At 42.7% G+C, this 280,683-nt stretch overlaps 3 protein-coding genes across 7 annotated transcripts; all 3 read left to right on the top strand.

Annotated features, from left to right (window-relative positions):
* Positions 1-40,186: 40,186 nt before the first annotated feature.
* On the top strand, positions 40,187-204,717 carry LOC139570860 (sodium/potassium/calcium exchanger 3-like). Its single transcript, XM_071393150.1, has 17 exons — positions 40,187-40,703; positions 99,211-99,339; positions 178,703-178,779; positions 179,149-179,223; positions 179,364-179,448; positions 187,707-187,810; positions 187,973-188,047; positions 188,243-188,268; positions 188,381-188,434; positions 188,583-188,710; positions 188,816-188,976; positions 189,117-189,384; positions 189,576-189,742; positions 190,673-190,787; positions 197,198-197,310; positions 201,140-201,205; positions 201,345-204,717. The coding sequence occupies exons 1-17, from the start codon at positions 40,511-40,513 to the stop codon at positions 201,492-201,494; spliced, it is 1,986 nt and encodes a 661-aa protein (XP_071249251.1). The 5' UTR covers positions 40,187-40,510; the 3' UTR covers positions 201,495-204,717.
* A 16,000-nt stretch (positions 204,718-220,717) lies between these two features.
* Positions 220,718-225,121, top strand: LOC139570859 (uncharacterized). The gene is made up of 4 exons (XM_071393149.1): positions 220,718-221,195; positions 222,375-222,601; positions 222,731-222,890; positions 223,066-225,121. Exons 1-4 carry the CDS (start codon positions 220,901-220,903, stop codon positions 223,257-223,259), a joined length of 876 nt encoding a protein of 291 aa, XP_071249250.1. The 5' UTR covers positions 220,718-220,900; the 3' UTR covers positions 223,260-225,121.
* A 5,481-nt stretch (positions 225,122-230,602) lies between these two features.
* LOC139570858 (ras and Rab interactor 2-like) lies at positions 230,603-276,922 on the top strand. 5 transcript variants are annotated; one of them, XM_071393144.1, is made up of 12 exons: positions 230,603-230,934; positions 237,324-237,411; positions 248,429-248,526; positions 251,080-251,290; positions 253,595-253,706; positions 255,685-255,757; positions 261,720-261,811; positions 267,261-268,775; positions 272,706-273,014; positions 274,161-274,292; positions 274,457-274,620; positions 274,772-276,922. In XM_071393144.1, exons 2-12 carry the CDS (start codon positions 237,355-237,357, stop codon positions 275,240-275,242), a joined length of 3,234 nt encoding a protein of 1,077 aa, XP_071249245.1. In that variant the 5' UTR covers positions 230,603-230,934; positions 237,324-237,354; the 3' UTR covers positions 275,243-276,922. The 5 variants fall into 5 exon arrangements, with proteins under 5 accessions (XP_071249245.1, XP_071249244.1, XP_071249247.1 ...); XM_071393143.1 differs by having other exon boundaries at positions 230,603-230,949; XM_071393146.1 differs by lacking the exons at positions 230,603-230,934; positions 237,324-237,411 and adding an exon at positions 241,464-241,609.
* Positions 276,923-280,683: the final 3,761 nt, after the last annotated feature.

Below are 280,683 nucleotides of genomic sequence, written 5' to 3'. Positions count from 1 at the left end.
GGCACAAGAACTGTTCGTCGGGAGCTTCATGAAATGGGTTTCCATGGCCGAGCAGCCGCACACACAATGCCAAGCATTGGCTGGAGTGGTGTTAAGCTCGCCGCCATTGGACTGGCAGTCCGACAGACAAATCTGGGTTTGGCAGATGCCAGGAGAATGCTACCTGCCTGAATGCATAACGTTTTGTGGAGGAGGAATAATGGTCTGGGGCTGTTTTTGTGGTTTGGGCTAGGCCCCTTGTGGCAACAGTTTGGGGAAGGCCCTTTCCTGTTTCAGCATGACAATTTTTTATTTTACCTTTATTTAACTAGGCAAGTCAGTTACGAACAAATTCTTATTTTTAATGATGGCCTAGGGGGTTAACTGCCTTGTTCAGGGGCAGAACAACAGATTTGTACCTTGTCAGCTCGGGGATTCGATCTTGCAACCTTTCGGTTACTAGTCCAAGGCTCTAACCACTAGGCTACGCTGCCACCCAATGACCCCATGAACAAAGCAAGGTCAATACAGAAATGGTTTGGCGAGATCGGTGTGGAAGAGCTTGACTGGCCTGCACATAGCCCTGACATCAACCTCATCGAACACCTTTGGGATGAATTGGAACACTGACTGCGAGCCAGGCATAATCTCCCAACATTGGTGCCCGACCTCATTAATGCTCTTGTGGCTGAATGGAAGCAAGTCCCCGCAGCAATGTTCCAACATCTAGTGGAAAGCCTTTCCAGAAGAGTGAAGGCTGTTCTAGCAGCAAAGGGGGGTCAAACTCCATATCCAGGTTGGTAGCAATTACTAAATGTACTGGATAAGACACACATTCCTTTCAATATTTTACCCAGATTTTAGCAGAGATGCAGAGAAACATATTTTGTTTCTTTAAAAAAATATACACCAGTCAGGAGGATACAGACAGCTCAATAGATATACTTAGACATGTAAAAAAATATATGTATTTTTGATATAGAATTAAGCAAAATGATTGTAGCTCTAGATTGCAGGAAAAAGGTTTAAGGTGTTTGAAAAATGAAATCCAGACCACCCCCCAGCCATGCACTCCTTAGATTTTTGGGGTTAAATATATGACATTACCGCTTGATTTCCCCTGGCCAGAGGAGATCAGAGCGCATAGGCTTTTCTAGGCTACCTGCATCTGTGGTTGTCAGTAGGCTACAGTTCAGACTGAAGCACAGATTGTGCACAAGTTTACTAATCATGAGGCAAATCAGTCTTAACAACAGTACTTTCTACCAATTTTCAATGCTTTTATGTCAACATTTTTTATTAAACCAAATCAAAAGTACCTGGGCAAATGCCAGCTCGCCATACTTTTGCCGGCAGCCATGCTGTGCTGATCTCTGTAACATGTATACTGTAGATGGAAATCGCCACACAATGCTACAAAAGAAGAAACATATGCTATATGTATGATCTACTATCTCAACATTTTTATATTATACGTACAACATTTTTGTTACATATCTCGACATCTTTAGATAGTATCGACATAAAAAAAAGAAAATTGTGGCGGGAATGAGCTTCCATAATTTGGAGGCTTATTATATTCATGGTGCCTTGATATTAAAAGTTTGGGAACCCCTGTGCCGTAGAAGAAGATACTTAGTTGCTCTATTGACCACTGAGGGGAGCTCTCTTACCATGGTTGGGCAGAATTCTACCACTCATCATGATGACTATGTGGGCCCTAAGTAACTCACTAATGAATGCTACAACATAGTGTTGGGGGCCAGAGAGGTGGTCTTCATGGCAAGACAAAGCAAGGGAGTAAGGTGTGTTGAGGAGTGGATGATTTTATTTACTGCTGTTGTCAGTGGTTCAAAAGTGCAGGTGCAAAATGTAAACAAACAAAAGGAACAGGTAGATTAACAAATGTATACAAAGGCCTACTACAAGCAGGCTTACTACCAACACTTACCTAGTCATCCGTGTGACAGGCATAGGCTACAGTTCAAATGAACTAACAATGAAATAGAGAATGAAAAAGGAAACTATAGAATGAATAGCTATTGTAGAAGGCCAGTGAATCAGAGTGAGTTGTTCCCCACAAAAGGGCTTTATTACAGGCAGAAATACTCCTCAGCTCCCCACCCCCTCTGCTGATCCCGCAGGTGAAGAAGCCGGATGTGGAGGTCCTGGGCTGGCGTTGGTTGCACGTGGTCTGCAGTTGCAATGCATGTTGGACGTACTGCCAAATTCTCTTAAATGACTTTGGAGGCGGCTTATGGTTGTGAAAAGAAACAGCTCTGGTGGACATTCCTGCAGTCAGCATGCCAGTTGCACACTTCCTCGAAATTTGAGACATTAGTGGGATTGTGTTGCGTGACAAAACTGCCAAATTTAGAGTGGCCTTTTATTGCCACACCTGTGAGGTTGATCGATTATCTTGACAACAGATAAAATCCTCAATAACAGGGATATAAACTAATTTGTGCACAACATTTGAGAGAAATAAGCTTTTTTGTGCAAATTGACATTTTCTGGAATCTTTTCTTTCAGCCCATGAAACATGGAACCAGCATTGTACATGTGGCATTTATTTTTGTGTTCAGTGTATATACTGTAGGTCAGGAGCTGAGTGAGTAATACATTTATGAGAAATTGAGCATCTCAGTGGAATATGTGCAGTGTCTTGGATTATGTCTCTTCATAGTGAGTTTTATCAAAATATATTAATCGTTTGAATAAAATATAATCTACCTCCATTTTAATGTAATATATTATTTTTCAACACCATCTTTTACATACCACATTTAGGCATTTACCATTTTACATTCTACATGGTATTAGACAGTTTGTCATGTGGTCATCTCCGTCATGATATTTGAACTGGTAATTACATCAAGGATGGAGCCTCAAATCACTGCTGAATGCAGTCTGACATGTCTGGTGTTTTTTTGTTCTTCGCCCCATGCTCCATCCATCAAGGGCAAGCCCGGGGCAATAATGGCCCAAACAAACTCATGTACATCCACAGACACCAAGACCAAAAAATGAGTGTCAATTCTCTTCTGATTAGCAACCATGGACTTCATACCTTGTCTCACCATCAATTCAGCCAGCCCATAGCATTGCTTGTCTGTTGAGAATAAGTCACCCCAGTCAAAGTCATACCAGTAGACATAACAGTCCACCTAGTAAAATTTTGTTAAAAAGATGTTGAAAAGACTATGCCCGAAGTCCAAGCCACGTTAGGTTTTGGTTGAAAGTGAAAGTTGAAAATACTTATTTTTCAGGCCGTTGTTTTAACGGGTTGAAAACAACTTACTTCCAATGTACTTGCAGCCTATACACATGGACACAGTAAAAAAAAATGGTATATGACATTTATTAACAATCATACATCACTCCATTATTTACACAGAGTATTTAAAATGATTTTTTTTTTGTGGCTCCCGAGTGGCGCAGTGGTCAAAGGCACTGCATCACAGTGGTAGGTGTTACTACAGACTCTGGTTCAATTCCAGGCTGTATCACAACCAGCTGTGATTGGGAGTCACATAGGGCAGTGCACAATTGGCCCAGTGCCGTCCATGTTAAGGTTTGCCCGGTGTAGGCTGTCATTGTAAATAAGAATTTGTTCTTAACTGGCTTACCTATTTAAATAAAGACTAAATAAAATACCTTTTTCTTTTCAGGACAACCAGGGCTACAAGTACAACACAAAACAATTTGACATAAACAGTTGCATTCATCAGTTTTATTGACAAAAAATAAGGTCAATCGAAGCAAAAATTGATAAAAAATGAATTTACAGTGCATTTGGAAAGTAATTTGTTAAACCACATTTGGCAACGATTACAGCCTCAAGTCTTCTTAGGTATGACGCTACAAGCTTAGCACACCTGTATTTGGGGACTTTCTCCCATTCTTCTCTGCAAATCCTCAAGCTCTGTCATGTTGGATGGGAGAGTGTCGCTGCACAGCCATTTTCAGGTCTCTACAGAGATGATCAATCAGGTTCAAGTCTGGGCCTGAGAGCTCTGGAGCAGGTTTTCATCAAGGACCTCTCTGTAGCTCCGTTCATCTTTCCTTCAATCCTGGCTAGTCTCCAAGTCCCTGCTCCTGAAAAACATCCCCACAGCATGATGCTGCCGCCACCATGCTTCACAGTAGGGATGGTGCTACGTTTCCTCAAGACGTGACGCTTGGAATTCAGGCCAAAGAGTTCAATCTTGGTTTCATCCGACCAGAGAATCTTGTTTCTCATTGTTTGAGTCCTTTAGGTGCCTTTTGGCAAACTCCAAGCAGGCTGTCATGTGCCTTTTACTGAGGAGTGGCTTCCGTCTTGCCACTCTACCATAAAGGCCTGATTGGTGGAGTGCCTCAGAGATGTTTGTCCTTCTGGAAGGTTCTCCCATCTCCACAGGGGAACTCTGAAGCTCTGTCAGAGTGACCATCGGGTTTTTGGTCGCTTCCATGACCAAGGCCCTTCTCCCCCAATTGCTCAGTTTGGCCGGGCGGCCAGCTCTAGGAAGAGTCTTGGTGGTTCCAAACTTCTTCCATTTAAGAATGATGGAGGCCACTGTGTTCTTGGGGACCTTCAATGCTGCAGAAATGTCTCGGTACCCTTCCCCAGATCTGTGCCTCGGCACAATCCTGTCCCGGAGCTCTACGGACAATTCCTTCGACCTCATGGCTTGGTTTTTGCTCTGACATGCACTGTCAACTGTGCCACCTTATATAGACAGGTGGGACTTTCCAAATCATGTCCAATCAATTCAATTTACCACAGGTGGACTACAATCAAGTTGTAGAAACATCTCAAGGATGATCAGTGGAAACTGGATACACCTGAGCTCAATTTCGAGTCTCATAGCAAAGGTTCTGAATACTTATGTAAATAAGGTATTTTTTTTTTTTTTTTTTTATACATTTGCAAAAATGTCAAGGGCTCTGAATTCTTCCAGAATGCACTGTATACCCCTATTACAAAAGAAATCTCAAAACATCTTATAACTCTTCTGAAATAAAATCTTGTATACCTAGATACTTCTCTTCAGCTGCCTCCACCATATCTATTTTCTCCGATTTATGTTCCATTTCTGTGGTACAGTTGAAAACTATTGTTATTAATGCTAAGAAGCCAACCTTACTGAAGCTCAAAACACTTGATCCCTCTGTGCTGAAACAAATCTACCACTCACTGGGATCCCTCAAGTTCTTTTTACCTTTGACCCATCCTCCTCTGCTTTCTTCACTGCCTCAGCATACGACACCTTCTGCACTACTCTGACTCTGGCCACTTCAACCTGCCTCTCTTGAACCGGACACTTCTGATCCCCAGCAACATGGACACCCCTACAGTTGACACACACAACTTTATCCAACGAAACTACACAATCCTCTGTCCCAAGCCCTCCTGCACACTTCCCACATCTTTGAATCTCCTTCCTACACGCTGCTGCAACATGACCCTAAATGTTGCACCTGAAACAGTGCAATGGATTCGGCAAAAAGCTCTAACAGGACAACTGATATATCCTAACATGACTTTGTCGGGTAGGGACTCTGACTCAAACCTCAAAAGGACTGACAGTGACTCCTCTGTTTCCCTATGCTCCCCAACGGGTCTGAGTCGCACCAAACGGCAGGCTTCACAAACACCAGGAACCTTCCACTTCAATTGCCCCACCTCCACACTTAACACTACACTAGAAATTATTCCTTTCAATGGTGCCCTTTTCCTAAGAGCAAAGCACAAAACAGATATTGACCTAAATTGCGTGACATGGTGCGCCTGCTCCCTCTGTTCAGAAGAAACACAAACAAATAAGTCCATTACATGCTACCTTTAATTATCCACCCACCCTGAAACCACAAATGGATCCGCCAAAAGGCAAGGGTCCACTTTCTCCAAATATTTTACTTAATATTTTTTTATCATGTTCAACGATGCCAAGCTCGGGTTCCAAGCTCTTCACCACACCTTCCACCTCACTTAATTTGCCCTCATTCACTTCCATCTCTCCTCCAGAGCTCACTCTGTTTGCAATTGACACCAATCTTATTCGACACCCCATCTCCATTTTTATCACCATCTTCCTCAGATTCAAATCCAACCTCTGCTTTCCTCATTATCTTCAACCTCGTCTTCCTCTTTTTCTGCCTCCATTCCTCCTCAGAAATCCAAGTTTCTGTGTCCCTGTCCCAATATTAATTTTCTTGTTCCATGATTCCTCTTCAGAGCCATACTGTGAAGACCCAGAGCAACCTATGTGAAGCTAGCCACAATAACGTTTAGCCACAATAGTGGAATTTTCAGTTTGCCTTCAAAATAAAAGACCTGCATTGAAATTGATGCAAACGGCTACAAATAGTGGAATCATGCCATATTTGGACTAGATAATGCTTAACAAGTTTTCAATATTGTTATATAAATTCAACAAAAGACAATCAATTGTTTATTTGACAAAAAATGACAAATCAGTTGAAATCAGACTGTGGATGTAGACCTCATAATTGCATTGGGGTTATACTTATATTTCACTGTACAGCCTTACCTATAAATTGTGAATCAATGAAATGGGGTATCAGCCTATTCAGTGACACCCACAGAACACAAATGTGACCAGATTACACACATATAAGCATTGTAGCTCTTATTGCAGAACTTATTGTGCATATTGCACATTCATATTGCAATGTACAGCCTTAACTATGGATCTTGCGTCCATTTCATGGACGCATCAGCCTATTCAATGACACCCCCAGAACACAACTGTGAAGAGTGTACACATATATTTGCATTCTAGCTCATATTGCAGGACTTTAACTGTGGGTAATCACCTCCCCAGTCAGTCTATTGTGCGTATTGGACATTTATATTGCAACGTACAGTATACCTATGGATCTTAGGTCCATGAATTTGGTTATGAGCTTACTCAGTGATGCCCACAGAACACAACTGGAGTGTACACAGATATTAGTGTGGTAGCTCTTACTGTAGGACTTTGACTGTTGGAAATCACCTCACTATTCAGCCTTTTGGCTGGTGAGAAATTATGGCTAATTTCACAGTGGTTTCATTTCATAGTGGTCCTGTAATAAGAGCTACGACTTTAATATTTGTGTAAACTCTTCACAGTTCGCATTTCATGGACCCTAGATCCATAGGTAAGGCTGTATATTGCAACATGAATATCCAATACACACAATAGACTGACTGGTGAGGTGATTTCCAACAGTCAAAGTTCTGAAATATGAGCTACAATGCTCATATTTGTGTAAACTCTTAAAAGTTGTATTCTGTTGGTGTCACTAAGTAGGCTGATATGCCATTTCATGGACCCAGGATCCATAGGTAAAGCTGTACATTGCAATATGAATGTTCAATATGCACATTAGGCTGAATAGTGGGTGATTTCCCATACAGTTCTTTGCAAAAGTATTCATCCCCCTTGGCATTTTTCCTATTTTGTTGCATTACAACCTGTAATTTAAACATCATTTTATTTGGATTTAATGTAATGGACATATGCAAAATAGTTTAAATTGGTGAAGTGAAATGGAAAAAAATACTTGTTAAAAAAAATTCTACAAAATTAAAAACGGAAAGGTGGTGCATGTATATGTATTCACCCCCTTTGCTATGAAGACCCTAAACAAGATCTGGTGCAACCAATTACATTCAGAAGTCAAATAATTAGTTAAATAAAGACCACCTGTGTGCAATCTAAGTGTCACATGATCTGTCACATGATCTCAGTATATATACACCTGTTCTGAAAGGCCCCAGAGTCTGCAACACCACTAAGCAAAGGGCACCACCAAGAAAGCGACACCATGAAGACAAGGAGCTCTCCAAACAGGTCAGGGACAAAGTTGTGGAGAAGTACAGATCAGGGTTCGGTTATAAAAAATATCTGAAACTTTGAACATCCCATGGAGCACCATTAAATCCATTATTAACAAATTGAAAGAATATGGCACCACAAAAAAACTGCCAAGAGAGGGCCACCCACCAAAACTCACAGACCAGGCAAGGAGGGCATTAATCAAAGAGGCAACAAAGAGACCAAAGATCACCCTGAAGGAGCTGCAAAGCTCCACAGCGGAGATTGGAGTATCTATCCATAGGATCACTTTAAGCCGTACACTCCACAGAGCTAGGCTTTACAGAAGAGTGGCCAGAAAAAAAGCCATTGCTTAAAGAAAAAAATAAGCAAACACATTTGGTGTTCACCAAAAGGCATATGGGAAACTCCCCAAACATATGGAAGAAGGTACTCTGGTCAGATGAGACTAAAATTGAGCTTTATGGCCATCAAGGAAAATGCTATTTCTGGCGCAAACCCAACACCTCTCATCACCCCAAGAACACCATCCCCACAGTGAAGTATGTTGGTGGCAGCATCATGCTGTTGGGATGTTTTTCATCGGCAGGGACTGGGAAACTGGTCAGAATTGAAGGAATGATGGATGGCACTAAATACAGGGAAATTCTTGAGGGAAAGTCTTCCAGAGATTTGAGACTGGGATGGAGGTTCACCTTCCAGCAGGACAATGACCCTAAGCATACTGCTAAAGCAACACTCAAGTGGTTTAAGGGGAAACATTTAAATGTCTTGGAATGGCCTAGTCAAAGCCCAGACCTCAATCCAATTGAGAATCTGTGGTATGACTTAAAGATTGCTGACCACCAGCGGAACCCATCCAACTTGAAGGACCTGGAGCAGTTTTACATAATTTAGCAGACACTCTTATCCAGAGCAATTTACAATAGTGAGTGTATACATTTTTATACTGGTCCCCCGTGGGAATTGAATCCACAACAACTTTGTAAGCGCCATGCTCTACCAACTGAGCCACATGGGACAAGCAACTATCTTTAAAATTGGAAACCTTACCAGGCTCTTTACTATCACATTAACTTACACAAGTATCTTTAGAGATGCAATGCTGACAGTGTAAAAGGTTAACCCTAAATAACGAATACAACAGCACATTCCCTCTCACGGGTGGCCAAAAATAACAAACTGAAAGCCACGCCCCCAATAAGCAGTGCCACTAACTCTTCTAATAGGCAGCCACCACTATATTGCCCCCTGCACTATGCAATGCGCAATTCAGCAATGTGTTGATGCAATTTAGAAGCCTTCGTTCAATAAAAAAATCACACGTATCCGTCAAATTTGATTTCAGACAAATTGAGTAGAATAGGTTGAATGAACCAAAGTGTTATTTTTGATCATACCAATCAGTAAAAGCATTTCAGATGAACAACAGTGCCGTCCCACTATTTATAGTGTACTAAGTCTAATGATATACAGTGGGGAGCAACAGCCCCGAAACCTGAAGGATCTGGAGAAGGTCTGTATGGAGGAGTGGGCCAAAATCCCTGCTGCAGTGTGTGCAAACCTGGTCAAGAACTACAGGAAACGTATGATCTCTGTAATTGCAAACAAAGGTTTCTGTACCAAATATTAAGTTCTGCTTTTCTGATGTATCAAATACTTATGTCATGCAATAAAATGCAAATTAATTACTTAAAAATCATACAATGTGATTTTCTGGATTTTTGTTTTAGATTCCGTCTCTCACAGTTGAAGTGTGCCTATGATAAAAAATTACAGACCTCTACATGCTTTGTAAGTAGGAAAACCTGCAAAATCGGCAGTGTATCAAATACTTGTTCTCCCCACTGTAATTGTGAATCCATTACTGTGCCTGTAAGATAAACATACTAGTTTCCTCACTTTGGATGTATGGATTTAAATACTTTTACTAGCAAAATATACTCCTGCTAGTGGATATCTATGAACTGGTAGTTTTGAAAATTTTGGCCAACCGTTATGTTAAAATGATCATCTTTCAACCATCTGTCACAAGTCAAACAGAGCAGGTTTAGTGAAATATAGATTCAGTATTGTATTCCACAAACACAAGTTGCACTTTTTTCAACATTGATCTGTAGCATTATATCAGCAGTGTTGTTTTTGCACTATAAATGATTTGTTCTTTCTACTGACACTTTAATGCATAGTCTCTCTTGTAAAATATATTTTACAATCTCAATGTCCTTCTCCTCTGTAAATAAAGTACAGACGAGAATAAGAACGATAACATAATGCTGTGTTTGGAAGTCAAGTCAGTTCACAGTCTCCGGTTAATCCTCTGCCAGAGTGATTAGAAGGCAACTGGTTTTAGGAATGCAGTACAGCAACCTCAAATGTATCCAGCCACCTTCTCAGAATACCATTCTCAACTTTGGCAAGAGAAGTAAAGGCAGATGAGAATGTTCCATATTATATCAACTCAAAGTAATGATACTTACAGACAGATGTACTTTCGTACCTGTAAATGACTTTACGTATATATTCAAGTAAATAAATAAAAAAATATCAATATACTCAGCTTTGCTTTCAGAATCTTTTGTTGTGTTGACAAGGAACAAGGAAGTGGATGGATTCATGTCAGACATGACCATTTATGTTGTGCTGTTTTGCATTTTTCACCAAAGTGATTGACATTTACCCTGAAGTACCCCATCATACCAGATCAACTACTTCTGTTCTGACCATCCAACCCCCACCCTCAAAATAGCCTATCTGGATAATGTGCATTTTCTTATGCATTACAGTAAAACGTTATTAAATGTGTTATGTTTATATTTTGTATTTGGACATTTCTTTTAGGCTGTGCTAAATACTTTTACTGGCCCTTTTCAATATTTTTGACTGTCTTGTACTAAGAGCTGAACGCTAACTTGAGATTCACACTGCCATGTATAAACCTAATCTAACTTTCACTGAAACTGTATATCATCTGCATATTAAATGATCTTATATGGACAGGAACCCTGGCTGTTCATATTTAAGTTGCTCATCACAGAAATAGCACCCTGCCTGTACACAATCCACCTCACTTACCCCTGAAACGGAATTCATTAATGGCCTATTGTATCTGTAGTGAGGTTGAGAACAAATGACTCATGTGCAGTACCTGCTCATCAATTCTGATTATACAGAAATGTTTGTCCTTTATAGAGAGCAATAGTTATGGCGTCTTTTTATAGGCACTAACTCGCACTGACTCCGCCATGGCTCGTTGGCCAAAGCCTATGGGGATAAGAATAGGGTTTTTGGATAAATGCCGGAAATACGGTTTGTGGTAAACACAGGCTTAGGAGATCTTATATGTTCCTCTGTGGAAAGCTGAGACTCTCACGAACACGATGGTGTTCTTTGTTTTGCCCTAGGACGCCCACAAGCCCCACAAAACTCATCTGAAGGTCCAACGGTAACAGTTAAAATAATGAATGTAGTATATATGGAGATAGTTTAGTGCCTAAAAAAAGGAGATAAATACATATACAAATATATACATATTTTTTAAATAGTCCTGAACTTTCTTATATCTCTCAGATATAGGACAGTCACTTCAGAATAAACTTCCTTTATATTTGTTTTTGGGACTATCTGTTTTTCCATGTAGTGAATCTGTTAATCAAGACTTTTCTAATGTCTAATAGCAGTAAGGCCAAATTCAATGTTTCATCCAATCATTTTGTGGTATTTTTTTACATCTTAAGGGGTCTTAATATTCAAAATCAAATATCCAAATTCTCCTTGGTATTGTTAGCTTAGACAGGGCTTTGACTCCAGAGGGTTAATCTGTCAGCACAGGGAGCTTGTTGGCTGAGGCTCATCAGGGATTTACTGTATCAGGGGCAGGTTTCTGAGAAATGGCCTGAGCATCCTTTTCCCAGTGATAACAGCTGGTGAGAGGAGCAGCTATTGCACGCTGTCAATGCTCGACCGCCCTATCTCAACTCTGCCATGTAATCCTAAACGATCCAGAAAGCAGGGAGTTTAAGACCGAAAGCTATATCTAGACAGGCTCAGACAGTGGTGTAAAGGCAAAGTCTCCTCCAGACCAGATATAACTGAGGACGAAGCCATGCAAGACCATTGAGACCTGGGTAAGGATGTTTTGTTTTAACTGTATGAGAAGTTATCTCTCTTCTTTCACTTTAAGTGTCTATCATTGTTTTTCACGCTGGTGTTGTAAGTGTTGAGTGGATTTCTTTCTGTCAACCTCATTATCCCTATAGTTCTCTTTTCCTCTGGATTTCTGTGTGTTTATCTGTATCTCTGTGTCCACTTCAATCTCTCAAGCATCTCTATTCCCCCAGGCACTTCCTCCCTGTCAGCTCCTCCTCCCATCTACCCTCTCTCCACTCCTGTCACTCTGGACTTGGTAATATGGTTCTACCTCTAACCCAGGATGACTTGCAAAAACTATCATATGAAAGTAGGTCAACACTGAACAGAGCTCCAACTTCCTGCACATATAATGCTGCAGCTAAACATATAACAGGGTTCCATGTCCAAAACTAAAAGCAGCCTCTCCTGAGTACTACTTCCTGCTTATTATTTATGAATTCCTTGTATTTGTTCCCAGCAAAACCAGAAGTAATACCACTAAAAGTGGTCAAATGAGGCAAGCCTGCTTTCAACAGAAGAGTATTCTGATATTGGGAATGCTATCTGGCTCTTTAATACAACTACACTCATCTCAAAACACAGACCCTGAGTTTGGCCTATCTTCTGCTGCTTTTTCTGTCCTTGTAGTTTGCCTTGTCTGACTATAGTCTGGGTCCCTCACTATGCATCCCAGGCTTCAGATTCAGTGGACACATACACTTGAACAGAACCCTCCTGGCTCCAGACACAGAACATGAAGAGTTGAAGTGGGGCCTGGTCTTTATTGTGTCAATCCCTAACAGTTGGTACTGTGCCCCATTTCTACTCCATGTACTGTATGCATTATGGATGCTTGGTTGTTTATCTGATATCACGACTCAGGATATGACCCAGATGCAAATACAGGAGCCGGATAGTTCGGTTCTTAGAAAATGTATTATTACAAAAGGGCAGGCAAAGGATAGGTCGAGGGCAGACAGAGGTTCGTAATCCAAGGCAGAGTCAATAAGGGACAGAACGGCATGCAGGCTCAGGGTCAGGACAGGCAGAAAGGTCGGAACCGGGAAGACTAGAAAACAAGAACTAGATAACTGGAGAAACAGGAAACACGCTGACAAAACAAGAAAAACTGGCAAAAGACAAACAGAAAAAGCAGGTATAAATACACAGGGGATAATGGGGAAGAATAGGAGACACCTGGTGGGGGGTGGAGACAAGCGCAAGACAGGTGAAACAGATCAGGGTGTGACATTACACCCCCCCATACCCTCTGCCCGGGACCATGTAAACGGAACCTTTGGTGAGGTGAGTGCAGAGAGGGGGGAAGCAGGGTGCTGTAGCCCCGGATGAAGCAGCGGTAGAAATGAGCAAACCCCAGGAAGCGTTGAAGCTCCACTCTGGAGGTGGGTTGGGGCCACTCCACCACCGTTTTCAGCTTCTTAGGATCCATCTGAATGTTCCCTGCAGCGATGACATACCCCTGAAAAGAGTTAGTGGAGCGATGGAATTCACATTTTTCCGCTTTAACAAACTGGTTCTCCAGGAGGCGCTGGAGGACGTCATTGACCAGGGCCTGGAACACTGCAGGAACATTGGTCAGTCCGAATAGCATAACCAGGTACTCATAGTGCCCGCTAGCCGTGCTAAAGGCTGTCTTCCACTGGTCTCTTCACGTATCCGAACCAGATGGTAGGCGTTCCGAAGGTCTAACTTCGAGAAAATGGTCACCCCCTGGAGAGGCTTGAAAGCCGAGGAGAGGAGTGGTAGAGGGTAATGTTTTTTTACCGGGATGACATTAAGGCCCCGGTAGTCGATACATGGGCACATTGTTTTGTCCTTCTTCTCCACAAAGAAGAACCCTGCGCCGGTGTCACGGCCGTCGTTGAAGGAAGACCAAAGTGCAGCGTGGTGAGCATACATATTCATTTTATTTTAGAAAGATTACGCCAACAAAACAACAAACAAAAAAAACAACCGTGAAGCTTACAGGGCTAAGTGCCACTAACAAAAGTCAACTACCCACACTGAAAGGAGGGAAAAAGGTCTACCTAAGTATGATTCCCAATCAGAGACAACGATAGACAGCTGTCCCTGATTGAGAACCATACTCGGCCAAAACATAGAAATAAAGAAACATAGAAAACAAAGCATAGAATGCACACCCCAAATCACACCCTGACCAAACCAAAATAGAGACATAAAAGGCTCTCTAAGGTCAGGGTGTGACAGCCGGCCGGGAAGGCGGAAGGACAAATAATCCCTGCAGCCAGAAAGTCCTCAATATACACTTCCATGGTCTTGGTCCTCGGACCAGATAGAGAATAAAGCAGCCCCTGAGGCAGTGTAGTGCCAATGGTGCAGTCGTAGGGTCGATGCGGAGGAAGTGATGTGGTGCGGGCCTTGTTGAAAACCTCCTAGAGGTCCTGGTACTCCGTGAGAACGGATGAGAGGTCTGAGGCTTTTCCCAAGCCTGCAGGAGAACGCCCAGGGGCAGGCTACGCCGCCTTGAGGCAATGTGCCTGACAGAACAGGCTCCAACCCAGGATAGAACCTGTAGCCTAGTCGATCAGGGGGTCGTCCATTAAGTTCTCATCGGCCCCAGAATCTCCCCAGAGAGATTTAGACCATCACCCCACAGCAGGATAGCATGGAGAGGAGTGTGAGTAATGGGAGATCTGGATGTAATATGGGGAAAAATGCACCAAATTAATTTTTTTATTTTTTTATTTTTTATTTTACTGGGTGTCTGGAAGGTTACCGTTGTGGCTTGCGGTCTAGTAGATAGTCAACGGAATTGTTCCAACAATGCATGAAAGACATGGTCATGGCGTTCTGCCAAGGTATGGAGTCCCTACACAAGGTTATGCAGTAACTCCTCGTGTCTTCCAATAGTGGCTCCTTGGAGGGAGCAAGTGTCCGAGTCTGCTGGGTCAGTCATGGCCAGATTGTACTATCACGACTCAGGATATGATCCAGATGCAGACACAGGAGGCAGATAGTTCGGTTTTTAGAATATTTATTATTACAAAGGGACAGGCAAAGGGCAGGTTGAGGGCAGGTAGAGGTTCGTAATCCAAGGCAGAGTCAATCCGGGACAGAACGGCAGGTAGGCTCAGGACAGGCAGAAAGGTCGGAACCGGGAAGACTAGAAAACAAGAACTGGAGAAACGGGAAACACTCTGGTAAGACCTGACCAAACAAGACAAACTGGCAACAGACAAACAGAAAACACAGGTATAAATACACAGGGGATAATGGGGAAGAATAGGAGACACCTGGTGGCGGGTGGAGACAAACACAAGACAGGTGAAACAGATCAGAGTGTGACAGCAGAGGCTCATAGTAACAGCTAGGTGTTAATCTAGCTTTAGCTAATGCTCTTTTACATGGATCTGTCCTCTCCACAGTAATTTTCTCTCAATTTCCCTTAATCTCATTTCATATTTGAAAAAAATGTCCCATATTAAATCTCAGAATTTAGGGTAATTAATAATAAATATGTGTTTCTTCAAAGGGATGTTCAACATGACACTTCAGTCATGAATATTTCTGCTGCTCTCATGAAAGTTTAAGTGTCATTTCTCCAAGCATTTGGTTTGGATTGAGGTTAGCAATGTTATGCTTCACTGGAACTCTGTGGAATGCTGCAATGTTACCACACAGAGGGATTGTGTGTTGTTGTATGCCTGCATATACAGTGCTTTCAGAAAGTATTCATACCCCTTGACTTATTCCACATTGTGTTCTGTTATATAAAAAAAGATTGTTCCCACCCATCTACACATAATACCCCCATAATGACAAAGTGAAAACATGTTATAGAATTCTTTGCAAATGTACTGAAAATGAAATACAGAAATAACCCTCCACTTAGTCAATACTTTGTAGAAGCACCTCTGGCAACAATTGTTGTTGATCATTGCTAGACAACCATTTTCTCCAGTAGATTTAAGTCAAAACTGTAACTCGGCCACTCAGGACCATTCACTGTCTTCTTGGTAAGCCACTCTAGTGTAGATTTGGCCTTGTGTTGTAGGTTATTGTCCTGCTGAAAGGTGTCTGGTGGAAAGCAGACTGAACTAGGTTTTCCTCTAGGATTTTGCCTGTGCTTAGCTCCACTCCTGGTGCGGTCTGCACAACGCATCACCGCAGCAAACTACCTGCCCTCCAGGACACCTAAGGCACCCGATGTCACAGGAAGGCCAAAAAGATCATCAAGGACAACAACCACCCGTGCCACTGCCTGTTCACACCCCACTACCATCCAGAAGGTGAGGTCATTTCAGCTGCATCAAAGCTGGGACCGAGAGACTGAAAAAATGCTTCTATCTCAAGGCCATCAGACTGTTAAACAGCCATCACTAACACAGATAGGCTGCTGCCTACATAGTATACAGACTTGAAATCCTTGGCCACTCTAACAAATGGATCACTAGTCACTTTATTATTGCCACTATAATAATAAAGTTTACATATCTTGCATTACTCATCCCATATGTTTACACTGTATTTGTATACCATCTATTGCATCTTGCCTATGCCGCTCGGTCATTGCTCATCCATATATTTATATGTATATATTCTTATTCCATCCCTGTACTTAGATGTGTGTGTATTATGTTGTTGTTGTGGAATTATTAGATTACTTGTTAGATATTGCTGCACTGTCGGAACTAGAAGTACAAGCATTTCGCTAACATCTGCCAACCATGTGTATGTGACCAATAACATTTTATTTTATTTCCATTTCTTTTTTATCTTGAAAAACTCCCCAGTCCTTAACTATTACAAGCATACCCATAACAGGATGCAGCCACCACTATGCTTGAAAATATGGAGAGTAGTACTCAGTAATGTGTTGTATTGGATTTGCCCCAAACATAACACTTTGTATTCAGGACAAAAAGTGAATTGCTTTGCCACATTTTTTGCAGTACAGTAATCCCTCGTTTATCGCGGGGGTTACGTTCCGAAAATGACCCGCGATAAGTGAAATCCGCGAAATAGAAACCTTTTTTTTTTTTTACAATTAGCAACTATTACATGTATACAAATACAGTGACTCACGTGTAGGCCGTTTCACTGCTCTTCAGACTGGGCCGCTGCATCCTGACTGCGCTCTGCAGTGTTCTCTTCTTCTGAAGCCCGCGGTGCAGGTGTGTTTGTTCGGGAGAAGAACATAGTGATAGGCAGCTGTTGTCGCTCTTTTTTCTTCTTTGCAAAAAGATCCTTGTACACCGACATGCCACCATCGATTACGTTGGAGAACTGTAATGAACGGCTCATCAAAGGGTCCCATTCCTCAGCTACTCGCTTAAGTTCAGTGGCCATTCGCACCATGGTTGCTAAGCGACCAAGCGTTAGTCCTTCCTTCCTTCCTGGCCAACTTAATGTAAATTTGCCAAGCTGTTTTATGTACGTACACATAACTGCACGAGACGACAAAATGATAGCACAATTCGTAGCATGTTTTGATACAAGAAGCGGGAGTGAGTTTTTAGCGAATCAGAATGCAGAGCACAATGCACAAAAAAAAAAAAAAAAATGCATTATGAAAATCCGCGAAATAGCGAATCCGCGATAAGTGAACCGCGAAGTGGCGAGGGATCACTGTATAACTTTAGTGCCTTGTTGCAAACAGGATGCATGTTTTGTAATATTTTTATTCTGTAAATGCTTCCTTCTTTTCACTTTGTCATTTAGGTTAGTCTTTTGGAGTAACTACAATGTTGTGGATCCATCCTCAGTTTTCTCCTATCACAGCCATTAAATTATGTAACTGTTTTAAAGTCACCATTGACCTCAAGGTGAAATCCCTGAGCAGTTTCCTTCCACTCCAGCAAATGAGTTAGGAAGGACGCCTGTATCTTTGTAGTGACTGGGTGTATTGATACACTATCCAAAGTGTAATTAGTATGATTAATATAATATGATACACCATGATCAAAGGAATATTCAATGTCTGCGTTTTTTTTTACCCATCTACCAATAGGTGCCCTTTGCGAGGCATTGGAAAACCTCCCTGGTCTTCGTGGTTGAATCGGTGTTAGAAATTCCCTGGTTGACTGAGGGACCTCACAGATAATTGTTAATTCATCCGTAAATATTTTGAAAAACATAATTCCATTTTGAGATAATGGGGTATTTTGTGTCGGCAAGAAGTGGAACGAAATGTGGAAAAAGTCGAGGGGTGTGGATATTTTCTGAAGGCACTATACAGATGACACACACTGGATCAGTGGCTCTATATTTAACAGGACAGAAACGGAGAGACATATGTTAGTACTTGTACATGCATCTCAGACAAGGCATGGCACACACACACAGGCACAGGCACACACACACACACACACACACACACACACACACACACACACACACACACACACACACACACACACACACACACACACACACACACACACACACACACACACACAGGCACAGGCACACACACCCACACACACACACTACCTTTCTGACTGAGATCTAAGAGGAAACTGACACACCAGGAGTAAAAAGCTACTCTAACTTGCTGGATGACGCAACCATCCATCCTTGACTTTATCCACCAATTAATTGTACACGGTTCTGCTTCAAACAGGCTTCCCTGTGTCTTTATCATTAGAGTCCTCCTGTGTTGGGTCTGTATGGTAACTTGATAATCAGCTGTAAATTGGTGAGTTTGTGTGTGTGTTCCTGTTGAATGGCTCCACAGCTTTAACCGATAGCCCTGGTCCAGGGAGAGGGAGCAGGGGGAGCAGAGGAACCCCTGTACACAATGTCTTTGGCTCTACTTTCACATTAAATATTGGCCTACAAACACAATAGGTAAAACAATGTACTGGTGATTATTTTTTCCTTTTGTTGTGTGGGTGAGAGAGAGAGAGAGAGAGAGAGAGAGAGAGAGAGAGAGAGAGAGAGAGAGAGAGAGAGAGAGAGAGAGAGAGAGAGAGAGAGAGAGAGAGAGAGAGAGAGAGAGAGAGAGAGAGAGAGAGAGAGAGAGAGAGAGAGCGAGAGAGAGAGAGAGAGAGAGAGAGAGAGAGAGAGAGAGAGAGCGAGAGAGCGAGCGAGCGAGCGAGCGAGCGCGAGCGAGCGAGAGCGAGAGAGAGAGACAATTCCCTCTTCTGATTAATATCCAAAAAAGAGCAACCAAATGCTAGAATCATTTACAAACAAGTCACCCCCACTCCTACCATTACAAAGCCCTTAAATGCCAAGAGTTGACCATAGAAAAGAGTCCCCTCAGCCAGCTGGTTCTGAGGCTCAGTTCACTAACCCCTACCAACCCAACAAAGCCTCAGGGGAACACTCAGAAAATCTGTCCCAACCAAAAAATATATCACCTATTGGAAAGACACCACAGAAAATCTAAGTAAAAAATCTTAGTTCTTTTCCCCCCCAAAAATGTAACATTTGAAACCAAAACAGAAAATGAGAAAATCCAATATCTACAGTATTGGGAGAAACCCCCATTTGTGCCATATTAGCTATAAAATATGTAGCTTCCTGCCACACCCGTAGGGCCAGCCAGTTGAATGACCAACCAGAGATTAACATTGCTACCTGTGTATTTTTTATGTATTACTGTGTACTGTTAATTGTTACTACTCATTGAGTATTATTATTTTTCCTGTTATTATCTACAGAATCTGTGCCATCATTAGGACGTCATTGTAAATAAGAGAAAGAGAGAGTGCTCTGGCACACACACCTGGGATTGTTATGCTGTGCAGTCATGGACAACGTTTTCACTGAACCCATTGGATGTGGCAGTGGATCGACCAATCGAGACCTATCATAAGGAGTGTGCTTAGAACAGTATACGTTCTGAAAGCCAACTCAACTCAGCTTTCCATTGTCTGAATGCCAGGTCTAAGGTCTAAGGGATTCAATCTGATCACGGGTTATAGGCACTGTGGCTTTTAAAGGTAATGTTCCCGTGTTCACAGAGATCCTATTCACGGTAAATGCTCATATGTAGGTCAATCGGAAATTGCTTTTAAAGCTGGAATACTTAACGGTGAAACTGCCACGTCTGCTTGGGATATTACAGCCACAAAGAAGCTACTGCAAACAACAACAACTGTCTCCCCCCCCCCCCCCCCCTCAGACACCATTGCACGTGTGATAGAACAGCAGAATATGTACTGCAATTTTCTTTCTCGCTCCTCCCCTCCAATTAGGCAACAGAACAAAAACAATAACAAAGGTGCTGGGGCGAACAGTGGCGATGTTTGCCCTAATGCTGATTTCATCTTTAAAAGCAGCAATGTTCAAAACCCGCAATCAGATTGAATCCGGGCCTACATTTTTATCTTCAGGATCTTCAGGATCTTTGTTTGGGTTTCCCAATGTCAACACCCAGTTTGCAAGTATTATCTATGTGAATACTAGGTAATGACTAGCTAAATCAGACCTGTTAGTAAATGGCTGACCTACTCTCCCACTGCTGTCCTTGTGTTTTTCAATGTTTGTGTTTAACAGAGAAAGGGAGAGACAGAGAGAGAGAGATAAAGAGAGAGAGAGATGTTGTGTGTGCGTGTGCATGTGTGCATGTGTGCATGTTTGTGTGTTTATGAAGCGTCATTCAGGAAAGATAAGTCACAGTCAGCTTGAGGAAAGCAGATGCATGCAAAGTTTGGTCTGTGAAGGAGAGCTATGGGAGCACAATGTTGAGGTTGAGGTATTTACTGTGTGTGTGTGTGTGTGTGTGTGTGTGTGTGTGTGTGTGTGTGTGTGTGTGTGTGTGTGTGTGTGTGTGTGTGTGTGTGTGTGTGTGTGTGTGTGTGTGTGTGTGTGTGTGTGTGTGTGTGTGTGTGTGTGTGTGTCTGCGTGCCTGTGTGTGTTGTGGGGATGATGTGTGAGAGAGCGAGACACATAATGGTCCATCACACTGGCCTTTCTCGAAATACAGGCCGCAAACCACAGCTATTCAGTTCATCAGAGACACACACACACACACAGTGAATTTATTAAAATGAGAAATGATGTTACATTATATGTCTATGCTGCATCAGTGCGTGAAAGGAATCTCAATTTCCTGCAAACTTGGCTGATGTTTGTATGTGGGGGTTTGGCATACCTCAAACCTAGCCTTCAGTTTCTCTCTCCTCTCAACATCCAATGACACAGGCAGAGCAATTTCAAATAAAATGTTATTTTATTTGTCACATCCGCCAAATACAACAGGTGTAGACCTTAGCCCTTAACCAACAGTGCAGTTCAAGAAATAAAGTTAAGAAAATATTTACTAAATAAAATAAAATAAAGTAAAAAATAAAATAAAAAGTAATACAATAAAATAACAATAACGAGGCTTTATACAGGGGGTACCTGTACCGAGTTCATGTGCTGGGGTACATGTTAGTCGAAGTAATTTGTACATGTAGGTAGGTGTAAAGTGACTATGCATAGATAACAAACAGTGAGAAGCAGCAGTGTAAAAACAAAGGGGGGTTCCAATGTAAATAGCCCGGGGGGGCGATTTGATTAATTGTTCAGCAGTCTCATGGCTTGGGGGTAGAAGCTGTTAAGGAACCTTTTGGACCTAGACTTGGCGCTCCGGTACCGCTTGCCGTGCGGTAGCAAAGAGAACAGTCTATGAATTGGGTGACTGGAATAACATTCAGACGTCCAGGAAATGTAATACTGTTTCCCTTTATCCATACTGAAAAAAGTGTTTTAAATAATTGTATAAAAGCAATATATTTTATATTTCAGATTCTTCAAAGTAGCCACCACCCTTTGCCTTGTATCAATACTACCCAAATATGCCTAATTGGTTTATTAATAAATAAGTTCATAACTGTGCACTCTCCTCAAACAATAGCATGGTATTCTTTCACTGCAATAGCTACTGTAAATTGGACAGTGCAGTTATATTAACAAGAATTTAAGCTTTCTGCCAATATCAGATATGTCTATGTCCTGGGAAATGTTCTTGTTACTTACAACCTCATGCTAATTGCATTAGCCTACGTTAGCTCAACCGTCCCACTGATCCTGTAGTGTTTTAATTGAAATGCATTCCAGTTGACAACCTGGAATGCATGGTTGAGAGAATGCCAAGAGTGTGCAAAGCTGTCATCAAGGCAAAGGGTGGCTACTTTGAAGTATCTGAAATATAAAATATATTTTGATTTGTTTAACACTGTTTTGGTTACTACATGATTCCATATGTGTTATTTCATAGTTTTGATGTCTTCACTATTATTCTACAATGTAGAAAATAGTACAAATAAACAAAAACCATTGAATGAGTAGGTGTATCCAAACTTTTCACTGGTACTGTACCTACAAACACAGACACTGCCCCCAGGCACCACTTTGCCTTATCCCGGTCCAGCATAGCCACTGAACAACTAGTGACAGTCAACCCTTATTTGGAATGGAAAATTAAATTATAACCTCCCATTGTTACAGCTGGTGGAAGGAAATCACATGTGAAAAAAAGCACAATGTCCGAACTTGATATGCTCCCCAGGCCCCACAGTGATTTACTTGTGAGACACTATTATTTTGAGACTGATACAATACCCGTCTGTGCACACTTAGTATATTCAAAGGCAGAATGTTGTTGTTGTGTCTTTAAATGAAAAACTACAGATGGTCGCTATGTGAAACGTCTTATGTTGTATTTACATCCTGTGAGAATATATGCAGAGTTTATTTCCAAAATGCTATATCCACAAATTTTTCATCAGAAATGAATGTGTGTGTAAAATATTACTGTCCTTAGACTTTTTTATTAACAGATTTCAGATGTGCATTAGAACTGATTTTGTTGCAAAATGCTACATATCCATTGTTCAGCTGGAATGGAATGTTCGTATCCTGTATATTTAACATAAATTCAACACATCAAGAATCTAGTCTCATGCTATAGTGTGTGGTTAGTTAAGCCTCATCCCAAATGGCACCCTATTCCCTGTAGTGCACTACTTTTGACCAGAGCCCAGATCTCACATTATTGTATTGCTACATTTTTCTTTATATATTGATGTTGTCCAGTTCCTTATTAATGTAATTATTTATAACATTTAACTGTGTAAAAGCATCTAGTGCTACTTTTTTCTCTGAGAGTGAAGCGGATATACTGTATCTCTTTAGGCAAAAAAATGTGATTAGTTGTCTCTCATTTACTCAAGTGTTTCCTATATTTTGGCAGTTTTCTGTACATGGCAACGGACGTGATGACGGAAAGAATTATGCCATTTTCCTGATTTCCCAGACTTCCCTGAAAAAAAGTATATTATCCCTGACTCACCTGTGACCTCAACATGTTGCCATAGGGACACACCCCCCTGTGCTGGACTAGAGCTCCATGCAGCACAAGATCGATCTGTCTGCCTGTCTGCCTGTCTGCCTGCCTGTCTGCCTGTCTGTCTGTCTGTCTGTCTGTCTGTCTGTCTGTCTGTCTCTCTCTCGCGCTACCTCGCTCTCTCTCATGTTTATATTTGTCTTTGTGCTAGCATGTGTCGTGTGTGAATGCTTGTATTTATTTGTGTGTGTGTGGTTGTGTACATGCGTGTGCATGCTTGTAAGAGCGTGTGAGATCTCAGTGTCTGTTTAAGATCAGTTAACCTAGGAATCTAGTTTCACAACATTTCCAAACTAACCGATTAGTGCTTCTTTAAAAGTGCTGGAAAAATCAGCAAAGTATTTAGGGATTATACTCATTCCTATACATTTTCTCTCTAAACACAAATGGCCTGATTCAGACTTAAATGCTGACCACACTGCTCTCGTCAAATGTGCGCGTTCACGAGCGTTGCAAAATAAATGTACACATACAGCAAGCGAATGCATAGCCGGGCGCTAAAATAGAACTTGGTTGCTGCAAGTCTTGTCTCTCAAATCTCCTCATTGGTTTTTAGGAGCATATACCCACATGGGTGATTGAAAGATGAACTGAGTACCACAGTCTGCCACACTGCAGGAGTCTTGACGTAGCTGGAGCAGCTTACGAGCAGCCTCTCTCCCGGACAACGAAGAATCAAACACCTTCCATTCTTCTGCCACGAACTCCTCCAGACTGAGGCAGACGACGGACTGTTGCTCCCACACCGCCGTGGCCCAGGTGAGTGCCCTCCCAGACATCAGCGTTATGAGATACGCTATCTTTGAGCGGTCAGAGGGGAACGAAGAAGACTGCAGCTCGAAGATGAGGGAGCACTGGGAGAGAAAGGCCCGGCAGTTTCCAGGATCTCCAGAGTAGCGCTCCGGAGGAGGTAAGCGGGACACTGCCAGGGTATAGAGCCCCTCCATAAGGCAATGCAGTAACTCCTTGTGTCTTCCAATGGTGGCACCTTGCTGGGAGAGAGCATTGTGGAGCTGGTCTGAGTCTGCCGGGTCAGTCATGGCCAGTTCATACTATCACGACTCAGGATTTGATCCAGATGCAGACACAGGAGGCGGATAGTACAGTTCTTAGATGATTTATTGTAAACACAGGGGCAAGCAAAGGGCAGGTTGAGGACAGGCAGGGGATCGTGATCAGGTCAGAGTCAGGCAGGTACAGGACAGCAGGCAGGCTCGGGGTCAGGGCAGGCAGACTTTGTAATTAGGTCAGAGTCATGCAGGTACAGGACGGCAGGCAGGCTCAGGGTCAGGGCAAGCAGAAGGGGGGTGGAGACAAGCACAAAGACAGGTGAAACAGATCAGAGTGTGACAATGTTCCTAGCTCCAACAGTGCAGGAATACCTAACAATACAAAACCATACATTCAAATCCCCAAAAAATGTAAAGAAAGGAATTAAGAAATATAAATCAATATCAGAGTCCAGAATATAAATACAGTACCGGTCAAAAGTTTTAGATCACCTACCCATTCAAAGGTTTTTCTTTATTTTTACTATTTTCTACATTGTAGAATAATAGTGAAGACATCACAACTATGAAATAACACATATGGAATCATGTAGTAACCAAAAAAGTGGTAAACAATAAAAATATATTTTATATTTGAGATTCTTCATATAGCCACCCTTTGCCTTGATGACAGCTTTGCACACTCTTGACATTCTCTCAACCAGCTTCACCTGGAATGCTTTTCCAACAGTCTTCAAGAAGTTCCCACATACTGTATGCTCAGCACTTGTTGGCTGCTTTTTCTTTACTCTGCGGTCCGAACTCATCCCAAACCATCTCAGTTTGGTTGAGGTCGGGGGATTGTGGGGGCCAGGTCATCTGATGGAGCACTCCATCACTCTCCTTCTTGGTAAAATAGCCCTTACACAGCCTGCTGTAGTAGCCATGCTGGTTAAGTGTGCCTTGAATTCTAAATAAATCATAGACAGTGTCACAAGCAAAGCATCCCCACACCATCACACCTCCTCCTCCATGCTTTACGGTGGGAAATACACAAGCAGAGATCATCCGTTTTCCCACACCGCGTCTCACAAAGACACTGCGGTTGGAACCAAAAATCTCTAATTTGGCCTCCAGACCAAAGGACAAATTTCCACCATTCTAATGTCCATTGCTCATGATTTTTGGCCCAAGCTAGTCTCTTCTTATTATTGGTGTCCTTTAGTAGTGGTTTCTTTGCAGCAATTCGACCATAAAGGTCTGATTCACAGTCTCTTCTGAACAGTTGAGATGTGTCTGTTATTTGAACTCTATGAAGTATATATTTGGGCTGCAATTTCTGAGGCTGGAAACTCTAATGAACTTATCCTCCGCAGCAGAGGTAACTCTGGGTCTTCCTTTCCTGTGGCGGTCCTCATGAGAGCCAGTTTCATCATAGCGCTTGATGGTTTTTGCGACTGCGCTTGAAGAAACTTTCAAAGTTCTTGAAATTGACTGACCTTCATGTCGTAAAGTAATGATGGACTGTCGTTTCTCTTTGCTTATTTAAGCTGTTCTTTCCATAATATGGACTTGGTCTTTTACCAAATAGGGCTTTCTTCTGTAAACCACCCCTACCTTGTCACAACATAACTGATTGGCTCAAACGCATTAAGAAGGAAAGCAAAACCACAAATTGTCACGACTTCCGCCGAAGTCGGGGCCTCTCGGGCGGTGTTCGGCGGTCGACATCACCAACCTTCTAGCCATCACTGATCCATTTTTAATTTTCCATTGGTTTTGTCTTGTCTTCCTTCACACCTGCTTCCGATCCCATCAATTACATGTTGTGTATTTAACACTCTGTTTACCCTCATGTCCTTGTCGGAGATAGTTTGATTGTATGTGATGTGGAAGTTATATGTTGGTGTGCGACGGGTTTTGTACCCACTTTTGTTATTTTGTATATTTTGGTTTTTGGAGTTTTGTCAGCACTTATTAAATGACTCCGTTGGTTCTCCTGCGCCTGACTTCCCTGCCACCAACACGCACCCGTTACACAAATTAACTTTTAACAAGGCACAACTGTTAATTGAAATACATTCCAGGTGACTACCTTATAAAGCTGGTTGACAGAATGCCAAGTGTATGCAAAGTTGTCATCAAGGCAAGGGTGGCTACTTTGAAGAATCTCACAGGTAAAATATATTTTGATTTGTTTACCACTTTTTTGGTTACTACATGATTACAGATGTGTTATTTCATAGTTTTTATGTCTTCACTATTAGTCTACAACGTAAAAAATGTAAAAACATTGAATGAATAGCTGTGTCCAAATTTTTGACTGGTACTGTATATTCTTGTACATTCTCTGACGTGATTTATGTTCTGAAATGCATGCAATAAAAATGCATTATTTGAATTTCAGCATTGTGGAATGATTGTGTGTGTGGGGGGGAGGGGGTGGGATGGTAGAGAAGGCAAAAATATGCAAACAAAATAGAAATTAAGATGACACTGAAAATACCCACGGATTACGTAAATTACCCAGCTGCTGGGTTAATCCCCCAACACACTGGGGTAACGCAGCAATATAGTCTAATTTACCCAGCAGTTGTGTCAAGCGCTCAACCCAAGGTGCTGAGTTAGAAGCTTGCTGGTTTGAATTAAACCAATAAGTAATTGTTTTCAGTATCCTAATTTAGTTTTGTTTTCTGATTATTTCAGTGCATGCATTCAATCAGCTTTGGACGAATGACTTCCACAGGGCCGCCATCTCCAAAGTTCACTCAGAAGGCAATAGTTCTGTACTGGGTTTAAATTTAGTTTTTGTTGTTTTAAGTATTAACATTTTGTTAATTATCTTTTAAACATTGGTTAATGTATTGCTAGGTTATCACTTGGCTCATGTAAATAATTCTGTAGTTGTCTCTTTAAACATCCTACGGTCAACATCCCCATAGTTGTCACGTCCTGACCTCAGTTCCTTTTTTTTGTCTCTATTTTAGTTTGGTCAGGGCGTGAGTTGGGGTGTGCATTCCATGTTTTGTTCTGTGTGTTTATATTCTATGTTGTAGGTCTAGGTTTTCTGTTTCTATGTGTTTGGCCTGGTATGGTTCTCAATCAGAGGCAGCTGTCTATCGTTGTCTCTGATTGAGAGCCATACTTAGGTTGCCTGTTTTCCCACTATGATTGGTGGGTAGTTGTTTTCTGTCTTTGTATTAGTTACCAGACAGAACTGTTTCGGTTGTTCTTTGTTTGTTTAATTTGTATTTTAGTGTTCAGTGCATTTTAATAAAATGACGAACACTTACCATGCTGCACATTGGTCCGATCCTTCCTACTCCTCCTCAGACGAAGAGGAGATCTGTTACAATAGTGTTCACATTTCTCTCATGTAAATGTTATAGCTACATAAGAAAAATGTAATAAACAATTTATTTGGGAAATATCCAGTCTTTTCTATTTTCTTCATTAGCATACTGATTATTTCAAGTTGTATTGAATTCATTTTTCATCTGTTAAAGACATTGAATATATGTTGTTTAGTATATTTGGTACATTTAGTATGTTTAGTTTTTTATCTCTGTGATATAAGTTCCTTTAAAGTTATGTGATTTGGTTTATGTAGATACATATCAATGTTGTTTAATAACACACAGTGACCAAAAACCTGCATATTCATACACAAGTTTCCCAGAAGTTCACAAGTTGCTGCAAATTTTCCGCAACAGTTTTCCACAAAACTAATTTGCATGTGAAAATATGAGCTTGCTGCAAAGGTTTGGTTTAACTGTTTGCCAGGAGCCTGTTTTTTCTGGTAAGGGAAGAAAAACTTGACACTTTCTCATTGCTCACATGGAGCATTCCAAACAAAAGACAATGAAAAAATTGACAAAACTCGTAATGGTTATGAAATTTAAAAAACTTGTTTCTCACAAGTGTAGTAGGTTGTGAACTCCCCAAACAATGTTTACAGTCAGAGAATGACAATGGTAAATGACTGTAATTAATACATGCATTAACAGAAATGAATGTAACCAAATGACGAGGGATTAACGATACATTTACTAGGCCTACTGGTGACATTTGTAATGGGGAATTGATCGAAAGTAAACAATCAAAGGGCAAACAATTCCCACAAGGAAACAAAGAACGTGCAAGAATTGGTGGGAGACAGCTGAGCGCATTCTGCAGAGCTGAGTGCATGCATTCTGGAGAGAAACGCGCCATATCTTCACCACACACCCCTCCCTTTCTTCTTGTTGCAACATTTATATTTTACTGAAGACATATTATCTTCACACATATTTTAGATGCTTATCACAGCTACAACTCAATCAGCTAGACCTATTGCCACACACACTCACAAATTGCGGTCTTCCCAAATAGGCATAGGCCTACACAATTGGGATTTGAAACAATCCACAGCTATTTTTTAAAAAAAGCTAACGTGGCTAAGTCATGCGCCCTGATGAAGTATTATAAATGACTTTATTTATACAGGAGTAATTACTGTATATCATTTTGGTGAAATATCAATTTACTTTGGGGGAATCCAGAATCCTTGCAGTGCACTGTGCACCCGCCAACTTTCCTTTCCAGTTCGCAAGAGGCTGAAACTAGAGATCAGTATATAATGATGAGATGCTCATGTCTCCGCCCTAATAATGGGAGTCTTCGTTCCAAAGGCGGGAAGGCAAGCGACAAGCTTAAGTCTGCATAGTATGACCATAAAAACGCATTGGGCATATTCTGGACAGATTTTGGCAAGTGTACTCTCTTGCTTCGCCTCTTCCTCTCTGCTGAAACTATGTCACCTGAGAAAGCATCCGAGTGAGCGAAACAGTGCCCCTCTGTATGTAGCCCGTGTAGCTGATGCTGTCTGGACAGAAATAGTATGACATGCCATACTATTTTGGTCCAGACAGCTTCAGATACTTGGTCTACACATACTGAGACAGAGGGGCGCTGTTTCACTTGCTAGGATGCTTTAACTGAGATTGATGCTTCTTTCTGTCTTGGTCAAATAAATTATCAATATTTCAATATTTTATTTTGACGGGCAAGGAGGTACGGTAGGTGGGCCAAGCCCCTAAGGCACATCCATAACCCCGGACCTGGGCGTTTCGAAATGCAAACAGCCAAGGTCATGCACTAGGACAGAGGCTGAGAGCCATTGGTATTTATCAATGGTTATCTCCTACCAGTGTGTGTATGACACTCGTAGGATTTTTTGATAATAACACTTTTTCTGTGGGTATGACCATTCTAAATTCCATTTGTAAGTACTGTTCAAACAATCCAGTAAATGTCCAGTAGGATGAGTTAAGATGGAGTGTCACCTTGTTAAAGTCCAAAATCAGAAGTCTCGTCATAGGCTCTTTTTCCATTTCTCCTGAAAACCATGACATCCGGTTTTTGGGGACTTAGCAGAGATTGCAGTAGTTAGACAAATAGGACAATATCTCTAAGATACAACCGGTCCCATCACTTGAAGCAAAGAGTAAAATGTAGCAAGCTAGCAGAAAAATTCTAAGCTAATCAGAGCAAGCTAGCTAGCTAAGCATTTAGCAACCACGTATCTACTCATGTTTAATTAAAAAAAAATAATAGAGCTAGCTAGGTGTCAAATATACAAGTAAGTCAGGTAACATTAGCTTTATTGAAAAGTTACGTTGCATAAGCTTTATGAACTTTAAATGGGGATGGACAGTTAAGCTGCCCCAGGGGCAGCAACATAAAATGCTAAGCTAAACAGAGCTAGTTGGCTAACAGATAGCAAACTCTTTCTAATGTTGAGTCATAATAGAGCTAGCTAGCTAGATAGGTCTCAAATATACCATTAAATCAGATCCCACTTACTTTAGCAAAATATTTAGTAGAATAAGCTATGTACACTTACAAATTGGAATGGACTATTATGCTTCCCTGGGGGCAGAAACATAAAATGCTAAGCTAAATGCAGAGAGCTACGTCATACTAATGTTGAATTATAAAATAGAAATAGCTTGCAAGTTAGATCTCAAATCTGCCAGTAGGTCAGTTAACATTAATTACTTTTTTAACTTTAGTTTAATAAGCGATATAAACAAAAAAAACAGACTGTTTATGCAGAAATGTTAGTTAGGGTCAAGATCACTTGAGGCTATAAGGGCAGACTTCAAGCACAAAAGTACAATTTTAAAAGTCTTAACTGACGTTGGGGAAGCCATATTAATGCACTGTTTAAATGCTTCCTAGGGACAGTAATATTAGTTTGGGTTAAGATCACTTTGGTGCTCTAGGGGCAGACTTCAAGCACAAAAGGTTATAAGAAAGTCTTTACTGCCCTCTGGCTAGCCATTGGAATGCAATGTTTAAATGCTTCCCCAGTGGCAGGGTTTGTTAATTTAGGTTAAGATCACTTTGGTCCCCCAAGGGCAGACTTCAAGCACAAAATTACATTTTTGTAAGTAAACTGATGTTGGGGCAGCCATGGACTTATCTAAATTATATCCTATGCTTATCTTCACTCACATTAACATTACTTCCCCTGGAGCAGCACTTAAACAGTGCATTCCAATTTATAGTTTATTAAAAAGCGACTGCCTTTAAAAAGCAATGAATCCCTTAGAAAATGGCCTATCTGGCATCGATATGTGTCAGAAACAGTTATTCTAGTGTCAAAATGTACTACAAAGTATAAGGATAATTTTGTCTTGTCTAAAACAGAGTTTGGAACATCCATGCGTCACAATGGGTAAATCAAATCAAGTTTATTTTATATAGCCCTTCGTACATCAGCAACATCGAAGTGCTGTACAGAAACCCAGCCTAAAATGAAGGTTGGGTTTTGATTTGAAGATGTCCATTTGCCCACTAATATGGGTTGAACAGCTGGGGTTATTTCTCTCTATCCAATAGTATAGATAGTGAAAGTCGGACCTGCCCAGCAGCTCCGACTTTGTTTACACATTTTTTAACATGAGAAAAACTGCACCAAACACCTTAGTTAGATGTAAAATTGCGCAACTAAAACATCCTCGGCAAAACGTGAAACTTAATTACATATTTCTTGAGTTATCTTAGATTTCTAGACTCTAGACTGAACCAGGTTTTCCTCTAGGATGTTTCCTTTTCTTTTTTATCCTGAAAAACTCCCCAGTTCTTAACAATTACAAGGATACCCATAACATGATGCAGTCACCACTATGCTTGAAAATATGGAGACTGGTACTGAGTAATGTGATGTAATGGATTTGTCCCAAACATAACATTCAGGACAAAAAGTTTATTGCTTTGCCAAATTTTACTTTAGTTCTTTGTTGCAAACAGGATGCATGTTTTGGAATATTTTTATTCCGTACAGACTTCCTTCTTTTAAATCTGTCAATTAGGTTAGTATTGTAGAGTTACTACAATGTTGTTGATCCATCCTCAGTTTTCTCCGATCACAGCCACTAAACTCTGCAACTGTTTTAAAGTCACCATGGTGAAATCCCTGAGTGGTTTCCTTCCTGTCCGGCAATTGAGTTAGGAAGGACTCCTTTACCTTTGTAGTGACTGGGTGTATTGGTACACCATCCATTGTGTAATTAATAACTTATTAATGCTTATATTCAATGTCTGTTTTTTTTATTTCTACCCATCTACCAATAGCTGCCCTTCTTATCTAATGGACCACCCTTTGGGGTGGCAGGTAGCCTAGTGGTTAGAGCGTTGGACAAGTAACCAAAAGGTTGGAAGATCAAATCCACCGAGCTGACAAGGTAAAGAAAATCTGTTGTTCTGCCCCTGAACAAGGCAGTTAACCCACTGTTCCTAGGCTGTCATTGAAAATAAGAATATGTTCTTAACTGACTTGCCTAGTTAAGTAAAGGTAAAAAAAAAAAAAAATCTATGCAAAGCATTGGAAGATATCCCTGTTTTTTGTGGGTGAATCTGTGTTGGAAATTCACAGCTCGACAGAAGGACCTTACAGATAATTGTATGTGTGGGGTACAGAGATGAGGTAGTCATTCAAAAATCATATTAAATACTGTTATGGCACACAAAATGAGTCCATGCAACTTATAATGTGACTTGTTAAGCAAATGTTTACACCTGAACCTGAAAGGCTTGCCATAACAAAGGGGATTAATACTTATTTTTTATATAAAAAAATATATTTTGACATTATGGGGTATTGTGTGTAGGCCACTGACAAAAACAATCTTTAAATTCAGGCTGTAACACAACAAACTGTGGAAGAAGTCAAGGAGTGTGAATAATTTCTTAAGGCACGCTATATGCCTCAACACAATTCTATCTCGGAGATCTACGGACAGTTCATAGTATAGTTATTGCTCTGACATGCACTTTCAACTGTGGGACCTTATATAGACAGGTGTTTTTCTTTCTAAATCAGGTCCAAACATTTTAATTGGCCACAGGTGACGTGGAATCCAATCAAGTTGTCGTGACAACTTGATGACCAAAGGAAATTGGATGCGCCCGAGCTCAATTTGGAGTGTCATAGCGAAGCGGTGTGAATAGTTATGTAAATTATATATTTCTACATTTCATTTTTAATACATATAAAAAAAGTGTAAACATGTTTTCACTTTGTCATTATGGGGTAATGTGTGTAGATGGATGAGAAAAAAAAACGATTTAATACATTTGAATGCAGGCTTTAACACAACAAAATGTGGAATACGTTAAGGGGTATGAATACTTTCTGAAGGCACTGTAGCTAGCTAGCTCTTTTTAGTAATTCAACATGAGTAGCTAAGACGTTGCTAAATGCTTAGGTATCTAGCTTGCTCTGATTAGCTTAGCATGTTGGTGCTAGCTTGCGTGTGTGTGTTTGTGTGTGTGTGCGCGGGCGTGCTCGAGTGCGAGTGACAGTGTGTGCATGCCTGTGCGTGTGTGCACATGTGAATAATAGCAGGAACCTATAAAAACATTAATAATCTGTTGTAGCTCAACAGATTTTATTCTGGATCCCCATTAGCTGAGGCCAAGGCCGCAGCTACTCTTCCTGGGGTCCAATCACAATTACATAATACATAACACAACACATTATTACACACTACTCTACCATAACATATATACAATACAAAATCAATAATACAGCTAAATAACAATATTCAAATGTATAAGTGTATAGAGTGTGTGTGTTAGTGTTGGTGTTAGTGTTTGCAAATGCTGTGTGTGTGTGCCTCTGTGTGTGTGCCTCTGTGTGTGTGCCTCTGTGTGTGTGCCTCTGTGTGTGTGCCTCTGTGTGTGTGCCTCTGTGTGTGTGCCTCTGTGTGTGTGCCTCTGTGTGTGTGCCTCTGTGTGTGTGCCTCTGTGTGTGTGCCTCTGTGTGTGTGCCTCTGTGTGTGTGCCTCTGTGTGTGTGTGCCTCTTCACAGTCCGCACTGTTCCATAAGCTGTAGTTTTAGCTGTTTTTTAAATCAGATTTTACTGCTTGAGTGAGTTACATGATGTGGAATAGAATTCCACGTAGTCACAGCTCAATGCAGTACTGTGCCTTTCCCGTAGTCTGTTCTGGACCTGGGGACTGTGAAGAAACCTTTGGTGGCATGTCTTGTGGGGTATTTATGGGTGTCTGAGCTGTGCGCTAGTTGCTTAAACAGACAGCTCGGTAATTTCTAAATGTCAATACCTCTCACAAAGAAAAGCCCTGAGCCAGGAGAGATTGACAAGCATATCATCAATGCTGGCTCTCCGTGTACATCTAAGGACCAGCCGTGCTGCTCTGTTCTGGGACAATTGTAATCCCCTGGCACTTGACCATATAACTGGGCGGTAGTCCAGGTGTGATAAAACTAGGGCCAGTAGGACTTGTTTTGTTGATAGCGATGTCAAGAAAGCAGAGCAGCATTTTATTACAGACAGACCTCTCCCCCATTTTAGCTACCGTTGCATCAATTTGTTTTGACCATGACAGTTTACAATCTAGGGTAACACGAAGCAGTTTAATCTCCTCAATTTGCTCAAATACAATGCTTTTTGTTTTTGAAATACTTAGGACCAGCTTATTTCTTGCCACTCATTCTGAAACTGACTGCAGCTCTTTGTTAAGTGTTGCAGTGATTTCACTTGCTGTGGTAGCTAATGTGTAACGTGTTGTGTCATCAGCATACATAGACACACAGGTTTTACTCAGTGCCAGTGGCAGGTCATTTCTGGATTAGTCACCCAATGAGCACCACTGTGTATGTGCACTGTGTATGTGCATTCGAACCCGCATCCCTGCATCCCCAAGTAAATAACACACTCACGCCAACCGTTCAACATTCTAAAGCAAGACGCTAGCTTGTCACTCCAGTTACTTCTCTGACTGTCCTGCAAAACCAGGAGACATTGGTATTCAGGGGAGGCAGCAATAGGATAGCGAGGACAGTAGCATTAATATGACACGGGTGTCAAGTCATTATACACCTCTTATTCATTTAATCCCTGAGGTGGCACTGTCATGTGGAAATGGAGAGCACCGATGTCATTTCATGGGTTTACCATAGATCCATTTGAAACACAGAATTTTATGAATGTCGACGTACTGTACAAAGCTGTCTGCCCTTTGGGTCGTTCCATGACACCAACCATCTCAGATTGTTCTGAAATCGTTTCGGCAGATAGAAACATATAAGATCAGTATTCCTACAACATTATTTTGTTTAAATATACTTTGATCGCTGAGAAATTAAGCTAATTGATTGCACCCGAATTGGCCATTTTAATTGATAGGATCTAATTAATTCATAGGATTTAGTTGTAATCTATCTCTCACACCAGAGTACAGTGAGGGAAGGAACTTGTGGTCCATTGAGAGTTGATGGCATTAACAACACATGAATATGGATGGACATTTACCACAACGCATGCTAGAAAAAGAAAGACTTCTCTGCTACTGGTAAAACACTGTGATACTGCATATTCATTGTTTACTGGCATTTAAATGTTTTACATTATAGTCATTTAACAGGCACTCTTGTCCAGAACGACTTACAGGAGCAAAAAATTAATGAAAGTAATTATGGATGTAGGTACATAGACCCACGAGCCACTGCGGCCCCTCATGATGAGATCCGTTTTTTTGTGGCCCCCACCCCCATCAAAGTTGCTCATCCCTGGTTCAGACAGGTTAATGACAATATCTACCTAAGGCTGTCTGAAATTACATGGCCGCCACTGAGTGATGCATTGAGTGATGCGTCCGAGTGATGTATTCACCTACACAGCTGGCCACTCTGATACAGTATGAAGCCTTTTAACTTGGCAAACAAAACCTCTGTCTCTATTGATCAAAAGAAGGAAAAAACTGAGCTGTATTGAACTGAAACCAGCTTCACACAGAATCACACTGAGTTAGAGGACAATGCAAGGCTAACAGCACATCAAAGACTGGACAGAGATAAATCATGTCAGAGAGAGAAAGAGAGAGAGAGAGAGAGAGAGAGAGAGAGAGAGAGAGAGAGAGAGAGAGAGAGAGAGAGAGAGCGAGCGAGCGAGAGATATCACCCACTCAATGTCCTGAATCACTGCTATGATGCACTCTGGACTAGGATCATGCTCAATCCCACAAACAGGAAGTGTGTGCATGTGGTGTGTGTTTGCGTGAGCATATGAATGTGTGAGAGTGAGATTGTGTGAGTATGGGCCAAGGAGCTATAGCTCTAATCTGGCAGCTCATTGGCCAACAACACACCCTCCATCAGAGGGCATTATGGGATAGCTGGGCCTGAGGATGCCTCCATCCTATGATGTCATTATCAAGTATCTCTGCCAATCATACAAGATTATGCTGCAACAGGCTCACCAAAAAAAGGTACATCAATGTTGCCTGTACTCCGATTCAGTAATATCAAGTATAGTATAGTTCAGTAGAGTAATGTACAGCAATACAGTAGAGTACAGTAGGTTACAGTACAATACAATATAGTACATTACACTGCACTTTACTCTACTGTGTTCTACTGTACTGTACTGAACTATACTCTACTATACTGTCACTATACTGTACAGTACTGTACTCTGCTGTGCTCTACTGTACTGTACTATGCTGTGCTCTACTCTACTGTACTGTGCTGTCAGAACATGTGAAACATAGACGATTATGTTTGGGCCAAATCGAGGCTGATCACTGACAACTATGAGACAGCCTATAGGGAGGTCAGAGACCTGACCGTGTGGTGCCAGGACAACAACCTCTCCCTCAACGTGATCAAGACAAAGGAGATGATTGTGGACTACAGGAAAAGGAGGACCGAGCACACCCCCATTCTCATCGACTGGGCTGTAGTGGAGCAGGTTGAGAGCTTCAAGTTCCTTGGCATCCACATCACCAACAAACTAACATGGTCCAAGCACACCAAGACAGTCGTGAAGAGGGCACGACAAAACCTATTCCCCCTCAGGAGACTGAAAAGATTTGGCATGGGTCCTCAGATCCTCACAAGGTTTTACAGCTTCACCATCGAGAGCATCCTGACGGTTTGCATCACTGCCTGGTATGGTAACTGCTCGGCCTCCGACATCAAGGCAGTACAGAGGGTAGTGCGTACGGCCCATTACATCAGCGGGACCAAGCTTCCTGCCATCCAGGACCTCTATACCAGGCTGTGTCAGAGGAAGGCCCTAAAATTGTCAAAGACTCCAGCCACCCTAATCAGACTGTTCTCTCTGCTACCGCACGGCAAGTGGTACCGGAGCACTAAGTCTAGGTCCAAGAGGCTTCTAAAACTGCTTTGTCATTATTTAAATGTAACCTTTATTTAACTAGGCAAGTCAGATAATAAGAACACATTCTTATTTTCAATGACAGCCTAGGAACAGGGGGTTAACTGCCTTGTTCAGGGGAAGAACAACAGATTTTTACATTGTCAGCTCAGTGATTAAATCTTGCAACCTTTCGGTTACAAGTCCAACGCTCTAACCACTAGGCTACCTGCCACCCCACAGAAATGAATGGGTGAGACTACAATTAGTGTATAAAATTTAGTTCAGGCGCATGGCCATTCATCAGATGGACACACTTCCTCTCCCAGACCCCCACATGCATATTTGTTTGAGCACACACCTCACTCCCCTTCTTGGCTTCCATGGCAATCCCCACGGGAACCTTTCCCCAATATAATCTTTCCCCCACGGGAACCACACCTATTTGCATTCTCACAAACAATTGCAACATTGTTTCAATAATATATAGAACTTTTCTCGCAGCTCTGGTATATAAAGCTTTTTTGAGGCCTTGCTCACAATTCATTCTGTGGCAGCACAATGACCAAACAATATACTTTATGTGAGGCTCATGAACATATCTTTGATCATGACACTGGTGAGGAGGAGAGAGTCCTTGTTAAACTTTGACACAAAGTAGTCTGTGATAAATAGCACAATATGTTTCATCTGAGTATTTGTTATAGTCAAAATAATCCATACATTATGCTTTTTTTACTCAACAACAAGTTGTATGAGCTCAGGTCAATGAGGCCTACAGGCCATAAATAGCAAATAGAAGTTCAAAACTTGTAATGTTCACAATAACTTAAGTTGATAAAAAGATCGAACACAACATTAGGTGATAATATCTGTGTTATTATGGATTTTTAATCAGCTATAATGGGACGGTCATTTTGGACCGGAACACAGAACTAATTAACATGAAACGAACACAACAGGAGGGTTAAAGGGTGTGTAGTCCTAGACCTATGTTGTTGTACAGGTGGAGTCATGGGTGCATTTGCATATATTAACTTTTATTCCTCTAATTACGCATGTGGAACTGCATGAAAATCCTTTTTATTTTTGTTTCAAACCAATTGGAAATGTTTATCCCAATGTCACACATTGACTCCATTATTCATAGAAAGACCCGTTTGCGTGCGTGCGTGCATGTGCACGCGTGCACTTATATGTGCCTACCATTCTCATGTAAAGGATAATTACAATGTTGAATTTGCCACCCATTGCCAAACGGATGTCTGCAAAACACAATCATTTGTCTATAGCTTACTTTAGTTTATGCAGAGTCGGAGTAGTTTGTATAGGTAGGCCTATCTACTTCAATAGGCTACTGAAAGAAACTATGGAATATCCTAAACTCAGCAAAGAAATGAACGTCCTCTCACTGTCAACTGCGTTTATTTTCAGCAAACTTAAAAATGATTTGTAAATATTTGTATAACAAGATTCAAAAACTGAGACATAAACTGAACAAGTTCCACATACAGTACATGTGACTAACAGAAATTGAATAATGTGTCCCTGAACAAAGGGGGGGGGGTCAAATTCAAAAGTAACAGTCGGCATCTGGTGTGGCCACCAGCTGCATTAAGTCCTGCAGTGCATCTCCTCCACATGGACTGCACCAGATTTGCCAGTTCTTGCTATGAGATGTTACCCCACTCTTCCACCAAGGCCCCTGCAATTTCCCGGACATTTCTCGGGGAATGGCCCTAGCCCTCACCCTCCGATCCAACAGGTCCCAGACATGCTCAATGGGATTGAGATCCGGGCTCTTCGCTGGCCATGGCAGAACACTGACATTCCTGTCTTGAAGGAAATCACGCACAGAACGAGCAGTATGGCTGGTGGCATTGTTATGCTGGAGGGTTATGTCAAGATGAGCCTGCAGGAAGGGTACCACATGAGGGGGAGGGATGTCTTCCCTGTAACGCATAGCGTTGAGATTGCCTGCAATGACAACAAGCTCAGTCCGATGATGCTGTGACACACCGCCCCAGACCATGACGGACCCTCCACCTCCAAATCGATCCCGCTCCAGAGTACAGACCTCGGTGTAACGCTCATTCCTTCGACGATAAATGCGAATCTGACCATCACCCCTGGTGAGACAAAACCGCAACTCGTCAGTGAAGAGCACTTTTTGCCAGTCCTTTCTGGTCCAGCGACAGTGGGTTTGTGCCCATAGGCGACGTTGTTGTGCCCATAGGCGACATGGTTGTGATGTCTGGTGAGGACCTGCCTTACAACAGGCCTACAAGCCCTCAGTCCAGCCTCTCTCAGCCTATTGCAGACAGTCTGAGCACTGATGGAGTCCGTTCTGTCTCCCGGTAGCTCTGTCTTAGGCGTCTCACAGTATGGACATTGCAATTTATTGTCCTGGCCACATCTGCAGTCCTCATGCCTCCTTGCAGCATGCCTAAGGCACTTTCACGCAGATGAGCAGGGACCCTGGGCAGCTTTCTTTTGGTGTTTTTCAGAGTCAGCAGAAAGGCCTCTTTAGTGTTCTAAGTTTTCATAACTGTGACCTTAATTGCCTACCATCTGTAAACTGTTAGTGTTTTAACGACCGTTCCACAGGTGCATGTTCATGAATTGTTTATGGTTCATTGAACAAGCATGGGAAACCGTGTTTAAACCCTTTACAATAAAGATCTCTGAAGTTATTTGGATTTTTTCGAATTATCTTTGAAAGACAGAGTCCTGAAAAAGAGACGTTTCTTTTTTGCTGAGTTTACATCCAGGAGAGGGCAACGATGAGCGTGTAGTTTATCGTTCACAATGAAGCCTGCTGCTTGACAAATGTATCCACTGGACACTGATGCCAGTTCAAGGTCTAGTTGTAATTTACATTTGATTGAGTTTTCAACTATCTGAATTTAACATGAAATCAACATACATTTGAAGCATGTTATTGGATTTAGGCTAAAAGTTGGGTGAATAAAAGACACAAAAATCCCCACAATTCCTTTAACATTGATGACTTTGCGAATTCAATTAGTTTTCCACGTTGATAAAACGTCATCCCATTACATTTTGGGGTGAAATATAATATTTGTTGAAATACAGTTTATGCACAGTGGGATTTCTCTTCGCTCTGTCCTTTTTCCCCATCTCGCTACATTGTTCAATTACTATTTCTCTATAGCTTTATCTCTCTCTCTCTCTCTTTCGCTCTCTCTCTCTCTCTCTCTCTCTCTCTCTCTCTCTCTCTCTCTCACACACACTCACCCCTCTACATCCTCCTTTCCGCGCTCTCTCTTCTACATCGCCAGCCTCGTTGCAGACCGTGTCCTGCGAAAACTGGCACAGAACTGACGCATCCATGGAGCGCGCCGTCCTATCACAACATCCACGACGCACAGCAACACTTCCGTGCGAAGTAATATAGAAGACAACATCGCAACCGACTCAAGATAGAATACCAACATCGCCTTTCACGCGTCGACAACCCACCTCTTCCATTGTGTAACTTTCCGAACCCCTCTTCCTCCCCGCGTCCTTCGACTCCTCCGCGTACCCTGTCCGGGTTCCCAGAAACTCTGTCCCCGTGAAAACGTCTCCATGGATGGGATAGCCTTTGGCATGATGCCCGGGACCGTCTGGGTGCGGAGTAAGCCGCTTCAAGGGATGCTGAACCAGCGGAAGACCAAAGCTCAGCGGAAAAAGCGAAAGGAGTTGTTCGGTGGGCAGATGTTCTTCATGGGGGTGCTGCTCGCTCTTGTAAAGGGGCTCTCGTGTTTGGTCGAGAAAGCAGGTGAGACGCTTGTTGTCAGAATGTCTTGTTGAACAGTTGCCTATTTGCGAGAATTTGCGAGAGGTATGTTTTTTTCAGTTTCACTATTTTGTGAGGCTCCTAAGAAGGGACATAAAGCGATGTTGTTCACTAATATCCATATAGGCTATGGTGTTTTTGAGTGCGTTTCCTCTCAGTGGGTTTGCGCTTCATTATCTGAGTTTGACCTTTACGTTTTCATATAAATGGTTGTTGTTATGTGGGCCTAAAGCAAGGATTGTCCATAAATGAGTTGCAACAAATCAAATCAAATGTGGCACATGCTTTGTAAACAACAGGTCTAGACTAACAGCGAAATGCATAATTACGGCCCTTCCCAACAATACAGAGTGAAAAATATAAAAAATAATAGAAAGATAATAACACGAGGAATAAGTACACAATGAGTAACGATAACTTGGCTATATACACGGGGTACCAGTACTGAGTCGATGTGCAGTGGTAGGAGGTAATTGAGGTCGATATACATATGCTGTAGGTAGAGGTAAAGTGACTTGGCAACAGGATAAATAGGCTAATAAGCAGTTGCAGCAGCGCATGTGATGAGTCAAAAGACTGCAAAGGGGGTGGGGGTGGGGGGGGTGGGGTCAATGCAGAACACAGGAGGTCCGGGATCCAGTTGCAGAAGGAGGTGTTTAGTCCCAGGCACTTTAATTGGTGAGGACTGGCTCGTGGTAATGGCTGGAGCAAAATGAGTGGAATGGTATCAAATACATCAAACACATGGTTTCCACAGACCTGGCGCCCGGACAAATCAGTTGGGGAGGCGTTTGATTTCCATAGGCGGGCCTGTTTTTTTCACGGGACCTCCTATGTGTGCACGCGCTTGTGCATATTTTTTAAATGGCTGGAATAGTAAAGACCATAGTCATCTCCTGAGTTTCAAGTTTGGGGAAGCTTACAATTTATCCTACCATTTCTACCAATCTGCGTGCCAGTTATGATTACTTTTATATGCACGTTTTCGTGGAACAGTTTCATTGAAATAATAACGTTTCAGTTTCTCAAAATCATTGTCACGTGGTTAATCATAAAAATCTGAACTTTAAAATGAAACTATGGTGAGAGCACTAGCCTCTGCCATATGGACACATTGATACACTGTGATCCATTGGCGGCTAAAGAAATGAGAGCATAGAACTCAGAGATATGCTATAACCAATGCATCAGTCAGTTAAGAACAAATTCTTATTTTCAATGACAGCCTAGGAACAGTGGGTTAAACTGCCTTGTTCAGGGGCAGAACAACAGATTTGTACCTTGTTAGCTCAGGGATTCGATCTTGCAATCTTTTGGTTACTAGTCCAACGCGCTAACCACTAGGCTACGCTGCCGCCCCGAATGTTTGTATAAAACATGTAGAAACTGTATCTATAATTATATGACTATATTTTAGGGTGACAATACTTCTATTACACAATTGCTAATTTACCACATGCCTTACTTTCATTTTTCTGAATAAGTAAAATCAGGATTATATCTCTACTGCAGCGTTTTCCCAAACTCAGTCCTGGGGACCCTAAGGGGTGCACGTTTTGGTTTTTGCCCTAGCAGTTCACAGCTGATTCAAATAATCAATGATGAGTTCATTATTTTTTTAATCAGATGTGTAGTGCTAGGATAAAAAACAAAACGTGCACCCCTTAGGGTCCCCAGGACCGAGTTTGGGAAACACTGCTCTAATGCCATTCCTTCCAATCAGACTGGTTTGCATTTCTCCCTGAGCAATATGGCTGCCATTTTTTATCCCATTCTGGATCTTTGAAGGTTAATGACATACCCCCTCTAGTAATCTATTAGGATCTCTATGCCTAGATGTCACTGATACAAATAGACACACTCAATGTATGGAGTATCATCTGGGCACTAATGTACTCTTCCGGTCTGTAGATCATCTCATCGTGTAACATGGTTGTGTGTGGTGACGCTATGATTGATGGCAGAACACTTACAAACAGCACACAGAGCAAAGGAGTACTTTATGACTATGAACCCTGAGGTTGCTATGATTGAGAACACTGAAAAAACAGAGTATGTGACATATGTATGGGGGTAGAGTGGGAACGAGAGAGGTAGCCTGGGAACGAGAGAGGTAGCCTGCACTTTAGCTAGTTTCTTCATCTCTCACTTCCTGTTTTACACACACACAAACACACACACACACTCTCTCTCAATTCAATTCAAAGGGGCTTTATTGGCATGGGAAACATGTTTACATTGGCAAAGCAAGTGAAATAAACTAGAAAACAAAACTAACAAGAAATGTATTTCACAACATCAACAAAAAAATATTAGAAATTAACAGTAAACATTGCACTCAAAAAGGTTTAAAAAATATTTTTAAAGATGAAAATAAATAAATTCAAGTGTTATATTATTAGCTATGTAAAGTGTTTTAACAATGTGCAAATATTTGTAGTACGAATATGGGAAGATAAATAAACAGATACGTATTGGTGGTATTTACAATGTTGTTTCTCTCTCTCTCTCTGTCTCTCTCTCTCTCTCTCTCTGAGGCTGTCTTTAATTCAGCTGCATCTGGGTCAGCCGGTTTGAACAGAGAGCAGAGCTCTGCTCCAGTGTGATTGGGAGAACACAGATGCAAACAACATCTTCTTTCCTCCATCACCCACTCTGTCTCCATCTCGCTCAAACTTTATCACTGTCCTTCGCTTTCACTTTCTGTCACTTTCTTGCTTTTTCTCTTTTCCTCTCCTTTTTGATGAGCTCTCCTTCTTTTCTTTATATATCCCTCTCTTATGCTCTCTCACTACCTCTGTCTCACATTATTCAACCTACAATGCACAATCTACCTCATCAATAAAGTGGAGGCTGTTATGTGATAGACAAGGCCCTGGACAGGTAAACAGGGATTATTTACATTAAATCTATTTGAGTGTACAGTGGCTTGCGAAATTATTCACCCCCTTTTGGCATTTTTTCTATTTTGTTGCTTTATAACCTGGAATTAAAATAGATTTTGGGGGGATTTGTATCATTTGATTTACGCAACATGCCCACTTTGAAGATGCAAATATTTTTTCTTGTGAAGCAAACAAGGAATAAGACAAAAGAAACTGAAAACTTGAGCGTACATAACTATTCACCCCCCCAAAGTCAATACTTTGTAGAGCCACCTTTTGCAGAAATTGCAGCTGCAAGTCTCTTGAGGTAAGTCTCTATAAGCTTGGCACATCTAGCCACTGGGATTTTTGCCAATTCTTCAAGGCAAAACTGCTCCAGCTCCTTCAAGTTGGATGGTTTCTGCTGGTGTACAGCAATCTTTAAGTCATACCACAGATTCTCAATTGCATTGAGGTCTGGGCTTTGACTAGACCATTCCAAGACATTTAAATGTTTCCCCTTAAACCACTCGAGTGTTGCTTTAGCAGTATGCTTAGGGTCATTGTCCTGCTGGAAGGTGAACCTCCGTCCCAGTCTCAAATGTCTGGAAGACTGAAACAGGTTTCCCTCAAGAATTTCCCTGCATTTAGCACCAACCATCAGTCCTTCAATTCTGTCAAGTTTCCCAGTCCCTGCCGATGAAAAACATCCCCACAGCATGATGCTGCCACCACCATGATTCACTGTGGGGATGGTGTTCTCGGGGTGACGAGAGGTGTTGGGTTTGCGCCAGACATATCGTTTTCCTGGATGGCCAAAAAGCAACATTTTAGTCTCATCTGACCACCTTCCATTTGTTTGGGGAGTCTCCCACATGCCTTTTGGCAAACACCAAACATGTTTGCTTATTATTTTCTTTAAGCAATAGCTTTTTTCCGGCCACTCTTCCGTAAAGCCCAGCTCTGTGGAGTGTACGGCTTAAAGCGGTCCTATGGACAGATACTCCTATGTCCACTGTGGAGCTTTTCAGCTCCTTCAGGGTTATCTTTGGTCTCTTTGTTGCCTCTCTGATTAATGCCCTCCTTGCCTGGTCTGTGAGATTTGAGGTGCAGCCCGCTCTTGGCAGGTTTGTTATGGTGCAATATTCTTTACATTTTTTAATAATCGATTTAATGGTGCTCCGTGGGATTTTCAAAGTTTCGAATATTTTTTATAACCCAACCCTGATCTGTACTTCTCCGCAACTTTGTCCTTGACCTGTTTGGAGAGCTCTTCATGTAGCCGCTTGCTTGGTGATGCCCCTTGCTTAGTGGTGTTGCAGACTCTGGGGCCTTTCAGAACAGATGTGTGTATACTCAGATTATGTGACACTTAGATTGCACACAGGTGGACTTTATTAACTAATTATGTGACTTCTGAAGGTAATTGGTTGCACCAGATCTTATTTAGGGGCATCAATGGCGAAGAGGGTGAATATATATATATGCACGCACCACTTTTCCGTATTTTATTTTTTCAACAAATTTTAAACACGTAATTTTTTCACTTTTTCACTTCACCAATTTGGACTATTTTGTGTCTGTCCATTACATGAAGTCCAAATAAAAATCCATTTAAATTACAGGTTATAATGCAACAAAATAGGAAAAACGTCAAGGGGGATGAATAATTTTGCAAGGCACTGTACCTACCTGGTGGGATTTGTTGAACAGGAGAGAAGGACAGACTGGGGTAAAGTAATCCTTCTAACCCCCCCCCCCCCCTTAAAAGAGTTAGATGCACTATTGTAAAGTGGTTGTTCCACTGGATATCATAAGGTGAATGCACCAATTTGTAAGTCGCTCTGGATAAGAGCGTCTGCTAAATGACTTAAATGTAAATGTAAATGGGGTAAGTTGTCCCCTAGAGATGCTGATCTAGGTTTAAGATTTAGCATTTTCTCCATTCCATAATGGTTAAGGTTTAGGACTGGGGAAGGTAAGCTAATTTTAGAGAGAGCACTCTACTGTCACTTTTGAATCAACTCTCCCAGTGCAGCTAGAGGTTCCCACCACCATGCTTTATATACTGATATAACAACCAGTGATAAGAACAACACCTTTATCTCCTCCACCAAAGAAGAGAGCAACCTTTGCCGTATACACACACATGCACGCCCACACACATACATACACACACTATCTCTCTTCTATCAAATAGATAGTATACACATACCCCCATCCCCAAAACAACAAAATATAATAATTGTCTATTCTCTTTGAAACATGGTAGAGGGAAGGATGTGGGCTTGGGTCTGAACAAGTTAGTGTGCTGTATCTGCCTTTGTCAGAAAAAAGCTGGCCCTCTGATACAGTATAGCCTCTGGCCCACTAACAAAGACAGCGGCTAGCAAGAATAGCTGTAGAAACATCTCAAATTAGCAAATCACTTTAGCGTTAACTTCTTTTAGGTATTTTCTACACAGCTTTTCACTTCTTTGTTTCTCCAGTTGTCAGGTTGACCACCCACCATTTACACACTCATTTGTGGTGCCATATTCAAAAATTAAAGTTGATTATTGTTGCTAGGCTACCAGTTACAGTGCTTTTATCCAGATGGAATACAAAAATTATAGCTAGTGTCTGAAAGAATGATATAGATGTAATATTTGTCAAATTATTGAGCATGTGCTGTGCATGTGCTGTCCTTATTTTCAGCATATCAAGATCCATGGTATGGACCTCAGCCAAGAGAAGCATATCTGAAATGAATATCTGGAATGGGCTGAGAAAACACAGATGTGATGTATACAGTCAATTTTTGTCAACATGATGAGAGAAATAGGATGTCCCATATTTTAGGATATTGAATGAGTCTATATCTGGCCATAGGAAATGTCCATCCATGTGTGATATGCGGAGTAATCCCAATATCATATACAGTATGTCTAGAAGACACATCTGGATTCAGAATTTGTCAGGATATGGTGCATATCCACAAAACTCAAAATATACAATGGAAATGCTCTGTATTCTCTAGAATATCAAAAATGTGTCATGTAAAGATATCCCCTGTTTTGGGCCCTTTTTGCCCAGTGTATGGTCTCTGGCACAGCCCACACTCTGTGATTTATAAAAGCCAGGGTCAGGGTAACTTTGCTAATCGCTATGGTGCACAGCACAGCTAACAGTAGCTATGACAAGGCGGAGGAACATCCACTCTCCTCACTCTTCTGCAACGGAATTGAATGATCAAATATGAATATAGCGTTAGGCGGTAATACTGGAGTTTTACCGGTAAAGCTAGAGGCTAGCTAACCTACTCATTGGACCGGTAACTATTAGCAACTGTGGATAATTGGTTCCAAAGTTGTTTCAAGCATCAGAGTACCTGTAACTGTGCAGGCTAGCTACCATTCAGATTTTCTTCTGATTATCTAAAGAGTAAAGGTTAGGTAGTTACTGTAGCTAATGTACTAAACATTTTGCTAGCTTGTTAGCTAGCTAGCTACCCGGCTAGCTAACTAAACAACAGCTGGAACGACCTATCTGTAATGTTTACAAGTATCCCCGCTAGCAGCTACTAGACGACCAATATAGCTTTTTGTTATGGACTCTAGCTAGAATATAGATCAATACTTTTATAGCAATATAGCTAGCTACTACAATAGCCCAACTCTTTGCACATTGTTTTGTTTGCACGTTTTGACATTGCTTGGCAGAATTTTGTATCACATTGGCCAGCAAGCACATTCCCTTTGACAGCTAGGTTTATTACTGTAGAGACACCTTGAAGTTTTGGAGACACTGAGCTATATATTAACTTCCTTCATATGGATTTACTTCACTGCACAGTTAACTATGCTAGCTTTAGCTAGCTAGCCAGCCAAACGTGTATAGTTAGCGAGCAACTGCTACTTGCTAGCTAGCTAGCTACACTCTTGCAGTAGCGCCGCCGTGCACAATGTGTCTTCAGAAACAATGAAGTGTTCCAGTTGTGTTGGCATTTCACGTAACGTAAACTCGTACATCGCCTTGGTCCGTAATGTGTCATTACATACCTATTTGAAGGTTTGTGTCGAATTTGAATCAGGTGTTTAGGCGGTGCTAAAGTGATCTTAGAAGTAAACAGCGGCTTTGAGAATGATGATCGCATGCAATGATGACGAAAAAAATGACTAGGTATCCCCCCTTACCCCGTCACTGTCCATTTCTTGTTTTTAAACGATGAGAGAAGTGTTACACCTGGTGGAGAGAGATTGTAAGACAGAAATAGTTGCTTTATGCGTGCTGTACGTTACGACATGACACGTCAAGATGTAACGGAGGGTCAGTTTTTACAACTTTTCTCCAATACTATAGAGCCATTACCATGTCGATCAACGCTTGAATAGAAACCTAGTTCACGCCCCCGATTTTGAAGTCAACACAGTCGCTACAGTCCCATTAGTTTTCATTTTAGCCTCATTTGAATGTCGCGGTTCAGCACATTTGTACGGAATGGGGTGAGTTTACGTTATTCACTTAACCCACTCATCAGAATAATCTAGCTATTTTCTTTCTCCCCGTTTCACTGGCGTCAGCCCTTCCAACATCTCCCAACAGTCTAAATGCATTGCAGACCGCAGCCACAGTAGCAACAGATTGTAAACAGGAAGTAATGAGCCCACATGTGTTCTCTAACATGTTTGTAGAGAACAGCCCTATAACTGACACCTACGTCAGAAAAAGTTACACGTCATTGACATGGATTTCCAAAGTTTCCACTTCAGATTTCCCAAGTCATGACTTAAATCAAGTTTTAATTTCACATGCACAAGTACAGTGAAATGCCTTTCTTGCAAAATGCCTTTCTTGCAATAATCATTAACAATGTATTACTAGGAAAAAAACTGAAGAAATAAGAATAGGAAATATGAAATACACAATAAAGTAAGTAAGCATGCTATATACAGGAAATATTTTAAAAAGTCAGTTCCAATACCATATTTACATGTGCAGGGACTCTGGAGAGATGGAGGTAGATACGTATAGGGTTACGGGGACTAGGCAACAGAATATAAGACAAACAGAGTAGCAGCAGCTTGTATGTGAGTGGGTGTGTAGAGTGATTGCTTTATTTAGAATTCAAGGCACACTTAACCAGCATGGCTAACACAGCCTTCTGCAGCGATACGCTATCCCATCTGGTTTGCGCTTAGTGGGACTATCATTTTTTTTCAACGTGACAATGACCTAAAACATACTTCCAGGCTGTGTAAGGACTGTTTAACCAAGAAGGAGGGTGATGAAGTGCTGCATCAGATGACCTGGCCTCCATGTGTTATTTCAAAGTTTTGATGTCTTCACTATTATTCTACAATGTAGAAAATAGTCAAAATAAAGAAAAACCATTGACTGAGTAGTTGTGACCAAACTTTTGACTGGTACTGTACATTGACAGTGGCTTGCAAAAGTATTCATCCCACTTGGCGTTTTTCCTATTTTGTTGCCTTACAGCCTGTAATTTAAATTGATTTTTATTTGGAGTTCATGTAATGGACATACACAAAAAAGTCTTGTTTAAAAAAATAAAAAATAAAAAAATATATGGAAAAGTGGTGCGTGCATATGTATTCACCCCCTTTGCTATGAAGCCCCTAAATAAGATCTGGTGCAACCAATTACCTTCAGAAGTCACTTAAATAGTTAAATAAAGTTCACCTGTGTGCAATCTAAGTGTCACATGATCTGTCACATGATCTTCGTATACAGTTGAAGTCGGAAGTTTACATACACCTTAGCCAAATACATTTAAACTCAGTTTTTCACAATTACTGACATTTAATCCTAGTAAAAATTCCCTGTCTTAGGTCAGTTAGGATCACCACTTTATTTTAAGATTGTGAAATGTCAGAATAATAGTAGAGAGAATTATTTATTTCAGCTTTTATTTCTTTCATCACATTCCCAGTGGGTCAGAAGTTTACATACACACAATTATTTGGTAGCATTGCCTTTAAATTGTTTAACTTGTGTCAAACGTTTTGGGTAGCCTTCCACAAGCTTCCAACAATAAGTTGGGTGAATTTTGGCCCATTCCTCCTGACAGAGCTGGTGTAACTGAGTCAGGTTTGTAGGTCTCCTTGCTCGCACATGCTTTTTCAGTTCTGCCCACAAATATCAGGGCTTTGTGATGGCCACTCCAATACCTTGACTTTGTTGTCCTTAGCATTTTGCCACAACTTTGGAAATATGCTTGGGGTCATTGTCCATTTGGAAGGGCCATTTGCGACCAAGCTTTAACTTCCTGACTGATGTTTTGAGATGTTGTTTCAATATATCCACATAATTTTCCTACCTGATGATACCATCTATTTTGTGAAGTGCACCTGTCCCTCCTGCAGCAATGCACCCCCACAACATGATGCTGCCACCCCTGTGCTTCACGGATGGGATGGTGTTCTTCGGCTTGCAAGCCTCCCCCTTTTTCCTCCAAACATAACGATGGTCATTATGGCCAAACAGTTCTATTTTTGTTTCATCAGACCAGAGGACATTTCTCCAAAATGTACGATCTTTGTCCCCATGTGCAGTTGCAAAACGTAGTCTGGCTTTTTTATGGCGGTTTTAGAGCAGTGGCTTCTTCCTTCCTGAGCGGCCTTTCAGGTTATGTCAATATAGGACTCGTTTTACAGTGGATATAGATACTTTTGTACCTGTTTCCTCCAGCATCTTCACAAGGTCCTATGCTGTTGTTTTGGGATTGATTTGCACTTTTTGAATCAAAGTACGTTCATCTCTAGGAGACAGAATGCGTCTCCTTCCTGAGCGGTTTGACAGCTGCGTGGTCCCATGGTGTTTATACTTGCGTACTATTGTTTGTATAGATGAACGTGGTACCTTCAGGCATTTGGAAATTGCACCAAGGGTGAGCCAGACTTGTGGAGGTCTACAGTTCTTGGCTGATTTCTTTTGATTTTCCCATGATGTCAAGCAAAGAGTCCCTGAGTTTGAAGGTAGGCCTTGAAATACATTCACAGGTACACCTCCAATTGACTCAAATGAGGTCATTTAGCCTATCAGAAGCTAATTGTCAACTTAGTGTATGTAAACTTCTGACCCACTGGAATTGTGATACAGTGAATTATAAGTGAAATGGTCTGTCTGTAAACAATTGTTGGAAAAATTACTTGTGTCATGCACAAAGTAGATGTCCTTACAGACTTGCCAAAACTATAGTTTGTTAACCGGAAATTTGTGGAGTGGTTGAAAAACGGATTTTATTGACTCCAACCTAAGTGTATGTAAACTTCCAACTTCAACTGTATATACATCTGTTCTGAAAGGCCCCAGAGACTGCAAGGGGCACCACTAAGCAAGCGGCACCATGAAGACCAAGAAGCTCTCCAAACAGGTCAGGGACAAAGTTGTGGAGAAGTACAGATCAGGGTTGGGTTATAAAATAATATCCGAAACTTTGAATATCCCACGGAGCACCATTAAATACATTATTAAAATATGGAAAGAATATGGCACCACAACAAACCTGCCAAGAGAGGGCCACCCACTAAAACTCACAGACCAGGCAAGGATGGCATTAATCATCAGAGAGGCAACAAAGAGACCAAAGATAACCCTGAAGGAGCTGCAAAGCTCCACAGTGGAGATTGTAGTATCTGTCCATAGGACCACTTTAAGCTGTATACACTCCACAGAGCTGGGCTTTACTGAAGTGTGGCCGGAAAAAAAGCCATTGCTTAAAGAAAAAAATAAGCAAACACGTTTGGTTTTTGCCAAAAGGCATGTGGGAGACTCCCCAAACAAATGGAAGGTGGTCAGATGAGACTAAAATTTAGCTTTTTGGCCATCCAGGAAAACGATATGTCTGGCGCACACCCAACACCTCTCATCACCCCGAGAAAACCATCCCCACAATGAATCGTGGTGGTGGCAGCATCTTGCTGTGGGGATGTTTTTCATCGGCAGGGACTGGGAAACTTGTCAGAATTGAAGGACTGATGGTTGGTGTTAAATGCAGGGAAATTCTTGAGGGAAACCTGTGTCAGTCTTCCAGACATTTGAGACTGGGACGGAGGTTCACCTTCCAGCAGGACATTGACCCTAAGCATACTGCTAAAGCAACACTCGAGTGGTTTAAGGGGAAATATTTAAATGTCTTGGAATGGTCTAGTCAAAGCCCAGACCTCAATGCAATTGAGAGCAGTTTTGCCAAGAAGAATGGGCAAAAATCCCTGTGGCTAGATGTGCCACGTTTATAGAGACATACCCCAAGTGACTTGCAGCTGTAATTTCTGCAAAAGGTGGCTCAACAAAGTATTGACTTTGGGGGAGGGGGGGGGGTGAATAGTTATGCACGCTCAAGTTTTCTGGTTTTTTTGTCTTATTTCTTGTTTGCCCCACAATAAAAAATATGTTGCATCTTCAAAGTGGGCATGTTGTGTAAATCAAATGATACAACCCCCCAAAAAATAATCTATTTTAATTCCAGGTTGTAAGGCAACAAAATAGGAAAAATGCCAAGGGGGTGAATACTTTTTTCTTTATTTGGAAAATGTGTACTCATCAGACCAAAGGACAGATTTCCAGCATTCTAATGTCCATTGCTCATGTTTCTTGGCTCAAGCAAATCTCTTCTTCTTATCGGTGTCCTTTAGTAGTGGTTTCTTTGCAGCAATTCGACCAAGAAGGCCTGATTCAAGTAGTCTCCTCTGAACAGTTGATGTTGAGAAGTGTCTGATACTTGAACTCTGTGAAGCATTTATTTGGGCTGCAATTTCTGAGGCTGGTAACTCTAATGAACTTATCCTCCGCAGCAGAGGTTACACTGGGTCTTCCGTTCCTGTGGCGGTCCTCAAGACAGCCAGTTTCATCATAGCCCTTGATGGTTTTTGCGACTGCATTTGAAGAATCTTTGAAAGTTCTTGAAATATTCCATATTGACTGACCATGTCTTAATGTAATGATGGATTGTTGTTTCTCTTTGCTTATTTGAGCTGTTCTTGCCATAATATGGACTTGGTCTTTTACCAAATAGGGCTATCTTCTGTATACCAACCCTACCTTGTCACAACAAAACTGATTGGCTCAAATGCATTAAGAAGGAAAGAAATTCCACAAATTTGCTTTTCACAAGGCACTCTGTTAACCTTTTCTCAATATAGGGGGTGCTGTTTCCACTTTGGAAAATATTGTCTCCAAATTAAACTGCCTCGTACTCATTTCTTGCTCGTACAATATGCATATTATTATTACTATTGGATAGAAAACACTCTCTAGTTTCTAAAACCGTTTGAATTATTTCTCTGAGTGAAACAGAACTCGTTTGGCAGCGAAATTCCTGACGGGTACTGCAAAATCTGAAAATGTTGACTCTGTTCTAGGATCAGTTTAAAACTCTGTATGTATCCTATGGGTCGACATGAGCTGCATGCACCTCCCCCTGGATGTCAATAACCAATGAGAATTGGAATGGAGTTTCTAGGCAGATCTGAGACCATATAAAGGCCCATGGAATGGGGGGTGCACTCTTTTCAACTTTCGTCATGGCGCAGAGGAGGACCTTAGGATGGCGTTCTGAAAAGCTCATGTTATAGGCCTTAGATATATCCTGCTCTGATTTTATTCGGTATAGGTGTTAGAAACATCATAACGAAGTTATTTTAAACCGAGTTATATCAGTTTATGTGATTATATTGAGATTTTCGGAATTTCCTTTGTGTTGCGTTTTGAAGATTTGGGCATGTCGTGGCCACATAGCTAATGTTTGCTGCTAATTACACGGTTGAAGACGACGTTCTTCAGCAGAGCAACAATTATTATGGACAAAGGACAACTTGCCCAAGATTCTGATGGAAGCTCGTCCAAAAGTAAGAGCTATTTATGATGTTAATTCGTATTTCTGTGGAAAAATGTAAAAGGATTTGTCCGCCATTAATTTCGGCACTGGTCTGGCTGTAACGCACACTGTATGTCTAGTAACGTTAATTTTAAAAATCTAACACAGCGGTTGCATTAATAACTAATGCATCTTTCATTTGCTGTCCAACCTGTATTTTTTAGTCAAGTTTACAATTAGTTATCGATTAGATTAGGTGCCTCTCCAAGATGGCGCCGGCCAGAATGCCTGAAATGTTGCTACTGATCACATTGTATAACCACGATTTGTGCTGCTAAATATGCACATTTTCGAACAAAACCTATATGCATTGTGTAATATGATGTTACAGGACTGTCATCTGATAAAGTTTATCAAGGTTTGTCAAAAATAATATATATTTTGCTGGATTGTTACGATCGCTAACCTTTGCTGCTGGTAAATTGCTTGTGTTTCTGGCTATTGTGGTAAGCTAATATAATGCTATATTGTGTTTTCGCTGTAAAACACTTAAAAAATCTGAAATATTGGCTGGATTCACAAGATGTTGGGCTTTCATTTGCTGTACGCTGTGTATTTTTCAGAAATGATTTATGATGAGTAATTAGGTATTTGACGTTGGTCTCTGTAATTATTCTGGCTGCATCGACGCTATTTCAGATTGCAGCTGCAATGTAGAACTGTGATTTATACCTGAAATATGCACATTTTTCTAACAAAACATATGCTATACAATAAATATGTTATCAGACTGTCATCTGATGAAGTTATTTCTTGGTTAGTGACTATTTATATCTTTATTTGGTCGAAATTGTGATAGCTACCTATACAGGAAAAAACTGGTGGAGTAAAAAAAGTGGTGTATTTTGCTAACGTGGTTAGCTAATAGATTTACATATTGTGTCTTCCCTGTAAAACATTTTAAAAATCAGAAATGATGGCTGGATTCACAAGATGTGTATCTTTCATCTGGTGTCTTGGACTTGTGATTTAATGATATTTAGATGCTAGTATTTACTTGTGACGCTATGCTAGGCTATGCTAGTCAGCTTTTTTACTGATGGGGGTGCTCCCGGATCCGGGATGGTGTGCAATTAGAAGTTAATTGTTAATTGAAATGCATTCCAGGTGACTACCTCATGAAGCCGGTTGAGAGAATGCCAAGACTGTGCAAAGCTGTCATCAAGGCAAAGGGTAGCTACTATGAAGAATCTCACATATAAAATATTTTGGGATTTGTTTAACAATTTTTTGGTTATTACATATATCCATATGTGTTATTTCATAGTTTAGATTTCTTCACTATTATTCTATAATGTAGAAAATAGTAAAAAATAAAGACATACCCTGCAATGAGTAGGTGTGTCCAAACTTTTGACTGGTACTGTTTTTGCATATTATGATGGACTGTGTGTTTGTGTGTTGGAGTGACAGTTGGAGTGTGCATAGAGACAGTGCAAAGATTGAAATAAAAGGTCAATAAAGATATGTGCAGCTATTTATCAGTCGTATTGCTTGAGGATAGAAGCTGTTCAAGAGCCTGTTGGTGTCAGACTTGATTCACCGGTACCTCTTGCCGTGCGGCAGCAGTGAAAATAGTCTGTGGCTTGGGTGGTTGGAGTCTTTGACGATTTGCTGGGCCTTCTTTTCACACCGCCTGATATAGAGGTCCTGGATGGCAGGGAACTCGGCCCCAGTGATGTACTGGGTTGTCCACACAACCCTCTGTAGTGCCATGTGATCGAGGGCAGTGCTATTTCCATACCAAGTAGTGATACAGCCAGTCAATATGCTCTCAATGGTACAGCTGTTGAACCGTTTGAGGATTTGAGGGCCCATGCCAAACTTTTTCAACCTCCTGGGGGGGAAGAGACACTTCTTCACGACTGTGCGTGTGTGTTTGGAACATTTTAAGTCTTTAATGATTTGGAGACAGAGGAACTTGAAGTTTCCTGTAGTCCACAATCAGCTCCTTGGACAGCTCCTTGACCTTGCTGACGTTGAGGGAGAGGTTGTTGCTCTGGCACCACACTGCCAGGTCACTGACCTCCTGCTTGTAGGCTGACTCACCGTCGTGTCGTCAGCGAATGGTGTTGGAGTCGTGCGTGGCCACACATTTGTGGGTGAACAAGGAGTTCAGAAGGGGACTAAGCACACACCCCTGTGGGGCTCATGTGTTAAGGGTCAGCGTGGCGTAGGTGATGTTGCCTACCCTCACCACTTGGGGTCAGCCCGTCAGGAAGTCCAGGATCCAGTTACAAAGGGAGGTGTTCAGACCCAGAGTCCTATGCTTGGTAACGAGCTTGGAGGGGACAATGGTGTTGAACACTGAGCTGTAATCAATGAACAACATTCTCACATAGGTATTCCTCTTATCTAGGTAGGTGAGGGAGTGTGGAGAGTAATTGAGATGGCGTCGTCTTTGGATCTGTTGGGGCAGTATGCAAATTGGAGTGGGTTTAGGGTGGCTGGGATGGTGGAGTTAATGTGTGCCATAACCAGCCTCTCAAAGCACTTAATGATTACAGAAGTGAGTGCTACATGGTGGTAGTCATTGTGGCATAAAGCCTTAGATTTCTTAGGAACAGGAATGATTGTGGTCATCTGAGAAAAAAAAATCTGACTGAGACAAGGAGAGATTGAAAATGATTGTGAGCTGTTCTGCGCATGCTCTGAGAACGCGTCCTGGAATACTGTCGGGGCCCACAGCCTTGCAGGTGTTGGTCTGAGCGAGATCACCCAATCCTGTGGGTCAGTGACGGGCCTCACACCCGGCTCGATGTTGTTGTTGTCAAAGCGTACATAAAATGCATTGAGTACGTTTGGTAGAGAGGCATCGTTGGCAAATCACGGTTGGGTCTTCCTTTGTCGTCCGTAATGGACTGTAGCCCCTGCCACATGCGGCGGGCATCGGAGCTTCTGTAATATAATTCCACCTTATTCCTATATTGTTATTTTTCTCGTTTGATGATTCTGCGGAGGGCATAGCGGGCCTTCTTGTACTTATTCCTGTCTGTGGCCGTAGCATCAGGGTTGTCTACGGTAGCTCTGTTCTTCAGTTTAGCGCCAACCTTGGTGTTACTCAAGGGCTTTTGATTGGGGAAGCAGCGAACCCTCACCAACGTCTCTGATGCATTTTCTAATGAAGCCGGTGATGGAGGTGGTTAGCTCGGCAATGTTGTCGACGGAGTCTCTAAACATATTCCCACTAGCAAAGCAGTCCTGTAGCATAACCTCTGATTATGGTGACCATTTTGTCAACAGAGCGAATCGCGGGTACTTCCTGTTTAAGTTTCTGCTTGTAAACAGGGAGCAAGAGTAAGGAGTCATGATCTGATTTGCCGAATGGCGGACGAGGGAGGGCCTTGTATGCTTGCTTGTGGGTAGAATAGCAGTGGTCTAGGACTTTATCACCCCTAGGGGCGTTGGAGGTGTTGATGGAAGTTGGGCATCACGTGTCTTAGTGACACCGAATCACGATAATAGCTGAAAACTCCCTCGGGAGGTAGAAGGGTAGGCATTTGACAATCAGGTATTCCAAGATGGGTGAACAGTAGATCGACACTTCCACCACGCTGGAATTAGCACACCAGTTGGAGTTGATGAAGAGGCAAACACCTCCCCCCATCGATTTCCCTGACTCAACTGTCCTGTCCGCCCGGTGAATGAAGAATCCATCGAGTTGGATAGCCATGGGGGGTATATTTTCCAAGAGCCATGTTTCTGAAAAGCAAAGAATATTGCAGTTCCGAGAATCCCGTTGGTAATCTGCAATTGGAGGTCATCCATTTTATTATCACGGGATTGTACATTAGCCAATAGAATGGAGGGAATCAGTGTTGTTATACAGCAGGCATGTATAGGTCTAAAAAAGGCATAAAATGGCCACTTTCATCATGATTTGTAAGATAAAAAAGGCATGTCAAACATCCTTCCTCCCAATTAAGTTTCTATGTGAGAATTGCCAGAACAAACTGAGATACCTAAAATATTTTCGCCCAGTGCCCTCCCCTTCTCTTTCCTTTCTCACAGATGCACACTCACATACACAAATGTACACACACACACACACACACACACACACACACATGTACCCACGCTCTTTTTATATCTCTCTTAAGCATACATGTCCACCCTCTCTGATTATGTCCAGTCAGCTCCAATGTCATTATTATAAGAAACCTGTTGATTCTATGGAAGTCCCAGATTATTACTAATTTGGTCCCTGATATGGATAATGAATACTTATGGGTGTTGGTTTGTAAGAGTGCGTGTGGGAACACTGTGTTGGTTTCTTTGCTTGCAAACAGCAATTGACTCTGTTTGGTTGAAGTCAGGGATTTGGACTGATTTGAAGTGGGAGTAACATTTTTGTAAATCTTAGATAATATTAGCTATAGAGAAGAGCATTCATTTCTGTCACTGCGCAAGCAGACACACACACACGCACACGCACCCACACACAGACGCACACACACACAGACACACACAGTCTGTTGAGTCTATTCATGTTCTGCAGTACAGTATTAGCTCTGGCTGTGATTAAACACTGAACTATTCTGCTCCCAGCTCCCCAAATACACCGTGCCTAATTCATCATCCCCACCCAGATTTAGACTTTACATGTATTCTGGGAACCCATAGGACCTGGAAAAGAATAGAGGGAGGACAGGAGGAGAAATGGATAGGAGGTGGGGGATAGCGTTCTGTAGCTGAAGACTTACAGTGCATTTGTAAAGTATTCAGAACCCTTGACTTTTGAAATATTTTGTTACATTACAGCCTTATTCTAAAATTGATAAAACATATTTTTCTCATCAATCTACACACAATTCCCCATAATGACAAAGCGATAACAGGTTTTTAGATATTTTTACAAATAAAAAACAGTATTCGGAACCCTTTGCTAAGGGACTTGAAATTGAGTTCAGGGGAATCCTGTTTCCACTGATCATCCTTGAGATGTTTCTACAACTTGATTGGAGTCCACCTGTGATAAATTCAGTTGATTGAACATTATTTGGAAAGGCACACACCTGTTGACAGTGCATGTCAGAGCAAAGAACAAGCCATGAGGTCGAAGGAATTGTCTGTAAGCTCCGAGACAGGATTGTGTTGAGGCTCAGATCTGGAGAAAACATTTCTGCAGCATTGAAGGTTCCCAAGAACACAGTGGCCTTCATCATTCTTAAATAGAAGAAGTTTGAAACCCCCAAGACTATTCCTAGAGCTGGCCGCCCAGCCAAACAGAGCAATCGGGCGAGAAGGGCCTTGGTCAGGGAGGTGACCAAGAACCCGATGGTCACTCTGGCAGAGCTCCAGAGTTCCTCTGTGGAGATGGGAGAACCTTCCAGAAGGACAACCATCTCTGCAGCACTCCACCAATCAGGCCTTTATGGTAGAGTGGCCAGACGGAAGCCACTCCTCAGTAAAAAGCACATGACAGCCCACTTAGAGTTTGCAAAAGGCACCTAATGGACTCTCAGACCATGAGAAACAAGATTATGTGGTCTGGTGAAACCAAGATTGAACTCTTTGGCACTAAAAGCCAAGCATCACTTCTGGAGGAAACCTGGCACCATCCCTACGGTGAAGCATGGTGGTGACAGCATCATGCTGTGGGGATGTTTGTCAGCGGCAGGGATTGGGAGACTAGTTAGGATTGAGGGAAAGCTGAGCGGAGCAAAGTACAGAGAGATCCTTGATAAAAACCTGCTCCAGAGTGCTCAGAACCTCAGACTGGGGGCCAATGTTCACCTTCCAACAGGACAACGACCCTGAGCACACAGCCAAGACAACGCAGGAGGGGCTATAGGACAAGTCTCTGAATGTCTTTGAGTGGCCCAGCCGAAGCCTGGACTTGAACCCGATCGAACATCTTTGGAGAGACCTGAAAATAGCTGTGCAGTGATGTTCCCATCCTACTTGACAGAGCTTGAGAGGATCTGCAGAGAAGAATGAGAGAAACTCTCAGAATACAGCTGTGCCAAGCTAGTAGTGTCATACCCAACAAGAGTCAAGGCTGTAATCACTGCCAAAGGTGATTCAACAAAGTACTGAGTAAAGGGTCTGAATACTTATGTAAATGTTAGATTTCAGTTTTTGTATTTTTTATATATTTGCACACATTTCTAAAAACCTGTTTTTGCTTTGTCATTATGGGGTATTGTGTGTAGATTGATGAGGGAAAAAAACGTTTTAAGACATTTTAGAATAAGGCTGTAACGTAACAAAATGTGGAAAATTCAAGGGGTCTGAATACTTTTCGAATGCACTGTAGATGAGGTGAGAAAAGGGTTTATCCTCTCCTCTCTGCCTTCATCTCCTCTCTTCTTCCCCCCTTTCACACCAACCCTTGATGGGGAGAGTAGTGGGCTTGTACCTCGCACCAGTAATTCCTGAGAGGGGTGGTGGTTTGTTGACTGTGAGGTCCATCCCATATCCCCGCCTGTTATATATAGAAGTCCCATAAATGTCCTCATTAAGCAGGTGATTGATGAGATTGGGTGAGTCCTGCTATGCCTCTCTATTGGCCTCTACATCCATCCTCATCCAATGAACCAGCCACGACTCTATTATGGTCTCTGTTGATTTAAACCTGGACCTTTAACATTGGTAAGAGTGCTGAACTCTTTAAGTCTGAGGCAAAGTAGGGATGGATGGCAGGCAGGCAGCTGGTTTGAATAGCTCTGACGCTACAGGAAGAGAAACAGAACGGAACTGTAATTGTGTAAAGATGTGGTGTGTTGAGTGTAAACACAGACACACACGCGCGCACGCACACACACACGCATAGACACACACTCACGGTATCATGAGTAATGTAACAAGCTCCTTGACTACATGCCTGGGTTCAAACGTGCGAAGCTCTTTTATACACTCAACAAAGACACAGACACAGAGATACACTTACTGTTATACACTCGCATACATGCACTTTACGTAATTCACTTCTGTCAGATTTGACCATTTGGAGATTGAACTTTGAGACAATCCATGATGTTTTGGAATTTATAACATCGTCCATTGGAGAGGCACTGTATTGGAAGTGAAGATTAGGGAAAATATTGGAAGGGAAGATGAGGAAAGAGTTTCCCAGACAACAAAACAGTGAAATGGCAAGTATACTGGACTGCCAGCAAGGTCCCATCTGTGACTGGCTGACGCACACAGTAGGTACTACACTCACAGAGAGGGATTGTTTGAGGACCTGTGTTTGTGTGTGTGTGGTAGGGAGGGAAGGGGCGTGCATGTTGTATACAGCCTGAGGCAACAGACGCTTATCTCCCAATCATCATCACTCCGCTCTGTCTTCCTCACCTCCTAAAGTCAGAAGTCTCTCACTGTGTGTGAAATAGCCGGAGCAGTCCAATAGAGATTAGCCCGGAGCCTTTGTTCACTTGAACAAAGCAAACACAATCAGAGATCTCTTCACTTGCACTTCCAGGGCTAGAGGAACCCATTAGCTTTTTAATTACTCAGAGCACATGAATCGTCTGATCAGAGTCTTGGAGGGAAAATGATGTGTGTGTGCGTGCGTGTGTGTGTGAGAGAGACAGAGAGAAAGAGTGTGAGTACCTGACCTGTGTGCTCGTGTGTGTGTGTATAGTTCATTACTTTACTGTAGGGATTAGAAGGGTTCTCTACCAGCAATCTCCTCCCAATGAAAAACACATTTGCTTATGATATCAATCTCTATAATGGAGAGACTTGTCTTCAGACTGCTCCTTATTATTCTAATCCACGTTTAGATATGCAGATTGCACCGATCTATTGTCAATTCACCAAAATTCATAATTGGTTAAAGATGTGTGTGAGCCTACAAGATAAGCTAAAGCAGTACTAGGGTGTAGTGTCATTTCGGGAAAGTAGAAATCAGGTAATCCCTTTTTGGATGTCATGCTTGACTGCATTAATCTATTGTCTGAAGTCATTTTTGTATGGGGAGTTGTTTAAACTGAATCTGTGCTGTAAGAATTAGCTGTGCTGGGGTGTGGTGTCATTCTGTGAGGTCAAGGAGATGTAACTCTCTCTGGGAAGTGAGGTGTGACATTCTTCATCACGGTCGTCACCTGGGCATGTCACGTCCCATGAATCTATATGATTGGTTGTTGAATCTACAGTGTGTGATTGGTTTGAGCCCAGATGTGACACCCGACAATGGATTATTTTTGGAATTGCAGGAGAGAGGACCTCACCTCTCGCTCTCTCTCTCTCTCTCTCACACACACACACACACACACACACACACACACACACACACACACTTGCGAGCATACATACTAGAGGTCGACCAATTAATCGGAATGGCCGATTAATTTGGGACATTTTGGACGCCGATTTTGTATTTTTATTTTATTTTTTATACACCTTTATTTAACTAGGCAAGTCAGTTAAGAACACATTCTTATTTTCAATGATGGCCTAGGAACGGTGGGTTAACTGCCTTGTTCAAGGGGCAGAACGACAGATTTTACCTTGTCAGCTCAGGGATTCTATCTTGCAACCTTACGGTTAACTAGTCCAACGCTCTAACCACCTGCCTCACGAGGAGCCCACCTGTTACGCGAATGCAGTAAGAAGCCAGGGTAAGTTGCTAGCTAGCTTAAACTTATCTTATAAAAAACAATCAATCAATCATAATCACTAGTTATAACTACACATGGTTGATGATATTACTAGTTTATCTAGCGTGTCCTGCGTTGCATATAATCGGTGCAGTGCGCATTCGCGAAAAAGGACTGTCGTTGCTCCAACGTGTACCTAACCATAAACATCAATGCCTTACTTAAAATCAATACACAGAAGTATATATTTTTAAACCTGCATATTTAGCTAAAAGAAATCCAGGTTAGCAGGCAATATTATCCAGGTGAAATTGTGTCACTTCTCTTGCGTTCATTGCACGCAGAGTCAGTGTCACAGCCGTCAAAAGGAGGAGACCAAGGTGCAGCGTGGTATGCATACATTCTTCTTTATTATAAAAATGAACACTGAACAAAAAATAACAAAACGAACCGTGAAGCTATACAAATGAGTGCTGACAGGCAACTACACATAGACAAGAACCCACAAACACCAAAGGGAAAAATGGCTACCTAAATATTATCCCCAATCAGAGACAACGATAAACAGCTGCCTCTGATTGGGAACCATATCAGGCCACCATAGACATACAAAACACCTAGACCTTCAACAACCCTTGACATACAAAAACCCTAGACAATACAAAAACTAACGTACCCACCCTAGTCACACCCTGACCTAACCAAAATAATAAGAAAACAGAGATATCTCAGGTCAGGGCGTGACAGTCAGGGTATATGCAACTATATGCAACAGTTTGTGCCATCTGGCTCATTGCGAACTAATTTGCCAGAATCTTACGTAATTATGACAAAACATTGAAGGTTGTGCAATGTAACAGGAATATTTAGACTTATGGATGCCACCCGTTAGATAAAATACGGAATGGTTCCGTATTTCACTGAAAGAATAAACGTTTTGTTTTTGAAATGATAGTTTCTGGATTCGACCATATTAATGACCTAAGGCTCGTATTTCTGTGTGTTATTATGTTATAATTAAGTCTATGATTTGATAAAGCAGTCTGACTGAGCGATGGTAGGCACCAGCAGGCTCGTAAGCATTCATTCAAACAGCACTTTTGTGCATTTTGCCAGCAGCTCTTCGCAATGTTTCAAGCATTGTGCTGTTAATGACTTCAAGCCTATCAACTCGCGAGATTAGGCTGGTGTAACCGATGTGAAATGGCTAGCTAGTTAGCGGGATGCTAACGTTTAAGTTAATAGCGTTTCAAACGTCACTCGCTCTGAGACTTGGAGTAGTTGTTCCCCTTGCTCTGCATGGGTAACGCTGCTTCGAGGGTGGCTGTTGTCGATGTGTTCCTGATTCAAGCCCAGGTAGCGGTGAGGAGAGGGATGGAAGCTATACTGTTACACTGGCAATACTAAAGTGCCTATAAGAACATCCAATAGTCAAAGGTATATGAAATACAAATGGTATAGAGAGAAATAGTCTTATAATAACTACAACCTAAAACGTCTTACCTGGGAATATTGAAGACTCATGTTTAAAGGAACCACCAGCTTTCATATGTTCTCATGTTCTGAGCAAGGAACTTAAACGTTAGCTTTCTTACATGACACATATTGCACTTTTACTTTCTTCTCCAAACCTTTGTTTTTGCATTATTTAAACCAAATTGAACATGTTTCAATTTTTATTTGAGGCTAAATTGATTTTATTGATGTATTATATTAAGTTAAAATAAGTGTTCATTCAGTATTGTTGTAATTACAAATAAATAAATAAAAATCGTCCGATTAATCGGCATCGGCTTTTTTTGGTCCTCCAATAATCGGTATCGGTATCGGCGTAGAAAAATCATAATCGGTCGACCTCTAATACACACACACACACACACACACACACACACACACACACACACACACACACACACACACACACACACACACACACACACACACACACACACACACACACACACACACACACACACAGTCACCCACTATGTGGCTGTACAGGGCCAGTAAAAGACTGCCTACCCACAGTCCTAGGCCATGGAGTGGTCACTATATGCTGTCAAGGCAACACATCGAACCCATCTGCATTCAAACTCTAACAACCACCTCTGCTCCGGTGTCTGCTCTCACCGTGACTGACATCTGACATCATCTGACATCCTCTTGATTGCTTGTGGACATCTAATTTGATTAGTGCCATTGCCAGAAAACAAAAAAAGGAGGAAACCAACCTGCTTGGACAGTACGATACTGTCTGTTAATTGGCTGATCCCTTAAAAGGTCTGTTAAAGGGCCGCTAGTCTCTAGAGCTGTAGAGGATTCATCTCCTCATCTGTGGTGGGGAGCCAAACCTCCTAGTCAGCAGGACAGATACAACATGGGCTTTCACATGTTCCCTGTGTGTGTGTGTGTGTGTGTGTGTGTGTGTGTGTGTGTGTGTGTGTGTGTGTGTGTGTGTGTGTGTGTGTGTGTGTGTGTGTGTGTGTGTGTGTGTGTGTGTGTGTGTGTGTGTGTGTGTGTGTGTGTGTGTGTGTGTGCGTGTGTGCGCGCGCTCGTGAGTGTGTGCTTGTGTGTATGTGTGTGTGTGTGTGTGAGTGTGTTGTGTATGTGTATCTGAGAGACAGAATGAGATAAGAGGCAGCAAGAGTGTATGTTTGTTTGTGTGTGAGATTGAGTAGACTCCTGTAAAGTGCCTTCAGAAAGTATTCATACCCCTTGACTTATTCCACATTTTCCACATCATTTGCATAGGTATTCACTGAGTCCATACATGTTAAAATCACCTTTGGCAGCAATTACAGCTGTGAGTCTCTAACAGCTTTGCACACCTGGATTATACAATATTTGCACATTATTATTATTACAATTCTTCAAATTGATCATTGCTAGACAGCCATTTTCATGTCTTGCCATAGATTTTCAAGACGAAAATCAAAACTGTAGCTAGGCCACTCAGGAACATTCAATGTTGTCTTGGTAAGCAACTACAGTGTATATTTGGCCATGTGTTTTAGGTTATTGTCCTGCTGAAAGGTGAATTTGTCTCTCAGTGTCAGTTGGAAAGCAGATTGAACCAGGTTTTCCTCTAGGATTTTGCCTGTGCTTTGCTCTATTCCATTTATTTTCATCCTTAAAATATGCTGTAGCCCTTGCCGATAACAAGCATACCTATAACATGATGCAGCCACCACAATGCTTTAAAATATGGAGATTGGTATTCAGTAATGTGCTGTATTGGATTTGTGTTTGAAATTCACTAATCGACTGAGGGACCTTACAGATAATTGTATGTGTGGGGTACAGAGATGAGGTAGTCATTCAAAAATCATATTTAAAACACTATTATTGCACACAGAGTGAGTTTATGCAACTTATTATGCGACTTGTTAAGCAAAGCTTTACTCCTGAACTTATTTAGGCTTGCCATAACAAAGGGACTGAATACTAATTGACTGAAGACATTTCAGCTTTTAATTTGTTATACATTTCTAAAGAATGTCACACAAAAATGCCAGTAACACAAAATCTGAATTTAATCTATTTGAAATTCAGCTATGGAAAAAGTCAAAGGTGTGAATACTTTCTGAAGGCACTGTATATACCTCCAATTGTCAGATGCTGCTACAATGCCTTCAAAAAGTTCTCACACCCCTTGACTTTTTCCAAATGTTGTTGTGTTACAGCCTGAAATTAAAATGGATTGAATATAGATTTTTTTTTGTCACTGGCCTACACACAATTCCCCATAATGTAAAAGTTTAACAAATCAATAAAAATTAAAAGCTAAAGTGGACCATCTGCATTAATAGTGTTTAAGATGATTTTTGAATGATTACCTCATCTCCGTACCCCACAAATACAATTATCTGTAAGGTCCTTCAGTCGAGCAGTGAATTTCAAACACAGATTCACCCACAAAGACCAGGGAAGTTTTCTAATGCCTCGCAAAGAAGGGCACCGATATGTAGATGGGTAAAAAAAAGCAGACATTGAATATCCCTTTGAGCATGGTGAAGTTATTAATTCCGTACAGGAAGGAAGCCGCTCAGGGATTTCACCATGAGGCCAATAGTGACTTTAAAACAGTTACAGAGTTTAATGGCTGTGAGGGGACAAAACTGAGGATGGATCAACAACATTGTAGTTACTCCACAATACTAACCTAATTGACAGAGTGAAAAGAAGGAACCCTGTATAGAATACAAATATTCCAAAACATGCATCCTGTTTGCAACAAGGCACTAAAGTAATATATGTGGAAAAGCTATTCACTTTTTTTCCTGAATACAAAGTGTTATGTTTGGGGCAAATCCAATACAACACATTACTGAGCACCACTCTTCATATGTTCAAGCATAGGGATGGCTGTATCTTGTTATGGGTATGCTTGTAATCATTAAGGACTGGGGAGTTTTTCAGGATAAAAAAATGATTAATAAGCTCAGGCAAAATCCTAGAGGAAAACCTGGATCAGCCTGCCTTCCACCAGACACTGGAAGATGAATTCACCTTTCAGCAGGACAATAACCTAAAACACAAGGCCAAATGTACACTGGAGTTGCTTACCAAGAAGATGGTTTTCTTTTAGGTTTTGTCATGCCCTCTTCACGACTGTCTTGAGTGGCAGAGTTACAGTTTTGACTTACATCGGCTTGAAAATCTATGGCAAGACTTGAAAAGTGTTGTCTTGCAATGATCATCAAACAATTTGACAGAGCTTGAAGAATTTTGAAAAGAATAATGGGCAAATATTGTACATTCCAGGTGTGAAAAGCTCTGAGAGACTTACCCAGAAAGACTCACAGCTGTAATCGCTGCCAAAGGTGATTCTAACATATATTGACTCAGAGAGTTGAATACTTATCTATTCACGCTATATTAGAGTTTTCTTCCATTAATTTTAAAACAATGTTAGCATTTTTCTTGTGTAGATCCATTTTAATCAAATTTTGTAAAACAACAAAATGTGAAGAAAGTCATGGGGTGTGAATACTTTCAGAAGGCAATGTATCTTGCCTTCCATGAGCTCCACAGGAGAGAGAGATTGGGGACTTCACAGAGCCCGTATAGCCTATGAAACTCCTCTCTCTCTCTCTGTGGGAAGCAGCTCTTCAAAGCCTGCCTGTCCTAGAGCTTCTGATGGAGAGATAGATGACCGTTGGAAAACCTTCAAACTGACAACACACTCTCACACACAGTGGGAGGGCTCCTGACACCTTCAGCTAACAAGCCTATTAACGTACCCATTAATGAACTGTCATACTCGTAATCTGCCAATTATCGAAGCCCTCAGGTGGGCCTTATTTTTTTACCCACTGTTGATGTGATGTGTTTTTTTTGTGTGTGTTCAGGCTCATCCTCGGGCACCTGTAGTGAAATCATTTAAGGCTGAGGTGGCCTAGAAGGACGCTTGCGGAATTTCGTTCATCCCACTTAAAGGGACAATCTAGGCCAAACCACTAATTCTTATGATTAAATAGTGGTAAATAGTGGTAAATAACACTAATATGTGAAAACAATATTTTTTGTGAACATTTCGTCGTTATAACAAGGTTGGTAGAAACTAGTTTTTTGGAAATCTGTTGCAGCTCAAGTGTACTACAAAACCCACAATGTAATGCTCTCTCTCTCTCTCTGGGATGGCTGGTTAGCTAGCTAGAAAACATAGCTACACACAATAATACAAAAGTCAATATCAGCATGTGAAGTAGCTAGCTAGCAGCTAGCTAAAATCGCCTAAACAAACTGCACTATCAATTTAGGAGTCTTACTCACCAAGTTCAACTTGCAGCTCCTTCTCTGCCACTGAGCTTTAAACTGCATCTCTGCCCAGAGCGAGAGCAGAGTAACGTTGCTTTCTCACAGAGATAGTTTTGAGGAGGGAAACTCCATTAGAATCGTATTAACGCCTATTGTGTACGTTGCCCATAAGTCTTTAATGAGTCATGCGGTGCATTCTGGGTGATTCTGATACAAGGAGAGCTCTCCTTCAAGGAGTGAATGGGAGTCAATTGGGCGCTAGCTCAGAAACTGAACATTAGCATCAATTTGTGTGAACAAGAAGTACAACATTGGATATATTTTCCAAGATGTGAGATAATGAACTTGTTCTCTGTAATATCGTATATCTTTGGAATCGTGACATTACGTACTATTGAGGAAAATAGGCAGGTTTCTTGACTCATACTCTGACTTTGAGAAGGAATTATGTGACGATTAGCGTAGCAACCATGTGACGCAGCATGACAATGTGAATGCAATGGGTCGAAATTCAGTTGGGTGGGGCATTTATCCATTCTCCTCCTTTCTGTAATATATATGTTTCCCACAGAGACAGGGTGTATGGTACTTAAAGGTAAAATGGAGTTGAATCATTTGGTACACTGTTTAGATTAAGCAAATCTCAAATAAGCGGATGGATGTGTTCTAGACAAGTATGCACATACCATCTATTTGCTGATTAGGCGATCTGGATTGCAGGTAATTGTTATAAAAGCCTTATGAAATGTGATAGGGTGTTATCCCCTATCTCCAGTGACTAGAATGATGTAGCTATGACTTGTTCCTACACAATTTCCTGATTTTCACAGATGGACCACTTAGAAGTTAAATCATGGTGAAAAGTTGTATTTTACCCACTGACAGAACATTGGCTTTCACAAAATTGACAGGAGTTTCATGATTTTTATTTCTGGGGGTGGATTATCCCTTTAAGCACAACATTATTTATTGATGGAGAAATTGTGAGCAACGGCTGCTGACGATTCCTAGAGACATACCGTGTAGCCTGTTAAGAAGCTATGTTTTTTTTTTCAAATTCAAGTTCAAGTTTAGTTTCATGTTTTTTTATGTCACGTGCACAAATTCAGTGAAATGCCTTTCTTGCAAGCTCCAAACCCAACAATGCAGTAATCAGTATCAATGTAGCAATAAAATTAACACAAGGTAGAACAAAAACAAAAACAGAAATAAGAAGAACACGGGAAAGTAAAAAGCTAAACTCAGCAAAAACCCACCGACCAGAAAGGACTGGCAAAAAGTGTTCTTCACTGACGAGTCGCGGTGTTGTCTCACCAGGGGTGATGGTCGGATTCGCGTTTATCGTCGAAGGAATGAGCGTTACACCGAGGCCTGTACTCTGGAGCGGGATCGATTTGGAGGTGGAGGATCCGTCATGGTCTGGGGTGGTGTGTCACAGCATCATCGGACTGAGCTTGTTGTCATTGCAGGCAATCTCAACGCTGTGCGTTACAGGGAAGACATCCTCCTCCCTCATGTGGTACCCTTCCTGCATGCTCATCCTGATATGACCCTCCAGCATGACAATGTCACCAGCCATACTGCTCGTTCTGTGCGTGATTTCTTGCAAGACAGGAATGTCAGGGTTCTGCCATGGACAGCGAAGAGCCCGGATCTCAATCCTGTTGAGCACGTCTGGGACCTGTTGGATCGGAGGGTGAGAGCTAGGGCCATTCCCCCCAGAAATGACCGGGAACTTGCAGGTGCCTTGGTGGAAGAGTGGGGTAACATCTCACAGCAAGATCTGTCAAATCTGGTGCAGTCCATGAGGAGGAGATGCACTGCAGGACTTTATGCAGCTGGTGTCCACACCAGATACTGACTGTTACTTTTGATTTTGACCCGCCTTTGTTCAGGGACACATTATTCCATTTCTGTTAGTCACATGTCTGTGGAACTCAGTTTATGTCTCAATCTTGTTATGTTCATACAAATATTTACACATGATAATTTCTTTTTTTGCTGAGTTTATATACAAGGTCAGTTTCAATATCAACTGAACTCGGACATCTTCAGTTACCAGGAATTGTGTACAAATCCTTGCTACATGAGGCCATGCATTATCATGCTGTAACATGAGGTGAATGGCATGACAATGGGCCTTAGGATCTCGTCATGGTTTCTCTGTGCATTCAAATTGCCATTAATAAAATGCAATAATGTTCGTTGTCCGTGGCTTATGCCTGCCCATACCATAACCCCACCGCCACCATGGGCCACTCTGTTCACAATTTTGACATCAAACTGCTCGCCCACACGACACTATACACGTTGTCTGCCATCTGCCCGGTACAGTTGAAACCGGAATTCATCCATGAAGAGCACACTTCTCCAGCGTGCCAGTGGCCATCGAAGGTGAGCACCTACCTGCTGAATTCGGTAACGACACCAAACTGGAGTCAGGTCAAGACCCTGGTGAGGACGACGAGCACGCAGATGAGCTTCCCTGAGACGGTTTCAGATTAACCGACACATGACACAGATTTGGGGGCGTAGCAGGAAGACGAGTACCGTGAACTGAGAGGTTGTGAGTTCAAATCCCATGTGAGGACATGATGAATAATAATTACTGTATAAATGCACAATGTGGTCATGTGTGTTTAAGTATGTAAAATGTGAGGGCTTAATACACTGTATGTTAAAAGCATTGTGTGAGTACCCCAACGTTGCCAACAGACAAGGAGCTATGAATGGATCAGTGGTTCACCATCCAGGACCTTGATTGACTTGGCAACAGTAACAAGGGGTGATGTGTAATTATTATTTTTGGGGGGACCATTAGGTGACATCCTGACAACTGATACACATAAATGTTCCCATGAAACGTGTCTAGAACATTAATCAGGTAGTTTATATTCATTAGTAACCCAGGCATGTGTGTCTTCATTTGTGCCACATCTAGTTAGAGAAAAGCTGCTTACAGTACATGTCAAAAATCTTCTAAGAACCTTTTTAGTATGTTATAGCCTTAGAGTTAGGAAAACAGAACATACCCAGAATGTCGTTACCATGTTCTCAGAATATCCAATATTAATGTTCTAAAAATGTTTCATGGGACAATGGAAGAACATTCACGTGTCAAGTTTTTTGACGGTTAGGAAAATGCTTCAAGCATTGCGCTGTTTATGACTTTAAGCTTATCAACTCCCGAGATTAGGCTGGCAATACTAAAGTGCCTATAAGAACATCCAATAGTCAAAGGTATATGAAATACAAATAGTATAGAGAGAAATAGTCTTATAATAACTACAACCTAAAACGTCTTACCTGGGAATATTGAAGACTCATGTTAAAAGGAACCACCAGCTACCATCCTCTGAGCAAGGAACTTAAACGTTAGCTTTTTTACATGGCACATATTGCACGTTTACTTTCTTCAACACTTTGTTTTTGCATTATTTAAACCAAATTGAACATGTTTCATTATTTATTTGAGACTAAATTGATTTTATTGATGTATTATATTAAGTTAAAATAAGTGTTCATTCAGTACTGTTGTAATTGTCATTATTACAAATATATATATAAAGGGCCGATTAATCGGTATCGGCGTTGAAAAATCATAATCGGTCGACCTCTAGTGTGTGTGTGAGTGTGAGTGTGAGTGTGTGTGTGCGAAGGTAAAGTGAGACGATCAGTCAGACAGTGGTCACAAAGCACAGAGGGAGAACACATACAACTTTCCTGCTGACACAAATAGTACACACACAGCTGCCCCAGATTCCTATTGGGAAAGACCTGTAGGTTCAGCACATGCTTACGTTATATAATCAGCTAACAGGAAAATGTAGCAACACCTGTATTCATTTGGTCACCTCTCTACCTTTATTCACGCTGTGATATGCGGACCTTGTAACAGTTGTAAGAGCAGAAATGTTGCAGGAGACAGGCAGGATCCTGTGCAGAAGTTGTGCCTTTATTCACTTGTGAAGGTGGTGGTCTACAGGTGCAACTGGCAATATTAACAAAATTATACTTACAAACATCCCATAACTTCATAATGAAAAAGAAGCAGGCAAACCTGTCCATTCCATTGAGACTCAGGTTGTTGTTAGTCTCGCGTTGCCATACCTCCAAAAACATTGTTGTCACGCCTCCTTTGGAGGTCCAGAGAATTTTGGATTATCCGAAACGGTTTGAATGGCCAAATTTGTTTTGCATGGCCCGGTGCCCCGCGTGGGTGGAGATTTCACTTAACTGTGCAGTAGCACAGCTGCCGCACAGAAGTAATATCAGCCCGTGTAGAGAAACATGAGATTGAACTTCACTCAACTTTCTAGAGTTTTCCACCTTAACACTATCAACGTTTCCCTTTACTATGGGAATTGTGATCGAATCACTGCAATATTAGCCACTTTCAATGCAACATACTGAAACAAAATGAAGCATGCAAAACTATGCAACAGATTATGTTGTAGGCAGAACTTATGGGAGTAGGATTCTATATTTTATTGACATGCACAACTCAGGCCTTACTCTACACAAACCGGTGCAACATAACCAATCAGAGCTGCAGTAGGCCTATATGCAAATAGAACATTGCCATTCTGTATATGGATCTGTGTCATTCATTTTGAACTGGACTGTGTTTACAGCATTAGCAGTCATGAGTAGATGCGCTTGTTTTGAGATCAAAGTGAGAGCTGCATGTAGCCACGTGTACACATTTGTTCATATCCTTTGCTAGTTAGTGAGTTATTAGCCCAGTTATAGATCATTTGTAGTCAGCAATGGGGGAGTGATTGCTTCCTATAAGAGCACAAAACGTGTACATTTCTAGACATCTTTGAAAAGCAAGTCGGTTAAATAGCTTTTTTTTTTCTTAACTTCATCCAGTGTGAAGTAATTGGTAACTTGGTAAACTATATTTTCAGAGTAGCTTCCCCAACACTGTTGAAACTAGTCCGCACAATGCAGCCACAGTACACATAGAAATAGAATGAATAGAACATGCTTGGAGCCTCTAACCCCGGAAATTTGACTGGTAAACTAATGGGTACACTTGCAATGGCTTTCTGGTATTGTGATACAATAATTTCCATGGTTATGTAGAATATTCATTCTGATGTAGAATATTCATGATGTTAAAGACATGCTCTGGGAACTTTGGCCACCACTAAGTATTTTTTTAACCTCCCACCTAGGGCTGGATGTGTCAATGTGTTAGCCTGGATACCTGTATCTTTAGCCACTCACTATACTCCATGTCATGTACCAAAGAGACTGGCCATTCTACCATCTTCAAATATGAACATTCTATAATTAATTAGCTCGAGGAGAACAGAAGGTTTGATCCTGATTTGATCATCCTCACAGCTATCCTCCAATCACAACGATTATGCAAATATTGCTAAGCAACCGTTCTTTGTTTGTCCAAACGAATCCAATATGTCAAAAGTTGCTAGCACATATCTACATTCTCCAAGCTAAATACATACTGCAATTCCAACCACAAAACATCTAAGTCTCAAAATACAACAACTTGCCTCGCTAACAGCTAAATGTTTGTTTTTGACTTTTTTATCAATTCTAATTCTGTTTTTGAGGTTCCAGATGTTGTCATGGAAAATATGTATGTTATTTCCCACAACCAATGAGCAATTCCGCCCTCTATCCAGTGCATATTGAACACTGAGTTCGCCAGTCTCTTTGACAATGACAAGGAGTGATAAGGGGTAGAATGTTAGTTAAAGAGATGTGTAGTTCACACATGCATAATCTATGAGCAGAAATACTGTTTGACCTCAATTAACCACAAAAACCCTAGATTGAAAGCGACTGTTTTTCTGTAATCTGTGTGTCACGATCGTCTTCTTGACAGAGATTGGACCAAGGCGCAGCGTGTGCAAAATACATATTATTTTATTGAGAAGAGAGAGAAAACACAAAACGAACACTCGACCAGCACAAAAACATCCTGTGGCGAACTGCAATAGCATCGAAGAGCCCCCGCGATATGCAACTGTTCAGGGAAGTCAGGAACCAATACACGCAGTCAGTCAGGAAAGCAAAGTCCAGCTTTTTCAAGCAGAAATTTGCATCCTGTAGCTCTAACTCCAAAAAGTTCTGGGATACTGTAAAGTCCATGGAGAACAAGAGCACCTCCTCCCAGCTGCCCACTGCACTGAGGCTAGGTAACACGGTCACCACCGATAAATCCGTGATAATCGAAGACTTCAACAAGCATTTCTCAATGGCTGGCCATGCCTTCCTCCTGGCGACTCCAACCTTGGCCAACAGCCCCGCCCCCTCCGCTGCTACTCGCCCAAGCCTCCCCAGCTTCTCCTTTACCCAAATCCAGATAGCAGATGTTCTGAAAGAGCTGGAAAACCTGGACCCATACAAATCAGCTGGGCTTGACAATCTGGACCCCCTATTTCTGAAACTGTCCGCCGCCATTGTCGCACCCCCTATCACCAGCCTGTTCAACCTCTCCTTCGTATCATCTGAGATCCCCAAGGATTGGAAAGCTGCCGCGGTCATCCCCCTCTTCAAAGGGGGAGACACCCTGGACCCAAACTGTTACAGACCTATATCCATCCTGCCCTGCCTATCTAAGGTCTTCGAAAGCCAAGTCAACAAACAGATCACTGACCATCTCGAATCCCACCGTACCTTCTCCGCTGTGCAATCCGGTTTCCGAGCCGGTCACGGGTGCACCTCAGCCACGCTCAAGGTACTAAACGATATCATAACCGCCATCGATAAAAGACATTACTGTGCAGCCGTCTTCATCGACCTGGCCAAGGCTTTCGACTCTGTCAATCACCATATTCTTATCGGCAGACTCAGTAGCCTCGGTTTTTCTAATGACTGCCTTGCCTGGTTCACCAACTACTTTGCAGACAGAGTTCAGTGTGTCAAATCGGAGGGCATGTTGTCCGGTCCTCTGGCAGTCTCTATGGGGGTACCACAGGGTTCAATTCTCGGGCCGACTCTTTTCTCTGTATACATCAATGATGTTGCTCTTGCTGCGGGCGATTCCCTGATTCACCTCTACGCAGACGACACCATTCTATATACTTCCGGCCCTTCCTTGGACACTGTGCTATCTAACCTCCAAACGAGCTTCAATGCCATACAACACTCCTTCCGTGGCCTCCAACTGCTCTTAAACGCTAGTAAAACCAAATGCATGCTTTTCAACCGTTCGCTGCCTGCACCCGCACGCCCGACTAGCATCACCACCCTGGACGGTTCCGACCTAGAATATGTGGACATCTATAAGTACCTAGGTGTCTGGCTAGACTGCAAACTCTCCTTCCAGATTCATATCAAACATCTCCAATCCAAAATCAAAGCAAGAATCGGCTTTCTATTCCGCAACAAAGCCTCCTTCACTCACGCCGCCAAACTTACCCTAGTAAAACTGACTATCCTACCGATCCTCGACTTCGGCGATGTCATCTACAAAATAGCTTCCAATACTCTACTCAGCAAACTGGATGCAGTTTATCACAGTGCCATTCGTTTTGTTACTAAAGCACCTTATACGACCCACCACTGCGACCTGTATGCCCTAGTCGGCTGGCCCTCGCTACATGTTCGTCGTCAGACCCACTGGCTCCAGGTCATCTACAAGGCTATGCTAGGTAAAGTGCCGCCTTATCTCAGTTCACTGGTCACGATGGCTACACCCACCCGCAACACGCGCTCCAGCAGGTGTATCTCACTGATCATCCCTAAAGCCAAAACCTCATTTGGACGCCTTTCCTTCCAGTTCTCTGCTGCCTGCGACTGGAACGAATTGCAAAAATCTCTGAAGTTGGAGACTTTTATCTCCCTCAACAACTTTAAAAATCTGCTATCCGAGCAGCTAACCGATCGCTGCAGCTGTACATAGTCCATCTGTAAACTACCCACCCTATTTACCTACCTCACCCCCCATACTGCTTTTATTTATTTACTTTTCTGCTCTTTTGCACACCAGTATCTCTTCTTGCACATGATCATCTGATGATTTATCACTCCAGTGTTAATCTGCTAAATTGTAATTATTCGATTTATTGCCTACCTCATGCCTTTTGCACACGTTGTATATAGATTCTCTTTTTTTCTACCATGTTATTGACTTGTTTATTGTTTACTCCATGTGTAACTCTGTGTTGTCTGTTCACACTGCTATGCTTTATCTTGGCCAGGTCGCAGTTGCAAATGAGAACTTGTTCTCAACTAGCCTACCTGGTTAAATAAAGGTGAAATAAAAATAAAAAAAATATACAAACTAACAAAACAACAAACGACCGTGAAGCTAAATAACGTAAGTGCACAGACAAGCAACAAACGTTCAACATAGACAACTACCCACAAAAGCCTACTGCCTATGGCTGCCTTAAATATGGCTCCCAATCAGAGACAATGAATGACAGCTGTCTCTGATTGAGACCCAATCTAGGCAGCCATAGACATAACTAGACAACCTCACTCTTCTCTACCCGATACACATACAACACCCCTAGACTAAACAAAAACACACAAAGACAACCCACCCCAACTCACGCCCTGACCAACTAAATAAATAACAGAAAAAGGAACAATAGGTCAGGAACGTGACATAACCCCCCCCTTAAGGTGAGAACTCCGAGCGCACCAGCATAAAGTCTAGGGGAGGGTCTGGGTGGGCGTCTGTCCACGGTGGCGGCTCTGGCGCTGGTCGTGGTCCCCACCCCACCATAGTCACTACCCGTTTTCGTAGCCTCCTCCAAATGGCCACCCTCCAAATTAACCCCACCGGACTAAGGGGCAGCACCGGACTAAGGGGCAGCACCGGACTAAGGGGCAGCACCGGACTAAGGGGCAGCACCGGACTAAGGGGCAGCACCGGACTAAGGGGCAGCACCGGACTAAGGGGCAGCACCGGACTAAGGGGCAGCACCAGGATAAGGGGCAGCACCAGGATAAGGGGCAGCACCAGGATAAGGGGCAGCACCAGGATAAGGGGCAGCATCAGGATAAGGGGCAGCTCCGGACTGGCTGGCGGATCCTGGCTCGCTGACGGCTCTGGCTGGTCATGGCTCGCTGACGGCTCTGGCTGGTCATGGCTCGCTGACGGCTCTGGCTGGTCATGGCTCGCTGACGGCTCTGGCTGGTCATGGCTCGCTGACGGCTCTGGCTGGTCATGGCTCGCTGACGGCTCTGGCTGGTCATGGCTCGCTGACGGCTCTGGCTGGTCATGGCTCGCTGACGGCTCTGGCTGATCCGGTCTGGCGGAAGGCTCTGGCTGATCCGGTCTGGCGGAAGGCTCTGGCTGATCCGGTCTGGCGGAAGGCTCTGGCTGATCCGGTCTGGCGGAAGGCTCTGGCTGATCCGGTCTGGCGGAAGGCTCTGGCTGATCCGGTCTGGCGGAAGGCTCTGGCTGCTCCGGTCTGGCGGAAGGCTCTGGCTGATCCGGTCTGGCGGAAGGCTCTAGCGGCTCCTGTCTGGCGGAAGGCTCTAGCGGCTCCTGTCTGGCGGACGGCTCTGTAGGCTCATGGCAGACGGGCGGCTTTGCAGGCTCATGGCAGACGGGCGGCTTTGAAGGCTCATGGCAGACGGGCAGTTCATGCGGCGCTTGGCAGACGGACAGTTCAGACGCCGTTGGGCAGACGGGCAGTTCAGGCGCCGCTTGGCAGACGGGCAGTTCAGGCGCCGCTTGGCAGACGGGCAGTTCAGGCGCCGCTTGGCAGACGGGCAGTTCAGGCGCCGCTTGGCAGACGGGCAGTTCAGGCGCCGTTGGGCAGACGGGCAGTTCAGGCGCCGTTGGGCAGACGGCAGACTCTGGCCGGCTGAGACGCACTGTAGGCCTGGTGCGTGGTGCCGGAACTGGAGGTACCGGGCTAAGGACACGCACCTTCAGGCTAGTGCGGGGAAAAACAACAGGGCACACTGGACTCTCAAGGCGTACTATAGGCCTGATGTGTGGTACCGGCACTGGTGGTACCGGGCTGAGGACACGCACAACAGGGCGAGTACGGGGAGAAGGAACAGTGCGTACAGGGCTCTGGAGACGCACATGAGGCTTGGTGCGTGGTACCGGAACTGGTGACAGGGCACACTGAGTTCTCAAGGCGCAAGGCGCACTATAGGACTGGTGCGTGGTACCGGAACTGGTGGTACCGGGCTGAGGGCACGCACCTCAGGACGAGTGCAGGGAGAAGGATCAGTGCGTACAGGGCTCTGGAGACGCACAGGAGGCTTGGTGCGTGGTGCCGGGACTGGAGGCACTGGGCTGGAGACACGCACCACAGGGAGAGTGCGTGGAGGAGGAACAGGGCTCTGGAGACGCACTGGAAGCCTGGTGCGTGGTGTCAGCACTGGTGGTACTGGGCTGGGAACACACACCACAGGGCTAGTGCGAGGAGCAGTAACAGGACGCACAGGACTCTGGAGACGCACAGGAGGCTTTGTGCGTGCTGTAGGCACTGTCTTAACCAGACGGCTAGCACGCTCCTCAGGACGAGTATGGAGAGCTGTTCCCGGTGACATTAACTCACCAACACGTTCATTCGGACGAATGCCGTGCCTCATGCACCAAACCAGTACATCCCTCATAACTCTCTCCTCCAATTTCTCCATTAACTCCTTTACTGTCTCTGCGTCACTCACCTCCAAATCCGCCCTCACCGGCTCCTTACGGTAAGCAGGAGGAGTTGGCTCACGTCTCCCGATTGACCCAACTAAACTACCCGAGAGCCACCCCCCCAAGAAATTTTTGGGTTTGACTTACGGGCTTCCAGCCTTGTTTCCGTGCTGCCTCCTCATATCGCCGCCTCTCCGCTTTCGCTGCCTCTAGCTCAGCTTTGGGGCGGCGATATTCTCCTGGTTGAGCCCAGGGTCCCTTTCCGTCCAATATTTCCTCCCAAGTCCACGAGTCCTGGTTTCTCTCACGCTGCTTGATCCATGGTTGGTGGGTAGTTCTGTCACGATCGTCTTCTTGACAGAGATTGGACCAAGGCGCAGCGTGTGCAAAATACATATTATTTTATTGAGAAGAGAGAGAAAACACAAAACGAACACTATATACAAACTAACAAAACAACAAACGACCGTGAAGCTAAATAACGTAAGTGCACAGACAAGCAACAAACGTTCAACATAGACAACTACCCACAAAAGCCTACTGCCTATGGCTGCCTTAAATATGGCTCCCAATCAGAGACAATGAATGACAGCTGTCTCTGATTGAGACCCAATCTAGGCAGCCATAGACATAACTAGACAACCTCACTCTTCTCTACCCCATACACATACAACACCCCTAGACTAAACAAAAACACACAAAGACAACCCACCCCAACTCACGCCCTGACCAACTAAATAAATAACAGAAAAAGGAACAATAGGTCAGGAACGTGACACTGTGCTGTAATTTGAGTTCTAGGCAATGAGCTTCAGCAAAATACACACAGCAGAGCGAGAGAGAGAGCAATGCCACGGTGCACGTATATATCAGTCAAATTGGCAGGGTTAGAGGTTCCAAACCCTTTCTATTCATTCTATTTCTATGTGTGCTGCTGCTGCATTGTGGGGGGTGTTGCTTAGGCAACCAGAGACTTGATGCTAGTTTCTGGGTCTATTAGTGCTTCAGTCATAACCAGCAACATAAAAACGCGTATCAACTCCCGTGGAAATGGTAGTATGTTCAATGTAAGCAACCTGATTTATGTTCCTCTAACGCTCCTGAATGCCTCTATCAATCCGACAGCTATTGTCAGCAGTAATCATGTGCCTAAAAACACGAGTTAAACTGTTGGCACTGAGACGGTTCACCCTAGTAGGAAGCCCACTGTGAGCAGTTCATCCCGCACTTTCATCTTAAATGTAAATATCACTGTCATGTCTAGCTTTGATAAGCTTCCCAGTAAAGCACTAAAAACAAACAAGCAACACAGAAAAGGGCTAACAATAGCCCAGATCAACATACAGTATGTTGCCTTAGAAACAAGGTTCATGAAATCGATTACTTGGTAACATCAGGTAAGATTCATAAACTGGCCCTTTTTGAAACTCACCTAGATTATTCCTTTGATGATACAATGGTAGCAATACAAGGTTATAACATCAGTCGGAGGTGTTGCTGTATATATTCAGAGTCATATTCCTGTAAAGCTTAGAGAGGATATCATGTCAAATACTGTTAAAGTAATATGTAGTAATATGTCTACAGGTTCGCTTGCCTCACCCAAAGCCCATTCTTGTGGGAAGTTGCTATAGACCACCAAGTGCTAACAGTCAGTATCTGGATACTACCTGTAAAAATGCTTAATGTTGTATGTGATATTATTAACAGAGAGATACCTATCTCAAATCAAATCAAATGTATTTATAAAAAGCCATATCAAATCAAATATATTTATAAAGCCCTTCTTACATCAGCTGATATATCAAAGTGCTGTACAGAAACCCAGCCTAAAACCCCAAACAGCAAGCAATGCAGGTGTAGAAGCACGGTGGCTAGGAAAAACTCCTTAGAAAGGCCAAAACCTAGGAAGATACCTAGAGAGGAACCAGGCTATGAGGGGTGGCCAGTCCTCTTCTGGCTGTGCCGGGTGGAGATTATAACAGAACATGGCCAAGATGTTCAAATGTTCATAAATGACCATCATGGTCAAATAATAATAATCACAGTAGTTGTCGAGGGTGCAACAAGTCAGCACCTCAGGAGTAAATGTCAGTTGGCTTTTCATAGCCGATCATTGAGAGTATCTCTACCGCTCCTGCTGTCTCTAGAGAGTTGAAAACAGCAGGTCTGGGACAGGTAGCACGTCCGGTGAACAGGTCAGGGTTCCATAGCAGAATAGTTGAAACTGGAGCAGCAGCATGGCCAGGTGGTCTGGGGACAGCAAGGAGTCATCAGGCCAGGTAGTCCTGAGGCATGGTCCTAGAGCTCAGGTCCTCCGAGAGAGAGAAAGAAAGAAAGAAAGAAAGAAAGAAAGAAAGAAAGAAAGAAAGAAAGAAAGAAAGAAAGAAAGAAAGAAAGAAAGAAAGAATTAGAGAGAGCATACTTAAATTCACACAGGACACCGGATAAGACAGGATAAATACTCCAGATATAACAGACTATCCCTAGCCCCCCTACACATAAACTACTGCAGCATGAATACTGGAGGCTGAGACAGGAGGAGTCAGAAGACACTGTGGCCCCATCCGATGATACCCCCGGACAGGGCCAAACAGGTAGAATATAATCCCCCCCCACTTTGCCAAAGCACAGCCCCCACACCACTAGAGGGATATCTTCAACCTCCAACTTACCATCCTGAGACAAGGCCGAGTATAGCCCACAAAGATCTCCACCACGGCACAACCCAAGGGGGGCGCCAACCCACCTATCTAACAGGGTGTTCTTTAATGGCAGCCTCTCTAATGTAAACCAGGTAGAGTTTGACATATGTCAAGGGAGCTCTCTTGGCCCCTTACTTTTTATATGTTTACTATTGACCTACCACTAGCATTAAGTAAAGCCTGTGTGTTTATGTATGCTGATGACTCCACATTAGATACGTCAGCTAACACAGCAAATGAAATTACTGCTACACTTAACAAAGAGCTGCATTCAGTTTTTGAATGGGTGGCAAGTGATTAGCTAGTCCTAAATACACTGAGTGTACAAAACATTAAGAACACCTTCCTAATATTGTGGGTATGCACACATTCAGGAGTGTGGCTTTAAAAGGTTTAAGACCAGTAGCCAATCCATTTCTACCTTTGTAACCTATGAGGATTTCATGCAAATTTAAATAAGTATAAATAAATAGCAATAGTTTCTCAATTATAAATAGCATCAGAAAGTTGTGAGCACATTTTAAAATTCAACATTAGCTAGGTTTCCATCAATTTGCATGAAGATTTTCAAGCGAATATTGTAATTGTAGTATTTGAACAAAATAAATATGCAACTTTTTACCTTTTGTGTGTTTCCATCGAACTGGCTTCTTGCGAATTAAAAGCTGTGCGTAATGTCATAAGGCACATGAAAAGCACTTTGTCATTTAACTTTTCATTTACTGAATAAATAACAGAAGTACAATGTGTTTCCATCCCATCTTTAACTCTGATTATGGAGAGGTACTTTACTTGCGTAAAAATGGTTGGATGGAATCATGGTTAGTGTAACATACAGCATAGGCATTTCTATGCATTTTTATGCAAATTTAACCCTAGTCTCACAAGCCATACTCAAAGTATTGTGCGACATGTAAAGTTGACCGGGAGAGACTAGTTTAACCCTAACCCCAAAAACCCCACTCCCCATGGTTCCCCTACCATCACTGCCAGCCTTTCTAGCGGGTCGGGGCGGGGTCCTGCAGGGAGAACAGCCATCCACTGGAGGCCAGGGAAGCCTCATGGGTCGTGGTGGTACACCTGGTCACGATCTCTTGTGCTCTGGGTCACGGGGGCACCCTGGGGGCAGTGGTGGGCATCTTACAGGACCCAGCCTGAGATCTGGAGCTGGGGCTGGAGGAGAGGTTCTCATCTGGACTGTTGCGGCCACTGTCACTCTCCCCTAGCTGGGGTGAGGACATGGGGCTGTATGGTGGGCTCTGGGGCTCCTCCTCACTGGAGATGGAAAAAGACGCCATGACACTCTGGCCCAGAGACACACTGTCTGATGAACTGAAGTCAGAGTCGGAGGACTCGGACCCGCTGAGCTGCTCTTGGGGATTGCCACAAACCTGTGCACTCCCATACCTCGTTCAAAGGCACTTAAATATTTTGTCTTGCCCATTCACCTTCTGAATGGCACACATACGCAATCTATGTCTCAATTGTCTCAAGGCTTAACCTTTTCACACATACCAACAAACGGGTGTGATCATTCTACAGTGGTCCCTGCAGCGTACGCTCAAACTGGTGTGACTAGAACCCTTATTTATAACGTCCAGTTTTGATTGACGCAACAATCAGTATTTGAGCTGGCCACACTATTTTGTTCACGGAAACAAGTTGCACAAACACAGTCCTTATAAAGTTATGTGCAGAATGTGACCAGTTTATTTTTGGATGCAATGTTTGTTTGTTTTTCACACACATAGCTGGCACATAGCTTAGCATTAGCTCATTATAATCAGTACAACCTCCATAAAAGTATTTTACACACACCACAGGTGTCCATTACAATCTATGTAATGGAATGCATTATTTGTCAGCCATACTTGAAAACAAGTGAATAAAACTGTAAATACATTATGCTCCATACATACATTCATACATACATACTGTACTGTATGCGCCTACAGTAGAAATGACAAAACGATGTACAGAAAATAAGGAACTTATTTTGAGTAGGAATGCACACATGTCCACAGTCAGAAAATGTTCCAATTCGTGCAAGACCTCTCAAATGCCTGTAGACTTGATCTGCGCAAACGTTGGTGAAGTGAGTCGACTCTCAAAGAGAGAAGTTTGTCCGGCTCAATAAAGCCTCAAACATAAATTGTCCGCAACGCTGAAATGGGCTACTTCTATGTGAATTAATGAGGAGGCGGAACACACCTTAATTCAAACTGCTGTTAAAAAATACAACTTGTTAGAAAATCATTTGAAATTGACAAGTTGAAACATAGCCTATAGATAATTAGCAGGCAGCGCATTTTAACTGTCCTGTTGTGTAATAATCACATTTTGGAACCGTACGTGCATTCTGACATCACGTGCATAAAAGAACTCACGCTGGGGCAACCGTTAGAGATATTTGGAACTCACGTATGAAAAGGTTAAAAATCCTTCTTTAACCCGTCTCCTCCCCTTCATCTACACCAGGTATTTCCAAACTACCCCCAGGGATACGCACAATGCCTTCTGGGTTACGCCAAATAAAAAGGTGATTCTTTTTTTTCACATTTTCAAACAGTCCATTTATATTTTCCAACGGGGCTATACATTTGGGTGAATTTTTTTCTCGCCTGAGTAGCTTCGTTTCACTACCAAAAATTAAATTAAACTATCTAGTGTTAATTAAACTATCTAGCGAAATAACAACACAATGTCAAATACAGGTAGCCTAGTCAAATAATTAACATTCAATCACATTAACCGTTACTCTCTTGCGGGAATTCCGCAAGAGAGTAACGTAGCCAAACGTAGCCAAGAGAGTATGTAGCCAAACGTAGCTGCTGCTCATGTTGGTATCTGTACTGATGGCGCAAAAGCCATGACAGGGAGACATAGTGGAGTGGTAACGCTCATGCAAGCAGTTGCTCCCGACACCACTTGGGTACACTGCAGCATCCACCGAGAGGCTCTTGCTGCCAAGGGAATGCCTGACAGCTTGATCGACGTTTTGGACACTACTGTGAAAATGGTTAACTTTGTTACAGCAAGGCCCCTGAACTCTTGTGTATTTTCTGCACTATGCAATGATATGGGCACCGACCATGTAACGCTTTTACAACATACAGAAGTGCGGTGGTTATCAAGGGGCAAAGTATTGACACGTTTTTTTAATTGAGAGACGAGCTTAAAGCTTTCTTTACTGACCATAATTTTTACTTGTCTGACCGCTTGCATGATGACGAGTTTCTCACACGACTGGCCTATCTGGGTGATGTTTTTATTCGCCTGAAGGATCTGAATCTAGGATTACAGGGACTATATTCAATGTGCGGGACAAAATTGAGGCTATGATTAAGAAGTTAGAGCTCTTCTCTGTCTGCATTAACAAAGACAACACACAGGTATTTCCATCATTGTGTGATTTTTTGTGTGCAAATGAACTCAAGCTTACAGACAATGAAATGTGATATAGCAAACAACCTGAGTGAGTTGGGTGCGCAATTAAGCAGGTTATTCTGCCCTGGAATTGCTTTCCCATGCAAAACTAGACAGATAGCTAAAAACGAAGTCTTCAATAAAACTCCCAAGGTGTGACTTATCTTGAATTAATATATTGAAAATGTTTATGTTGTGAAACTGCAAAATACAGAAAATAATATACTTTAGTATTCAATTCACATCGACATACTGTAGCTGTACCTCATACATTTCAAGTTGAAGTTGCATAAATACAAAGCAACTGCAAAGGTACCATGTATCTGGCATGATGCCAAACCACATAGCTAATTGTTACTCATAAGGTAATTGGCTAAGTCCTTTCATTACTCTAATAATGTGCAACCACCTCCGTACAATAACAAAGCATATTACACTAGAAACAGTAACAAAACTACAGTATTGTATGTTTTACAATTCGTTTACATGACGCACGAGCAAAGTAATACAGCTGACAGCATACATGAAAGGCAAGGCAATTTGTGTGAGTAAATGCAACCAACTAACATTGATAAGTAAGCAATTCTATCAATAACAAGATTATCATCACTAGCAATATGCTTGAATCGAACTTACAAACAAATATTTTCCGAGGCTGAAGCGTTACAAGAAATAACTGCACCGAAAGACCTGCACCGTAGCGATGTTTTTAGCTGCTTCTCTGCATGTCTCTTCCTGTTTCCTTACAGTCTTTCTAAGTACCAGAAAGCTCCACTAGGGGGCGATAAACACCATGGAACACATGAAAATCCATCTTAACCACTGTAATAAAATAATCTGTTACCTTCTAACAGGATGGCAGCACACAGGTACTGTCCCGAAACGGATGACACAAAGAACTGGATTGTGCACCGGGGCCTCCCACTCCTCTTTCTATTCTGGTTAGAGCCAGTTTGCCCTGTTCTGTGAATCGAGTAGTACACAGCGTTGTGCGAGATCTTCGGTTTCTTGGCAATTTCTCACATGGAATAGCCTTAATTTCTCAGAACAAGAAATAGACTGACGAGTTTCAGAAGAAAGTTCTTTGTTTTTCACCATTTTGAGCCTGTAATCGAACCCCTAAATGCTGATGCTCCAGATACTCAACTAGTCTAAAGGAGGCCCGTTTTATTGCTTCTTTAATCAGAACAACAGTTTTCAGCTGTGCTAACATAATTTCAAAAGGGTTTTCTAATGATCAATTATCCTTTTAAAATGATAAACTTGGATTAGCTAACATGACGTGCCATTGGAACACAGGAGTGATGGTTGCTGATAATGGGCCTCTGTACGCCTATGTAGATATTCCATTAAATATAAGCCATTTCCAGCTACAATAGTCATTTACATTATTAACAATGTCTACAATGTATTTCTTATCAATTGGATGTTATTTTAATTTTAAGGACCACAAAACTTGTGAATGGTAGTGTACATGTAGCCAGGTTAACAATCCCGACCTATGTTTCGCAATACAAACACGTACACATACCTCCATCACTAGCTTTAAGCACCAGCTGTCAGAGCAGCTCAGAGATCACTGCACCTGTACATAGCTCATCTGTAATTAGCCCATCCAATCTACCTCATCCTCATACTGTATTTATTTATTTATCTTGCTCCTTTGCACCCCAGTATCTCTACTTGCACATTCATCTTCTGTACATCCTACCATTCCAGTGTTTAATTGCTATATTGTAATTACTTCGCCACCACGGCCTGCTGTATATACATTTTTCTACTGTATTTTTGATTGTATGTTTGTTTATTCCATGTGTAACTCTGTGTTGTTGTATGTGTCGAACTGCTTTGCTTTATCTTGGCCAGGTCGCAGTTCCAAATGAGAACTTGTTCTCAACGAGCCTACCTGGTTAAATAAGGGTGAAATAAAATACATTTCAAAAATACTCCCACATAGGGAAATAGAGTCTGCGAGAAGAGCCCTGTGGCGTCAGGCTATTCGTTGTGGGAAATGTGTGTGGGGAAACATTTAATCACAGGTAAGGCATTTAACTTTTTTAGTACAGTCTGTTTATAACTCCACTTACTCCACACAACGTTCTTTCTCATACTAGGGCTGTTGCGGTGACCATATTACCACCACACCGGCATTCCTGAGTCATGACCGCAGTAAAATTCCACATGACCGTTGAGTCACGGTAATCTCCTTTTATGTACTCTGGATATGCTTTGGTAGTACCCAATTTACTAACTACCATCAGGGCCTATTCGCCTGGGCTCTATTGTCTATTCGGTGCTCTATTGTCCCTCTAACCACTCTGACATCAATGCAAATGCAATCGAAAATCACATCAAACTCTTATCATCAAAACAATCGGCATATCATACTTTAAAAACTCACCTCACTGTGATGACCAATTTGAAGAAAGTTCAACAGCAGGTTGAAACAGTGTAAAACATAGTTGTTGTGGATGTTGTTTCACTGCCTAACACACCGAAATGGACAGAGCTTTCTAAGGTGATAATTTATTCAAAACACTATAAGCATATTAGAGCTTATGCATATGCATAAGTATGTGGACACCTGCTCATCGAATATCTCATTCCTAAATCATGGGCATTAATATTGAGTTGGTCCCCCCTTTGCTGATTTAACAGCCTCCACTCTTCTGGGAAGGCTTTCCACTACATGCTGGAACATCGCTGCGGGGACTTGCTTCCATTCAGCCACAAGAGTATTAGTGAGGTCGGCACTGATGTTGGGCGTTTAGGCCTGGCTTACAGTCGCCGTTCCTATTCATCCCACAAGTGTTTTGTTTGATGGGGTTGAGGTCAGGGATCAGTGCAGACCCTTTCAAGTTCGTCCACACCAATCTCGACAAACCATTTCTGTATGGTCCTCGCGTTGTGCATGAGGGCATTGTCTTGCTGAAACAGGAAAGTGCCTTCCCCAAACTGTTACGACAAAGTTGGAAGCACAGAATCATCTAGAATGTCCTTGTATGCTGTAGCGTCAAGGTTTCCCTTCACTGGAGCGAAGGGGCCTAGCACCGAATCATGAAAAAGAACCCCAAACCCAGATTTGTCCCTCGGACTGCTAGATGGTGAAGCGTGATTCATCACTACTAAGAACACGTTTCCACTGCTCCAGAGTCCAATGGCGGTGAACTTTACACCACTCCAGCCAACGCCTGGCATTGCTCATGGTGATCTTAGGCTTGTGTGCGGCTGCTACGCACTACAGCACTCGGAAATCCCGTTCTGTTAACCTGTTGTGGCCTACCACTTCGTGGCTGATCCGTTGTTGCTGCTAGACGTTTCCACTTCACAATAACATCACTTACAGTTGACCAGGGCAGCTCGAGCTGGGCAGAAAATCTGATGAACTGACTTGTAGAAAAGGTGGCATCCTCTGACGGTGCCACGTTGAAAGTCACTGAGCTCTTCAGTAAGTCTGTTCTACTGCCAATGTTTGTCTATGGAGATTGCAATATTGTAATAAAACAAATCTAGTGATACAGTGCATTCGGAAAGTATTCAGACCCCTTGACTTTTTCCCAAAAACTTTACATTACAGCCTTATTCTAAAATTGATTAAATTGTTTTTTTCTCCTCATCAATCTGCACACAATATCCCATAATAACAAAGCAGGTTTTTTGACATTTTTGCACATTTATGAAAAGTTAAGAACGAAAATATTAGTATTCAAACCCTTTACTCAGTGAATCACCTTTGGCAGCAATTACAGCCTCAAGACTTCTTGCGTATGATGCTTTAAGCTTGGCACATCTGTATTTGGGGAGTTTCTCCCATTCTTCTCTGCAGAGCCTCTCATGCTCTGTCAGGTTGGACAGAGAGCGTCAGTACACACCTATTTCCAGGTCTCTCCAGAGATGTTTGATCGTGTTCAAGTCCGGGTTCCGGCTGGGCCACTCAAGGACATTCAGAGACTTGTCCCCAAGCCACTCCTGCGTTGTATTGGCTGTGTGCTTAGGATCGTTGTCCTGTTGGAAGGTGAACCTTCGCCCCAGTCTGAGGTCCTGAGCACTCTGGAGCAGGTTTACATCAAGGTTCTCTCTGTACTTGGCGCCATTCATCTTTCCCTCGATCCTGACTAGTCTCCCAGTCCCTGCCATTGAAAAACATCCACACAGCATGATGTTGCTACCACCATGCTTCACCTTAGGGATGGTGCCAGGTTTCCTCCAGATGTGTCGCTTGGCATTCAGGCCAAATAGTTCAATCTTGGTTTCATCAGACCAGAGAATCTTGTTTCTCATGGTCTAAGAGTGGGCTGTCATGTGCCTTTTACTGAGGAGTGCCTTCTGTCTGGCCGCTCTACCATAATGGCCTGGTTAGTGGAGTGCTGCAGAGATGGTTGTCCTTCTGGAAAGTTCTCCTATCTCCACAAAGGAACTCTGGAGGAACTCACCTCCCTGACCAAGGCCCTTCTCCCCCGATTGCTCAGTTTGTCCGGGCGGACAGCTCTAGGAAGAGTCTTGTTGTTTCAAACTTTTTCCAGTTAAGAATGATGGCCACTGTGTTCTTGGGGACCTTCAATGCTGCAGAAATGTTTCGGTACACTTCCCCAGATCTGTGCCTCGACACAATCCTGTCTCGGCACTCTACGGATAATTCCTTCAACCTCATGGCTTGGTTTTTGCTCTGACATGCACTGTCAACTGTGGGACCTTAAATAGACAGGTGTGTGCCTTTCCAAATCATGTACAATCAATTGAATTTACCACAGGTGGACTCCAATCAAGATGTAGAAACATCTTAAGGATGATCAATGGAAACAGGATGCACTTGAGCTCAATTTTGAGTCTCATAGCAAAGGGTATCAATACTTTGGTAAATAAGGTATTTCAGTTTTTTTATACATTTGCTAAAATGTCTAAAAACCTGTTTTCGATTTATCATTATGAGGTATTGTGTGCAGATTGACGAGGGGAAAAAATAACCTGACAAAATGTAAAAAAGTCAAGGGGTCTGAATACTTTCCGAATGCACTGTACATAACTTGACATTTCTTCCATCCATTATTTTAAGATAACCAACCTTCCAATTAATGGCATGGATTTCTTAGCCGCTAAAACTGCTAGGTTACCCAGTTTCTTCTGTTAACAGTCTCCAGTATCAACATTTCCAAGCAAACAAAAATGGGAGAATCTGTAGACATGCTGGCATAAAATAACATACCCTTTGCCAGAATTCTGCATGCCTTCACAAGACCATGACTTATGCAGCAGAAGAATAACATTTCTGAGTGCATGATATTGCATGATATTCAGTGTCATTGGCATATAGTACGTTCTATGGATGGTCTTAAACTGCAGTACTTTAAAGCTGAGATGATATGAACATGACTGGGCATTCTAAAATATCTGTATCCATTTATCATCATCAATAGCGTCTCCCAGGTCTTCCTCACAGTTTTGTTTGACGTGTTTTGTGTCATCAGGAAAAGCCTATCAGTTTGGAAATCAACTTCAGAGGTTTGTCCGACTGCCTTAAAATAGTTTCAATCTTTGAAGTTTCTTGCTTGTCCAGTGTTTACTGCACAGAGAAAATGAAGTGTTATGTTGGCACAAATCCCACTCTGCGCTGTCACAGACTGGTCTTCCCTGGCTGCCAGACCCTGATGAGACCCCTGTCACTATCTGATCCTGCTCAGATGAGGCATGACAAAGAATGACCTTGGTGTACATTTATACATTATATTATCCATGAATAGAATCAATGGTTCAATAATTGAAATGACCATTATTCCCAGATCCCAGACTGTATCCTAGCCATCAACTCAAGATGGAACTTTATATCCATTCACTGATTGTTATAATATACTGCAACATTCACTTGAGCTCCGTAGACTGGTTTTCTCTGGCTGTCTGACCCTGCAGGGACACCTGTCACTATCTGATCCTGCTAAGACATGATGAGTATAGTGGTGTGTACTGACTGTGCACCATGACAGTGACGGCTGTAACCTGTTTATACCATGTCAGTGTGAAAAGTAAGTACTTAGCTAGGGAAACTGACAAATCAATAATGTTACATTGCTATACTGAACAATAAAAACTCATATTACGCTGAAACAACGTCAGAATATCGGTCTTTTGGCTAGCTCTAGCTAATGGTACATCATCAAATGTACTTCTGTTGAAACGGGACAAAACAAAGGCTACAAAACATTCCCATATACAGTTCAACTCTTAGATACTGCTACCTGACAGATAGCTAGAGGCTAGGTAGAGCTGAAGTGGCTGTGGTAGCTACTAGCTAGCTAACTAGCTGCTAGGAGTTCATTCACTCCAGTCAAAAGGGGATGAAACATTAGCTAACATGTCAGTTACACTACTAGCTCAGCACTTGGAATACATACTTTTTTTCTGTCAAACAGCAGTTACCTTGTCCTCTATATCAGTCAACTAAAGAGTAGCCAGTTTATGCTCTGCTTGCTTTTACAATTTGGAGAGAAAGCAGCACGCTCTGTGGTGTTCATGCTGTTCTAAATCCAGCTTTTGTAATTGGACAGTGAGCATTCTAGGCTATTTTGGCAGCTTGTTTCCGGGGCTAGACCCTAAAAGTCCGGAGCAGGGCCAGCTAGCCCTTGGCTAAGTTTGGTGCCAGCCCACTTTAGAATGTGCAGGTGTGAACACTCGCTTAGCCCCGGGCTAAAATCTCCCATAGCCCTGGGCTAAGGTGTGAATGTGCCTTATGTAAACTCCTTTGTATGCTGTGTAGGTGGATGTTGTCCATAGACACTAAAAGGTCACTATCAAGCACATGTCTAATGATAGCAAATATCTCTGTTTAGTTTAAAAGAGAACCTTCCATGTAACTGATACGATGAGTGAGGCTTTATTGTTCTTTGCCAAGATGCGGCCTATAAATGTGTGTGTGTGTGTGTGTGTGTGTGTGTGTGTGTGTGTGTGTGTGTGTGTGTGTGTGTGTGTGTGTGTGTGTGTGTGTGTGTGTGTGTGTGATGTCATCACTACTCTCCCTAGTCCCAGGATTGGCAATTACGTTACATCTAGGCCTGTGAAATTTTGTCAGCCGGTTATTGTCATGCAAAAGATTGCCGGTGTCACGGTAATTGACAGTTGGTTCATAATCATGAACCAACAACAACACCTAGGGCTATACCTTCTCTCCCAGACTCATGGATAGACATTTTGGAGTGTATCATAAGGTAACCAGTCCATCCAGTAAGCATAATAATACAGTCCACACTAATCAAATCAAATCAAATGTATTTATATAGCCCTTCGTACATCAGCTGATATCTCAAAGTGCTGTACAGAAACCCAGCCTAAAACCCCAAACAGCACGCAATGCAGGTGTAGAAGCACGGTGGCTAGGAAAAACTCCCTAGAAAGGCCAAAACCTAGGAAGAAACCTAGAGGAACCAGGCTATGAGGGGTGGCCAGTCCTCTTCTGGCTGTGCCGGGTGGAGATTATAACAGAACATGGCCAAGATGTTCAAATGTTCATAAATGACCAGCATGGTCAAATAATAATAATCACAGTAGTTGTCGAGGGTGCAGCAAGTCAGCACCTCAGGAGTAAATGTCAGTTGGCTTTTCATAGCCGATCATTAAGAGTATCTCTACCGCTCCTGCGGTCTCTAGAGAGTTGAAAACAGCAGGTCTGGGACAGGTAGCACGTCCGGTGAACAGGTCAGGGTTACATAGCCGCAGGCAGAACAGTTGGAACTGGAGCAGCAGCACGGCCAGGTGGACTGGGGACAGCAAGGAGTCATCATGTCAGGTCGTCCTGAGGCATGGTCCTAGGGCTCAGGTCCTACAAGAGAGAGAAAGAAAGAGAGAAAGAGAGATTTAGAGAGAGCATACTTAAATTCACACAGGACACCGGATAAGACAGGAGAAGTACTCCAGATATAACAAACTGACCCTAGCCCCCCGACACATACACTACTGCAGCATAAATACTGGAGGCTGAGACAGGAGGGGTCAGGAGACACTGTGGCCCCATCTGATGATACCCCCGGACAGGGCCAAACAGGAAGGATATAACCCCACCCACTTTGCCAAGGCACAGCCCCCACACCACTAGTGGGATATCTTCAACCACCAACTTTCCATCCTGAGACAAGGCCGAGTATAGCCCACAAAGATCTCCGCCACGGCACAACCCAAGGTGGGGGGGGGGTGCGCCAACCCAGACAGGAAGATCACGTCAGTGACTCAACCCACTCAAGTGACGCACCCCTCCTAGGGACGGCATGAAAGAGCACCAGTAAGCCAGTGACTCAGACCCTGTAATAGGAGCATAGGCTAGACCAATTATGTACCAAAGACATCTTAAATCAGTTGTGTTTTATGTGTTCCTGCCATGCGTAATATGCTGTTATCCTATGTATTGTATTACGGCACAATTAGGGTTGCAAAGGGTCGGAAACTTTCCAGGAAACTTTCCAGGAATTTTTCCGGAAATCTCTCATGTCAAGTTAAGCCCGGCAATATTGGGAATTTTGCTTAAATTCATTCAAAAAAGTTAACTTATGACAGTGAACCTTTTTTTGTGGGATACGAATAAGGCAATTCTAGGTCTTTTGGCATATTTTGATTAAACTATCCCCAATTCAATGGAATTGCAACCCTCTGCATGCACAGTGCATTCTTCCATCACATGTACAGCATGTACTAATGAGATGCTATTGAGCCCACACTACTACACTGTCTGAGCCAAGGACTACATGCTTTCTGGTTGTGATTACAATACTGCATGGGGTGAATATATTTTATATAACATACATGATGTTTTGCTAATTAGTAAATAGCAGCCTACAGCAAAGTCTGTTTAAATCATTTCTAACTTGTTAACAATTTCTGCTAGTTAGTTTTTGCTACCATGTGGATTTTAGCTTGCTTGAGCCTGCTAACTGAGTAGTGTTAATTCACCTGTTTCCATACATGTTTCATTTTAAAACATGTATCTTACAAAGGAGTTGTTAATTTTAACTGCTTAACTATTTATCTGTACATGGAATTGTATTGTTTTTTTTTCTCATTTTTTTATAATCTTTACAGGAAAATGCCACGGGCACTATCTGATGTGTGGAGACATTTCACTGCAGCTAACGTAGACGGAAAAGCTGTGTACATTTGCAAATACTGTGCCAAATCATATGGGAAGAATGCAACAAAGATGCAGAAGTGCATAAAGTTCCCTCGGTGCTCACAACAAGCAACCTCTGACAAAAGTCCCTCTACTTCTTTTCGAGGTGAAAAAAAATGAATCAGACACCTTATCGATAGCAACAGCTCATGGTCCTCCTGGAATCAGAAGTTTTTTGGACTCAGTGGAGGAACGTAGTTAGAGAATATGCTGATGAATGTCCAATAGACAGGAAATGTGTATTGGAAGAGATTTATAAATGTTCTTCGCCCAGCATACACCCCACCAACCAGACATGCTTTATCTACTCATTTGCCAGATACAGAGTTCAACAGAGTTCAAGTGAAGGTCAAGCAAATCATAGAGAAAGCAGACTGTATTGCAATCATCTCTGATGGGTGTTCGAATGTTCGTGGGCAAGGAATAATTAACTACATCATATCCACCCCTCAACCAGTATTCTACAAAAGCACAGACAAGAGGGGTAACAGACACACCGGTCTCTACATTGCAGATGAGCTGAAGGCAGTCATCAATGACCTTGGATCACACAAGGTATTTGCACTGGTGACAGACAATGCTTTGACCATGAAGGCTGCTTGGTCTAAATTGGAGTCCTATCCTCACATCACACCCATTGGCTGTGCTGCTCTTGCATTGAATCTGCTCCTCAAGGACATCATGGCACTGAAAACAATGAATCAACTCTACAAGAGAGCCAAGGAAATGGTTAGGTATTTGAAGGGTCATCAAGTTACAACAGCAATCTACCTCACCAAGCAAAGTGAGAAGAATAAGAGCACCACATTGAAGCTGCCCAGCAACACCCATTGGGGTGGTGTTGTCATCATGTTTGACAGTCTCCTAGATGGGAAGGAGTCTCTCCAAGAATGGCCATATCTCAGTCTGCCGATATGGACAGCCCCATCAAGAGGATCCTCCTAGATGATGTATTTTGGGAGAGAGTGGTAAGCAGCCTGAAACCCCTGAAACCTATAACAAGAGGGGTAACAGACACACCGGTCTCTACATTGCAGATGAGCTGAAGGCAGTCATCAATGACCTTGGATCACACAAGGTATTTGCACTGGTGACAGACAATGCTTTGACCATGAAGGCTGCTTGGTCTAAATTGGAGTCCTATCCAACCCATTGCACGGGTTGAGGGAGACAATGCCATCCAGTCTGATGTTCATACTCTGCTTGCAGATGTAAGAGAAGATATCCGTACTGCCCTGCCCACTTCACTGTTGCTCCAAGCAGAGGAAACTGTAGTTCTGAAATACATCAAAAAGTTTGAAGACTTCTGCCTGAAGCCCAAACATGCCGCCGCGTACATGTTGGACCCCAAGTATGCTGGCAAGGGCATCCTGTCTGGTGCAGAGATCAACAAGGCCTATGGTTTCATCACTACCGTGTCTCGCCACCTTGGCCTGGATGAGGGCAATGCTATTGGCAGTCTCGCGAGGTACACATCCAAACAATGGCTTTGGAATGGAGATGCAATATGGCCGTCGTGCTAACATATCTCATCAGCCACCTGGTGGAAGGGATTTTGTGGATTATTTTGCAGAAATAATGTGAAGGTGGATTAGAGGCTCTTTCCCCTGTTGCCTCCATCATCCTCCAAATCCCACCAACATCAGCCGCCTCAGAGCGCAACTGGTCTTTCTTTGGGTACACACACCAAAGCACGCAACAGGCTGACCAATACAAGGGTTTAAAAATTGGTGGCCATCCGGGCAAATTTGAGGCTTTTTGAGCCTGACAACGAGCTATCCTCAACAAGGTTGGAAAGTGACAGTAAAGATGAGGCCTCAGAGTCTGATGTACAAAAGGTGAACATTGAGGAGATCCAGGGAGGACATGGAAGCCTGAGAGGAAGACAACCAAAGCTTTAGTTTCTAGACTATCATTTTAAAGATGTATGTTGAAAACTTTTTGGGGAGATGCGATCGATGGATCATTGGGGATCATTCAATATTCCCTTTCTTTTGTTGTTCAGTGAAATCATCCCATGTGAAGAGTCAACTCATTTAATTAAAGTTCAATTTGTAACAAAATAATAAAATAAAATAAATTATATTGGAAGGATTTAATCATTTGCAATTATGTCTACTTATGATAAGGTAAAAGGGTTATGTTTCTGTCACCATATGATATGGTAAATATATCCAATGCAAAAAACATCTACATTTAAATGGTATTAATAATAATTTGCATATATTTACGTTAATTCCCATATATTCCCTTTAATTCGCACGGAAAGTTTCCATCGCTGAATATTCCCTAAAATGTGCAACCCTAGGCACAATCAACATTTTTATTCTGTTTTTTTGTGTGTTCGGGCTTGTGCTCATAAGCCTATACATATGCATAAGATTTAATATGCGTATGGGGTTTTTGAATTAATCATCACCTTGGAAAGCGCTGTCCATTTCGTTGTCAGGCTTTGAAACAACATCCACAACAACCATGTTTTACACTCAGTTTCAACCTTCTGTTCAACTTCTTTATTCAAATTATCATCATAGTGAGGTGTTTTAAAAGTATGATAGGCCTACTGTTTTGATGGTAAGTGTTTGATGTGAATTTCGATTGCATTTGCCTTGATGTCAGAGTGGTTAGAGGGACAATAGAGTCCTGAGTACCAAGCCATTAGGACCTGATGATCGTTAGCAAGTTGGATACTACTAACATGTGTCCAGATATAAATAAAATAATAATTATAATAATAATAATATTATATAATTATAATAAAATAATTCATAAAAGGAGATTACCTAAATGGTCATGTGGAATTTTACTGCAGTCATGACTCATGACTGCTGGTGTGGCTGTAATATGTATGGTCACAGGTACAGCCCAGTACACATTTCCATAGTAACTCCAGCTCCTGGGTGCATTCTGGTTCATTGAACAGGCATCTACTACAAATCTACAGACAATGTCATAGTGAAGACAGGTTTTTATACATTTTTACACATTTATAAAAATAAAAAGCAGAAATACCTTATCTACTTAAGTTTTCAGACCCTTTGCTATGAGACTCCATTTATCATACTTGAGATGTTTCTACATCTTGATTGGAGTCCACCTGTGGTAAATTCAATTGATTGTACATGATTTGGAAAGGCACACACCTGTCTATTTAAGGTCCCACAGTTGACAGTGCATGTCAGAGCAAAATCCAAGCCATGAGGTTGAAGGAATTGTCCGTAGAGTGCTGAGACAGGATTGTGTTGAGGCACAGATCTGGGGAAGGGTACCAAAACATTTCTGCAAAATTGAAGGTCCCCAAGATCACAGTGGCCTCCATCATTCTTAAATGGAAGAAGTTTGGAACCACCAAGACTCCTCCTAGAGCTGGGTGCCCGGCCAAACTGAGCAATCGGGGGAGAAGGGCCTTGGTCAGGGAGGTGACCAAGAACCCGATGGTCACTCTGATAGAGCTCCAGAGTTCCTCTGTGTAGATTGGCAAACCTTCCAGAAGGACAACCATCTCTGCAGCACTCCACCAATCAGGCCTTTATGGTAGTGCCCAGATGGAAGCCACTCCTCAGTAAAAGGCACATGAAAGCCCACTTGGAGATTGCCAAAAGGCACCTAAAGAACTCTCAGACCATGAGAAACAAGATTCTCTGGTCTGATGAAACAAGATTGAACTCTTTGGACTGAATTCCAATTGTCACATCTGGAGGAAACCTGGCACCATCCCTACATGGCGGTAGCAGCATCATGCTGTGGGGATGTTTTTCAGCGGCAGGGACTGGAAGACTAGTCAGGATCGAGGGAAAGAGGAACAGAGAAAGTACAGAAAGATTCTTGATATAAACCTGCTCCAGAGTGCTCAGGATCTCAGATTGGGGTGAAGGTTCACCTTCCAACAGGACAACGACCCTAAACACACAGGAGTGGCTTCGGGACAAGTCTCTGAATGTCCTTGAGTGCCCCAGCCAGAGTCTGGACTTGAAACCAATCAAACATCTCTGGCGAGACCAGAAAATAGCTGTGCAACGACGCTCCCCAACCAATCTGACAGAGCTTGAGAGGATCTGCAGAGAAGAATGGGAGAAACTCCCCAAATACAGGTTTGCCAAGCTTGTAGCGTCATACCCAAGAAGACTCGAGGCTGTAATTGCTGGCAAAGTGCTTCAACAAAGGGTCTGAATACTTTTGTAAATGTGATATTTCAGTTATTTAGTTTGAATACATTTGCAAAATTGTCTAAAAAACAATTTTTGCTTCGTCATTATGGGGCATTGTGTGTAGATTGATGAGGGAAAAAACGTTTTAATACATTTTAGAATAAGGCTGTAACGTAACAAAATGTGGAAAAAGTCAAGTGGTCTGAATACTTTCCGAATGCACTGTATGTGTGTGTGCGTGCATGCTTGCATGTGTTCGTGTGTGTGATCGGCGTGCGTCCATCCAAAAAGCAGCAGGAACCTATCTGAAGTCTATGATGTCAGCTGTGTTTGATTGTCATGTTCCTGTTACCCATGGCTGTGTCCAGTCATGGAGAACACCTCTCAGTCCCATAACATGTCAAGTCTGCTCTGACTGTTCAGTGCTCAGTCGTCCAGCCTAATGGGACATGTGTCTTCAAACAGAGAGAGCCTCTACAGTGTTTTGGTATGGGAAGTGAAGGAGAGGGGTGAGAGAGAGAGAGAGAGAGAGAGAGAGAGAGAGAGAGAGAGAGAGAGAGAGAGAGAGAGAGAGAGAGAGAGAGAGAGAGAGAGAGAGAGAGAGAGAGGGCCTTTCTGATATAACCAAGGTTGAAATAAACACTTCAGATCATAAAATAGAATATTGTCCTACAAAGAGGAAATGCTCTGCAGTCTTACAAACACACAAGGACAGACATATTCCATTATATTTATTTCTAGGATCTGTTTTCATAATCTATGATTACAGTCACACAACATGGACCCTTCCTAGGTTCCCTGCTCAGTGTCCATGTGTCTTCATCCTATCCGCCTGCTCCTCAACATTTACAGTAGACAGGCGAGCAAAGCTGGGATTGTTTTTATTCCCAGTTTTGATCAATATAGTAAGGGCTATTATTAGCAGGCATTGCCAAATCGTAATGTCGTGCCCTGTTGCATCTTGGGAGCTGCGTTGAATTGCTGGCGGTGGCTTGAGGACATGGTGACCCAGATGAATGAGTCGCCGGAATGATCACCCCAGGGTCTCTGGAGCATTCCACTGCTGACTGTGTTGTCGTAGGAACGCTCCTAATGATTTCATAACTACAGTGTCTCATCTTATTCTGACATACCAAGCTAGTATTGGTTGGAATTTGAATTTCTGAGTTCTGGTATCTGATAATTAGAATTGGGCTGAGCTCTGTGTGAGCTCTGAGCTATGTGTCCTATGTGACACATTCCATGAACTTGCTAGCCTTGCTAGCTCCAATCTAGCCTCACACAACAGATATATCCAGGTGTTTATCATGGAAAGCATTAGCTCCATTTTTTACATTTTTGTTGGTGGCCCACTCTTTTATGGTATGCAAAACGTACAGTGTAATTTGAACTCTTAACAATGCTCTATCTTTCCATCCCAGGTTATGACATCTCCAGCCTTACTACTGAGGAGGGTGCCAGATGGGAGAGTCGGAGGCTACTACAGGAGTCCTGGGACAACGAGACAGACCTTCTGTTGGACCCCCCGTCCAAAAACTGCACTGAGCCAGGTAGGACAGGTCCCGCTTTAGAAGTTGTGATTCAACTTTTGGTTGCCAGGTTGGTGAAACTATTGGCCCAATGAGAAATTCTGTAGTGGAGTCAAATTGAAGCTTTGGAATTAGTATACATGGGCAGGATATAGGGAAGACTTTAGTAGAGATTAAATAAAATAAATTAAGGGGGATTGAAAATTCAGACAGGTAGGGATAGCCTTGCGGAGCAGGGCTGTGACGATTATGGAATTTTTGGTAATGATTCATTGTCATGCAAGTTACCATGGTTATTGTCATCACTGTCATTTTTTTGAAAAATGTTTGGAGCTTGTAATGCATCTTTAAAAATGAGCCTCAACATACCTAATGAGTACAACACACCCCTATCTCAACTGCTCGGAACATTTGGAAATGAAGCTATTTGAATCCCCCCTTATCCTAAAATGAATGTAATAAGATTATTATGACAATTATTATTTTAAGTTCACTGTTATTGTCCATAATTGACGGTTTCACAATTATACAATACTTATACACAATACAGTGGGTATTATAAGTATTCACCTGCCTTGGATTTTTTTACATTTTGTTGCTTTACAAAGTCGGAATGAAATAGATTCAATTGTAATTTTTTTCATTGAGCTACACAAAGTACTGCATAAGAATGACAAATTAATACAAATTAAATAACTAAAATATGGTCTTTAGATAAGTATTCACCCCCTTTGTTTAGGCAAGCCTAATTAGTTCAGGAGTAAAATTTGGATTAACAAATCACATAATATGTTGGACTCACTCTGTGAAATAAGAGGGGTTGACATGGTTTATTAATGACTACGCCTTCCTCTGTCCCCATTCATACAACATCTGTAAGGTCCCTCAGTTAAGTATTCAAGCACAGATTCAACAATAAAGACGAGCCTCATAGAGAAGGGCAGTGATTGTTAGATGGATAACAATAACAAATCAGACATTGAATATCTCTTTAAGCATCATCAATATTCATAATTATGCTGTGGATGATGTATTAAACCACCCAGACACATCAAAGATGTATTTAGTCGTTCTTCTGAACTGAGCTGCAGGACAAGAAGGAAACTGCTCAGGGATGTCAGTTGTGTGTGTCAGTTTTGTGTGTATAATTGTGCAACTGTCAGGTTGTAATGTGAATTGAAAAGAAGAATACTCTTTCTCCATCCTGCTCCTCAGACTCTTCTTCATAGAGCCATAGTACCTGCCCTTGCCCTAAGCAAGGCAAGAAGTAGAGCTTTACGGCAGATAGCCTCCTGTCCATCTGTTGTTTTTATTACCTTTATTTAACTAGGCAAGTCAGTTAAGAACAAATTCTTATTTACAATGATGGCCTACCCCAGCCAAACCCTAACCCAGACGACACTGGGCCAATTGTGTACTTCTTATGGGACTCCCAATCACAGCCGGTTGTGATACAGCCTGGAATCAAACCAGGGTCTGTAGTGATGCCTCTAGCACTGAGATGCAGTGCCTTAGACCGCTGCGCCACTCGGGAGCCCTGCGATCTGTGGAATTAATTTATTGCTGATGCTTACAAGTCAACAGGAATGCATATGACACTTAGACATTTTTTTCAACTGTTAGTTCGTTGAGTGACAGTTTCATGTAGCAAATATAGCAAAAATATAGACAAAAACCCAGACTATAACACTGAAAATAAACCCAAATTCTGAATCAGGTCCAGAGTAACACAAATCTCCTTTTACGTAATGCTCCATGTCCACACAGGTCAATGGAAACAAGACCTGAACAATTAGCACTTTCAATTCCCCCGTCAGCATGGCTACAGGTGACACACCGGAAAACTCTCACACACTGGCAGTCAAGCAGTCAGGCGGAGTATGTGTGTGTGCGTGTGTGCGTGAATATGTGTGTTACTGTACATTATGTGATTTTGTGTCCTTCTGTGTCCTACAATGGGAACGTTCTGGAAGGAATAATGCCACAAGCTATAAAAGACTCAATGAGAATTGACATTTGACTGGATCCAGTGAGTAGAATGAGATCTGATAGATTGTGAGATCATCGTCAATGTGTAATCATTACTAATGAAGCGAATGGACGTCCACATTAATCTGTGATGATGAATCTCTGATCTCTCGCTTTCTATGCATACATAGCCTGGTCTACTGGCCCAAGTTGAGAGATGTTTAAGGATGTTGGATTGGAGGAATAGTGGAAAGGAGAGCGAGAGATAGAGAGAGAAGGGGTGGAGAATGATCAAGAGGGAGTAAGAGAATGACAGAGGAAGAGAGACAGAGACAATGATCAAGAGGGGGTGAGAGAATGAGAGATAGATGAGACAGGCTCTTTTGTGCAGAAAAGCAGAAGAATCCCTATTAAAATAATTCAAGTTTTTCAGGATGCAAAGCGTGATTAAGCGGAAAACAGGCTATTAAGTATTTCTGTCTAAATTTAACTCCCATATAACTTACTCGGATAGAGCAGGGGTTGGAAGCAGGCAATAGGATGAAGAGCTGTCTAGAGCATATGAGAATCTGTGTGTGTGTGTGTGTGCATTCGGCTTAGGTGTGGGTTTGGTTTGTGTGTGTGCGCGTTGTATCTAGGACAGCGGCGAGTTTTGGGAGGCGGTGTGTTAACAGTGAGATCAAGAGATTGCTTGGCAGAATGCAGTCTCATAAAGCCCCAGGATTCCACATGGAAAACCCTCACACATACAAGGGCCCAGAAAAACACACACACGCCCACGGGCAATGCAAACACACAGTGCCGTTATCGGAGTTAGAATACAGCTTACATATCTGCATATCCTCACAACACCCACCAAGGTTGGGGTCAATTCAAATTGAACGCAGTGAATTCAGGAAGTTAAAAAAATGAAATTACAATTCAAACGTTCTCCATAAACTGACTGCATAAACTGAAAAGTAGAAGCCATTTATAAAAATTCTAAAAAGTTTATAAAATTACAAAGTAAAAATCATATCACTTCCTGAATTGATTGCATTCAATTCGAATTGAGCCCAACTCTGACACACACACACCTGACATCCCTGAGCAGTTTCCTTCTTGTCCTGCAGCTCAGTTCAGAAGAACGACTAAATACATCTTTGATGTGTCTGGGTGGTTTAATACATCATCCACAGCATAATTAGTTTTTTTCAATTGTTTAAGCACAATTTTGAAAACAGGGCCCGGTTTGTCAAAACACTACACACAATTAGCACAACCCTACACCAAAGTAGCACAACACTTCAGATCATTTGCCAAATGGAACACTTTTGTCAAAACTATACACGACTTCATAAAAAGAATATTTTGTTACCATACGAAACACACACATTTCATATGACTTCAATCTTTTTGAACCAGTTACACACTGCTGTTGCTAACCTAAAACACTTTTAGCAAGTCTAATTGTCAGTGATTAGAGTAGTGTAAATGAAGTACACAGAGAAAGTGCAACTATACAAACACTACACAAGACCAATGCTGCAGACTGAGGAACATATAATTTATTTCTCTCCATATACCCAAATCAGTCAACATGGAGAATCACAACAAAACATGTCCCAGTTTTCATGCTACTACAGTAGTGTGCATAACACTGTTAGCTCAGCAAACAGACAAACGTAAAATACTGTATCCAGTACAGGTTACAATTACAGTAAATAACAACAACAAACATAAAACATTATCTGAAAAAAACTGACAATATTGTACAGAAAATACTACAGTAAACATACTATACATTATCTCTTCGCCTAGCTGGATCTGGCCAGAGAATTTCATCAACATCACAAGCAATATCGTCATTAGCAAGACAACGCGGGAAGAACCGTCTGCGGCGTCGACTTGGCCACAGGCATCCTCCATGGCCTGAATGAGGGGTACCTGAGCCTGGGGCTGGAGATCGTAAACCTTCCACCGCCATGCAGAGAAAAACTCTTCGATAGGGTTTAGAAACGGAGAGTATGGTGGAAGGTATAGTACTGTCAACTGTGGATGGTGTTGAAACCAGTTCTGGACCAAAGCAGAGCGGTGGAATGACACATTGTCCCAGATGACCGTGTATTGCATCTGGTGCATTTCATTACCTGCTGTGACGATGTGGTGCAATCGGTCCAAAAATGCGAGAATGTGAGGTGTGTTGTAAGGGCCCATTTTGGCATGACGGAGGACAACCCCATACTGTGAAATGGCAGCGCAAAGGGTGATGTTATCCCCACGTTGCCCTGGGACATTGATTATAGCCCTGTGGCCAATGATATTTCTGCCTCGCCTTCTTGCTTTTGTGAGGTTGAACCCTGCCTCATCAATATATATGAATTCATGCAGGATTTCCTCAGCATCCATCTGCAAAACTGAAAGACAAGATTGTGTAGTTCAGGATAGGTCTAGTATACAGTCAATGTAAATAAGTCATGTGTGCAGTATGCAACATCACAGTGCTAAAGTGAACAATACAAACCTCCACATACTCATGCTGCAGCCGTTTGACTCTCTGAATTCCGCACAAAAGGCACTCGATAAAGTTGTTTCATTTGAACCTGATGTCTTTTCAGGATGCGTGCCAGTGTTGACAGACCTGATGGACATTATTGAAAATGGCCTGGTCACCGATAATGTTGGCTGGTAGTTCTCTGAGCCTGATAGCATTATTGGCCAAAACCATGTTAATTATCTCTCTCTCCTGTTCTTGCGTGAATATGAGCCTCCTTCCTCCTTGTCGTTCCCGACCCTCAATCCTATGTAGAGGATAATACATGTAACTTACTGTACAATGTCACAGGAAGGGGTATCACAAGTGCTGATATGGTGCATACAATAAGCGGCTGATTACTGTAACTGTAGACAGATTGTCACGTCCTGACCATAGTTCGTATGTGTTTTGCTTGTTTTAGTGTTGGTCAGGACGTGAGCTGGGTGGGCATTCTATGTTGTGTGTCTAGTTTGTCTGTTTGTGTTCAGCCTAATATGGTTCTCAATCAGAGGCAGCTGTCAATCGTTGTCCCTGATTGAGAATCATATAATGGTGGCTTGTTTTGTGTTGGGGATTTGTGGGTGGTTGTTTCCTGTGTCAGTGTTTGTGCCACACGGGACTGTGACGGTTAGTTCGTTTGTTGTTTTGTATTTTGTCTAGTTTTCTTGTCATTAAATCATGGAAACTTACCACGCTGTACATTGGTCCTCCGATCGTTCTCGCCTCTCCTCGTCTGAGGAGGAGGAAGAGCTAGACTGCCGTTACACAGATCTTCTTTTACCTGTTTTCCTGTCAAAGTCCTTATGACAGATGCCACTGTATATCTGCTAAGATTTGTCTGAACTCTCAGTCCAGCCTCCCTCAGCGTCAATCCGTGGTTCACAACATGGTCCACTAGTGTTGCACGAATATCATTTGATAAGTTTGGTCCTCTTCTTCTTTGTGCACGTTCTCCTCCTGCTTCAGGTCTTCCTCGACCTCTGGCTCGGCCTCTGCCTCTGCCTCTTCCTCTACCTCCTTCTCCTCCTCTGTGTACTCCTCCTCTCACCCTCACTCTTCTGACTCCTTCCATTTTGGTTGAAGGCAGGTGAACCTACCTGCTGCATTTTTATAGTGCTTAAACCTGATTGGTGTGTCTACAATTTAGCAATCATGTGTTTGTGCACCTGATGGCTGTGTTTAACAGATTGGCTCATAGGTGTGGTAATTTGACAGTCAGTGCTTTGGAATTGCAAGGAAGTGACATCATGATATACTTCTGTGTCTGATGTATACAAGTGTGTTTAGTGTTTTGCAAATCACTGTGTGTAATGTTTTGCAAATAGTGTGAAGCTGACAATTTGATTACAGTTGTGCAAATCTAGCCTTGTGTTTTGCTCCTTGAGTGTAAGGTTTTGCTAATTGTGGGAAAAGTTAAATTGTAGTGTGTCAGCAATCGTAAAAAACTGTAACTTGATGATGCTTAGAGAGATATTCAATGTCTGATTTGTTATTGTTATCCATCTAACAATCACTGCCCTTCTTTATGAGGCTTTCGAATAGTTCCCTCGTCTTTATTGTTGAATCTGTGCTTGAATACTTAACTGAGGGACCTTACAGATGTTGTATGAATGGGGACAGAGGAAGGCGTAGTCATTAATAAACCATGTCAACCCCTCTTATTTCACAGAGTGAGTCCAACATATTATGTGATTTGTTAATCCAAATTTTACTCCTGAACTAATTAGGCTTGCCTAAACAAAAGGGGGTGGATACTTATGTAAAGACCATATTTCAGTTATTTAATTTGTATTAATTTGTCATTCTTATGCAGTATTTTGTGTAGATCAATGATTTTTTTTAAATTGAATCTATTTCAATCTGACTTTTTAAAGCAACAAAATGTTTTTTCAAAATCCAATACTTATGATACCCATTGTATTATATACTGTATATATTTTTAAAAAAACTTTATTTAACTAGGGCTGGCACAATTATTATGTAATTGTGTAACCATCAGGTGGTAATGTGAATTGAAAAGAAGAATACTATTTTGCCATCCTGCTACTCAGACTCTTCTTCATAGGGCCATAGTACCTTCCCTTACAGCTGATTGCCTCCTGCTTCAAGGTGGGCAACTGTCAGTGAATGTCGCGCTCTAGGTAGTGGTCGAGACGTAGCAAGTACCCAAGTATACATTTGAGTATTATGTGTAGCCGACTGTATTTTTACAAAACGTGTAGTAAGTGTGAAGAGGCTCTATGTTAGACTCTCATAGATGTGGAGTGACTCTGCTCTGTGCTGTGTATCTCTGTAATTGGCCTCACAGTGGCTTGATCAATGACACCCTTTTCTCCTCTAGCATCTCTCACAGACATCTACAACATACAGAGCCCCCAACCACTGTTCCTTCATTAAGCAGGATCTCAGTGTGGTCTTTCAGATTAGAGATAAACATGTTTACGTCACCTAGATTCTCCTCTCCTCACTTACTGCAAACAAAAAAGAGGCAGACACCTCATTAGAATGCCTCTCTGAGTGTGTGTGTGTGTGTGTGTGTGTGTTGTTCACAGACAGATTATTTCACTTATAATTCACTGTATCACAATTCCAGCGGGTGAGAAGTTTACATACACTAAGTTGACTGTGCCTTTAAACAGCTTGGAAAATTCCAGAAAATTATGTCATGGCTTTAGAAGCTTCTGATAGGCTAATTGACATCATTTGAGTCAATTGGAGGTGTACCTGTGGATGTATTTCAAGGCCTACCTTCAAACTCAGTGCCTCTTTGCTTGACATCATGGGAAAATCAAAAGAAATCAGCCAAGACCTCAGGAAAAAAATTGTAGACCTCCACAAGTCTGGTTCATCCTTGGGAGCAATTTCCAAACGCCTGAAGGTACTATGTTCATCTGTACAAACAATAGTACGCAAGTATTAACACCATGGGACCACGCAGCTCTCATACCGCTCAAGAAGGAGACGCGTTCTGTCTCCTAGAGATGAATGTACTTTGGTGCAAAAAGTGCAAATCAATCCCAGAACAACAGCAAAGGACCTTGTGAAGATGCTGGAGGAAACAGATACAAAAATATCTTTATCTACAGTAAAACAAGTCCTATATCGACATAACCTGAAAGGGTGCTCAGCAAGGAAGAAGCCACTGCTCCAAAACTGTCATAAAAAAGCCAGACTACGGTTTGCAACTGCACATGGGGACAAAGATTGTACATTTTGGAGAAATGTCCTCTGGTCTGATGAAACAACAATAGAACTGTTTGGCCATAATGACCATCGTTTGGAGGAAAAAGCGGGAGGCTTGCAAGCCGAGGAACACCATCCCAACCGTGAAGCACGGGGGAGGCAGCATCATGTTGTGGGGTGATTTGCTGCACGAGGGACTGGTGCACTTCACATAAAAGATGGCATCATGAGGAGGGAAATTATGGGGATATATTGAAGGAACATCTCAGGACATCAGTCAGGAAGTTAAAGCTTGGTCGCAAATGGGTCTTCCAAATGGACAATGACCCCAAGCATACTTCCAAAGTTGTGGCAAAATGGCTTAAGGACAACAAAGTCAAGGTATTGGAGTGGCCATCACAAAGCCCTGACCTCAGTCCTGTAGAAAATTTGTGGGAAGAACTGAAAAAGCGTGTGTGAGCAAGTAGGCCTACAAACCTGACTCAGTTACACCAGCTCTGTCAGGAGGAATGGGCCAAAATTCACCCAACTTACTGTGGGATGCTTGTGGAAGGCTACCTGAAACATTTGACCCAAGTTAAACAGTTTAAAGGCAATGCTACCTAATACTTATTGAGTGTATGTCAACTTCTGACCCACTTGGAATGTGATGAAAGAAATAAAAGCTGAAATAAATCATTATCTCTACCATTATTCTGCCATTTCACATTCTTAAAACTTAAGTGGTGATCTTAACTGACCTAAGGCGGGGAATTTTTACTAGGATTAAATGTCATGAATTGTGAAACTTGTGTAAACTTCCGACTTCAACTGTATCTGTATAATAGCTACACTCTATATACAAAAGTATGTGGACACCCCTTCAAATTAGTGGATTCGGCTTTTTCAGCCACACCCGTTGCTGATCTGTATATAAAATCGAGCACACAGCCATGCAATATCCGTAGACAAACATTAGCAGTAGAATGGCCTTACTGAAGAGCTCAGTGACTTTCAACGTGGCACCGTCATAGTGGTAGGCCACACAAGCTCACAGAACAGGACCGCTAAGTTGCTGAAGCGCCTAGCACGTAAAAATCGTCTGTCCTCGATTGCAACATACACTACCGAGTTCTAAACTGCCTCTGGAAGCAACGTCAGCACAATAACTGTTCTTCAGCACAATAACTGTTCATCGGGAGCTTCATGAAATGGGTTTCCATGGCCGAGCAGCCGCACACAAGCCAAAGATCACCATGCGCAATGCCATGCGTCGGCTGCAGTGGTGTAAAGCCCGCCAACATTGGAGCAGTGGAAATGCGTTCTCTGTCGTGATGAGTCACGCTTCACCATCTGGCAGTCCGACGGACAAATCTGGGTTTGGCGAATGCCAGGAGAACGCTACCTGCCCGAATGCATAGTGCCAACTGTAAAGTTTGGTGGAGGAGGAATAATGGTCTGGGGCTGTTTTTCATAGTTCGGTCTAGGCCCCTTAGTTCCAGTGAAGGGAAATCTTAATGCTACAGCATACAATGACGTTCTAGACGTGCTTCCAACTATGTGGCAACAGTTTGGAGAAGGCCCTTTCCTGTTTCAGCATTCAGCATGACAATGCCCTTGTGCACAAAGCGAGGTCCATACAGAAATGATTTGTCGAGATCGGTGTGGTAGAACTTTACTGGCCTGCACAGAGCCCTGACCTTAACCCTATCTTACACCTTTGGGAAGAATTGGAATGTCGACTGCGAGCCAGGCCTAATCGCCCAACACAACCTCACTAATGCTCGTGTGGCTGAATGGAAGCAAGTCCCTGCAGCAACAGGGGGGACCAACTCCATATTAATGCCCATGATTTTGGAATGAGAATGAGGAGGTGGCCACATACTTTTGATCATGTAGTGTACTTTCACAAAAAGATGAATGCCAGAGGTACAATTCTCCACAAATGTTCTCCTCTTTTTCAGTGTGTTTTATTAATGATTCATGGGACTGTGCGACAAAGGTATTTGTTTTCTTCCCCATGGTGCATCTGACAGAGAACAAACACGGTTTTAAAGGCACACAAGTCATGTTCTGCTCACAGCATCCCCCCATAACAATGTGTATCCCCCACCAGTTAGGCTTTCCATTCCCTGTGAAAAACTCAGTCTCCCTGAAAAGGAGATTCTGAGGAAGAAGGGCCCTGTGAGAGAATGGAGTGTGTGTGTGTGTGTGTGTGTGTGTGTGTGTGTGTGTGTGTGTGTGTGTGTGTGTGTGTGTGTGTGCGTGCGTGCGTGCGTGCGTGCGTGCGTGCGTGCGTGCGTGCGTGCGTGCGTGCGTGCGTGCGTGCGTGCGTGCGTGCGTGCGTGCGTGCGTGCGTGCGTGCGTGCGTGCGTGCGTGCGTGCGTGCGTGCGTGCGTGCGTGCGTGCGTGCGTGCGTGCGTGCGTGCGTGCGTGTCTGTCTGCTCAGTCCCCTCCTAGCCCTGGGCAAACCTGTTACTCCGGTAAACTTCACTGACACAGACTGGAAGGGGAGGGGTACAATGTCACTTCCCATCGCATCACATCCTGCAAGAAATCACGCCAGCAGGAAATAAAAAGAGACACACAGAGAGCATGCAGAAACAACAAACTGGATGATCTGATTGTGCATTACCATTGCATGTTGTGTGTCTGTCCTTTCTGTGTTGACTGGAATAGCCAGGGCATGCTAACAGTGGCTTCTTGTTAGAAAGGAAAAAGGGATACTAATTCAGTCATACAACTGAAATGTGTCTTCCTCATTTAACCCAACCCCTCTGAATCAGAGCAGTGCAGGGGGCTGCCATAATCAACATCCATGTCTTCAGCACCTGGGGAACAGTGGGTTAACTATCAAATCAAATCAAATCAAATTTTATTAGTCACATACACATGGTTAGCAGATGTTAATGCGAGTGTAGCGAAATGCTTGTGCTTCTAGTTCCGACAATGCAGTAATAACCAACAAGTAATCTAACCTAACAATTCCACAACTACTACCTTATACACACACACAAGTGTAAAGGGATAAAGAATATGTACATAAAGATATATGAATGAGTGGTGGTACAGAACGGCATGGCAAGATGCAGTAGATGGTATAGAGTACGGTATATACATATGAGATGAGTACTGTAGGGTATGTAAACATAAAGTGGCATAGTTTAAAGTGGCTAGTGGTACATGTATTACATAAAGATGGCAAGATGCAGTAGATGATATAGAGTACAGTATATACATATGAGATGGGTAATGTAGGGTATGTAAACATTATATTAAGTGGCATTGTTTAAAGTGGCTAGTGGTACATTTTTACATAATTTCCATCAATTCCCATTTTTTAAAGTGGCTGGAGTTGAGTCAGTATGTTGGCAGCGGCCGCTAAATGTTAGTGGTGGCTGTTTAACAGTCTGATGGCCTTGAGATAGAAGCTGTTTTTCAGTCTCTCGGTCCCTGCTTTGATGCACCTGTACTGACCTCGCCTTCTGGATGATAGCGGGGTGAACAGGCAGTGGCTTGGGTGGTTGTTGTCCTTGATGATCTTTATGGCCTTCCTGTGACATCGGGTGGTGTAGGTGTCCTGGAGGGCAGGTAGTTTGCCCCCGGTGATGCGTTCTGCAGACCTCACTACCCTCTGGAGAGCCTTACGGTTGTGGGTGGAGCAGTTGCCGTACCAGGCGGTGATACAGCCCGACAGGATGCTCTCGATTGTGCATCTGTAGAAGTTTGTGAGTGCTTTTGGTGACAAGCCGAATTTCTTCAGCCTCCTGAGGTTGAAGAGGCGCTGCTGCGCCTTCTTCACAACGCTGTCTGTGTGGGTGGACCAATTCAGTTTGTCCGTGATGTGTACACCGAGGAACTTAAAACTTTCCACCTTCTCCACTACTGACCCGTCGATGTGGATAGGGGGGTGCTCCCTCTGCTGTTTCCTGAAGTCCACAATCATCTCCTTTGTTTTGTTGACGTTGAGTGTGAGGTTATTTTCCTGACACCACACTCCGAGGGCCCTCACCTCCTCCCTGTAGGCCGTCTCGTCGTTGTTGGTAATCAAGCCTACCACTGTAGTGTCATCCGCAAACTTGATGATTGAGTTGGAGGCGTGCATGGCCACGCAGTCGTGGGTGAACAGGGAGTACAGGAGAGGGCTCAGAACGCACCCTTGTGGGGCCCCAGTGTTGAGGATCAGCGGGGTGGAGATGTTGTTACCTACCCTCACCACCTGGGGGCGGCCCGTCAGGAAGTCCAGGACCCAGTTGCACAGGGCGGGGTCGAGACCCAGGGTCTCGAGCTTGATGACGAGTTTGGAGGGTACTATGGTGTTAAATGCTGAGCTGTAATCGATGAACAGCATTCTCACATGGGTATTCCTCTTTTCCAGATGGGTTAGGGCAGTGTGCAGTGTGGTTGCGATTGCGTCGTCTGTGGACCTATTGGGTCGGTAAGCAAATTGGAGTGGGTCTAGGGTGTCCGGTAGGGTGGAGGTGATATGGTCCTTGACTAGTCTCTCAAAGCACTTCATGATGACGGAAGTGAGTGCTACGGGGCGGTAGTCGTTTAGCTCAGTTACCTTAGCTTTCTTGGGAACAGGAACAATGGTGGCCCTCTTGAAGCATGTGGGAACAGCAGACTGGGATAAGGATTGATTGAATATTTCCGTAAACACACCAGCCAGCTGGTCTGCGCATGCTCTGAGGACGCGGCTGGGAATGCCGTCTGGGCCTGCAGCCTTGCGAGGGTTAACACGTTTAAATGTTTTACTCACCTCGGCTGCAGTGAAGGAGAGCCCGCAGGTTTTGGTAGGGGGCCGTGTCAGTGGCACTGTATTGTCCTCAAAGCGGGCAAAAAAGTTGTTTAGCCTGTCTGGGAGCAAGACATCCTGGTCCGCGACGGGGCTGGTTTTCTTTTTGTAATCCGTGATTGACTGTAGACCCTGCCACATACCTCTTGTGTCTGAGCTGTTGAATTGCGAGGAGAAGAACAACAGATTTTTACCTCAGCAGCTTAGGGATTCAATCCAGAAACCTATCGGTAACTGGCCCAACGCTCTAACCACTAGACTAGAAAGACAGGGTGCTACTGCTTGCTTCATATATGTAACCCCTAAAAGTTCTATATACGGTAGAACCCTTTTATGCGGTTCTTTGATCAGAACCCTATGGGTTCTTCACTGAACCAAAATATAGAACCCCAAGGATTCTTCTTCACTGAACCAAAATTGGTTCCATATAGAACCCTGTATGGTGCCATTTATGAATTATGACTACTATACATTTTGTAAATATATTTCCAGCTAAGAACATAATATAATAAACAATTAAATAATGGACAATAGAATACCAGCATCATTTTTGATTTTATTGCCATTATATATATGCAAACATAGTTTGGAAATATGCACTGGTGGCCAGGGAGGCATCTCTTTGTTTGAATGATGGCCCACAATCTTGGTACCAACCAGGCGAGAACGACTGGAGACATTGGAAGTTCAAGACCAACCATGTTACTGCAGGCATTGTTAGCGGAAAAACAGGATCCCACATTATAGTGAATGGAAAATGGCAATCTTCGTGGTCAATCTTCGTGTACAAGAAATGTGTATTTGAAGTCAATCATATTACCAATAATTGCTTCTAATACATCAGATGTATGTCCTTGAACCGATTTGTTTATAATCACATGCAGAAATGATAAGGATCATTTAGTTGCTAATGGCAGCCTGCATACCCCGGTCGGCCTACAACTTGACTTACTCAATGAGAGGGGGCAGCACTGAGCCAGCCTGCAAAGTCACTTCCTGGAGTAGCTCAAACGGCGCATGTTATGTCTCAATAAGACGCCGTCTTAACCGACTTCGTTTGACTTCAATGCGCTATTGAGTCTTCACATAGGAATGAATGGTGTCACATGACCGAGGGCTTTGTCCGTTCATGTATCCAGTCATTGGTAGCAACTCCGGCTGACTTCTTTATGGAACAGTACAGTACGGGGTTGCTGCCTGGCTGCTTCCTGAGAAGAAGAAAAAAGGAGCTAAAACGTGAGTTAAAATGAAGACAAAATGCAGACATATAATTATGATGATGTAGAAGAACAACTTGTTGTCATCAGCAGCAGCAGCAGCCGAAAGAGCACATCCTCTGCCTCTGATCGTTGGGTTACTGCCAGACTCTGAGCAAAACATAGGCAGTGTGGTGAAAGTCATGTAATGATTAACCAAGACTTATTTAGATACAGTACCTCCTCTTAGTCAGCCCACTGCCCATCACATGCATCCAACAGAGGTCAGCAACACTTTTGTAATGGCTTCATGAAACATAACGCCCTCATTTGACTCCACACTGAAATACTGAAACAAAAGTAACAATTGGCTAATTGTCAGTGTCAGTTTAGTTTGCAACAGCACCGCTTTGTATTAACCTTGCTGTTTGCCTCTCTAACCTCTGCAACAATGCAAAATAAGATAATAATAATAATGCCACTTTAATAATGTTTACATATCTTGCATTATTCATCTCATACAGTGGGGAGAACAAGTATTTGATACACTGCCGATTTTGCAGGTTTTGCTACATACAAAGCATGTAGAGGTCTGTAATTTTTATCATAGGTACACTTCAACTGTGAGAGACGGAATCTAAAACACAAATCCAGAAAATCACATTGTATGATTTTTAAGTAATTCATTTGCATTTTATTGCATGACAAAAGTATTTGATCACCTACCAACCAGTAAGAATTCCGGCTCTCACAGACCTGTTAGTTTTTCTTTAAGAAGCCCTCCTGTTCTCCACTCATTACCTGTATTAACTGCACCTGTTTGAACTCGTTACCTGTATAAAAGACACCTGTCCACACACTCAATCAAACAGACTCCAACCTCTCCACAATGGCCAAGACCAGAGAGCTGTGTAAGGACATCATGTTATGCTGGTGAATGAGGACCCAAAAGCGACTTAATAGAAACAGAGTCTTTATTCCAGTCTTAAACAAAAACCGATACTCCTGGATATTATCTTAGGTAAATCCAAAACAGGAAAACTGAAATCCTCTCGTCAGTAGAGAGGAACGACTGGAGACGCGGCCACAGACTGCAGGTCGCTTCGGGAAGGCACAGGCCGTAGCTGACATAGACACCTGCTCACACGCAGCATCTGAAGAAGGCAAAAACACGACAGGGCGGAACAAGGACACAGAACAGCAAACATCAAACAAAGATCCGACAAGGACAGAAGCGGAAAACAGAGGGAGAAATAGGGACTCTAATCAGAGGGCAAAATAGGGGACAGGTGTGAAAGAGTAAATGAGGTAGTTAGGAGAATGAGGAACAGCTGGGAGCAGGAACGGAACGATAGAGAGAGAGAGAGCGAGAGAGGGAGAGAGGGAGGGGGAGAGAGAGGGATAGAAAGAGGGAAAGAACCTAATAAGACCAGCAGAGGGAAACGAATAGAAGGGAAGCACAGGGACAAGACATGATAATCAATGACAAAACATGACAGTACCCCCCCACTCACCGAGCGCCTCCTGGCGCACTCGAGGAGGAACCCTGGCGGCAACGGAGGAAATCATCAATCAACGAACGGTCCAGCACGTCCCGAGATGGAACCCAACTCCTCTCCTCAGGACCGTAACCCTCCCAATCCACTAAGTACTGGTGACCACGTCCCCGAGAACGCATGTCCATGATCTTCCGTACCTTGTAAATAGGTGCGCCCTCGACAAGGACGGGGGGGGGGGAGGGAAGACGAACGGGGGCGCGAAGAAAAGGTTTGACACAGGAGACATGGAAGACAGGGTGGACGCGACGAAGATGTCGCGGAAGAAGCAGTCGCACAGCGACAGGATTGACGACCTGAGAGACACGGAACGGACCAATGAACCGCGGAGTCAACTTGCGAGAAGCTGTCGTAAGGGGAAGGTTACGAGTGGAAAGCCACACTCTCTGACCGCGACAATACCTAGGACTCTTAATCCTACGTTTATTGGCGGCTCTCACAGTCTGCGCCCTGTAACGGCAAAGTGCAGACCTGACCCTCCTCCAGGTGCGCTCACAACGTTGGACAAAAGCCTGAGCGGAGGGAACGCTGGACTCGGCGAGCTGGGACGAGAACAGAGGAGGCTGGTACCCAAGACTACTCTGAAACGGAGATAGCCCGGTAGCAGACGAAGGAAGCGAGTTGTGAGCGTATTCTGCCCAGGGGAGCTGTTCTGCCCAAGACGCAGGGTTTCGAAAAGAAAGGCTGCGTAATATGCGACCAATCGACTGATTGGCCCTTTCTGCTTGACCGTTAGACTGGGGATGAAACCCGGAAGAGAGACTGACGGAAGCACCAATCAAACGACAGAACTCCCTCCAAAACTGTGACGTGAATTGCGGGCCTCTGTCTGAAACGGCGTCTAACGGGAGGCCATGAATTCTGAACACATTCTCAATGATGATTTGTGCCGTCTCCTTAGCGGAAGGAAGCTTAACGAGGGGAATGAAATGTGCCGCCTTAGAGAACCTATCGACAACCGTAAGAATCACAGTCTTCCCCGCAGACGAAGGCAGACCGGTAATAAAGTCTAAGGCGATGTGAGACCATGGTCGAGAAGGAATGGGAAGCGGTCTGAGACGACCGGCAGGAGGAGAGTTACCTGACTTAGTCTGCGCGCAGTCCGAACAAGCAGCCACGAAACGGCGCGTGTCACGCTCCTGAGTAGGCCACCAAAACCGCTGGCGAATAGAAGCAAGCGTACCCCGAACGCCGGGGTGGCCAGCTAACTTGGCAGAGTGAGCCCACTGAAGAACAGCCAGACGAGTAGAGACAGGAACGAACAGAAGGTTACTAGGACAAGCGCGCGGCGACGCAGTGTGAGTGAGTGCTTGCTTTACCTGTCTCTCAATTCCCCAGACAGTCAACCCGACAACACGCCCTTCAGGGAGAATCCCCTCAGGGTCGGTAGAAGCCACAGAAGAACTAAAAAGACGGGATAAGGCATCAGGCTTGGTGTTCTTATTTCCCGGGCGATAAGAAATCACGAACTCGAAACGAGCGAAAAACAACGCCCAACGAGCTTGACGTGCATTAAGTCGTTTGGCAGAACGGATGTACTCAAGGTTCTTATGGTCAGTCCAAACGACAAAAGGAACGGTCGCCCCCTCCAACCACTGTCGCCATTCGCCTATGGCTAAGCGGATGGCGAGCAGTTCGCGGTTACCCACATCATAGTTGCGTTCCGATGGCGACAGGCGATGAGAAAAATAAGCGCAAGGATGGACCTTATCGTCAGAATGGAAGCGCTGGGACAGAATGGCTCCCACGCCCACCTCTGAAGCGTCAACCTCGACAATGAATTGTTTAGTGACGTCAGGAGTAACAAGGATAGGAGCGGGATCCATCTGAATGCCCTCAGCGGAAATAACAGAACCGAGAAATGTGACAGAGGAGACATGAAAGGCGCACTTCTCAGCCTTCACGTAGAGACAATTCTCTAAAAGGCGCTGGAGTACACGTCGAACGTGCTGAACATGAATCTCGAGTGACGGTGAAAAAATCAGGATATCGTCAAGGTAAACGAAAACAAAGATGTTCAGCATGTCTCTCAGTACATCATTAACTAATGCCTGAAAGACAGCTGGAGCATTAGCGAGACCGAACGGCAGAACCCGGTATTCAAAATGCCCTAACGGAGTGTTAAACGCCGTTTTCCACTCGTCCCCCTCTCTGATGCGCACGAGATGGTAAGCGTTACGAAGGTCCAACTTAGTAAAGAACCTGGCTCCCTGCAGAATCTCGAAGGCTGACGACATAAGGGGAAGCGGATAACGATTCTTAACCGTTATGTCATTCAGCCCTCGATAATCCACGCAGGGGCGCAGAGTACCGTCCTTCTTCTTAACAAAAAAACCCCCCGCTCCGGCGGGAGAGGAAGAAGGCACCACGGTACCGGCGTCGAGAGAAACAGACAGATAATCCTCGAGAGCCTTACGTTCGGGAGCCGACAGAGAGTATAGTCTACCCCGAGGGGGAGTGGTCCCCGGAAGGAGATCAATACAACAATCATACGACCGGTGAGGAGGAAGAGAGTTGGCTCTGGACCGACTGAAGACCGTGCGCAGATCATGATATTCCTCCGGCACTCCTGTCAAATCACCAGGTTCCTCCTGAGAAGAGGGGACAGAAGAAACAGGAGGGATAGCAGACATTAAACACTTCACATGACAAGAAACGTTCCAGGATAGGATAGAATTACTAGACCAATTAATAGAAGGATTATGACATACTAGCCAGGGATGACCCAAAACAACAGGTGTAAAAGGTGAACGAAAAATCAAAAAGGAAATGGTCTCACTGTGGTTACCAGATACTGTGAGGGTTAAAGGTAGTGTCTCACATCTGATACTGGGGAGAAGACTACCATCTAAGGCGAACATGGGCGTGGGCTTCCCTAACTGTCTGAGAGGAATGTCATGTTTCCGAGCCCATGCTTCGTCCATAAAACAACCCTCAGCCCCAGAGTCTATCAAGGCACTGCAGGAAGCAGCCGAACCGGTCCAGCGTAGATGGACCAACAAGGTAGTACAGGATCTTGATGGAGAGACCTGAGTAGTAGCGCTCACCAGTAGCCCTCCGCTTACTGATGAGCTCTGGCTTTTACTGGACATGACATGACAAAATGTCCAGCAGAACCGCAATAGAGGCAAAGGCGGTTGGTGATTCTCCGTTCCCTCTCCTTAGTCGAGATGCGAATACCTCCCAGCTGCATGGGCTCAGTCTCTGAGCCGGTGGGAGGAGATGGTTGAGATGCGGAGAGGGGGAACACCGTTAACGCGAGCTCTCTTCCACGAGCTCGGTGACGAAGATCTACCCGTCGTTCTATGCGGATGGCGAGTGCAATCAAAGAGTCCACGCTGGAAGGAACCTCCCGGGAGAGAATCTCATCCTTAACCTCAGCGTGGAGTCCCTCCAGAAAACGAGCGAGCAACGCCGGCTCGTTCCAGTCACTGGAGGCAGCAAGAGTGCGAAACTCTATAGAGTAATCCGTTATGGATCGATCACCTTGACATAGGGAAGCCAGGGCCCTGGAAGCCTCCTTCCCAAAAACTGAACGATCAAAAACCCGTATCATCTCCTCTTTAAAGTTCTGATAATCGTTAGAACACTCAGCCCTTGCCTCCCAGATAGCTGTGCCCCACTCCCGAGCCCGACCAGTAAGGAGTGATATGACGTAAGCGATCCGAGCTCTCTCTCTTGAGTATGTGTTGGGCTGGAGAGAGAACACAATATCACACTGGGTGAGAAAGGAGCGACACTCAGTGGGCTGCCCAGAGTAACATGGTGGGTTATTAACCCTAGGTTCCGGAGACTCGGAAGACCAGGAAGTAGCTGGTGGCACGAGACGAAGACTCTGAAACTGTCCTGAGAGGTCGGAGACCTGAGCGGCCAGGGTCTCAACGGCATGACGAGCAGCAGACAATTCCTGCTCGTGTCTGCCGAGCATTGCTCCCTGGAACTCGACGGCAGTGTTGCGAGAATCCGTAGTCGCTGGGTCCATTCTGGGTCGGATCCTTCTGTTATGCTGGTGAATGAGGACCCAAAAGCGACTTAATAGAAACAGAGTCTTTATTCCAGTCTTAAACAAAAACCGATACTCCTGGATATTATCTTAGGTAAATCCAAAACAGGAAAACTGAAATCCTCTCGTCAGTAGAGAGGAACGACTGGAGACGCGGCCACAGACTGCAGGTCGCTTCGGGAAGGCACAGGCCGTAGCTGACATAGACACCTGCTCACACGCAGCATCTGAAGAAGGCAAAAACACGACAGGGCGGAACAAGGACACAGAACAGCAAACATCAAACAAAGATCCGACAAGGACAGAAGCGGAAAACAGAGGGAGAAATAGGGACTCTAATCAGAGGGCAAAATAGGGGACAGGTGTGAACGAGTAAATGAGGTAGTTAGGAGAATGAGGAACAGCTGGGAGCAGGAACGGAACGATAGAGAGAGAGAGCGAGAGAGGGAGAGAGGGAGGGGGAGAGAGAGGGATAGAAAGAGGGAAAGAACCTAATAAGACCAGCAGAGGGAAACGAATAGAAGGGAAGCACAGGGACAAGACATGATAATCAATGACAAAACATGACACATCAGGGATACATTTGTAGACCTGCACAAGGCTGGGATGGGCTACAGGACAATAGGCAAGCAGCTTGGTGAGAAGGCAACAACTGTTGGCGCAATTATTAGAAAATGGAAGAAGTTCAAGATGACGGTCAATCACCCTCGGTCTGGGGCTCCATGCAAGATCTCACCTCGTGGGGCATCAATGATCATGAGGAAGGTGAGGGATCAGCCCAGAACTACACAGCAGGACCTGGTCAATGACCTGAAGAGAGCTGGGACCACAGTCTCAAAGAAAACCATTAGTAACACACTACGCCGTCATGGATTAAAATCCTGCAGCTCACGCAAGGTCCCACTGCTCAAGCCAGCGCATGTCCAGGCCTGTCTGAAGTTTGCCAATGACCATCTGGATGATCCAGAGGAGGAATGGGAGAAGGTCATGTGGTCTAATGAGACAAAAATAGAGCTTTTTGGTCTAAACTCCACTCACCGTGTTTGGAGGATGAAGAAGGATGAGTACAACCCCAAGAACACCATCCCGACCGTGAAGCATGGAGGTGGAAACATCATTCTTTGGGGATGCTTTTCTGCAAAGGGGACAGGATGACTGCACCGTATTGAGGGAGGATGGATGGGGCCGTGTATCGCGAGATCTTGACCAACAACCTCCTTCCCTCAGTAAGAGCATTGAAGATGGGTCGTGACTGGGTCTTCCAGCATGACAACGACCCGAAACACACAGCCAGGGCAACTAAGGAGTGGCTCCGTAAGAAGCATCTCAAGGTCCTGGAGTGGCCTAGCCAGTCTCCAGATCTGAACCCAATAGAAAATCTTTGGAGGGAGCTGAAAGTCCATATTGCCCAGCGACAGCCCCGAAACAAGTCCGTATTGCCCAGTGACAGCCCCGAAACCTGAAGGATCTGGAGAAGGTCTGTATGGAGGAGTGAGCCAAAATCTCTGCTGCAGTGTGTGCAAACCTGGTCAAGAACTACAGGAAACGTATGATCTCTGTAATTGCAAACAAAGGTTTCTGTACCAAATATTAAGTTCTGCTTTTCTGATGTATCAAATACTTATGTCATGCAATAAAATGCAAATGAATTATTTAAAAATCATACAATGTGATTTTCTGGATTTTTGTTTTAGATTCCGTCTCTCACAGTTGAAGTGTACCTATGATAAACAATTACAGACCTCTACATGCTTTGTAAGTAGGAAAACCTGCAAAATCGGCAGTGTATCAAATACTTGTTCTCCCCACTGTATGTATATGCTGTATTTTATACCATCTATTGCATCTTGCCTATGCTGCTCTGTCATTGCTCATCTATATATGTATATGTATATATTGTTATTCCATTCCTTTACTTAGATATGTGTGTATTAGGTAGTTGTTGTGGAATTGTTAGATTACTTGTTAGATATTACTGCACTGTCGGAACTAGAAACACAAGCATTTCGCTACACTCGCAATAACATCTGCTAACCACGTGTATGTGACCAATAAAATGTGATTTGATATGATTTGAACTGTGTCGGATGAGACGGCTAGCCATTTTTCTGACCAGGCGAGATCATACAGTAGCATCATTAATATGGATAGCCTGTCAACGTCATGCAAAACAGCTCAAACAAAGGAAAATGCACCTAGTTAGGTGTCATTTCAGAGTTTGACATGCCTATGTTAGCTTTTATTCGCTGTCGTTGGCTAAAATACACATTACATTCTGGGGTAGAGGGATAGAACCCTTAAGGAGTGTGCGTATGCACGTGTGCGTATGCACGTGTGCGTATGCACGTGTGCGTGTATCAGGCTTACATTTCATAGTACTCAGCACAGTGACAGAAAGCAAGGCAAACTATTATGAGATGTGACACTATGAGGTCTGTGTGTGTGTGTGCGTCCATGTGTGTAGTTTAATTGCAACAAATAAACAAAACAAAATATATATATACAATCATCACAAATACAGCCAGAGAGGTACATGTAAAATGGACATACATATTGGTTTTCTCTAGCCTTGAGCTTATAAGACAGATCAAATTTGGAGTATGAGCAGCCACAACCACTGCCCACAACACACCTCACTGTTTGTAAACAGTGGGGGTAGGTCTTGTCTTGGCAAATGGAACTGCTGCTATACTTAAACAGTTGACACCTTTAACATATCAAGTAGAGGTCAGCAGAGTTCTACTATAAAGCTTTTCACCCATGAACACCAGCTCAGGCCTCTGCTGTTGAATGTAGTTATTTATCCGATTCATGCATATATTAATGATTAAACATCCATCATCACTCTGGTAGGTGTATTGCATCATGTGACCTCGGCCTATATACCGGCAACACACCAAGGTTATCTGGGGAAAAAATCTCTGCCACCGGAGTGTCTAATTAGGATCTTGATCTTAATTAGGATCATGATCTGCTATTAAACTAGAGCAATACATCTCCCCTCACACACACACACCTGTTCCTGCACTGTCGAACATTACGGCACCCTCACAATCTATTCTTCTGCATCTGTCCACACTCAGTCAGGATTTCTATGTCTGTTGATCTTTAACACATGTTCTTGTCAGAATGACACTCTCCCTCTCTTTAGAGGACTTCTGAGTTTTTTTTCTTCAAATTGCCGTGTGCTGCTTGCGTGTGTATGTGACTGATCTAAGGACTCTACAGTATATTCTATTCCCTTGCTCAGACGAGTCAGCATGTCCCATCAGGTATTCACACGGGCAGCTTGGCCGATGCACTGAACAACCCCCTCATTCCCCTCCAGTTACCATGGCAACCTGCCATGACCCTAGTCTCCATGCAGTGTTTGTGTGTGTGTGTGTGTTTGTGTGTGTTGGCACAGCAGTTACTGGACACGACCCTCACGCCACTGCAGAGTGCCAATTGCGCACGTGCGTGTGTTACTCACGCACCCTGGCATTCACTATCTCTCCCTCTCGCCGGGCCTCTCCTTTTTACATTCCGCCTCCATGCTGGCCTTTTCATTTTAGCAACTCACAACTGCAGAAGGGAGGTAGAACTGGAGAAGGTAGAGGACCCAAGACAAAAGAAAAAGGGATCTCCCTATAACGAAGGTTAAGACTAGAGCATTCTAATAGGTAGGTAGCCCAGCGGCTAAGGAGTTGGATCTGAAGGGTGGCCGAATCCCGGGCCGGGTAATGGAAAAAGGGGGGAATTGCTCTGGCAACAGGAGGGCAGCTGGGTTCACATCCTAAAAGACATTCCACTACTGTTGAGCCCTTGAGCAAGACCCTTATCCCCCACAACATGCTCTCCATCCAGGGGCGCTGCACTGCAGCTTGACCCTTTGCTTGTCTCAATTGTGTGTGATGTGGTTAGGTATTAGGTTGTCTTAACCTTTTACCTAGGGATCTGTGCATTTTAAGACATGCTGTACTGTACATGTACTTGTGAAGATGTGTCTCTCCTGCGGCAGATGTTTTCATTTCAGCAACTCACAACTGCATAAGGGAGGCAGAACTGTAAAGGGTAGAGGACCCAAGAAAAAAAGGAAAAGGGATCTGTCCATTTGAAGACATGGTGTACTGTACTTGTGAAGCTGTCTCTCTTTATTAGTCTCGACCTGTCCATCCCTCTTGTTATCTCCTATTTCTCCATCTCCCCCTCTCTCCCTGTGCCTCTCCCCCTCTTCTATTTTAGGTTATTTTCAATATCCCTTATAAGATCCTGTCCTTCAAATCGCCCGTGCGTTTGTTCAGTGCGTGTGCGTTACCAAGACAACCAGTTCTAGTAAAATGTCATCACCATCGCAGCTCTGTTTAAGCCGTCTGTGCCAAGTAGCCAGATCAGACAACTGTGATTACGCAACACACCAAAGTTCAACGCTAGAATGATGTCATCATTAAGAGAGCCGAGGACGGGAGTAGGGAGGGACTGGATGGATTAAAAGGCACATTAGATATGATTATTATTACGTAATAATACAAAAAAATACACCAATGTATTTTGTGTTATGCCCGCCATCAGTTGAATAGAGAATACAGAGTACAGAAATCTAGGATTTCGATCATAGAAATATAATTAATAGAATGGACCTATCCCTTCAGACCATTGCAATTTAGCTTTTAACTTCTAATTACTACCACAAAGAAGAATGTCAACTTAAATTGTCATGTCTATTCTATTATCTATATTTCTATGATTTAAATAGGTTTCCTATGGAGGATTGATGGTATAATTTAAAACAACATATATTCCCATTCAAGTAAAAATTATCTGATGTGTGTATCATCTTTGTGGTACCATTTGGTACCAAGTTGAATTTTCGATTTTATTCCCATTTTAGTACATTTATCAGCCAAAACATGACACCCACCCTGTATTCAAGAGCATGTTGTGTCTCAACCGATAGCGGGCACAACACAAAAACTTTAGATAATGTAAAATAGGCCCTTGAATGTTTTGGTAAACCTACTGGAGAGCTCTTCTTTGTCTACACCGATTCAACATCCTTCACACCCTCTTCAGCCTTAGTCCCACCCAAAGATTTCAAGACTAAACAACCAAAGATTTCAAGACTGATGTTGTCCGACATTAAACTTGTCATTGTCGTTATGAAAAAGTATAAACACAAAAACTACAGGCTGCATGACATCAGCAGCCTGCTGGTCCAAAATAGCATAACTAGTGTATTTTAACACCAATAAATCCATACGTTTAAAAATGAATTTAGTATATATCAATCTAGCAGACCAGGCAATGAAAAACAACTTTCTAAACAATGTTTTGGTTTGTTTCTAGCTTGTTAGCTAGCTAGCGAATGTTAAGTTAGCTGGCTAGCCAGTTCAAATAATGACCATATCATATAGCTGAAAATGTCTTCACTTTAGCTAATTTGTCTTCATTATTACAGGAAAATAAACTCACAACAAGATCCTTATTTACAAGTAGATGGCGAGCCAATTACAGAAAATAGCTTATGCCGGTTGGAAGTGTGACAAAATAAAAGTAGGGCATTCTATTGGAGAATTTTAGAACTTGGACACTGTTTTGTTGGCCTAACATTATATCCTAATTTGACTTTGGTGCAGGTCATGTTCTTCACATTACCGTCTTTGGTAAACATATACTATATCAAATAAAATCTAAGTTTATTTGTCACATGCACAGGATACAGAAGGTGTAGTGAAATGGTTTGTTCCATAGTGGAGTCTTTTGTTTAGACATGTGGCTAGCTAGCTAAACAATTAACCATAATCCCAACTCATAACGTTACTACCCTGCATGAATCTGTAGGTAGCTAACCAACCAGGTTTAATGTTAGCTAGGTAACATTAGGCTATAACTAGCAATGCAAATGGATCTGAGATATGAATAATATTACTACACAGATCATACACGTAATGTTAGCTGAATATGTAGCTAGCTAGACTATCTTACCCGTATAAGTGGATGGACGCTTCTACCTCTCTGTCACGGATGCCATGGTTGCCCTTAGATTGAAGATGTAATCCGGAGAGACAGGTGTTTTATACAACAGCCTTCTGTGTGTTCTCTTTTCGACTCCCTCCGCACATTTGCAATCAAACTCCAGAGTTTTCTCAATTTCTTTAGCTATCATACTCTAATTCCACAGGGCATTCCACTGACTTCAAAACTCGGTCCTCCAGAAAGTGGAGAGCAACACTTAAAGAACTACTATGTGATATCTTTCAAAAAAAGCCGCATTAGAAAGGATAACCTACATATACTGACCAGCAGATGTTATAGACAGAAGCGGGCTACATGGCAGACCAATCCAAACTCATCTCTCGGCATGTCCAGCCCATCGAAGTAGTGACGCGTGACATGCGCCTAGTTTCCGGAAGCAAGAACATTTATCTCTTGAATGTTTTGGCATTCAGGTTCAAATAGTCATTTTCTGAGCACTTCTGCAATGGTCAAATATGTATGGAAGGTTGTGTTCAAGTCAAAAGGGGTGCTGTCAAAATGTGATTGAATTCAAATGGATTTACCCTGTTCAATTATTGTAGGCGCTCTTCGAGTAAAACCGAGTATATGAGCTGTCACACACACACACACACACACACACACACACACACACACACACACACACACACACACACACACACACACACACACACACACACACACACACACACACACACACACACACACACACACGGCATGGGCTGACTGCACAACACATCGTGATCTCTCTAACCAATATGGTTAGAGCTGCAGGGGCTCAGCTATAGTGGAGTGTTGGACTGTAGCTACATGATTTGAAATGAAAACAATGCTTCATTATTAACACTTCTGAATTATGAACTGAGTCTTATGGGGACACTGTTCTTCCTGCTCCCACTGTGTGTGTGTGTGTGTGTGTGTGTGTGTGTGTGTGTGTGTGTGTGTGTGTGTGTGTGTGTGTGTGTGTGTGTGTGTGTGTGTGTGTGTGTGTGTGTGTGTGTGTGTGTGTGTGTGTGTGTGTGTGTGTGTGTGTGTGTGTGTGCGTGCGTGCGTGCGTGCGTGCGTGCGTGCGTGCGTGCGTGCGTGTTGTCTGTATGTGCTAGCATTATGTGCTACGCATGCGTTACGTATGTATGTGTCTATGTCTACCCACGTTAGTACACACACTTCCATCCTCCTCTCTATCACATGTACTCTTAGTCCCTTAGGATTCATTCATTTCCATTGTAAATGTCCCTGTGAAAACCAACATAGCTCTCCAAGCCCTGTACCCTCTGTCCAGAAGAGAACTGTAGCCTCTTAATAATCAATGATATGTAATGCTCCTAAGTGGCTTTCAAACGAGCCAGGCCCATTTTGAGCTGATTAAATCATGTCATGAGTGTGCGTGCATGTGTGTTGCTAATTCACTAAGGGCTATGCGTGCTATATTTAAACTGCAGGGATTGATTGGGGTGCTTGTGGTTTCCTCAAGACCGTGTTTATTGATGCTCCCACTTCTCTCCAATGAATTAGTGAGTGGGCTACACGGTAGAGTGGATAGGTCAGGAGACAGTGAGAGATTTCTGTTAGTTACTCTATAACAGGGAAATAAATATAAGATGTTTCTGTTTAGGATGTTTTCTGAATGCTTATTTCTAGAAGTTAGCACAACACACAAAGTCAGAATAACACCTCTGCCACAGACACAGATACAGTACATATTTCTTTCTCTCTCTCTCTCTCTCTCTCTCTCTCTCTCTCTCTCTCTCTCTCTCTCTCTCTCTCTCTCTCTCTCTCTCTCTCTCTCTCTCTCTCTCTCTCTCTCTCTCTCTCTCTCTCTCTCTCTCTCTCTCTCTCTCTCTTCAATTCAAGGGCTTTATTAGCATGGGAAACATATGTTAACTCTGAACTAAACAATAAAAATTAACAGTAAACATTACACTCACAAAAGTTCCAAAACAATAAATACATTTCAAATGTCATATTATGTCTATATACAGTGTTGCAATGATGTGCAAATAGTTGAAGTACAAAAGGGAAAATAAATTAACATAAATATGGGTTGTCTTTACAATGGTGTTTGTTCTTCACTGGTTGCCCTTTTCTTGTGGCAACAGGTCAAAAATCTTGCTGAAGTGATGGCACACTGTGGTATTTCAACCAGTAGATATGGGAGTTTAACAAAATTGGGTTTGTTTTCGAATTCTTTGTGGATCTGTGTAATCTGAAGGAAATATGTGTCTCTAATATGGTCATACACTTGGCAGGTTAGGAAGTGCAGCTCAGTTTCCACCTCATTTTGTGGGCAGTGTGCACATAGTCTGTCTTCTCTTGAGAGCCAGGTCTGCCTACGGCGGCCTTTCTCAATAGCAAGGCTATGCTCGCTGAGTCTGTACATAGTCAAAGCTTTCCTTAAGTTTGGGTGAGTTACTGTGGTCAGGTATTCTGCCACTGTGTACTCTCTGTTTAGGGCAATTAGCATTCATTCTTGTTTGCTCAGTTTTTTTGTTAATTCTTTCCAATGTGTCAAGTAATTATCATTTTGTTTTCTCATGATTTGGTAGAATAGTACCCTAAGCAAGCTGGTCCTGGGGCTCTTTGGGGTCTGTTTGTGTTTGTGAACAGAGCCCCAGGACCAGCTTGCTTAGGGGACTATTCTCCAGGTTCATCTCTCTGTTGGTGATGGCTTTGTTGTGGAAGGTTTGGAAATCGTTTCCTTTCAAGTGGTTGTAGAATTTAACGGCTCTTTTCTGGATTTTGATAATTATAGAAAAGAGCCGTTATAATCTGCTCTGCATGCATTATTTGGTGTTTTACGTTGTACACGGAAGATACTCTCTTTCGTCTTATTTTCCATAGACCTCTCTTGCACAAACTTTTCTTTACAAGCATTCTACTTCCTTAAATGTGTTTGCAATTAAGCACTAGGACTGTCACGTGATTTTTCCAATCCCCTAAAACAACTCAGACACAATATGGTAAAGTAGCATGCCCCCGTCCAAAATATATGTGTCCCCTTCACAGTCCCGACACTCCACTGGGGCCCCCTTTGTATGGAGTAGCCCACTGGGCACACTACGTATTTTCGACATGGAAAATTTAGTAATATTTGGTTTAGTTGATCAATGAGTTTACAGCCTGCAGTATTTTCAACCACACAAAAGTAAGTTGAATTTCCAATGTGTTATCACTATGCTTCCAACCATCTAAAAGCACAATGAAAATCCAATGGTAAAACAATGACAGAGTTTTGGTTTAGTTGTCACACAAATGTCTTATCACTGTTCTTTCAAAATGACCAGTCATTCAATTGTTTTTCTTTATTTTTACTATTTTCTACATTGTAGAATAATAGTGAAGATATCAAAACTATGAAAAAACATACATGGAATAATTTAGTAACCAAAAAAGTGTTAAACAAATCAAAATATATTTTAGATTTTAGATTCTTCAAAGTAGCCACCCTTTGCCTTGATGACAGCTTTGCACAATCTTGGCATTCATCAAGGCAAAAGGTGGCTACTTTGAAGAATCTAAAATCTAAAATATATTTTGATTTGTTTAACACATTTTTGGTTACAAAATTATTCCATATGTGCTATTTCAAACTTTTGACTGGTACTGTATATACCAGTTCCGAGTCAATGTGCAGGGGTACAGTTTAGTCAAGGTAATTTGTACATGTAGGCAGAGGTAAAGTGACTATGCATAGATAATAGGGGGGGGGGGGTGTCAATGTAAATAGTCCGCTGAGCCATTTGATGAATTGTTCAGCAATATTATGGCTTGGGGGTAGAAGCTGTTAAGGAGCCTTTTGGTCCTAGACTTGGCTCTCTGTTACCGCTTGCCGTGCAGTAGCAGAGGGAACAGTCTATGACTTTGGTGACTGGAGGCCTTCCTCTGACACCGCCTAGTATATAGGTCCTGGATAGCAGGAAGCTTGGCCCCAGTGATGTATTGGGCCGTACGCACTACCCTCCGTAAGCGCTTTGTCGTCGGATGCCGAGCAGTTGACATACCAGGCGGTGATGTAAAGGTCAGGATGCTCTCGATTGAGCAGCTGTAGAACTTTTTGAAGATCTGGGGACTCATGCCAAATCTTTTCAGTCTCCTGAGGGGGAAAAAGTGTTGTCGTGCCCTCTTCACAACTGACTTGTTGTGTTTGGACCATGATAGTTTGTTGGTTATATGGACACCAAGGAACTTGAAACTCTCGACCCGCTCCACTACAGCCCAGTCAATGTTAATGGGGGCCTGTTCAGCCCTCCTTTTCCTGTAGTCCACGATCAGCTCCTTTGTCTTGCTCACATTGAGGGAGATGTTGGCACCACACTCCCATGGCCCTCACCTCCTCCCTGTGTCAGAATAATAGTAGAGAGAATGATTTATTTCAGCTTTTATTTCTTTCATCACATTCCCAGTGGGTCAGAAGTTTACATACACTCAATTAGTATTTGGTAGCAATGCCTTTAAATTGTTTAACTTGGGTCAAATGTTTCTGGTAGCCTTCCACAAGCTTCCCACAATAAGTTGGGTGAATTTTGGCCCATTCCTCCTGACAGAGCTGGTGTAACTGAGTCAGGTTTGTAGGCCTCCTTGCTTGCACACGCTTTTTCAGTTCTGCCCACAAATTTTCTATAGGAAATTTTCTATAGAATTGAGGTCAGGGCTTTGTGATGGCCACTCCAATACCTTGACTTTGTTTACCTTAAGCCATTTTGCCACAACTTTGGAAGTATGCTTGGGGTCATTGTCCATTTGGAAGACCCATTTGCGACCAAGCTTTAACTTCCTGACTGATGTCTTGAGATGTTGCTTCAATATATCCACATAATGGATATGATGCCATCTATTTTGTGAAGTGCACCAGTCCCTCGTGCAGCAAAGCACCTCCACAACATGATGCTGCCAGCGCCGTGCTTCATGGTTTGGATGGTGTTCTTCGGCTTGCAAGCATCCCCCTTTTTCCTCCAAACATAACGATGGTCATTATGGCCAAACAGCTCTATTGTTGTTTCATCAGACCAGAGGACATTTCTCCAAAAGTACAATCTTTGTCCCCATGTGCAGTTGCAAACCGTATTCTGGCTTTTTTATGGCGGTTTTGGAGCAGTGGATTCTTCCTTGCTGAGCGTGTGTCGACATAGGACTCGTTTTACTGTGGATATAGGTACTGTGGTACCTGTTTCCTCCAGCATCTTCACAAGGTCCTTTGCTGTTGTTCTGGGATATATTTGCACTTTTTGCACCAAAGTACCTTCATCTCTAGGAGACAGAATGCGTCTCCTTCCTGAGCGGTATGACAGCTGCGTGGCCCCATGGTGTTTATACTTGCGTACTATTGTTTGTACAGATGAACGTGGTACCTTCAGGCATTTGGAAATTGCTCCCAAGGATGAACCAGACTTGTGGAGGTCTACAATTTTTTTTCTTGGCTGATTTCTTTTGATTTTCCCATGATGTCAAGTAAAGAGGCACTGAGTTTGAAGGTAGGCCTTGAAATACATCCACAGGTACACATCCAATTGACTCAAATTATGTCAATTAGCCTATCAGAAGCTTCTAAAGCCATGACATCATTTTCTGGAATTTTCCAAGCTGTTTGAAGGCACAGTCAACTCAGTGTACGTAAACTTCTGACCCACTGGAATTGTGATACAGTGAATTATAAGTGTAATAATCTGTCTGTTAACAATTGTTGGAAAAATTACTTGTGTCATGCACAGAGTAGATGTCCTAACCGACTTGCCAAAACTATAGTTTGTTACCAAGAAATTTGTGGAGTGGTTGAAAAAGACTCCAACCTAAGTGTATGTAAACTTCCAACTTCATCTATATATACTGTATTCTATCCTATTCTACTGTATCTTAGTCTATGCCGTGCTGACATTGCTCGCCCAAATATTTATATATTCTTAATTCCATTCCTTTACTTTAGAGTTGTGTGTATTGTTGTGAAATTGTTAGATATTACTTGTTAGATATTACTGCAATGTTGGAGCTAGAAACACAAGCATTTCGCTACACCCGCAATAACATCTGCTAAACACGTGTATGTGACAAATAAAATTTGCTTTGATGTGAGCCATGACCAGCCTTTCAAGGCACTTCATGGCTAGCGACTTGAGTGCTACAGGGCGGTAGTCATTTAGTCAGGTTACCTTCGCATTCTTGGGCACAGGGACAACGGTGGTCTGCTTGAAACATGTAGGTATTACAGACTCAGTCAGGGAGAGGTTGAAAATGTCAGAGAAGACACTTTTCAGTTGATCCGTGCATGCTCTGAGTACACGGCCTGGTAATCCGTCTGGCCTCGCGGCCTTGTGAATGTTGACATGTTTAAAGGTCTTGCTCACATCGGCTACGGAAAGCGTGATCACACAATTGTCCGGAACAGCTGGTGCTCTCTTGCATGCTTCAGTGTTGCTTGCCTCGAAGCGAGCATAAAAGACATTCAGCTCGTCTTGCGTCACTGACGCTGAGCCTGTTTGATGGTTCGTCTTAGGGCATAGCAGAATTTCTTATAAGTGTCCGGATTAGTGTCCCGCTCCTTGAAAGCGGCAGCTCTAGCCTTTAGCTTGGTGCGGATGTTGCCTGTAATCCATGGCTTCTAGTTGGGATATGTACGTACGGTCACTGTGGGGACGACGTCTTTGATGCACTTATTGATGAAGCCGGTGACTGAGGTGGTATACCCCTCAATGCCATTGGATGAACCACGGAACATATTCCTGTCTGTGCTAGCAAAATAGTCCTGTAGCGTAGCATCCGCGTCATCTGACCACTTCCGTATTGAGCGATTCACTGGTACTTCCTGCTTTAGTTTTTGCTTGTAAGCAGGAATCAGGGGGATATAATTATGGTCAGATTTGCCAAATGGAGGGCGAAGAGGGAGCTTTGTATGCATGTCTGTGTGTGGAGTAAAGGTGGTCTTGAGTTTTTTTCCATCTGGTTTCACATGTGACATGCTGGTAGAAATTAGGTAAAACGGATTTAAGTTTGCCTGCATTAATGTCCCCGGCCACTAGGAGTGCCGCTTCTTGATGAGCATTTTCTTGTTTGCTTATGGCCTTATACAGCTCGTGCCAGCATTGGTTTGTGGTGGTAAATAGATGGCTACGAATAATATAGATGAGAACTCTCTTGGTAGATAGTGTGTTCGACAGTTTATCATGAGGTACTCTATCTCAGGCGAGCAATACCTCAAGACTGCTTTAATATTAGACATTGCGCACCAGCTCTTATTGACAAATAGACACACACCCCCACCCCTTGTCTTACAAGATGTAGCTGCTCTGTCCTGCCGATGCATGGAAAACCCATCCAGCTCTATATTATCCATGTCATCGTTCAGCCGCGACTCGTGAAATATATGATATTACAGTTTTTAATGTCCCGTTGGTAGGATAGTCTCGACCGTAGATCATCCAGTTTGTTTTCCAATGATTGCACGTTGCCCAATAGAACCAATGGTGGTGGCGATTTACTCTCTTGCCTAGAATCCTCACAAGGAACCCCTACCTTCACCCCTGTATCTCCGTCTTCACGTGAATGACAGGGATTTGGGTCTTGTCTCCAGAGATCAGTATATCCTTGACGTCAGACTCATTAAAGAAAAAATCTTCGTCCAGTTCGAGGTGAGTAGTCGCTGTTCTGATGCCCAGAAGCTATTTTCGGTCATAAGAGATGGTAGCAGCAACTCTGTGTACAAAATAAGTTACAAACAATGCGAAAAAACTAACAAAATAGCAGGAGCCCGTAAATAGTTAGGAGCCCGTTAAACGGCAGCCATCCCCTCCGGCGCCATTATACCTCATTGGTTGCTTTGACAATCAAACAAAATGAAATATCTGTCACGCCCTGACCATAGTTTGCTTTGTATGTTTATATGTTTTGTTTGGTCAGGGTGTGATCTGAGTGGGCATTCTATGTTGTATGTCTAGTTTGTCTGTTTCTGTGTTTGGCCTGATATGGTTCTCAATCAGAGGCAGGTGTTAGTCGTTGTCTCTGATTGGGAACCATATTTAGGTAGCCTGTTGTCATTGTGGGTGGTGGGTGATTGTCTATGTGTAGTGTTTGTGTCAGCACTAGTTTTCATTAGCTTCACGTTCGTCGTTTATTGTTTTGTATTAGTTTGTCAAGTGTTCTTCATTTTCGTCTTCGTTTAATAAATCAAGAATGTATTCATTTCACGCTGCGCCTTGGTCCTCCTCTCTTCAACGTTACGACGAGCGTGACAATATCACTAAATATCATTAGCTCATTGATGATATATGAGTGATAAAGTATGGTCACATTTCATTTGCATCTTTTGGAATGACTTCAACAGCAACAGTGAATCTATTTCGTTTTTTAAGTGGAGATCTCGCAATAATCATTCTCATGAGAGCACATTGGTCAAAGTCAGTGACATCATAGCTAAACAGGGCTTGGTTAAAACCTTTAGATGGGAGACCAAAGGGTAGCTGTAGATAGAGCAATTCTCCAGTAGGAGGTGCTGCCCAGCCTATTTTTTTCTGATATTGGATATAACGTTGAAAATCTGACGTTGTTTTAAAGGTACAAATTCAACATATTTTATACAAGGTTTGTCTATGTTGAAGTTTGGTTACCATGATGACATAATCATGTGGTTCGAAATTTCAACCTCTAAAACAACAGTTAACTTTTTTCGAATCCAAGGTATTTCCCCATAGATTCCACGTCACAATACATTGACAACTTACGTTGAAACAAAGTAATTGGAATTGGCTTGCACTTCTGATTTCGATCTCTGTCATATTATTCTGTTGTATCAATTAAACATCTATGCAAATAATATTCTGAATTTAGGTAGATTTAGATCAAAGAGCAGTATTTCCTCTATCATTACTTAGGCTGTTGGGACTTCTGTGGAGAGAGAGCACCGGTATGCTAGTGATGTCACTCACCTGCAGGAAACCCCAAAGTGATGTATGCTAATAAGGACAACTAAATCATGCAATCAAGACAAAAGCAATATTGTCCATTGAAACATAAGGGTTTGCATCCTATAATGTTTTGTCAGGGGCATGTGTGCCCTGCCTAGGAATAACTTTGGAAAATACTGCTGAAGATACCTGTCATCACACCACTGAGCAACAGAATTTAGCAGGGTCTCGCTTTGTGAGACTACACTCTTCGACTGTGTTCCTTTGGCCTGGGTCAGTGGAGCGACCTTGGCACCCTGATTTCTTTCTGCCCACGTTGGCTGGCGTTCTGATTAAATGCCAGCATTACCATGTAACCTTTCGCTGGTTGATGGTCCCACCAAACCCAGCACCTTCTCCTGTCCCTCTCCCTCTCTCCCCCCTGCTTGGTTTGTTTCTTCACATGCACACAAGCATGTGCACACAGATACAGACTCAATCCCTCTCTCTCTCTATTTCTTTCTCTCTCTAAAACACACACACACACACGCATCCCTCCTGGTGCGCTGCTGCTGACCTGATCCCTGTGTTGAATGATTTATGCTCTCTCCCTTCTCTGAGTCAGAAATAGCCATGTTACCATGAATATGACGTCTCTAGGGAACAAGCCTCCTTGGAGACCGGAACGCTGTAACTTCCGACGAGGAGTAGTGCCTATTTCAGGCTGTGGCGCAGGAGCGGTCTGGAGCTGTAAACCTGTCGCTAAGGAGACGCTGATAATTGACTGAGGGGTTGTGTTAAAAATCATATGACGCACTACTCTAATTTAGATGTTAGCTGTTCCATTGAGGACAATGTGGAAAAGTCAATCATAATAAGCGTGGAACATTCGATAAGTATGTTGTTGAGCCTGTGATATTGTACATTAGATTAGATCACAAATGTTGTTATCCTCAATGAGGAAATGAATTATGCAAACAAAACAATATAAAAATGGAAGTATTGAATCACTCACTTGCTTTAATTAGTTCAGGAAAATGGGTATATATTATTTGAAAATCTCACACGAGAGATTAACATTCATTGTTTCTCAGCAGTTTGAAAAGGAATCCAATTGTCATACTTGGGTAAAAGTAAAGATACCTTAATAGAAAATGACTCAAGTAAAAGTGAAAGTCACCCAGTAAAATACTACTTGGGTAAAAGTCTAAAACTATTTGGTTTTAAATATACTTAAGTATCAAAAGTAAATGTAATTGCTAAAATATTCTTCAGTATCAAAAGTCAAAGTACAAATCATTTCAAATTCCTTATTTTAAGCAAACCAGATGGCGCCATTTTATTGTTTTTATTTATTTGAGGAATGCCAGGACCACACTCCAACAGTTAGACATAATTACAAACTAATCATGTGTGTTTAGTGAGTCCACCAGGTCAGAGGCAGTAGGGATGACCAGGGATATTCTCTTGATAAGTGTGTGAATTGGACCCTTTTCTTATCCTGCTAAGCCTTCACAATGTAACGAGTACTTTTGGGTGTCAGGAAAAATGTATGCAGTAAAAAGTACATTATTTTCTTTAGGAATGTAGTGAAGTAAAAGTATAAGTTGTCAAAAATATAAATAGTAAAGTAAAGTACAGATACCCAAAAAAATGAATTAAGTACTTTACACCACTGTTACTCAGCTGGGTAAAAAATACCAAAACACAGCTGCCCACTGCATTGAATGAGGGACTAAATGATTGACAGGAGCTAATTGAGGAGTGTTGGTTTTAGCATGGTCTGCGGTCTGGATGGCTGAGTTAATGAGCAGGGTTGTGTGAGGTCAGTAGTGCTGAGGGATTAACTGAAATGTTGGTTATTCTTTAGTTTTTTAAACAACTAATTGACCTACATGGGTTAAATTCCTTTATTTTTTTAATTATTATGTTTGCTGTGAGCTCTATTGTGCAGTTTTTCTAGAGAGAAATAAGATCAAGCCCGAACTGTGCGATATAGCAGTCCGGGAGTTGAAGTTTCCAACAGGCCAATATACAACATAGTTTAGAAAATGTTGTAATTAACTACAATGACCATAATCCATTGCAAGCCTACTTGTCCAGAAACTGGGAGGGGGAGAAAAGAGAAGAATGCGTGAGGTACTGTGCCTTGCAAAAGTATTCATCCCCCTTGGCGTTTTTCCTATTTTGTTGCATTTCAACCTGTAATTTAAATTGATTTTTATTTGGACTTCATGTAATGGACATACACAAAATAGTCCAAATTTCATGGTCAGTCACTATCATCATGGGACTTTTATTAATTGTTTTATTCTGTGTTGTTACAGCATTCAACCCACATAATGCATAGTGCATTCAATGTTTAAAAATAGTCAAAACTGTAATCGAAAACCATGATTATTTTTTTTAAGTCTAAGCAAAACCGAACTGACCTCAAAAAACAATAATCGCTCAGCACTAGAGGTCAGTAACCCAGCCAGAGGAGCTCTGAGGTGGGCTAAGATTAACCATCTCACCCCCTCTCAGTACCACCCCTGGTGCTAATTGCAGCTCATAGTTGGAGACACTCAAACTGTAGGAGCACTTTACAGAGTGGTAGAGCCTAAAGCTACTCAACTTGTGTGGCTGCCCCTCTCCTCTCCTTTTCCCTTTACTCTCATTTAATTCCTTTCCAGAGGGATTTTTATTTTATTTTTATTTCACCTTTATTTAACCAGGTAGGCAAGTTGAGAACAAGTTCTCATTTACAATTGCGACCTGGCCAAGATAAAGCAAAGCAGTTCGACACATACAACAACACAGTGTTACACATGGAGTAAAACAAACATACAGTCAATAATACAGTAGAAAAATAAGTCTATATACAATGTGAGCAAATGAGGTGAGATAAGGAAGGTAAAGGCAAAAAAAGGCCATGGTGGCGAAGTAAATACAATATAGCAAGTAAATCACTGGAATGGTAGATTTGCAGTGGAAGAATGTGAAAAGTAGAAATAGAAATAATGGGGTGCAATGGAGCAAAATAAATAAATACAGTAGGGGAAGCTGTAGTTGTTTGGGCTAAATTATAGATGGGCTATGTACAGGTCCAGTAATCTGTGAGCTGCTCTGACAGCTGGTGCTTAAAGCTAGTGAGGGAGATAAGTGTTTCCAGTTTCAGAGATTTTTGTAGTTCGTTCCAGTCATTGGCAGCAGAGAACTGAGATAAGGGGGGACTTTACCTAGCAGGGTCTTGTAGATGACCTGGAGCCAGTGGGTTTGGCGACGAGTATGAAGCGAGGGCCAGCCAACGAGAGTGTACAGGTCGCAGTGGTGGGTAGTATATGGGGCTTTGGTGACAAAACGGATGGCACTGTGATAGACTGCATCCAATTTATTGAGTAGGGAATTGGAGGCTATTTTGTAAATGACATCACCGAAGTCGAGGATCGGTAGGATCGAGAGTATGTTTGGCAGCATGAGTGAATGATGCTTTGTTGCGAAATAGGAAGCCAATTCTAGATTTAACTTTGGATTGGAGATGTTTGATGTGAGTCTGGAAAAAGAGTTTACAGTCTAACCAGACACCTAGGTATTTGTAGTTGTCCACATATTCTAAGTCAGAACCGTCCAGAGTAGTGATGCTGGACGGGCGGGCAGGTGCAGGCAGCGATCGGTTGAATAGCATGCATTTAGTTTTACTTGTATTTAAGAGCAGTTAGAGGCCACGGAAGGAGAGTTGTATGGCATTGAAGCTCGTCTGGAGGGTTGTTAACACAGTGTCCAAAGAAGGGCCAGAAGTATACAGAATGGTGTCGTCTGCGTAGAGGTGGATCAGAGACTCACCAGCAGCAAGAGCGACATCATTGATGTTTACATAGAAGAGAGTCGGCCCAAGAATTGAACCCTGTGGCACCCCCATAGAGACTGCCAGAGGCCCGGACAACAGGCCCTCCGATTTGACACACTGAACTCTATCAGAGAAGTAGTTGGTGAACCAGGAGAGGCAATCATTTGAGAAACCAAGGCTATCGAGTCTGCCGATGAGGATGTGGTGATTGACAGAGTTGAAAGCATTGGCCAGGTCAATGAATAAGGCTGCACAGTATTGTTTCTTATCGATGGCGGTTAAGATATCGTCTAGGACCTTGAGCGTGGCTGAGGTGCACCCATGACCAGCTCTGAAACCAGATTGCATAGCGGAGAAGGTTTGTTGACTTGGCTTTCGAAGACCTTAGAAAGGCAGGGTAGGATAGATATAGGTCTGTAGCAGTTTGGGTCAAGAGTGTCCCCCCCTTTGAAGAGGGGGATGACCGCAGCTGCTTTCCAATCTTTGGGAATCTCAGACGACATGAAAGAGAGGTTGAACAGGCTAGTAATAGGGGTTGCAACAATTTCAGTAGATAATTTTAGAAAGAAAGTGTCCAGATTGTCTAGCCCGGCTGATTTGTAGGGGTCCAGATTTTGCAGCTCTTTCAGAACATCAGCTGACTGGATTTGGGAGAAGGAGAAATGGGGAAGGATTGGGCGAGTTGCTGTTGGGGGTGCAGTGCTGTTGACCGGGGTAGGGGTAGCCAGGTGGAAAGCATGGCCAGCCGTAGAAAAATGCTTATTGAAATTGTCAATTATAGTGGATTTATCGGTGGTGACAGAGTTTCCTATCCTCAGTGCAGTGGGCAGCTGGGAGGAGGTGTTCTTATTCTCCATGGACTTTACAGTGTTCCAGAACTTTTTTGAGTTTGTGTTGCCGGAAGCAAATTTCTGCTTGAAAAAGCTAGCCTTGGCTTTTCTAACTGCCTGTGTATATTGGTTTCTAACTTCCCTGAAAAGTTGCATATCACGGGGGCTTTTCGATGCAAAAGCAGAACGCCATATGATGTTTTTGTGTTGGTTAAGGGCAGTCAGGTCTGGAGAGAACCAAGGGCTATATCTGTTCCTGGTTCTACATTTCCTGAATGAGGCATGCTTATTTAAGATGGTGAGGAAGGCATTTTTTTAAAATAACCAGGCATCCTCTACTGACGGGATGAGGTCAATATCCTTCCAGGATATCCGGGCCAGATTGATTAGAAAGGCCTGCTCGCTGAAATGTTTCAGGGAGCGTTTGACAGTGATGAGTGGAGGTCGTTTGACCGCTGACCCATTATGGATGCAGGCAATGAGGCAGTGATCGCTGAGATCTTGGTTGAAAACAGCAGAGGTGTATTTCGAGGGCAAGTTGGTTAGGATGATATCTATGAGGGTGCCCGTGTTTACGGCTTTGGGGTGGTACCTGGTAGGTTCATTGATAATTTGTGTGCGATTGAGGGCATCAAGCATAGATTGTAGGATGGCTGGGGTGTTAAGCATGTCCCAGTTTAGGTCACCTAGCAGCACGAGCTCTGAAGATAGATAGGGGGCAATCAGTTCACATATGGTGTCCAGAGCACAGCTGGGGGCAAAGGGTGGTCAATAGCAGGCGGCAACGGTGAGAGACTTGTTTTTAGAGAGGTGGATTTTTAAAAGTAGAAGTTCAAATTGTTTGGGTACAGACCTGGATAGTTGGACAGAACTCTGCAGGCTATCTCTGCAGTAGATTGCAACACCGCCCCCATTGGCCGTTCTATCTTGTCTGAAATGTTGTAGTTAGGGATGGAGATTTCAGAGTTTTTGGTAGTCTTCCTAAGCCAGGATTCAGACACGGCTAAGACATCCGGGTTGGCAGAGTGTGCTTAAGCAGTGAATAAAACAAACTTAGGGAGGAGGCTTCTAATGTTAACATGCATGAAACCAAGGCTATTACGGTTACAGAAGTCATCAAAAGAGAGCGCCTGGGGAATAGGAGTGGAGCTAGGTACTGCAGGGCCTGGATTCACCTCTACATCACCAGAGGAACAGAGGAGGAGTAGGATAAGGGTACGGCTAAAAGCTATGAAAGTTGGTCGTCTAGGACGTCTGGAACAGAGAGTAAAAGGAGCAGGTTTCTAGGGGCGATAAAATAGCTTCAAGGTATAATGTACAGACAAAGGTATGGTAGGATGTGAATACAGTGGAGGTAAACCTAGGCATTGAGTGATGATGAGAGAGATATTGTCTCTAGAAACATCATTGAAACCAGGTGATGTCATCGCATGTGTGGGTGGTGGAACTGAAAGGTTGGATAAGGTATAATGAGCAGGGCTAGAGGCTCTACAGTGAAATAAGCCAAGACACACTAACCAGAACAGCAATGGACAAGGCATATTGACATTAAGGAGAGGCATGCTTAGCCGAGTGATCATAAGGGTCCAGTGAGTAGTGAGGTTGGTTGGGGTCACGGCGATTCAGACAGCTAGCCAGGCCATGGGTAGCAAGCTGGCAGAGGATGGAGGTCTGTTTTTAGCCACCTCGTGCGTTTCCGTCGGTAGATTAGTGGGGTTCCGTGTGGTAGAGGGGACCAATCCAAATGGCAAAATAGATATAGTTATAGTGACCCAAGAAAATTGTCCGATAGACCTATTCAGATAGCAGCGGATAAGACAGCTAACGATTAGCGGGCCGCAGATGTCCGTTCAGGTTACGTCGCGACGGAGGGGCCAGTTGGATAACTCCCTCGGGAAGATAACGTCGGTAGTCAAATCGTGAAGGCCCAGTGGGGCTCCGTATCGGCAGTAAAACGGGTCCGGATAGGTGATTGTCCTAATGTCCTCATGTCCTATGTCACAACTAGACCACACCATCACTAAACTCACTCAGTCACTCTTTCCCATTACATTTTTTTCCCCTCTTCCCTTTTCTGCACAATTAGATAAATGTCCAACAGATTAGGTAATGCCACCCAGTTGTTTTTAAGCACTTGTGAAGTGTAACCACATGTTTCCATTTACACATGTTTTCAGGAGCGCTATGGAGAGAGGTGGGAAATTTAAAGGATGGGAGACTTTGATCCCTTTTCGAGGGTGACTGTGTGCATGTGCATGTGTGTGTACGTGTGTGTGTGTGTGGCATCGCTGCCTTGGTTCAATTACCTTGGTTATGTCTTTGTTGCTCTTGTCCCACCTGGGAGCATAAGGACAAATGGCCAAAAGTATGTGAACACCTGCGCATCAAACATCTCATTCCAAAATCATGGGCATTAATATGGAGCCTCCATTCTTCTGGGAAGGCTTTCCACTAGATGTTGGAACATTGCTGTGGGGACTTGCTTTCATTCAGCCACAAGAGCATTAGTGAGGTTGGACACTGATGTTGGGCGATTAAGCCTGGCTTGCAGTCGGCATTCCAAATCATCCCAAAGGTGTTTGATGGGGTTGAGGTCAGGCTCTGTGCAGGCCAGTAACGTTCTTCCACACCGATCTCAACAAACCATTTCTGTATGGACCTTGATTTGTGCACGGGGGTATTTGTCATGCTGAAATAGGAAAGGGCCTTCCCCAAACTGTTGGAAGCACAGAATCGTCTAGAGTGTCATTGTATGCTGTAGCGTTAAGATTTCCCATAATGGGCCTAACCCGAACCATGAAAAACAGCCCTAGACAATTATTCCTTCTCCACCAAACTTTACAGTTGCCACTATGCATTGGGGCAGGTAGCGTTCTTCTGGCATCCGCCAAACCCAGACTCGTCCTTCGGACTGTCAGATGGTGAAGCGTGATTCACCACTCCTGAGAACGCGTTTCCACTGCTCCAATGAGTTCAATGGTGTTGTTGCTCCTAGACGTTTCCACTTCACAATAACAGAACTTACAATTGACCGAGGCAGCTCTAGCAGGGCAGAAATTTGACAAACTGACTTGTTGGAAATGTGGCATCCTATGACAGTGCCACGTTGAAATTCAGTGAGCTCTTCAGTAAGGCCATTCTACAGTAAGGCCATTCAATGTTTTCCTATGGAGATTGCGGGTGTCCACATACTTTTGAAACTATTAAGCTTTTTGTCCTTCTTTTTGTCCTCCATCCACTTTCACAGGATTTTCCTCTGCATTTTAAAGGGCCCATTGTGAAATCATGACTCCCAACATTCTATTCTATTCCCTGTAAACAATGTCACTTTTCACACAAATCAACTACTTTGACCACTTTTCCAACAACAATTAGAGCATCTGGAATCTTCCTCTACTTCTCTGCTGTTCAAATCTGAAATCAGAACAAAAATATATTCCACTGTTCAAACAATACAGCTGTTTAAGTAACCACATCAACGACATGTCCTCTAACTTTTTATAAACAGCTGAAATTTCGACTATCATAACAGGATAGACAAAAACTTAGATAGTATGACATCTTTGTCTATTTCCCTGCTATTCAAACAAATAACAGAAATATCTTCTACCAATCAAATGGTACAGCTGTGTTAGTAACCTCATTAACTGCTTTTCTTCCTAACTTTTTGAAACAACTGCCCTTTTGACCACTTTCCCAACGAAATAGACAACAATTTAGAGCGTATGATATTTTCCTGTACTTCTCTGCTATTCAATTCTGAAATCAATCAGTGAAGAAATAGAGCTGTTTTAGTAACTGCATCAACTGCTTTCTTTAAAGCAATATAAGTCCTGTCAGAATCTAGCAGATTCATTACTTACTAACAACAGCTGTAAATTCTAATAAAACTGCATCACATTTGAAGTTTACTTTCCTTGTTTTGTATAAGAACTCTATTGTGAATCTAGCAAATACGTTTTGTGGATCAGTGTGCAATATTTAGTTAGTTTCATAGCAAAAATGTTTGTTAGCATGTTTCTCATACTGCCTTTAGCTACGGAGGGCCTGCCAAGGCAAGTGTAGTGGGGTTGCCTAGTAACACATGCCTCTGAGGGAGACAACATTTTAACCCTTTCATGCGTGAGTTCCAAATATCTCTAACGGTCGCCCCAACGTGAGTTTCTTTATGCACGTGATGTTAGAACGTTCTCTCCATTCCAGAATGTGATTGTTACACAACAGTACATTTAATCCGCACTGCCCTCAAACCAAGGCACGCAGCCTGTTTTTATTTATAGGCTTGTTTCAATTTGTCAATTTCAAATTATTTTCTAACAATTTTTTTATTTTCTACGAACAGTTTGAATTGAGGTGTGTTCCGCCTCATTCATTCACATAAAAGTAGTATTTTTTACATTTGCAGACCAATTCATTTTTTTGACATTTCTGACCCAGACAAAACACTTCCCAATTGTTAGTGCAGTTCCAGTCTGCAGACATTTGCTCATCTCCCGTCCTGCACACACGTGTTCACATTTTCCGTTTGTTGCCTGCATCGCAGTCACAGTTGTTTTCGTTACCAATAATAACTTTGGAGATGTGTGCGTTTTTATCAAAGTAAGTGCCTTATTACGTTATAATAGTTTCTGCATGTCTGTTATGTTGTTTCTACTGTAGCATAATATTTTTGTGTATATTCCTTATAACCGCGGACACGCAAGGTAACGTTACTCATTTCATAACCTTTATGGTGTTATACTCAATCATGCTTATGTAGCTAGCTACATTCTTCTATTAGCTCTGTAAAACAATGCTAATTGCGTCAGAGAAGTATTGGCTTGTTGTATTTTGAAGCTACCCTGGAAATTTTTAAAAATATCTTCTTATACCACTTGGTCGTTTTCTGAGTGCATTCCACAAAGCTGTTTATCATGTCCGCCTTACCCACTGCCCCCATTTTGAGGTTATAGTAAAGAACGCAATCTGGTTTCATTTTTCTCTCTCACATCAGGTGGTCCACCTTCCCTGTGGCCGACATGGTTGCTGTATGGACAGTGGAGAGGACATGGACGTCTCGTTTGTCATAGGACTTTACTGCCAGATGTTGACATTTCTTATTTTGTATAACGGGTCATTTAGGATGGCAGTAGCATTGTTGATGAAATGCAGTCTTGGGAAAAAAGGGTGGCAAAGAAGGGAGTTGCAAACATAGGGAGTTCTTCTTTACTATCCCCATGAGAAGGACTGTCACCAGGAAGGTATTCTCGTGTCTTTGGCTATGCCGGATTAAGTGATATGACATGCTATTCTATGAAATAATTTCTCTGTAATTAATATTACCTGATTAAGTTAATCTGATTAAGCTAATCAGGTAAATGTAATTAACTAGAAAGTCGGGGCACCACGAAATAATGTTTATAGAGCTGTTATCTTCCGAATAAACTCTTAAAGACCTAGTAATCTTTTACATCAGTAGCCGTCAATATTTAATCCTCACCTTTTTCAGTCTCATCTGAAAGTTGTAAATTCTTGGTTATCTTCACGAACCCTGGCTAACAAGTTGAATCAGCAATAAAACATTTGGTTTAATTATTTATTTACTAAATACCTAAATAATCACACAGAATTACATGTACACAGAATAGATCATACATTGAATACTAATTGTCATAAAGGAAAACGTCCCTAGCAGACGGAACAGATATGACGGCTGGTTACACAAATAAAGGGGGTTGGGTTTGAATGAAAGAGCGGGAAGACTGAGTAACAAAGGGAGAAGCTATGCTATCGTAAATACAGTATCTTATGCATTCTAAATAACCGCCCATTTGAAAAAGGAAAATGCAATAATTATTTACTCTGAGCTGCGCTTCGGTAGATTGGTCGTAGATAGAAGGCCGGGTTGTCCAGCATGGATCTCTTGTCCTCTGAAGAATGTCTAGTGGTGAACTGGAGCATGATAGAATGGATACTTTGTCCGTCCTCTCCTAGACCACGTTTACCGTTGCTGCGGCTAACTCAATCGGCTAGGAGGTATCACTTCTTTAGTGAATAAGAGTTCAAAGTTCACACCAAGTTGCCATACTTTAAGCTCATGCTATATTCTGGCTGGTATAGTCGAAATTCATCCTTTCGGCGTGTTGATTGTCATCTTCATATTGAAATTCGATGCTAATTTCGTTAGGTTCTTGTCTTAGACCTTTCAACGTGGGGACCGCCGTCCTCTCGTCCTTGAAACACCAGGTTGAATTTTCGTCAACGGGTTCATATAGTGGTGAAGAGAAGGTCGTGTTTCATAGTTTACAGCCAATGTCTGTTCAATTGGGCGGGGCCTCTGAGTGAGCAGAGTTTACTCTATGACAACCAATTCTCTCCTTTAGAAGCTAAAATTACATTTCACGTTTTCACAAATAGTTTCATATTTAAACATTTAAATTGCACAACAATTCCATGTGAATCTGATAACTAGAATGTGTAGACTTTCCAAGATACAGTTTATGTCGTCCTATCATCAGTAATAATGTCTCAGACGCCAACTGATCTGACATCATATTCTCTAAGTGCCAAGGCATATTTTCAGATGGTTGGATTACCGAAATATGGTTCCTTTCCCCCACCTTTTGATGTTCCCAGACGCTCTATGTTAACAAAGGGCTTTTCAAGAGTCAACTATATAGAGTAGAGAGAGAGAAACGGGGGGGGAGGTATTTATGGGGGTCATAAACCTCCCCCAATAGGCCAACGTCATGACAGTATACATTTCACTAATTGTGGTTGTCCCAGCCACTCCTGGCTATCTCTTCTCCAGTAGCTCCAAGGCATAGCGATTGGTCTCCGCTATGTCTCCCACCGGCTCCTCTGTCAGAAACAACTTGAAGCACTCTGCCTCAGATGGAAATGGCAAGGGGCGTTGCACTACAGACTGGGACTCATCAAAGCAAACAGCAGGGCCAGGAGGGGTGAAATGGCTGGCAGCCTTCCAGCTACCACAGAACTCCTGTACTTCATCCATAGTCAGCCTGCCTCCATCACCACCAGCATCTTCAAAGGGAACTGGGACTTTGTCAGTGGTCAAGGGGTCCTCAGATTCATGGTTCTCAATGGCTGGGGGGCAGCTCCTCACTGTCAGAATCTGATTCCTGACTTTCAGGACTTTCAGAATATTTTTAAATCTCCAGAATTTCCGCATTTGTGAGTTGTCTCCTTTTGAAAGACATTGCTAATGCTACAGCTTAGCTCACTAACTACATACATAACCAACAACACTGAATGGCTCAGAGTGGCAGTGAGAGGTTACGTGATTGACTGCCTGCACACGCCATTTGTATCAATAAATCACTATCAAAAAATGTTTTGTTTGGTAATTACAACATTCTTACTTACTCAACCTTTAAGCTAACCGCCCACTGTCATGTCAATTCGTTGGTGACACTTACCTGGTTACCATAGCAACATTTGGTCTCACTGTGCATTAGAGAACTTCACGGTTCCAAAAAGTTGGTGCGTTCGGCTGCACGTATCACCCTCTGAAGCGCCTTGTGGTCCATGGTGGTGGAGTTATATTATTAATATTAACTCTCTGTGTACATCCAAGGGCCAGCCGTCCTGCCCTGTTCTGAACCAATTGCCTTTTTTGTGGCACCTGACCACACGACTGAACAGTAGTACAGGTACGACAAAACTAGGGCCTGTAGGACCTGCCTTGTTGACAGTGCTGTCAAGGAGGTAGTGGCAGGTAGCCTAGTGGTTAGAGCATTGGAATAGTAACCGAAAGGTTGCAAGATTGAATCCCTGAGCTGACAAGGTAAAAATCTGTCATTCTGCCCCTGAACAAGGCAGTTAACCCACTGTTCCTCGGCCGTCATTGAAAATAAGAATTTGTTCTTAACTATCTTGCCTAGTTAAAAAAAGGTAGAGCAGCGCTTCATCATGGACATACTTCTCCCTATCTTAGCTACTATTATATCAACATGTTTTGACCATGACAGTTTACAATCCAGAGTAACTCCAAGCAGTTTAGTCGCTTCAACTTGCTCAATTACCACATTATTTATTACAAGATTTAGTTGAGGTTTAGGGTTTAGTGAATTATTTGTCCCAGATACAATGCTTTTAGTTTTAGAAATATTTAGGACTAACTTATTCCTTGCCACCCACTCTTAAACTAACTGCAACTCTTTGTGTTGCAGTCATTTCAGTCGCTGTAGTAGCTGACATGTATAGTGTTGAGTCATCCGTATACATAGACACTCTGGCTTTCCTCAAAGCCAGTGGCAATTCATTAGTAAAGATTGAAAAAAGTAAAGGGCCTAGACAGCTGCCTTGGGGAATTCCTGATTCTACCTGGATTATGTTGGAGAGGCTTCCATTAACCTGTTATGGCTGCAGCCCGACGTCATCCCGACGCCGGTACACCTATGACAACATCCAGCTCAAGTGCACGGCGCGAAATTCAAAATCTATTTTTTTTAAATATTTAACTTTCACACATTAACAAGTCCAATACAGCATTTGAAAGATAAACATCTTGTCAATCCAGCCAACATGTCCGATTTTTTTAATGTTTTACAGAGAAAACAGCACATATATTTATGTTAGCTCACCACCAAATAAAAAAGGAGGACAGACATTTTTCACAGCACAAGTAGGATGCAAGTAGCATGCACAAGCCAACCTAACTAACCTAGAACCAACCTAAATAACCTAGAAAAAACTACCTCAGATGACAGTCCTATAACATGTTACACAATAAATCTATGTTTTGTTCAAAAAATGTGCATATTTTAGCTATAAATCAGTTTTACATTACTGCTACCATCATAGCTACAGTCAGAAATCGCACGGGAGTAGCCAGAGAAAATACAGACACCAACGTCAACTACTAATTACACATCATAAAACATTTCAGAACAATATATGGTGGATAGCTAATGAAAGAGAAAGATCTTGTGAAGAGAGCCAATATTTCCGATTTTTGAAGTGTTTTACAGCGAAAACACCACATATATTTATGTTAGTTCACCACCAAATACAAAAGACAGACAGACATTTTTCACAGCAACGGTAGCATGCAAGTAGCATGCACAAAGCTAACCTAACTAACCTAGAACCAACCTAAATAACCTAGAAAAAACTCCCTCAGATGACAGTCCTATAACATGTTACACAATAAATCTATGTTTTGTTCGAAAAATGTGCATATTTTAGCTATAAATCAGTTTTACATTACTGCTACCATCATAGCCACCATCACAGCTACAGTCAGAAATCGCACGGGAGTAGCCAGAGAAAATACAGACACCAACGTCAACTACTAATTACACATCATAAAACATTTCAGAACAATATATGGTGGATAGCTAATGAAAGAATAAGATCTTGTGAACAGAGCCAATATTTCCGATTTTTGAAGTGTTTTACAGTGAAAACACAATATATCGTTATATTAGCTTACTACAATAGCTAGCACACAGCAGCATTGATTCTAGTCAAACGGTAGCATAGCACAGTTCGACAGATATATGAAAAAGCATCCCAAATTGGGTCCTTATCTTTGTTGATCTTCCATCAGAATGTTCTCCAAGGGGTCCTTTGTTCAGAAATGTCTTTATTTCGATCCAGAACGAACAATTTCCCTCTTGAATTAGCAAGCACACTGGCAGTGCGACGCTAACCTCTCCATCTTGAAAAAATTCTTGCGTCGCATCACGTCTAAAGTCCAGAATACATTTCAATAATATAATTAAAGTATATTGAAAAAACATACTTTAGGATGATATTGTGACATGTATCAAATAAAATCGAAGCCAGAGATCATATTCACCTATAACGACGGTTTTCCAGGAGGCTACTCCAGATCCAACTTCGCGCCTTCCAAAAAAAATAAAGTGCGCACTTCTCACTCCAAGATGTTGTATACAATCCCTGACCGAGATAATCAAGTGATTTCTTCTCTCACTTCCGCATGACACCCAGAGGAAGGCGTATGACGTGTTTCTACAGTCCTAAGTGACATGCCCTTTTATAGACAAGGGCTTGAAAAGCGACATCGATTTTGGAAATCTCACTTCCGGATAGGAAATGGGCTGTAAAAATTGTTCTGTTCCACTTAGAGAAATAATTAAAACGGTTTTAGAAACTAGAGACTGTTTTCTATCCAATAGTAATAATAATATGCATATTGTAAGAGCAAAAATTGATTAAGAGGCCGTTTGAAAATTTGCACATATTTTCCAGTTTTTCAATACGCCCCCTGCAGCCATAACAGGTTAAAGAACACCCTCTGTGTTCTGTTAGACAGGTAACTCTTTATCCACAATATAGCAGGGGGTGTAAAGTCATAACACATCAGTTTTGCCAGCAGCAGACTCTGGTCAAAGGCCACACTGAAGTCTAACAAAACATCCCCCACAATCTTTTTATCATCAATGTCTCTCAGCCAATCATCAGTCATAAGTGATGTGCTTGTTGGATGTCCTTCTCTATAAGCATACTGAAAGTTTGTTGTCAATTTGTTTACTGTAAAATAGCATTGTATCTGGTCAAACACAATTTTTTCCAAAAGTTTACTAAAGGTTGGTAACAGGCTGATTGGTCAGCTATTTGAGCCAGTAAAGGGGGCTTTACTATTCTTAGGTAGCAGAATTACTTTTGCTTCCCTCCAAGCCTGAGGGCACACACTTTCTCGTAGGCTTAAATTGAAGATGTGGGAAAATAGGAGTGGCAATATCATCCACTATTATGCTCAGTAATTTTCCATCCAAACTGTCAGTGGCTTGTCATTGTTGATAGTGGGCAGCTTGATGAGTGGGCAGCTTGATGAAAGCCAGTCAATATTTAAATCACCCAGAAGAAATACCTCTCTGTTGATATCACACACATTATCAAGCATTTCACACATGTTATCCAGATACTGACTGTTAGCACTTAATGGTTTATAGCAGCTTCCCACCAGAATGGGCTTTAGGTGAGGCAGATGAACCTGTAGCCATATTACTTCAACAGTATTTAACATGAAATCCTCTCTAATCTTTACAGGAATGTGGTTCTGAATATAAACAGCAACACCTCCACCATTGGCATTTCTATATTTTCTATAAATGTTATAACCTTGTATTGCTACCACTTTATCGTCAAAGGTATTATCTAAGTGAGATTCAGAGATCAGAATATGAATGTCAAATGTTACTAGCAAATTACTGATTTCATGAACCTTGTTTCTTATGATACACATTTTAACGTGGGCTATTTTAAGCCCTTCTGGGATGCTTACTTGCTTTCATTTCTTTACTGGGAAGCTTAGCAGCAGTAGATGTGCTCATGTTCTTTATGTTAGTGCAGGGTGAGCTGCTCACAGTGGACTTCCTCCTAGGGCACACCGGCTTAGTGCTAACAGTATAAATCTGGTTAATAGGCACATGATCACTGCATACAATAGCTATGGGATCAGCAGAGGCATTCAGGGCAGTTAAAGGGACATAAATTAGGTTACTTATATTGTGTCTACTGACGCCCCTGGTGTAATGTACAATTGCTGAAGCATTATGACAACTCTTTGTCACAATGGTAGGGATTAGCTGAGCTGGGCTTGAGTCATTGATAAGTCATTATCAGGTATCAGGTATATAAATTGTCAACAAAAGTTACACCCATTGAGCGGCAATAATCACATAGCCAGTTGTGAAGAGAAAGAATCCTGCTAAAGTGTTCAATGCCGTGATTCAGAGATGGCAGCGGGCCAGATATGATGGGTCTTTTATTAGTGTCTAGCAGAGAGTCAATCAGCTCTTTAAAATCCAGTTTCAACTTTTCAGAACTGCCCTTCATAATGTCATTAAAACCCACATGGACTACAATATAATCAATTTCCATGTCCTGGCGTAGTACCTCGGGAGCAGCTTAGTAATGTCATTTATTCGAGCTCTGGGATAAGACATTGTTTTTGCACCAGGAATGGTCACATTTCTTACCATGGAGCTGCCCAGAATCACCGCTGGTGAGAAGGACGAGGAAATCTGCCCACTCCCACTCTTCTCAGGATTCGGAGATGGATGGGCGAGAGGCAGGATAACTTGAGCCTGTTGCTCCCGGTGCCTGTGGCAGGCCTCCGACAGATGGGGAAGCCCTGCTTGATCCAGAACAGAGACGAAAGGTTGTCGACGTCGAATTCGTAGTTGTAGGCACTGCGGCCGCAGACACAGGCACCCCCAGCGAAGAAGATGCAGGAAGATCAGGCTCCAGGACGGCAAAACTATTTGTTGTTTGTATCCTCTCCGGGCCTCTCGTTTGGAGTGTAGACTGCTTTGCGGGAAATCGCTGTCTTCGGCTTCCGCGGCTCGTGACATGCGACCATCGTTGATTGTCTTGCTTCTCTTGCTGTGCTCCTTCGACTCCGCTATCAGATGGGGGAGCTCCGGGCAACACAGCCCATTCGGATAATGACAAACGACAAGGTGGAGATGCATCCAACAAGCGTGAATGCCGTCCAGCCACCGGTGTAGAAAATGGAAACATTCCACTCTTGCTTTTCTTACGTAGGCAGGCGACCTGCGTGATCAATGAAGCCACCTCAAGCCTATAATCCTCGGCAGGTAAACAGTTGCCGCATTGGAACTCCGAGTGGTCCAGTTTGTCCCAAAACAGTGCGTAATAGATACAGCTCCTACAGCGCTGGAACCATTCATTTATTTCTCCAGACAAAGAGGGCTCCATTGCTGCCAACGTTTTGCTGCCAACGTTTTGCTGCCAACTTTACTTTACTTTGCTAGCTGACAACTTTACGTTTTTTTTGTTTTGTTTTTAATTACCGTTTATATTTTTAGTTTTTCCATCGCAACTTTCTTCCCTCATTCAACTTTTTCACTCCGGACGCTTTATCTGGACATGGTTCGTCAACACCTTCAACAGCCGAAGCTAAGTACTAACATTAACATGATGTCTTTTAATTGCAGTCGCTGTACTCATAATATACAGGAGAACGATCGCCTTACGGCGAGAATAGCTGTGCTACAAGCCCAGCTTCAGACGCAATCGTTAGGCAAGGGTAATTTCAGTGTAGGAAAGGAAGAAACAGCGTCTGTGCCACCAGTAAGTACAGATAGTAACGTTAGTATAAATCCCCCCGCACAGTCCCCGCAGCCGGACAACTTTCTCATGGCTTCTGGAGGGAAATGCTGTTGGAATGCTCAACCGGTGTCGCTCATTCAGCCGACAGAAACTTTCAACCGGTTCTCCCCATTATGTAGCGAGTCGGAGTCTGAGTCTGAGTTTTCTCTTGTCTCTACTCCTCCCGTTACGGGGTCTGAGACGCCGAAGGCTCCCACCATTAGCTCTGACAAATTGAAAACCCTAGTCATTGGCGACTCCATTACCCGCAGTATTAGACTTAAAGCGAATCACCCAGCGATCATACACTGTTTACCAGGGGGCAGGGCTACCGACGTTAAGGCTAATCTAAAGATGGTGCTGGCTAAAGCTAAATCTGGCGAGTGTAGAGAGTATAGAGATATTGTTATCCACGTCGGCACCAACGATGTTAGGATGAAACAGTCAGAGGTCACCAAGTGCAACATAGCTTCAGCGTGTAAATCAGCTAGAAAGATGTGTCGGCATCGAGTAATTGTCTCTGGCCCCCTCCCAGTTAGGGGGAGTGACGAGCTCTACAGCAGAGGCTCAGCACTCAATCGCTGGTTGAAAACTGTTTTCTGCCCCTCCCAAAAGATAGAATTTGTAGATAATTGGCCCTCTTTCTGGGACTCACCCACAAACAGGACCAAGCCTGACCTGCTGAGGAGTGACGGACTCCATCCTAGCTGTAGGGGTGCTCTCATCTTATCTACCAACATAGATAGGGCTCTAACTCCTCTAGCCCCACAATGAAATAGGGTGCAGGCCAGGCAGCAGGCTGTTAGCCAACCTGCCAGCTTAGTGGAGTCTGCCAATAGCACAGTCAGTGTAGTCAGCTCAGCCATACCCATTGAGACTGTGTCTGTGCCTCGACCTAGGTTGGGCAAAACTAAACATGGCGGTGTTCGCCTTAGCAATCTTATTAGGATAAAGACCTCCTCCATTCCTGCCATTATTGAAAGAGATCGTGATACCTCACATCTCAAAATAGGGTTACTTAATGTTAGATCCCTCACTTCAAAGGCAGTCATAGTCAATGAACTAATCACTGATCATAATCTTGATGTGATTGGCCTGACTGAAACATGGCTTAAGCCTGATGAATTTACTGTGTTAAATGAGGCCTCAACTCCTGGTTACACTAGTGACCATATCCCCCGTGCATCCCGCAAAGGCGGAGGTGTTGCTAACATTTACGATAGCAAATTTCAATTTACAAAAAAAAAAATGGCGTTTTCGTCTTTTGAGCTTCTAGTCATGAAATCTATGCAGCCTACTCAATCACTTTTTATAGCTACTGTTTACAGGCCTCCTGGGCCATATACAGCGTTCCTCTCTGAGTTTCCTGAATTCCTATCAGACCTTGTAGTCATAGCAGATCATATTCTAATTTTTGGTGATTTTAATATTCACATGGAGAAGTCCACAGACCCACTCCAAAAGTCTTTCGGAGCCATCATCGACTCAGTGGGTTTTGTCCAACATGTCTCTGGACCTACTCACTGCCACAGTCATACTCTGGACCTAGTTTTGTCCCATGGAATAAATGTTGTAGATCTTAATGTTTTTCCACATAATCCTGGACTATCGGACCACCATTTTATTACGTTTGCAATCGCAACAAATAATCTGCTCAGACCCCAACCAAGGAGCATCAAAAGTCGTGCTATAAATTCTCAGACAACACAAAAATTCCTTGATGCCCTTCCAGACTCCTTCTGCCTACCCAAGGACATCAGAGGACAAAAATCAGTTAACCACCTAACTGAGGAACTCAATTTAACCTTGCGCAATACCCTAGATGCAGTTGCACCCCTAAAAACGAAAAACATTTGTCATAAGAAACTAGCTCCCTGGTATACAGAAAATACCCGAGCTTTGAAGCAAGCTTCCAGGAAATTGGAACGGAAATGGCGCCACACCAAACTGGAAGTCTTCCGACTAGCTTGGAAAGACAGTACCGTGCAGTACCGAAGAGCCCTCACTGCTGCTCGATCATCCTACTTTTCCAACTTAATCGAGGAAAATAAGAACAATCCAAAATTTCTTTTTGATACTGTTGCGAAACTAACTAAAAAGCAGCATTCCCCAAGAGAGGATGGCTTTCACTTCAGCAGTAATAAATTCATGAACTTCTTTGAGGAAAAGATCATGACCATTAGAAAGCAAATTACGGACTCCTCTTTGAATCTGCGTATTCCTCCAGGGCTTAGCTGTCCTGGATCCGCACAGCTCTGCGAGGGCCTGGGATCGGGAGAGACACTTAAGTGTTTTAGTACTATATCTCTTGACACAATGATGAAAATAATCATGGCCTCTAAACCTTCAAGCTGCATACTGGATCCTATTCCTACTAAACTGCTGAAGGAGCTGCTTCCTGTGCTTGGCCCTCCTATGTTGAACATAATAAACAGCTCTCTATCCACCGGATGTGTACCAGACTCACTAAAAGTGGCAGTGATAAAGCCTCTCTTGAAAAAGCCAAACCTTGACCCGGAAAATATAAAAAACTATCGGCCTATATCGAATCTTCCATTCCTCTCAAAAATTTTAGAAAAAGCTGTTGCGCAGCAACTCACTGCCTTTCTGAAGACAAACAATGTATACGAAATGCTTCAGTCTGGTTTTAGACCCCATCATAGCACTGAGACTGCACTTGTGAAGGTGGTAAATGACCTTTTAATGGCGTCAGACCGAGGCTCTGCATCTGTCCTCGTGCTACTAGACCTTAGTGCTGCCTTTGACACCATCGATCACCATATTCTTTTGGAGAGACTGGAAACCCAAATTGGTCTACACGGACAAGTTCTGGCCTGGTTTAGATCTTACCTGTCGGAAAGATATCAGTTTGTCTCTGTGAATGGTCTGTCCTCTGACAAATCAACTGTACATTTCGGTGTTCCTCAAGGTTCCGTTTTAGGACCACTATTGTTTTCACTATATATTTTACCTCTTGGGGATGTTATTCGAAAACATAATGTTAACTTTCACTGCTATGCGGATGACACACAGCTGTACATTTCAATGAAACATGGTGAAGCCCCAAAATTGCCCTCGCTAGAAGCCTGTGTTTCAGACATAAGGAAGTGGATGGCTGACAACTTTCTACTTTTAAACTCGGACAAAATAGAGATGCTTGTTCTAGGTCCCAAGAAACAAAGAGATCTTCTGTTAAATCTGACAATTCATCTTGATGGTTGTAAAGTCGTCTCAAATAAAACTGTGAAGGACCTCGGCGTTACTCTTGACCCTGATCTCTCTTTTGACGAACACATCAAGACTGTTTCAAGGACAGCTTTTTTCCATCTACGTAACATTGCAAAAATCAGAAATTTTCTGTCCAAAAATGATGCAGAAAAATTAATCCATGCATTTGTTACTTCTAGGTTAGACTACTGCAATGCTCTACTTTCCGGCTACCCGGATAAAGCACTAAATAAACTTCAGTTAGTGCTAAATACGGCTGCTAGAATCCTGACTAGAACCAAGAAATTTGATCACATTACTCCAGTGCTAGCTTCCCTACACTGGCTTCCTGTTAAGGCAAGGGCTGATTTCAAGGTTTTACTGTTAACCTATAAAGCGTTACATGGGCTTGCTCCTACCTATCTTTCCGAGTTGGTCCTGCCGTACATACCAATACGTACGCTACGGTCACAAGACGCAGGCCTCCTAATTGTCCCTAGAATTTCTAAGCAAACAGCGGGAGGCAGGGCTTTCTCCTATAGATCTCCATTTTTATGGAACAGTCTGCCTACCCATGTGAGAGACGCAGACTCGGTCTCAACCTTTAAGTCTTTACTGAAGACTTATCTCTTCAGTAGGTCATATGGTTGAGTGTAGTCTGGCCCAGGAGTGTGAAGGTGAACGGAAAGGCTCTGGAGCAACGAACCGCCCTTGCTGTCTCTGCCAGGCCGGTTCCCCTCTCTCCACTGGGATTCTCTGCCTCTAACCCTGTTACAGGGGCTGAGTCACTGGCTTGCTGGTGCTCTTTCATGCCGTCCCTAGGAGGGGTGCGTCACTTGAGTGGGTTGAGTTACTGACGTGATCTTCCTGTCTGGGTTGGCGCCCCCCCCTTGGTTTGTGCTGTGGTGGAGACCTTTGTGGGTTATACTCGGCCTTGTCTCCGGATTGTAATGTTGGTGGTTGAGGATTTCCCTCTAGTGGTGCGGGGGCTGTGCTTTGGCAAAGTGGGTGGGGTTATATCCTTCCTGTTTGGCCCTGTCCGGGGGTTTCTTCGGATGGGGCCACAGTGTCTCCTGACCGCTCCTGTCTCAGCCTCCAGTATTTATGCTGCAGTAGTTTATGTGTCGGGGGGCTAGGGTCAGTTGGTTACCTGGAGTACTTCTCCTGTCTTATCCAGTGTCCTGTGTGAATTTAAGTATGCTCTCTCTAATTCTTTCGTTCTCTCTTTCTCTCTGAGAACCTGAGCCCTAGGACCATATGTCAGGACTACCGGGCATGATGACACCTTGCTGTCCCCAGTCCGCCTGGCATTGCTGCTATTCCAGTTTCAACTGTTCTGCCTGCGGTTACGGAACCCCTACCTGTCCCAGACCTGCTGTTTTCAACTCTTAATGATCGGCTATGAAAAGCCAACTGAGATTTATTCCTGATTATTATTTGACCATGCTTGTCATTTATGAACATTTTGAAAATCTTGGCTCTCTCTAATTTTCTCCTTCTCTCTTTCTTTCTCTCGGAGGACCTGGGCCCTAGGACCATGCGTCGGGACTGCCGCCCGTGGTGACTCCTTGCTGTCCCCAGTCCGCCTGGCCTTGCTGCTATTCCAGTTTCAGCTGTTCTGCCTGCGGTTATGGAACCGCCACCTGTCCCAGACCTGTTGTTTTTCAACTCTTGATGATCGGCTATGAAAAGCCAACTGAAAATTATTCATGATTATTATTTGACCATGCTTGTCACTTATGAAAATTTTTGAACATCTTGGCATAGTTCTGTTATAATCTCCACCCGGCACAGCCAGAAGAGGACTGGCCACCCCTCATAGCCTGGTTCCTCTCTAGGTTTCTTCCTAGGTTTTGGCCTTTCTAGGGAGTTTTTCCTAGCCACCGTGCTTCTACACCTGCATTACTAGCTGTTTGGGGTTTTAGGCTGGGTGTCTGTACAGCACTTCGAGATATTAGCTGATGTACGAAGGGCTATATAAAATAAAATTGAATTGAAAAATTGAAAAACTAATCTGGTACCAACTATGTTAGCTTAGATGGCTAGCAGCTTAGCGTCTCTGTCAAGCAGGTTTAAACCTGTCTGTTAAGCGGGATTCCGGGACAAGAAATAACGGTCCTTGCTGTTAAAAGCTAACTGCATTGCGGAATCCACGCAAAAACAAGTTCTATTTTTTTCTGTACAATATATTTATTGCCATTTCTTTTTTTACAATTTAACAATCATCAAAATATGATACAGATAATGCCTCGTTATTCCTTCCACCTACACAAAACACCATTCTATATGGAGGCACCTCGTGCAAAACCCTTCCCTCCCCAACACAGGAACACCCCCCTCCCTCCCCTCTACCGGTATTAGCTTCACTGATTAAAAAAAGAAACAGAATGACCTTCACATTCCATGCTAGAAAATAAATGATTCAACACAAAAACAAATAATAATAATACATTCATGAAGAAAGTAGTAATGAGGCAGCTAAGGTGATGTCTCTAGAAACTACTGAAAGTTCCCCCAGACATCAGTAACTTCAAAGGGTTTATTACGTAAATTGTATGTTATTTTATCAGATGGAATATAGGAAGATAGTTATTTTAGCCACATCTGCTTGCTTGGCAGAGTGTCAGTCTTCCATTAAATAGCTGTGCATTTATTGGCTGCAATGACTGCTAATTTAATGAATCGGGTTTTGCTACAAATATTAACTGGTAGAACAGAATCATCTCCAAGAAGAATAAGGGAAGGATCTAGTGGTACCGTCATATTAGTGACCTGTGATAAGATCTGAATAATGTCTTTCCAATAATTGCTTAGTTCAGGGCAGGACAAAAACATATGCATAAGTGTGCCCACTCCCGTTTTACACCTTGGGCAAAATGTTGAATATTTAGAATTGATCTTATACAGTCTCTCTGGTGTAAAGTAGACCCTATGTAAAATATTGAATTGCATCAACTTGTGCCTTGTGTTAAATGAAAGACGCTGAGCATCTAAAAAGAGCTTTCCCCATTTCTCATCCTCAAAAATGAGACCTCGGTCACCATGCCACTTTATGCAAGCTTTCAGAGGTTCATCATTCCCCCAACAGAGCTTGAAGACCAGAGTACATGTAGGAAATGACACCTTTTACCCTTTTCCTTTCCAGCCACAGTTTATCAGTTTTAGGTTTACCCATGGGCTGAATCCTAACTCCCTGCTGAGTGGCAATATAATGCCTAACCTGTAGGTACTTGAAGAAATTAGTTTGAGGTAACTGAAAATGAGATACCCTGATGAAGACAGCTTGGTTGTCGAAACGTTGGATATTACATTTTTGCATCTGAGCTCCTAGAGTGTGCGGCTCTCCTTTATTTTCAAGTTTTCTACTCCGCTAGCCAGCACCTCGCCTAAATAGGTGTGTTTCTTTTTCTTCTAAACTGAAAATGAGATGCCAGTTGTTGAAAGGATAGTAGTTCACCTTCTCTGTAGAGATTACCAAATGTTTTAATTTCTTTGTTGAACCAAGAAAATGTAACACCATCTCTCAGGGCTTTGGGTAAGATGGGGTTATTATACACTGCTCAAAAAAATAAAGGGAAAACTTAAACAACACAATGTAACTCCAAGTCAATCACACTTCTGTGAAATCAAACTGTCCACTTAGGAAGCAACACTGATTGACAATAAATTTCACATGCTGTTGTGCAAATGGAATAGACAACAGGTGGAAATTATAGGCAATTAGCAAGACACCCGCAATAAAGGAGTGGTTCTGCAGGTGGTGACCACAGACCACTTCTCAGTTCCTATGCTTCCTGGCTGATGTTTTGGTCACTTTTGAATGCTGGCGATGCTTTCACTCTAGTGGTAGCATGAGACGGAGTCTACAACCCACACAAGTGGCTCAGGTAGTGCAGCTCATCCAGGATGGCACATCAATGCGAGCTGTGGCAAGAAGGTTTGCTGTGTCTGTCAGCGTAGTGTCCAGAGCATGGAGGCGCTGCCAGGAGACAGGCCAGTACATCAGGAGACGTGGAGGAGGCCGTAGGAGGGCAACAACCCAGCAGCAGGACTGCTACCTCCGCCTTTGTGCAAGAAGGAGCAGGAGGAGCACTCCCAGAGCCCTGCAAAATGACCTCCAGCAGGCCACAAATGTGCATGTGTCTGCTCAAACGGTCAGAAACAGACTCCATGAGGGTGGTATGAGGGCCCGACGTCCACAGGTGGGGGTTGTGCTTACAGCCCAACACCGTGCAGGACGTTTGGCATTTGCCAGAGAACACCAAGATTGGCAAATTCGCCACTGGCGCCCTGTGATCTTCACAGATGAAAGCAGATTCACACTGAGCACATGTGACAGTCTGGAGACGCCGTGGAGAACGTTCTGCTGCCTGCAACATCCTCCAGCATGACCGGTTTGGCGGTGGGTCAGTCATGGTGTGGGGTGGCATTTCTTTGGGGGGGCGCACAGCCCTCCATGGGCTCGCCAGAGGTAGCCTGACTGCCATTAGGTACCGAGATGAGATCCTCAGACCCCTTGTGAGACCATATGCTGGTGCGGTTGGCCCTGGGTTCCTCCTAATGCAAGACAATGCTAGACCTCATGTGGCTGGAGTGTGTCAGCAGTTCCTGCAAGAGGAAGGCATTGATGCTATGGACTGGCCCGCCCGTTCCCCAGACCTGAATCCAATTGAGCACATCTGGGACATCATGTCTCGCTCCATCCACCAACTCCACGTTGCACCACAGACTGTCCAGGAGTTGGCAGATGCTTTAGTCCAGGTCTGGGAGGAGATCCCTCAGGAGACCATCCGCCACCTCATCAGGAGCATGCCCAGGCGTTGTAGGGAGGTCATACAGGCACATGGAGGCCACACACACTACTGAGCCTCATTTTGACTTGTTTTAAGGACATTACATCAAAGTTGGATCAGCCTGTAGTGTGGTTTTCCACTTTAATTTTGAGTGTGACTCCAAATCCAGACCTCCATGGGTTGATAAATTTGATTTCCATTGATCATTTTTGTGTGATTTTGTTGTCAGCACATTCAACTACGTAAAGAAAAAAGTATTTAATAAGAATAGTTCATTCATTCAGATCTAGGATGTGTTATTTTAGTGTTCCCTTTATTTTTTTGAGCAGTGTATAAAGGTGTTTGTTCATATATACATCTAAGCCCTTCTGTTTGTTTACAGACTTCAATCCATATATTTAAAGTGTTTTTAATGAAAGAGTTGTTTATGAGACCTAGCAAAGCTTTAGGTGTGCTAATATAAGGTATAGATGCCAATGTAGCAGGGGTCAGACACTCCTCCTCTATCTGTCTCCAAGAGGGTGAACTTGTTGTTGTATCTTGCCATACCCACACAGCCTTTAACTGAGATGCCCAGTAATACAACTGGAAGTCAGATAGAGTAAGTCTTCATTCTGAGTATGGTTTGCATAAAGTTGTGAGTTTCACTCTGGGGGGGTTTCCCTTTCCACAGAAATGAAGAAATCTTCCTATTAAGTTGTTTGAAAAACACTTGGGGAGTAGGAAAGGGCAAGGTTTGAAAAATGAGATAAGAGAAATAAGAGAAATTGGTCAATCCTGCCATCTATCCAATTCTTCCCCAACCTTTTTGAGAAGTGGAGTATAGTTCAGTTGATATGTCTTAATCATTTCAGAAGGAATTTTCAATCCAAGATATGTTATTTTCTGTGGTTTCCAAGAAAACGGCTGGTCTAAGATTGGGTGCTGCATAGCTGCCCTGTTAAAAGGCAAAATGATACTCTTCGATGGGTTTATTTTATATCCTGAAAAGGTCCCATATTCTTTTAGGGTGTCAACTAATGTTCGGAGTGAAATTTCTGGTTTAGTGAGGTAAAGCAAAATGTCATTGGCATATAGCGAGACCAGGTGTTCACTCCCACCTATACGAACACCATGGATGGATGGATGAGATCTAAAAGCTTCTGCCAGTGGCTCTATAGCCAAAGAAAAAAGGAGAGGACTAGCGGGACAACCCTGTCTTGTGCCACGTGATAGAGAGAACTGTGAGAAAATGTTTCCATTAGTCAGAATCTGGGCTACCTGACATTTGTACAGTAATCTAATCAGACCTACATACTTAGGTCCAATATTCATCCTCTGTAAAACTTCAAACAGGTAGTTCCATTCTATGCGGTCAAATGCTTTTTCCGCATCTAATGAAGCCGCCACTACAGATTCTTGGTCATTCTCTACATAGTTCATAATATTAAATAATGTTCTGATATTATCAGGAGATGAGCAGTTTCTTACAAAGGCTGTTTGGTCCATATCAACCAAGTCCGGAAGAACCTTATCCAGTCTAAGAGCTATGAGTTTTGCAAGAATCTTATATGAAGTGTTCAATAGAGATATTGGTCTATACGACCCACAAAGCAGAGGATCTTTCCCAGGTCATAACAAAACTGTGATCAGTGCCTGTTCAAGTGTGTCTGGGAGCTTTTCTGTCTCTATGGCATAAATTAAACATACTGCAAAGAGGCTCAATTAGTTTGGGTAAAAAGGATCGATAGAATTCAATAAGGGAATCCGTCTAACCCTGGTGATTTCCCCCCAGCAGTGTTGGAAATGGATTCCCTAATTTCCTCTGATGTAATCTCTTTCTCCAAGTGCTCTCTACCCTCATCAGTTAAAGTTTGTAAATTGAGTTTGTTCAAAAACTCATGCATTGTGGCAGGGGCATCCCCTTCAGACTTGTACAATGTTTCATAAAACTCCCTGAAGACTAGATTAATTTCCTCAAGACTGTGAACAACTGTGTTATTGGGTAGCTTAATAGAGCTAATAACTCTACTAGCATCTTATCTGCCAAGCAAGCAACTTTCCTGCTTTATCTCCATGTTCGTAGTAGTTTTGTTTTGTTCTCCTAAGAGCATTTTCCGATTTATGGGTCATCAGGGTGATATATTCCAATCGCTTTGAGTCTAATTTTTGTGGAGTTGAGTCGTCAAATGTTACACTATGTTCAGCAGTGATGTTTTGGGGCTGTTGCTGGGCAACACGGACTTTCAACTCCCTCCAAAGATTTTGGTGTAGTAGACGTGAACAAGTCAGGAAGTTCTTTCCTCATGTATGTTTCAGCCATCTTCACAGAGTCAAATGTGCACTCACCATTCTTGGTTTCGATCCACAAAGTCGCTGGGTAGCACAGGCCGTATGCCAAGCCAGCCTGAAGCAGAAGTCTCTTCAGTGGGGAGAAAGCCATCCTCCTATTGTGTAGTGTGGGAGAAAGATCCGGAAAGATAATGATTCTGGCATCTCCGTACTTGAGCTCTCCCTTTGCTCGGGCAGCAGAGAGGATGCGTACAATGTCCTGGTACTGTAGAAATGTAATGACAAATGCTCTGGGTGCAATCTGGCCAAGCAGCCGCCTCTGTAGGATGCGATTGGGCCCTCTTGATCTCCAGCGGGAGGGGGTAGATCCAGAATTTTGGGAATCCATTCCTGTAGAAAGGAGATTGCGTCTCTTCCCTCCACGGCCTCCGGGAAACCTTGAAGTCTCAAATTCGAGCGCCTTTGGAAATGTTCATAATAATCAAATTTCTCCTCGAGTTCAGAGATGGCGTCCTCCAACTTCTTGTATTTTTGGTCCACTTCCTCGCGGACATCCAGGATGGCAGCCTGGTGGTCAGCATGGTATTTTTCTAACTTTGTCCCTCGTCCCTTTGTGACTTTCTGGTTTCCGTGGAGTTTATCGACCAGTACATCCATTTTGCTGAGGTGTTCAGAAAGTGTCTCTTGAATTTTTGTTATACCCTTGTCCATCTCCATTCTGAACCATGCTGGTGCTTCTTCCAAGCTAGCATCCACCGAGGCCGAAGGAGGGCTGTCAGAGAGGGGCATTTTTCCATGCCTCATCTGAGGTTTTGACATATTGGGCATCTTTTGCTTTGGCGATACAATAGATGTTTTAACTTCCAACTCACTGTTAGCGAATAGTTCGAAAGTTCGAGGACGCTACGCAGATGCGTCTTGTTAGAGCATCGCCATTGTCGGAAGTCCCCCACTTCCTCCTGTATTCGTATTTAATGAATATCGGTTTTGTTTCAATCAAAAATAACAAACCGAGTGTTTTCCAGCTTACAATGTTAAGCTGCACACTCTGATGAGCTCAGGGTGAGTAGATGAGCTCAGGGCAAAAATCTCCTTCCAGAGAGACATCAGGGACTGTAACATACTTATTACTCAACAGGACAGTTAACCTGCGTTGCCCTCAAACCAAATCACGCTGCCTGCTAATTATCTATAGGTTATGTTTCAACTTGTCAATTTCAAATTATTTTCTAACAAGTTTTTGTATTAATAATAAATCAAAAATGTAAACAACAGTTTGAATTGAGGTGTGTTCCGCCTCCTCATTAATTCACATAAGAAGTAGCGCATTTCACTGTTGCGGGCAATTTATGTTTGAGGCTTTACTGAGCCGGAGAAACTTCTCTCTTCAACCAGAGCCCAAGCACTTCCCCAGTGTTTCCCCAGATCAAGTATGAAGACATTGCACATCTCGAGTCAGAATTGTTAAAACTTTTTCCCATGCACATTTTAAGGCTAGCGCCCGCATTGCCTTCATTGTTGTTTTCCTTACAAAGTGGACTTCAGACAAAAAATAACTTTGTAAATGTGTGCGTTCCTATCAAAGTAAGTGCCTCATTTTCTGTATATTGTGTAGTTGTTTCTAGAGTAGCATTCCGTATGTATATATGGATCATAATGTATTTACTGTTTTATTCACGTTTTCAAGTTCTGGTGACAAATCATTCATTCCAATTCCTGCATAAATTATAAAGGTGTAAAATACTTTTTTGAAGGTTGTACTATTTATGATGAGCTAATGCTAAGCTATTTGCCAGCTATGTGTGGCACCATATTTGTTGACAACAAACAATGCTTTCTGTTTGTCACGTAAGCGTCTGTCAGACCAAAGATGTTATAACAAGGGATAGTTCACTCGACTGACTTATGGTGCTTTCAAGACAACTGGGAACTCTGAAAAATACGAGGTCAAATCATGACGTCAGGGATCTTCAGGTCGGAAAGGTTGAAGCTCTAGAAAGAGGCCCGAGTTCCTGAGTTGGAGGACCGTTCAAAACTATTTTTCCCAGACGGAGCTTGTTTTTTATCGAGTTCCCAGTTGTTTTGAATGCGGCATCAGATTGTAAGTACGGTACCACAGGGTTGCCAGCTCAGACCGCACTTTCCAGGGGTTTTCTTTTTATTTAGCGTATAAACTTATCCTGCGTTTGCCCCCCATTTATTGATAAATTCCCCATCATAGTAATATTTCCCGCATCATATCCCCCCACGATACCTTCCCCCATTTCTGCCCCCCATAGACTTGAAAACCCCCCACAAATTAAATGAACCCTCCCCCACATCTGGGGTGATGATCTGTGAGGTGATAACATTTTATTTGCTTTGTGATTTGTAAAAATGGTAAACGAATTGTTAAGTCATGTGCTCCGGTTCTTGTATACACTGTAACAAGTACATCAAAGATTTGTAATATGCTGAAAAGGGGCCAAACTAAGTTCATATTTTTCAGACAATGGGCACTGCTATCTTTGACTTTGACTTTGTTTGTTTGCGTCTTATGGTGAATGGCATTCTGGGATTAGGGAGTTTTCTCTTGTCTAACATAAACAAAGATGGCTGCCATCATAAAGAATGTACCTGCTGTTAGCTTAGCTGACACGCATCTCTTTTCTAAACAATATTTAATTTCTCCCTTGTACTCATCAGAGATGTGGTACAAATTTAAACAACTATAGCTGTTAGGTGGCTAACTTATGTTTAGTTTTTATGTCAGCGAAACCTGTTATTTAGATTGGTTTATGGAATAGTTTGGCTGTGGAGGTGTTCCGTGTGATGTTTGGATGATAAAGTTTTGCATTTATCTTTTACAATAAAAGGTGAAATTGAGGCATAAAGTTGCGAATACCTATATTTCCCAGCAGTACAAAACATTGTTAAGATGCTGTTCAGACAATGCTGTTTAGACACATTTGTTGTATCATACGTCCTGTTGCTACTGTTCCAATCACATATGGTACGCTGCAGGCACGAGTCAACAATGATCACAAATATATGATCGTACACCTCAAAGGGTTAATATGCAGGAATATTTCACTTTCTCTGGTCATAGGAGTAACAACATGAATTGGTGCATGAGGCAGAAGACTGTGGAAGACTGTGTCCCCTTTTCTCAGCGGAGGGAGGGAGAGGAGGGATGGTGAGTCGGGTGAGAGGCAGCCTCACTGCTGCTCCCTCCCTCACTTCCCTCAGACTGACCATCAGATGTGCAGGCCAATAGTCCAGTAAAAAAAAAAGCTAATTATTATGCTCACTCAGCTGTGCTTCACAAGTAATACAACAAATGATCTATTGCCAGTGTGATCATATACCTTGAATTTTGAAATATAATTTCAAAATGGTCTGAGAATAACAACATTGGCAGGGAAATTCAAGCATAGCTAGTATGCAGTGATAGTGTTTTGGGCCTATAGCCTACTGCACAAACCTCATTGCTACATAACTGTTTTTAATTGTTTAATGATGCCGAGCCTTACAATTTTTTAGTCATGATTTTTTTCAAATCTGATTGGTAGATCTCGACTTGCATTTTGACTCAGAAAGTGATCTTGACTCAGAAAAGGTGTGTGACCACTGCATTAGAATGTCGCGTTTATAGGTGTTGAAGACTGTATTTCCCAGCTGTCCCACCAACAACATCAGCTGTGGTGAAAGCAGCTGTGTGACCCAAGACTGGCGCTACAATGCCACTGTGATATGTGCGTGGGTGCATAACTGCAAGCCTCAATCAAGTTAATCTGTACTCATATAGCACATTTCAAACAAAGCGAGTGCAATCTAATGTGCTTCACACTAAAGGAGGAAACTATGAATAGGTGAACAGTGTGTGTATGTGCCTTCTGGGATGTAGACAGCTAGCTCAGTGCTGTCTCTCTAACAACATACACTCCCATATTCCCATCACAAAGGAAAACAAACTACACCGCCAGGTGAAAACCATCTGTTGTGTGGTGTCTGTCTGCAATCAGTGTGTTTTTTTCTACTGCTCTCAAAAGGATGCCCCTCCTGAGATCTGAGATCTCTTTAATGATGTAGAGGATTTGAAGGACTCGTCCTACTCTCTCTCTCCAGCACACAGCCTTATGTAATGATTGTGATGCTTATGTAAGCAGAGAGAGAGAGTAGTCAAGTCTTTGTTGTTCCTCAGCAGCTCTCTGCCCCCAGCAAGCCATCACAGCTCCTGGAGAGCCCAGGTCAATCCTGCCTGATCCAGTCCAGATTTAAAAGTCAGTGATTTTAGGCGTGTGCGTGTGCGTGCACATGCGTGCGTGTATTTGTGTGTGTGTACGCACAAGCATGGGTGCGTGCTTATGTGTGTGTCAGGTTTGGCTTAAGATTGAATAGATTAGAAAATCAATAAAGAGCATCCTGTTTTGTGTATCTAAGTTAAGTATAGAGTACATCAGAGATATAACCATCCACCAAAGTCATGACAACAACCAAAGCCCTAAAGGGACAGATGTGGCCAGAGTGTGAAGGTCTCATGGGTAACACGCCATCCACTTAGGTCACACTTTGATGTCATACACAGCGGTGATAGGTCATCTTAAGGTCACATAGTGTCAGTGTCACATGGAGCAAAATTAGCACCACACACATACAGAAATGCCAATTGTTAACACGTTTGGACCCTGAAGTAAATAAGGAAGCTGACCAAATTTCACAAGAATTGACTTATATGTTGTGTAATGTTCTTTTGAGTAAAACCAGATTGTATTCTACCCCGCTTAACGTTTTTTAACAGTAGTTACAACAACCGTAGCTCCTCTAACACCCCTTACAGCACTTATGATGTCCTAATACTGTCATTCTCCTTAGTCTTACTAATCCATAACAGAGGATCACACTTTTTCCAATATGGCAATATGCACTTATCCAGACTTCTGCATTATGTTCAGTAGTAGATTCTGTATTTCCAGCAATGGCTTATGCAGACAAAATCATATTGTTTTTAGCCATCAGAAAGAACATGGAGTAGACTTTAGTATAGGGCTAAATAAGGGACAGAGCACTCAAAGCTATTACTGTGGCATCAGAATATTCACAGAATCTATGCTGAAATTACTCTATGAATGACCTCATCCCCATGGTAGCAATATCACTTTTTCACATAGGGGGCATGAGTCGATGGTCTCTAACTGGCAGTACTTACTGTAATGCAATGTTTACCAACCGCAGTCCTTGAGTACCCCCAACTAGGGTTGCAAAGGGTCGGAAACCTTCCAGTAAATTTCCTGGAAATTTTCCATGGGAAGTTAAGCCTTGGAATTTGTGGAATTATGCATAAATTCATCAAAAAAGTTTGCTTATAACAGTGAACCTTTTTTGTGGGATACACATAAGGCAATTATAGGTCTTGTGGCATATTTTGGTTAAACTATCCCCAATTTAATGGAATTACAACCCTCCGCATGCACAGTGCATTCTTTCATCACATGTGCAGTGCACTCTTCCATCACATGTACAGCTAATTCTCAAGATCTTGCACACTAATGAGATGCTATTGAGCCCACACTACTACACTGTCTGAGCGAAGGACTACATGCTTTCTGCTAAGTTTTGATTACAATACTGGGTGGGGTGAATATATTTTATATGACATACATGATTTGTTAACTAGTAAATAGTAGCCTACAGCAAAATGTGTTTATATTTTTTCTAACTTGTTAACAATTTCTGAAGTTAGTTTTTGCTACCATGTGGGTTTTAGCTTGTTTTAGCCAGCAAATTGAGGAGTGTTAATTCACCTGTTTCCATACATGTTTAATTTATCTTACAAAGGATAATCTAACTGCTTAACTATTTATCTGTACATGGAATTGTATTTGGGGTTTTTTTACAAAAAAAAATCTAATCTTTACAGGAAAATGCCACGGGCACTATCTGATGTGTGGATACATTTCACTGAAGCTAACGTAGAAGGAAAAGCTGTGTACATTTGCAAATATTGTGCCAAATCATATGTGAAGAATGCAGCAAAGATGCAGAATCATCTGGCCAAGTGCACAAAGTTCCCTCAGCGCTCACAACAAGCAACCTCTGACAAAAGTCCCTCTACTTCTATTCGAGGTGAAAATTATGAATCAGACACCTTATCGATAGCAACAGCTCATGGTCCTCATGTTTATTTTGACTCAATGGAGGAACGTAGTCAGAGAAATGCTGATCAATGTCTTGCTCGAGCTGTGTATGCAACTGGTTCACCTCTGATGCTCACAGGCAATGTGTATTAGAAGAGATTTCTGAATGTTCTTCGCCCAGCATACACCCCTCCAACCAGACATGCTTTATCTACTCATTTGCTAGGTGCAGAGTTCAACAGAGTTCAAGTGAAGGTCAAGCAAATCATAGAGAAAGCAGACTGTATTGCAATCATCTCTGATGGGTGATCGAATGTTCGTGGGCAAGGAATAATTAACTACATCATCTCCACCCCTCAACCAGTATTATTCAAGAGCACAGACACAAGGGTCAACAGACACACCGGTCTCTACATTGCAGATGAGCTGAAGGCAGACATCAATGACCTTGGACCACAGAAGGTATTTGCACTGGTGACAGACAATGCTGCGAACATGAAGGCTGCTTGGTCTAAAGTGGAGGAGTCCTACACTCAGATCACACCCATTGGCTGTGCTGCTCATGCATTGAATCTGCTCCTCAAGGACATCATGGCACTGAAAACAATGGATCACCTCTACAAGAGAGCCAAGGAAATGGTTAGGTATTTGAAGGATCATCAAGTTATAGCAGCAAAGTGAGAAGAATAAGAGCACCACATTGAAGCTGCCCAGCAACACCCGTTGGGGTGGTGTTGTCATCATCTTTGACAGTCTCCTGGAGGGGAAGGAGTCTCTCCAAGAATGGCCAGATCACAGTCTGCCGATATGGACAGCCCCATCAAGAGGATCCTCCTGGATGATGTATTTTGGGAGAGAGTGGTAAGCAGCCTGAAACTCCTGAAACCTATAACAGTGGCCATTGCACGGGTTGAGGGAGACAATGCCATCCAGTCTGATGTTCATACTCTGCTTGCAGATGTAAGAGAAGATATCCGTACAGTCCTGCCCACTTCACTGTCACTCCAAGTAGAGGAAACTGCAGTTCTGAAATACATCAAAAAGCATGAAGACTTCTGCCCGAAGCCCAATCACGCCACAGCGTACATGTTGGACCCCAAGTATGCTGGCAAGAACATCCTGTCTGGTGCAGAGATCAACAAGGCCTATGGTATGATCACTACCGTGTCTCGCCACCTTGGCCTGGATGAGGGCAGGGTTCTTGGCAGTCTGGCAAAGTACACTTCCAAGCAAGGGCTTTGGGATGGAGATGCAATATGGCAGTCGTGCCAACATATCTCATCAGCCACCTGGTGGAAGGGACTTTGTGGATCTGAGGCTCTTTCCCCTGTTGCATCCATCATCCTCCAAATCCCACCAACATCAGCCGCCTCAGAGCGCAACTGGTCTTTCTTTGGGTACACACACACCAAAGCACGCAGGGGTTTAAAAATTGGTGGCCATCCGGGCAAATTTGAGGCTTTCTCAAAACAAATTTATTTTATTTTATATAGCCCTTCGTACATCAGCTAATATCTCAAAGTGCTGTACAGAAACCCAGTCTAAAACCCCAAACAGCAAGCAATGCAGGTGTAGAAGCACGGCGGCTAGGAAAAACTCCCTAGAAAGGCCAAAACCTAGGAAGAAACCTAGAGAGAAACCAGGCAATGAGGGGTGGCCAGTCCTCTTCTGGCTGTGCCGGGTGGAGATTATAACAGAACATGGCCAAGATGTTCAAATGTTCATAAATGACCAGCATGGTCAAATAATAATCAGGAGTAAATGTCAGTTGGCTTTTCATAGCCGATCATTAAGAGTATCTCTACCGCTCCTGCGGTCTCTAGAGAGTTGAAAACAGCAGGTCTGGGACATGTAGCACGTCCAGTGGACAGGTCAGGGTTCCATAGCCGCAGGCAGAACAGTCGAAACTGGAACAGCAGCAAGGCCAGGTGGACTGGGGACAGCAAGGAGTCATCATGCCCGGTAGTCCTGACGCATGGTCCTAGGGCTCAGGTCCTCCGAGAGAGAGAAAGAAAGAGAGAAGGAGAGAATTAGAGAGAGCATACTTAAATTCACACAGGACACCGGATAAGACAGGAGAAGTACTCCAGATATAACCAACTGACCCTAGCCCCCCGACACATAAACTACTGCAGCATAAATACTGGAGGCTGAGACAGGAGGGGTCAGGAGACACTGTGGCCCCATCCGATGATACCCCCAGACAGGGCCAAACAGGAAGGATATAACCCCACCCACTTTGCCAAAGCACAGCCCCCACACCACTAGAGGGATATCTTCAACCACCAACTTACCATCCTGAGACAAGGCCGAGTATAGCCCACAAAGATCTCCACCACAGCACAAACCAGGGGGGGGCGCCAACCCAGACAGGAAGATCACGTCAGTAACTCAACCCACTCAAGTGACGCACTCCTCCTAGGGACGACATGAAAGAGCACCAGTAAGCCAGTGACTCAGCCCCTGTAATAGGGTTAGAGGCAGAGAATCCCAGTGGAGAGAGCGGAGCCTGACAATGAGCCATCCTCAACAGGGTTGGAAAGTGACAGTAAAGATGAGGCCTCAGAGTCTGATGTTCAAGAGGTGAACATTGAGGAGATCCAGGGAGAAGACATGGAAACCTGAGAGGAAGACAACCAAAGCTTTAGTTTCTAGACTATCATTTTACATATGTTGAAAACGTTTTTGGGAGATGCGATGGATTGCAGATCATTCAATATTCCCTTTCTTTTGTTGTTCAGTGAAATCATCCCATGTGAAGAGTCAACTCATTTAATTAAAGTTCAATTCGTAACTAAATAGTTTTTTTATTTCTATTGGAAGGATTTAATCATTTGCAATTATGTCTACTTAAGATAAGGTAAAAGGTTTATGTTTCTGTCTCCTTATGATATGGTAAATATATCCAATGCAAAAAACATCTACATTTAAATGGTATTAATATTAATTTGCATATATTTCCATAAATTCTCATATATTCACATTAATTCCCACCCACTGGGGAGCCAGGCCCAGACAATCAGAATGAGTTTTTCCCCACAAAAGGGCTTTATTACAGACAGAAACACTCCTCAGTTTCATCAGCTGTCCGGGTGGCTGGTCGCAGGTGAAGAAGCCAGATATGGAGGTCCTGGGCTGGCGTGGCTACACGTGGTCTGCGGATTTTAGTCCGGTTAGACGTACTAGCAAATTCTGTAAAACGACATTGGAGCCAGTTTATGGTAGAGATTTAAATTTAAAATAAAATAATCTGGCAACAGCTCTGGTGGACATTCATGCAGTCACCATGCCAATTGCACACTCCCTCAAAAATTGAGACATCTGTGGCATTGTGTTGTGTGACAAAACTGCACAATTTAGAGTGTCCTTTTATTGTCACCAGCACAAGGTGCACCTATGTAATGAGCATTTCTGGGATCTTTACATATTTATATATTGCGTTTATATTTTTGTTCAGTATATTTAGAATGAACAGCTAGCTCATGAACGAACGGGTTCACCAGGGAGAACGCAACAAGCATGCAGATGCAATAAGTGTAACACATTATCTAACTGGAGATAGCTAGCTAACATATAAAGGGGAACTGCCCCAAAGAAATCGCAGGATTTCATTGAATAAATTATAACGGCACAAAATAAATGGACCACCCTGGGGTGCTCAAATGTGCGTTCAGTCAGAACTTCTGGGTCTGCTCTAGTCTCCCTCTCAATGAGTCTCTCGTGCCATACGGCTTATTTCTGCACATGAAACTAGATCTGCTCAATCAGGTACAGATGGCGATAAAGCAGAAAGCTAATTGTAATTAACTTGTAAATAAATAATCATAACAGTCATGGGAGCCTGGGACCTGATAAACCGGACATCTACATCCAACAATAGTCAAAGGACAGAGGGATACACTAGCTAGAACCTTCTCATTGGTATCTGGTAGGACAAAAAATATTTTCATCAGGTTCTACTATAGGTGACAGGGCGACATGTGTGGACTAAAACAACATAAAACCGGGTGTATACTTAAGCATGATCGAATTAATTAGCCAGCTACAATATTTCAGAAAAACATTGAGAAATATTTTGGTCAATTCTTTGATCAAATTAACCAGTTATCTACCTTTGATAAGCAGCTAGTTAACTATAGCTAGTGGTTAGCCTGCTAGCTATTTAATTCCCATGCCAATTTCAAGTTTTTCAAAACGAATATCTGACTAAGTCGGAAATATGAAGTTATTTCAGAATGAAAGTTAACTGGCTAACTCATCATACAGCAAATACCTGGCAAAACAATCCAAGTAATGTTTGCATGGCCTATGCGCCAGAGGAGCTGCAGAATCACTGAGGGGCAGAATAGTAACCGAACAGCTTGTTTTGGAAAATGTACACATTTACCGCAATTTTATGAGCATTTAAAACATAATCTATGTAATATATTTTTTTTTACAAATGTTTGTTTTTGTTGACCAATCAAAAGTGGGGCGCCACCCCAAAAGCCCTAATGTGCCGGCCGACACTATCGGAAACATATGCCTAAGTTTGCATAAATCATTATTTTGTTCCATGTGATTTAACATTTTGGATTCAAACTGTGTGTGTAAAATATGTACAGTGCCTTCAGAAAGTATTCATACACCTTGACTTATTCCACATTTTGTTGTGTTACAGGCTAAATTCAAAATGTTTTTTAAAAATATATATATATATCTCACCCATCTACACACAATACCACAGAATGACAAAGAGAAAATATGTTTTTAGAAATCTTTGCAAATGTATTAAAAATGAAATACAGAAATATCTCATTTACGCCCCTTTGTTAAAATACTCAAAATTGAGCTCAGGTGAATCCAATTTTCTTTGATCATCCTTGAAATGTCACTACAACTTGATTGGAGTCCACCTATGGCCAATTCAATTGTTTCTACATGATTTAGAAAGAAACACACCTGTCTATATAAGGTCCCATGGTTGAAAGTGCATGTCAGAGCAGAAACTATCCCATAAAGTCAGAGGAACTGGATGAGGCATATAGCTGGGGAAGGGTATAAAACTATTTCTAGTGTTGAAAGTTTCCAAGAGCACAGTGGTCTCCATCATTGGGAAAATGAAAAAATATGGAACTACCCAGACTCTACCTAAAGTTTGTCGTCCGACCAAACTGATCAACCGGGCATGCAGGACCTTGGTCAGAGAGGTGACCAAGAACGCAATGACCACTCTGACAGAACTATAGTGTTCCTTGGCTGAGATGGGAAAACCTGTCAGAAGGACAACTGTCTCTACAGCACTTCACCAAGCTGGGCTTTATGGGATAGTGGCCCGATGGAAGCCACTCCTGAGACAAAGGCACATGACAGCACACCTGGAGTTTGCAAAAAGGCACGTGAAAGACAGAGCGTGAGGCAAAATATTCTGTGGTCTGATGAGACAAAATGTAACTCTTTGGCCTGAATGCAAATTGCTATGTCCTGAGAAAACCAGGCACAGCTCATCACCCGTCTAACACCATCCCTACTGCAAAGCATGGTGGTGGCAGCATCATGCTATGGGGATGCTTTTCAGATGCAGAGACTGGTAAGGACAGAAGCCCAGACTTGAAAATCTGTGGAAAGACTTGAAGATTGCTGTTCACCGCCACTCCTCATCTAACTTAACAGAGCTTGAGAAAATCTGCAGGGAAGAATGGGAGAAAATCCCCAAACCCAGATGTGCAAAGCTGATACAGACATACCCAAGATGTCTCAAAGCTGTAATCTCTGCCAAAGGTGCTTCTACAAAGTATTGACTCAGGGGTGTGAGTACTTATGCAAATTAGATTTCCGTTTTTCATTTTCAATAAATTTGGAAAATCTCTAAAAACATGTTTTTACTTTGTCATTATGGGGTATGGTGTGTAGATGAGGGAGAGAAAAAATATATTTAATCAATTTTGAATTCAGGCTGTATCACAACAAAATGTGGAATAAGACAAGGGGTATGAATACTTTCTGAAGTCACTGTATATGTACATTGCATTCGGAAAGTATTCAGACCCCTTGACTTTTTACACATTTTGTTACGTTTCAGCCTTATTCTAAAGTGGATTGAATAGTTTTTCCCCTCATCAATCTACACACAATACCCCATAATGACAAAACAAAAGTTTTTTTGTTGTTGCAAATAAAATAAAATAATATGAAATTTACAAAAGTATTCAGACCCTTTACTCAGTACTTTGTTGAAGCACCTTTGGCAGCGATTACAGCCTTCTGTCTTCTTGGGTATGACGCTACAAGCTTGGCACACTTGTATTTGGGGAGTTTCTCTGCAGATCCTCTCAAGCTCTGTCAGGTTGGATAGGGAGTGTCGCTGCACAGCTATTTCAGGTCTCTCCAGAGATGTTCGTTCAGGTTCAAGTTTGGGCCGTTGTCCCGTTGGAAGGTGAACCTTCGCCCCAGTCTGAGGTTCTGGCACTATGGAGCTGGTTTTCATTAAGGATCTATACTTTACTCCCTTCATCTTTCCCTTGATCCTGACTAGTCTCCCAGTGACGCAAAGAGTTCAATCTTGGTTTCATCAGACCAGAGAATCTTGTTTCTCATGGTCTGAGAGTCCTTTAGGTGCCTTTTGGCAAACTCCAAGCGGGCTGTCATGTGCCTTTTACTGAGGAGTGGCTTCTGTCTGGCCAATCTACCATAAAGGCCTGATTGGTGGAGTGCTGCAGAGATGGTTGTCCTTCTGGAAGGTTCTCCCATCTCCACAGAGGAAATCTGGAGCTCTGTCAGAGTGAACATCAGGTTCTTGGTCACCTCCCTGACCAAGGCACTTCTCCCCCGATTGGTCAGTTTGGCCGGGCGCCCAGCTCTAGGAAGAGTCTTGGTGGTTCCAAACTTCTTCCATTTAATAATGATGGAGGCCACTGTGTTCTTGGGGACCTTCAATGCTGCAGAAATGTTTTGGTACCCTTCCCCAGATCTGTGCCTTGACACAATCCTGTCTCGGAGCGCAACAGACAATTCCTTCAACCGCATGGCTTGGTTTTTGCTCTGACATGCACTGTCAACTGTGGGACCTTTTATATAGATAGGCTATCCAAATCATGTTCAATCAATTTAATTTACCACAAGTGGACTCCAAACAAGTTATAGAAACATCTCAAGGATGATCCATGGGGCTCCTGAGTGGCGTAGTGGTCTAAGGCACTGGATCTCTGTGCTAGAGGCATCACTACAGACCCTGGTTTGATTCAAAGCTGTATCACATCCAGCCATGATTGGGAGTCCCATAAGGCGGCGCACAATTTGCCCAGCGTCGTCTGGGTTAGGGTTTGGCCGGGGTAGGCCGTCATTGTAAATAAGAATTTGTTTTTAACTGACTTGCCTAGTTAAATAAAGGTTAAATCCAAAAATCCAAAAAATGGAAACAGGATGCACCTGAGCTCAATTTCGAGTCTCATAGAAAAGGGTCTGAATACTTATGTAAATGAAGTATTTCTGTTTTTATTTATTTATTTATTTAATTGCAAACATTTTTTTTTTTTTACTGTTTTTGCTTAGTCATTATCAGGTATTGTGTGTAGATTGATGAGGGTCATTTTTTTTCTGTAACGTAACAAAATGTGTAAAAAGGGAAGGGGTCTGAATACTTTCTGAAAGCACTGTATGCTTTCATACTGCTTCAAAACAAAGAGCGAAAGATCATACTGGATAGAGCTTGATCCTCTTGTTATGTGTTTTAAGACTAGGAAGAATGACATGGTGAAAGATGCCCCAAAAGGGCTTTATTCAGTTGATTCATGGACAAAATTGACCCCAACCCCACTACCAAGAATCACTGAACTGAAATAAGCTGAAGTGAACTCCAACACAAAAGCCCTCTCTTTATTGATGGAGAGAGCTATTTTGTTTATCTAATCATCTTGCTAGCTCTTGTTTTGTTGTTGTTAATGTAGTTATTTGTTGGTTTGTTTTTGCTGGTTGGCATGTGGTTGAAGCATTTGTAATGACTCGCACCATGTGTGTGTGCCTTTGTATATGTCTGTGTGTTTGTGTGTGGAGCTCTGAGTAGTGAAGCCATACTTGTTAGTTGTGCTGTTGGCAGCAGGGTTGGTTGGGTGAGTGGGTCCCTGAGTGGTTACCCTGTATAAGAGTAGGCAGCACTGGGTACAGAGTGGACAATAGCCCTGGGCCTGCTTGCTTTGGCTGCAGAGCCACTGTGTAAAATGCATTCCGGTGTGTTGCCTACTGGGAGAATGTGTCTGTACTGCACTTAAGGGATGGCGGTAGGAAGGGAGGGATCAACCTAATTTTATTTGTCACATGGTCCGAATACAACAGGTGTAGACTTTACCGTGACATGCTTACTTATGAGGCCTTCCCAAAAATGTAGAGTTAAAAATAGTAACACAAAGAAGAATAAAATACACAAGAATGAACCTATACTGAACAAAAATATAAACGTAACATGTAATAAGTTGGTCCCATGTTTCATGAGCTGAAATATCCCAGAAATCTTCCATATGCACAAAAAGCTTTTCTCTCAAATGATGTGCACAAATGTGTTTACATCCCTGTTAGCGAGCATTTATCCTTTGCCAAGATAATCCATCCACCTGACAGGTGTGGCATATCAAGAAGCTGATGTTTTCTTCTGTCTTTTCCTTTTTTCTCTTTAGTTGCTTCTCTTGGTTGTTGGTGCATTGGAGGGTTCTTGGGGGGTGGGGAATGGAATTCATTTTATTATATATTTTTTCTTCCTGGGGGGACTGTGGGAGGGGTCTCGAATGGTTGAGGGACAGCTATTGGGGAACTGTTTGGGGATCTTGGAGGGTTCGGGTTCACGTTTTTTGGCCTGGTGGTATAGCGGTCAACATGCGCTTGAGCAGGGCATTGACCCTGGATGCTTCAGTGTCGCTTCTGTGTCGCTCTGAATGGAATTCTGTTGGATGACTGGTATGATGTAGTTATTGAGCGGCTTCACTGCTAGTATATTGTATGTTTCGAATATTCAATAAATATATTTTTGAATTTTTTTAAGAAGCTGATTAAACAGCATGATCATTACACAGGTGCACCTTCTGCTGGGAGCAATACAAGGTCACTCTAAAATGTGCAGTTTTGTCACACAACACAATGCCACAGATGTCTCAAGTTTTGAGGGAGCGTGCAATTGGCATGCTGACTGCAGGAATGTCCACCAGAGCTGTTACCAGAGAATTTAATGTTAATTTCTCTACCATAAGCCGACTCCAACGTCCTTTTAGAGAATTTGGCAGAACGCCCAACCGCAGGCCAAGTGTAACTACGCCAGCCCAGGACCTCCACATCCGGCTTCTTCACCTGCGGGATCTTCTGAGACCAGCCACCCGGACAGTTGATGAAACTGTGGGTTTGCACAACCGAAGAGTTTCTGCACAAACTGTCAGAAACGTCTCAGGGAAGCTCATCTGCGTGCTCGTTGTCCTCACCAGGGTCTTGACCTGACTGCAGTTTGGCGTAACCGACTTCAGTGAGCAAATGCTCTCCTTCGATGGCCACTGGCACGCTGGATGAATCCCAGCGCGTTTGGTGTCGTGTGGGCGAGCGGTTTGCTGATGTCAACATTGTGAACACAATGTCCCATGGTGGCGGTGGAGTTATGGTATGTGCAGGCATAAGCTACGGACAACGAACACTGGTTAGAGCCAGTTCCTCTGTCCAGTGTCTGTGTTCTTTTGCCTATCTTAATCTTTTCTTTTTATTGGCCATTATGAGATATGGGTTTTTCTTTGCAATTCTGCCTAGAAGGCCAGCATCCCGGAGTCGCCTCTTCACTGTTGACATTGAGACTGGTGTTTTGCGGGTACTATTTAATGAAACTGCCAGTTGAGAACTTGTGAGGCGTCTGTTTCTCAAACTAGACACTCTAATGTACTTGTCCTCTTGCTCAGTTGTGCACCGGGGCCTCCCATTCTTTATATTGTGGTTAGAGCCAGTTTGCCCTGTTCTGTGAATCGAGTAGTACACAGCGTTGTATGAGATCTTCAGTTTCTTGGCAATTTCTTGCATAGAATAGCCTTCATTTCTCAGAACAAGAATATACTGATGAGATTCAGAAGAAAGTTCTTTGTTTCTGGCCATTTTGAGCCTGTAATCGAAACCCCTAAATGCTGATGCTCCAGATACTGAACTAGTCTAAAGAAGGCCAGGTGTATTGCTTCTTTAATCAGGACTACAGTTTTCAGCTGTGCTAACACAATTGCAAAAGGTTTTTCTAATGATCAATTAGCCTTTTAAAATGGTAAAGTTGGATTAGCTAACACGATGTGCCCCATTGGAACACAGGAGTGATGGTTGCTGATAATGGGCCTCTGTACGCCTATGTAGATATTCCATTAAAAAATCATCTGTTTCCAGCTACAATAGTCATTTACAACATTAACCATGTCTACACTGTATTTCTGATCAATTTGATGTTATTTTAATGGACAAAATAAATAGCTTTTCTTACAAAAACAAGGACCTTTCTAAGTGACCCCAAACTTGTGAACAGTAGTGTACATCTGTGCTCCTTCATCTTTTCTCAAATGTGGTCATATTTCCCTTGTTTTTGGCTCTCTCTGTCACTCATCCCGCTCTCCTCTCTTGCTCGCTCTCTCTCTTCTTATCTCTCTCTCTCTCTCTTCTTATCTCTCTCTCTCTCTCTTCTTATCTCTCTCTTCTCTCTCTCTCTCTTATCTCTCTCTCTCTCTCTCTCTCTCTCTCTCTCTCTCTCTCTCTCTCTCTCTCTCTCTCTCTCTCTCTCTCTCTCTCTCTCTCTCTCTCTCTCTCTCTCTCTCTCTCTCTCTCTCTCTCTCTCTCTCTCTCTCTCTCTCTCTCTCTCTCTCTCTCTCTCTCTCTCTCTCTCTCTCTCTCTCTCTCTGGGGCCTTGTCAATTCCTATGAGTTGAGATGGCTGTGTTGTGTTTGGGCACTGAGGGCAGACTGAAGATGGCTGACTCACACAACCTCTTGGGTGTTCAGAGTGAGAATGTCACCGCGCATTGAGCAGCCATCAACACACTGCTACACTCACAAATACACACAAACAAACACGCAATCATGGCAAGGCTATTTTTAGGTCCTGTCACTCAAATAGACTGTGTATGGTTGTGCCAGTGCACGTGTCTCTGCTGCACTAAATGAGACTGTGTTTCTCCCTGTTTAGTAATATATGTGCGTGTGTGTGTTTTCTCTCCAGCGTTACATGAGTTCCCCACAGACCTGTTCACCAACCAGGAGCGCACAGAGGGAGCGGTGGCCCTACACGTCCTGTTTGTGAGTGTCCAACCCCTCAACACACACACCAACACACACCTGTACACACACTCTACTATACATACACTTTTGCCACGCTACCTGCCACTGACTGTGTGATGCACTGACCATACATTTAAAAGCAGGATTGTTTTTATCTCTGGCTGGCTGGGGTGCTAGATGTTGGACAGAGGCTTAGCTGACATACGAGGACACTGGCACAGAGAGTGTCTTGGCTTAGGATACTTTCGCGCAAAAGACAGACACATTGAACTAAGGGACGCTATATGTGCATCACATGAAGAAACTCAAGGTTCCAGAACACTGTAGAGATCACCAAGTTTGTTCATGCATGGGTATGTGTTTTTGTTTTGTGCTACTCCTCTGTAGGCCATGTACATGTTCTATGCACTGGCTCTGGTGTGCGACGACTATTTTGTTCCCTCTCTGGAGAAGATATGCGAGGTAAGAAGGTTATACACTATTCTGTAACAGGGTCGGGGTCAATTCATTTGGAATTTCAAGGACACAATTCTTCTTTTCAAGATGTGCTTTCTACTCTCTATCTCTGTCTCTCTCTCTGTCTCTCTCTCTCTCTCTTTCAGCGTCTACATCTTAGTGAGGATGTGGCAGGTGCAACCTTCATGGCAGCCGGCAGTTCAGCTCCTGAACTCTTCACCTCTGTTATCGGTGAGACATGTACAGACATGTTTTTTCAACGTAATTTGTCAACATATTGTGACGTGGAATCTACATGGAAAATACATTGGTTTGGAAAAAAGTTATCAACTGTTGTTTTGAGGGTGAAATTTCAACCACAAGATTATGTCATCATTGTAACCAATTTTCAACATATTTTATACAGGGTTTGTGATGTTGAATATTTACCTTTGGAACAACATCAGATCTTCAACGCTATATACTGTACATGATCAGAAACTGAAAATAGACAATACATATATATAGGCCTTGGATTTCAAGCTTTAGTTGATTTCAAATGTAATCTTCAAGTTAATCATTAATATGTTGGATCTCCATCTTTGGTCTCCATCTCAACCAAAAAGTTAAAGAATAGTACTAAATCAAATTTTATGTAAAGTGCATTTAAAGTTTGATTAGATTTAGTCATATTCTTTAACTTAGATTTTTGGTATGGAGACGTGAATCCAACATATCGATTACTAATTAGTAGACAAACTGGATATTGAATTGTGTTTGGTTGTCAACACAACCAAATGTCAACATTTAAAGGAGATGCATCTTCTGCTTGGATAGTTCCATCTGTGCCACTGACTTAGTCTGGATTTAGTTCTAGTTTGTCTACAAACTAATAATTGATATGCTGGATTCACATCTTCACATCAACCAAAAATCTAAGTTAAACAATAGGACTAAATCTGATGTAATCAAACTTTAAATACACTTTAATTTGATTTAGTTCTATTCTTTAACTTTGATTATTGGTTGAGATGGAGACTTAAATCCAACATACATATTATTAATTTGTATACCAACTGGAATTAAACATATTTATTTTTATTTAACCTTTATTTAACAAGGCCTATTTACAATGACGGTCTAACCCGGCCAAACCCTAACCCGGACGATGCTGGGCCAATTATGCGCCGCCCTATGGGACTCCCGATCACTGCCGGTTGTGATACAGCCTGGAATCAAACCAGGGTCTGTAGTGATGCCTCTAGCACTGAGATGTAGTGCCTCAGACCGCTGCACCACTCGAGAGCCACTATAAATTCACAAAAGATACATCTTCTTCAAATGTTGATATTTGGTTTCATTGACAACCAAACAGAATTCAATATAACATCTTCAATACGGTAAATAGCCTATTAACTTGTTGACAAGTTAAGAAATAATATGTTCGATTCACGTCTCCAACGAAACCAAAAATACAAATTAAAGAATAGGATTAAGCCAGTGGCTCAGATGAAACTATCCAAGCATTAAATGTACTTTAAAGGTTTATATTTTGTAGTTTTGTCAACCAAACACAATTCAATATAATGTATAACAAATTTTTAAAAAGGAAATACCTTATTTACATAAGAATTCAGACCCTTTGCTGTGAGACTTATGTATTCATAGAAAGCGTGCATGTTCAAGATAGCATGTAAAGGTTGCAGGTCTGTAGAGATCTTCACAATTGCTATAATAATCTGTGCAGAATCTTGGAACAGCATTGATAACTTGCACTATGTACTTTTAATGTAATCTCAACTGCAGTCCAGGTAATTTAGGGTGTAGGGCATGTAGGGTGATGTAGGGTGGCAGGAAGCCTAGCGGTTAGAGTGTTTGGCCAGTAACCGAAAGGTCGCTGGTTTGAATACCCGAGCCGACAAGGTGAAAAATCTGTCGATGTGCCCTTGAGCAAGGCACTAAACTCTAATTTGCTCTAGGGATGCCATACTACTATGGCTGACACTGTAAAACAACATATTTCATTGTAGCTGGGGTGTATGTGGCTTTTATTTGTGTGGGGGGGAGGGGTTGTGCTGTTAGATGAAGCACAGTGATAACACATAAAAGTGTTGTATAACTAAGGGATAAACACTGACATTCTGTACATTCTTTGGAAATAATGGACGAGGCAGCAGGACGAGGCTGAGCCGAGCCCCTTTGCGTGCATTTTTCCAAGGTAATGTACAGTACAGAACGGAGGTTTTTATTCCACTTATACCAAAGTTGCCAAAAAACAACAATACTAATGCACACATTTACAAACCAGAACAATTTGGGGGATATTTTTATAAGAGATGTCATACTTTCTCATCTGTTGGTTGCTAGAGCCGCGACCCAGTCGTTCGTTCAATAAGTTCAATATTTATGGATGAGACCCAGTTGTTCGTTCCACAGTGCATTCGGAAAGTATTCAGACCTCTTGACTTTTTACACACTTTGTTATGTTAAAGCCTTATTCTAAAATTGACTAAATGTATTATTTTCCTCATCAATCTACACGCAATACCCCATAATGACAAATCAAAAACAGGTTTTTAGACATTTTTGCAAATGCATTACAAATAAAAAAAGGAAATACCTTATTTACATAAGAAGGGTAGCATTGGAGGTCCCTAAGAGCACAGTGGCCTCTATCATTCTACTTTTGTAATACAGTATATAGCCTAAAGTTAAGCCTTATTTACAAACTAATGTAACAGTATTTATTCAAACTTAAAATGTCTGCAGCGTTGGAGGTCACCCAAGAACACAGTAGCCTCTATCATTCTTAAAACCTCTTAAGGATACGCCCCTTTTTTTCAATTTTCACCTAAAATGACATACCCAAATCTAACTTCCTGTAACTCAGGCCTTGAATCAAGGTTATGCATATTCTTGGTACCATTTAAAGGGAAACACTTTGAAGTTTGTGGAAATGTGAAAGGAATGTAGGAGAATATAAAAAAAAAAAAAAAAAAAAACGTTATTTTGTATTTTTTTGTCCCATCATCTTTGAAATGCAAGAGAAAGGCCATAATGTATTATTCCAGCCCAGCTGCAATTTAGATGTTGGCCACTAGATGGCATCAGTGTATGTGCAATGTTTTAGACTGATCCAATGAACCATTTTATTTCTGTTCAAAATGTTGTATCAAGACTGTCCAAATGTGCCCAATTTGTTTATTAATAACTTTTCATGTTAAAAATTGTGCACGGTCCTCAAACAATAGCATGATATTCTTTCACTGTAATAGCCACTGTAAATTGGACAGTGCAGTTAGATTAACAAGAATTTAAGGTTTCTGCCAATATCAGATATGTCTATGTCCTAGGAAATGTTCTTGTTACTAACAACCTCATGTCATCATGTCATTATGGGGTATTGTGTGTATATTGATGAGGGGGAAAAAATGATTTCATCCATTTTAGAATAAGGCTGTAACATAACAAAATGTGTAGAGTCAAGGGGTCTGAAAACTTTCTGAATGCACTGTATATATTCCGTTGCCATGCTCGCTGGCAATGTTCTTGTCCCTTGCTTGCTAGCTAGCCAACTAGCTACGGCTAACACAGTCACGACCTCTGTAGCCAGAATAACAACAAAGTCGCAGCATTTGCGTTTGTTTAAGCTGTTTTCTATTGACAATAATTTGGATACATCCATAACAATGAGCTGATGATGACTGATTTTGCCTGGCATAGATGGAAAAGCTCGCCAGGACACTTGGCCCGTCATTAAAAGGAGATTGCATTGCATATCAAACACTAGGCTAGAAGCTAGCTAAATAGTTTGTTGCTAGAAAACATGCCAATTTGACAACCAAATTCAAAAATACCAGTTGCTGAAAACATCTTGTCAAACTAGAAACATGTAGGAGGATTTGACAGCATAGTGCCACTTGCGTCATGACTGCAACATTGGCACCAGAGAAATTCATGGTCATCACTCACCACATTAGGTCATCAGATGCTCCAAAAAAATACTATGCAAAAACTAATCAATGCTAGCTAGCTAGCTGTTTGTTATTTTTTTCCTCATTGGACCTGTGTTTACAATGTATCCAATTTTAGTTTGTGTGGTTGTTGGTTTAGCTTTCTGTAACTTTGTAGTAAGTATGGTCTAGATGTGTAGGCGCATATTGCGTCATGACTGCAAGGTGTCCCGATATCTATTTCAACTGTCCCATTATCTGGTTTTATTGTCCATTCTAGAATGCCCTTCTAACCAATCATAAATGAGTATTCAACAATGCTGTGGTATAAATACAAAATATCTGACATTGTATTCCCATTTGAACTTTGTTTTGCATTTAGATGGTTGAAAGCATAGTGATAACACATTCGTAATTCAGCAAAGTTCTTGCTCTCTTTTTGAGTGGGTGAATACAGGTTGAAATCTTATTGATCAACCAAATATCATCCAAATGTCCACGTTGAAATGACATGTTGTGCCCAGCTGGATACCTTTTTCATTACTTTATTAGCAGGCCCACTATGTTTTATCTTAGGGATGCAAGTAGCATAGTGGTTAGAAGGTTGGGCCAATACCCAGTTCAAATGAGTTAAGATGGCGCCGAAGAGGATGGTGCCGATGAGGATGACTGACGTTTTACATGCCGTAAGCAATTGAGCTATTTTGTTCATTGTTTTGCATTGTTAGTAACTTATTTTTTTTACTTATTGTACGTAATGTTGCTGCTACCGTCTTGTATGACCGAAAATAACTTCTTGACATCAGAACAGCGATTACTCACCACGAACTGGAAGAAGCTTTTTCCTTTAACGAGTCCGACGAGAAATATATACTGCTTTCCTGGAAACAAGCTCCGATCCCCGTCATTTGCATGAAGAAAAGACGGAAGAAAAGAGGACGCAGATCGGGCTGTCTTTTGAGAATCCGTAGGCGAGCGAGTAAACTCCCACTGCCATCAATTCTACTTGCTAACATGCAATAATTTGAACATAAAATTGATGACTTACGATTACCCTACCAACGGGGCATTAAGAACTGTAATATCTTATGTGTCACGAGTCGTGGCTGAACAACGACACAGATAATATAGAGCTGGAGGGATTTTCAATGTACCGGCAGAACAGAGAAGCTACGTCTGGTAAAGCGAGGGGTGGGGGTATGTGTCTTTTTGTCAAAACAGCTGGTGCGCGATGTCTAATATTAAAGAAGTCTCGAGGTATTGCTCGTCTGAGGTAGAGTACCTTATGATAAGCTGTAGACTACACTTTCTACCAAGAGAGTTCTCATCTATATTATTCGTAGCCGTCTATTTACCACCACAAACCGATGCTGCCACTAAGACCGCACTCAAACAACTCTATAAGGCCATAATCAAACAAGAAAATGCTCACCCAGAAGCGGCGCTCGTAGTGACCGGGGACTTTAATAGAGGCAAACGTAAATCCGTTTTACCAATTTTTTACCATTATGTCACATATGCAACCAGAGGGAAAAAAACTCCAGACCACCTTTACTCCACACACAGAGATGCATACAAAGCTCTCCCCCGCCTTCCATTTGGCAAATCTGACCATAATTCTATCCTCCTGATTCCTGCTTACAAGCAAATACTAAAGAAGGAAGTACCAGTGACTCGCTCAATATGGAAGTGGTCAGATGCTACGCTACAGGACTGTTTTGCTAGCACAAACTGAAATATGTTCCGGGATTCATCCAATGGCATTGAGGAGTATACCACCTCAGTCATCGGCTTCATCAATAAGTGCGTTGACGACATCGTCCCCACAGTGACCGTATGTACTTCAATTCACATACCGCCCCAATAGATCCACAGATGATGCAATCTCAATCGTACTCCACACTGTCCTTTCCCACCTGGACAAAAGGAACACCTATATGAGAATGCTGTTCATTGACTAGCTCAGCGTTCAACACCATAATGCCCACAAAGCTCATCACTAAGCTAAGGACCCTGGGACTAAACACCTCCCTCTGCCACTGGATCCTGAACTTCCTGACGGACCGCCCCAGGTGGTAAGGGTAGGCAACAACACGTCTGCCACGCTGATCCTCAACACTGGGGCCCCTCAGGGGTGTGTACTTAATCCTATACTCCCTGTTCACCCATGACTGCGTGGCCCAACACGACTCCAACACCATCATTAAGTTTGCTGACGACACAACAGTGGTAGGCCTGATCACTGACAACGATGAGACAGCATATAGGGAGGAGGTCAGAGACCTGGCAGTGTGGTGCCAGGACAACATCCTCTCCCTCAATGTGAGCAAGACAAAGGAACTGATCGTGGACTACAGGAAAAGGTGGCCGAACAGGCCCCCATTAACATCAACAAGGCTGTAGTGGAGCGGGTTCGAGAGTTTCAAGTTCCTTGGTGTCCACATCACCAACGAGCTATCATGGTCCAAACACAACAAGACAGTCGTGAAGAGGGCATGACAACACCTTTTCCCCCTCAGGAGATTTGGCATGAGTCCCCAGATCCTCAAAAAGTTCTACAGCTGCACCATCGAGAGCATCCTGACCGGTTGCATCACCGCCTGGTTTGGCAACTGCTCGGCATCTGATCGTAAGGCACTAGAGAGGATAGTGCATCACTGGGGCCAAGCTTCCTGCAATCCATTTAACATTTACATTTAAGTCATTTAGCAGACGCTCTTATCCAGAGCGACTTACAAATTGGTGCATTCACCTTATGACATCCAGTGGAACAGCCACTTTACAATAGTGCATCTAAATCTTTTAAGGGGGGGGGGGGGGGTGAGAAGGATTACTTTATCCTATCCTAGGTATTCCTTAAAGAGGTGGGGTTTCAGGTGTCTCCGGAAGGTGGTGATTGACTCCGCTGTCCTGGCGTCGTGAGGGAGTTTGTTCCACCATTGGGGGGCCAGAGCAGCGAACAGTTTTGACTGGGCTGAGCGGGAACTGTACTTCCTCAGTGGTAGGGAGGCGAGCAGGCCAGAGGTGGATGAACGCAGTGCCCTTGTTTGGGTGTAGAGCCTGATCAGAGCCTGGAGGTACTGAGGTGCCGTTCCCCTCACAGCTCCGTAGGCAAGCACCATGGTCTTGTAGCGGATGCGAGCTTCAACTGGAAGCCAGTCCAGGACCTATATAATAGGCGGTGTCAGAGGAAAGCCCATAAAATTGTCAGAGACTCCAGTCACCCAAGTTATAGACTGTTTTCTATGCTACCGCACGGCATGTGGTACCGGAGTGCCAAGTCTAGGACCAAAGGCTCCTTAACAGCTTCTACCCCAAGCCATAAGACTGCTGAACAATTAATCAAATGGCCACCGGACTATTACATTGACCCCCCTCCCCTCCATTTGTTTTGTACAGTGTTGCTACTCACTGTTTATTATCTATACATAGTCACTTCACCCCTACCTACATGTACAAATTATCTCTAACCTGTACCCCCGCACACTGACTCAGTACCGGTACCCCCTGTATAGTCTTGTTATTGTTATGTTATTGTGTTACTTTTTATACTTTAGTTTATTTGGTAAATATTTTCTTAACTCTTCTTGAACTGCACTGTTGGTTAAGGGCTTGTAAGTCAGCATTTCACGGTAAGGTTTACACTTGTTGTATTCGGCGAATGTGACAAATAAAGTTTGCTTTGATTTGAAAATGGTCACTGGTTCAAATACCAAGCCAACAAGGTGAAAAATCTGTTGGTGTGCCCTTGAGCAAGGCACGTAACTCTAATTTGCTCCAGGGGCTCTGTACTACTATGGCTGACCCTGTAAAACTGCACCTATCTGGTGTATGTGACAGTGATATACAATATAACTCAGAGCAGCTTACCGATCACTGCACCTGTGCACAGCCCATCTGTAAATAGCCCACCCAACTACCTCATCCCTGTAACGTTCGCCGTCGGAATGAGACCAAAGCGCAGCATGGAAAGTGTTCATGATTTAATGTTCACAAAAACACTCAAACAAAATGACAAAAGGAGAAAACGAAAGCGCACAGTTCTGTCAGGGAAACAACCTAAACAGAAAACAACACCCCACAAAACCCAAACGGAAAATGACAACTTATATATGATCCCCAATCAGAGACAATGATAGACAGCTGCCTCTGATTGGGAACCACACTCGGCAAAACAACAAAGAAATAGAAAACATAGATTTTCCCACCCGAGTCACACCCTGACCTAACCAAACTACATTTGCACACACCGTACATAGATTTTTCTATTGTGTTATTGACTGTACGTTTGTTTATCCCATGTGTAACTCTGTGTTGTTGTTTTTGTCACACTGCTTTGCTTTATCTTGGCCAGGTCGCAGTTGTAAATGAGAACTTGTTCTCAACTGGCCTACCTGGTTAAATAAAGGTGAAATAAAAAAATTATTTAAAAAGAAAACTGTATACATACTGTATAAGTTAACCATGTCAATAGTTTACATGTATAAATGTGTAACCCTCCATTCCTAACCATTGTATAACCCATGGATGTTCTGTATTTTCACTGTCTCTGTGCAGGTGTGTTCATCACTAAAGGGGATGTGGGGGTGGGCACGATCGTGGGCTCAGCTGTCTTCAATATCCTCTGCATCATTGGAGTGTGTGGAATATTTGCTGGCCAGGTAGGTTTCTGCACCTTGGCTTGCACAGCAACAGACACAGACACAGACACACACACAGGAAGGGATGAATACATGGGGGTGAAATGTTGGCTCTTCCACTCTTACAGACCGTTCCTCTCTCTCCCCCCTCTCCCCTTCTCTCTCTCTCTCTCTCTCTCTCAGGCAGTGCATCTGTCTCGTTGGTCTCTTATGAGAGACTGTATGTACTACACCCTATCCATCACTGCTCTTATAGTGGTGAGTGGAGCCTGACCATTGCAAACCATTGAAGTGGGCCTTAGTGTGTTGCCTCCTGCTGATCAGATGGTGTATCTACAGAGTGGATCCATATACTAATGTTTACATCAGAGAAAAGTGAACCCCAAAAGCGAATACTGTACTTCCAATCATTCTTCCAAGTGTTCAGTATCATTCTTCTTTGTCTCCTTACAGTTCATATATGATGAAAAGGTTTCATGGTAAGTATGGCTTGCACTTATGTATACAGCACATACACCTATATGTTATGTGTTGTGTTGTATAGCTGTTAAAAATCAGCTTCAATTGAATCCCGCTTGATGTGTGTTCCAGGTGGGAGTCTCTGACACTGGTTCTGATGTATTTCGGCTATATTTTGATAATGAAGTAAGTCTGTGTCTGAAACCATCAATACCACACACAAACACACTTCAGAACCATTTCATGTATCCTGAGTAGAGGTATGAAGTTGTATCCACAGCCTTGTACTGTCCCTCTTTGTCTAGGTTTAACTCGTGTTCCTTTATGTGTATAGGTTTAACTCGAACATTGTGCATTTCCTGGAGAGGCGGAAGAAGAACTCGTCCAGCCTGGGGAACGGCACAGCCAGTAACGCTGACCTGGACGACAACTGTGACGCCAGCGCTGTCCTGCTGAAGAAAAGTACGGTCTGACCGTTCTGCCATGCATGTGCCTGTGTGTGTTTGTCTCATCTCTCTCACATCGCTCACGTCTCTCTCTCTCTCTCTGTGTGTATGTCTCCTGTAGCTAACTTCCACAGAAAGCAGTCAGTGTTGATGGTAGATGAGTTGCTGTCAGCCTACCCCCACCAGCTGTCCTTCTCTGAAGCCGGCATGAGGATCATGATCACCAGCCACTTCTCCCCTCGCACACGCCTCTCCATGGCCTCACGCATGCTCATCACTGAGGTATGACCACACATGCCTTCTGCATATGTGGCCGTGTTTCTGTTTGCTTTGTGGGTGTGAATAAACTGTATTCTTACAGCATACTTATTTTGAAAATTTTGTACAGCATATGACATGTGCGTATGCATGTATTTGTGAAGAGACAGCGTCTGATTAGCACCCGGCCGTTCACTAACGGAGACTCAGAGGTCACAGTGAAGGTCGGCAGTAGACGGGGCCTGGAGAACGGACTGGGCGGGCCTGAAAGGGGAGTCAAAGGTCGCCATGGTCACCATGGAGAGGACGACAGGGGAGATGTGGAGGCCGGCAACGAGACGGAAAACGAGAACGAAGACAATGAGAATAATGAGAACGATGAAGAGGAGGAGGACGTAGGGGAGGGACCTTTCGTGCCCTTTCACGCCCCAGGTAAAAACCAATATAACATTACAGGGTTTCAAAAACATTCAGTCTCTCTGAGCTCTCTTTATTGTGTTGGTCAACACTCGCCTAAAAGTATTTTTAGATTTCCTCAATAAAAACATCAGTTAATGTAAATCCAGCAAAGAACACAAATTGAAACTGCATCTCTTTCCCTCTCCCTCCATCTCTTTCTCTAGCTGGGTGCTGTAATAAGGTCAAGTGGCTGTTGGCCTGGCCTCTGTGCCTGCTGTTGTTCTTCACGGTGCCTAACTGTGCCAACACTCACTGGGAGAGATGGTTCATGGTCTCCTTCGTCACTTCCACCCTCTGGATTGCTGGTTTTTCCTATGTCATGGTCTGGATGGTGAGGGCACACACGCGCGCACACATACACACACACACGCATATAACACTGATGCCTCCCAAGTGGCGCAGTGGTCTAAGGCACTGCATCACAGTGCTAGCTGTGCCACTAGAGATCCTGGTTCAAGTCCAGGCTCTGTCGCAACCGGTCGCGACCGAGAAACCCATGGGGCAGCACACAATTGGCCCAGTGTCAACCGGGTTTGGCCAGCAGGGATGTTCTTGTCCCATCGCGCTCTAGCAACTCCTGTGGCGGGCCGGGCGCAATGCACGCTGACACGGTCGCCAGGTGTACGGTTTCCTCAGACACATTGGTGCGGCTGGCTTCCGGGTTAAGTGGGCATTGTGTCAAGAAGCAGCGTGGCTCGGTTGGTTTGTGTTTCGGAGGACGCACGGCTCTCAACCTTCGCCTCTGCCAAATCCATACATGAGTTGCAGCGACGGTGTCACAATATTGTGTATAGGTGGCATGGAAGTCAGACGCAGGAGAGTTAGACGGAGTGTAAATGTAGACTTTTACTAAATGTCCACTCGACATGCTCCAAACACGAAAATATACATACATCAAATAAACATGGGTATGAGGACCCGTCGCGCACCTATACAACAAGAAAACAATACTTGACATAAAATAATCTCTGACAAACACATGAGGGGAAACAGAGGGTTAAATACACAATAGGTAATGAATGGGATTGAAAACAGGTGTGTGGGAAGACAAGACAAAACCAATGGAAAATGAAAAATGGATCGATGATGGCTAGAAGGCCGGTGACGTCGACCGCCGAACACCGCCCGAACAAGGAGAGGCAACGACTTCGGTAGAGGTCGTGACAGACGGGACAAGATTGCAACTACCAATTGGATACCACGAAATTGGGGAGAATTAATAAAAAATAAACTCACTGATGTGTGTGTCTCTTCCCTTCAGGTGACAGTGATCGGATTTACTCTCGGTATCCCCGACGTCATCATGGGCATCACCTTCCTGGCAGCTGGCACCAGTGTCCCTGATTGCATGGCCAGTCTTATAGTGGCACGGCAAGGTGAGAACACACACAGAGTACTTTCTCTACCAAATCAAAATCAAATCAAACTTTATTTGTCACATGCGCCAAATACAATAAGTGTAGACCTTACCGTGAAATGCTTACTTACAACAAGCCCTTAACCAACAGAAGAGTTAAGAAAATATTTACCAAATAAACAAAAAACAAAAAAATTATAAACAGTAACAATATAAAATAACAATAACAAGGCTATATACAGGGGGCACCGGTACCGAGTCAATGTGTGGGGGTACAGGTTAGTTGAGGTAATTTGTACATGTAGGTAGGGGTGAAGTGACTATGCATAGATAATAAACAGCGAGTAGCAGCAGTGTACAAAACAAATGGGGGAGGGGTCAATGTAATAGTCCGGTGGCCATTTGATTAATTGTTCAGCAGTCTTATGGCTTGGGGGTAGAAGCTGTTAAGGAGCCTTTTGGTCCTAGACTTGGCGCTCCGGTACCGCTTGCCGTGCGGTAGCAGAGAAAACAGTCTATGACCTGGGAGACAGGAGTCTGACAATTTTTTGGCCTTTCCTCTGACACCGCCTATTACATAGGTCCTGGATAGCAGGAAGCTTGGCCCCTGTGATATACTGGGCCATACACACTACTCTCTGGTGCCTTACGATCAGATGCCGAGCAGTTGCCATAACAGGCGGTAATGGAACCGGTCAGGATGCTCTCGATGGTGCAGCTGTAGAACTTTTTGAGGATCTGGGGTCCCATGCCAAATCTTTTCAGTCTCCTGAGGGGGAAAATGTGTTGTCATTCCCTCTTCACGACTGTCTTGGTGTGTTTGGACCATGATAGCTTGTTGGTGATGTGGACAACAAGGAACTTGAAATTCTCACCCACTCCACTACAGCCCGGTTGATGTTAATAACCTCTCTGGGATAGCGGGACGCTTGCGTCCCAACAGCCTGGGAAAATGTAGAGCGCCAGACTCAAAAAAATTATATAAAATCTAACTTTATTAAATTACACATATAAGATACCAAATTAAAGCTACACTCGTTGTGAATCCAGCCAACATGTCAGATTTCAAAAAGGCTTTTCGGCGAAAGCATAAGATGCTATTATCTGATGATAGCAAAATGTCAACAAGACAGTGTAGCCTATTTCAACCATGCCGGCGCTACTCAAAACGTAGATATAAAATATAAAACATGCATTACCTTTGACGAGATTCTTTTGTTGGCACTCCAATATGTCCCATAAACATCACAAATGGTCCTTTTGTTCGATTAATTCCGTCCATATATATCCAAATTGTCCATTTATTTGGCGCCGTTGTACCAGAAAAAAACAGAGTCCAATTTGCGCAAAGTCACAACAAAATATCCAAAAAATTACCTCTACACTTTGCCAAAACATTTCAAAGTACTTTTGTAATACAACTTAAGGTATTTGTAAACGTTAATAATCGATCAAATTGAAGACGGGTCAATCTGTTTTCAATACATGAGATCAACAAACTCACGGTACTTTTCAAGTCTTGCGCAACAATCAAACAAAAACACAAGACGTCACTCTACTTTTTGGTGTTTTTCTTTGTCATTGTTCAAATGAATAACTTCAACCTATTTCCATACACTGGCGACATCCAGTGGAAGCAGTAGGAACTGCGAGTATAGTAATTAGAATTCTGGCCTGCCCATAATAACTCATTGAACAGACAGTGACTTAAAAAAAACTAAGTTAGTCCTCAGGGTTTTGACTGCTATATAAGTTCTGTTATACTTACAGATATGATTCAAACAGTTTTAGAAACTTCAGAGTGTTTTCTATCCAAATCTACTAATAATATGCATATCTTATATTCTGGGGATGAGTAGCACGAAGTTGAAATTGGGCACGCTATTTTTCCCTAAGTGAAAAATCTGCACCCTATCCTAAAGAAGTTTTAATGGGGGCCTGGTTCGACCCACCTTTTCCTGTACTCCACGATCAACTCCTTTGTCTTGCTCACATTGAGAGAGAGGTTGTTGTCCTGACACCACACTGCCAGGTCTCTGACCTCCTCCCTATAGGCTGTCTCATCGTTGTTGGTGATCAGGCCTACCACTGTTGTGTCATCAGCAAACTTAATGATGGTGTTGGAGTCATGTTTGGCCATGCAGTCGTGGGTGAACAGGGAGTACAGGAGGGGACTAAGTACACACCCCTGAGGGGCCCCAGTGTTGAGGATCAGCGTGGCAGACGTGTTGTTGCCTACCTTCACCACCTGGGGGCGGCCCGTCGGGAGGTCCAGGATCCAGTTGCAGAGGGAGGTGTTTAGTCCCAGGGTCCTTAGTTTAGTGATGAGCTTTGAGGGCACTATGGTGTTGAACGCTGAGCTGTAGTCAATGAACCGCATTCTCATATACAGTGGGGAGAACAAGTATTTGATACACTGCCGATTTTGCAGGTTTTCCTACTTACAAAGCATGTAGAGGTCTGTAATTTTTATCATAGGTACACTTCAACTATGAGAGAAGGAATCTAAAACAAAAATCCAGAAAATCACATTGTATGATATTTAAGTAATTAATTTGCATTTTATTGCATGACATAAGTATTTGATACATCAGAAAAGCAGAACTTAATATTTGGTACAGAAACCTTTGTTTGCAATTACAGAGATCATACGTTTCCTGTAGTTCTTGACTAGGTTTGCACACACTGCAGCAGGGATTTTGGCCCACTCCTCCCTACAGATCTTCTCCAGATCCTTCAGGTTTCGGGGCTGTCGCTGGGCAATACGGACTTTCAGCTCCCTTCAAAGATTTTCTATTGGGTTCTGGTCTGGAGACTGGCTAGGCCACTCCAGGACCTTGAGATGCTTCTTACGGAGCCACTCCTTAGTTGCCATGGCTGTGTGTTTCGTGTCGTTGTCATGCTGGAAGACCCAGCCACGACCCATCTTCAATGCTCTTACTGAGGGAAGGAGGTTGTTGGCCAAGATCTCGCGATACATGGCCCCATCCATCCTCCCCTCAATACGGAGCAGTCGTCCTGTCCCCTTTGCAGAAAAGCATCCCCAAAGAATGATGTTTCCACCTCCATGCTTCACGGTTGGGATGGTGTTCTTGGGGTTGTACTCATCCTTCTTCTTCCTCCAAACACGGCGAGTGGAGTTAGACCAAAAAGCTCTATTTTTGTCTCATCAGACCACATGACCTTCTCCCATTCCTCCTCTGGATCATCCAGATGGTCATTGGCAAACTTCAGACAGGCCTGGACATGCACTGGCTTAAGCAGGGGGACCTTGCGTGCGCTGCAGGATTTTAATCCATGACGGCGTAGTGTGTTACTAATGGTTTTCTTTGAGACTGTGGTCCCAGCTCTCTTCAGGTCATTGACCAGGTCCTGCCGTGTAGTTCTGGGCTGATCCCTCACCTTCCTCATGATCATTGATGCCCCACGAGGTGAAATCTTGCATGGAGCCCCAGACCGAGGGTGATTGACCGTCATCTTGAACTTCTTCCATTTTCTAATAATTGCGCCAACAGTTGTTTCCTTCTCACCAAGCTGCTTGCCTATTGTCCTGTAGCCCATCCCAGCCTTGTGCAGGTCTACAATTTTATCCCTGATGTCCTTACACAGCTCTCTGGTCTTGGCCATTGTGGAGAGGTTGGAATCTGTTTGATTGAGTGTGTGGACAGGTGTCTTTTATACAGGTAACGAGTTCAAACAGATGCAGTTAATACAGGTAATGAGTGGAGAACAGGAGGGCTTCTTAAAGAAAAACTAACAGGTCTGTGAGAGCCGGAATTCTTACTGGTTGGTAGGTGATCAAATACTTATGTCATGCAATAAAATGCAAATTAATTATTTAAAAATCATACAATGTGATTTTCTGGATTTTTGTTTTAGATTCCGTCTCTCACAGTTGAAGTGTACCTATGATAAAAATTACAGACCTCTACATGCTTTGTAAGTAGGAAAACCTGCAAAATCGGCAGTGTATCAAATACTTGTTCTCCCCACTGTAGGTGTTCCTTTTGTCCAGGTGGGAAAGGGCAGTGTGGAGTATGATTGAGATTGCGTCATCTGTGGATCTATTGGGGCGGTATGCGACTTAGAGTGGGTCTAGGGTATCCGGGAGGATGCTGTTGATGTGAGCCATGACCAGCCTTTCAAAGCACTTCATGACTACCGACGAGTGCTACGGGGCGGTAATCATTTAGGCAGGTTACCTTCGCTTCCTTGGGCACAAGGACTATGGTGGTCTGTTTGAAACATGTAGACTCAGTCAGGGAGAGGTCGGAAATGTCAGTGAAGACACTTGCCAATTGGTCCGTGCATGCTTTAAGTACACATCCTGGTAAGCCATCTGGCCCCGCGGCTTTGTAAATGTTGACCTGTTTAAAGGTCTTGCTCACATTGGCTACCGAGAGCGTTATCACACAGTCGTCCAGAACAGCTGGTGCTCTCGTGCATGCTTCAGTCTTGCTTGCCTCGAAGCAATCATAAAAGGCATTTAGCTTGTCTGGTAGGCTCGTGTCACTGGGCAGCTCGCGTCTGGGTTTCCTTTTGTAGTCCATAATAGTTTTCAAACCCTGCCACATCCGACGAGCGTCAGAGCCGGTGTAGTAGGTTCGTCTGAGGGCATAGCGTAATTTCTTATAAGCGTCCGGATTAGTGTCCCGCTCCTTGGAAGCGGCAGCTCTAGCCTTTAGCTCGATGCGGATGGTGCCTGTAATCCATGGCTTCTGTTTGGGATATGTACGTACAGTCACTGTGGGGACAACGTCGTCGATGCACTTATTGATGAAGCCGATGACTGAGGTGGTATACCCCTCGATGCCATTGGATGAATCCCAGAACATATTCCAGTCTGTGCTAGCAAAACAGTCCTGTAGCGTAGCATCCACTTCATCTGACCACTTCCATATTGAGCTAGTCACTGGTACTTCCTGCTTTAGTTTTTGCTTGTAAGCAGGAATCAGGAGGATAGAATTATGGTCAGATTTGCCAAATGGAGGGCGGGGGAGAGCTTTGTATTCATCTCTGTGTGTGGAGTAAAGGTGGTCTAAAGCTTTTTTCCTCTGGTTGCACGTGACAAGCTGGTAGAAATGAGGTAAAACTGATTTAAGTTTGCCTGCATTAAAGTCCGCGGCCACTACGAGCGCCGCTTCTGGATGAGCATTTTCTTGTTGGCTTATGGCCTTATAGAGTTGGTTGAGTGCGATCTTAGTCACAGCATTGGTTTGTGGTGGTAAATAGACAGCTACGAATAATAGACAGCTACGCTCGTGGTAGATAGTGTGGTCTACAGCTTATCATAAGGTACTCTACCTCAGGCGAGCAAACCCTCGAGACATCTTTGATATTAGACATCACACACCAGCTGTTATTGACAAATAGACACATACCCCCACCCCTAGTCTTACCAGACGTAGCTTCTCTGTTCTGCCGGGGGCATGGAAAATCCCACCAGCTCTACATTATCCATGTTGTCGTTCATCCACGACTCGGTGAAACATAAGATATTACCGTTTTTAATGTCCCGTTGGTAGAATAATCTTGATCGTAGGTCATCGATTTTATTTTCCAATGATTGCACGTTCGCCAATAGAATGGATGGCAGTGGAAGTTTACTCGCTCGCCTACGAATTCTCAGAAGGCAGTCCGACCCCCGCCCCCCTTTCTCCTTCTTTTCTTCATGCAAATGACGGGGATTTGGGCCTGTTCACGGGAAAGCACTATGTCCTTCTCGTCAAACTCGTTAAAGGAAAAAGCTTCTTTCATTTCGAGGTGAGTAATCGCTGTTCTGATATCCAGAAGTTATTTTCGGTCATAAGAGACGGTAGCAGCAATAAGTTAAAAAATAAGTTACGAGCAACGCAAAAAAACTTGCAAAATAGCACAGTTGGTTAGCATGTAAAACGATGCCATTCTTCCAGTGCTGTTTGCCCTGCTGCTCCCCCACCCTATGAACACACACAGGAATCAAAGAGCTCCACACTCTGTGTACATGGTCAACAGAGTGAAGGGCGATAGAGAGATGGGATGAGGAAGAGGGGAGAGGTTGTCATCTGTCTCTGTGACCAAGTCGTGTGGAAGTGATGGGGACGGGTGGACTGAAGAGAACCCAGCGTGGCGCCTTCCTCCATCCTTGATTTCTGTTATGTGTTAATTATCGCTCCCCTTTCAAAAATTTATCTGAGTCTGAGAGAGGGAAATGGAAACACATTCCATGACAGTCTGTTTGTTGTTGTTGTATTTGTTGTTTGTGGCAACCTGATTACCTCAGCAAGTCAGAATTCTTTATTGATGTTACCGATGTTGACCAACGTCTCTGTCTATTGATTTCTCTTTCTCTCTCCCTCTCTTTCTTTGCCTCTCCTCTTTTTTTCTCCCTCCCTGTTTCCATCCCTTTCTCTTTGTCTCTCTCTCGCTCCCTCTTGCTGTGTCTCTCAGGTTTTGGGGACATGGCTGTGTCTAACTCTATAGGCAGTAATGTGTTTGATATCCTTATTGGACTGGGCCTTCCCTGGGCCCTGCAGACTCTGGCCATCAACTACGGCTCCTACGTAAGTAACAAACACTGTTTCTTCTAACCCTGGCTGTGTAAGGTCTTTAGTAAACCTCTATCAGAAATGCACAATAAAAACTGACATCTGAAACTTATACGTGATAGGCCTATTCTGTGAAGGTAAAATTGATGTTGCTTTTTATTGTGAGAGATGACACAATTGATTTTCTGTCCAGAGCCCTCTCTGCTCCTGTCAAATGGCACCAATGTTATGTATGTTTATGTACAGTATTAGTCAGTGTCATGACATGTTTACGTAGCCATTGGAGCATCTGTTATTTGTGATCACTGTAGATACACGTATATATTCCAGTTTGACATGTGACTGGGTCCTAACACCTGAAAGAGATAGGAGAAAAGTAGCTGTCAGTAGTCCAAGAGAAATACAGCGTTGAGTGCACCTGTAGCCCAGTGTGCCAGAATCACACTAGATAAAACAGGCGTGGGGGTGCTGTGGCCGTGAAGGAATGCCTACATTAATCTGTTCCCAGGAGAAGAGAGACAAGCTTTTGCTGCCTTGCTGCTTTTGGAGTGTGGCGTGTTACATGATTATTCTCAATGAAGGCTTTGACTGTGTGTAACACGGACGCCAAACTGGCTGCGCGCGTGCGCTATCGTGCATACACTTATTTTGTCCCCCCTACACCAAACACGATCACGACACGCAGGTTAAAATATCAAAACAAACTCTGAACCAATGACATTAATTTGGGGACAGGTCAAAAAGCATTAAACATGTATGGCAATTTAGCTAGTTAGCTTGCACTTGCTAGCTAATTTGTCCTATTTAGCTAGCTTGCTGTTGCTAGGTAATTTGTCCTGGGATATAAACATTGAGTTGTTATTTTACCTGAAATGCACAAGGTCCTCTACTCCGACAATTAATCCACACATAAAATGGCCAAACGAATCGTTTCTAGTCATCTCTCCTCCTTCCAGGCTTTTTCATCTTTGAACTTATATGGTGATTGGCATCTACACTTTCATAGTATTACCACGACAACTGGCAAAACATTTCGTCTTTCAATCACCCACGTGGGTATAACCAATGAGGAGATGGCACGTGGGTACCTGCTTCTATAAACCAATGAGGAGATGGGAGAGGCAGGACTTGCAGTGCGATCTGCGTCAGAAATAGGAATGACTTCTATTTTAGCCCTTGGCAACGCAGACGCTCGTTGGCATGCGCGAGCAGTGTGGGTGCAATAATTGAATAACATGGATTTCAATAACATGTATTTTGCTACGCTCACGCACGCAACGTGTCCGGTCTGGTCAGCATGTTAGGGAATTGAGCTGTGTATTGCGGGCTAATGTAGGAGTGAGATACAGTGCATTCGGAAAGTATTCAGACTCCTTCAATCAAATTAATTTATAAAGCCCGTCTTACATCAGCTGATGTCACAGAGTGCTGTACAGAAACCCAGCCTAAAACCCCTAAACAGCAAGCAATGCAGGTGTAGAAGCAGTTTACTTTTTCCACATTTTGTTACGTTAAAGCCTTATTCTAAAATTGATTACATCTCTTTTTCCCATCAATCTACACACAATACCCCATAATGACGAAGCAAAAAAAAAAATTATACATTTTTGCATATTTATTAAAAAAACTAAAATTGGAAATATCACATTTACATTAGTATTCAGAGCCTTTACTTTGGCAGTGATTACATCCTCGAGTCTTCTTGGGTATGACGCTACAAGCTTGGCACACCTGTATTTGGATAGTTTCTCCCATTCTTCTCTGCAGATCCTCTCAAGCTCTGTCAGGTTGGATGGGGAGCGTCGCTGCACAGGTCTCTCCAGAGATGTCCAATCAGGTTCTAGTCCAGGCCCTGACTGGGCCAGTCAAGGACATTCAGAGACTTGTCCTGAAGCAACTCCTGCGTTGTCTTGGTTGTGTGCTTATGGTCGTTGTCCTGTTGGAAGGTGAACCTTCGCCCCCAGTCTGAGGTCCTGAGTGCTCTGGAGCAGGTTTTCATCAAGGATCTCTCTGTACTTTGCTCTGTTCATCTTTCCCTCGAGCCCGACTAGTGTCCCAGTCCCAGCCCCTGAAAAACATTCCCACAGCATGATGCTGCCACCACCATGCTTCACCGTAGGGATGGTTCCAGGTTTCCTCCAGACGTGATGCTTGGCATTTAGCCCAAAAAGAGTTCAATCTTGGTTTCATCAGACCAGAGGATCTTGTTTCTCATGGTCTGAGTCTTTAGGTGCTTTTTGGCAATTAGGTGCCTTTTGGCAAACTCCAATCGGGCTTTCATGTGCCTTTTACTGGGGAGCGGCTTCCGTCTGGCCACTCTACCATAAAGGCCTGATTGGTGGAGTGCTGCAGAGATGGCTGTGCTTCTGGAAGGTTTTCCCATCTCCACAGAGTAACTCTGGAGCTCTGTCAGATTGACCATCGGGTTCTTGGTCACCTCCCTGACCAGACTCTTCATCCCCGATTGCTCAGTTTGGCCATATGGCCAGCTCTAGGAAAAGTCTTGGTTGTTCCAACTTCTTCCATTTAAGAATGATTCAATGCTGCAGAAATGCACCTTCAATGCTGCAGAAATGTTTTAGTACCCTTCCCCAGATCCTGCCTCAACACAATCCTGTCTCGGAGCTCTACGGACAATTCCTTCGACCTCATGGCTTGGTTTTTGCTCTGACATGCACTGTCAAAAGTGGGACCTTAAATAGACAGGTGTGTGCCTTTCCAAATCATGTCCAATCAATTGAATTTACCACAGGTGGACTCCCATCAAGTTGTAGAAACATCTCAAGGATGATCAATGGAAACAGGATGCACCTGAGCTCAATTTTGAGTCTCATAGCAAAGGGTCTGAATAATATTTTATATTTAAGACAATTACATACATTTCTAAAAACCTGTTTTCGCTTTGTCATTATGGGGTACTGTGTGTAGATTGATGAGAAAAAAATATAATTTAACCCATTTTAGAATAAATCAAATCAAATATTATGTCACATGCACCAAACACAACAGGTGTAGACCTTACAGTGAAATGCTTACAGACAAGCTCTTAACCAACAATGCAGTTAAGAAAAATTAGTGTTAAGTAAAAAAATAAATAATTGAGAGTAGCAGTAAATTAACAGTAGCAAGGCTATATACAGGGAGTACCAGTACAGAGTAATTGAGGTAATATGTACATGTAGGTAGAGTTAAAGTGATAAACAGCAGCATAAAAGAGGGGGGGACAATGCAAATAGACTGTGTAGCCATTTGATTAGCTGTTCAGGAGTCTTATGGATTGGGGTTAGAAGCTGTTAAGAAGCTTTTTGGACCTAGACTTGGCACTCTGGTACCGCTTGCCGTGCGTTAGCAGAGAGAACAGTCTATGACTAGGGTGGCTGGAGTCTTTGACCATTTACCTCTACACCGCCTGGTATAGAGGTCCTGGATGGCAGGAAGCTGTGATGTACTGGGCCATACCCACTACCCTCTTTTTTGCCTTGCGGTCAGAGGCCGAGCAGTTGCAATACCAGGCAGTGATGCAACCAGTCAGGATGCTCTCGATGGAGCAGCTGTAGGCTGTAACATAACAAAATGTGGAAAAGGTAAAGGGGTCTGAATACTTTCCGAATGCACTGTACAGAGAACAGCTTATGGATACTGTATACATTTCAAAAGGGCCCCAAAAAAAGAGCTGGCATAAGACCATATAATCGTTTGGTGGTGTAACATCTGTTTTTGAAACTATTATTCTCTTCTGGAAATAGCAGGTGTACACTTTATACTGGTGCAAACGTGTTGTAAATCAGTTCCCAACCCCATGGTTTAACTTCTTCTGTGCCTGTTTAAACTTTTCTTCTCTTAGATTAAACTGAACAGCAAAGGGCTCATCTTCTCTGTGGGACTTCTGTTGGGGTCTGTGTTCCTCACAGTGAGTCATTCCATGTATATGTCTAAGATTTTAAAGAATAAAATATACTTGTGTATTGTATTTTACAGTCTATGCAGAATTACATTTGAGTAGAGCAACCATTAATGTAATTCCTTAATCTCTTCCCTCGCTCTCTTAGGTCCTGGGGGTACATCTGAATGGGTGGAAACTGGACCGTCGTTTGGGCCTGGTTTGTCTGCTCATGTACTGCATCTTTCTCTGCTTCTCCATCCTCATTGAGTACAACGTCTTCACCTTCGTCAACCTGCCCACCTGCAGAGACCGCTGAGACCCAGTTCTCACTCTCCCTTTTCTTTCTCCTCCCTGTCCTCCTGCCCCCACTCTCCAGGAGATGGTCTGGCTTGGGAGGGATCTGTCTGCACCTCAGATATTTGTATTATTATTATTATTATTATTTTCTTTATGGTCAGTGCAATAGGGAGTAGCGTGTGTGTGGTTTAAAGAGGAGAGGAGATAAACTGGGCACACATGCAGGAGCACAAACTGACTTGTAAAAAGCTTTCACACAGGACTCGTGAACAAAGCTATTTTTGTTGACTACTGCCTACTTTGATGTTAAGATTTTTATTTGTTTAGGATTTTTGTAAAGGTGTCTGAAACTGCATTATATTCTACCGTGTGATCTTGATGACAATTTATAATGTAATATGTTTATTAGCTGCTAACTGGCTTTGATGAAAGCCGGTCTTATACGAGTCTATAATGTGTACTGGAATAGTGTTGTTTGAACAATATTAAATTAAATGTTCTCCGCTTTGTAAATACATGCAGGCAGATATTCTATTTATTAATTTATTGATCGTTATTTATTTTAAATCCAAACCAACCCGGTTGGTCTCGAAGATGAGCTAATTTTGGAGATACTGTCTGTAGAGCTTAGTGCCACCAACACCCCTTGGCATGTTATGAGACTCCAGTCTAAAGTCACTTTTAGGGGAAACATCCTTCCAACATTCTTTTGACTCTTGCAAAAGAGGAATCTCTACTAAAATTATTCTGAGCATTTACTCTATGATGGACTTGATTTAGATCGAAATGCATCCTTAGCAAAGTCAAACCTATTCAGTGAGACTGCACTGAAGTATATTATGTGGTGTCTGTCCAAGGTGGGAGACGGTCTCTGTTTCAATGACAATGAGTGTTCCTACTTGCTGATTATTATGGCAATCTGGTCAAATGAAGCAAGCTTTGTGAAACAGTAAACTCCTTTTTTCCACACATGGAGCTCAAGAGAATGATATGTGCTGCCACATAGGGGCACAACCATGAACTACAGCACAATATTGGATTCCTACAGACTTTTTCTTGTTCCAAGTAACTTTTACCAAATGTACATTGCCTAGATGGACTTCCTGTATAAAGGATGGACTTCCTGTACCACCGACACACAGAGGAAATTAGGCATTTCTGTACTAATGAGTACTCCCAGTGTTATGATTCATAGAGGTAGAGATGCACTTTAAATAAAGCATCTGAACTTTGGCTGACCTGATGTTGGTTGAGCTACGGTAATTCATTTTTTGTAATGCACAATGTTTAGATTTGTCCAGATGGTAGGTTGTGCTACATTTAAATCAGTTCTTATGTCCTTTACGCCTTTAGTTTTAGGGATTATATCAGACGTAATCTGTAGACATGCAGGGGATTCTAGGACACTTGTTCAAGGCAAGCCAACCAGTCGTACGTTGATTGAATGTTTGCTATGTTAGTAACATCATCGCACCTTTATTTGACCTTTACAAAATGTATTTATCACACCACTGTAAACACACAGCAGACTAAGGGCTCTATTCAATCCGCATCGCGGAAATTCAGTTTTAAAGCGGGATTGAAATTTAAAAGCAATGTTCCCGCTTTAGCAGAGTTTACATTAACGGTTAAACGCTGCATATAGTCGACTCAATCGGGAATTACTTTTACATTTCTGTTGCCGAATCTGTAACGCTTCAGTTTTACAGATTGAATAGAGCCCTAACACTATCTGTAAAAACCAAGATTTTTCATCTGGTAGGTTTTTTTCATAGATGCAAATAACACACATTTATTGGAGAGAAAAAAACGAACTTGCTTTACAAACTGCTCTGAATGACATCTTGTGAACACTCATTTTATGGACCAATAACACAATATCTCAAATACATAAGTTATGATTTTAAAAAAGTCTCAATGTACAAAGTATTAGGGTTGCATTTATTTTGAAGCATGTTTATCGTTTGTTTTTGTTCATTTATTTATTTGTCTTGGGAAATGAGTAGACGGAGCACAACTCTAATGTCAAAGGAAAACAGGGTTTTTAAAAATGTAAAATCATTTATAATGCAATAATGATGAGCTTTACAATGTAAATATGTTGTTTCTTTTCATTTGATTGAAGGCACATTTCTAGATGGTATGTACAGTCACACATCCCTCTGTCAAGAGTAAAATGTATCTTGTAGGGCAGACTAAAACTAAGTGGTTTACAGAAGCCTGCACTGGAAGCTTGATATGAAAAGTGACTTATATCTACCAAGCCTATAAGTCAAAGACTCCTAACTTGTTTTAATTGGCCAATATCATACAAATACCCCCATCAAAACATTAAGTTGAAAAGATATCTCCAGTGGCACATCTAACTGAAATGTTAACCAGTGACATATTCATCCTTAGCCATAATACCATTGACAAATATGGTCAGATGTCATGTTGTGCTGCTGTTCATTTGTCCCTGGTTTGATGAGGATTATGATCTGAAAACAGGTACTGTACAACACAGGAGGTTGGTGGCACCTTCATTGGGGAGGACGGGCTCGTGGTAATGGCTGGAGCAGAATTGGTGGAATGGTATCACATATCAAACATGGTTTCCGTGTGTTTGATGCCATTCCATTTGTGCCATTTCGACCGTTATTATGAGCTGTTCTCCCCTCAAATACCACCATGTGCTTGAAATTCACCAGACTATCACCAATTCTAATATCTGCAGGTGAGCGGTCTTGAAGAAAGGAATATTTTAATAATTTGTGAAGTTCACATGGTGATATATTGCTGACGTACATATATACATACATGTAAATGTATTTATATATTTTGTCTTCATCTGTATATTTGTTCAATATATTTTCATAGATATGATCTTAGGTCCCCCTTGGTACCCTCCTTAGTCCTTTGTTTTGTTGTGTTTGAGATTTTGATATCACCTTGTTAACTCGCATGGATATATTTTAATATAATACATTATTTATGGTAATTATAATATAATTCTGATTCAAATTACATATATTAAAGATGGCACTAAACTTGGCTGTTGAACTGGACCTCCTAGATGACTGCATGTTGTTTCTGATAGGATTGCCGAGTTTGATGATGTAATGTTAATCAATTAACCTGAAGTATGCCTCCGGAACAGGGAGATCAAAACAGAATGGTTTACTTTGTGTGCCGATGTTTCAGATGTAATTTAGAATACTTTTGGTACTTCCGCATAAATAAAGTATATTTGCTTAAGGTAATGCATGTATCCTTGTGTTGCTTCCCACACAACCACCAGAAAAGCTTTTATCATAAAGTCTATAACGTAACTTTAGATGTGAAATTAAAAAGAGAGGAGAAAGAGAATGTGAAAGAGAGATACTCACTAAACCGGTATTTTCATGAGTCAATTATCTGTCTAATTTCGCAACACATACTGCCCCTTTATTGTGTAAGTGTTGTGGGCATTCACGATTGTTGGAGCACATGCACTTGGCAAATTAGCAGAGAAAGTGACCATGCAGCTCACTCTGGCCTGCTCTTGACATTATTCTACAAAAATGCTATCAGACTCTCATAATGTTGAAAAAAAATGTTGTAGGCTACCCCCACACGGTCATGTCTTGATAGGATAAAGATTATTTTAGCTAACCCTTTTCCTAAATTTAACCTAATTCTTCTATCCTGCTAAATTCATCCTCTAAATCAATTTTGACAAACTAGGCCTATAGTATCGAGGAGGCAAGATCAGGTGGGACCATTCTAGCCAGTGAGAGGGCAGATATGCGTATGAACAACAGGCACAATGGTTTTGACTAGTTACCACAGCCAAAGTAAAAATTGGCCATCATAAAAATGTATGATGCTTTTGTTGTTGCTTTTTGCTCTTCATTCAAGGTTAGGCATAAGGTTAGCAGTGTGGTTAAGGTTAGGTTTAAAGAAACGACTTTACAAAATAAAATGCATTATTATTCCCATACCATTATTACAGAGAATCAAACAAGTTATGCTACCCCCTGCCTATAGTCCGGCACAGTGTACGCATCATAATACCCATAAAACCTAGCGGTTAAACCCGGTAATGGTTCCAATCATTTTTTCACAATTCATTTTTGCATCTGGGATTTTAGAACTATATCATAATTACATTATAAGGTCTGTGTTTCGTGTAGGCTTACCCTGGCGTGACGTATTGATAACAGTGTAATTCTCACTTGGACAAGGTGAGTTTTATCAATATATTGCAACAGAGAAAACCTCAGCAAGACTACAAATTCCTGCAGGAAGCTCCTGCAGGTCATCTCTAGCCGACACTGTTAGCTACCAGCGCAATCAGAGACCTTCTGTGTCCAATCCATGAACTTCTTACATCCCCTTTCACTGTTTTAGCTAGCCACAGACTACACAAGCTAACTAGTTAGCAGAGCAGTAGATCAAAAAATAGCCTAGATAACTGTTTGTACAGTATTTCAACTATTTCAGACCTCATGGCATTTTTCAAGCATGAGCATAAGAGCCTTAAAAGGGGAGAAGACCACGATAAGTCTGGACAGCAGTGCAGCTATAGTGAGGGGCAACTTACCGATTTGGTCAGGGCCAGCATGAGGGATAAAGTTTATCCTGTGTCGGTAAGTATAGCTATTAAGTTTGTGCATCTTAGCAATACAATGTGTTCTATACAGCTATCAACAGTCTACAAGGAAAGACCCACTTAATTATATAATCATGAACCAGATTACCCCAGATACCATACTTCGATGAATGATAACTCAGCTCTAGAATGTTGTCATTGATGAGAATGAATATAAAAATCTATTGACATTCAGAATTGACTTTGTTTAAACATCCAGCCTGTATTGTAGTTTCATGACGAGACAAATCTTCAAAGGCACAGTATTTATTTATTAGGAGTGGTACATGCATTCATAGTTTTGATTTTAGCCTCCTTCCCACTATATGATTGATATGTCAAGTAATAAAATCCCAAGTTATCAATTAAAAGTTAATGGAAAAGCTGCACTTGTCCTCGTGAAAATGACAGTTTATTAAATATTCTACAGCTATAATGTCAATCAAATCAAACTATTTTAAATAGCACATTTCTTACAAGTAATGCATTTCAAGGTGTTGCACTGAAAGGCATGTGGCACTTAAAAGGAAAGGTTCACCCATTTTTCATATTATATTGTTTTTGTGGATCTCTGAGTAATGTTTTATCGATTCACTGGGTCATTTCATGTTGTCATGTGTATCTGAGTTATTGGAGTTCAAGCAGGCAGAAATCCGTCCGGTATGACGTAGTACCGTGATAAAGTCGCTCTCACTGCACTGGAAGTTAATAGGAATACAACTTTCAGTTCGCAAAAACGTCTATCATACATGTCATATTTCAATACTGGCCGATGTCATCATTTGGGAGGATGTCTTCTCTCAAATGAGCCCCTGATCATATTTTTTTGATATTCCTAACTCGAGAAATGTGTAATTTAACAATGTCTAGCACATTTTTCATATTTGTCTGCCTGTTTAGTCCAGGGTGCATTGCATGGTGCCGTTTCCAGAAATATTCCAGAAAGGAGATGAATGAAGGAACGTATAACGCCCCATCCAGCAGACTGTCGACCAATCACGTTCACATTTTCATGCTGTATCACGTGGTTGCTAAGCTAATCGTCACGCAATCCCCTCTCAAAGTATGTCGAGGAACGTGCCTATTTTCCACGATAGCATAATGATTCCGTACGATTCCATCGCCCAGAATGCACCGCGCGGTCCATTGACGTAGCATGGGCAACAATTCCCATCTCCTCAAACGTATATCTGCTGTTGCAAATACTAGACTCCATTCTGTGACGCACATTGATCTGCAGGTTGAACATGGTGAGATTGTAGACTCCTAAATTGATAGCCCGAAAATTGCCAAAACAAACTGCACTAACTAGCTACTTTACATGCTGATATTGTCTTTTATTATTGTGTATGGTTACATTTGCTTGCTAGCTAGCTACAAAGCTAGCCAGCCAGCAAGCCCATTGAGAGAGCATTTCATTGTGGATTTTGTAGTCGACTTGAGCTACAGATTTCCACAATAATTTTCCATGTTGCTACCAACCTTATTATGAAGCCAAAATAAAACATGTGTTCACAAATATATTGTTTTTACATATTAGTGTTATTTAACACTGTAAATTAAAGGAATGAGTGGTTTTGGGTGGATTTTTCCTTTAAAAAAATCTAATCAAATGTTATTGGTCGCATACACATGGTTAGCAGATGTTAATGCGAGTGTAGCGAAATCCTTCCTCTAGGCAGGTCTCCATAGGTGACCAGGGGATTCTCTCTACCACATGCGAATGCCTCCATGGAGCTCATGAGTGTAGCCATGCAGCCTATATTGGCAGTTCACAATATCGGCCGTACGGATGTGGAATGCGAGTGGAGGAAGCCAGCCGTGCCCAAACAGGTGCAGTCAGTGGAAGACCTGTACCTGGCCGAAGACTACAACCCTCTGTCCCGAGAGCCCACAGAGGAGGATCTTGGCTAAGGAACTGACTCCGGGGCAGGTTCAGTGGAACGGCATGTCTCTTTGAACCTGAGCCAGAACAAACGCTACCCTCCCTGTCTGTACCGGATATTGTTCAAAAACAAGGGCACCTGGGGCATGCAGGCATCCTGGCTGGCATGTTGCTGTCGGTGGAGGAGCAGTAGAATATACGCTAACAGGACAGCGCACCAACCCCAAATGGCACATCATGAGTAGAGAGAAGTTGACGGCCAGCAATTATGGAGGTGGTTAGGGCCAAGCGCGTTACTCCATCGCTGCTTAAAAGGGTCCTCAGATCAGTCATTGGATAAAGTGTTGTTTGTAAAGTGGGGTACTGATAAAAGAGCAGGGCATCAAGGCATTCAAATGGGTACAGGGATGGATGTGCAGGAGTCAGGGTTTTGGGTCACAAGGTCTGGGATCCTGGGTGCCTCATCGGATGGTCTGGTGGGCATCATAGCAGCAGTGGTGGTGGTCAAGTGTCCCTATGGTGCAAGGAACCTTACCATTGAAGAGGAAGCAAAGTCAAAGGATTTCTATATCAAGGAGGGAGGGTCTTACAGCCTCCATAAAGACCATCCTTACTGGCACCAGGTCAGCTCCACATCCCTAGAAGGGATACCTGCTTCTTCGTTGTGTGGACCACCAAAGCCTCCATCACCATCCCCATCAACGTGACGACCTCACACTCATATTGCTCCTCCTGTCAGTGAATCCAAATGGTCCAAAAATATTACACATAGTTCATACACACACACACACACAACGCTCCCAGAATAGGTTATATTACATACAAGTTTTGCTCAAAGTAGCAAACTAAAGTAATGTAAGTTCAATCACAAAGGCTGGTCTGAGTGCATCTCAGTTTCATTCAGTAGTACAACAATTCACATTGCATTTTATAGAGGGCACAGTGGGAATTTATAACTGTGATGTTCAAATTCTTTCTTACCCCGTGTCTTACTTGCTGAAGGCCCCAGTCATCCCTGCCTGTACCTGACATTGTTGAAAAACAAAAATGAATACAGATCATAAACAGACAGACTCCTAGAAAAGGTTATATTGCATTCAAGTTTTGCTCAAAGCAGCCAACTAAAGTAATGTAGTTAACGTAAGTTCAATCACAAAGGCTGGTCTGAGTGCATCTCCTCAGATTTATTCAGTACTATAACAACTCACATTGCATTTTATAGTGGGCACAGTGGGAATTTACAGTATTCAGACCCCTTGACTTTTTCCACTTTGTTACGTTACAGGCTTATTCTAAAATGTATTAAATTCATGTTTTTCCTCATCGATCTATACACAATACCCCAACATGACGAAGCAAAAATGCAAATTTATAAAAAATAAAAACTTGATTTATTTACATAAGTATTCAGACTCTTTGCTATGAGACTTGAAATTTAGCTCAGGTTCATCCTGTTTCCATTGATCATCCTTGAGATGTTTCTACCACTTGATTGGAGTCCACATGTGAAAAATGAAATTGATTGGACAGGTGCATCAGATGCTGTAGGTGTCCTGGAGGGCAGATAGTTTGCCCCCGTGATGCGTTGGGCAGACTGCACCACCCTCTGGAGAGCCCTGCAGCTGGTGAAGTTCACGCACCAGGTGGTGATACAGCCCGACAGGATGTTCTCAAATTTCTTCAGCCTCCTGAAGCTGAAGAGGCGCTGTTCATTGACTACAGCTCAGCATTCAACACCATAGTACCCTCCAAGCTCATCATTAAGCTCGGGGCCCTGGGTCTGAACCTTGCCCTGTGCAACTGGGTCCTGTTGTGCCTTCTTCACCACACTGTCTGTGTGGGTGGACCATTTCAGATCGTCACTGATGTGTACGCGGAGGAAATTGAAGCTTTCCACCTTCTCCACTGCAGTCCCGTCGACGTGGATAGGGGCGTGCTCCCTCTGATGTTTCCTGAAGTTCACGATCAGCTCCTTTGTTTTGTTGACATTGAGTGAGAGGTTGTTTTCCTGGCACCACTCTGCAGGTTCTCTCACCATTGTTGGTAATCAGGCCTACTACTGTTGTCGTCTGCAAACGTGATGATTGAGTTGGAGGCGTGCGTGGCCATGCAGTCATGGGTGAATAGGGAGTACAGGAGGGCGCTAAGCACGCACACTTGTGGGGCCCGTGTTGAGGATCAGCAAAGTGGAGGTGCTGTTTCCTACCTTCACCACCTGGGGGCGGCCCGTCAGGAAGTCCAGGACCTAGTTGCACAGGTTGGGGTTCAGACCCAGGGCCTTGAGCTTAATGATGAGCTTATGAGGTACTATGGTGTTGAATGCTGAGCTGTAGTCAATGAACAGCATTCTTGCATAGTTACTCCTCTTGTCCAGATGGGATAGGGGAGTGTGCAGTGCGATGGTGAATACATTGTCTGTGGATCTATTGGGCCGGTAAGCAAATTGAAGTGGGTTTAGGGTGTCAGGTAAGGTAGAGGTGATATGATCCTTAACTAGCCTCTCAAAGCACTTCATGATGACAGAAGTGAGTGCTATGGGCGATAGTCATTTAGTTCAGTTACCTTTGCTTTCTTAGGTACAGGAACAATGGTTGAGATCTTGAAGCATGTGAGACAGCAGACTGGGATAGGGAGAGATTGAAAATGTCCGTAAACACTCCAGCCAGCTGATCTGCGCATGCGCTGAGGATGTGGCTAGGGATGCCATCTGTGTCCCGGCAGCCTTGCAAGGGTTAACATGCGTAAATGTCTTACGTCGGCCACAGAGAAGGAAAGCCCACAGTCCTTGGTAGCGGGCCTTGTTGGTGGCACTGTGTTATCCTCAAAGCGGGTGAAGGTATTTAGCTTGTCCGGAAGCAAGACGTTGGTGTCCAAGACGTGGCTGGTTTTCCCTTTATAGTCCATGATTGTCTGTAGACCCTGTCACATACGTCTCGTGTCTGAGCCATTGAATTGCGACTCCACTTTGTACTGACGTTTTGCCTTTTTGATTGCCTTACGTAGGGAATAACTACACTGTTTGTATCCGGCCATATTCCCAGTCACATTGCCATGGTTAAATGCGATGGTTTGCGCTTTCAGTTTTATGCGAATGCTGCCATCTATCCACGGTTTCTTGTTTGGGTAGGTTTTAATAGTCACAGTGGGTACAACATTTCCTATACACTTCCTGATGAACTCAGTCACTGTATCTGTGTAATTTTCACTGTTATTCTCAGAGGCTACCTAGAACATATCCCAGTCTGCATGATCAAAACAATCTTGAAGCATGAATTCCGATTGGTCAGACCAGCGTTGAATAGATCTTAGCACGGGTACTTCCTGTTTGAGTTTCTGCTTATGGGAATGGAGGAGCAAAATGGAGTCGTGATCAGATTTGCAGAAGGGAGGGCGGGGGAGGGCCTTGTAGGCATTTCGAAAAGTTGAGTAGCAGTGGTCCAATGTTTTACCAGTGTGAGTATTACAGTCAATGTGTTGGTAGAACTTCAGTGGCGTTTCCTCAAATTTGCTTTGTTAAAATCAGTATTCCTGAGAGAGCCATGTTTCCATGAAAAAGAGTATGTTAAAATCCCTAATGTCTCTCTGGAAGGAGATCCTTGCCCTGAGCTCGTCTACTTTATTATCCAGAGACTGAACATTAGCGTGTATACTCGGAAGTGTTGGATGGTGTGAGTCGGACTAGAAGCACTCTGAATACCTCTTCTCCGCCGGCGGCGTTTTGGAGCAGCCTCTGGAATAAGTTCAATTGCCCTGGGGGGTATGAACAAAGGATTAAATTCAGGAAAGTCGTATTCCTGGTCGTAATGCTGGTGAGTTACCGCCGCTCTGATATCCAAAAGTTATTTCCCACTGTATGTAATATCACGAAAACAGATTTGCCCTAATAATGTAAGAAATTACACACAAAAAATAAAAAAAATACTGCAAAGTTGCTTAGGAGCTTGAAGCAGAGCTACCATATCTGTCGGCTCCATCTTACACTCAGTATACTGCATTTATTGTGTCCAAAATACCAGTCGACAACAGTTACTGCACTGATATGGCCTCTGCAGTAATCAGGTTATTCATACTTCTTTTGATTTGCGGCGCAGCGCAGAGCTGTTGTGAAGGAAGTTTTCAAGGAAGTGAATAATACAGGACCTCCCACACTCACCTACCGTCAACCAATCATGTCAATGCGGAGCTACTGCATACAGAGCCCTCCTTATTGTTACAACATTTTAGAGGTGCATAGCGATGCGGTACAGGCTCAATTTGTCCTCTGCATGCCTCCGGAGGCTCAGAAATTGCATCACACCCTCCATATGGCGCCTTCAACCACATTTTCGGATTTTATAGGGGACATTGCACAGTCGATATTAAATAGAACGTTGTGGCCCCGCTCGCCTTGGGGGAAAACAACCCATGGTCACCCCATTGGCTCACAGCAAAAACGTGACCCTTTTCAAACACAATGTTCTTGTTGTCTGCTTGTTAAAGTCAATTATAAAACTACATTTAAGAACATTCCTAAAGATTACTTTTCAACATTGCCTATTTCCAAACATTCTCACTACTTAGAAAAACTTAATATTGTAGGGCTTTCCTCATGCCCGTTTTCATGATGGTGATAGCAGCCACGTGAGTGTGAGTGCTAGCTAGCTACCAACCAGAACATAAGCTAACACAACAACACAAAATAAACAGACTAAACAGATGCTACTAACAGTAGTAAATGGAGTTACAAACAGACTATACTAAACAAGTTAAATGTCTTACCTGTGATGAAATGTTTTCCACACACATAGCTACGTGTCGCCGACTTTGAAATCGGGTCTCCACAATTTCCCACTCTCCCACGCTGAATAGTCTGAAGCCATAGGGCTCTTCTTTCAGGCTATATTTCCCTAAGTCGGAGCATTGCCAACTGTAGGTCGGTATTTTTGAACAAACACAGCAGCTTTTCGGCATGTTTTGTTATTTCTGTATAATAAAAAAATCTACATCCAAGTTGGCTCTTTTACACTGGGGGTCAATGGGAAAGAATGTTTGTTTTCCCCAATTTGTGGGCATGTTCGAGGGGAATCCCTTATTATTACCTCGGAGTAGGGCTGGCATTTTGACCCCATTCTGGAACTCAAGTAATTTAATAGGATTTCTATGGCTCAAACCCTCTTTTCCGCCAAACATTCCTTTGTTCTTTGAGCTGCTTGAGCCAGAGACAGAAAAGGAAGCGAGACATCCCACTCCATCTTCTTTTTTAAATTTGTATTGGTGCAACCAACTGAAAGGTGCATACACCGCCGCCACCTGCGTGCTGGAGTGTGAGGTCAGTCACGGCCTCCCTATTCATCAATTTCTCTAATCTAGCCCTGTGCTTCCGCCTGTTGTCCTTGAGTGTTAATTCATCACACGTTGTGACAAAAAAAGGGAAGGGAAAAAGGACAGGTAAAAGGGAAGAAAAAATACCCTACCAACTAATCCTACACCCATTAAAACGTCACTACTATTCCACTACCCTATCTGATCCTACACCAGGCTGGCAGCCTGGGAGGATGGGACACTATCATTCAACACACCTTGTAACTCAATCTTATACACTCAAGTACTTGTCTGCTGCTGCCACCACATCTATTTTCTGTGATTTACATTCCAGTTCTGCGGTACAGTTGATAGCCATGGATGCTAGAATGCTAAGAAACCAACCTTACTGAAGCACATGTTATTCCTATCACTCTCTATATGCCTATGCCTACTCACCGGGAGCGTGAGATCACTGCACCTGTACATAGCCCATCTGTAAATAGCCCATCCAACTACCTCATCCCCATACCCTATTTATTTATTTATCTTGCTCCTTTGCACCCCAGTATCTCTACTTGCACATTCATCTTCTGCACATCAATCACTCCAGTGTTTAATTGGTATATTGTAATTACTACGCCACCACGGCCTATTTATTGCTTTACCTCACTTATCCTACCTCATTTCCACACTGTATATAGACTTTTTCTACTGTATTATTGACCGTATGTTTGTTTATTCCATGTGTAACTCTGTGTTGTTGTATGTGTCGAACTGCTTTGCTTTATTCTTGACCAGGTCGCAGATGTAAATGAGAACTTGCTCTCAACTAGCCTACCTGGTTAAATAAAGGTGAAAAAAAATGTTAGAAAAATAATGGCACAGATACAAAGATGAGTCCTCTATCTTTATGGTCCCACCTGCTCTCTCCTCCTCCCATCTTTGAGATCATATATTTCTTGTTATAGTGGGCACTGGGCTATCTTGTCAATATCAATCAATCAATCAATTTTATTTTATATAGCCCTTCGTACATCAGCTAATATCTCGAAGTGCTGTACAGACACCCAGCCTAAAACCCCAAACAGCTAGTAATGCAGGTGTAGAAGCACGGTGGCTAGGAAAAACTCCCTAGAAAGGCCAAAACCTAGGAAGAAACCTAGAGAGGAACCAGGCTATGAGGGGTGGCCAGTCCTCTTCTGGCTGTGCCGGGTGGAGATTATAACAGAACTATGCCAAGATGTTCAAAAATGTTCATAAGTGACAAGCATGGTCAAATAATAATCATGAATAATTTTCAGTTGGCTTTTCATAGCCGATCATCAAGAGTTGAAAAACAACAGGTCTGGGACAGGTGGCGGTTCCATAACCGCAGGCAGAACAGCTGAAACTGGAATAGCAGCAAGGCCAGGCGGACTGGGGACAGCAAGGAGTCACCACGGGCGGCAGTCCCGACGCATGGTCCTAGGGCCCAGGTCCTCCGAGAGAAAGAAAGAGAGAAGGAGAAAATTAGAGAGAGCCAAGATTTTCAAAATTTTCATAAATGACAAGCATGGTCAAATAATAATCAGGAATAAATCTCAGTTGGCTTTTCATAGCCGATCATTAAGAGTTGAAAACAGCAGGTCTGGGACATGTAGGGGTTCCATAACCGCAGGCAGAACAGTTGAAACTGGAATAGCAGCAAGGCCAGGCGGACTGGGGAGAGCAAGGCGTCACCACGCCCGGTAGTCCCGACGTATGGTCCTAGGGCTCAGGTCCTCCGAGAGAAAGAAAGAGAGAAGGAGAAAATTAGAGAGAGCCAAGATTTTCAAAATGTTCATAAATGACAAGCATGGTCAAATAATAATCAGGAATAAATCTCAGTTGGCTTTTCATAGCCGATCATTAAGAGTTGAAAACAGCAGGTCTGGGACATGTAGGGGTTCCATAACCGCAGGCAGAACAGTTGAAACTGGAATAGCAGCAAGGCCAGGCGGACTGGGGACAGCAAGGTGTCATCATGCCCGGTAGTCCTGACGTATGGTCCTAGGGCTCAGGTTCTCAGAGAGAAAGAGAGAACGAGAGAATTAGAGAGAGCATACTTAAATTCACACAGGACACTGGATAAGACAGGAGAAGTACTCCAGGTAACCAACTGACCCTAGCCCCCCGACACAAACTACTGCAGCATAAATACTGGAGGCTGAGACAGGAGCGGTCAGGAGACACTGTGGCCCCATCCGAAGAAACCCCCGGACAGGGCCAAATAGGAAGGATATAACCCCACCCACTTTGCCAAAGCACAGCCACCGCACCACTAGAGGGAAATCCTCAACCACCAACTTACAATCCTGAGACAAGGCCGAGTATAGCCCACAAAGGTCTCCACCACAGCACAAACCAAGGGGGGGCGCCAACCCAGACAGGAAGATCACGTCAGTAACTCAACCCACTCAAGTGACGCACCCCTCCTAGGGACGGCATGAAAGAGCACCAGCAAGCCAGTGACTCAGCCCCTGTAACAGGGTTAGAGGCAGAGAATCCCAGTGGAGAGAGGGGAACCGGCCTGGCAGAGACAGCAAGGGCGGTTCGTTGCTCCAGAGCCTTTCCGTTCACCTTCACACTCCTGGGCCAGACTACACTCAATCATATGACCTACTGAAGAGATAAGTCTTCAGTAAAGACTTAAAGGTTGAGACCGAGTCTGCGTCTCTCACATGGGTAGGCAGACTGTTCCATAAAAATGGAGATCTATAGGAGAAAGCCCTGCCTCCCGCTGTTTGCTTAGAAATTCTAGGGACAATTAGGAGGCCTGCGTCTTGTGACCGTAGCGTACGTATTGGTATGTACGGCAGGACCAACTCGGAAAGATAGGTAGGAGCAAGCCCATGTAACGCTTTATAGGTTAACAGTAAAACCTTGAAATCAGCCCTTGCCTTAACAGGAAGCCAGTGTAGGGAAGCTAGCACTGGAGTAATATGATCAAATTTCTTGGTTCTAGTCAGGATTCTAGCAGCCGTATTTAGCACTAACTGAAGTTTATTTAGTGCTTTATCCGGGTAGCCGGAAAGTAGAGCATTGCAGTAGTCTAACCTAGAAGTAACAAATGCATGGATTAATTTTTCTGCATCTTTTTTGGACAGAAAATTTCTGATTTTTGCAATGTTACGTAGATGGAAAAAAGCTGTCCTTGAAACAGTCTTGATATGTTCGTCAAAAGAGAGATCAGGGTCAAGAGTAACGCCGAGGTCCTTCACAGTTTTATTTGAGACGACTTTACAACCATCAAGATGAATTGTCAGATTTAACAGAAGATCTCTTTGTTTCTTGGGACCTAGAACAAGCATCTCTGTTTTGTCCGAGTTTAAAAGTAGAAAGTTTTCAGCCATCCACTTCCTTATGTCTGAAACACAGGCTTCTAGCGAGGGCAATTTTGGGGCTTCACCATGTTTCATTGAAATGTACAGCTGTGTGTCATCCGCATAGCAGTGAAAGTTAACATTATGTTTTCGAATAACATCCCCAAGAGGTAAAATATATAGTGAAAACAATAGTGGTCCTAAAACGGAACCTTGAGGAACACCGAAATGTACAGTTGATTTGTCAGAGGACAGACCATTCACAGAGACAAACTGATATCTTTCCGACAGGTAAGATCTAAACCAGGCCAGAACTTGTCCGTGTAGACCAATTTGGGTTTCCAGTCTCTCCAAAAGAATGTGGTGATCGATGGTGTCAAAGGCAGCACTAAGGTCTAGTAGCACGAGGACAGATGCAGAGCCTCGGTCTGACGCCATTAAAAGGTCATTTACCACCTTCACAAGTGCAGTCTCAGTGCTATGATGGGGTCTAAAACCAGACTGAAGCATTTCGTATACATTATTTGTCTTCAGAAAGGCAGTGAGTTGCTGCGCAACAGCTTTTTCTAAAATCTTTGAGAGGAATGGAAGATTCGATATAGGCCGATAGTTTTTTATATTTTCCGGGTCAAGGTTTGGCTTTTTCAAGAGAGGCTTTATCACTGCCACTTTTAGTGAGTTTGGTACACATCCGGTGGATAGAGAGCTGTTTATTATGTTCAACATAGGAGGGCCAAGCACAGGAAGCAGCTCCTTCAGCAGTTTAGTAGGAATAGGATCCAGTATGCAGCTTGAAGGTTTAGAGGCCATGATTATTTTCATCATTGTGTCAAGAGATATAGTACTAAAACACTTAAGTGTCTCTCCCGATCCCAGGCCCTCGCAGAGCTGTGCAGATCCAGGACAGCTAAGCCCTGGAGGAATACGCAGATTCAAAGAGGAGTCCGTAATTTGCTTTCTAATGGTCATGATCTTTTCCTCAAAGAAGTTCATGAATTTATTACTGCTGAAGTGAAAGCCATCCTCTCTTGGGGAATGCTGCTTTTTAGTTAGTTTCGCAACAGTATCAAAAAGAAATTTTGGATTGTTCTTATTTTCCTCGATTAAGTTGGAAAAGTAGGATGATCGAGCAGCAGTGAGGGCTCTTCGGTACTGCACGGTACTGTCTTTCCAAGCTAGTCGGAAGACTTCCAGTTTGGTGTGGCGCCATTTCCGTTCCAATTTCCTGGAAGCTTGCTTCAAAGCTCGGGTATTTTCTGTATACCAGGGAGCTAGTTTCTTATGACAAATGTTTTTCGTTTTTAGGGGTGCAACTGCATCTAGGGTATTGCGCAAGGTTAAATTGAGTTCCTCAGTTAGGTGGTTAACTGATTTTTGTCCTCTGACGTCCTTGGGTAGGCAGAAGGAGTCTGGAAGGGCATCAAGGAATTTTTGTGTTGTCTGAGAATTTATAGCACGACTTTTGATGCTCCTTGGTTGGGGTCTGAGCAGATTATTTGTTGCAATTGCAAACGTAATAAAATGGTGGTCCGATAGTCCAGGATTATGTGGAAAAACATTAAGATCTACAACATTTATTCCATGGGACAAAACTAGGTCCAGAGTATGACTGTGGCAGTGAGTAGGTCCAGAGACATGTTGGACAAAACCCACTGAGTCGATAATGGCTCCGAAAGACTTTTGGAGTGGGTCTGTGGACTTCTCCATGTGAATATTAAAATCACCAAAAATTTGAATATGATCTGCTATGACTACAAGGTCTGATAGGAATTCAGGAAACTCAGAGAGGAACGCTGTATATGGCCCAGGAGGCCTGTAAACAGTAGCTATAAAAAGTGATTGAGTAGGCTGCATAGATTTCATGACTAGAAGCTCAAAAGACGAAAACGCCATTTTTTTTTTTGTAAATTGAAATTTGCTATCGTAAATGTTAGCAACACCTCCGCCTTTGCGGGATGCACGGGGGATATGGTCACTAGTGTAACCAGGAGGTGAGGCCTCATTTAACACAGTAAATTCATCAGGCTTAAGCCATGTTTCAGTCAGGCCAATCACATCAAGATTATGATCAGTGATTAGTTCATTGACTATGACTGCCTTTGAAGTGAGGGATCTAACATTAAGTAACCCTATTTTGAGATGTGAGGTATCACGATCTCTTTCAATAATGGCAGGAATGGAGGAGGTCTTTATCCTAATAAGATTGCTAAGGCGAACACCGCCATGTTTAGTTTTGCCCAACCTAGGTCGAGGCACAGACACAGTCTCAATGGGTATGGCTGAGCTGACTACACTGACTGTGCTATTGGCAGACTCCACTAAGCTGGCAGGTTGGCTAACAGCCTGCTGCCTGGCCTGCACCCTATTTCATTGTGGGGCTAGAGGAGTTAGAGCCCTATCTATGTTGGTAGATAAGATGAGAGCACCCCTCCAGCTAGGATGGAGTCCGTCACTCCTCAGCAGGTCAGGCTTGGTCCTGTTTGTGGGTGAGTCCCAGAAAGAGGGCCAATTATCTACAAATTCTATCTTTTGGGAGGGGCAGAAAACAGTTTTCAACCAGCGATTGAGTGCTGAGACTCTGCTGTAGAGCTCGTCACTCCCCCTAACTGGGAGGGGGCCAGAGACAATTACTCGATGCCGACACATCTTTCTAGCTGATTTACACGCTGAAGCTATGTTGCACTTGGTGACCTCTGACTGTTTCATCCTAACATCGTTGGTGCCGACGTGGATAACAATATCTCTATACTCTCTACACTCGCCAGATTTAGCTTTAGCCAGCACCATCTTTAGATTAGCCTTAACGTCGGTAGCCCTGCCCCCTGGTAAACAGTGTATGATCGCTGGGTGATTCGCTTTAAGTCTAATACTGCGGGTAATGGAGTCGCCAATGACTAGGGTTTTCAATTTGTCAGAGCTAATGGTGGGAGCCTTCGGCGTCTCAGACCCCGTAACGGGAGGAGTAGAGACAAGAGAAGACTCAGACTCAGACTCCGACTCGCTACATAATGGGGAGAACCGGTTGAAAGTTTCTGTCGGCTGAATGAGCGACACCGGTTGAGCATTCCAACAGCATTTCCCTCCAGAAGCCATGAGAAAGTTGTCCGGCTGCGGGGACTGTGCGGGGGGATTTATACTAACGTTACTATCTGTACTTACTGGTGGCACAGACGCTGTTTCTTCCTTTCCTACACTGAAATTACCCTTGCCTAACGATTGCGTCTGAAGCTGGGCTTGTAGCACAGCTATTCTCGCCGTAAGGCGATCGTTCTCCTGTATATTATGAGTACAGCGACTGCAATTAGAAGACATCATGTTAATGTTACTACTTAGCTTCGGCTGTTGAAGGTGTTGACGAACCATGTCCAGATAAAGCGTCCGGAGTGAAAAAGTTGAATGAGGGAAAAAAATATAATAGATCGGGTTCTCCAACCCTGTTCCTGGAGAGCTACCCTCCTGTAGGTTTTTGCTCCATCCCCAGTTGTAACTAACCTGATTCAATTTATTAACCTTAAGCATCTAATTATTAGAATCAAGTGGGCTAGATTAGGGTTGGAGTGAAAACCTACAGGACAGTAGTTCTCTAAGAACAGGGTCCTGTAATAGATCATCTTTGGCAGGGGAACACAATTGTTTACCAAATATTGGGCGTGTTTGAGTGGTAAGGCGAAAGCAACTGAATGTAGACAAGTAGAAGTCAGGGGAGGTGCATCTCAGACAGCCAAAACTTCATGACCTTCGATCACAGGATTTTTGTAAAGTTAATGCAGTCGACATGTTTAACAGCATAGTGCAACACACTTTGAAAGGCGGAGACCATTCCCTTGAAGGTTCCCAATCACTCACAGCTGGCACAAAAAAATTATACTTGAAATGTTGGAACCTTGATGATCACTACATTGTGTTAGTTAAAGTTACATCAAATGTAGCCTACAATGTAACAATTTCTATCAGCGGGCTACAATGTTACTGTTATGGTTACATTCAGCATACATGCTAATTGGCATCTTTCCATGAACTAAAAACGTTCAAGATAAATATGCAGTCAACCCGTGGGAAAGGAACATGTTGATTGTTGCAGTGGGAATTGTAGTTCTTCTGGCCTTCCCAATGTTCTCGCAACATTACGGTGACGTTATTGCAACGTGATATCATGCGCTGGCTGTGGACTGCTTGATAACCACTTCCGCTTTTTTTCCTCGCAGGTCAACATTTGCGTATACCTAGAAAGACAGTAAAGACATTGTAGAAAGGTTTTTGTTGGTTAAAACTCACGTTTAGGAAATCGACAGGTTGAGATATTTATGGAGCATAATAATGGAGATACTTCTAGCTGGTCGATGCAGCGACGAATGGAAGGTTTGGTCAACAAACACATGGCAGACATAGCACTAGAAACACTCCAACAGAGACTATCAGCTGTGTCCGAAGAAATGAACCATCTTGCGGAACATGTCTCGAGACGCTCGGAGGATGTTCCCAAGTATGATATTCCAAGACGCACAGATGTAAACTTTGACGTTGAGTCACTGAGTGCAACATTTAGCACGGGTGGTGTTGGGGAAAAGTTGGCGATCCCAGGCACCTCACCATCAGCAGGTAACGTTTTACCCTTGCCTGATTAACTATAGTTATGTTTTTAAAGTGAATTTCCTACTTTCTTTTGTATTTTCTTGGAAGTAACAAGTATCGGAAAAAACTAAGAATTCCATGAATGATTCAGTTGTGTGACCAATCAGATTATCAGGAGAAACATAGTACCCCAGGCTACATTTCTAATTGGCTGAAGTTACAGTAGCCAATGACACTAACTCGCTGTTTTAGATTGATGGGGAAAATGACTACAGCTAGGCCTGTCACTGTTCCAAAATGTGACACAAAATACGACAAATCAACAAACTGACATGTCAATTCAATAAATTCTTAACATTCCAATGATTTTTTTTCTCTCCAATTCTCAAGAAAAGGACACTTCCTTGAAAATAAGAAACATCTTCATAGAAAAAAGCATGTTTTATAGTCTCCAGCTGAAATTAATAGTCCCTATGCTGTAATCAAATAAAATTATATTAGTTACATACGCCGAATACAACAGGTGGAGGTAGACCTTACAGTGACATGCTTACTTACAAGCCCCTAACCAACAATGCAGTTGAAAAAATATGAATAAGAAATAAAGGAACAAGTAATTAAAGAGCAGCAGTGAAATAACAATAGCGAGACTATATACAGGGGGTACCGGTACAGAGTCAATGTGCGAGGGCACCGGTTAGTTGTGGTAATTGAGGTAATATGTACATGTAGGTAGAGTTATTAAAGTGACTATGCATAGATAATAACAGAGAGTAGCGGCGGTGTAAAAGAGGGGGTGGGGGGGCAATGCAAATAGCCATTTGATGTTCAGGGGTCTTATCGCTTGGGGGTAGGAGTCTATGACTAGGGTGGCTAGATTTTAACTATTTTTAGGGCCTTCCTCTGACACTGCCTGGTATAGAGGTCCTGGATGGCAGGAAGCTTGGCCACAGTGATGTACTGGGCCGTACGCACTGCCCGCTGTAGTGCCTTGCAGTCGGAGGCCGAGCAGTTGCCATACCAGGCAGTGACGCAACCAGTCAGGATGCTCTCGATGGTGCAGCTGTAGAACCTTTTGAGGATCTGAGGACCCATGCCAAATCTTTTCAGTCTCCTGAGGGGGAATAGGTTTCCTCCATTGTATGAAATTGGCACCTACCATGACCCTGTGTCATCCTAAATCAGTTTCTATCCACTGTTCCTCAGAGACGGCTGCCCAGCGTAAAATCATCTCCCTGCTGGTGGAGATTAAGGAGGAGCAGCAGAGACAGTGGGGCGTTTTGAGGCAGATGCAGGCCAGGGTTCAGGGCCAGAGCTTTCCGGTGGTAGAGGAAGAGGTGGAGGCTCTAGACATTGACATCCCACTGAGGACCATGGAGCAGCTAGATGACACAGAGAGGCACCTGGAGGATGCAGGAGCACAGAAGAGAATGGTAGGTGGACCGAGTGACCCGCAAAGGCTTGAACCAGCGACACGCACACTACCTACTGTTGAAGTATGATACTGCTAAATAATGGGAAGTGATTGTGTTATAAATGGTGTATGTGTCCCTCTATGACAGGTGTCTCACCTGTCACGAATGGGTGGGGCCACGTTTGATGATGCGGTGCGAAGGCTCATGCAGGCAGTGCTATCTTTTGCTGTGGGCTCTGAGCTCAACTGGGTGGGCCGAGGCCAGAAAAGGAGCTTCAGAAACACCCGCCTCCAAGGGGTTCTCTTCTGTAAGTACCGGTATCATATCTTACACATACTGTTAGGGTTGGAGAGAGGGATGCATGGCTAACTAGATGGATGGATGGATCATGCCAAAGATCAGTCTCCATAGACATTTGGAAAGTAAACCACTGAAGTGAATTGGGATGCAGCACTGACCTCACTACTTCTCTATCACCGTAGGTGCTCTGAAAAGAACCCCAGTGGGCAAAGAGGCCACACATCACCAGTTTGCAGACGTGGTGAAGAAGTGGCTGCGGTTCGCCCCGTTTCGACAGGGAGGGAGTGGTCGACGGCATTATAAACCACCTGTTGACTTCCTGTGCCCAAAGGAATGTGTAGGTCTGCCTACACATCAGCCTACACATCCACAGTAACTCACAATCAGCGTATTAAATATATTATATTGTTTAACATTTTAGTATTTTTTCCTAAGTTTGTTACATTGCAAAAAATAAATGCTATTTGATTGTGAATACATGCGGTTTGGCCCATGTTACTTCATACAGGGCCAAACCTGTGATCTGCTCAAGTAACTTGTACCCCTGCATAAATCATGCAATGATGTAAATCACGTGCCAAACTCATTCCACGGAGGGTAGAGTGTCTGCTGGTTTTCACTCCTCCCTTGTACTTGATTGATGAATTAAGGTCACTAATTAGTAAATAACTTCAGTCACCTGGTTTTCTAGGTATTAATTGAAAATAAATAATAAAAACCTGCAGACACTAGGCACAACATGGAATGAGTTTGACACCCCTGATGTAAATTGAAGATGTATTCTCACAGTCCAGTTTCTCACACAGTTGTCAAAATTATGTCAACAATATATAGTCTCCAATAGAGACACATCCCATGATGCTCCTCACATCACAGATCTGTCAGGTGTGGTTGGCTGTTTATCCCAGAGTAATTCAAACAACATACTGCTGCAAAACCTGTTGATAAAAGTTGTGTATTGCATTTAATGCTTTGAAGGTACTGATTAGAAAGCTTTCCGGCAGATTATTTTACCCCACTAATGAGAGTATGGGCAAATATATACTACCATTCAAAAGTTTGGGGTCACATAGAAATGTCCTTGTTTTTGAAAAAGCTAATTTTTTGTCCATTAAAATAACATAAAATTGATCAGAAATACAGTGTAGACATTGTTAATGTTGTAAATGACTATTGTAGCTGGAAACGGCTGATTTTTAATGGAATATCAACATAGGCGTACAGAGGCCCATTATCAGCACTTCAGTAGGCCCATTATCAGCACTCCTGTGTTCCAATGGCATGTTATGTTAGCTAATCCAAGCTATCATTTTAAAAGGCTAATTGATCATTAGAAAACCCTTTTGCAATTATGTTAGCACAGCTGAAAACTGTGTTGATTTAAAGAAGCAATAAAACTGGCCGCCTTTGGACTAGTTGAGTATCTGGAGCATCAGCATTTGTGGGTTCGATTACAGGCTCGAAATGGCCAGAAACAAATTATTTTCTTCTAAAACTCATCGGTCTATTCATGTTCTGAGAAATGAAGGCTATTCCATGTGAGAAATTGGCAAGAAACTGAAGATCTCGTACAATGCTGTGTACTACTCCCTTCACAGAACAGCGCAAACTGGCCCTAACCAGAATAGAAAGAGGAGTGGGAGGCCCCGGTGCACAACTGAGCAAGAGGACAAGTACATTAGTCTCTAGTTTGAGAAACAGACGCCTCACAAGTCCTCAACTGGTAGCTTCATTAAATAGGACCCACAAAACACCAGTCTCAACGTTAACAGTGAAGAGGCGACTCCAGGACGCTGGCCTTCTAGACAGAGTTTCAAAGAAAAAGTAGATATTCTATTAAAAATCAGCAGTTTCCAGCTACAATAGTCATTTACAACATTAACTATGTCTACACTGTATTTCTGATCAATTTGGCTCTTAATATAGGCCATGAACATTGCAGTTTGTAGTAGGTCTATGATGTTTTCATCCTTACGAAGACGCAGGCTTCCGGGTCATTCAGATGACCTCTTTCTGCACATTGTTTTTCCTATATAACCGTGAGTGAGTGAATGTTAGAGACACGAAAGCAATTTACTATATGTTAAAAAGTAATGTCCATATAAGCTTATTTCTTGTAACAACCATCATACATTGTAAATGTCCATAAATTGATATTTGTAAATACATATTTCTCATTAATTTCTGTTTTCTTGTTTTGTAATGATAAAAAATAATAATAATTGTAACCAGCCCAAACTGCTCACTGACATCATTGATTCAGGTATGGTTTCTGCTGGGCACTGAGAAACGCACACACAAATGCATTTTTTAAAGAAATAGCTGTGTTTCTGGTTGTTTCTGGTAAATTTTGAAGGGAAAATACATCCAAAATGTATAATTTGGTCAATACACTACTGTTCAAAAGTTTTAGAACACCTGCAATACCCTTTCAAAGGTTTTCCTTTTTTTTGTACTATTTTCTACATTGTAGAATAATAGTGAAGACATCAAAACTATGAAATAATACATTTGGAATCATGTAGCAACCAAAAAAGTGTTAAACAAATACAAATATATTTTATATTTGAGAATCTTCAAATAGCCACCCTTTGCCTTGATGACAGCTTTGCACACTCTTGACATTCTATCAACTACCTTCACCTGGAATGCTTTTCCAACTGTCTTTAAGGAGTTCCAACATACAGTTGAAGTCGGAAGTTTACATACACTTAGGTTGGAGTCATTAAAACTTGTTTTTCAACCATTCCGCAAATTTCTTGTAAACAAACTATAGTTTTGGCAAGTCGGTTAGGACATCTACTTTGTGCATGACACAAGTAATGTTTCCAACAATTCTTTACAGACAGATTATTTCACATATTCATTGTATCACAATTCCAGTGTTTCAGAAGTTTACATACACTAAGTTCACTGTGCCTTTAAACAGCTTGGAAAATTCCAGAAAATTATGTAATGGTTTTAGAAGCTTCTGATAGGCTAATTGACATCATTTGAGTCAATTGGAGGTGTACCTGTGGATGTATTTCACGGCCTACCTTCAAACTCAGTGCCTCTTTGCTTGATATCTTGGGAAAATCAAAAGAAATCAGCCAATCAGTCAAGCAATTTCCAAATGCCTGAAGTTACCACGCTCATCTGTACAAACAATAGTACGCAACTATAAACACCATGGGACCACGCAGCCATCATATCGCAGAACAACAGCAAAGGAACTTGTGAAGATGCTAGAGGGAACAGGTACAAAAGTATCTATATCCACAGTAAAACAAGTCCTATATCGACATAACCTGAAAGGCCGCTCAGCAAGGAAGAAGCCACTGCTCCAAAACCGCCATAAAAAAGCTAGACTACGGTTTGCAACTGCACATGGGGACGAATATCGTACTTATTGGAGAATTGTCCTCTGGTCTGATGAAACAAAAATATAACTGTTTGGCCATAATGACCATCGTTATGTTTGGAGGAAAAAGGGGGAAGTTTGCCGAAGAACACCATCCCAACCGTGAAGCACGGGGGTGGCAGCATCATGTTGTGGGGGTGCTTTGCTGCAGGAGGGACTGGTGCACTTCACAAAATAGATAGCATCATGAGACAAGGAAAATTATGTGGATATATTCAAACAACATCTCAAGACATCAGTCAGGAAGTTAAAGCTTGGTCGCAAATGTGTCTTCCAAATGGACAATGACCCCAAGCACTGTATTAATTTATTTATTTTGCTCCTTTGCACCCCATTATTTCTATTTCTACTTTGCACATTCTTCCACTGCAAATCTACCATTCCAGTGTTTTACTTACTATATTGTATTTACCTCGCCACCATGGCCTTTTTTTGCCTTTACCTCCCTTAACTCACCTCATTTGCTCACATTGTATATAGACTTATTTTTCTACTGTATTATTGACTGTATGTTTTGTTAATTCCATGTGTAACTCTGTGTTGTTGTATGTGTCAAATTGCTATGCTTTATCTTGGCCAGGTCGCAGTTGCAAATGAGAACTTGTTCTCAACTAGCCTACCTGGTTAAATAAAGGTGAAATAAAAATAATAAAATAAAAATTCCAAAGTTGTGGCAAAATGGCTTAAGGACAACAAAGTCAAGGTATTGAAGTGGCCATCACAAAGCCCTGACCTCTATCCTATAGAAAATGTGTGGGCAGAACTGAAAAAGCGTGTGTGAGCAAGGAGGCCTACAAACCTGACTCAGTTACACCAGCTCTGTCAGGAGGAATGGGCCAAAATTCACCCAACTTATTGTGGGAAGCTTGTTGAAGGCTACCTGAAACGTTTGACCCAAGTTAAACAATTTAAAGGCAATGCGACCAAATACTTATTGAGTGTATGTAAACTTCTGACCCTCTGGGAATGTGATGAAAGCAATAGAAGCTCAAATAAATAATTATCTCTACTATTATTCTGCCATTTCACATTCTTAAAATAAAGTGGTGATCCTAACTGACCTAAAACAGGGAATATTTACTCTGATTAAATGTCAGGAATTGTGAAAAACTGAGTTTAAATGTATTTGGCTAAGGTGTATGCTGAGCATTTGTTGGCTGCTTTTCCTTCACTCTGCGATCCGACTCATCCCAAACCATCTCAATTTGGTTGAGGTCGGGTGATTGTGGTAATCTGATGCAGCACTCCATCACTCTCCTTATTGGTCAAATATCCTTTACACAGCCTGGAGGTGTGTTGTGTCATTGTCCTGTTGAAAAACAAATGATAGTCCCACTAAGCCCAAACCAGATGGGATAGCGTATTGCTGCAGAATGCTGTGGTAGCCATGCTGGTTAAGTGTGTCTTAAATTCTAAATAAATCACACACAATTTCAACAAAGCACCATAACACCTCCTTGTCATGAGCATTTTCAATCCCAATGATAATAACTGACAATCAATAGCTCTGACCAATCCCCGAGATCTGTAAGACCATGGGTTTAATAATAATTAGTCAAAGACTCAGCTAATGCAAAAATAGATATACTTCTCCTTAACGCTGTGTCAGATTTCAAAAAAACTTTACGGAAAAAGCAAACCATGCAATAATCTGAGTACGGCGCTCAGAGACCAAAACAACTCAAACAGATATCCGCCATGTTGGAGTCAACAGAAGTCAGAAATAGCATTATAAATATTCACTTACCTTTGATGATCTTCATCAGAATGCACTCCCAGGAATCCCAGTTCCACAATAAATGTTTGATTTGTTCGATAAAGTTCATAATTTATGTTCAAATACCTCCTTTTTGTTCACGCGTTTAGCACAATATTCCAAATTCATGACGCGCAATCACTAGGAGCAGACGAAAAGTCAAAAAGTTCCGTTACAGTCTGTAGAAACATGTTAAACAAAGTATAGAATCAATCTTTAGGATGTTTTTAACATAAATCTTCAATAATGTTCCAACCGGAGAATTAATTTGTCTTCAGAAAAGCAATGGAACTCAAGCTAACTCTCATGTGAATGCGCATGGTCAGCTCATGGCACTCTGGGAGAGACCTTACTCAATCCCCTCTCATTCACCCCCACTTCACAGTAGAAGCATCAAACAAGGTTCTAAAGACTGTTGACATCTAGTGGAAGCCTTAGGTAGTGCAATATGACCCCATAGACACTGTGTATTCGATAGGCCAAGAGTTGAAAAACTACAAACCTCAGATTTCCCACTTCCTGGTTGGATTTTTCTTAGGTTTTCGCCTGCCTTATGAGTTCTGTTATACTCACAGACATCATTCAAACAGTTTTAGAAACTGTGTTTTCTATCCAAATCTACCAATAATATGCATATATTAGCAACTGGGACTGAGTAGCAGGCAGTTTACTCTGGGCACGCTTTTCATCCAAATGTGAAAATGCTGCCCCCTAGCCCAAACAGGTTAAACCTCTCTGGCCAAAAGCCAGTGAAAATGCAGAGCGCCAAATTCAAATAAATTACTATAAAAATCAAACTTTCATGAAATCACACATGCAATATACCAAATTAAAGCTACACTTGTTGTGAATCCAGCCAACATGTCAGATTTCAAAAAGGCTTTTCGGCGAAAGCAAACGATGCTATTATCTGAGGATAGCAGCCCAGTAAACAAAGAGAGAAAAGCATATTTCAACCCTGCAGGCGCGACACAAAACGCAGAAATAAAAATATAATTCATGCCTTACCTTTGACGAGCTTCTTTTGTTGGCACTCCAATATGTCCCATAAACATCACAAATGGTCCTTTTGTTCGATTAATTCCGTCAATATATCCAAAATGTCCATTTATTTGGCGCGTTTGATCCAGAAAAACACCGGTTCCAACTTGCACAACGTTACTACAAAATATCTCAAAAGTTACTGTAAACTTTGTCCAAACTTTTCAAACTACTTTTGTAATACAACTTTAGGTATTTTTTTACGTAAATAATCGATAAAATTGAGGACGGGATGATCTGTGTTCAATACCGGAGGAAAACAATGTGTAGCATGCTTTCTGGTCACGCGCCTCTAACAAACAGTACACTTCACTGGAGCCTCATTCTGAACATGGCTACTTCTTCATTTCTCAAAGGAAAAACCTCAACCAATTTCTAAAGACTGTTGACATCCAGTGGAAGTGGTAGGAACAGCAAGAAGGTCCCTTAGAAATCTAGATTCGCAATGAAACCCCATTGAAAAGAGTGACCTAAAAAAGAAAATCTGAATGGTTTGTCCTCTGGGTTTTGCCTGCTAAATAAGTTCTGTTATACTCACAGACATGATTCCAACAGTTTTAGAAACTTCTGAGTGTTTTCTATCCATATCTAATAATAGTATGCATATCTTATCTTCTGGGGATGAGTAGCTGGCAGTTGAATTTGGGCATGTTTTTCATCCAAACGTGAAAATGCTACCCCCTATCCTAGAGAAATAATTCCACTCTGAAACCTTAAAATTGTATGAAATTGATTAGAATCATAAAATTGTAATCTGATGATGTGTGTAGTTTTAGTCAGAATTACATTAAACAATGTATCTGTATAGTGGAAAAACACAGACTGTCTGAGCAAGGCGTAGCTTGGGATTTGAACTTGTATGTGTGTGCCGAAGAAAAAAAACGAGAACAGTTAATAGAAACAACCCTTCTCTAATTCTGTAGCCTACTAGAAATTATATATTTTAATGTTCATAATACTACCAAAGTTGTATTTGAACTCTCCAAATTGAGCCCAATATAACTGTTACCAATTATCACTCGTTTTGAGAAATAGTGTTCACACACGGGATACGCTTTTCTTCACTTTGCAATAGAAACTTTCTCCATTTGAAAAAATATTATTTTCTCTATCATTCTTATTCGTGTCTATAAATATTATATGTTCATTTTGACTACTATTTTATTTGTTCCATGTTTGCTCACAGATTAGAGGGTTTGTTAAGAAGAGAGAAAGAGAGGAGATATTGTGAGTTTCTCCATTCTCCATAGCCTTGCTTAACTTTTTTCCCTTCACAAACCAAAAGTATAACTGACAGCGGGCGGATTCAATCATAAAATTATGAATTTAGTAGAACTGTGTGGCGTAAGAAGACACAGAAAGCCAGTAGCTGCCAGGCGCTTTAGAGTGGGATATGTTTATCTTGGTAAATTATTGAGGGGGTCAAATTGACCTTTGGAGGGGGTAATGACCACCCGAGCCCCCGCAAGTTACGCGCATGCGCATACATACAAAAAAGCAAAACAATTTTGCTGGAAAACAGAACACCACACCAATAAAGCGGGGTGTACCCCTGCCAAAGTAATCCCTTGTAAAGACACGTGACGTGAAAGCACTGATTTTACTTCAGTTCTCCAGCTGTTGCTAGACATGTCGAACGCACGCATTGGACTGTGGAGGAAGGAAAGACAGGAACTAGCGCAAATCATGGACGCAGCCGACTCGGGACAGGACCAGAGCACAACTTTCTACGACGAACTATGAATACTCCATCATTTGAATGACACAAACGTGACTTATTACTTCACAATGGCAGGCAATTATAAACATACATCAGAGTTGTCGGTTTAGGAGCTCAATTCTGCCGACTGGGTACGTTTGAAAGAGGTACGTTTTCATTGTTTGCAGCACTGCCGATAGAACTTTTCTCGATTTATTTCTCAATTTCCATGCCAGCAAGCCTGTCCGTAAATCATAAACGGCATATTTAGAAAGTATGATAATAGGCCCTATGTATTTATGTCGCCAGTTATTTTAGTCTACATAACTATTGTCCCCGAAAATACTTCCCACTTATTCAGTTTCCATCCAAACAGGAGGATATCGCAAACATTGTCTCGCTAGTAACAGATAATTACATTCAGTTACATGTAATCTAATTAATGTTACAAAGAAACAGTAAGTAAACAGTTAGTAACTATAATTAAAAACATCTGAATACAGATACTTTTGAAAAACGACATTACTTAATGGATTACTTTTCAATTTAAAAAATGTATTTAAAAATACATTGACACCTTTCTGTTTTTTGCAATGACATTCAATTCAGCATTGAAAAAAGAAGCACATTTAAATTTGATCCACCTAAACGAGAATGACCACAAGTTACAGACCACTATGATGACACACCAAATGCGTTTGATGGATCATTTTTTGTCTTCTAATGCCTCTTAAGTGGCAAGTCATTTACTTAGTTTGGTATTCTTAAAGTGCAACCTGGTCTCAGATTAGATGTAACATAGTAAAGCAAATCTGGGACAGTCAAGTTAGTATGATATGTAACGTTTGGTATGGTTACTTAAAGGCAAAAACTAAAGTAGGGTGGTTGGTTGGGTGTGTAATGGGAATGTCTAGCAACCCAAAGGTTGCGAGTTTGAATTTTATCATGTACAGTTTTAGCTAATTTGAGCTAATTAGCAACTTTTCAACTACTTGATATTTTGCAACTACTTAGCATGTTAGCTAACCCTTCCCCTAACATGAACCCTTTTACCTAACCCATTACCCCTAACCCCTACAGCTAACATTAGCCAGCTAGCTAATGCTTGCCACCTAGGTAGAATTAAGCAATAAGCCACGAGAGGGTAAGGTATATGGCCTATATTCCATGGCTAAGGGCTGTTCTCATGTGCAACGAAACATGGAGTGCCTGTATACAGCTCTTAGTCGTGGTATATTGGCCATATACCACACACCCGAGGTTCCTTATTGCTATTATAAACTGGTTACCAATGTAAAAATAAATGTTTTGTCATACCTGTGTTATATGGTCTGATATACCACAGCTGTCAGTGAATCAGGGCTCAAACCACCCAGTTATAATTTGCAATATATCATAAGTTTAGCAAATTCATAACATATAATACGAATTGTAATCTGTAACATATACGAATTGGGTGACGTACATCCACAAATGAATGTATACCATACGAAATGTAACATCATACTAAATGGAGTGTCTTGGATTTACATACAGAATAATAGGAAATGCTCTGAGAATGGGCTGAAAAGTGACATCACTGATTTACAATTTTGGACAGATAACTAGCAACTGTATTACATTTAGAAAGTAGGCCTAACCTAGCCAACCTTGGCTATAGCTTATTCAACACCTGTTGCCCAGGGTCTCAGCTTCGATCGAGAAATACAATGTTGCGAGTGACGAGGCTCTTCGGTAAGGGATGGTGATATTGTAAATGTAAATTGAAACAGTAGCCTACTCCATGTGCTCACTTATATTCTGTGCAACTCACTCTAGGGAGTAGGGACTCAATACTGTATGTTGCTATGAACCATGGCTGGATTGTCTATAGCCTGCTGTACATTGGAATATTGAAGTAGGCCTACTGTAGTGGGCCTTTATGATAAGATGTATGAAGACATAGTCCTAAGAAAGCTCTAACCAACTTTTACTTATCATAGAAATAGAATATAGATATTGTGTGTACTTATCACAATTTACCCTCTCATCACCCTCTAAATCGCCTCCAAGTGATTATCTGTGTTTTATTTCACAACGTGAACCCAGAGTAAGCATGGAGAACACAAGGAGTTATACAGGTGCAAGCTCATTGTGACTCAGTACTGGGAGGTTTGCTTTCTGTTCAGCAGGTTGAGTCATAAGAGGGACTTACTGATAAGCCTTCAGTTGAGTGTTTGATCTAACAGGCGGTTCAATTTCTGCATTACTTCTTTTCTAGTGTTCAACCATTTCAGTTTCTGATTTTGAAATTATCTTGAGTTGGTAGCTGTCACCCTGTAGATTTCCAAACTAGATTCAAAACCTGTTTTCATTATTTTACCACAATCATTTCAAACTTTTCCAGCAAAACTTAACTTTTTCTTAATTACATATACATACTAAGGTGCCAGTTTTCCAGTATGCTCTGAAATATGTTTAAGATTAGCTTTGGGGGAAAAGCAGACTGGTGTTACGTAAAACTTCAGTCACAGGTTAGAATTTGAAGAAGTGTGCCAAGACTGGCAGTTCATTACTTAGCCAATAGTTTTCCCCCTTCTCTCCTTTACAGACTAGCAGGTTCCCTGTGTTCAAAGCTTCCCTGCACACTCAGCTGAATATTACCATCCAAGGCAGGATTTCTCTCCATTACCATATTGTAATTGGCTGTAGTTTACTTTTACCTGTCAGTTTCTTTGCCCAGAAGTCTGCTGTGGTTGCGTGCAGATCACCAATAGAGAAATGTTTGTCATCACTTCAGACTCTAACCACAGAAAGCTTAGGAGATATACTACTACAAAAAAATGCTCTATATGGTAGACTTGGCCAGAAGTTGGAGTTTCACACTCGGATATAAAGTTAGGATTCGGCTCTGATTAAGAGGGAGACTTAATGCTGTCATATAGGGTTTGGCATAAAGCCTATCATAACAAGCCATGACAACAGTACAGCCAATAAACCTGTAGTCATTCACCTCACCCATCTGTCTGCTAGCCCCAACGAACTACTACTGTAGATGCAGTGTAGGAAATTTGTTGCTGTCAGAGCAAGAAAACAAGTCGGTTCATAATTTGGTAGGGACAGATGAGCCGCTTTTGAGTTAGCCTGCTTTTAGACCCCCTTCACTGCGTTATTTTATCCAACCCTACTGAAATACAGCTGGAGGTGCAGAGCTCAGCAGTTTTCAGTGTTGAGGGAAGTGCAGGCAGTTGGGTGTGGAGTTGCGATTGTAGGGTGTTACGTGGGATGCTTTGATAGCTGGTACTGTCTTTAGAAATTTAGAAGGGGCAACCACAGTTTTAGGATAACTCCCTCTTGTCAATCTCTGTGTGTGTGTGTGATTCATGTGAGTCTTAGTGGCTGTGACCTCCTATGCAAGCAGGGACACACACCTAATCCAAGTGGAAACCGGCTGAATGTGTCTTTTTGAGGGAGCCACATTTGTCCCCAAGCGTTGACACTCCAACACACAATAGTTATCTAGAATTCACCCATTGTTTTATTTATAGAGGACATCATATACAGGTAACTGGCAAAATAATGGAAACACTTGAGTAAATGAGGGATACAAAGTATATTGAAAGCAGGTTACTTTGGTGTTCTTGGGCACAGACTATGGTGGTCTGCTTGAAACATGTCAGGGAGAGGTTGAAAATGTTAGTGAAGACACTTGCCAGTTGGTCAGCGCATGCTCGGAGTATATGTCCTGGTAATCCATCTCAATGTTGACGTGTTTAAAGGTCTTACTCACATTGGCTACGGCGAGTGTGATCACACAGTCATCCAGAACAGCTGGTGCTCTCATGCATGGTTAATTTTTGCTTGCCTCGACGTGAGCAGAGAAGGCAGTTAGCTCGTCTAGTAGGCTCACGTCAGTGTGCGGCTGGGTTTCCCTTTGTAATCCGTTATAGTTTTCAAACCCTGCCACATCCGATGAGCGTCAGAGCCGGTGTAGTAGGATTCAATCTTAGTCCTTTATTGACACTTTGCCTGTTTGATGGTTTGTTTGAGGGTGTAGTGGGATTTCTTATAAGCTTCCGGATGAGTTGTCCGCTCCTTGAAAGCGGCAGCTCTACACTTTAGCTCAGTGCAGATGTTGCCTGTAATCCATGGCTTCTGGTTGGGATATGTATATACGGTCACTGTGGGGACCGTGTCGTCGATGCACTTACTGATGAAGCTGGTGACGGATGTGGTATACTCCTCAATGCCATCGGATGAATCCCGGAACGTTTTCCATTCTGTGCTAGCAAAACAGTCTTGTTTGCTTATGGCCTTACACAGCTCGTTGTGTGCGGTCTGAGTGCCTGCATCGGTATGTGGTGGTAAATAGACAGCTACGAAAAATATAGATCAACTCCAGGTAAATAGTGTGGTCTACAGCTTTTCATGAGGTACTTTACCTCAGGTGAGCAAAACCTCAAGACTTCCTTAATATTAGATTGCGCACCAGCTGTTGTTGACAATTAGACACAGACCACCACCCCTCGTGTTACCGGAGGTTGCTGTTCTATCTTTCCAATGCACGCAAAAACCAGCAAACTGTGTATTATCCATTTCCTCGATCAGCCACGACTCGGTGAAACGTAAGATATTACAGTTTACTGTCCCATTGGTAGGATAGACTCCGATGGAGCTCATCCGGTGATTGCACGTTTCCCAGTAGGACAGATGGTAAAGGTGGATTATCCACCCGCCGACGAATTCTCAGCAAGCACCCGGATCTGTGCCCCCTGTATCGGTGTCTCCTCTTCATGCCAATGATGGGGATTTGGTCCTGGGAGGAGATGTAAATCTTTCGCCGCCGATTCGTTAAAGAAAAATGATTTGTCCAGTCCAAGGTGAGTAATCGCTATTCTGATGTCCAGAAACTCTTTTTGGTCATTAGTCTGTGGCAGAAACATTGTACAAAAACAAGTTGCAAAAAACCACACAGAATAGCACAATTGGTTAGGCTCCAGTAAAACGGCAGCCATCCCCTTCTGCGCCATTACTAAAAATGTTGATGGGTTTTCCACGCTCAACAGTTTTCCCGTGTGTATCATGAATGGTCCAACACCCATTAGAGTCAACATAGGCTAGCATCCCTGTGGAACGCTTTCGAGACATTTGTAGAGTCCATGTCCTAATGAATTGAACCTGTTCTTAGGGCAGAAGTGGGTGCAACTCAATATTAGGTGTTCCTAATGTTTGGTATACTCAGTGTAGGTTCCTACTTTTGATGCCGTCAACACTAGCAATCAATAATAAGTGCCATTTTCCATTATTTGATTCAATTGACAATTGACTTCTGAATTGACACCAACCCTGGCAGTGAATTGTGTTTTGCTATAACTAGGGTTGTTTTTCCAGACATTGTTACGTAACCTAGAAAAACTTTAGGCCTATTTTGTTTTTTACTTCATTCTGTTCAGTTGGCCATTTTATTTATACCCATGCAGGGCTTTGAGTCAGTGATTACATTTGTTACTGTAGAGTTTATTTTGCCTCAAATGTCAGCCGCAGGAGCTTTCCTGTTTACCCGGCCCTTTGCAGTGTGTGTTTGTACCGTGTGTGTGTGACAAGATGGACGAACATGGGGATGTTTCAGGGCAGCAACAACATCAGAGACAGAAAAATTTAAGAATTGGGTCAAATCTCTCACTGGCTGTTGGTGCTTTTCAGGAAAGGCCTTCAAATACCTTCAAACCAAACCTCCTCCACTTCCTCTTTCCCTTTCTCTCTCTCCTCTGGTATTTCCTGAGGAATGCACCATAACATGGAAATATAATCTTGTTTTTTCAGGGGGGGGTTTCTGTCCCAGAAACTGGAGAGTCCATACAATGATTGACAACAGGGGTCTGGTCACAGACCAGCATCTGAGTGAGAGTGTGGATGTGTGTGAGAAAGTCAGAATGTTTATACAGCCCTAGTCCTGGCTGTCAGATCAAAGCTAGTCTGGGTAGCGCCTGAGCTGCAGATGTTTGTCCTGGTTTCCCCAAAAAAGTAAAACTACCTTTTCACCTTTTAACCCCAAACAGTAGCCACTAGCATTTACAATTAAATAGACAGGTCTGAGACTGAAGTAGTCTCCTACAGTTACAATATAGTACATCAATGTAGACCGAGGGACTGTAGTCCTTTCAGATAGACACGGTGATGATGTTTAATTCTCATTCCTGCTCTCTCTGGGCTGGACAGCTGGCATTTCATTTACCCAAAACATGCTTAGGCCATGCAGACACGTTTTCTAGTGGTTGAGGTCTTGCTTTGCAAGAAGGCAAAAGTAGCCTTATGCAAATGGTAAGTATGATACCTCTTATTCATAACAAAAGAACAGGTAGGCCTAGATAAATATAATAACAAGTTGCAATCATTTGCCATTAGTGAGAGGAGTGAAAAATGTATTTATCTTTGCATTCCAAAATAATAATTCTGGGTTATATTGTGTTGAACTTGGCTTTACTGGAATATACTAACTACTAGACAGTACTGGAGCGTAGCCTACAGGACTGAGAATGACATTTTGTTTTCTCCCCCACAGAGACCGGCACGACGAAGGACAGGAGGATAGCATGTCCATCAGCGCACTCATTGAACCCAGCGAGGAGAAGAAAGGGAGCTTCTTCAAGGTATGGTGGGAGGGAGGGGGGAGTAAATGAGGGAGACGATTAATTATGGGGGGGGGGGGGGGGGGGGCGACAGAAGAGGGAGATGGGGAGGAGCCTTCTTGAAACTGTCCTTGTGATTTTTGTTCTGTCGTGGTCAGTATGTCCATCTGTCTGGAACGGCCTGTTCTAGTTTTGTCTGTTAAGTTAATCAACTGATACTTATTTGAGGAAGTTGGGGTTAGTTAGGTTATTGAAATTAAAAAGTCCCCATGTTCTTTCATTTTCGCCTCTCAAAGTCCATGCAACAGTTTTATGATATATGCCCTCCATTATAGCTGTGGTTGAGCCCTCACTGTTTACCATAATTAGTCTGAGTTGTGGGTTCGAGCCTCTATCTCTCTGTAATAACGACATCAACCACATTTAAGCTGTGAAGTCAGTGAAGAGCCTCTTTCAATAGGTCTGTTGGTTGGTTATGTGCTGGGACCTGCTTAGCTAATGAGCCTCTAGCTCACTAGCTAATTATAGACCTGCACACTCCACACCACCACACTAACTAATTATAGACCTGCACACTCCACACTACCACCACACCACTCGTCAGTGTTTGTGAAGAGGGGTAGAATATCTACTGATTCCAAATCAACTCTTTATATATCCTAACTCTGAATGGGAGGGTAATAGGTTACTCTCTAATGAACTCTGTGTCCATAGAACACACCCTCTTTATTTTGAGACCAGTCAATTTCTCACACTTTGAAGCCATTCAATTCAGATAGTAAATCAAAGCTATGATGGGGTTGTGCATTCAATATGAGTTACTGTAAGGCTGATGTTTGATGAGGGGTCAACAAGAGGAAAGGAGAGGGGAGATGAGAATAGAGAGGAGAATGAGGAAATGGGAATAGGAACACTAGGTCCACTTCAGACTGAAATTCCAGAAATCTGTCTGACTTCAACCTGAGTCTTATCAATCCAGTCATCAATCAGTTCCTGTTCATGTGGCGTCACAGACTAAGAGAAAGATGAAAGGCTATATACAGTCCTTGCCATATGTATTTGGACAGTGAAGCTAAATATACAGCTCTGGAAAAAATTGAGACCACTGAAATTATCAGTTTCTCTGGTTTGACTATTTATAGGTATGTGTTTGGGTAAAACATTGTTTTTTGTTTTATTCTATAAACTACTGTCAACATTTCTCACAAAATTCCAAATAAAAAATATTGTAATTTGGAGCATTTATTTGCAGGAAATGACAACTGAAAAATGCGGAATTGTCAGACCTCGAATAATGCAAAGAAAAGTTCATATTCATTTTTAAACGACACCATACTAATGTCGTAGGAAGAGTTCAGAAATCAATATTTTGGTGGAATAACCCTGATTTTCAATCACAGCTTTCATGCGTCTTGGCATGCTCTCCACCAGTCTTTCACATTGATGTTGGGTGACTTTATTCCACTCCTGGCGCAAAAATTCAAGGAGCTCGGCTTTGTTTGATGGCTTGTGACCATCCATATTCCTCTTGATCACATTCCAGAGGTTTTCAATGCGGTTCAGGTCTGGAGATTGGGCTGGCTATGACAGGGTCTTGATCTGGTGGTCCTCCAGCCACACCTTGATTGACCTGGCTGTGTGGCATGGAGCATTGTCCTGCTAGAAAACCCAATCCTCAGAGTTGGGGAACATTGTCAGAGCAGAAGGAAGCAAGTTTTATTCCAGGACACCCTTGTACGTGGCTTGATTCATGCGTCCTTCACAAAGACAAATCTGCCCGATTCCAGCCTTGCTGAAGCACCCCCAGATCATCACTGATCCTCCACCACATTTCAGTGGGTGCGAGACAGTGGCTTGTAGGCTGTGAAATTTGCGGAGGATCGGTACTGTTATTGTGAAGTGGCAACGTCTAGGAGCAACAACCGATCAGCCGCAAAGTGGTAGGCCACACAAGCTCACAAAGGTGCGTAAAAATAATCTGTCCTCGGTTTGCAACACTCACTATCGCGTTCCAAACTGCCTCGAAGCAACGTCGCATAATAACTGTTTGTCGGGAGCTTCATGAAATGGGTTTCCTTGGCGGAGCAGTCGCACACAAGCCTAAGATCACCATGCGCAATTCCAAGCCTCGGCTGGAGTGGTGTAAAGCTCGCCGCCATTGAACTCTGGATTGATGAACAGTAGTAGGCCTTATTACCAACAATGCCAAAACAGCCTACAGGGAGGAGGTTCGGGCCCTGGGAGTGGTGCCAGGAAAATAACCTCCCTCAACGTCAACAAAACAAAGGCGCTGATCGTGGACTTCAGAAAACTTCAGAGGGCGCACGTCCCATCGACGGGACCGCAGTGGAGGTGTAAAGCTTTAAAACCCTGTCGGGCTGTATCATCGCCTGGTACTGCAATGCCCGCAACTCCAGGGCTCTCCAGAGGGTGGTGTGGTCTTCCCAAACCATCACCGGTGGCAAACTACCTGCCCTCCAGTATACCTACTTCACCTGATATCACAGGAAGGCCAAAAAGATCACCAAGGACATCAACCATGAGCATCACCACCAACACAGTGAATGGAAAAATGTATTAAAAGGGATCTCCCTCTGCTGGTGATTGGCTGAATATGCAATACTACAGGAGGGCTGTGATTGGTTAATGATCTATAATGTACATTTCTATGTATTAAAATGTATAATTTCTACAAAAGTAGCAGAGAGCCCACTGGAAATGTTATATTCTTCCAATTAGGGGTGTGAAAGTTTAAATGTTAAAACATTTAAACATTAAATTGTTTAAAAGAAGTTGGGATCCTTAACGTTAAACATCCCTAATCGAAAAACGGTTATTTTCCCCATTTAATCCCCATTTAATTAAAGTTATTAAATTAAAATTAAAGTAATCAAAGTTCAGTTATCACAACCATTATTTTCTGTGTTGTAGGCGATAGGCTATAAAGGCCTGGGGGAGTTGTGTAGTAACCAAAAACTGTAGTTTTCAGATTAATATATTTAATGTTGAATATGTTCATGTGAAATTTATTTCGGAATATAGCCATGCTCCATTTTAGAGCCCACTAAATATTGAGTATAATGACACCAAGATGTCTGTACCATGCATGGATCGTAGGGTTTTACAGGAAGCATGTATAGGTCTAAAAAAAGGGCCTAAAATGGCCACTTTCATCATGATTTTAAACATATCCCCCCCCAATGAAATTTGAATGTGAGAATTGCCAGAACAATCTGAGATACCCAAAATATTTTTCAGCCATGCTAATATGGAATTGGCCTACAGCTAGAATGTCTGTGGCAGCAACCAAATGTAATCTATCAACACCCAGCTGGCATCATGTACTGAATGTGTCACTCCATTTCTCTCAGTTCCCATCCGCACTAGGCTCAAGCGGTATACCGTATATACCGGGGTATTTGGAAAAAGCCACGGGATGGCAATACATATCGGAGGTCCCTGGCAATTCCTGCATGACAGTGCAGAACTGTACTTTTTACCCTTGATTTTTAACGACTCATTGGAGTGCCTGAGTGGTGATCTTGTTAAGGCCACAACCCCCTGCACATGTTTGATTCTACCGCCTGCGTGCATACGAATCCTGGCACATACCGGCCCTACTTTGTTTATCGCTTCTCTCGGTCTCCCTTTCATTTCACACAGTATCCGTCATTGGAAAAACAATGACATACTGATGGAGAATGCAATTTCACAGTCCTTTAAAATCTCAAACATCTCATTCGACGTGTGGATGCAAGTTTTACTGATCTCTTATGGGGCAGTTGTTGCCAACATGGAGGCTAGTTGCAGAACTCCTGGTAAATGTGTCATACTGACTGTCTTCCTGTATAACTGCTGCCTAGTGCAGGAGGAAAGGAATTTGCTGTGCTCTTGGAAACTCTTAGAATTGTGGTTTTCACGATGTTCTTTAAATAGTTTGAATCCCTCTACCCTGCGCTATAGCAGCTGAACCTAGTTGCATAACATCTATTCTGAAACTGGCCTTGGAACAAGTGACACTCGTGCTTGTGAGTGTATCCATGCGCATTCGTGAATATGTAATTGAGCAATCGCGTCTCTTGATTTTCAGGAAGACATTTATCGCCTCACATGAAATTAAAAAACCCAGAGGTGACTCCTGGCAAACTGGGGTCTTATTTCTTTACTAATGATGTTAGACTTTTGCATATTTTACCTATTATTTTTTTACACTTTCAAGGTAAGCAGAGATTTACACTGTACTGATTATAGTGAACTATTGTAAGTAATTCACTAGAATAGCTGATGTACAGGAGTTTATGCATGGAGAATGTGGTTATTTAGCAGTCCCTTTTGGATTCTAGGGTTAAAGCTACATCGTCAGTTTGCTTTTCTAGCTGTGTCTTGGCAGTGAACTGGAGAGGGACAGGCAGACCCACTGCTGTGTGGGTTTTCATTGCCTGTGTTCGTGGGAGCTTGCATGCGCGTGGTTTGCTGACTGGGGTTCAGTTAGGGTTAGACTATAACAACCCTGTGAGTAGTTGTGAAAATGAAAAGGCACTGTTGGAGCATAGACTGTGGTGCTAGGATGGGCTATGGTTGTGTGTGAGTCCAGTCAGATTTTACAGTGGTGTGAAATCCGCTCGGTTCATTATGCTCGTGTTTGAAACAGTGACCTCTTCTGGAGATGTTTTTATTTAACGAGGCAAGTCGGTTAAGAACAAATTCTTATTTACAATGACGGCCTACACCGGCCCAACCCGGACGACGCTGGGCCAACTGTGCGCCGCCCTATGGGACTCCCAATCACGGCCAGTTGTGATACAGCCTTGATTCGAATCAAGGTGTCTGTAGTGACGCCTCAAGCACTGAGATGCAGAGCCTTAGACTGCTGCACCACTCGAGATTACTGGTTTGGTCTTTGTTTTGCATGGCTGTTTATTTCTCCTAGTTAACTTTAGTATCAGCGTTAGATGTTTTAGGTTAGAGGATGTTATGTGAGTCTGGCTTCTCATCTGGTTTGTTTTCTTAGTGGGCATTTTTTGTCTTGCTTTTCTTTTCTCTGTTTCTCTTTCCTTGTAGTCTTGGTCAGTCAGTAAAGGGGAAGTGGCTCTTCTGTGAATCATTTTATGGTCAAAATATGGCAACATGCCTGTACATTGTCTAACAACCTAAATTCCATTGCTGGTTGTGTATTAACTGTGTTAACTTGTCCTGATTGGATATGTCTACTACAGTGACAGAAAAGGATGCAGTTAAGTGGTTATACAGGGTCAATTGATGAAATGGAACAGTGAAACATGTGGTGTGCATATTTTTTTTGTTTGATACTGTTCAATTTATTCAATTCCAGCCTTTACAATGAGGCTTTACTCCTATAGCTCTTCTCATCAGCCTCCTCTGACACACTGGGAGGTGACTAGGGCTGACCCCATTTAGTCGACTGGTGGATATACATTGCCTTCAGAAAGTATTCACACCCCTTGACTTTCTCCACATTTTGTTTTACCAAGTGGAATTAAAATAGATTTAATTATAATATTTTGTCAATGCTCGACACAAAATACTCTTTCAAAGTGGAATAAAAAAATCGAACATTTGTAAAAAAAAAAAAAAATATTTAAAAGCACACAAAAAAATATATTGATTTAGATATGTTTTCAACCCCCTGAGTCAATACATGTTAAAATCACATTTGGCAGTGATTACAGCTTAGAGTCTTTTAGGATAAGTCACTAAGATTTGCACACCTGGATTGTACATTATTTGCACATTTATTATTTTTTAAATTCTTCAAGTTCGGTCAAGTTGGTTGTTGATGAATGCTAGGTAGCCATTTTGAAGTCTTGTCATAGATTTTCAAGCAGATTTAAGTCAACTATAACTAGGCCACTCAGGAATATTCAATGTCATCTTGGTAAGCAACTCCAGTGTATATTTGAATTTGTTTTAGGTTATTGTCCTTCTGAAAGATGAATTTGTCACCAAGTATATGTTGGAAAGCAGACTGAACCAGGTTTTCCTCTCAGATTTTGCCTGTGTTTAGCTCTTCTGCATCTTTTTATCCTAAACTCCCTATTCCTTGCTGATGACAAGCATAACATGATGTAGCCACCACCATGCTTGTAAATATGACGTGGTACTCGGTGACGTGTTGGATTTGCTCCAAACATAAAGCTTTGTATTCAGGACATAAAGTAGATTTTTGCAGTTTTACTTTAGTGTCTTATTCCAAACAGCATGCATGTTTTGGAATATTTGTATTCTGTACAGGCCTCCTTCTTTTCACTATGTCATTTTGGTTAGTATTGTGGAGTAACTACAATGTTGTTGATCCATCCACAGTTTTCCCCTATCACAGTCATTAAACTGTAACTGTTTTAAAGTCACCATTGGCCTCATGGTGAAATCCCTGAGCAGTTTTCTTCCTCTCCGGCAACTGAGTTAGGAAGGACGCCTGTATCTTTGTAGTGACTGGTGTATTGATACGCCATCCAAAGTGTAATTAATAACTTCAACATGCTCAAAGGGATATTCAATGTCTGCTTTTTAAAATATATATTAAAAAAAACTTTTAACCCATCTACCAATAGGTGCCCTTCGCGAGGCATTTGGAAAACATCCCTCGTCTTTGGTTGAATCTGTGTTTTGAAATTCAATGCTGGACTGAAAGACTTTACAGATAATTGTATGTGTGGGGTACAGCGATCTGGTAGTCATTAAAACACTATTGCACACTGAGTCATGCAACTTATTATGTGATTTGTTAAGAATATTTTCTTCTGAACTTATTTAGGTTTGTCATAACAAAGGGGTGAATACTTAAGACTCAAGACACTTCACCTTTTCATTTTTTCTTAATTTGTAAACATAATTCCACGTTGACATGGGGTATTGTGTGAAGGCCAGTGACCCAAAATCAAAATTGAATCCAAATAAAAATGAATGCTGTAACAACACAAAATGTGGAAAAAGTCAAGGTGTGAATACTGTCTGAAGGCACTGTATCTACAGCAATAAGACAGATCCTGCTTCTGTTGCCTGTTTGAGTGTTTGTTTAATAGCCTACTGATTCAGTGTGCTCCAAGCCTCATGCAACCAACATGTCGGATAAAGCAGTTTCACAACTGCTTTTTAAAATCTTTGCTATGCTGTAATAAAGGCTCTTTTCAACAAATGTACTATCAACCATAATTTAATGTGTCGATCTGAATAATTAATGCTATAGGTTTGAAATTTATGGAAATGAACCATGCATCAACATCACAATATTTTGCCTTACAATATTAATTGGACTAAAATGGATCACATAAGCTATACTAACCATCATTTTGTCAGCTCACTTTCATGGGAATTTTCAATGACTTTTCATGCTTAGCCGTACCAGCTGTCCTTGTCATGTCTTGATAAAATAACTGTCTTTATTCTCGTCACAAACGGCATACACATTATGTTTATCACATTTCCAAAGTCTTGACATAAGGTAATTGACCCCCAGAATTATAGATTTTTAACCACTAACCTGTTGATTTTAAAAGCTTGTGAGAAGCTGCTCTTAAAATCACACTGGGTCAAACCGCTGCAAAGACAAAGTGTGATTATACACGCACATATATTTATAACCTCCGTTTGTACCCTCTTCCCAGACAATACCTCCCCCTCCAGAGTGTAGGCTGTACAATGCATCTCTGTGGCTAGGCAGGTGGTGTTATCATCCCAGCCCGAGTACGGAACCTTTTGATACTCCTCCACGCATTGAGACTAGGGAGTATACTTTCTTCAGCCTGACTCAGTCCGTTGTTAATTATCCGGACTCATACACAGAGGTATTTGAGAATAAGCCACTCATTCGTACTCAAGTGTATATAATGATGCAAAACATATTGAAACAATATGATATAAAAACAGTGAAGCTATAAGACAGTGTCATAGGGCAGTAGTTTACAATCAATGAGCTTTAACACATGCCTCCCATCTCAACCTTAGGGAAGCATTGTGTGTCTGCGACAGTCAATTCGTTTCTCTACTCTAGTCAATTAGTTTCCAACATCAGTTTACATTGTTACTTTCGTCCCACCCGCCTCGCCTGTAACTTCTGCCAGACTAACACACAAGACTAGCTAGCATGATACTTGAACATATGCTGTCATTTAGTAACCAGATGGGTTAAGAAAATGACATGTTTGAAACCTTAAACAACTCTACAACTGAAAAAACACTTCCGGGTCCATTAAAAAAAAAAAAAAACTTGCATCGCTCACAACCACTTTTTCTTTATAACTTGGCAAAACAACATGGTCAGACTGGGCAGTTATTTTGCAGGGAGGTCGTCCTCAACTCTGAAGCAGGCAAGAATAACTAACTACTTCCGCGTCATGAATCCTTCAGAGTAAGCGTCCCGTCCTTTATACTTAGTAAATTAACAATTAGAGCAAAAAAATGTATTCTAGTTATGCAAATAATTAAGTATTTCTATAAGAGATTATGTGTTTTTTTCCCCCCTTGTTTTTTCTCAAGACTACATAGTCAACAATGTTTTCTGTATGTACACAATTTTCTGTAGATCCAGCTCCAGGATAAAGGAGGCAGTTGAAATCAGCGAGGGGGCACATTTTGGGGGGGGGTTCTTGCATTGGAATTATATTTAATTCTGCTTATATAATCACGCTATACAACAAACAAAGCTTAAATGCAGAGACTCTGATCTTTGAGTCCTTTTGAAGTCTTAGCCCATTTCTGCTGCACTGTCAGCACAATTGACAGCGCACTACAGCAAGGCCACTTAGTGCATTACCCTTGTAGCCTATTTTCATGACCAATGTGCCTATGTGAATGCAGCCGTACACAGCTGTCTTACCAAAATAATGCAAACTAAATGCTGAAAGTAGTAGCCTAGTTATTCATGCTTGCCACAAAAAAAAAGACTGACTAGCAATTTGGTTTAGAATACCGACACGTATGCAAACAAATTAATTTGAACAGAACAAAACAGCGGTACCAAGTAGGCATAGTAAACAAAATATCAGATCGATAAAGGCATGACATAATCTATATTTACACTCGTTACATTAACAGTAAACAAAAGGTGACTGGAGATGGCCTACTGCTGTCTTGCCAAATAAGTTGGCAGAGACGGGCCCGCTTCAAACATGGAAAATAGTACCGCTCACTAATGAGTTGAGCAACACGTTGTATGGTACAATACACTTCTGTGAATCAAATTCAACCCAACTTTTCCAATACGTACAGTTCCATTTACAGCAACAAAAGACATAATATAATGTATCTGTTTCTATGAAGAAACGTATTGATATGTAGCTATACCCAGGGGCGTCATTTGGATTAGTGCATTGGAATTCTATTGAATTCCGCTTATGTCACGCTATATATACCACAATAAACATGCGTTCAAATGCTTTTGACCAAGAAGTGACATGTTCAATGGCACAAATCAGGGCTGCGCTCTATCAGCAACATGGACAGCACCATACAGACTAAAGCAAGATTTGAATAGAAAACAACCACCTAGATTGTTTCCTGCTGCCTCCTTGATGCTCTGTGGAACATCCTGAATAATCAATCATTCTATTCTCCCTGGAATCTTGTAAGATCCCCCTCAAATGCCAGTTGTATTAGTGGAGCTTTCCTCTGGTGTAACATCCTTCGGTGCTGACTGAAAACGTTTGTCAAAGGTGGAAAATGAATTGACATGTAGCTGTGGACGCACCAAAAGTCAGTCCATGTTTCAGTGCAGTAAGCACGGTCGGCATAGCGGAGAGGGTCCAGGTGTCCTCATTGGAGCCAGAGTGGGTGATTTCAGTCTGCAAAAACTGGCGAGCAACACTAAACTCAGCTTCCACCAAATCGGTTTTGCTTAGATCCAGCCAGCAGTGGTTAATTTTTTTACCTGTTTATTTAACTAGGCAAGTCAGTTAAGAACAAATTCTTATTTACAATGACTGCCTACCCGGGCCTAACCCGGACGACGCTCGGCCAATTGTGCTCTACCCTGTGGGACTCCCAATCACGGCCGGTTGTGATACAGCCTGGAATCGAACCAGGGTCTGTAGTGACACCTCTAGCACTGATATGCAGTGCCTTACACCGCTGCGCCACTAGGGAACCCTAAACCTTTTTCACATATAGAAGTCATGGCTCTCTCCTATTTTCACATCCATTAGGTTCCTTAGTCCCGTCTACCTTCAATGTGTACCAAGATTCCGATATCTCTCTTTCTTCAGTGACAGTCTCACTCGTGAGCCCTATGGTTTCATTTTGAATATTGTGTGACGTGTTTGTGGGGTATGGTGCTAAACACATTGGTAAGTTCCTTGTCTTTTCAAAGAGTATATTCCATAATAGACAAAAAAAATCCGCTGCGCCTCTTGACTCCGTTGCTTCCAATGTCCCCCTCAGTGGTTACTGGTTTGAAACAAGGAACTCGATAATGTCCACAATCACCGACAAATAAATGTGATTTCTTGCCAGATGCCCATAATTATATATGGATTAAAACTGAGGGGGCTAAACCACCTTTAGCCCCCTCGTGTGGACTGGTACAATTGTGTTGCAGTAAAAGGAGGGCACATTCTACTCAGGAGCACTTCTAGTTTCCAAATCCACAGAGTTTACACTGAGGAGTGTCACTTAGTGTGGCCAATCTGCTTAAATCCAATTGTTTCTTTCATATTGGACATGCATATTGCACTGTACACATTTTCCTGTATGTTCTGTCACAGTCAAAGGAGGCTCCATTCTACTCAGGAGCACTTCTCGTTTCTAAATCAATTGCTGTCGGGCTCCCTCTTGGGTTATTTGTGTCTTAATTATTTAATCAAACGGTGCACTTAAAGCATCAGACGACTCAGTCGATAAATATTTTTAGGGGGGTCGTGGACAGCCCTAGAGGTGACACTTTTCCCAGCTCCTTAGTCTGCAGGAATGAGTGCAAAGTTGTCTCACATGAAAATACATGAACTATACACACACATTCTCAACCTGTTTGCCTCTTACGCCCTCTATCCCTCGTCACTAATCGACTCGTCTTTCTGTGCTATAGCTGATCGACTCGTTTGTCTGCGAGATCGGGACTCTGAAGGAGATGGTGCAAAAGGCTGAGCAAGCAGAGGGAGATCCAGAGCCTGTAATACTACAGGGGTAAGTGTGTGTTAACCTACAGACAAACTGACTAACAAAATTGTTCTTTCTGTCCGTCCGTTTACTCTAGTAGTGGTACGAGGAGCAGACTTGCTTAAGCCTTATCATGGGCTGATGTAAAACTAACGTTAGCTGTGTATGTTAGAGCGAGGGGGGAAAAGGAGGAAGACATTAAAACAGTGATTTGTTTCCTTGAGGAACGAGTAGAATTTCAGACCACTTTTAGTTTGTTCAAGTGTAATAACAACAGATGTTGAATTCATTGTTACTGGATGTTTGATAAGCATGATTTGAGGATCATGATGATAACGATGATGAGTGCCAGTGAGTAAAGTTGATTGGTGTTCTGTAGTTCCCTGTCTCCACCAGCAAGTGGGGATAGTGTGCTCTGGTCATTCAGGTAGCTGAGTTTCATGATGTCATTGTGTTGATGAGATGTCAGAGGGAAAGGTGGGTAGAGTATCAGGGATTTCCAAAGTGAACACCAAGCATGTTTGTGTAGATTAGATTATGGGTTACAAAAAAATGATTTACAGATTACCTGACATTAGGTACATAATGACATGTAGATTACACTGGGTGTACAAAACATTAGGAACACCTTCCTAATATGGAGTTGCACCCGCTTTTGCCCTCAGAACAGCCTCAATTTGTCAGGGCATGGACTACAAGGTGTTGAAACCATTCCACAGAGATGCTGGTCCATGTTGACTCCAATGCATCCCACCATTGTCAAGTTGGCTGGATGTCCTTTGGGTGGTGGACCATTCTTGATACACACAGGAAACTATTGAGCATTAAAAACCCAGCAGGGTTGCAGTTATTGACACACTCAAACCAGTGCACCTGGCCGTTACTACCATACCTTGTTCAAAGGCACATACATATTTTGTCTTGACCATTCATCCTCTGACTGGCACACATACACAATCCATGTCTTAATTGTTTCATAGCTTAAACATCCTTATTTAACCCGTCTCCTCACCTTAATCTACACCACGTGTCAAACACAAGGTCCACAGGCCAATGATACATTTCTATCCAGCCCGTGCAATGATTTGGGTTGTCAATTTATTTTGGCCCGCTTACATACCACCCGTAATGCGGTGCGCTACAAGTCACAGCAAGCACTGCCAACGTGCAGTGCATTGTCACACACACCCCTCTTCCCAGACCCACCACACGTGATCCAGCCAGTGCGCTGTAATATATCATCACTAATGGCACTGACAATCTTCTACCGTAGGTTTACACGTGTTGGCTAAATGTCCATGCCAAGTTTCGGTTCAAACGGGTCATTGCTGTAGCCTACAGAAAATGTAATCTTGGTTGTCAAAAATGTATAAGATATTGGATTCACACGTGGGTATAAATTACTACTAAAGGACAATAGGGACACAATCGAGTATAAGTAAGTCAACAGTTGAGTCCTCCACGGTATGAAATTACAGCCTCCTATCGGTGAATTCAACGTCAATTGCGCTGCTTTCGTATGTCCTGGTTACAGCTCGCAGCGGAAGAAAAATGTACAGACATATACCACAGTCCTAGCTAGGCTACTAAAATGTTGCAGACTTCGATTTTTAAAGATTGACAATGAATAGCCCTGCAACAAAACGCCATGCAAATGAGAAACATGTAGACCTATTACAGAAACATTTGAGCACTAACCTTGGCTGGCTACTCAACTACAACACATTTTGAGTGCTTCTTATTTTGTTTAAATATGTTAATGCTATATAGATTTATTCCTATTTTTCGACAGTGTGCGGGTCTCCATCTCTTCCATTAAAATGCTACATACACAGCGTCTTATGGACGTTTATAAAGGGCCATATTTCTTTCAAATTCAACAATGACCAGTTTGGCTCGCAGTTGTATGCACATGTTTTTGAAAAAACAAACATAATGGGCTAGGTCTAGTCTGCGAATTCATTTTTTTTTCTCAGTATGTGCTGATTGAGTTTGACACCCCTGATCTATACTGATTGAAGTGGATTCATCAAGTGACATCAGTAAGGGATCATAGCATTCACCTGGTCAGTCTATCATGGAAACAGCAGGTGTTCCTAATGTTTTGTACACTCAGTGTATAATATACCCTTATGAGCCTCATATGAAGATTGCTAAATATTCACACCAATGGTGATTAGTAAATATCAGTGGCGCTAGCGGATCTCTTCTGCCCTGATAGGATGTTAAAGCAGTTTCCGTGGAATTGAAAAAGCACCTATTTCTGAAGAAGTATGAGTAGTGACGGATAAAGGTGGGCGTGCTTGCGTTGAGTCATTTCATTGGGTACATGTTTTACACTGGAATACTGAACCTCCTGGGCTATTCTCAGTTTTGAGATCCATTAATAACTATGATTCAATAATACTTTTTGGTTCTCATGCTGATCTATTACGTTCTAGTTTTTATTATGCGGTTGTGTGCACTTGTGTTTGTGCATAGTTTTTTGTGTGTGCATGTGTCTGTACGTTAGATATCACTATCTAACGTACAGAGGATTTAAATGGTATATTTCTAATTTGGTCTTTCTCCCCCTCTCAGGCTAGATGGGCAGGTGGGAGGTCTGTTCCTACAGGCTCCTCCCTGTGTTGGCGTGAGGGCAGGGCTTGCTGGAGTTAGGGATTCAGGCTACGACTCTTTGCGTAGAAGGATGAGTGTGCTGGACTGGCTGGTGCAAACGCACGCTGTGTGGCTGCAGCTGGGACTGAGCCGGCCAGAAGCCACACGCAAACTGCAACCACAGCCCACTGGGGTGAGACCAGATGCACTCACCTAGTCACAGGACCCAATTCATGTTCTACTAAGCTAACATATGGAATTGTTTTTAAGGTCATACCATGGATCATTTAGCCATTTGATTTAGGATTTTAGGACCCCTGTAGGCATCATACAAATATTGAATGTGGCCTTTTATTTGGCCTTCACTACTATAGCCCATAGAAATGCGTTGAATAACACATTCATACATGTAAAAAATGAATCAAGGTTTTGAAGTGTGACTAATATCTAGGAGATGTAAGAAAGCTCAGGAAATAATGTTTTTTTTTTTTTGGACACATGTTTAACAATAACATTTTTTGCCACAAACTACCTTCATACTTCCATAAAATGTTTTAACCAGTACCGTGTTGCCTTCAGACGAGTACCTTGACAGTTGTGGTGGTCGTAGAGCAAAACGGTAAAACCATCATGTTCGTGAGTCTCCCCTTTTCCATAGAGTGGTCATATTAGTTATTAGGCCAAACCATTCGGACGCTACAGACCGATTTTTCAGGATGTCTCCTGGTCTGACAAACAGCGCTGTAGCTCTGCCACTTTCAACCTCAGATGCGGAAGACACACACAGGCGGATGCAGTGAATTGAGACGTGTCCCATGCAACAACAAAAAAAACATCTCTAAAGGATTTTGATGGGGATTTTTTATGTTAATTCGATTGACGGGTAGGTGTCAATAGACTCTTAAAGAGATTATAGTGGTATTGTTTGCATGCAAGCCTCAGCAAGCACCAATAAGATACTGGACACTGTCACTGCCGCTTAATTTATAAAAGGCAAGACCACTCACCCATATTTCCTATAATTCTACACATTTTGTCATGTCTTATGTGTGTTCATGTGATATTTGAGTGACTCAAACAAAATCAATGGGCTAAAAAATGATAGCTGACATTGGCTAGTTGATCTGGACATTTCTAAAAAGTTCTAAATAGCTCTCTACGGTCTGCAATGACTGACTTGACAAGAGGAAAACTGCTGATGCACTACCCAATTTCGAAATTGCACCTTGAGGAACTTTCAAGACTAAGTTGAACGCCTGACTGAGTTCCTTAAGGTACCCCCTGCCGAACCCTTGCGTACCCCAGAACCACTCATTGTAAAAAAACATTTGGAACACCTGCTCTTTCCATGACAAAGATTATCCAGGAGAAAGCTATGATCCTTTATTGATGTCACCTGTTAAATCCACTTCAGTCAGTGTAGATTTTTAAAAATGTAACCTTTAACTAGGCAAGCCAGTTAAGGACAAATTCTTATTTACAATGAAGTGGGTTAACTGCCTTGTTCAGGGGTAGAACAACAGATGTTTTACATTGTCAGCTCGGGGATTCGATCCAGCAACCTTCTGGATTTTCAAACCTCGAGACAAATGAGACGGATTGTGTATGTGAGCCATTCAGAGGGTGAATGGGCAAGACAAAATATTTAAGTGCCTTTTGAACGGGGTATTGTAGTTGGTGCCAGTGCACCGGTTTGAGTGTCAAGAACTTCAACGCTGCTGGGTTTTTCACGCTCAACAGTTTCCTGTCTGTATCAAGAATGGTCCACCACCAAAAGGACATCCAGCCAACTTGACACAACTGTGGGAAGCATTGGAGTTAACATGGGCCAGCATCATTGTGGAACGCTTTCCACACCTTGTAGAGTCCATGCCCTGACAAATTGAGGTTGTTCTGAGGGCAAAAGAGGGTTCCACCCAATATTAAGGTGTTCCTAATGTTTTGTACACTCAGTGTTTATGACATGAAGTATCCCTCTCTTCCTATGAGAAGGCTGATGCATCTTTGTGTGCAAAGCAGTGCTTGGAGTATTTCCTACTTATCTGTGATCCTCACAAGGTCATCACAAACATCTGCTACTATCTTTCACAGTACCTAAGGCCAGGATGAAATTGGAAAAATAAATGTTCCTATAATTTTTGGTCGAAATACCTTAACTGGAGGAGAGGGTATCGCTTGCTGAGTTTAAAGCTCTGATAGAGGAAAATGATGACTATCGTGATTGTTTTTAATGTATTGTGCTCTTGTGTTGCATGTACACACTGACTACTTCCTTGCCAGGTCCCCCTCACAAAGAGGTTTCTAACCTCAAGGGTTTATTTTTCTGGTTATTAAGCTCCTATTCATGCAACAACCTCACAATACACAGACACCCTTACAATCTCACACAATGGAGGACTAAATGAGACACATACTTCAGAAGTGTCTGTGATTTTCCATTTCAACGTTTTTATTGATGTCTGTGTTTCTCAAATGGGCTTTTTCCCCCTGGCTGCAGACGTTTCTGGTGAGAAAGTCGACTACCCTGCAGAGGAAGGTGATCTCTCTGCGGATGCACCAGGACTCTGAGACACCCGTCAAAGATTTCCCTGTGAAGGAGTGTCAATACAGTAAGCACATGGCCTATCAATTCCTATCTATTAGGGACCTTTATCATCCAAATGTATCCCCATAGACCTGTTATTATAAGCTTCTCAACACACCATTTATTTTTCCTCTGATTATTTGAATATTCTATTTTAATCTATTATATCCCTTTTGCTCTAATTTCTCCTTGGGTTTTCCCCCCCCATTCTAAATCAACACCAGTGTTGACGTTCTTCTGTCACAGTACAGTATGTGGTGTTTCTCTAACTGGGCCTCAACATTATTCTCTTCTCTCTCTACTCTGAGGTCATGCAGAGAACACTGGGTGTTTCCCCAAGCCTATTTCCCAATACTTACCTAGTGAACGTATTTATGTTATGCAGTTAAGTCACACAAAGATTCACTTCTTAAACCAGGCTTTATATAGCTGCCTCTCTTTTGATGATCTTGGGTTGAATAGAACAATCTGATTAAACTATTTGTTGGGTGTGTTGTCCCAGAAAATGGCTGACCAGGTATTTAGTATGGTTTCTTAATGTGATGCAGCCTGGTATGTGTGATGGCCTGTTGCAGCTTGCTCTCCGATTCTATGTAAACGATTGCACAAGGCGTAGGCAAATGCCTGGAAAACACACGTATCTCTCCTGCAAAAAGCCTCACTGAGCTAGGCAGCTAACTGGGCATTGTTTAGCCATCGAACAATCATTTTGGAGAGTAGTGACATTATCCAAATGTATGCTGAACAAAAATATAAACGCAAAATGTAAAGTGGTGGTTTCATGAGCTGAAATAAAAAATCCCAGAAATTTTCCATACGCACAAAAGCTTATTTCTCTCACATTTTGTGCACACATTTGTTTATATTCCTGTTATTGAGCATTTTTTTTCTTTGCCAAGATAATCCATCCACTTGACAGGTGTGGCATATCAAGAAGCTGATTAAACGGCATGAGGGAGCGTGCAATTGGCCTGCTGACTGCAAGAATGTCCGCCAGAGAATTGATTGTTAATTTCTCTATCATAAGCTGCCTCCAATGTTGTTTTAGATAATTTGGCAGTACAGCCAACCGGTGGGATCGTCTTGTGAAATCCATTGATTAAGGCATTTATTTATTTCAATTGACTGATTTCCTTATATGAACTGTAACTCATTAAAAGCTTTGAAATTGTTCCATGTTGTGTTTATATTTTTGTTCAGTGTAGATGCTGCATCAAACAGTACTCAAGTTAGCGGGGGAACATTTTTGAAAACTTAAGATCAGCAAGAGTCAAGTATCCAGGCTAGAAATGTGCAAGTGTAGAGTACTTTTATGTAAATGTGGACATAATGTTTTCACATTACACAGCAGACTTTGACATCCTGTTGCTCTTCTCAAGCTCAGAATTCGTCCAAGTTAAGCATTAGTAATGGAGTTCAGTGTACAAGTGAGGACTGCTCGCTGGCCTACTGTCTGGATTTAACCCACTTCCCCAATTTCCTCTCTTAAATGTAAATACACATTCTCTCCCCTTCCCTCACTCTCTCTGCCTCTTTCTTTCCTTCCATATCTATCACTTCCTGCATACCCCAATCTCTATTAAAATGTTTAAAAATATATATTTCTCTCTCCGTCCATCCCTTTTTTCTAGATCTGGGACACGTTTATGGGTTATTAAAGACTTGTTGTATACAGTTGCCTTTGTGTCTGGCTCTTCATGCCTTGGCAAATGAACCAGCAAGGCACCAGATGTGTACCCTGTTGTCTTAGTAGAGTGACCCAAACGTGTGAGCAACAGTTTTCCTATTAAGTTGTGTCTCAGAAGACCATAATGAAATGAATAACATTGGTAAACAGTGATAAGTTAACTACTTGTGATAATGCAACTTGTGTGTGTATGGTATGTCACTGTAGTTCCCAAGTGAAAACATCACTACTCTCATCTAGGAATATTGCTGTTCTGATTTATGGGAATAGCCTATGGAAATGTCTCACGGTTCCTTAAATATAAATTTCTCCACAGCATTCTCCTTGGAGGGATCGGGCCTCAGCTTTGCAGACCTGTTTCATCTTGTGGCTTTCTGCTGCATCAGCAGGTAACACACACACACACACACACACACCCCAAAAAACTGTACCTTTCTCATCCCAGCTATAAATCACCTATTCCTTTTGAAGACGAACACATGGAGCCCAGAGGTTACTGAAAGAACCTGACTCAGTTGAAGTTCAGAGAGTAGCATTTACTGGCCACCTCATCAGTTCATGTTATATGAGACTATTACACTGTTTTCTTCAAGCTATCATTGTCAGTCTAGTCTGCACTATAACAATTCAAATTACTAGTGTTGAGCAACATTTTGGGGGGGAGGGGGGTTATTAAACAACTAATTGACCGACGGTTCAATTACTTTAAATACATTTTGTTTGGTTTTTTTTGTGAGCCCAACATGCTGTTTTTCTACAGAGAAACCTATGGGACACTGGGCAGAAAGGAGTTGTAGTTTCCACTTAAGCAAATATTTCAGCTATTTCAGCGCAGAAACTTGTTAATTAACTCAGTGGCGTGTATTCATGGATGCCAAGGGAAGCCAGGCTTCTCCAAAAAATGTACCAAGAAAAAAAACATGCATTTTTCATCTCTGTATTTCATGATTTTCCTTACATTCGCAAGAGGCTGAATGTACAGTATCTCATCGGAGAAAGCATTCGAGTGAGTGAAACAGCGCGTCTCTGTGTGTGTAGGCCATCTACAGTTAAAGTCGGAAGTTTACATACACTTAGGTTGGAGTCATTAAAACTAGTTTTCAACCACTCCACAAATTTGTTGTTGACAAACTATAGTTTTGGCAAGTCAGTTAGGACATCTACTTTGTGCATGACACAAGTAATTTTTCCAACAATTGTTTACAGACAGATTATTTCACTTATAATTCACTGTATCACAATTCCAGTGGGACAGAAGTTTACATACACTGAGTTGACTGTGCCTTTAAACAGCTTGGAAAATTCCAGAAAATGATGTCATGGCTTTAGAAGCTTCTGATACGCTAATGAGTCAATTGGAGGTGTACCTGTGGATGCATTTCAAGGCCTACCTTCAAACTCAGTGCCTCTTTGCTTGACATAATGGGAAAATCAAAAGATATCAGCCAAGACCTCAGGAAAAAAAATTGTAGACCTCCACAAGTCTGGTTCATCCTTGGGAGCAATTTCCAAACCCCTGAAGGTACCACGTTCATCTGTACAAACACCATGGGACCACACAGCAGTCATACCGTTCAGGAAGGAGACTCATTCTGTCTCCTAGAGATGAACGTACTTTGGTGCGAAAAGTGCAAATAAATCCCAGAACCATAGCAAAGGACCTTGTGAAGATGCTGGAGGAAACCGGTACAAAAGTATCTATATCCACAGTAAAACGAGTCCTATATCAACATAACCTGAAAGGCTGCTCAGCAAGGAAGAAGCCACTGCTCCAAAACCGCCATAAAAAGCCAGACTACAGTTTGCAACTGCACATGGGGACAAAGTTTTGTACTTTTTTGGAGAAATGTCCTCTGGTCAGATGAAACAAAAATAGAACTGTTTGGCCATAATGACCATCGTTATTGCATCGTTATTGTTTGGAGGAAAAAGGGCAAGCCGAAGAACACCATTCCAACCGTGAAGCACGGGGGTGGCAGCATCATGTTGTGGGGGTGCTTTGCTGCAGGAGGGACTGGTGCACTTCACAAAATAGATGGCTTCATGAGGAAGAAAAATTATGTGGATATATTGAAGCAACATCTCAAGACATCAGTCAGGAAATTAAAGCTTGGTTGCAAATGGGTCTTCCAAATGGACAATGACCCCAAGCATTCTTCCAAAGTTGTGGCAAAATGGCTTAAGGACAACAAAGTCAAGGTATTGGAGTGGCCATCACAAAGCCCTGACCTCAATCCCATAAATTTTGTGGGCAGAACTGAAAAGGCGTGTGTGAGCAAGGAGGCCTACAAACCTGACTCAGTTACACCAGCTCTGTCAGGAGGAATGGGCCAAAAATCACCCAACTTATTGTGGGAAGCTTGTGGAAGGCTACACGAAACGTTTGACCAAAGTTAAGCAATTCAAATTTTCCTGGCGCACCAAAAAGTGTCAAGGGAAGCCAGTTTGGATTTGTCATCACTCCTATTGTGGCGACTTGTGTTGTCCTCCAGTGGCTAACTAGCTTAAATTGGCCCTTTCCTAAATTCTTATGGTCTGGCTTGGCTTTTTCTGGCTTGGCTTCCCCAGTGATTTACCCAAGCACAGCTACTGAATTAACTACAATGACCGCCATCCATTGCGCCTGTTCTTTTCTGGCTCGGACAAAGATGGATAGACTTTTTTTTTATGCCTGCTTTGTTGTGTTAGATACACAGACTGCATACGCCGCCGCATATGAGGAATGCACACAACACGAGACCGCACTTGAAAGTTATCTACTTTGAAATCTTGTAAAAAAAAATGTAATACAGTTCTCAGCATACTTAGGCAGGCTAGCCTAGAATGACTAAAGACGGTACAGTACAGAGATGATGTTAGATGGTTGTCTGGCTGGCCAACTTGGTCTCGGAGCATTTCATATTATTTCTGAGACACTGCATTTAGTATATGTATTCATTTGTGGATGTCCAACCATTTTGTATGATATGTTACGAATTACAATTCGTATTATATGTTACGAATTTGCATAATGTACAATATGTCACGAATTACCAATACTTAGGACATGTTACAAATTTGCTAAACATAAATGTTACGAATTCTAGCTAGGTGGTTAACGTTAGCTAGGCTAGGGGTTAGGGTTAAATTTAGGAGTTAGGTTAACAGGTTACAGTTATGGGAAGGGTTAGCTAAAAGGGTTAGGGTTAGCTAATATACTAAGTAGTTGCAAAAAAATGTCTGTAAGTAGTTAAAAAGTTGCTAATTAGTGCAAATGCTAAAGTTATCCGTAATGAGATTCGAACTCGCAAACTTTGGGTTGCTAGATGCCCACCCATCCGCCCCGACCAACCACCCTACTAAGTAACCATTTGTCTTATGTAACCATATCAAACGTAACATATCATACTAATTTCAGTGTCCTGGATTTATGTTTCCTATGTTACTCTAGTCTATGAGAACAGGCTGGGCTGGCTGGCTGCTAGTGCCTGAGCAGAGATGAGATGACTTTAAAGAATGAAAAATTATAGTAATGTACACAACTGAAATATTTTATTATTTCATAATAATTGGACCTGACAGAGACAACGGAATATTTTCAATGTTTTGGCAATTGAATGTTCACTATTTTTGGCTTTGGAATTTCAATTAAAAAGCTCTAATCAGCCTCCCGGGTGGCGCAGTGGTCTAGGGCACTGCATCGCAGTGACCGGGAGGTCCGTGGGGCGACGCACAATTGGCCTAGCGTCGTCCGGGTTAGGGAGGGTTTGGCCGGTAGGGATATCCTTGTCTCATCGCGCTCCAGCGACTCCTGTGGCGGGCTGGGCGCAGTGCGCGCTAACCAAGGGGGCCAGGTACACGGTGTTTCCTCCAACACATTGGTGCGGCTGGCTTCCGGGTTGGAGGCGCGCTGTGTTAAGAAGCAGTGCGGCTTGGTTGGGTTGTGCTTCGGAGGACGAGTGGCTTTCGACCTTCGTCTCTCCCGAGCCCGTACGGGAGTTGTAGCGATGAGACAAGATAGTAATTACTAGCGATTGGATACCACGAAAATTGGGGAGAAAATGGGATTGAAAAAAATAAAAAAATATAATAATAAAAAAAATAAAGCTCGAATCATTTTACTTTCATTATTTCATAATGCATTTAATGTGTAAAAAAAAACAAAAACGAAAAATGGGATTATTATATATATTTTTTTTTAACAGAACAGTCCTCAAAGCACATATCGCTCAGCAGAACTACCGTTTTTTAAAACTTTGGTTAGTAAACAAGGGGTCACTTGATGCTATTCAAACTATTCTAATTTTGGATAAAACTTAGAGGTTGTGATTGAAAACATGCGGAGATCATCCATTCACCTACTCTGCATCTCAAAGACACAGTGGTTGGAACCAAAAATCTAAAATTTGGACTCATCAAACCAAAGGACAGATATCCACCGGTCTATTTGTTTTTTGGCCCAAGCAAGTCTCTTCTTATTATTGGTGACCTTTAGTAGTGGTTTCTTTGCAGCAATTCGACCATGAAGTTCTGAACAGTTGATGTTGAGAGGTCTGTTACTTGAACTCTGAAGCATTTATTTGGGATGCGATCTGAGGTGCAGTTAAATCTAATGAACCTATCCTCTGCAGCAGAGGTAACTCGGGGTCTTCCTTTCCTGTGGTGGTTCTCATGAGAGCCAGTTTCATCATAGCACTTGATGGTTTTTGCTACTGCACTTGAAGAAACTTTCAAAGTTCTTAATGTTCCTGATTGACTGACCATCAAATCAAGTTTATTTTATATAGCCCTTCGTACATCAGCTAATATCTCGAAGTGCTGTACAGAAACCCAGCCTAAAACCCCAAACAGCAAGCAATGCAGGTGTAGAAGCACGGCGGCTAGGAAAAACTCCCTAGAAAGGCCAAAACCTAGGAAGAAACCTAGAGAGGAACCAGGCTATGAGGGGTGGCCAGTCCTCTTCTGTCTGTGCCGGGTGGAGATTATAACAGAACATGGCCAAGATGTTCAAATGTTCATAAATGACCAGCATGGTCAAATAATAATCAGGAGTAAATGTCAGTTGGCTTTTCATAGCCGATCATTAAGAGTATCTCTACCGCTCCTGCGGTCTCTAGAGAGTTGAAAACAGCAAGTCTGGGACATGTAGCACGTCCGGTGGACAGGTCAGGGTTCCATAGCCGCAGGCAGAACAGTCGAAACTGGAACCGCAGCAAGGCCAGGTGGACTGGGACAGCAAGGAGTCATCATGCCCGGTAGTCCTGACGCATGGTCCTAGGGCTCAGGTCCTCCGAGAGAGAGAAAGAGAGGAGAGAATTAGAGAGAGCATACTTAAATTCACACAGGACACCGGATAAGACAGGAGAAGTACTCCAGATATAACCAACTGGCCCTAGCCGCCCGACAAACTATTGCAGCATAAATACTGGAGGCTGAGACAGGAGGGGTCAGGAGACACTGTGGCCCCATCCGATGATACCCCCAGACAGGGCCAAACAGAGGATATAATCCCACCCACTTTGCCAAAGCACAGCCCCCACACCACTAGAGGGATATCTTCAACCTCCAACTTACCATCCTGAGACAAGGCCGAGTATAGCCCACAAAGATCTCACCACAGCACAAACCAAGGGGGGGGGGGGGGGCGCCAACCCAGACAGGAAGATCACGTCAGTAACTCAACCCACTCAAGTGACGCACCCCTCCTAGGGACGGCATGAAAGAGCACCAGTAAGCCAGTGACTCAGCCCCTGTAATAGGGTTAGAGGCAGAGAATCCCAGTGGAGAGAGGGGAACCGGCCAGGCAGAGACAGCAAGGGCGGTTCGTTGCTCCAGAGCCTTCATTTCTTAAAGTAATGATGGACTTTTGTTTCTCTTTGCTTATTTGAACTGTTCTTAGCATAATATGGACTTGGTCTTCTGTATACCACCCCACCTTGTCACAACACAACTGATTGGCTCAAACACATTCAGAAGGAAAGACATTTCACAAATTAACTTTAAAAAGGCACACCTGTTAATTGAAATGCATTCCAGGTGACTACCTCATGAAGCTGGTTGAGAGAATGCCAAGTGTGCAAAGCTGTCAAGGCACAGGGTGGCTACTTTGAAGAATCTCAAATATATTTTGATTTGTTGTTAACACTTTTTTTTGGTTACTACATGATTCCATATGTTATTTCACAGTTTTGAGGATCTCACTATTTTACAATGTGTAAAATTGTAAAAATAAAGAAAAACCCTTGAATGAGTAAGTGCATCCAAACTGTTGACTGGTTGTGTGTGTGTGTATAGATAGATGGGAAAGGGATTAATTCACTCTTTCTATCTGTCTCATTCATCTCACATATTGACTGTCTGCCTCTCTCTTAGGGATGTCTTGCCATTCACTCTAAAGCTTCCTGAAGCCATCTCTGCAGCCAGGACGCCAACAGGCTTGGAGGAGGTGGCCAAGCTAGGAGCAGGTAAATGTCCACTAGACTGATACTGTACATTTGTATTGATTTAATTCATATCTGAAGCATGAAGATTTAAAAGTGTAGCTTCACTCTGTAGCTGGATGGTCATGCTAGTTGACTGTAGTCACTTTAGAAAAGTCTTGTGAGTACTTTAGGTCTAATCCCACATTCTGTTTAAAACCAAGCAAATGTTCTTCCTTTGGCTGTTCTTGTAAATCACATTTAACTACATTCTCCAAGTTAAATTAGTAAAAGCCCAAAGCTCTGGGTCACACCCATAGGAATAATGCCTCTCTGAGCCCCAAATCAGTGGCTGCTAGGCACATGATGAGGGGAGCATTGGGGCCCTGGAACCACGAATAGGCCTCACTGGGGGCTTAGACCTCTAACTCAGTCACTGTGCAATGTGCTCTCTCTGTGCCAAAGCTGTAATGTCACACTGCCTCTGAAAGAGCCAATGTATAGGCCATACTAGCCTCGGTGACACACTGATTTGATAACATACTTACTTTGGTGTGGTTTCGAGTGATCTTCACACACAACAGGCCCACTGTGTAGCTTTTCCCTCTGATTAACGTGAAGAGACCGCATTGAGACTTAAACAATGCTTGGGTTTGTGTGTGTTGAGGTAGATGCGCGTCACTGAAGGTTTACATGGATTTTAATGATGTTCATATAGGTGACCATACTCTGTGAGCCGTGTGTAGGTAGGCTATGTCGCGTCACTGAAATATGGCTTTGGACATAACAAAAGACACCAGTGCTGAGTTCTGACGTCTAGATCGGTACCTGTGACGTGGGTCTGATTTCAATGCAGTTGGGCTGTGTCTATCTATGCTTCAGAGAAAGTAGACTTTCTATCATTCTGTCTATTCAACCATTTGTCTGGTTAACAGACCAGCAGAAGTTGAGCTTGATTGAAAAATAAGTGCACATTAGCTGGACATACTAGCAGATGCTTGATAAGTAAGTTTTTCAAGCAGTGAACCATAAGCAGACATTTCTCTTTACCATGAGGCTGAACTTGGCAGTATTTATTCACTCTGTCATCATCTGCCTGTATTTCAGGTTTCACTCGCCTCATATTCTTCAGCTCACTCTAGATTTTCCCAGCTGACAGTTTTTTAGACCAGAATGTTTCCCCGTTAGGCCACACCCTCCCAGTGCCTCAGGTGTGTAACCTGCGAGACAGGATTTTAGATGCAACAAGTTCACACCTCGCCGACAACAGTTATTATTAACACTTTAGGGATGAATGTGTGATTTTCATCCAAGACGTGATTTTCTACATTATTTTATGTTCAGAACAGGGGCATTGGGATTTGATCTTAACGGAGAACTGCATTTCCTGATTTGGTGTCGTTTTTCATCAATGCTCATTAAGAAATGAAGGCAAACGAGTTGTCTTCGGGGTGTGGTTTCATGTGGGTGTTTTTTGGGGGGTTGTTTATTTGCCATTTAATCACAACAAATGAGCTAAAATCACTCATGACTGCAAGGCCAGGCATGACTCCAACACCATCATTCATTTTGCTGATGACACAACTATGAGACAGACTATAGGGAGGAGGTCAGAGACCTGACCGTGTGGTGCAAGGACAACAACCTATCCCTCAATGCGATCAAGACAAAGGAGATAATTGTGGACTACAGGAAAAGGAGGACCGAGCACGCCCCCATTCTCATGGACGGGGCTGTAGTGGAGCAGGTTGAGAGCTTCAAGTTCATTGGCGTCCACATCACCAACAAACTAACATGGTCCAAGCACACCAAGACAGCCGTGAAGAGGGCACGACAAAACCTATTCTCCCTCAGGAGACTGAAAAGATTTGGCATGGGTCCTCAGAACCTCAAAAGGTTTTACAGCTGGACCATCGAGAGCATCCTGATGGGTTGCATCACTGCCTGGTATGGCAACTGCTCGGCCTCTGACCGCAAGGCACTACAGAGGGTAGTGTGTGCGGCCCAGTACGTAACCGGGCCAAGCTTCCTGCAATCCCGGACCTCTATACCAGGCAGTGTCAGAGGAAAGACTCCAACCACCCTAGTCATAGACTGTTCTCTCTGCTACTGCACGGCAAGCGGTACCGGAACACCAAGTCTTGGTCCAAGAGGCTTCTCAACAGCTTCTACCCCCAAGCCATAAGATTCCTGAACAGCCTATCTAATGTTAGCTAGTGAATATTTCTGTCAAATCACAGTTATGCCAAGATGGCAAGAACCAGTGTCTGGAATGTGTTTCATGAGACACTTGTTCTACAACACCTTGCAACTCGCTAACATTATCCAATAATGTAGCTAGCTAGTGTAAACAACTCGCGGTCATCAACAACATCAGGCACAATCTCCACGTTTTAACGTATCTAGAGTTTGATGTAATCCAGATCCTGGCCATATGATTGAACAACTTTACGGAAGCCAACTATTTTCCGATCAATATGTGCATTGCACCTGAAGCTACTGCCAAAGATACACGGTTGTCTGGTGAATTAGTTTTGCATGGCCAGATTTGCCAGGTTGGCGGGTTTGCTCCTTTAAAACCATTCCATTAGTCTTCCTAAGGAGAGGTCTCTGCCTGCCCGGGACATTGGGCCATGCAAAGCAAACTAGCCCAGTTTTTTTCCAGAAAACATGGTTCCACCACGTGTTAATAGGCAAAAGGGGGCATGAATTGTTGATATAATTGTAATCTAAAACAACCCCCTTAAATCATGACACATTCACTTGCCAAACTCAATTTTGGATATGACTTTATGACCAAAATTATCCTATTTACACTTAGTAGTCAATTTTGACACACATTGTTTCTGACTCATATCGATGCCACACAGGCTGTTTACAACCAGAGAAATCGGTTCTAAGGGGCAGTTGTCCTTTAAGACCAGAGGAAAGAGTGGCCTTTACTGGCCATGCAATACCACCTCTCGTCTCCCATCCATCCTTGCTTAGCTTCAGATCCAAGCCAGCAGTGGGATGCATGGTGCTATGCTGCTGACACTTCTCAAACTTTTATCAATAATAATATTTTCCAGAACACAAATATCATTAGATGCCACTGTGCTGTTGTTGACAAGGCACCAAAATGGACTGTAAAGGTAACTGATTAAGAAAATGGAGGAGCTGCTTAATGAAAGAATAACGAAAATCAGTCACGCAAAAGAAGTCTGGAGGAGTTGGGTAGGAAAAACTTTGACAGAGCTGGCGCGCGAGTGAGGGGGTGACTGGGGGAGGAGAGAATGCTCTATTGACAGCCCGCCCCCACGCACTTATTAGCATGTGTGAGTCATAACACAATCCGTGTGTGTGAGACACGACTGCAAGGCTGGACAGAGGCAGCAGTGTGCTCTAAAGTTCTCACACTACTAAAACTACGGCAAACTAAAATCAGAGCTTGCCTTTGTCTTCTGTGAGTACAGTAAGTCAATGTTTGCTCTTACATTGTGATGTGACTTTGGCTGTGTCTGGTACGGCTTTGTGTGTTTTATTGTTCTATAGAGTGAGTTTTCTCTGTCTAGTACAGCACTGTTGTATGAGCTCTTCGGTTGGATGTGTCTCATGTAGCAGTAGGTTTAGTTCTGTCAGAGTATCATTGTTTGGTTTATGGCTTTGGTTGCGAAATTGGTGGCTGTGTACAGTCGTGTCCAGCGCTGTTCTTCGTTAGTCCTTTATGGTTAACGTTATATCGTACTGATTGGAACGTTACTTTGTTGGCATTATGCAGGTATGGTTGTATTTATTTGCAACATGTATTAATGTGACGTAGATAATAGGCATTGGTAACGTGGTATGATAACAGTAGCTTAATTGACTCGATGGTGTAACGTTGATGTGTATTGGCGTTGTTGTGCCTACTTTTTCAGTAACTTAGCTGTATCAGTGTTATTATCAGGCTATTGTAGCCTCCGTTTTTAAAATGGATAGTTCAGGATTTATCTACTTCCCCAGAGTCAGATTAACTTCTCGATTCCATTTGTATGTATCTGCTCCAGTGGAGATTTTGGCATGCACATTATTAGGGTGAGGCACATGGGCTACTAACAGTTTACTACACAACATACACTTAGTATTACAGTTTTAGCTACAGTATACATATCTACCTGACATATATTGTATGCTGCTGCATAAATTATGTAATATTTAGGACTCACAGTCTGGCGTTCTCTGGATTTATGGTGCTTTCAAGACAACTGAGAACTCAGGGGAAAAAACTAGGTCGAATCATAACGTCAGTGATCTTCAGGTCGGAGCTCTGGGAAGAGGCCCGAGTTTCCAAATTACAATTCCGAGTTGGATGACCATTCAAAACGTATTTTCCCAGTAGGAGCAATTTTTTTCCCTCCAGTTTCCAGTTGTCTTGAATTCACAGAAGTCAGATTTCAGAGTTTCCAGTTGTCTTGAACGCGGCAGAAGTCGTGCTGGATTGACAGCATGGCCAATGTTGAATGTTTATCCTTTTAAACTTGGAAAAGAGACCCTTAAAACCAGATTTGGACCACACACCCTCTCCACTGAATAGCATTTGCAATGCTTTCAGTTAGCCACTGATTCCTTCCAAACCACTCATTGTTGAATTTGGAATTTCCAACATGTTGTGTAATGTTTATGTCCAATGGATTTTGCGGCGATGTAGGGTCCCCATGAGTGACAGAACAGTGAGCCAATCACGGCGCAACTAGAGAACATTACCAGCCCCTACACCGTATCTTCTGCTGGCTGCACCACCACAGAAAGCACTTGAGCTAGGCTGAAACACCTGCATTTTGGAGCTACCTTAAGAAGGCAAGAAAGAGACCATGTTTTTAACTCAATGATAAAAAATAAACTTTGTTTGCAAGCTGATATGTGACATAAATGCCAAAATAACATAATAAATAATATATGTTTTTTTGTTGCCCATTTTTCATGTTATTTTGGCATTAATATGTGTCATCAGTTTGTAAAAAAAATAAATAATTGAGTTAATAAAGCCTCATACAAACATGGTCTCTTTCATACTGGAGCAGATCAGTGGCGAGCCCCACCTGCCCTGAATGACGGGTTGCCACTGATCTGCTCCAGTATGAAGGAAGTTACAGGTAGTTTCGCGAGCCAATGTTGGCTGTTCCTGTAGACTTCGTCATTGCGCTAAAGCATGTTAGCAACTTCCTTCAAACTGAACACAGAGACATAAAAATGGTATCCACACATTCATCTGATACTGGGGAGGTATATAAAGGGAGTCATTGACAAAATCCTGAACTATCCCTTAAATGTGTTTCTATTATATTACAGTATCATGTTACCCTTATGTTTTGATGTTGTGTAATATCAGGCTGACTCTGGCAGTGTTTGACCTGTAATGTTATTGTGAGTTAGGGCAACATAGAAATAATATTGTCATGATGTTAATGTAATGTTAGTGTTATGTTACAGTAATGTTGCTGTTGTAGTGTCTGAACCTCTCTCTCTCCTGCAGGGTTCTGGGACTCTGAGCGTTGCCGCAGGAGGAGTTCTCTCTCCTCGTTGTCCAGGACAACCACCCACGACCAATCACCTAGCCTGAGGCCGAGTTCCGTTTACACCCCCCTGGTCACCCGCACCCCGTCCCAGCTGGAGTGTTCCCAGTCCAACGGGGCTCTCTGCTTCATCAACCCCCTCTTCCTAAAGGTTCACCACCCAGAGGGTGGCAACCACACCTTTCCCTCCTACACCAGCCACCACAACAACAACCCCCAGCACCTAAACAATAGCAGTACAGCTACAACTGTACAAGTACAACAACAGCACTGTACCAGCAACCCAGAGCGACTTAAAGACAGCCCTCAACCCCATAGCGACAGCCCTCAGAGTGATAGCCCTGGCAACAGCACCCAGCATCATAACAGCTGTGTCAGCGTGAGCCGGGCTAACAGAGTTTCCCTCTCGCCACCTCCTCGCCCCCCACCTCCCTGCTGTGCCCCCCGTCGCCCTGCCTCCCCTCAACGCCAGCGCAGCATGCCTGAGAAGATATCTTGGATCAACCCCCCCAAAGAGAAGGACCGGGTGGGAGAGAGGGAGAAGGGCAGTAGCCTTCTCTCCCGCCTGGGCTCCTCTCTCAGCATCAGCCCTTCCTCATCTTTCCTCTCCTCCTCTTTCCTCTCCTCCTCCCCTCCCAAGAAGCGCAGCATCAGTGCCCCCATCTCTATCCCCCTGTCCCTCTCCTCCCCAACTGACGTCGACTGCCGTCTTGCTCTCGATGACCAGACTATTCAGAACGCCATATCTCTCAGTCTGGCTAAGCAGGCACTGAGAAACGCCACCAACCCCGATGACAACACAGAGGGAAACAGTCCGTCCACTCAAGACCAAGCCCTCTCCTGCCAAGAGGGAGGAAGAGGAAGAGGAAGAGGCGGAAGAGAAGAGGACTGCATCCAGCGCCTGAGCGACATGAGCATTTCCACCGACGACTCCACCGACTCAGTAGACTTCTTCCAGGGCTTCTTCCCCCCACTCGCTGAACCCAGCCCACCCACCACCAATAACCTGGTGCTGCCCCTCACCCACCCCTACAGCAGCATGGAGGAAGATGATGATGAAGACGAAGCAGACTTTGGAGTGAGAGTGGAGAACGACCAGGACCTGACCATCACCCCTCCCGGGCTGCGCACCAAACGACGAGCCAGTACCGGAGCCATGGTCATCCAGCAGGCCCTCAGGGGCCACTTCCATAAGATGAGTGGGGTGTTCAGCTCTCTCCTAACCCCTGAGAAACGGGCCATACGGAGAGTCCTGGAGCTGTCCAGGGATAAGGGCTCGTACTTTGGCTGCCTAGTGCAGGACTACTTGAGCTTCTTGCAGGAGGGAGGGGGCTGCCAGGCCTGGCAGTGCCATGCCTCAGGGCTGGAGCTGCTGCAGACGCTACGCCAGTTCATCACCCAGATGAAGAGCTACCTGCGGCAGAGCTCTGAGCTGGAGCCCCCCATTGAGTCACTCGTCCCAGAGGACCAAATTGGTGAGTGGGGCGGGGTGTGTGCAAATATGTGCGTTTTTACTGTTATACAACATTTCTGCAACTATTGGACATCAGATGCTGATTAACCGTTGCTAATTTGCTAGACGTCACAGATAAAATGTACGTGAACTTCAGTTGTTCCATTGTCATCTTTGAAATGGGTAATTAGTTGACATTGAGACAACCAAACAGCTAAAGAAAATATTTTTTTAAACTATCAGATCTGGAAATATACGAACTGGACTAGACTGTATGCCTATAGACAGGGCGAGAGCAGCTCAGTGCGCAAGTCTGTACGCATGTGTGTGTGAGCTGGCCATTGTGGTTAGGATTATGTATTTAATCTCAGGCTGAGATGAGTCCTGTGTCAAATCTACACATCAATATATATATATATACACCATTACACGAAAAGCAAACACAATCATAGAAAAAAACATTCTTCACTAAAAAGGTTCTCAGTCTTTTGAATTGCCCTATAGGCGTCAATTCATCTCATTTTAGAGAGCCTTGGACATTATTCCACAAGTAAGTTGGAAAAAAAACGAAAAGCAGATTTACTTAACTCTGTGGAGATCGAAGGGATCTCCAGGGTTGGCCATCCCTGAGAGCGGGTCTGGTATCTCGTACGTCTGTAAGCAACAATGAAGTAAGGTCTGTTTTGGAAGTTCATGCAGAAGGGCTCTATAAACAGAGTGCAATGCATCGATCTACAAGACTTCAAAGAGGGCCAGCCTACTTTTTGATACATAAAGTAGTGATGTGAACCGATTACGGTTCTCTGTGACACTGGCATATCAAACACCTGCCTAGGGGAGGGGCTTAAAGATATTCATGTGTGGGCATTATTGGGGTTGGAAACTGGCCCAAATTGTAAACAATGAAAACAAAGCCTGTTTCCGCTAGAGGATAATTCTGTGAACTAGCTAACATGAACTCAGCTGTTCCCACTGGTCCTTTTGACAGAATTGGCAGGTGAAGAAGACAAAATAGCGTGGAATTGTGAAGCAGTAACACACATGGGAGGCATCTTTTGATCCTTACATTACCATTCTCCTGTTTGCTGTGTGTCAGTAACAATCATCAAAGAGATCTGTCTTTAAGACAAAGACAGTAAAATCATTCTGGTTTCTTAAATATTCTTGATTGACAACCAATCCCAAGAATTTCATAGGCTACTTCACGATTACTTTTTCTGCAGTGTTTGGTATTGGAATTGTTTCGCAAAGTTTTCGTGGTTGCAGAAAGTGTTTTCAGTTTAGCTGAATGAATTGTCTCTGCAGATGTGCTTCAGTCTCTCCCATGTGACCATTACTTCTCTCTCTCTTTCTGTCCTTCTCTTCATCTCTCCCACTCCTCCAATAACAGATAAAACCTTTATTGCATGCCCCTAAATAGCTCTCCCTCTTTTTCTCTCTCTTTTTGTGTTCAACACTCGCATGTGTCTCTGGGTGTGTGAGGAAAGAGCATGGAGAGAGGAGGAGGGGGGGGGGAGAATGGGGACCCTTGTCTCTTAAACCCACACGGCAGGTTTTTTCCCTTCTATTGCTTTAATTTCTATGCTCAGTGCCAAGTTGCGCAATATAATGTTCTGAAGCTCTGTTTGTGAGAAGTTTGCGGAAGGGAGACGCTATTGCCCAATTCCAAATGGAATGTTTGCGCTGCATGTGTGCGCCCGTGTGTGTGTGTGTGTGTGTGTGTGTGTTTGCTGCTCTGTGACGCACATTGAGGCTATATGGCACTGTGGTGGCACGATCAGTGTTGGATGTGTGAATGTAGTCACTTCTCTCCAGCTCTGTCTGCCTGTTTGTCTGCTTGCCTGTACATAACAGTACATAACTCGGGTCCACGCGGAAGCTCTGCAGGGAGGATGTTCTGAGTGAGATTAGGGGCGAGAGAGGATGTTTATTGGAAGTGGAAGGGCCCTCTCAGATAGTACGAACTGCATTGTTGTGTGGTTGGAAAGTAGCCTAACTATAAATAACTGTGTGACCTTGGCTGACGCTAACTCATTCCTAAGTGGGCTTGCTCCTCTGTGTCGATCTGTCCCCTCTGTCACACCATACAACTCATCACTTACTTACTGTAGGTGTAACCGGTGTGAAATGGCTAGCTAGTTAGCGGTGCACGCTAGTAGCGTTTCAATTGGTGACGTCACTCGCTCTGAGACCTTGGAGTAGTTGTTTCCCTTGCTTCGCACATATTTTGTGGGGAAATAGGTAATTATGCTTAAGAGGATGACTATTGTCGATGTGTGCAGAGGGTCTCTGGTTCAAGCCCAGGTTGGGGCGAGGAGAGAGATGGAAGCAATACTGTTTACACACATTGACCTCAAACTTCTTTACAGACTAGTGATGGGGGAAAAATCTATATAGTCAAATCGGGATATTATTTTTTGAAGGTATATTGTACAGTTTTGACTATCACAATATTATTTTTACACCAGTTGGCTGTTCCAAAACTCCAGTATTTGCCTTTGTACCTTGTTCTCCATCTTCTTTTTAAATAGGGAGCCGATTCATTTTCAGCACTTTTTTTTGACTGATCAAACTTGTTTTCTCATGGCTCTCTTGTCCCTCTGCAGCAGACATATGGTGAGCAATATGTTTGGAACCTTCGAAATCACAGTATCGAATCGCAATAGATATCATTTCGCCACCTAAGTATCGTGATAATATTGTGATGTCCCTGGCAATTCCCAGCCCTACTAATGCCCACACACTCCCAACATCTACACATCTAGCATGTCTATAGCCTATAAGCCATACAGTTAGGCCGGTGTAACCACTGCATTAGTAGGCCTACACTACAGGATTACATGCAACCACTCCATGGTTACATGTTATTACATTCCACAGTGCTAATGACCAGAGTTATGAGCAATACCGGTACGTAAGGAAGTATAGTAACTGGAGGCACAGTGTTTAAAAACCAAGTCTAGCGAAAGTGGAAAAACATGCATGCAAAAACAAAGGCCACGGGGTATTTTGCGTGTGTGTGTGTGTGTACATATGTGCTCCCACGGGGAAACTCATGCGCTGAGCCCAACTGCAGGCCTGAGGTCTTGAAATGCTAGCACTGCATTCCAGGGCTTTTAACCACTTTAACAGAACTATAGGGTGCCAGACGTGCTCGACGTCTGCATGGAAAAGACAGGGAAGCGACGGAGAGAGGCTGACCTCATAAAGGATGACAGGGTGATATCCAAGTTGACATGTGTGCTTTGAGGTCTGATTGCCAGTGATTGTCAAGTCTGGTTTAATCTGTTGGGTAGTTTACTGCTTACTGGAAAAAATCTATCTATTTTTAAACAATACTTTTGATAATGATACAGTGATGTTACACCTACAAGGAAATGTGTGCTTATCTTGACTTACGGAACGAGGAAGGACTCGTTGATACGCACATTCTGAGACTTGAGTTGTAACTTTCGAGAAGTTTAGATAACAAATGCTTGGGACGAGAGACTCGCCTTTGACAATCTGGCAGACGGGATAGGAAAGAAAGAAAAGTGGGTGTTGAGTGAGTCAAGAATTAGGGAACGAGTTGAACATTCAGTGTTGGAGGAAGCTGTGGCTCAGTCTGCAGATGTCTTCAGTATAATCTGCTGAGTTTGCCCCATTCAACTGCACAGTCAGTACGATCTTTCTCTGTGGGGCTTATTCAGCTCTGTGGTTTGGATTCCCTGTCTGCGTTTATCCTGTGTATATTATGATATCATGGCTCCTATTAGCCAGTCTCTTTGAGTAAGCTTGTAAAAGCTGAGGTCTACGTAATGTCTTGATGACATGATATGGATTGAATCCCAGTCCTACTGCTACCAGGAATCGAGTAAGACTTCTGCAATTCATTAATCCTACAGATGGATGGTGCCATTTCAGTATTTGCTGTCAAAATAATAGTCTCTTTCTCCCGCTCTCCTCCATACAGACTATGTCCTAGAAAAAGCCATGCATAAGATAGTCCTGAAGCCCCTGAAAGGTGTGGTGGGGGCGGCCCTCCAGGAGTTCCAGGTCCGCAGCGGGGCGTGGCAGGAGCTCAAGGAGAACCTCTCCTTGGCCAAGGCCCGGCAGCCCCATGAGATGGGCGTGGCCAACGCCTTCCCTCCAGATCCAGTTAACATAGAGAAAATCCGTCACAAGTTCCACACCATGTGTAAACTCTATTCACCTGAGAAGAAGGTGACCATGCTGCTGCGCATATGTAAACTCATCTATACCATCATGGAGCACAAGTCAGGTACGTAGTAACACACGTATGCATAAACAAGACCAATCACATATGTGTATACACGCATACAGTGTACACGGAGGGTACAAAACACCTGGAACACCTGCTCTTTCCATGACCGTCTGACCAGGTGAAAGCCATGATCCCTTATTGATGTCACTTGTTAAATCCACTTCAAGTCAGTGTAGATGAAGGGGAGGAGACAGGTTAAAGATGGATTTTCAAGCCTTGAGACATGGATTGTGTATGTGCCTTTGAACCTGGTATGGTAGTAGGTGCCAGGCACACGGGTTTGAGTGTGTCAAGAACTGTAACGCTGCTGGGTTTTTACAGCTCAACAGTTTCCCAAATGTGTCAAGAATGGTCCATCACCCAAAGGACATCCAGCCAACTTTACACAACCCTGCGGAACGCTTCCGACACCTTGTAGAGTCCATGCCCTGAAGTGAAATGAAGCTGTTCTGAGGGCGAAAGGGGGGGTGCAACTCAATATTAGGAAGGTGTTCCTAATGTTTGTAAACTCAGTGTAAATGCATGCGCATACACACACCGACTCTCAAATCAAATTTTATTGGTCGCATACACAGGTTTAGCAGATGTTATTGCGGGTGTAGCAAAATGCTTGTAGTCCTAGCTCCAACAGTGCAGTAGTGTAAAATAATGGATTTAAGAAATATTAGCACGAGCAATGTCGGAGTCTGGAGTATAAATGTGTATATGTGTGTGATATATAGACATTATGGACAGTATTTGGATAGAATATTTAGTATATCTGTAGAATACAATAGTGTGTGTATATATACACAGCAATAGTTGAATAGGATGGCATTGACTAGAATACAGTATGATGGTATGAAATGAGTAAAACAGTATGTAAACTATTAAAGTGACCAATGATTCCATGTCTATGTACATAAAGCAGCAGCCGCTAAGGTGCAGGGCTGAGTTATCGGGTGGTAGGCGGCTAGTGAAAGTGACTAAGTTCAGGGCAGGGTGCTGGGTGGAGGCCGGCTAGTGATGGCTATTTAAGTCTGATGGCCTTGAGATGGAAGCTGTTTTTCTGTCTCTGTCCCAGCTTTGATTCACCTGTAAGACCTCGCCTTCTTGATGACAGCTAATACCAATGCTGTGTGTGTGTGTGTGTGTGTGTCTCAGGTTGTCTGTATGGGGCAGATGACTTCCTGCCCATGCTGACCTATGTGTTGGCCCAGTGTGACATGCCTCAACTAGACAACGAGATCCTCTACATGATGGAGGTTCTGGATCCTTCTCTGCTGCATGGAGAAGGTACAGCACACATCTGCTTTACATCTATTTCCTTCCTAAACTTTCCCTTTCATTTTATTGTAAATTGTAATGTTCAAATAAACTAAATATCGATTGTCATTGACCGCTGTTGTAGCAGTGTCAGGCTGCAGAGATGTTTGACCCTCCTCTCTCCTGTGTTCCAGGTGGATACTACCTGACCAGTGCGTACGGAGCCATGTCCCTCATTAGGAACTTCCAAGAGGAGCAAGCAGCTCGTGTACTCAGCTCTGAAACACGCAACACACTCCGCCAGTGGCACTGTCGCCGCACCACCCAGCGCAGTGCGCCCTCCGTCAATGACTTCCAGGTAATACACACACACACACACACACACACACACACACACACACACACACACACACACACACACACACACACACACACAGACTGGATGCTTAACTCTAAGTCCCTGAATAAATGCATCTGCTAAACAACCGTATCTTTACATTTTTTCTCAGAACTACCTGCGGGTAGCGCTCCAGGAGCTGGACAGCGGTTGCACTGCCAAAACTCTGCAGGTGCAGCCCTATGCCACCACTGAGGAAATCTGCCAGATCTGCGCCTACAAGTTTAAAGTTCCCGACCCTGAGAATTACGCCCTAATCCTGCTCACTGAGGGCTCATGCCAGCAGCTAGCCCCCGACACACACCCCCAGAAGATCAAAGCTGAGCTCCACAGTCGGCCCCAGGCCGCACCTTTTCACTTCGTCTTCTGTCGGGTGGCTAACCTCAATGACCTGGCCGCGACCTCGTTTGAACCCCAGTCCAACCTCAATGACATCACACTTACCAAAGAATCTGAGCCCAACCTTAATGGTGTGGCCTTGACCCCTTCTAACCCCCAGCCCAACCTCAACCTGGGTCTCAGTCCCAGTCTCAGCCTCAGTCTACCCCCCAACCAGCACAATGGTAACTCCATATCCATCTGAGACTACAGGGCTGGAGAGTTGAAACCTCCATCTGGACTACCATCATTCTTACTGTACCCCAACAAAACTGGGCTGAACTGTGTTTAACTGGTCTGAGCTAGGCTGAACTGGGCCTAACTGGGTTAAGCTGTGTCATGCTAAGCTTAGCCCCAAAAAACTTCCCCTTTTGGTGAATCTTCTGTCTTGCAGGGAATCCTCACTGTAAAGCTTTGTCTGAGTACAGGAGGAGAGGGAAGGAAATGCGACAGATGGGGTTATTTTGCAGCTCTATTTGTGAACTTTTGGGACATGGCACACGAGGAGCACACGTGAGGGCAAACACAACTCTCATACAAGATGGATAAAGGTTTTGAAATAGTCTTGTTACAGACACAGCCAGACAGTTCAATTCCAAAAGTGTCAAAGTGCAGATTCAGGGTCAGTTTTTGGTTTGTCACTCCTAGTAGTGAAGCATAGGATTAAGTAAAGGGAAAGATGATCTCAGATCGGTAGATAGGGTTCACTTTTATCTGCTTTGGTTCCCATCTAGTGATGTACTCGTTCAGTCCATTAACTTTTTCTTCAGACTGAAAATGTTCCTCTTCAGGCAGAAAATAGCCTTCAAGTCTTTACAGAAAATATACAGCAATTATTTTATCTGGGTGATACTTCTATAATGAATTACTTCTTGCAGTTGCTGGTAAACTGCATTGTGTGTTTTTATGGAATTTTTATGTTATAGCATTGCTTTTCATTGTTAAAGTAAAATGTTAGGAGCAGGCATGTCTGCCAGTGATGAAATGATGAACTTAATGTTTTTATGATTATCCAGGAGTTATGATACTGTACTTCCCTCATAGCTAATACTTATTAATCGAGGTCATCCCTCCCGTAATAATTGGTGTAATCATATGTGATTGACTGGCTTGGTCTACGGTACCAGCGTCAAATTGCCGACAAGGTCATGAAATATTGTACTACTGACAAATATTAAAAGTAGGCCTAAGTTGCCTTGTGAAATTTAGTGTGTCGATTCTCAAACTGGTCTGAGATTCTGCGCACACACACACACACACATACGTTTGTGTGTGTGTGTGCAGAATCTGTGTTTTGACTCTTGACTGGTAAGAATTTTAGCGTTGGGTATGAGAGGGTGCAGATTTAAAAGATGTGAAGGGAAAGGAATAAGAAGAGAAGTAGAACTGAATCATTAATGAAATACAGTCTCTGTTCTTTAACTTAACACATAATGTTAACAAATTGTATTCTATTGTATCAGTACTTTAATGTTTACATTATGGAATATAAACATGGGCATTGCTGGTGCTGTGGAGAGATGACAAGAAAGTGAAATGGGGAAATGTGATTGAGAGAAGGTTGAGTAGCCAGAGCATGGTTGTTAAGCAGTAGTATTATTGTTAGAAAAACTATGTAGCTTATGTTAGTTCAAATATATTAAACTATTTGGACTTTTTATAGGCGTTATCCTTTTTTAATAGACATGTACTGTAATACAATTGCTACTCTAACAAGATATTTTAAATTATACAAATGTTACTATTTATATGCATCTGTGCTGGGATTTTTCACATATGGCTTTTTTCCATGTCTGTCATATTGCAGTTGTCCCAGATCAACAAGACATGTCCTTATGTTCCTATGCTGTCTGTGCATCATTGAATTATATTATTTTGCACTCAATACATTTTGGTCATGACTAATTACCATCGGTCCGTTGTGTGTGTGAACAGTACATCCTCACGCAGTGGAAACAGTCTTGTGTGTGTGAACTGTAATTTCTACTCTTACAAGTTTTCAGTAGGACTCTGATTCAACAGAAAGGTGTAGTTATAATGCTGGCTGGGTCCTTTAGGGTCAGCATCAGTTTCAAGCCAATAGGCTCTGATCCATTCCATTTCAAACTATTAGAAAAAAGTAATTCAAAGGTAGACTGCGATAGGATGTAGATGCATAAACAGCATAGTGGGTCAATTGCCGCAACAACTAAAAGCGTTGACGCGCGATGCTCAACTTCTGTGCTATTTTGGTGCCTGTCGACCACGCTGTGAACAGCTTGATGCAAACCTGTGCACATGCGCAGAAACTGTCGCTGTGAGAGCAGTGTTGCATCTCACTCATCTCTATCTCCGCTGAGTATCTTTTTAAGTAATTTCTTTTTTTAATGATTTTCCCATTCTTTGATTGAAATGAATGACCTCAACCAAATTCATCCCTAAAGTTTTGATCTGATCATAGAAATAGAGGATTCTAGTGCCCAAAAGCCAGTTTCACCATTTTGAAGTAGTTAACTGGGTGGAGGATATATATATATATATATATATATATATATATACTGCTCAAAAAAATAAAACAACACAATGTAACTCCAAGTCAATCACACTTCTGTGAAATCAAACTGTCCACTTAGAAAGCAACACTGATTGACAATAAATTTCACATGCTGTTGTGCAAATGGAATAGACAACAGGTGGAAATTATAGGCAATTAGCAAGACACCCCCAATAAAGGAGTGGTTCTGCAGGTGGTGACCACAGACCACTTCTCAGTTCCTATGCTTCCTGGCTGATGTTTTGGTCACTTTTGAATGCTGGCGGTGCTTTCACTCTAGTGGTAGCATGAGACGGAGTCTACAACCCACACAAGTGGCTCAGGTAGTGCAGCTCATCCAGGATGGCACATCAATGCGAGCTGTGGCAAGAAGGTTTGCTGTGTTTGTCAGCGTAGTGTCCAGAGCATGGAGGCGCTACCAGGAGACAGGCCAGTACATCAGGAGACGTGGAGGAGGCCGTAGGAGGGCAACAACCCAGCAGCAGCACCGCTACCTCCGCCTTTGTGCAAGGAGGAGCACTGCCAGAGCCCTGCAAAATGACCTCCAGCAGGCCACAAATGTGCATGTGTCAGCATATGGTCTCACAAGGGGTCTGAGGATCTCATCTCGGTACCTAATGGCAGTCAGGCTACCTCTGGCGAGTACATGGAGGGCTGTGCGGCCCCACAAAGAAATGCCACCCCACACCATGACTGACCCACCGCAAAACCGGTCATACTGGAGGATGTTGCAGGCAGCAGAACGTTCTCCACGGCGTCTCCAGACTCTGTCACGTCTGTCACATGTGCTCAGTGTGAACCTGCTTTCATCTGTGAAGAGCACAGGGCGCCAGTGGCGAATTTGCCAATCTTGGTGTTCCCTGGCAAATGCCAAACGTCCTGCACGGTGTACCTCAGGTTATGGAGAGTGCTCATACCTCAGAACAATCAACACAGACAGAAATGGAATAAAGACAGAAGAAACGCAAGGATTAATGACATTGTCATCTTGCAAGATGATACTGCACCATGCAACCAGTGGAAATTGGCAAAAGTTACAGAAGTGTACCCGAGACAGGATGGCCGGGTGAGAAGATTCAAGTTACTGATCAGCGACTCAACCCTGGATGAGAGAGGTAAACGCATCACCAAACCCACCTATCTGGAGAGGCCCATCCATAAGACAGTCACCCTCCTGGAAGCCGATCAAGAAACCTGCAGACCCCTTTCACAGAAATCACCGGTGATTGGTGGGAGTGTAACTGCCAGTTAGACTTACAGGTTATGTCGTTGTTTTGTGTTTGAATTGTGTAACTGACAGTTAGACTTACAGGTTATGTCGTTGTTTTGTGTTTGAATTGTTTACGTGTCCGCTGTGCGGGGAAATGATAAGAGAAGCGGAACTACGTAGCTAATAACTGTTGTAACGGGGATCCTTATTGTAGCAACACACTTTTGGAGGGAAGGCAATCCCGCGCTGTGTTAGCTAAGTTTATGTCATCGGTGTAGTTCATAAAGTTTGAAGCGTATATGTTAGGATGGTAACGTTATAATAATTAAGGATGAAGCGTGAATTCATGCCAGGAATAATAAGTGTGAAGCTTGATTTCCTCCCTTCTGTAATAAGCAGCCAATGAGGTATTTTTCCTTTATTCATGTGTTTAATCTAATACTGTTATAGCGCCGGCTAAACTGTTTATGTATGTAAGCACTTCAGAGTTATACCAAGCTAATAAGTCACTCGTAAGATAAGGTTGTAAGAGTGTGCTTAACTGTAGATTTAGTCAGAATTATCACCTTCCGTGAGAACTATAAAGTAAATGAAAAATACAGCTAAGCACACTCTTACAACCTTATCTTACGAGTGACTTATTAGCTTGGTATAACTCTGAAGTGCTTACATACATTATTCCTGGCATGAATTCACGCTTCATCCTTAATTATTATAACGTTACCATCCTAACATATACGCTTCAAACTTTATGAACTACACCCGATGACATGAAAACTTAGCTAACACAGCGCGGGATTGCCTTCCCTCCAAAAGTGTGTTGCTACAATAAGGATCCCCGTTACAACAGTTATTAGCTACGTAGTTCGGCTTCTCTTATCATTGCAAGAAAAATAAGATACAGTGCATTCGGGAAGTATTCAGACCTTGACTTTTTCCACATTTTGTTACATTACAGCCTTATTCTAAAATGGATTAAATTATTTATTTTTTCTCATCAATCTACACACAATACCCCATAATGACAAAGTGCAAACAGGTTTTTAAAAATGTTTGTACATTTATTGAAATCTAAAAAAGTATTCAGACCTATTGCAATAAGACTCAAGGTAGAACTCAGCTGCATCCTGTTTCCATTGATCATCCTTGATGTTTCTACAATTTGATTGGAGTCCACCTGTGGTAAATTCAATTGGAGGGACATGATTTGGAAAGGCACACACCTGTCTATGTAAGGTCCCACAGTTGACAGTGCATGTCAGAGCAAAGACCAAGCCATGAGGTCGAAGGAATTGTTCGTAGAGCGCCAAGACAGGATTGTATCAAGGCACAGATCTGGAAAAGGGTAACAAAACATTTCTGCAGCATTGACGGCCCCCAAGAACACAGTGGCCTCCATCATTCTTAAATGGAAGAAGTTTGGAACAACCTAAAGCTGGCCGCCCGGCCAAACTGAGCAATCGTGGGAGAAGGGCCTTAGTCAGGGAGGAGACCAAGAACCCAATGGTCATTCTGACAGAGCTCCAGAGTTCCTCTGTGGAGATGGGAGAACCTTCCAGAAGGACAACCATCTATGCAGCACTTCACCAATCAGGCCTTTATGGTAGAGTAGCCAGATGGAAGCCACTCCTCGGTAAAAGGCACATGACAGCCCACTTGGAGTTTCACAAAAGGCACCTAAAGGACTGACAATGAGAAACAAGATTCTCTGGTCTGATGAAACCAAGATTCAACGCTTTGGCCTGAATGCCAAGTGTCCCGTCTGGAGGAAACCTGTCACCATCTGTACAGTGAAGCATGGTGGTGGCAGCATCATGCCTTGGGGATGTTTTTCAGCGGCAGGGACTGGGAGACTAGTCAGGATCAAGAGAAAGATTAAACAGAGCAAAGTACAGAGATCCTT

Source organism: Salvelinus alpinus, chromosome 3 (assembly GCF_045679555.1).
Source record: "Salvelinus alpinus chromosome 3, SLU_Salpinus.1, whole genome shotgun sequence".
NCBI classification, from domain to species: Eukaryota; Metazoa; Chordata; class Actinopteri; order Salmoniformes; family Salmonidae; genus Salvelinus; species Salvelinus alpinus.
Note: the sequence above shows the minus strand (reverse complement) of the source record. Positions and strands in the feature narration are given on the sequence as shown.

What these genes read in the sequence shown, in the direction of transcription:
- LOC139570860 (XM_071393150.1), top strand. Translation starts at nt 40,511, where the DNA reads ATGGATGGGATAGCCTTTGGCATGATGCCCGGGACCGTCTGGGTGCGG. An exon ending in GTGGAATATTTGCTGGCCAG is followed by an intron (nt 187,811 to 187,972) that starts GTAGGTTTCTGC and finishes TCTCTCTCTCAG; the next exon opens with GCAGTGCATCTGTCTCGTTG. An exon ending in CCTATGTCATGGTCTGGATG is followed by an intron (nt 189,743 to 190,672) that starts GTGAGGGCACAC and finishes TCTTCCCTTCAG; the next exon opens with GTGACAGTGATCGGATTTAC.
- LOC139570859 (XM_071393149.1), top strand. Translation starts at nt 220,901, where the DNA reads ATGGAGCATAATAATGGAGATACTTCTAGCTGGTCGATGCAGCGACGA. An exon ending in AGGCACCTCACCATCAGCAG is followed by an intron (nt 221,196 to 222,374) that starts GTAACGTTTTAC and finishes ACTGTTCCTCAG; the next exon opens with AGACGGCTGCCCAGCGTAAA. An exon ending in CAGGAGCACAGAAGAGAATG is followed by an intron (nt 222,602 to 222,730) that starts GTAGGTGGACCG and finishes CCTCTATGACAG; the next exon opens with GTGTCTCACCTGTCACGAAT.
- LOC139570858 (XM_071393144.1), top strand. Translation starts at nt 237,355, where the DNA reads ATGTCCATCAGCGCACTCATTGAACCCAGCGAGGAGAAGAAAGGGAGC. An exon ending in GCTTTCTGCTGCATCAGCAG is followed by an intron (nt 255,758 to 261,719) that starts GTAACACACACA and finishes CCTCTCTCTTAG; the next exon opens with GGATGTCTTGCCATTCACTC. An exon ending in CATCATGGAGCACAAGTCAG is followed by an intron (nt 273,015 to 274,160) that starts GTACGTAGTAAC and finishes TGTGTGTCTCAG; the next exon opens with GTTGTCTGTATGGGGCAGAT.